The sequence below is a fragment of the Adiantum capillus-veneris genome, chromosome 26, assembly GCF_014529385.1.
Source record: "Adiantum capillus-veneris isolate H3 chromosome 26, ASM1452938v2, whole genome shotgun sequence".
Taxonomy (NCBI): Eukaryota; Viridiplantae; Streptophyta; class Polypodiopsida; order Polypodiales; family Pteridaceae; genus Adiantum; species Adiantum capillus-veneris.
The window spans coordinates 80,224,268-80,512,625 of NC_140956.1; the positions used below are offsets into that span (position 1 = coordinate 80,224,268).

General features: G+C 43.4%; 2 protein-coding genes and 1 pseudogene across 3 annotated transcripts; all 3 read left to right on the forward strand.

Annotated features, from left to right (window-relative positions):
- Window positions 1-27,108: 27,108 nt before the first annotated feature.
- On the forward strand, window positions 27,109-33,659 carry LOC147423716 (uncharacterized). 2 transcript variants are annotated; one of them, XR_015186658.1, is made up of 3 exons: window positions 27,109-29,891; window positions 32,135-32,474; window positions 32,567-32,703. XR_015186658.1 is itself a non-coding variant. In XM_086502048.1 (3 exons), exons 1-3 carry the CDS (start codon window positions 29,339-29,341, stop codon window positions 33,274-33,276), a joined length of 1,026 nt encoding a protein of 341 aa, XP_086358174.1. In that variant the 5' UTR covers window positions 27,934-29,338; the 3' UTR covers window positions 33,277-33,659. The 2 variants fall into 2 exon arrangements, 1 of the variants encoding a protein (XP_086358174.1); XM_086502048.1 differs by lacking the exon at window positions 32,135-32,474 and having other exon boundaries at window positions 27,934-29,593; window positions 29,831-29,891; window positions 32,567-33,659.
- A 34,076-nt stretch (window positions 33,660-67,735) lies between these two features.
- On the forward strand, window positions 67,736-68,583 carry LOC147423717 (uncharacterized; annotated as a pseudogene).
- A 23,053-nt stretch (window positions 68,584-91,636) lies between these two features.
- Window positions 91,637-228,216, forward strand: TAF5 (TBP-associated factor 5). Its single transcript, XM_086501738.1, has 19 exons — window positions 91,637-91,916; window positions 92,026-92,107; window positions 121,599-121,677; window positions 121,741-121,838; window positions 121,923-121,979; window positions 122,060-122,147; window positions 122,263-122,369; window positions 124,741-124,842; window positions 124,954-125,093; window positions 131,426-131,536; window positions 131,656-131,725; window positions 171,994-172,033; window positions 192,806-192,964; window positions 193,122-193,198; window positions 195,099-195,215; window positions 226,674-226,939; window positions 227,029-227,124; window positions 227,214-227,283; window positions 227,456-228,216. The coding sequence occupies exons 1-19, from the start codon at window positions 91,759-91,761 to the stop codon at window positions 227,513-227,515; spliced, it is 1,977 nt and encodes a 658-aa protein (XP_086357864.1). The 5' UTR covers window positions 91,637-91,758; the 3' UTR covers window positions 227,516-228,216.
- Window positions 228,217-288,358: the final 60,142 nt, after the last annotated feature.

Genomic DNA, 288,358 nt, shown 5'->3' on the forward strand with positions numbered 1-288,358 from the left:
TGAACAAGTGCCAACTGTGTATCTCTTCTACTTCTTCTATGCTTATGTGGCTGCTGTGTTTGCTTACCATACAGACAATGTTCACAGAATTCAAAATCATTAAATGAAAAGCCAGGCAAATAACCAAAACAAGACAAGATTTCCATTCCCTTCTTGGACATATGTCCTAACCGGCTATGCCACAAAGAAACGTTCGGCTGCTCAGTTACATTGATTACATTTTTAGAGACATTTGATACATAAATCATGTAAAGTCCTCCAGACTTTACTTCATGTGCTACTGTCATAGAACCTTTGGATATCTTCCACATGTTCTCTCCAAAAGTGGTGACGTAGCCAACATCATCAAGTAAACATGTGCTGATCAAGCTCTTTGTAATTGCGGGAACATGTCTCACATTCTTCAACGTGAAAGAAGAGCCATTCTGAAACTTCAATTGAACATCTCCAACACCTAAGATCTCACATATCTGCCCATTGCCTAGCCGAACATGATCTTTAGTGGTCACATAAGAGGTAAACCACTCCTTGTTTGGAGACACATGAAGTGATGCCCCTGTGTCTATAATCCAATCACTCAGTGCATTTCCATCAGATGCTGTAAGAAGAGCTGAGTCCATTGTATTCTTCAAGAAGTAGATGTCTCCTGACACTAGACTGTCATCCTCTGCAACAGTGTTTGTCACATTTATTTCTTGAATCTTCACTGAGGACTTGTTCTTCTCACCATGGTCTTCACCTTTCTCTTTGCCTTTTTCTGCTTTCCATTCTCTGCAGTCTCTTTTCATGTGACCCTTCTTGCCACAATGGTAGCATTCTATGTCACTCTTGCCTTTAGCACTGCGGGACTTGCTACGAGACTGATTCCTCTTTCCACCTTTGTACTTTTCTTTGGCCCTTCCTCTGACAACTAAGGCTGTTCCTTTGCCTTTGTCCATTGTCTTTCTATTGGTTTCTTCAGTAAGAAGACTGCCTTCTACACCTGCTATGGTCAAACCATCTAGAGGTGCAGAATTACTCAAAGCTGTGCGAAAAGTGTCCCAACTTTCCGGCAATGTGATCAACAGGAACATAGCTCTAACAGGTTCATCAAACTTGACACCTTGAGCTGACAACTAACTGTAGATGGTGTTGAATTCATTCAGATGATTGGACATAGGTGTCCCTTCTTTCATCTTCAAGTCAACAAGCTTCTTAAGCCAGTATACCTGTGAAGCTGCACTCTTCTTCTCATAAAGATCACTCAGCTTTGTCCATGCTTGATAAGCCAGCATCTCTTCTGCTACATTGAAGTAAACGCTTTCTGCCAAAGTCAGCATAATGGTAGAAAGTGCCAATTCATCCATTTCGCTCCATTCATATTCGTCCATATCTTCTGGTTTTATCCCCTTGAGCTTTATAGGTTTTATCTGCTTATTTTGTAGCAACACGTGCCAAATCTGCTTCTTCCACAATGGGAAATTGGTTCCATCCAGCTTCTTGATATTGTAAAGAGCAGTGTCCTGTGATCCAGCCATAGCTACGCTTCACAGTAGTTTACTTTCCTGGGAAAAATTCGGCAGAGTTTCCCCTGTAAACTGACCTCTGAACCAATATCAACCTGTCAAATGAACCAAGAAGGCTTCAGATTCTGCAAAAATTTTGGCAGAGTCTCCTTTGTAAAATGGCTCTGGTGTACTAAAAACAGACCAAAACAGCTCAAAAAACCACTGTCTCTCTAACACTGTAAGCTGTGGGTAAACTTGTCCTGCACCTGTACTGTCTCTGACTGTCCTATCACTGTCCTGTAAGCATAGACTGTGACAATGCCTCAACGGCAGTAAAGCAAAGATGCAATCCCAACTGTCTTACTCATAGCCAATACATCCTAGCTGCCTATCTAAGGGTGCTCGAGGGATCGCTCCAAGACCTGTATCACCAAAAGGATCTCAACATTCGAGAATCCCCCAGCTCAATAAAACCTCACTCGACCCTCAACAAAGGCTGCAGTAAATTTGACAGTACATAGACTTTCCACAAAGTCATACATCCACAAATTTCCCACTGTATGCTGTAACCGCTGCGGTGGTTGTTTGCTGCGTGACTCACAGCCAGCAAACCCTCAACAGACATACATCATATCTGACAATACATCCCATGTGGAAGTACCTGCAATGTCAGGATGAAATCTGGAATATCAAGCAGCAAACACAAGCTACCCGATGAACTAGTGGATGTCGCCTACAGTCTGTGTGTAGATGCGCTCGTGTCGTATGTGACACACCTCCAAGAACTGTGAGCCGTCCTTCGATGTGTAGACAGCCACAAATCAACACTCTGGGAGTGTCGATATCCTCAGCACCTGCAGTCGTAGGCCAAAAATCCCAAATTTGGAGAGTCGGATCTACACCTGCTGAGACCACGTACTCGAAAATGGCCTGCGCAGAACTTTGTCGAAGCCGTGTCTTTGCCTGTCGAATTTCACTCCAATCTGATCTGGTGACTCTAGCCTCCTGCAGTGCGGCCCCGAGCCTCGATCTGAGCTCTGATACCAGTTGAAGGAGTACGAGCGGAAGTGCGATGCGAGAGAGAGTGCGAGAAGAAGAGCACGACGATATGGTGAACTCGCTCTACTGTAATGTGTAGAGCATAGTGAGTTCTTATTAGGTTTTGACAAGAGAATATGTGTACATACCTGGCGGCCCGCCCACTTACCTGGGCGACCACATTGTTCTTTATACCCCAACACTTACCACCCCGTACTCACACATGATTTCTGTGTTGTTAAACTACTACCACATTCTTTTCACAATTAAAACAATGATTCCTTTTAACTTTGACACTGTATTTCATTAAGACAACCTTTGAAAACAGTATTGAAGACATTCTTTCAGCAAACAAAAATATTTAGACTTTAGACAAGGTATTGTCATTCTGAAGTATCTCTGACCAGTACTGGCTTGTTGTCTCAAGACCACCTATACCCTATTTAATTTTTGTTAAAAATAGAGTATTTCTCCTAAAGTAATTAGGTAAGTTAATGATTTGAGAGTGACATAATTATCACAGATTTCCTAATATATAATTAACCACTAATAAATAACTCAAAGCATTTTGAATCAATTTTATTATTTTCCCCTTTAATTTTCTCTAAAAAACAGTGTAATTCTGCCTAATTAATTATGAAAATTTCTCAAAAAATTATAAGATAATTTTCCTAGCTTAATGACTGTCTAATTCAGCTTTGATAATTACCTCAAATTAATCTAAGCTTAATTAATATATTTCCCATTAATTTATGGTTAATTTGGTTAATTTCAACCCTAATATGATAGGATAATTAATTAGCTTAACATTTCCAAGCTTACTTACAACAATCAGCAGAGAATATTTAATTAAGAGAGGATTTATGAGTATACATAGGCCTAATCTTTGATTTATTAACAAAATAGATTAATCTAGCCTTGCTAATTAAGAAGGATTAGGCTAATTACCATTTAGGTTAATTGACTAGAGCTTAATCTCTAGTGATTTCTGCGTAGCGTTCTCTCCAGATGAGAGAGAGACTGTCAAGGCTCTGAGTCTAAATTTTTATGAAGGGAAGGGGGTCTTTTTATAGCTTTTTCTCGAGTCTTTCCCTCATGGGAATTCAGTCACTTGTGCCAACAATGCCTCTTATCCGGTTCAACGAGTTGGAAAGATTGTGCTTACTGCTGCTAATGGCAGTTATTTCACACTTGTTGATGCACTTTATGTACCTGGGATCAAATAAAATCTTTTGTCTGTATCTGCACTGGCTAGACTTGGATTTGTAGTCAAATTTGTGGATGACAGATGTACAGTTCATGATCTCAGTTTTGGTGATGAAGTCATTGCATCTGGGCTTTTGTGCCGTGAACTGTATAAGCTCACTTTGTATGACAAGTGTGGACAAAATTTTGCAAATGTAGTTGCGGATTCAAGGGCTATTTCAGATGCAAAACTTTGGCATGCACGTTTTGGTCATCTGAATTTTGCTACGTTTGCTGCGTTTGCAGAAATCTGATATGGTTGCTTCTTTGCCGCCTCTTCAAGCACCTGTCAAACATGTTTGTGAAGGCTATATTTTGGGTAAGATGCAACGTTCTAAGTTTCCAAAGGATGGTTCAGTTCGGGCCACATGCAGGTTACAGCTTGTGCATAGTGTTGTTTGTGGGCCCATGCAATGTCCTTGGGCAATTACCTTTACTTCATGATTATCATTGATGATTACTCCAGGCATGCATGGGTATTTCCTCTTAAAGCGAAGCTCGAAGTTTTTATGTGCTTCAAACAATTTCTGGCTATGGCTGAAATGTGTCGAAATGTACTATGGGCACCCTCCGTTCCGATCGAGGGGGGGAGTATATGTCTCATGAATTCAATGCATTTCTGGCTAGTCATGGGATAATACGCCAATGTATAGTGCCTTATACACCTCAGCAAAATGGTGTTGCTGAGAGGAAAAACAGCTCACTTACAGAAATGGCACGATGCATGTTCAAAAGTCAAGCTTTGCCGCATTCTTTTTGGCTTGAGGCCATCATGTGTGCCACTTATGTACTAAACAGGTGTCCTACGAAAGCTTTGCAGTCTATTACTCCATATGAAGCATGGCATGATAGAAAGCCTTCTATTGAGCACATGCGTGTTTTTGGTTGTTTGGCATATACTTTGGTGCCACAGACACTACGCAAAAAATTGGATGATAAGGCTATCAAATGTATTTTTTTATGTTATAGTGCTGAAAGCAAAGGTGGCAGGTTGTATCATCTGCAAACAAAATGTATTTTGGTTTCAGGAGATGTAGTGTTTGTGGAAGATTCTGTTTAGCCCTTGCTGTCATGTACTACAGACAGTAATTTAAGCTCATAGGACATCTATGACACTTTGTTGGCTCTTTTTAGTGGTGGAAATACGAATGTAAGTTCCAATGAGGCAAATGTACAGCCTATGGGGGTTTCTAAAAATGTTATAGATCAGCCTATTATCGATGCAGATGTACATGATGTACTTGATGAGGAAAGGACTGAAAATGAGCAGGCTAGAGGTATGCCAAAATGGATGGTGCAACTTTGTGTGACAGTAAATTGGATGCACCTTTGTCTAGTCGTACTCGTTCAGGCTCTCGTCATGCATCTTATGCATCAGATTGTTATGCTTTGGCTGTGTCTAGCTTACATGATGTTGAGGAGCCTCTGTCTTTTGATGAAGCACAAAATTCAAAAAATTAGATGGCTGCCATGCAATCAGAATATGATGCACTTATAGAAAATGACACATGGATTTTATGTGATTTGCCTCCTGGCAAAAAGGCCATTGGTACAAAGTGGGTTTACAAGTTGAAATGCAAGCCGGATGTTGAGATCGATCACCATAAGGCTCGACTAGTTGCAAAGGGTTATGCACATCAAAAAGGCATATATTATGAAGAGACCTTTGCTCCCACTTTTCACATGACTACTGTGTGTTTTCTATGTGCATTAGAAGCTCATTTTGGTTGGGATGTACATCAATCAGACATTGTTACTGCTTTCTTGAATGGTGACATATTTGAGGAAGTTTATGTAACGTAGCCTCGTGGTTTTGTCAAGAAAGGACAAGAGGACAAAGTGTGCAAATGTAACAAGGCTTTGTATGGGTTGAAGCAATCTCCTCGTGCTTGGTATGAGAAAGCTGACACTCATTTGGTCAAACAAGGCTTTCGTAACAGTCCAATAGAAAGCACATTGTATGTAAAGCGTGAGGGTGATGAACTTCTCATTGTGGTTCTTTATGTAGATGATTTGCTGACACTGGACCAAATGAGAGACATATTGATGAATTTAAGGCTGATTTGAATGCTACTTTCAAGATGAAAGATTTGGGGTTGTTGCATCATTATTTGGGCATATAGTTTAAGCAGTGTGATGGTGGTATTGCCTTGTGTAATAAAAGTTACATAGAGACATTGCTATGTAAGTTTGGACTTGAGGATTGCAAACCTATTGCCACTCCCATGGAATCAGGTTTGAAGTTGAGTCTACATGATGCTGGCAATCCTGCTGATGTCACTCTTTACCAAACTGCTGTTGGCTGCCTCATTTATGTATGCAACACGAGCCTAGATATTCAGTTTGCAGTCTCACAAGTCAAGATATTTATGCATAGCCCAGGATCTAAGCATTGGCAAGCTGTCAAGAGGATTTTGTCGACCTTAGTGGCACTTTACGTCTTGGCTTGTTTTATCCCAAGGGGGGATCATTGCCGCCAGATTTACATGCTTTTTCGGACTTAGATTGGGATGGTTGTTTTGACGCACGAGTGTCCACAAGTGGTTTTTGTTTCATGCTTGGCAGTTCATGTATCTCATGGTTGAGCAAGAAGGAACCTATTGTGGCCACTTCGAGTTGTGAGGCTGAGTACAGGGCAGTCTTCACAGCTACGGTTGAGTGCGTATGGCCAGACGCCTTATGGCTGATTTGGGTATTGGACAGGACACTGCGAACACTATCTACGCTGACAGCCAGAGCGCATTGGTAGTTGCGAGGAACCCAGTTTTTCATGCTCGCACAAAGCACATTGAGGTGCATTACCACTATGTGTGGGAAAGGCTCTCAGCAGGAGAGATCAGCTTGGCTTATGTGCCAACACAGGACAACCTTGCAGATATTTTCACAAAGGCATTTTCTCGTGAGAAGCTCGAAGCTTTCTGCAAAGCTTTAGGCTTACTCCCCTTTGTGTACTGATCATGTCCTCACGGCATGACACTTCCCTTTACTCATGTGCCAGCTCTCGTTCACCGCATCACTCCAGGGGGGGATTTTCCATGCATTTTTTCCCTTTTAGGAGGTTTCCCCCCCTGTGCAGTGTATATACGCCCATCACTCTAGGGCTATCCATCTTTCTATTGCACACCAAGTAACACACTCTCTATTGTGTTCCTTGAGCTTCCTTCATGTTTTCCAAGCTGTGTGTGTTTCTCTGCAACCCTAATTCCAACACTACTCTCTATAGAGACACAATCAGATCAAGATGAGACCATGGAAAAAACAAAACAAATACAAATATCTTCAATAGAACCAACAATGAGAATAGCTATACTTCTCAGCAGTACAAAAGGAGCAAGTGTCAGATGCAATGCTCTACTGGATAAAGAAGCAAAATACAATATGGTTGCAGAGAACATCCAAAGGATTCTCCAGATCACTCCATGAAAACATGATAGAAAAACAATGCGAGGTTTGCATACAATTAAAAAACAAATGGTTGCTACCCTTAGCTTGCAAAATCTTGAAGAGCAGGTAAAATTTCAGGTGAAGGCTTCAAAGAAAATGCTTACAGATATCATCCTTGGACATCAGTGGTTAGATCAACACAAGGCCTACAAAGAAGATAAAATGCTAATACTCTCTTTTCCAAGAGGTAGCAAGCAACAATTACATGTATCGTTAATGCTAGATTCAGAGTTGCAAAAGTCGCACGAATCAAACACAAACCTTGTAGACAAAGGTAAAGCTAAAGTGGAACTTCCACCGATTAGCACAAAAGGTGTGACAACATATGCCTCTACGTCAAAGAACCCTTATGGATCAGCTTCTTCAAGCAAGTCATGCTTTGAAAACTTCAAGTCAATTGCTGACCCAACTGAAACCTCAATGGAGGAAAAGCAAAGGTATATCAACCAGAGTACTCAAGAAAGCAAAGAAAAGTTAAGCAAGCGTTCGTTCCGAGTGGTTTAGTCAAAGTCAATGATCCGATTTGGATTAAAGACGAAAAATCAACACAAAAAGACAAACACATGGTATGGATAGCATCACATTGGAGCTTAAAGAAACAAGAGTACTATGAACGTAACAGAAAGATATGGGTGCCAAAACCACAGGTTAGGGCATATGAATTAACATCAAGACCCTCCCAAAAAAGAAGGTCCACAAGGTATCAACTTTAACAATATCCTAGGATATCTAAGAAGCAAGTATACAATGGAACAACATCGAAAGATGCTAAAGTCAACCACGACTCACAAGAGGATACAGAACAAAGATGGATCTCAAAGAATCTTCCTCTTAGACAAGGATTCTACACAGGGTATACAAAAATTTGGGCTACCACTCAACCATAAGCCAACTGCAGCTACATCAGACCTGCATGAAGATCTCAAGAGCTCAGCAAGACCTAGAGCAAAACAAAGTCAACAATGGAGATACAAAGGTCATCAAGAGATTTGGATTCCTAAGTCTTCTAATGCTCCTAGTAAAAAACCAGATGTCGATAGTGAACAAAGTACTGCAACAACATCAAAAACTCCTATCAACATGCCTAATTGGAGAATCAAACAAATAATGGAGTCTTCACAGTCAAAGAAGGACGGCTCAGCCAACGTGACTGTAGATTCAAAGATGATAAAACATGTATGGCAAAAGAAACCTTCAATGCCAACTTGGTCCTTCACTAATCCTCTTTTTGAGGATTCAAGCTTATTTTTACCTGAAAAAATGTTTGTAGTGAGCACAAGAACGTAAAAAGTCAAGTTTCCAGGGTGCAAAAAACACTCTTTGGCATAGTCAGAGTCGGGCTGCTGAGCCATAAAATGAGCGAAGCATTAGTCCCAAAGCTTCAAGTCATATTAAACTCTGTGCTAAGAGTCGTAGTTATTAGGCTTACGCTCAAGCTGGAAGAGTAGAGCATATTAAAAGTCATGTTGCTCATGCTGGATGAGATGAGCATAAGAGTCGAAGTCTATTAACTTACAATTGGTGGAGTGTCGTAGAGTCTAACTCTCGCGCACAGTGCATAGTAAGATGAGAGCACATATCCTCGTCAACGAAAACCATTCTTAAAGGGATGCCAGCTTGCAAAGCCATGTCATATTCTTTTATAGCTACACCATCTTTTTGAAGAACCCCTCAAAATCCTTCTGGCACAGCATATTGTTTTCCATGCATTTCTGTGTATGCATAAATAGGATGTCCCACCATTGGACGTATGCATTAGACATTCTTTTTTTCTTCCACCTATGCACCTTGAGTGGAATACAACAGGAAAACCAATGTTCCATCATGCTACCCTCTCATATTTCTTGCCTTTTTAATTCCATATCTATCAGCAAATAATCTCTTGAGTACTTTATTAATATTTCCCATGCTAATAAGTACTCCAATAATGCGCTTATTCCAAAGGCACTTTTTTCCCACTGGGTTTTTTCCCTTTGGTCATCCAAATATTAGACCCTAATTTAGAACCTCATCATTCTACTTCCCTTGTACATATTTTTCATGAATAAACAGCAGCCTCATCATTATGCTATTACAATGGACAAATGCAACATCATCACTCACACTTATTTGGACCAATGAAGATGATGCAACAAATTGAACCTCATCAACAAATTCAATGACAAATGAAGACAACCAGTCCATCACCAACCAATCAAAAACCTTCCACAGCCTCCACTGACACTTTTCAACAGTGCCCGAGGACGGGCACTAAAATCGAAAGGGGGAATGTTAACTGAGCCGATGTCAGTTAACAGGAGCTGCTAAAGATAAAAGCCTTATGAATGCACATCAAAGATGAATATGAAGAAGCAGTGAAGATTGGAGTTACACACTTTTCACATTTTTCCAAAATGGCCATGTATTGTAATTTCCCGCTTTATTTAGCCATTGTGATAATTGTAATGTGTTACGGGCTCAATAAGAGTTCCAAGATGTAAAGCATAGGATAGTTAGTGTACCTAGGTTGCAGATACAATAAGTGTGGAGCCTCAAAGGTCTTGGGCAACTGACATTACATATTTTAGACCTTGGCTAAGGTATAAAAGCCAACTTTGTAAAGATTTTATTAAGTTTTGGATAATGCAATACATAGCGTGTGCTAATGACGCTCACTCCTCTCCTTCTCGTGCTTCCTACTTCCTCCCCGATTGTCACATTGCAGTCGCGTTTGTTGCATTGCAACCGCAGGTAAGAGCTCTACGCATTGATGTAAGCACATCACGGTATTTTGTAGCTTTTGGCATCGTCGACCCGTGGCCTAATTTCATCATAACTAGGAATTTACAGTTTCAAATAAAAAACTAAGCATAGGCGGGGTATTGGGGCATCATTGCTAAGCATTTAAATGCATTCTGGGTCGAAAACGACTAGGTCAAAAATCCACTGCTGTTAATAATCGCGATTTTGGCACTTGACCTAAAGTGGAATTTGAGACCATAAGCATGTGTGCTTAGGTCTTATAAACAAGTCCTAGAAGTTTCATTACGTTAACGGATGTGATTTGTTTGCCAATGAGCGATTGGCTTTTGGTGATTTCAGTCACTTGAGTGTAGCTTGAGTTAGATGCGAGTGGTTTGTTGTTTTCCGAAAGATTGAGAAATTCTTGTAGCCTCTATGCACTAGTCGAGTTAGATTCGTCCCATGGATTGACAATTTAATCGTGGTTCTCGCTAATACTGCAATAAGATAGGATGGTGAGGTTAGACACACGTCCCACAGTGGGATCGGGCATGGCTAGAGAATTTATGTTTTTTAAAAAAATGAACAAATTTTTTGTCTTATAAGACTCTCTTTTTTTAATTTGTGCACAAAAATGAAGTAGTATGCATGCTTAGATCAAGTTTGTGGAGACGACGTCTCCCAAACACCAAGTAGAGCTTGTCACTCTAGTACGGAAGACTGATAGGACTGATGTGCAGACATGCTTGCGGCAGCCTCAGGCTCTCAAGCGCCAAATGGACTAGTCATCCATTATGGAATGATGTCGTAGGGTAACATAGGGATCCTCTACCCGCTAAGAAAAGGACTCATGAATATGCTTTATCTTTTCTACACCATAGTCGAGGACGACTATGATTTCAAGAGAGAGGTAATGTCATAATAATCAATATCTAATTCTCTTAAATGATTTTCTCATATTAAACTGATCATTTAATGTGGGGAAGTGCCAGGGGAGAAAAAGCTAGAATATTGGTTAAGCTAGCAGACCGGCCACAGTAGGGATCCAAAGGAGGGAAAATAGGGATCCAAAGGGGGGGCCATCTGCAAAAGAGCCATGTGCAACAATGGGCTAAAAAGACCCTAAGGTTCAGCCCATTAAGACTTCCAAAATGCTAAGGTTCCAAAATTCAAAGGTTGTGTCCAAAGGGGTAAAGCTTAGGGGGAATTGGATGCTTTGTGTGCTCTCCAAAGTCAATGCACATCCCTACATGGGAGGGGGCGAGCCCTTCTTCTAGGGGATGAGATAGAAAGCCACACACACACACACAAGCCCCTTTACACAAAGGGAATTAGGGACACATGTCAGCTCCCTAGCCCAGATGCCCACAAGATGTGCCCAATTCCTATTGGATGACCCTTGAAGTGGACCAATGAGAATTAAGCTAGAGTAAATCTAGTTTAATTAATTTAAAAACATTTAATAAAAGAAACCAATAAGAATTAAGTCTCCTAGAAGACTATTGGGCAGTCTCACAAAGGGTCCAATGAGCATTCAGGAGCCCCATGGCTTGCCTGATTCCTATTGGCCAGGAGGCAAAGCGGTCCAATGAGAGTTTAGTTTAATTATTTAATTACCTCAAGCTCTCACAAAAGGGGAAAGGGGGACACATGTCAGAAGGCTATCACTTATGCTGCTTAATTGTAATTGGCTTGACTTGGGGAGGTCCAATGAGGCTGCAGGAAGAGCAAATAGCAAGGGGGCTCGCCCAAGAGAGAGGGGGGGCTGATTTTTGCTTGGAATTATCACACACACACACACTCACACAATCTCATGTGTGAAGAAAGAGCAGACTATCTCTTCCCAAGCTTTAATGGAGAACTCATCACCTACTCCAAGCTTGTGAGATAGAAGCCTACCTCAACACTCTCTTGGCATGTGGATGCAAATCCAACCAAGATCCAAGCTTCAATGCATGCTCATCTCCTCTACCGAGCTAATTACTAAGCTAAGCTATACTAATATGAGTGATTATGTGAGGAGATGTACATCTTTCTAGTAAGATACTCCTTCTTCCTCTCAATCTACTCTCATACCCTGCTAGCTCTCACCATCTTCGAAGGTGTGTGAGGTCTTGGGTCTGAGAACGGGGATAATTCAAGTTGTGTTTGTTAAGTGTTTTGCTTAGTGCATGAAGCTTCCATCTTCATTGCACTAGCTAGTCTTGAAGGAACACAAAGAATTGTATTGTACAATGTCTCTCTTGATGGGAGAAACCATAATACAAAGCCTTTTGGAGAGGGGACCGGCTCCATGAAAATCCGGTCCTCAACTGTTGTCAATAGCTTAATTTCTCTCTCTTTTGAAAGTATTGTTGATGCTATCTAACTAGGTGTTATGATTTTTGTTGCTCTCTCCACCCAAGCACTCTTGTAATTCTCATTAGTAATCTATTCTAATGAAATGCCCACTATGTTCATGCTAATTTCCGCTACACATAAGTTATTAGGCCATTAAATGTTACAGAGGACTTCTTCGGAAGGTTGGCCACTGAGATCATAGCGTAACCCTTTATTGCCCTCGAGGAAAGACATCCACGGGGCTCTTGCTTGCTCTCGCTCATGAAAGACTTCAATGCATGTGAGCAACATTTGGCAAATTGTGTAAAGCATAGCACATGAAAGATCAGGGAGGCTTTTGAAGAATGACATGGCGCATGTTAGGGTTTTCACCATGTAGTCCTCTGTCAGCGTTTCCTTTTCTGGAGCTGGCAATATTGGATAATTCAGCCATGTAGGCCGCTTCTTTGTTATTGCCTCATGTGCTTGCCACGTCCTTACTCTAGGTACAAGAGAAAAACTTGGATCCTTTTGAAGTGTCGCAGGTGCTCTTGTGAACAGAATCAGGTATCGAGGATTCTTGTTCATCCAGCTCTTTCTCCACTTAGGGTGGACTTCATATTCGCCTTCTATTTGCATGTCTTTATAAAGTCTTTCCTTGACCTGTAGTAGCTCTACCTTTATCAAGGGATATGGCAGTGATTTCTAATGCCTTTGTGTATTGATTTGATTGGAAGTGAGTTGAGTAACATTGTCAGAGTGAAGAACTCTCAATTCTCAATTCTCAATTCTCAATTCTCAATTCTCAATTCTCAATCCATTGCTGCTTTCCATTGCTCATCTACCTCTCGAGTAATCTTTTCTTTAAGTGCATCTTCCTCAACTTTTGATACCTAGACCATGGACAATTCATTAGCTTCTATTAATGGTACTTGGAAATCTTCTTTGCCACCTAGCATTTTTCCTGGTTGTGTTTTCATCTCAGCAAAAGAGACTGAGTGAATATCAATATGTGGCTGCTCTAAAGCACTTACTTCTTCATGCGTTTCTTGTTTTCATCCCGTAGTAGCTGGTTGACTCTTTTCAGCTCAGCTATTTCCTTTAGCATCTCTTCTTCTCGTTGTATCTTCATTAATGCTAGGTCTCTATGTTGTGACTGCTTTAGCTTTAGCTCTAGCTTGAGATCTTTGTTCTTGTTAACTGAATCAACGTCAGTTAACAGAAGCTGCTAAAGATCAAAGAAGTACGAATGCACATCGAAGATGAATGCAAAGAAGCAGTAAAGATTGGAGTTACACATTTTCCACGTTTTCCCAAAATGGTTACATATTGTAAATTCCCGAATTATTTCAAGCCATTGTAATATTTTAATGTGTTACAGGCTCAATGCGAGTTCCAAATTGTAAAGAATAGGTCACTTATTGTGCCTAGGTTGCAGATTCAGTAAGTGGTGAGCCCTAAAGGCCTTGGGTGCCCGAACATTGCATATTTTTAACCTAGGTATATAAGGCAGTGTGTAAAAGAAATTAGGGTTTTCAAGTCATTTGTTGAGAGCACTCTTTGGTGAGAGCTCTTGAGGTGTGTGGCTATGGAGTCCTTCAGCTTCTCCTTGCTCACGAGACTTGATTAACACTGATTCATTCTCTCTCACTATGCCTCTCTCTTACTTCTTATGATTGCCTATGATGCTTAGATTAACTAGATCTTCACTAATTAGTGGTTAATCTCTCTCTAATATGGTGTGATTTCCCTCTTTTGCATGTGTGTGCATGTAGGTTTGATTGGAGTGTGGTGCTCGATAGATCTATGTGTATGTGCTTGCGATTAGTGTGTTGCATGATAGGATTAGTGTTGTGTGTGTCTTGCAATCGTAGCGTGTGTGATTGGGTTGATTAGAGGTGAAGAGAAGTGGATATGGAGATTTCCCTTCATTGCGGCTCCTCCATAGGCCGAGAAGCTCACCTCGTAGAGTTAACCATTTGTGTTGCCATGATTAGCTCACTAACCTGTGAGTGTTTCCATGCCCTAGCCGGGTAGCTCATCCCTTCGGATTGATAATTTTGTTGGTCATTGGAGCTATTGCAACGATGGGACCCCCAACATTTGGCGCCGCTACTGGGGACGATGGCCTACGCTAGTGTAATTGTGGTATAAATGAATGCGTTCCCTCACTAATTTCACTTGTGCGTTTATGTTTTTGTGGATTTTTAATGTGTGTGCATGAAGCATTGTGTTCATAATTCCATTATGTGTGACCGTATCTTGCCAATTGTGTGTTTACACACTCTAATTTCTCACTAACTCCTTGTTAATTTGACTAGTTTTTGCTAGCTTTCTAATTTGCTATGAAGGATTGGAGCATTCGACCATTCAATTGATCTTCAATGGAAAGGTAATTAAGGTGGTATTCTCAACCTCCTCAGAATCTAGAGATGTGTAGAATTGTGTAGATATCCCACCAAGATGCAATGTAATGCTATGCTATGTTGATGCAATGCAATGTTGATGTTAGGGATGGAAAATTTTGCGATTTTTCATTTTCACACCGTCGTAATGCCAAAATTTTTAAGAATTGGGGGCACATGAATTTGATAAGTTTTAATTGCTAATTGATGAATGTATGTTGCTACTTGGGTGCCTAAGAGTCTTACCAAGCCCCGAGCAAATTTTATCGAGCAACACAAAAACCGAGCGAAATCCATGCGAAACAATAAGAGAGAGAGAGAGAGAGAGAGAGAGATCACTGAGAAGAAGGGTTCATTTCCTTCCATTCCCAAGTCAACAGTAACACTTTAGTGAATACTAACTAACATCATTTAACAACAAAGTAAGTCTCACGTTTGTTTTCATCAAGGACAAAACGTGATACTTTAGCATAAATCACACTCATTATTGATGAATACATGTCTTTTACATGGTTTGTCATACATTTGAACATTGCCCTAGTATTGCATGAAAATTTTATCGAATGAGCCTTGCTCTGAGACCGATGAGATCTTGACAATTAATGGAATCACATAATTCAATTCTCTGAATTTATTGAACGTTGCAAATTGATTTCATGGTCACAATTTGATGCATTTTTTCAAAGCCCTCTTTGTATCATCATCCCTATGGCCACATTGTCGAAACATTGTGAATACAAAGCCATGCTTTCAATATTTTTGAGTCGAGCCTTGAAGTTCACAATGTTGTTGGACTTTTTTTTTGTATTTTCACCTTTTAACTAGTTGGTGGGTTATGGATCCAAGCCGATACAAGTGTACGGCTTGAAGGATTGGAGACTTGCAGCAAAGCGCGTGAGTGGGAACAACTGCCTAACTGCCTGTTCACTTTTAGGGTAATGGCCCTTTGAGTATGAACTCAAGGGCCCCTACTGCTGCTGGCTAGAGGGATATGGGTCCGTGGTATGGGTATAGGGATTGAAGGCCTTGACAAGCATTGGAGACTCGCAAACTTACAATATCGGTCTCAAATGATGCCCACCCGCCGCTCTCCAAGTGGTGCAAGCTCGCTGCCTCTACTCGCGACAAAGTGGATGAGTGGGAACCATTGTCTACTGCCTAGCCAATTTTAGGGCAATGGCCCTTTGAGTATGAATTCAGGGGCCTGCTACAACCACCGATGGTGGCAACCGCCAGAAGAAAGAGAGAGGGAGAGACCACACATGGTTGAGCTCCCCCATATGCTGCAAAAGCGAGATCCATAGATCCACCATGACCCCTCCTCCATGCAAGTGGCTGCTCCCACGGTCTTAGGCTTCCGATTTCCTTGCTTATGTGTATGGAACCCATGCTTCCCACACCCTTCTTCAGCCCCGTAGCCATCCTTTTTTGCATGGCTTCAGTCATGCTTGCATGAGCACCAACATCGTGCCCTAGTAGTAGACAAAAAAACATTATTATATGTGCGCAAAAAAAAGTGATCCTTAAGAACCATGGTTGGCAATTCAGGGACTCGAAGCACAAGGTATTGCTTTTATCTATTCGGGGCACACTCCTAAACCAAACCACATCGGTGAGGAAGCTATTAGGAAAGAGTCCCAAATGAGCTTGCCTTGGTGTGCTTAGAGCCTTCCACTATTGCTCTTCTTAATCTGGGGTAAGCTCCTAAAGCCCTCCACTTGAGCTTACAGTGGCTGGAGGGAATCCATGTACACACTTGCTTCTCCTCTCAATCGGCCTAAGCACGACCCCAAATCATACCACGTCGGGGCGGAAAGAGTTACGGCATAATCCCCATGATCAAAACAATGATGTTTTAGTCAATAAACGGTAGAAGTATCGAGCAGTTTGAGTCTCTCTGTCATATCCACTCCCGAAAAATCTATTGATAGCCGTTTTTCGGCTCTTTGTAATTGACACAGTGAGTTACCTCACCCTACCAAAATCACCCAAACACTGTGGCTATCCCTACCATTTCACTGTACATAGGAGTGCGTGAGTCACGGGACTTTTCCCATATCTTCTTAAAAAACCCTCAATTAGCTAGTCATTGGGCTAGTTGAGCCAAAAAAATTTAAAAAATTAAAAATATAAGTATATTATGGCCCATGCGTATGTAAATATTTCTTTGTATATAGTGCCTAAATAAAAGATTTTTTTCATAATTATTTTGGTATTTATTTAAATATTTCTACCTAGGTGTGTGTTATTTATGCTCTGTACATTGCCTCACCATTACCACAATTTTTTCTTACCATTTTTCATACTCTTTATTCCATATAGAAATATTTTCATGTAAGCTTCTCTTATATTTGGTGTAACTCCACCCCAACAAAAATCCAAAAAAACTAGTTTTATTTATGTGTATATTTTTTCACTATTGTGATTTTTCCCTTCCTACATCTATTTTGTTTTTTTTTTCTAAAAAATTAGAACACCAAAAATATTTATCTTTTTATGGTAGCCTCATAATGAGAGAGATTTCTTTTGACCGCTTTATATTTTTTCCACTTATATTATTTATATTTGACATGTACATATTTTTTAGACCCCTCAATATTTGATTTTCTTAGTTGTACTATTCACTTATATCATGATCTCAACAATATCTTCAATTATAGATCTACCAAATAAGGTCAAGGGTAGGTGGCATGCATACATGCACTATGGAGGGCTCACTCTTGGAGGTATTCAAAAGAATCATCCAAAAAAAGACCCCACAAGGACCTTGTGTAGTGGAAAAAAATGGTCGGTTTTGCTGAATTTTTAAAGTTCACTTGCTCTCCGAATTTGAAAAGGTGATACAAATAAAAGTTGTAACTCGTGGGCTGAACTTTTGCCTCAAATTTTTTCATATTTTTTTGAGCTACGAGCTGTGAGCTATGATTTTATTAGTGGACCCCAGTTTTCCCATGCTATGCAGCCACACTCTCTCTTCCACTTTATCACTTTCCTCTTTCACACACACTTCTCCACTCATCATCCCCACCTCTCTCACCACTCCTCTCTGCACCCTACTCACCTTCTCCTCAACCTTGAAGAATAAGAGAAACCATGGTGAACTCATACCTCCCACACACAATTTCATTCCAAAATTGACCACCTAGTCTCATTTTTCCTCCTCCAAATTACCCATATCTATCAAAAAAACCACAAAATTCAGCCTCTTCTCTTAAAAGACAACATCATGGTGGTTGATTAACTAGCTTCAATTACCTTGTCTCTCAAGGAAGGTCAAGAGTGGAGAAAAAATGTACCGTCAAAGCTAGTGGACCGTCAACAAGCGTCAAAATTGGCCCTACTCAAGACACTTGGAGCATCAACCTTGTAAGAAATCCACCTTTTCTTACCTCTTAAGAGTTTTTCTTCCTTATTTGTATCCTACATGGATACTCCCATTGTAAATATCCAATTCCATTTGTAAATTAATACTAACTCTACTAACACTAATCCACTATGAAAAGTCCTATCACCTCCATTTCTCTCCTCTCTCTTTCCCCACCAACTTCTTGATAATTCCAAGCAAAAGAAATTAGATAAATTGCTAAAAATCTAACCCAACCATGGTTAGAGGAGTAACCCTAGCCTTCAAAATTGCTATAAAAGGAGGGTGTAGCTGGCACAAAGGGGAGCCATAAGCAAGAGCACTATGCTATAGCTTGAGAAGCCAAGCTCAACCTCTCTAGAAGGAGCTCTTGAGTGGAAGCTCATTGTCTTATGCATGTGCATGTGTTGTAATAGGGGATTAGCAAGGGAACTCTATGCCATTGTAAGAGAGAGAGTGATCATTCAATTGAGAGTAGGAAATCTATCATTTCTCCTACTAGTGTAAGCCCAACATTTGCTGAATCAAGGAGGGTGGATTTGGACTAACCTTGGAAACTTTGTCTCCCTTCCAACGTGAAGTAATGGGCAACAATGATGCATAAGTACTTTGTCTCCCTCTCTCTCTCTCTCTCTCTCTCTCTCTCTCTCTCTCTCTCTCTCTCTCTCTCTCTCGTGTTTTAGTGTGTGAGAGTGTTCCATTGGTGTTAGGGTTAGTGTAAATTCCTTGCTTGTTTGTGGGTTGCTCTAACGATTCTCCTCTTTTGCGTCCTAGTTCGCTCTTAAACTAGGTGGTGCCCCTTGTGTAGTTGGGATTTGGCTGTGGGTTTGTTGTTTTGGTTTGTGTTGTGTTGTGCCCCAGCCCCATTGAGCAGCACGGGAGCCTTGAAGGGTGTCTAGAGGTTGCTCTTCTTGTTGCCCGCCCCGGACCGCCTCACTATGTCCCTCAGCTCCTGAATACGCGAGACCTGGCCAGCTATAGTGCAAACCATCTCCGTGTACAACTCAGCCAGAAACTTGTGAGTGAATGCCTCGCTGCTGTGGACTCCATTTCCCTCCTTAATCCTAATCAGCACAGGCCAAGCATGTAATCTGGACAAGTTTGCGAAGCGATTTCAGCCTATCAACAGAACGTCCAAAGTGAGTTTGCCGACCATATAGGCACACACACCCATGCTTGAAAATCTATTGCCTTACATCCAAAGTGAGTTTACCAAGATGGACATTGCCCTAACTACTCCCGCGTCGGCGCGGGATAGTTTAGGGTAATGTCCCGTCTCCAGCCTAGCTCACTTGAACTGCGCCTTTTCTTCTTCTCTCACCACGTGTGATGGCCGACCTGCACTTGTGCTTCTAGATTAGAATGCGTGTGAGGCTAGTGCTGGGGTGAGCCTGATGAGGTGTGAAAAGTAGAGGGGCCAGGCTAAGGTCATAGAGAGACACTTTACCCCCACGTTCTTCTTCTTTTCACCTATTGGTTGCCCAAGTTCAACGATTGATCTGCAGAAACGCAGAGAGAGAGAGAGAGAGAGAGAGAGAGAGAGAGATGGAGAGAGATGGACGTAGTTGAAGAGCTAATCATGCCCATCAAGGTCTTTGCTAAGGACAGCGTCCGACTGGTTAAGCGATGGCACAAGCCAGTTCGCAAAGGATTCACTAAGGTGGCCGTCAGAACGACGATTGGATTTGTCGTAATGAATTTTGTAGCTCTTTGCGAATGTGAGTTTGTATTCACAAAGAGAGAAATGTGACTGGACACATGTATCTGAGGGAGTACAAGCGAAAGTTCAACGCGAGAGAGAGTGCTAGAAGAAGAGCCCGACGATATGGTGAACTCGCTCTACTGTAATGTGTAGAGCATAGTGAGTTCTTATTAGGTTTTTACAAAAGAATTTGTGTACATACCTAGCGGCTTGCCCACTTACCTGGGCGACCACATTGGGCTTTATACCCCAACAACCTCCCACTTAAAGTCCAATGTGGTACTTTAAGTGTGAGAGAAGCTACTATACAAGCTAATATACAAGAGATGTAGAGAAGTGATGTACTACCCTACACCTAACTGCTTGCGAAAATGCGCAAAGCTCTCTGAGGGAAGTCCTTTTGTAAGTAGATCAGCAGGATTTTCTGTGGTGTGAACTTTGACAAGTTGAAGTTGCTTATCCTCGAGCATTTCCCTGATGAAATGATACTTCACATCCACATGCTTTGTCTTTGAGTGATAAACTGGATTGCGAGCCAATTGTATAGCACTTTGACTATCACAATATAACACAGGCATCTCTTCTTTGATTCCCAAATCTGTTACTAGTCGATTAAGCCAAATTGATTCTTTGCATGCCTCTGATGCTGCAACATATTCAGCCTCTGTAGTAGACTGAATAACACAATCTTGTAATCTAGAACGCCATGATACTGCTCCACCAACCAATGTAAAGACATACCCTGACGTAGACCTTCGGTTGTCTAAGTCACCTGCCAAAACCTTGTCAATATACTCTGTTTGAGATAACCAAATTAACTTCTTTGATCTGTCTCTCTCAATGCGCATACCAAGTATATGACCTGCCTCACCCATGTCTTTCATGTCAAATGATTTTGCCATCTTTGACTTCAAAGCTGAAATTTCTTCCAAGTGCTTTCCAGCAATCAGCATGTCATCCACATACAAAATAAGGATCAGTCAACTACCATCCTTATCCTTCTTTGTATATAGACAGTGATCGAACTCACTACGTTTGTAGCCTTGAGAAAGCATAAACATGTGGAATTTATGGTACCATGCCCTCGGTGATTGTTTTAAGCCATAAAGACTCTTTAACAACTGGCGTACCCAATCTTCCTTGCCTTTCTCAACAAACCCTTTTGGCTGCTGGATGTAAATTTCCACATCTAAATCACCATGCAAGAACGCTGTCTTGACATCCATTTGGTGCAACACCAAATCTAATATGGAAACCAATGCAAGAAAGCATCTCAATGTAGTCATCTTGACCACCGGAGAGAAGACTTCATCAAAGTCAATAGGCTTGTTCTTGCTTAAAGCCCTTGGCAACAAGCCTTGCTTTGTACTTTGGCTGACTATCATGAGCGGTGATCTTATACCTGTAAACCCATTTACAAGGTAGGGCCTTTTTGCCCTGTGGTAATTTAACTAGCTTCCATGTCTTGTTTTTATGCAGAGCTGTCATCTCTGACTGCATGACCAATTGCCAATTCCCGGAGTCCTTCATTTGCACTGCTTCCTTGTAACATGAAGGCTCATTGCAATCAGTCAACATGACATAGTTCATAGATGGAACAAACCTATGAGGAGGTTGCGTGACACGTCTAGATCTACGCACAATAGGTGGCTCAAGCTCAGCCACAACCTGTGGTTCCACTCTATCCTGTCCTTGCTCCTCTTGAGCCCTGACATTTTGTCTTGCACGTGCAGGTCCATCTTCTTGGAAGACAACTCTTCTAATCTCCTCAACCCTCTCTGGTTTAGAATGATATTTGGATTCATTAAAGTGAACATCATTGCTGCGGACAACCTTTCTGGATTCGGGATCCCAAAGTCTGTACCCCATCTCACCAGAATTACCATAGCCTAGAAAGATGCACTTTCTACTCTTTGGCTCAAGTTTGTTCCTAAATTCCTTTGGAACGTGAGTATATGCCTCACAGCCAAAGACTCTGAGATGCTTGTATGAGGGCATTTTGCCTGACCATACCATCTCTGGCACTGAATCCTTCTGCAAAACCTTGCTAGGAGATCTATTTACAAGATGAACAGCTGTTGATACAGCTTCAGCCCAAAACCCATTTGGCAGATGTGCATTAGACAGCATACTTCTGACCTTCTCTTGTATGGTCCTATTCATCCTCTTAGCAACACCATTTTGAGGAGGATTGTAAGGAGCAGTAAGTTCACGTTTTATACCTTTTGACTCACAAAAGTCCTGAAAGGCCTTTGAAACATACTCTCCACCATTGTCAGTGCGTAAGCATTTAAGCTTCTTGCCACTCTGATTCTCCACAAGTGTCACAAACGTTTTGAAAACACTAAACGCTTCATCCTTGTGGTTGAGAAAGTAAACCCATACTTTCCTCGAGTAATCATCTATAAACGTCATAAAGTAAGAAGCTCCCCCTAGAGATAGGTTAGGCATAGGTCCACACAAATCACTATGAACAAGTGCCAACTATGTATCTCTTCTACTGCTTCTATGCTTATGTGGCTGCTGTGTTTGCTTACCATACAGAAAATGTTCACAGAATTCAAAATCATTAAATGAAAAGCCAGGCAAATAACCAGAAAGAGACAAGATTTCCATTCCCTTCTTGGACATATACCCTAACCGGCTATGCCACAAAGAAACGTTCAGCTGCTCGATTACATTGATTACATTTTTAGAGACATTTGATACATAAATCATGTAAAGTCCTCCAGACTTTACTCCATGTGCTACTGTCATAGAACCCTTGGATATCTTCCACATGTTCTGTCCAAAAATGGTGACATAGCCAGCATCATCAAGTAAACCTGTGCTGATCAAGCTCTTTGTAATTGCGGGAACATGTCTCACATTCTTCAGCGTGAAAAAAGAGCCATTCTGAAACTTCAATTGAACATCTCCAACACCTAAGATCTCACATGTCTGCCCATTGCCTAGCCGAACATGATCTTTAGTGGTTACATAAGAAGTAAACCACTCCTTGTTTGGAGACGCATGAATTGATGCCCCTGAGTCTATACTCCAGTCACTCAGTGCATTTCCATCAGATGTTGTAAGAAGAGCTGAGTCCATTGTATTCTTCAAGAAGTAGATGTCTCCTGACACTAGACTGTCATCCTTTGCAACAGTGTTTGTCACATTTATTTCTTGAATCTTCACTGAGGACTTGTTCTTCTCACCATGGTCTTCAGCTTTCTCTTTGCCTTTTTCTGCTTTCCATTCTTTGTAGTCTCTTTTCATGTGACCCTTCTTGCCACAATGGTAGCATCTATGTCACTCTTGCCTTTAGCACTGCTGGAATTGCTACGAGACTGATTCCTCTTTCCACCTTTGTACTTTTCTTTGGTCCTTCCCCTGACAACTAAGGCTGTTCCTTTGCCTTTGTCCATTGTCTTTCTATTGGTTTCTTCAGTAAGCAGACTTCCTTCTACACGTGCTATGTTCAAGCCATCTGGAGGTGCAGAATTACTCAAAGCTGTGCGAAAAGTGTCCCAACTTTCCGGCAATGTGATCAACAGGAACATACCTCTAACAGGTTCATCAAACTTGACACCTTGAGCTGACAACTGACTATAGATTGTGTTGAATTCATTCAGATGATTGGACATAGGTGTCCCTTCTTTCATCTTCAAGTCAACAAGCTTCTGAAGCCAGTATACCTGTGAAGCTGCACTCTGCTTCTCATAAAGATCACTCAGCTTTAACCATGCTTGATAAGCCGACATCTCGTCTGCTACATTGAAGTAAACGCTTTCTGCCAAAGTCAGCATAATGGTAGAAAGTGCTAATTCATCCATTTCGCTCCATTCATCTTCGTCCATATCTTCTGGTTTTATCCCCTTGAGCTTTATAGGTTTTATCTACTTCTTTTGTACCAACACGTGCCAAATTTGATTCTTCCACAATGGGAAATTGGTTCCATACAGCTTCTTGATATTGTAAAGAGCAGTGTCCTGTGATCCAGCCATAGCTACGCTTCACAGTAGTTTACTTTTCTGGGAAAAATTCGGCAGAGTTTCCCCTGTAAACTGACCTCTGAACGAATATCAACCTGTCAAATGAACCAAGAAAGCTTCAGATTCTGCAGAAATTTTGGCAGAGTCTCCTTTGTAAAATGGCTCTGGTGTACTAAAAACATACCAAAAAACAGCTCAAAAAACATTGTCTCTCTGACACTGTAAGCTGCGGGTAAACCTGTCCTGCACCTATATTGTCTTTCACTGTCGTGTCAGTGTCCTATAAGCATAGACTGTGACAATGCCTCAACGGCAGTAAAGCAAAGATGCAATCCCAACTGTCTAACTCACAGTCAATACATCCTAGCTGCCTATCTAAGGGTGCTCGAGGGATCGCTCCAAGACTTGTATCACCGAAAGAATCTCAACATTCGAGAATCCCCCAGCTCAATAAAACCTCACTCGACCCTCAACAAAGGCTGCTGTAAATCTGACAGTACATAGACTTCCCACAAAGTCGTACATCCACAAATTTCCCACTGTATGTTGTAACCACTGCGACGGTTGCTCCGTGACTCACAGCCAGCAAACCCTCAACAGACATACATCATCTCTCACAATACATCCCATGTGGAAGTACCTGCAATGTCAGGATGAAATTTGGAATATCAAGCAGCAAACACAAGCTACCTGATGAACTAGTGGATGTCGCCTATAGTCTGTGTGTAGATGTGCCCGTGTCGTATGTGACACGCCTCCAAGAACTGTGAGTCGTCCTTCGATGTGTAGACAGCCACAAATCAACACTCTGGGAGTGTCGATATCCTCAGCACCTGCAGTCGTAGGCCGAAAACCCCAAATTTACAGAGTCGGATCTGCACCCGCTGAGACCACGTAGTCGAAAATGGCCTACGCATACCTTTGTCGAAGCCGAACGGTGGCCGAGATGACCTGAGAATGAAATTCTGAGAACACCAAGCTCTCCGGGATCTCCCACAGGATTTGGGGCCGTGTCTTCACCTGTCGAATTTCACTCCAATCTGAGTTGGTGACTCTAGCCTCCTGCAGTGCTGCCCCGAGCCTCGATCTGAGCTCTGATACCAGTTGAAGGAGTACGAGCGGAAGTGCGACGCGAGAGAGAGTGCGAGAAGAAGAGCATGACGATATGGTGAACTCGCTCTACTGTAATGTGTAGAGCATAGTGAGTTCTTATTAGGTTTTTACAAAAGAATATGTGTACATACCTGGCGGCCCGCCCACTTACTTGGGCGACCACATTGGGCTTTATACCCCAACAGTATCCTCTGAGTGAGGTGTCAAATCAAATTTAGTTTCTGTGGTAATGGCTTTAAAAAAGAGATAGATGGAGCGAGAGAGAGCGCCGAGCCAGAGTGTGTCAAAGGGCAGCCTGGCGACAGCATTGTGAGGGAGCACTATAAAAAGGCCCCCCCCCCCCCCCCCCCCCCCCCCCCCCTCTCTCTCTCTCTCTCTCTCTCTCTCTCTCTCTCTCTCTCTCTCTCTCTCTCTCTCTCTCTCTCTCTCCTCGCTGCAGGCGGCTAAGAACGACTTGACTCTCTCTCTATCTCTAATCAGGTGCAAGGACGACGATGTGGAGGGATCTCGAGCAGAAGAGGGAATCAAAGACGATGTGGAGGGATCTCGAGTAGAAGAGGGAAGCAAAGACGATGTGGAGGGATCGAGCAGAAGAGGGAAGCTCTGTTTGTTGCAGTTCCTGGATGAGGAGAAGTAGAAGGAGACAGTCCACAACAGGCAGTGAGAAAACGGGGATGGCGAAGCTAAGCTTGAGCATGTACTCAACATAGGAGGTGTGATGCAGTATTAATTGAGTTAAAACTCCACGCAGGAAGATGATGAGGCGGGGGAGGGATGCAAAGGTTGGGCGTGATGGCAGCTTCTCACTTCAATGCTGAATGAAATCAACTTTTTGAATTTTCACTCATTATCCCAAAGGGCTTTATTAAATACTCGATTCTTTTTAAGGCTCTCCCCTCGTGAGTCCAAGGCCCCAACCACTCAAAAACTGTTTATTTTAAAAATAAAACTATGCATCATAAATCAAAGGAGTCCAAAATCCTTTTCAGTTCATATTTCAAAACTCAAAACATGTCTATCATCATCATTACATTTACAAACTCTTCACGTTTAAATGAGTGCCCACTATCTTATTTCAACCAATAAGCATTTTTGGCCTGCTGAAAAATGCTTGAAAATAGAACTCAATTTTTTTTATATTTTAGTCAGCAAAAAGAGAAGTGATCTCTATAGCCTTTGCCCTTTGGGCAGGCCAAAAATATATATATTGTGGTGTACACGGGAGTAAGACCAAACTATGCTTACCTTCCACTAGCGAGGCAGCCACTTATATTGATCATCATGAAGCTACAACGGACTTCCATCATCTTGGCACACACGACCTCGGGACATTCACACTACACCTTGGGCGGGCTCACACCCTACACACCACACCTCCCCCCTTAGGGAGAAAAAGATGGACATCTTTTAGAGTTTTGGGCTGAGAAAGGACTCGACACAAAGGGATCAACTCCAACGCCTCATCCGGGGGGAGTGATCATACAACGGCTTGGGAGTTGGGACTGAATTTGGGGGCTAGAATCGACAAGAGAGAAAACATACATCTCGACATAGGCATGGCATCAGGTCGCTATCCCAATGCGAATGTCTATACCGGATACACTATGGGGACTCCATCATAGCGACTTGGATGCGATCTTTTTGTGACATACATTGAATCTCATGAAAGAAGTTTGGTGCAATGGTTTATTGAACAATGTGGTGTACACGGGAATATGACCAAACTAGGCTTTCCTTGCAAAGTGCTTGGCTGCTCCTTATATTATCTTCGACGGTAACATGCCAAGATGGTTGTACACCAAGAACCAACATGTTTCCTCCCACACTAGGTAATCGGACACTACGACCACACACCACAGGCATGTTGGTATGTTACCGTTGAAGCTAATATAAGGAGCAGCCGAGCACTTTGCAAGGCAAGCCTATTTGGTCCAATCCTGAGTACACCACATTGGTGGAGGCGGCGGGCATAGTTTTCTGAAGCATTCACTTTCTTGCGGGGGTTTCTTGCTTGGCGCAGCCATGGAGTTCTTGCTTGACACTGGGTAGAGAGAGAGCGCTGCTTAGAGAAAGGCTATTGCCCTTGCCATGCACACAAACGCATGATTTGGAGCTCTCGTCTACGCTTGCTCACAGCTCCCGAACCAGCAACCACCCTTCTCACATTTCTTGCTTTTCACTTTGCTCCCAGTCAATCAGGGGCTACGCACAAGCCAGAAGCTCATTAGTTGCCAACCTCTTCAACGTCTCCTTGCCTCCGTAATCACGTCATCAGCTCTCGTGTAAGGCAAGAATGGCTCTCGCTTGGCCGTGAGGAGGGCGATTCTTGCGCTGGAAGCTTATTGCTGCTGCTGCCTGCTCTTCTGCTTGGAGCCTGCGCGTGTGAACGCGCATTACTCTGTGTGGAGGCATGCCCATGAAACCTTCTATGGAGGAATCCATGCATCCGGTACAATGGGTGGTGAAGACTTTGACAACCGCATGGAAAATCACTTTGTTCAGGAGTTCAAGCGGAAATATAAGAAAGACATTACTGGAAATCCCAGGGCTCTCCGCAGGTTGAGAACTTCTTGTGAACGGGCCAAGAGGACCGTGTCATCCACTGCTCAGACAACCATTGAAATTGACTCCTTGTATGAAGGAATTGATTTCTATTCAACCATTACGAGAGCCAGGTTTGAGGAGTTGAACATGGATTTGTTCAGAAAGTGTATGGAGCCCGTTGAGAAGTGCTTAAGGGATGCCAAAATGGACAAGAGCTCTACCCATCATGTTGTCCTTGTGGGAAGCTCAACCAGAATTCCCAAAGTTCAACAGCTTCTTCAGGACTTCTTTAATGGCAAGGAGCTTTGCAAGAGCATTAACCTTGATGAAGTAGTGGCATATGGTGCTACCGTCCAAGCTGCTATACTTAGTGGTGAGGGTAATGAGAAGGTGCAAGATCTATTGCTGCCGTCCAAGCTGCTATACTTAGCGGTGAGGGTAATGAGAAGGTGCAAGATCTATTGCTGCTTGATGTCACTCCATTGTCCCTCGGTCAAGAAAACCCAATTAGGCCTTGGTCTACTTTCTTTCAGCACTTGTTTCCATTAGCCCATTACTTTTAGTTACTTGGTGAGCCGAGCCAAAGGCTCTTTTTCCTCTATCCCGTAGCAGAAGCCACCACATGATAGATGGGTCAAATTTAAAAAAAGAACGCCATGAAGAGTTGTTTAAAAAAAAAGCAGTCTTGAAAAGCTTCCAAGTAATAAAAGCAGGTTCGCAGCAACAACAACTTCTCCTACAGTAGCAGCAGGGTGCCGTCTATAGCAGGGCATCAACCAGCATCATCTGTAGCTGACCAGGGCGACAGTGTCGACGAGCTTATTTGTCAAGGTCTACAGCAGGCATTTGTGCCGACCATACTTGGCTGCTGCCGATCATCCTTAGCTGCGTGGAATGGCAACGCAAGATATAGACACTCTGGATTTCGAGCCAGATGTGGAAGACGATCTCCTGGATGAGGACACAGCGATGGAGAAAGGAGAGGCAGTGCCGGCCCTGACGGCCCCAAAGCTCAAGTCCACGATCACCTCTGGCTCTACTGGTACTTCGCAGGCTGCGTTCGGTGCCTTCAAGAAGACTAAGGATCGAGGGTTTCATCACAGAGTCGATGCAGAATGCTCCAACAGGTTCTCTGGCATCTTTTGTCACCGTGTTCTCTCTGCAATGCAGGATGGCAACCTCTGGTTCTTGAATACTAAAGATGGCTTGGAGGAGGATTAGTTGTGTTGTCTGTTGAAAGGATGACAATGACATTTGATGAGGCACCGATGTATAATTTCAAGCCACTTGGATTTTGGTTTTTGGACGAACTCTCCTATTACTTTCACCCAGTGTGCACCTGATGCTACCGCTTTTTTGCTTGAATGCTCAAGCTCATTTTGCAGATCTTTGGTTCTCCTTCTGCCACCATCAGGACACAAAGCGCATGGAAAGATGCAAGCGACTGGCTAATTGGCAATTTGGAAAACGCTGAGATGGGAAAAAGATTTCACGATCACATTGGTAGTCAAGGATTGTCGAAAAAAAATGTTATGCCCTTCTATAACAATGGAGGATGGACGTTGAAGATCTTTTGATGTGGTAGACTTGATCATAACCTTGTCCCGAAGAACAAGAAGCTTTTCCTTACGTGGCTGTGGATTCAGCTTTTCAGTGTTGCTATAAACGATTTTCAGAACGCTTCTCAGCGCTGCTATAAACGATATGCACCACTCATACTCCATCACTAGTTGAGACGTAAGATGATGTTGAAATCCTGAAGTTGGTATCTATACAAATTTCTCCTTATTTGGCCACCCGCAACTATCGTTTCCATCTCTCCCCAAGCTTGCAGTTAAAAGCATGACATATTTTGACTTGATCAGTAGCCTCCGACGAGCATCTACTGATTCTCCCCCACACCTCAGAAGCATGAGATAACAACAAGCTCGATAAGAAAATATCACTTTGACACACAAAGCTATGGGAGAGGTTTCCCAAGCATGATTCACTGCATGGCTTGGAGAGCCCGCTATTTGTTGCAAGCTTTGGAGAACTACAACAGAGACCAATTAATGAAGATCGACGAGGACTTTCACCAGTTTTGCCATGCAAAATTAGAGGCAATGAAGAGAAAGGTGGAATGGGTGACCAGATGGCCATCCAAGCTCTTGCAGGCGTTTTTGCTTGACACATATATTCACAATAGTGGACGTTTTGATTGCACAAGCACGACTTCAACTCGACAACATTGCAAGGTCCGTTATTTGAAGTCAATTTCCATGTCTATGCGTTTGCTTGGCGCAACACATAAATGCTAGGGGGCAGGGCACGGCTTCCGTTTCTTATAATTTTTGGAGAGACCACAGTGCCAACTCTCCACCATACTTTTGTATGGCACTTTTGCATGACGTGCACTGTATAATTAGCATTATTACTCTGTGACGCTTCATTGCAACACGAAATGATTAACTATTCACATTGGTTTTATGTAGCTTGACACAAACATTATCCTTCGACTTGGACAATTAGACGACACTCGTATGCGATTATCAGGTCGGTAATACTGCAATTTAATTTTTTATAGTTTGTTGATTCTTTTTGTAATTTCTGAGCTTGCTTAAGTTTAGTTTAGCTACATGTTTTTTTTTTTGAGTAGTTCTCATTATTAGTACATACTCAATCTCGATCATCATATCTATATATCAACAGATACACACTTATTTTCTTTTCTCATAGATACTTTGATGTCAATCTGGGTATGTTCTGTTATGTTCTACATATAGCAATGCCCACCAAGCAAGACTAGTTGGTTTCTAATAAGCACCATCACACCCAACTCCTTCGTGGAGGGATGTGTAGTAGAGTCTCGCAAGCAGATAAAGGAGGACACCAAGAAAGTGATGCCTTTCATGAGCTGTAGGCAGCGATAGCCTCTCTCTCTCTCTCTCTCTCTCTCTCTCTCTCTCTCTCTCTCTCTCTCTCGCTAGTGTCAAGCAGCATTGCCATCGCTGTCATAGGTATTCCCCAAGAAAATCAAGAAAAGAGTTTCTAACTAACCCTTGCCCGTCTCCTCCACCAATGTGGTGTACACGGGAGTAAGACCAAACTATGCTTACCTTCCACTAGCGAGGCAGCCACTTATATTGATCATCATGAAGCTACAACGGACTTCCATCATCTTGGCACACACGACCTCGGGACATTGACACTACACCTTGGGCCGGCTCACGCACTACACCACAATATATACAAAAATCAAATAAAAATCATTAAAAAAAAATAAAAAAAGTTTTAAAAATTCATAAAATTTTTCAAAAACCTATTAGAAAATTCTTTTAAAAAATTAAAAAATTCACAGATAATTCACCAAAAACAACATAGAAAAAATCACAAAAAAATAAAAATCACAAAATCCAAAAACTCACAAATAAATAAAAAATCACAAAAATTAAAAAAAATAAAAAACCATAAGAAATCTAAAAATTTGCAAATAAATCACAAAAAATCACAATCTGACACAGATAAATCCCTAAAACATAATTTTTTTTGTAAAAACTCAAAAAATTCATTAAAAAATCTAAAATTGATCGAAAAAAATTAAAAAAACAGTAAAAATCATAATCTTCAAAAAAAAAAGAAAATTCATAAAAAATCAAAGTTTTTCCAAAAAAATCGTAAAAAATCATAAAAGACTAGAAAATTTAGAAATTTCAAAATTTCACAAATAATTAGGAAAAATGAAAAGGAAATCACTGGAAGTGCTTGAAAAAGACAAAAAAGCTCAGAATTAGCCCATAAAAAGCCAGGAAGTACCAGAATAGTAAAAAAAATTTCAAAAAGACCCAGAAAAGCGAGAAAGAGCCAGAAAAGTAGAAAAAAACTCACCGTCGGAAAATCACATTGAGCAAACAGTGATTAAAAGAGATCAATCCGAAAAAGCGAGAAATCGACCAACTCACAGCCGATTGAGCGGCAGTCAAATTTCAAAAATTATGCATGCTAGATAGATAGTGCAAGCAATTGCATTGCAATTGAGCTTCCACAAACAGAGACACAACGCACATGCGATTGCAGATTAGGCTAGTACGAGCAGCAAAAATTTTGCTACGCAACGTCAAAATCCGCCAATTGATAGTTTTTGTAGATTGAGCCAACATGGACTCATCTCGAGCCAAGAGTTCAAGTATAGCAGAGCAAGCTAGTAGCAGTGGCAACACGTGCACAATTGCACAAGACCAGATTTTACAACTTTGTGGCTACAATGGAGACAAAGTTTTATACACAGATTCAAAAGGTCATAGGTATCTTATGAGTAGTAAAAGCAGCGCAGGAGACAAGATCCTATTGATCAGAGTAAAGCCAGATTCAGAGAACTCCCAGATATTCACAGACTTTAGTGGAGCCAGGTATTGCAAGCTTAAAGCTGAAGTGCATATAGAAGTTCAAAAAGTCAACCCAAGTGCATTAGGAAAAGTTTGGACTCAAAAAATGACTTTTTGGTGTTAGAGAGAGAATGATGTTCGACCACTAGAGTTTGAGTCACCACAACGGTAGCTCCAATTTATTTGATTTTTATCTCAAATTTTTGCGTTTTCAAAAAAGAGTTTTTTCTGTTAAAAAGATTTGAATAAGAAGATACGACGCGATTTGTGCAAATTATTCCCCTACCATGGGCGACGAACGCCGAATGTGCCATAACTCACATTCAATGAGGCACACCTTTTGATGAACACTTTTCAAGCTACTACTTCTTGTGTAAACTAGTGAGTCTCTTTTCTTTTACCTTTTTTGCGTAGTGTCACTTTGCAGCTAATAGAAGCAGAGATGGAAGGAAGATGACCACGACGACCATCCGCCTCTATTAAATATGTGGAACTATTCAACAGCTTTGACTTAGACCATGGTCGCTGGATGTCTACCACAGTCACCATTGGTAGTTGGGTTCTGCTTCAAACAAGAAGAAGAAAACGGATGTCAAATGAATTCATCAATAGCTATAAAGGACGTGTGAAAGATTTTTGCTTGTCTCAAACGGGAAAGACAGTGAAAGAGGTGCTCATTGAGCATGCATATATGCACTCCGAACTACGACTACAACAGTCACCTTTGGGGTTTCCTGCTCATAGACCAAACTATGTGACTACTATATTGCTAAAAAGTTTAAAGATCCTTCAAGTTATTTTGTTGACTATTTCTTGTGACCATTCTCTTATCTTTTGTTTTTGCAGATATTTATCCTTCTAACAAAGAAGACTGGCAACCAGTTGAGTGCAGAATTGGTATTTTTGATTCTTTTCATGCTTCGGTGGAAGAACTTATGTACATAACTAGTGCAAGAAGAGCTCTCGCAGAGAGGGGAGTTTTCTTTTACGACTACTTTTACAACGCCCCTTGCTCTGTCCATGGATTTGGCACTTTGAAACCTTTCCCTCTTCCCCAACAAGATTCCCCAAAATGGCCAGTTCCAACTTCAGAAACCTCTGAGTGTTTTAAACTCAAGCTTCATCAAGAAATTTTGAAGTGTTTGCGACCAAACATTGCAAGCAGGCAAGTACGAGTCAGTCTATTTATGCCATTACATGTCTTTATAGATTTCTTCCACGATGAGGAGGTTAGAAAAACAGAAACCATGTTCATCTGCAAATTCCAAACTTGCCTTGATTTTTTGGATGATAATTGGGATGTCAGTGATTCTGAAGGAATTTTGTGCAAAGTTGACAAGCGCTCGATTGTGTGCAAGTGTATGATAGCATCACAAAATTTTATAGTTTCTTTCTACTACATGAGGTGGCATCGAGGGAATGGTCAGTTGGTAGCTATGGATCAAGATTTAAGTGACAATGCTTTTAATCCCTTGATGTCCATCAAGATATGGTTTTCAAATTATTTGCTTACAGTTGTTGTGGTCAGATCAAATGTCACTTTAAGACAAGTTTGAGAGGATCTGTTAAATGAGTTCGATTTCAATTTGCCTTCAAAATTTGTTTTCAAGTGTAACATGCGAAAGGTACTAAGCTACATGTATTACTTTTATACGTTGATGTTTCTATCGTGCTCATGTATCCCAATGTCTTATCGCGTACGTTGCATTGCAGGTACCTCACAGACAAGAAAATACGACTCTTTGTGCACAGATTATCAGCGACAGACTTGAAATAGTGAATTAACTATACACAATGATTCAAATACTATTCTCAAAGATTACTCAACAAAGGCAACTCTCTACATTACCAAACACCATTGGATCCTCATCCCATTTTTTGGAAAGCTGTACACAACATTTTGTAAACTTTGAACCATAATCAAAACAAAAGTCAAATTTCGATCCACTGCTTGTAATCAATTTTTCAAAAGTACATTTCATAATCTCTTTCTAATCTTGTGCGTACGGTGATGTGGGGGCTATTGGTTGAGGTTGAGGAGAGGTGGTGGCTTGGGGGTTTGGGGGCTTTGGAGCTGCTTCATGAGTAGGAGAGGTGCTGGGTGGGGGGTTCTGGATCTGTTTCTTGAGGACGAGAGCTGGTGGGAGCTTGGGTTGGGGAGGCATCTGGGGAGATATTGATATGTGCTTGTGTTGCTATGGCAGACACGGGGTATCTTGTTGGCGGAGGCCTATGCATGGGCCTTGGTGCTGGCGGGATAAAAGCATCACGTGCTCCGTCTGGATGCATGGTCGCGCAATTGATCAAGTTTTCAATCATTCTATTTCTAAACGAAAAAACATCAGCCTTTGAATAATCTTCCAAATTTCTTACCTACGTTAAGAACATCATGTTTATTAACATAGCTACTAACTTATTAAGATACAAATCTGTAAACGAGTGTCAAATGCTTACACTCCTACGACTTCATCAAGCATGACCCCTAACAAAATTTCTGCATTGATTAAGACCCTCCATCCACAAGAGTAAGCATCGTCCTGCTTAGGGACTTTGCAACTAATAATCGTAAGATTCTCATATATCTACTCTTACGTTAAAGCTTCAAGAGTAGACACAAGCTTTCGAACAGATCTGCGCAAAATACAATTAAATTCATAAGCGACTTTTAACAAAATTCTATGTGATGTCGAACAAAATACAAAACCTCTTACCTACGTACTTCACCATGAAATCCATAGGATGAATTAGCAAGGTAGCACCGGTTTCGTTCAAGGTGTAAGAGAACAAGACTCCACTGAGTGCTGTTACAAATAAACATAAGCAAAACATATGTCATCACAATAAATTAGAGTTCAAGATAAAATAATTTCACTATTGAAAACATTGCGTACCCTTCATGATAAGCCAGAACAAAATTTTTTGTCGTCTCCATGTTCACTGACTGGAACCAATCAACTACTTCCACTAAAGATGTATCCTCGGCCGTCAAAACGACCGAGAGATTCGAGTCAAGGACGACGACATCATCTTGCATATTCCAAGGCAAATTTGAAACTACAAAACTATAAAGAAATTCGTGTCATACAAAATTGAATATATTAAAGAATTTATTGTGAAAAAAAGAATAGCACGCACCAAAGCAAGCAATTGATGATTGAGTCTGTGAGTTCCCTCGTCCGGTTCTGTAAAATTGCAATCTCGTGGGGGTGATAGGGAAAATACAGAATGCGTCCCCACAAAGGAAAGCCAACATGGAAATAGGGAAACAACAATGAAAAATCATCAGCGTTGGCGTCGCTGATGGATTCTGCCATTTGTTCCTCCATCATCTCAAGGCGTAACTGCTCCAATCTTTCACTATCGTCTTCTGTTGTGTCCCGCTTGGTGTTGAGATGGGTGCTGTATCCATGCATTTGTGTAGACACTTCATGAACTTTGACCTTGTCAATAGGTGGTATTCTAAGAATATTGTCCATCTTTCGGTCCGAAATACCGGCAGGCTGTATTGTTTTGTCATACCTGAACCTGAGAAGGCGAAGTGTGTTGATGTCTCGCGGCATCAATGTTGGCCTATGGGCGTGGGCCGAGAGAATGTAGCTGTCCTGGAAAAGCTCTACAAAAAAATCCTCGGTGGCCTCGTGCAAGCACCCCATTGCACTTCGAGACCACCGGAAATTCTGGTTGTGTTGCTCGCAAATCTCGCGAACAACTCTCTGGAATGGCAGTTTAGGTATTGCCAATGAAATGTGCTTTTGGAGCTTACGAAGTTCGAGTAGAACGCTCCTATTATGCTCGTATCTTCTTCTTCGCATTGTTGCCCGTAACTGCGGCGGCATGGTCTTACCCGGAATCACCCGCGATGTTGACGGTTGCACTGTAGACGAGCCAGACTGGCCAGGATAAACCTTCCATGATGTTTGCTTTGTGCGGGCCATGACTTGAACGAGGAGAATGCGAGGAAATATGGAAATCTGGATTTGGGTAAAAACGCAGAGTGACTAGAGACACTTCGAAAAAAACGATGAGAAAAAAAAAGGGGGGGGGGGGGTGTTTATATTAGCGGATAAGTATAATGAGAAGAGGCGGCTGCATTAATCATGACATTGCGAGGTATGACGGGAAGCGTGCGAGCATAATGATTACGCACCACGTGGCACATTGGGACTCAACGCGATATTGGTGGTGCTGAAATTAGTGGCACTGCCTATGCATGGTGTGGCACGACGAGGAAAGAAGCGCCCCAACGGGTTGTCCTAGCAACAACGATATGTCACGGCACAACGCGAGGAGGCGGACCTCAGTACTCTGGACTGGCCGTATCGCGTTATGACATGACAACAAGCTGTCGCGCCAAAACGTGATAGCGGTGCTTTTGTGGAGCGGCAGCACCAGTTTTGTGTTGTGGCGCAACCGTTCCACGGCGGTTGACACGTGGCGTAATCATCATGACGACGACTGCATGATGCACGGGTGGCACGACAAAAAGGCATCGCGGCACAACGCGAGGAGGCGGACCTCAGTACTCTCGACTGGCCGTATCGCGTTATGACGCGACAACAAGCTGTTGCGCCAAAACGTGATAGCGGTGCTTTTTTGGAGTGGCGACACTAGTTTCGCGTTGTGGCGCGACCATTCCACGACGACTGCATGATGCACGGCGGCCCCATGATGCATGTCAATCGATGTCATTAATGTCCTCGTGAGTCCTATAAATATGACTTGCTCCCCCATTTGCCCTGTGTTTGGATGTTGTGCTCTCTCGTCTATCTTCGCTTTTGAATTTCCGTTATGGAACCCTTCAATGTTGAAGCAGGTGAGGAAGTGCCTTGCTCTCAGGATGTCCCCCAAGACAAACTATCTCATTTTCTATACCGCATTGGGCTTCAGCAGTGAGAGACAGAGATCAGGCCGATGTTCGATCCAGATTTTTCTTTGCATGAGTGGATTGTCTCCACGCAACATTACCTATCAGGTTTTGAGCAGACCTACCAGTAGCAATCGTCTGGTGGCACTGTCGAGATACAAGGAGTTCGTTTGTTCACATGAAGGATATCAATTCGAACTCCTCCAAGAAACACATATTTTCTAGGAGTTGCCTTAAGCTGCCAGTGCACTTGCGGATAACAGACTACAAGTATACACTTCATAACCGCAAGTGTTGAGTGGCTGAATATTATGCAGGTTTTATTTTATATTTGCATTTAGTTTTGGATGAGCATGTTGATGCTGCAGAGGGATCGCTAGAGGATCAGATTGGGGAGGGTCAAGAGCCCAAGTCTCGGGGAAGCCTTTCCTTGCAGGTTTTAGAGGGAGTCCAGCTTCAGGAGGGTGCTTTGCCTACTAGTGTTCTACCTACCATACGTATTGGTGATTTGCAGTATGTCATGCTTAACGAAATTATGGAGCTTTTTGACCTTTGAGAGGACTATTGCCTTGCCATTGTGGCAGAGAATCTCGAAGAGGATGATGCTGTCATTGACCCTGAGCACGACAAGTATTCTGTTATAGATGCCCATGTAAATGATGATGAGTTAGTTGACCCCGCAAGTGCACTTGTGATGATTTACAATGATGTTGCTAGGTATGAGCGCACGCTTCCAACAGAAAAGGAGTTCATGGAAGTGCAAAAAAAGCTAGGGATTGAAGAAATGGGTAAGGCAAGCACTTCTTCATCATCTTTGGCCTCAACCTCCAATGCGCCCACTGGAGGTCAGGGCGGCATCAAACTATGGAATGAGGACTTACTTGAGGAAGATGAAAACCAGAAGGTAATATTTTTTTATTTGCCTTACCTTTTTGGTTTCTACTTATTTCATTTCATAACTTTAATTTGTTGTAGCTGGTGGTCTATGATGATACCTTCATTCCTCGCCCTCGTGGACGAGGCATGGGAGATTTAGGAAAGAATTCCTCTCTCGCCCAATACTTAAAGAATCTTAAGTATCTGAGTTTTTTGGTCTTCCATTCGTCCTTCTCCAATGACAACGCAGAGCTACCCTTGATGAAGTTCAAGACACTTTCAAGATATTTAGGAGGGGCCGTCATTAGGTGGAACGCAGATAAAATAATGCTTTTAGAAAAAAAAGGCCGCATTGTATATGTTTGTCCAAGGGCCAGGAATGTATGGTTTGCGTAGTCGCTATTTTTTGACCCAAGCAGCATATGGTTTGGCATGCGGAATCACTGACCCTGTGCAATTACTAGAGTATGACAAACATGCTACGTTTCAAAATAAACAACCAATTGCGCATCTCTCTACTGAAGAAATGTCTCTTGTGGCTGTGGAGGTGGAGACAAATGTACTGTCGACAAACGAACCTGCAGGACTAGGTTGCAAAAGACCAAGGCAAGAAGAAGACGATAACACAGAGCAGGCAAAAAGGCCAGAATATTTTGTAACTTTTCCTGACGAAGATGAAGAATAGAGAAGCTCCAATGTATATTGTCGATGCCAAAAAATAGTACATTTTCTATCAAAACAATGAGTACATTATGTTTCTCACTTTTGTTATTGGTTGTCTTCTCTTGGCACAAAAAATTATATTGTGTTACAATGCGCTATCTTTAGGAAGTCTCAAACAACTTGGGTCGGAGTTGTCCAAGTTTTTCCAATGCGTTCTTTTTGAAGTGGCCACTCTGCATGTCGCTATGCCACAGAAGATGCCTCCCATATTTCCTTCTTCCGTCGTTTGCTTGCTAATCTCATTGCTTGGCCAATCTGACTGTCTTTGACGCATTCCTTTCAGTGTGTTCTATGCATAAGTTTTCGATAAGTCCATTGATGTAGTTCCTCAAAACTGTTGGCTTTGTTTGCACCACCTCCATGACGAGTGTGGCTGAAATAGCCAGTACGGGCTTGGTAGTGAGTTTTCTCCATACCTTGTGTAGACCATATAGCCAAGCTACCATACTGCCTAGCAAACCAAGGCATGTGGTTGCATATGATATGCTGCAAAAAAGACCATCCTATTGTTTATATGTAAATATATAATCACAATTTTATCAAATAAAGTAATATACCATGTAATGAGTTATGTGTTGATTTGTCGATGCAGCTATGAAAGACTTGTGGAAGGTCTCCTGAGCGTCTTGAAACAATGTATAGTCAGTATCTCTCCAAGTATTGAGCTCACAAAACTTGAATATGGAGTCCAAACTTTTCCACACGTTCGCTTTGCGAGTCCTTGCTGCACCATTGTCTGCGTGGTCAACCACTGCATTGTGCAGGTTTCTCCACCGGTTGCATCTCAATGTTAACCTTTCCTGAGCACTTTGGCTTTTGCGTTGTCTGCCACTTGTTGGCATCGACAAGAAGAGATGGGCTTTCACACCGCCAATAGACAACTTCTTTGGCACATCTCGACCATTCTTAGACCTCTTCTCGTCCTGCTCTATTTTCAGAGGTCCTCCATGCAAGCCCATATATGAGAAAACTGTTTCCAATGATAATATAGCCCTTTGTTTTGTTGATGCTGGCCGAGTGGTCCAAGCAAAACAAATGTACAGAAACATAAGTTTCTCAATGATTCTGCAGAGTGTATGCATCATGCAAATATGTTCTTTGGATAGTGGAATATCCAACACTAGGCGCAAGTTAAGGTCCTGCAAGTGTCTGTCCGGTGCTCTCCTCCAATTTCTTTTGTCAAGACCAATGACTCCTCCCATGCAATACAAACAAGGGCTTTTACTTGTTGCTCCTTTTGAGATGTTGTACATACACTTTAGGGTTTTGAGATCTCCAACCAAATGCCACTCTACTGTGTATGAACCCATGCCTAATACATCGAGTGTCTTTCCATTTCTCTGTTTGCTTATGACTTCAGGAATACTTGTCTGATGGAAAACCCAGTTAAGAATATCGAAATTCTCTGCAGGCACCTGAAATGGGAAAACCAAACCAATCAAATGAAACATGTCTAACCATTTTTTAAAGCAAAAACTTGTTGATATCAAACCTTGAATGTGGCTAATAAGAAAGTATTGTTTTCGGATTGCACGCTAAAGTTTCTAGGGTCGTCTGAAGCAATGCTTTCAACTAATGCTCTATTCATAAGTGTTATTGTGACACGCTCAACCTTTGTCTCTTTCATAGCTCACACTCATCCAGTTTAAGCACAAACTTCAAAACTCCATTGCATTCCTCTTGAGAAACCTCGAACAATTGAACAATACATGTCAGCAAAGCTACTAAATCATAAAATATATTATTGTATTTGTCATAGACCACTTCCTCTGCTGATGGAGATCTGTACATTGCTTCAATGTGAAAAGGAGTGCCCAATGTCCGAAGCACTTCCTGGTTGACATGGAGAAAGGATTTGGCAGCAACGTGTGCTTGAGATTGAACTTCTTACTTTGTTGCTGCATAGTTTTGTAAACAGAAAATTAAGTAAATGGACTATTTCCAAGTTTTCAAATGCTACATATATCCAATATACCTAAAAATTGCAGACATTTGATTTGACAGGTGAAGACAATTGATTCAATCACCAGACATACCTAAAAATTGCAGAATAACCTTTGTTGGATATTCCAGCTTCATCCAGAATTGACTGAACATCACGTGTTTGGAGTTGATTCCGTTTCAAAAGAGTGTCAAGTTGCGTAGCAAGAATCTTGCAGTAGCGCTTATCGTCCAAAAGTCTGGCGACATCTTTGCCTTTTAGTATGAGACCATAAGGAATTGAAGAAGTTGGTGTGTTGCTGTCAATATTGACTGAGGATGTAGCAACGATCTAAGCATAAATATGAAAAGTAAGATATAAAACTACAAATGTAAAGATGAATTAAACCTGCTTGAATGATAATCTTACTTGATTGCTTTAACCCTCTTCTTCAAACCCCCAGAACCAACCTTCAGCTGTTCAATGTCTCGTAAGCGTCGTTCTCTTAACCGAGGACCCAAGACATTATTTTTTTCTCTGAGATTCTGCGTGAGCTGCGTGATGCTTTCGTCCTTGCCTTTCAGTTGCTGGCCGCACTCTGTCACAGTTTGCTTCAAGCAAAATTTTTCTTTGTGTGCAAGGTCTCTCTCAAGCTTAAGAATATCACTTCTGGCCGCCAAATGCTTGGTGTAGCCATATAAACCAGAATAGCCGTCTCCTATGTAGTTCAACAATGACGTTATGTTTCTGAACGGTGGAGTTGAGTTGGTGATAGGATGCTCAGGATATATCCTGCCATCCACCCAAAGATCGACGCTTTTTTAACCTTGAAATCTGAAGTTCTCTTTTGAAGCTTCGGAAAGGATGCCTCACTTATTCTTCTTGTGGAGGGGCTCGTATTCTTTGGACAGTTCGATATACATATGATACACATTGTTTTGACTCCTCGTCTGAGTTCTGTGTGAAGATGATAATGACATTGAGACGACTTGGTGAATTAGAAAGCTCAAAACAGAGGAGAGCGCAAGAGTGGAGCAAATGGAAGAGAGCACAAGGGAAGAGACTGCGCGTAGGCGGAAAGCAAGAGAGATTCGAAACTAAGGAGAAGAATAACATTCAATGCACCTCGTTGAGCGCCAAATCTTAGTTTTGAAAAATCCAAAAGATTGAGATAATCGGCATTCAATTCGGAGCCGTCGTATGTTATCATTGTCTGAACACTTTTTGAGAGTTTTAATAAACGTACCCCCCAAATCTGATATCCGAGTTTTTTTGAAAGTGATTATCAAAAATGAAATTAGGGACTTTTTATTATCTCTCTCTAAGCTGACCTGGCATTTCTTACAAGGCCCATTTTTGAGTCCAAAGTTTTCCTAATGTTTATCCAGAAATCTGCACCAGCCAGCAAAGCATCCAATTGGTGCATATGCAATCAGGATCATTGTACATGGATTACAGTGGTCAAATCTATAGTCAAGAGCCAGAATTGCAAGATCCAATAGATCAACCAATTTAAGCCAATTTAATTGGAGAACCGAACCAAAGACGGTACAAAGGTCTGGATGGAGCAGTCTACAATTTGATGCTCAGTGTTCTGAAAGAAGATTCCAACAACTTGGCAAGCATAGAAGCAGAAGCTCCTCAGGTAGAGCTTGACATAACAAAGCCAACTGAAATACCACCAGTTATGGCGTATTGCTCAAATTGTGGACGAAAAGGTGGACATTTTTATGAAGATTTTCCAAGAAATCCTGACAACAGGGATACATGAACTGCCAAGAAAGGTACATATCAAATTGGATATGCGAATCTCGATGTAAGTGCAACTGACTTGTTACTTTTAATGCAATTGGATAATTTTGCATTACCATTAGAAGCACCAATAAAAGCACTGCAAGTTCAAAATCAGTATAAGGATGCAAAGGCACCTGAAAAGCTTAAAATTGATTCTTTGAACAATAAATTTTTGTATGAATTTAGTCAAGGTGTCGAGATATCACCAAAGGATGAAAAGACAATTAGATTTGAAAATGATTCTGCATCCATTGCCACAAGTGTGCAATCATTCATGAGTCTAAGGGACACATTAAACAGAATGATGTTAGCATTTTATGGTACACATCATTCATATGCACACTATGTAGACCAAAAAGGGAAACTATACAAAAAGGATCAACTAGTGTTTGAACGACCCACATACCAGCTCATAGAAGTGCGCCCAGTGATAGATCAAAAAGGAGGAAAGAATCTATTATAGACCATCCTCTCTAGAGTTGAAGGATATTACCCGAGTGAACTCAAAAATTTGTTCATAGCCAAACTCTCCTCCATCAAAAATCAAGCTTCGATGTTGTGACTGTTGGAACGAGGGCTGCTATGGGGGGTGGAGATTAAGAATCACCATGGCTAGAAGGAGCGTGCAGAGATATGAGAGAGAGAGAGAGAGAGAGAGAGAGAGAGAGAGAGATCTCTACACAGCTTGAAGAAGGAAAAAACACGCTACTCTCTTTTCTATTAATGAAAGGGTCTTTACATAGCTTTTGAAAGATGATAGCAACCACTCCTTTCTCTTCATGCAAACTGAACTTATTTGATGGCCTATAGCTGTATGCTTTGAGCCATGTTCTCATGGGCTAACAAACATGGGCTTGAACCCAACAATCCCCCCCTCAAGCCCGAACTGGACAAGCAACTCATGATACCTCGAGTTTTTGGTATACTCGTCAACATTGAGTTTTAGGTTTTCTCACAACCAAGGATTTTTGGTTTATCCATAACCTGGTGCTAGGTCAGTAACCCCCCCTTGAACAGATAGGGTGTAGGTCAAAACATTAGCTACCAAAAGTGGAGTTTTTGGTTCACTGCCAAACCTTGGGTTTAAGGTGTACCCAGTAACCTCATGAGGAGTGGACAAAATGGTACTTGAGAACAAAAAACTGATAAATTCGGAGGTCTTACCACTTATGGGTGGCAGTGTCTATAGCCCGTACAATTTATTTTGACTAAATAACATGAAAAGAGTTGATCTAATAAATTTCCTCATCAACGGAATATATTGGAGATTCAGTGTCTCCCTCAACCACATGAATTTGAGTTTTACCCTTTTGAAAGCACTTATTTGATGGATGATTTGTTTTACCACAGTGAACACAAGGATTCTTCTTGAAACAGTCTTTCGTCTGATGATTGTTGCTCCCACAAATGGCACAAGTTCTGGTTCCATTGAATGGTCGAGATGAAGCTGCTGTAGCAGCACATTTAGTGACTGTATATGCACTGGAAGTATCAGAAGAACTGGTGGGTGACACGGCATTCGAGACTGTATATGCCCTGGGAATAATAGTAGAATTGGTACTAGGTACTCTGCGTTCTTCTTCCTGCAATGAATTGATGATACCATCCAAGGAGGGCAGCGGATCTTTCTCTTTTAAAACAGTAACAATCTGATGAAATTTGTCAGTCAAACTTTTCAACAAAATGGCTATGAGATCTTCTTCTGGTACTGAAGCTTCAACATAAACAAGTTGAGTTCTAATACTCTTCAGTCTATTGGCTAAAGCTGCAATATTTTCATCTTCACGCATGCGGATGGAATATAATTCCATTTTTAAACTCATTTTTGAATACTTTGCTTTGGCACCGAACAACTTCTCTAACTCTATCCAAGTAGCACTTGAAGAATCGACATCGTCCAAATAATGAATAAAATCATCTTCTAAGGAGGTTAGGATAATACCAAAAGCTTGTTCGTCTTTCCTCTGTAGCTCAGCAGATAGTGCCCTTGTAACTGCAGCGGATGTGCCGGATTCGTCGGCTGCGAGAGGCTTGACCACATTCCAAAGATTTTTCCGCATCAGATAACCTTTGACTTTAATTTGCCAGGTATGGAAACCAGATCCATTAAATTTGTCGACTTTTGATGCCATATTTGAAACTTCACAAAGTGCAATAACGGGTATCGTTGTTGGCTATTATACCTTTGCAGAATCTTGCTAAACTTATCAATTTGCAGTACAAAATCCAAGTAACAATTCTCTAGCACACCAAGTGAATACCTTTTGTCAGATATGGTAACCATTGCCAAGCCATGAAAGCCTCACAAGATTCTTTTGAACGGGCCCACTGTTTGCCACACCTTCGCCAACTAATTTACTGAAGACGGTGTTTTGAAAAACTTGTTAGTAGTCTGGGTTTGATGTGCTACAAATTGAGTAGGATGGTCCGGCTGCCAGCTGCATGGACAATATCAGAAAGTATCTGAATCCGGACATCGACGGTCGCCCGGCACGGGGTGTGACTGCCCACTTGCTTAGGAGGTTGGCCACTATTATTAAATAGTGTGAACGCACAATGCAGAAAAAAAAAACGATCTCTGTTGCAGCTGAACATTGCGCGCGATGGCAGATTACTTGTGCAGAGCCTGTAGAGGCCAATTTAGTAAGGGTTGTAGTGTTGAGATGTCACCAGCAGGTCTAGGCGAACCTGTTGATGCCGCGTTTGTCCGGTTTGCTGCAAGTTGACGTGATGATGCTGCCTTCTGCAAGCGGTGGTTCCCGCGCGTCGACTCAAGCCAAGAGCAGTGGCTCTGATACCAGTTGTTGGAACGAGGGCTGCTATGGGGGGTGGAGATTAAGAATCACCATGGCTAGAAGGAGCGTGCAGAGATATGAGAGAGAGAGAGAGAGAGAGAGAGAGAGAAAGATCTCGACACAGCTTGAAGAAGGAAAAAACACGCTACTCTCTTTTCTATTAATGAAAGGGTCTTTACATAGCTTTTGAAAGATGATAGCAACCACTCCTTTCTCTTCATGCAAACTGAACTTATTTGATGTCCTATAGCTGTATGCTTTGAGCCATGTTCTCATGGGCTAACAAACATGGGCTTGAACCCAACAGTGACCGAACGAACATATACTTTGATCAAAACAGTCGTAGATATAGACGGGAGTCTAGCATCTATGATGCATTGGGTCCTGAAACCACAAAAGCTCATATCATAGGAGACCCATGAGATAGACAATATCAGGGCAAAGATAATGCTATCTACAGCTTGACTTGGGGGAATCATTTGTCATGTTTCGCAAAGATACATAGAAAACTATGTAGAAGGTTTGCAGATGCCAAATGTCAACAGTGCTGCCCAAAGTGTACCTTCACAGTCCCAAAAGGTAAGACTGTACCAGAGCAAAACAATTTTAAACTCTTACAATGAAGCAGGCTATAGTGATCACCCTAAGAAGGGGGGAGCTGTAAATCCATCAAGCTCAGCTTATGTGCCAGGAAATGCTACACCAGTTAGAAGCCCTAGAACTTCTAGCCAACAGACCTCTTCAAAGAAAAAACCATTGAAAGATCATATGATTGTTGGGAGTTTCCAATTGACCCAGATTCCATCAGAATCTGCAAACAAATGCTTATATGAAGATCATCAAGGACAAAAATTTCAGTTGATCTTCACAAGCCAAAGCGAAAAGCCGACAAAGCCCATAGTGTTCAAACAATTACATGTTAAGCTCACATATGCATATCAAGATGCACATGGTAACGAATATCAACAAGATCATGACCTTGTACAAACCCCTACAGATGGCCTGACTGAAGTCAATTGACTGAAGTCAAAGACTATTTGAAGATGATGCAAAGCCTCAAGCTGCTAGAGCAGGTGACAGAAAAGTCAAAATCAATGAAAGCTAAAGTCCAGAAAGCTACACAAAGGTCACCACAAAAATCTCCTCCAAAGAGACAGATTCTGCCAGAAAGTACAATGGATCTTCTAAGGTCAAAGGTTACTCAAATGCAGGAGGACAATGCTTAACAATTGCAAAAACGTGCAATATTACAACTAATGGAGTCAACATCAATGGAAGCAGGTGGTCAAAGCAAATAAAATGAAGATAAAGCTAAACCAAAGGACACTACCACAGAAAAAGCAGTCAATTCAGACACAGATCTCGAGAAGATCAAGTGCAACACAGTTGGTGAAAATGAAGAAAATCTGTCAAGAGAAGTAAAGCTAGATTTGCAGGTAGACAAGAACCTCATGTCTTTTCGCACTTGGAAAAGATGTGGACAACGACAGCTTGAAGATGCTCCTAAATTTGTGAGCACATCAAGAAAAAAATGAGCAGAATGCTGGGGAATCATCTCCACCACCATTGAAGTAAGTTCACAGATCATGATAGCTCAATTCCATGTGATCATAGCAAGAGATATGCCAGAAGACATCATAATGGGAAGGCCAATGGCCCAGAAGATGTTAGACATACAGAATGCAAACATGACGGACTCATCACAGACAACAAAGAATGAAGACGAAGAATGGTCACCTCCGAACGACACCACAAAGTCCTCAAGCACAGATAAAATGGAGACTGATGCCAAGGAAAAGCTTATTGAAGATGGTTCATCTCCATCGAACAGACCGGCAAAAGAGCTTAAAGTAAATCAGGCAATATCAAGTGCAAATCAAACAGAGCAAAGAGCAACCACGATAGCTATTGAGCAGAGAATGCCCTCAAAGCTAGAAGTAAAGAAGGACGGGGTTGCAGACAACCAAGAAGCAACAGGAAGTCCAAAGCTAAATCACTCATTGCCAACAAAAATCAGCTGTTGTAAGTCAAATTGCAACAAAAGGTCTCAAGCTGCCCTCCATAGAGACTCAGTTAGATCAAGATGAGACCATGGAAAAATCTGAACAAATATCTTCAATAGAACCAAAATTTCCTGATTCAGAGTTGTAAAAGTCACAAGGATCGAAGAAAAAACTTGCAGACAAAGGTAAAGCTAAAGTGGAACTTCCACTGATTAGCAAAGAAGGTGTGACAACATATGCCTCTACATCAAAGGACCCTTATGGATCAGCTTCTTCAAACAAGTCAAGCTTTCAAAACTTCAAGGCAATTGCTGACCCAACTGAAACCTCTAAGGAGACACTCAGAAAATCAAAGATATTTCAGCCAAAGTACTCAAGAAAGCAAAGGAAAGTCAAGCAAATGTTTGTTCAGAGCAATTTAGTCAAAGTCAATGATTCGGTTTGGATCCCGTTTGGATTAAGGATGAGAAATCAACACAGAAAGACAAACACATGGGATGGATAGCTTCACAATGGAGCTTAAAAAAGTAGGAGTACTATGGAGGTAACAGACATATATGGTGCCAAAACTGCAGGTTAGAGCATATGAAGTGACTTCAAGTCCCTCCCAAGAAAGAAGGCCCACAAGGTATCCACCTCGACAATACTCTAGGATACCTAAGAAGTAGGTATACAAAAGAACAACATCAAAGGATATGGAAGTCTACCACAACTCTCAAGAGGATACAGAACAAAGACGAATCTCAAAGAATTTTCCTCTTAGACAAGGATTCTACACAGGGTATACAAAGATTTGGCTACCAGTCAATTGCAAGCCAACTGCAGCTACACCATACCTGTATGAAGATCTCAAAAACTCAACAAGACCTACAGCTAGGCAAAGTCAATAAAGGAGATACAAAAGTCATCAAGAGATTTGGATTCCAAAGTCTTCCAATGCTCCTAGTCAAAAGCCAGAAGCCAAATTTGAACACATGCCTACAACAACATCAAAGACTCCTATCAAAAGGCCTATTTGGAAAATCAAACAGATAATGGAATCTTCACAGTCAAAGAAGGATGACCCAACCAATGCGAATGCAGATTCAAAGATGATACAACACGTATGGCAAAAGAAACCTTCAATGCCAACTTAGTCCCTCACTAATCCTCTTTTTGAGGATTCAAGCTTACTTTTACCTGAAGAAATGTTTGCAGTAAGCACAAGAATGTAAAAATTCAAGTTGCCAGGGTGCAAAAAACACTCTTTGGCATAGTCAGTGTCGGGCTACTGAGCCATAAAATGAGCAAAGCATTAGTCCCAAAGCTTCAAGTCATATCAAACTCTGTGCTAAGAGTCGTAGTTATTAGGCTTACGCTCAAGCTAGAAGAGTTGAGCATATCTAATTTGTGTTGCTCATGCTAGATGAGATGAGCATAAGAGTCAAAGTCTATTAACTTACAATTGGTGGAGTGTCGTGGAGTCCAACACTCACGCACAGTGCACAGTAAGATGAGAGCACATATCTTCGTCAGCGAAAACGATTCTTAAAGGGGTGCCAGCTTGCAAAGCCATGTCAAATGCTTTATAGCTACATCATCTTTTTGAATAACCCCTCAAAATCATTCTTGCACAGCATATTGTTCCCATGCATTTTTGTGTATGCATAAATAGGATGTCCCATCATTGGACATATGCATTAGACACTCTTTTTTTGCTTGCACCTATGCACCTTGAGTGGACTACAACAGGCAAACCAATGTTCCATCATGCTACCCTCTCATATTTTCTACCTCTTTAATTCCATATCTATCAGCAAATAATTTCTTCAGTACTTTATTAATATTTCTCACGCTAATAAGTACTCCAATAATGCGCGTATCCCAAAGGCACTTTTTTCCCACTGGGGTTTTTACCTTTGGTCTTCCAGATATTAGACCCTAATTTAGAACCTCATCATTCTACTTCTCTTGTACATACTTTTCATAAATAAACAGAAGCCTCATCATTATGCTATTACAAAGGGCAAATGCAACATCATCTCTCACATCAGACATATTTGGACCAATGAAGATGCTACAGAAAATACAACCACATCAACAAATCCAACGACAATCGAAGAAATCAGCCCATCAACAACCAATCAAAACCTTCCCTGGCCTCCACGAACACTCTTCAACAGTCCCCAAGGACGGGCACTAAAATAGGAAGGGGGGAATGTTAACTGAATCAACGTCAGTTAACAGAAGCTGCTAAAGATCAAAGAAGTATGAATGCACATTGAGGATGAATGCAAAGAAGCAGTAAATATTGGAGTTACACATTATCCACGTTTTTCCAAAATGGTCACGTATTGTAAATTCCCCAATTATTTCAAGCCATTGTAATATTTTAATGTGTTACGGGCTCAATGGGAGTTCCAAATTGTAAAGAATAGGTCACTTAGTGTGTCTAGGTTGCAGATTCAGTAAGTAGTGAGCCCTAAAGGCCTTGGGTGCCAGGACATTGCATATTTTTAACCTAGGTATATAAAGCAGTGTGTAAAAGAATTAGGGTTCTCAAGTCATTTGTTGAAAGCACTCTTTGGTGAGAGCTCTTGAGGTGTGTGGCTATGGAGTCCTTGAGCTTCTCCTTGCTCATGAGACTTGATTAACACTAATCAATGATTCAATCTCTCTCACTATGCCTCTCTCTTACTTCTTATGGTTGCCTATGATGCTTAGATTAACTAGATCTTAACTAATTAGTGTTAAATCCCTCTCTAATCTTGTGTGATTGCCCTCTATTGCTTGTGTGTGCATGTAGGTTTGATTGAAGTGTGGTGCTCGATAGATCTATGTGTGTGTGCTTGCCATTAGCGTGTTGCATGATAGGATTAGTGTTGTGTGTGACTTGCAATCGTAGCATGTGTGATTGGGTTGATTAGAGGTGAAGAAAAGTGGATATGGAGATTGCCCTTCATTGCGGCTTAGCTCCTCCATACGCCGAGAAGCTCACCTCATAGAGTTAACCATTTGTGTTGCCACAATTAGCTCACTAACCGTGTGAGTGTTTCCATGCCCTAGCTGGGTAGCTCATCCCTCCGGATTGATAATTTTGTTGGTCATTGGAGCTATTGCAACGATGGGACCCCCAACAGTTCTTTTATCCAGTGCTTTTTACACTTCGTATGTTCCTTTGATCGAGGCAACTGCGGGATTTTCTTATATCCATTGCAAAAAGGTTTTCTGATCGTTTATCCTTTGCTCTGAATACTGCAATGAGGTGTTTGCTACATCTAACTGCACTTGAATCTTTTGAACAGACAGAGTTGTAGTCAAGAGTTTGTTAGTAACCTCTGTCAGCTGTTCATCTTTGGTTTTGCAAGCATCTTTCAACTTCATGAGAAGTTCACCTAATTCTTACATTTCCTTGCTGTTTGTCTCTTGCTAGCTGGTGTTGTTTAGCTTCAGCTTTTAATTCTTGGACTTGTTTTTCCAAATCAGTGATGACATTCAATCTGTCTTCTACCTCTCCTTAGAGAGCGTTGATCCCCATCTCCATTTCTTTAGCCTTTGTGCTGCGGCTAAGTGATGCTGATCGCAATTTTTCTGTCATATCCTGCATTTGCTTTGCATATTTATTAACTTGCAGAATCACCTCATTATTTGTCTACGAGTTTTCATTCCTTGTGAGCTGCCTAGATGTTTTGGCAATATCTTGTGATTCTTTTAATGGGGCTGTGGCGGCTGTTTGTGGTAGCGGCCGGGTTGATTCTTCCCCTTGAGGCTGTGCTTGGGCCTCTTTTGCTTTGTCTGCTTGAGGCTTCGTGGATGCCGCAGCCATTTCATGCTCAGTGGTGGTAGACGGGGTTTCCTCTGTTTTCTGTTCTCTTGTTTGCTCAAATCTTGTTGACTCCTTTGGTGCAGGACTTGCTGCCTTTCTGGTTCTGGTTCTTTTGCTTTGGCTTGCTCCGGAGTAGGTGCTGCCTATTATGCAGATTTTGCTGCCTCTTTTTGTTCAGGCTCTATGGGCTCACCCTGTGTGGTTCTATCTATTGGTGAAGGTGGTGGGCTTGGCATGGGGTGGTCGTGTTGTTCTGTAAATGGTGAGGATGGTATGGGGGACATACCACCTTCTTCTTGCTGGGCTTCACCTTGGTGTGTTGCTTCGACTTGTTTTTGCTGCTCCGCCACCTCTTTACCTTTTCGTCCTGCTTCTTGAGCTTCTTTCAGCTTCAATGCTTCTATCTCTTGATACATTCTTTTCAATAGATCCTTTGGATCTTCTGCTTCTCTCCATGCAAGGTGCTTTGTTCTTGGTCCTTTTACTTCTATAGGTACCCACTTAGTAGGGTCCTTTTCTTGAGCTTGGCGGCTTTGTTTATAAGAGTGCTTATCTCTCTCAAACCTTGCCTGTTTCTGTTGAGTCTCCTCGTGATATGCTGCCACTGCTTTTCTTTTCATCTCTTTGATGCGGGCTCTTCTTTCCTCATCGTCGGAGCTTTCACCACTATGCCTTTCTGGAGAGCTCTCGATAGAAGCTTCTTCAGATTTGTAAGTTCTTTTGGTGGACCTTGTGGCTCGAGGGGATGGTTGTGCAGACATGATCCACGTGTTCTTATCTGGGGCAGTTGGCAAATTGTCTGCCATGCTGATAGCATGGTAGGAAATTCTTGTGCGTACCTCAGGTGCTCCCAGATATTTTATCTTACCCTCTTTCTTTATACCCTTTAGTGTGGATAACACATACTATGCGTGGTCAATTGGTTGCCTGGTTGTCGATTTTAACACTTGTGTAAACGTAGTCACAACTGCATGATTAGGTGTTGTGTACCTTGGTGGTCTCTTTGCGAGAAAGTGACAGTGTTGATGATATAATCTTGCAGGTTCTTCCACCTGTTTTTGGATGAGATCAGCAAATGTTGCAGCAAGAGTCTCTTTGGGGAAAGTGCTTGCTGTTTTTCTGTCTCTTGCCCTCATGGTCATTCCTTCTGTCGGCAATTTGAGAGGTTCAGCCATTATCTCTTTTGTAATGCCCACTTCTACCTTGTTCCCTTGCTGGTCAGAGATCTGGGATGTCCCATCTTCCTTGATTGTGGATAGGATCTCATAAGCTTTCTGAAAATCTACCCCACATGGCTCTTGGTCATAGAACTCTGGCACAACATATTGTTTTCTATGCATTTCTATGCATGCATAAATAGGATGTCCCACCATTGGACATATGCATTAGACACTCTTTTTTGCTTCCATCTATGCACCTTGAGTGGACTACAACAGGCAAACCAATGTTCCATCATGCTACCCTTTCATATTTCTTGCCTATTTAATTCCATATCTATCAGCAAATAATCTCTTCAGTACTTTATTAATATTTCCCATGCTAATCAGTACTCCAATAATGCGCTTATCCCAAAGGCACTTTTTTCCCACAGGGTTTTTTCCCTTTGGTCATCCAAATATTAGACCCTAATTTAGAACCTCATCATTCTACTTCCCTTTTACATATTTTTCATGAATAAACAACAGCCTCATCATTATGCTATTACAATGGACGAATGCAACATCATCACTCACAATTGACATATTTTGACCAATGAAGATGATGCAACAAATTGAACATCATCAACAAATTCAATGACAAATGAAGACAATCATTCCATCACCAACCAATCAAAAACCTTCCACAGCCTCCACTAACACTTTTTAACAGTGCCCGAGGACGGGCACTAAAATCGGAAGGGGGGAATGTTAACTGAGCCGATGTCAGTTAACAGGAGCTGCTAAAGATCAAGCCTTATGAATGCACATCGAAGATGAATATGAAGAAGCAGTGAAGATTGGAGTTACACACTTTTCCCATTTTTCCAAAATGGTCATGTATTGTAATTTCCCGCTTTATTTAGCCATTGTGATAATTGTAACGTGTTACGGGCTCAATAAGAGTTCCAAGATGTAAAGCATAGGATAGTTAGTGTACCTAGGTTGCAGATACAATAAGCGCGAGCATCAAAGGTCTTGGGCGCCGGACATTACATATTTTAGACCTTGGCTAAGGTATAAAATCCAACTTTGTAAAGATTTTATTAAGTTTTGGATAATGAAATACACAGCGTGAGCTAACGTCGCTCACTCCTCTCCTTCTCGTGCTTCCTACTCCCTCCCTGATTGTCACATTGCAGCTGCATTTGTTGCACTGCAACCGCAGGTAAGAGCTCTACGCATTGATGTAAGCACATCATGGTATTTTGTAGCTTTTGGCATCGCCGACCCGCGGTCGACCCGCGGTCTAATTTCATCATAACTAGGAATTTATACTTTTAAATAAAAAACTAAGCATAGGCGGGGTATTGGGGCATCATTGCTAAGCATTTAGATGCATTTTGGGTCGAAAATAATTAGGTTAGCATCTACTTCTGTTAATAATCGCAATTTTGGCACTTGACCTAAAGTGGAATTCAAGACCATATGCATGTGTGCTTAGGTCAAATAAACAATTCCTAGAAGTTTCATTATGTTTGGATGTCATTTGATACTGTAATAGATGTGATTTGTTTGTCAATGAGCGATTGGCTTTTGGTGATTTCAGCCACTTGAGTGTAGCTTGAGTTAGATGCGAGTTGTTTGTTGTTTTTCGAGAGATTGACAACCTCTTGTAGCCTCTATGCACTAGTCGAGTCAGCTTCATCCCATGGATTGACAATTTAATCGTGGTTCTCGCTAATACTGCAATAAGATAGGATGGTGAGGTTAGACACGCGTCCCACAGCGGGATCGGGCATGGCTAGAGAATCTGAGGTAGTTTACAATGTGATTTATGGTTTCTTGATTTCTACCAGAGGGAGAGAGAGGAGAGAAGAATAAATTTATGTTTAGGGTTTAGTATTTTCATAGTTATTATGAGTAGTAATGATGATGTGGGGCCATCCGACTAAGACGCATATCTCACAACAAGGATCTTATGTCCTTGTAATCAATGCAAACATGATGTGCGATGGACAAGGTGCATTTTATTTGTAGCACGTTCATGAGTTTGGTGAGTTCAGCCCATCTATTATAGATCGAGTTGTTGCTAATTACAACTCGTCAGACTCTGATGCTGGCCAACAAGTAGCGATTCTACAACCTAATAGACATGTTTGCAGGTGCTTTACTCAAGCAACATACATGAGGGTGTAAAATGCAACATCTTCAAGCTCGGAGGGTGACCATTCAGAGCATATCCCCAGCTAGGTTATGTTTGAGCCCAAGATCAATAAAATCCTGGCAATGTTTTGACTTCAATAAAAACTTTACATGTATAATGTACCAAATTACAAGAGACGTTATTGTTTTTCTCTATGTAGATTGCTTAAGGAGCACATACTACCAAAAGATAATGTGATGCCAGATTCCATAGAGGATTAAAGAAAGATCCTACAAACTTTGGGGATGGATTACAAGTCCATTCACACTTGTCCTATTGATTGCATTCTTTTTAGGGGAATAAGTGGACATGCAGAAGTGTCCAAATTGTCATTTTGAGAGATATCAAATGGATCTTCATGAACAAAAAGTGTTACAAAAGGTGCTACTACATTTTCATATGCTGCCTTGCATCAAGAATTTCTTCAAATGCAAGTCCATGCCACTTTAGCAACATGGCACGAGGAGAACAGATCTTCGGATCGTCTGCTACGGATCCTATAGATTGTGCAGCATGGAAGAATATTGACGATGCATGTGCTCAGGTGAGACTCAAACTCATGTGGCCAGATTTATTGTCATGTGTATGGGTGCAGGGGTTCAATGGGTTTATTGTCATGTGTATGGGTGTAGGGATTCAGGCAAGCGGTTACAACGCATGCGTCACATGTGGCCCCAAACTTGATGCATGTCAGGCACCGTCACTCAAGAAGCAAATTTACAAAGGTGCTAACCGATGACAAAGACCCATGTGATGATGTTTTTATGGGTCATGTAGTGAAGTCAACACTGAGAGAATATGAGGCTGGACGTCAGCCCAATTAACATCCACATATATCACATTGTTTTGAGTTAGGGACCGGGTTTTTCGGTCCTTTAGGTGATTGGGTGATAGTCAATGAGAGGTGCACCACATATCTCCAATTGACAGTAATTTTTACTTAACCGGCAAGTATGGACACCTATGTGTGAATGGGCCAAACCCATGTAAAAGGGTCATTGTGACCTAAATCCCTCATTCTGAGATGTGCATGCAAAAGATAGTGCTCTTGCCTGATCTCCATCTCCTTCTCCATTGTGTGCTCACAAGTGTGTGTCTGTATGTGTGTGCGTATGCGTGAGAGAGAGAGAGAGTGTGCGATTGAGCTTTGTAACAACATCGGGGTGGCGAGGTGGTTGAGTAGCAGCATCGGTGGGGCCCCTCTTCACGGCAACACTAGATTCCTCCGACGACAAAAAGACAGAGGTGAGTGACACACCGTTTGCATTCTCGGGCTTCCCCGCTCACGGGTTGCGTGTTTGTAGCCTTAGTGGCTCACACGCAATGCACAGCAAGTCCCCAACGACACGACATTTTTGGTGCCGCTATCGGGGAGACGCTGTGCGCTTAGCTTGCGATGCAACTTTTTATTGTCCTTCCTGCAGTTTTTGCATTTGATGCTTTCTGCAGATCAATTGTTTGGATGAGGAAAGGTTAGGGTTAGGGTTAGATTTGTTGTTATTTTGAAGTAATTTCTGCAGTTTTGGAAGATTTGCATCAGAGTTTTGTGTTTTTTGTATTTTTTCACCTTTTTTTGCACAGTTTGTATTTCCAGCAATGTTTAGAATCTAAAATGCTTTTTTTTGTAATTTACCGTGTGGACTGCAATACGTTGTATTAAATAAAAAAGTAAAAAATTAAAAAGCAATCCAAAAATGAAAATAACTTTGAAAAAAACCGCGCCTTAAAAGAATGATCGGGATCCGGATAAGCTCAAACCCAAGCACAAGCCTCAATCCTTGGTCTTATGATATAGTGTAGACTCAATACTATATATACATACATATATATATATATACATACATATATATATATATATATATATAGTCTACTCCCCCAAGAGGAATGAGGGCATGTGGGATAAGTCCTCCTCCCTTCCCTTCACACTTGCACCCTTGGACTTTCTTGAGCATCGTGCACAACTAGTGAAAGACTATTTCAAGGATTTTGAAGGTGTAAAGTAACCAAATCTAGGGCTGTAAAGCATACAACGTACTCTAACCAAGACACTCATTTTGAGCTATCACACACTATATTCCATAGCTTGGTTTAGAAAAAGAAAAACACCCAAAAAACTAGGTGAGTGGCTTTCACAGGCACTCACCAACACTTCTAGGTCACATGCACCTACGCTTTGATCGTGTGCTAGAGCACGAGCATATAGAGAGTGTCTCTGTTTACATGGGCACCTATTATCCCTCCACATTAAGGCAATACTACTCAAGGACCCCTCCTAGCAGCTAGTGACTCTTCCTTTGACTCAGATGCGATGGAGGGATATCCTACACAAAACCTTGAAATGTCAAGTCAAGACATGCATGCCTTTGCCCCACTACACGGGTCTAACGTGTTTATCCGTTTAAAGGAGACCTTTACTCGAGCCACCTGTTTGGAGCCCACAACTAGTGAAGTGAATGAGGGCCACGTGGAGGTAGATTTGCATTTCACTTCTCATGTAGACCCTGTACTCCCTAAGGGTGCCCATGTTGACATCCTACCTACTCCGTTCATTAAAGACGTTACTGAGCCATCACCTCCGGAGGTTTTACTACCCGATGATGGGAGTCTTGCCGAAGTGTAAGAGATCGAACGTTATATACAAGTGAGGCAAGCTTTTCCATGCATGGGAACCCCCCATATATTTTTGCCCTTTTACCAAAATATTTCCTATTATATAAGTTACTTTTGATTTTTTCTTCCTTTTTCACAAACGTTTTAGCCTTTATTAAATAAATAAAACTTATGTTAATCAATCACGATGTAGCATAAATAAGTAATCTTTCTTTGTGGATCTCTCTTTTGACCTTAAGCATTAAATATATATATTCTAAATTACATTATATAGTTTAGTATTTTCTAATATATTTTTCATGTATATATATTATTCCACCCTACCAAATATTTTATTCACTAGTTTTCATTTTCAAACCTCAACCCCACTTTCAAATTTCAATAATACCTCCATCTAGATGATTGCCAATCTTTTCAAAACTCACTACAAGAGGCTCTTCATATTAGCGACGCTCACACAACGACGCTCCAAAAAAAAATTCCCGGCGTTGCTATGAGCGTCGCTATGAGCGTCGCTATAAGCGTCGCTATGAGCGTCGCAAATTTCTTTGTAAATTTGCGACGCCCATAGCGACGCTTATAGCGACGCTCATAGCGACGCCGGTTGGGGTAAAAAAATAACCGAGCGCGTCCAAAAACTCAGATCTCAGATCTGAGTTTTTCGGCGCCCTCAAGCAAGGAGCAGGTAACGCTCTCCCTCTCTCTCTCTCTCTCTCTCTCTCTCTCTCTTTTTCTTCTCCACACACACACACACACACACACGAGGAGAGGAAGGAGAGCTAGGTATGCTCCTTCCCTCTCCTCATTCTCATGTTCCCTTCCCCTCTTTCTCTCTCCCTCTCTCTCTCTCTCACACACACACATAGTGTTTTTGAGAGAGAGAGAGAGAGAGAGAGAGAGAGAGAGAGAGAGAGAGTACAAACAAAAACAAAAACGCGCACACACATACATAAACAAAGAATGCACACACACATTGAGAGAGAAAAAGAGAGAGAGAGCATGCATAAACAAAAAACGCACGCATTGAGAGAGGAAAAGAGAGAGAGAACATGCATAAACAAAAAACGCACACATTGAGAGAGGAAAAGAGAGAGAAAACATGCATACGATCCAAAAAAACGCACACACATTGAGAGAGAAAGAGAGAGAAACTAATTTAACGTCGTAGGAAACTAATTAAAATTAAAAGACCTAAAGATCTAGCCGACGAGGAGTTGAACTCAAGACCTATTATTCAAGAGGGAAATGGCATAATCAATCTATCATACTTGGCATGGGTGATAGAAAGGTTATACCATTTATCTCTTTTTATTGGCACACACATCCCCACACGCGCACACACACAAGAAGAAGAGAGTTATAACGTCGTAGGAAACTATCTTAAAAGACGTTAAAGATTAGGTTATATGTAGACTTACATTAAATTAGATTTAGGTTTATTTTTAACTAGATTTACGTTTATTTAAGCTAGATTTAGATTTACGTTATATTAGATTAGATTTAGGTCTCCACAGACTGCGATGCCTGCATGAAGCGGGTGAAGAAAGCCCTCAATGGAATATAGGGTATTGCTGCCTTCACTCATGGTGGGCTCCGTCGATCCAAAAGTACTGGTGAAATGTCTTCAGAAGATAGGGAAGAAGGTGGATCTTCAGGGCGGCAAGAGTCACTACATCCCCGACACAATGACCATCTAGACAACCTCTAGTCATTAGACTTACGTTAAATTAGATTTAGCTTTATTTTTATTTAGATTTACGCTTATTTACGTTAGATCGAGTCCACGCAAGAATTACTTACGGTTTAGGGTTTAGAGTTAGACGAACAGTGAAAAGATCTACTGTGAAAAGATGTTAAGATAAAGTGAAGTGCTACAGCTAGAGAAGAGGCAAAGGGGTTTTGTCCACTACATGCAGTATCATGTAGACGTGGGTGTGTAGATTTCTTGTACCCACAAATATAGGTATTGACCAATAAAGACGAGATTATAATCCGGTGGTTCTGATCTCTGTGCACCTCTAGACCGAGGTGTGAGGGGATTGGACATGACTAGAGAATGTGAGGTAAAGAGAGAGAGAGAGAGAGAGAGAGAGAGAGAGAGAGAGAGAGAGAGATAAGACGAAGAATCCCAATACAATATTAAATTTTTTGTCCAGGTTATAAGTTTTTAATCCTCATTATGAGTAGCGACGAGGATGTGGGACCGTCCAACCGAAACACCTATCTCTCAACGAGGGTCTTATGTCCTTGTAATCAATGCAAGCATGCTGTGCGACGGACAAGACGTATTTCTTTGCAGCACATTCGCGAATTTGGCGAGTTCGATCCATCTATTATAGATCGAATTGTTGCCAATTATAACTCGTCGGACTCTGACGCTGGCCAACAAGCAGCAATCTTGCAACCCAATAGACGTGTTCGCAGGCGCTTTGGTCAAGCAGCATATGTGAGGCCACAAGATGTAGCCTCTGACAGCTCGGGGGATGATCATGCAGAGCACATTCCCAACGAGGCAATGTTTGAGCCCGAGATTGATGAAATGATCGAGACAATCATGGATTCAGAAAGGCTTATCTATGATGATATGAAAAGTGAAGCCGATACGCCATTGTATAATGGAGCACGTATGTCTAGATTGAAAGCACTCCTGGTTCTTCTCAACATGCAGGCAAAGTTTGGATGGAGTGACACTAGCGTCACAGCGCTTTTCAGGTGATCTATTACAATTAGTTTACTTTAATAGAACTCTAAATGTATCATGATCTGATAGATTTTTACACGACTGTATCATATTTTTATGTTGTGTAGATTGCTGAAAGAGCACATACTACCAGCTGACAATGTGATGCCAGATTCCCGAGATGAAGCAAGAAAGATTTTACGAAACTTGGGGATGGATTACAATTCTATCCACGCTTGTCCTAATGACTGCATTCTTTTCAGAGGGGAATACATAGACATGGAGAAGTGTCCGAAATGTGATTCCGAAAGATATCGAGTAGATCTCCACGGGACAAAAATTCCACAAAAGGTTTTGCGACAGTTCCCTCTGCTTCCTCGCATCAAGCATTTCTTCGAATGTAAGTCCATGGCCGCCCTAGCATCATGGCATGAGGAGAATAAATCTTCGGATGGTGTGCTACGAATTCCTGCAGATTGCGTAGCGTGGAAACATATAGATGGAACATGGTCGGATTTTGCCAGGGAAGCTCGAAATTTGCGCTTAGGCCTGGCTATGGATGGCGTAAATCCATTTGGTCAAAGATCAACATCTTACAGTGTATGGCCCGTTGTCATCGTCAACTACAACATTCCCCCGTGGTTGACTACGAAGAAGGGGCACCTATGGCTAAGCTTGATTGTGCCAGGGCGATATAAAGTGGGGAATATGGATGTGTATCTTCGTCCACTATTGGAAGAGCTACAACAATTGTGGATTGGCATAGAGGTGGTGGATATGAGCCGACACACAGGACGACGGAATGCTTTGATCAGAGGCATTCTAATGTGGACCATGCATGACTATCCCGGGCTAACAGAATGCTCAGGTGATCTATTGACACTCCTCACTCAGACACTGTAAATCTTGTTTTTTCCCATAGTTGATCTATTATCATGTGTATACATGCAGGGCTTCAAACAAGCGGATACAGAGCATGTATCACATGTGGACCTAGACTGAATGCACGTAGGGCACCCTCACTGAAGAAGCAAATCTACGAAGGTCATCAAGCGTATCTTCCAGAGAATCATGTGTTACGTGACGGCTTTTTGGGAAGAGAGCCACCAAGGATGTCTGCACAAGCATGGTTAGAGCAGAAGGAGATGTGCGATGACGGATTGCCTCCAGGGATGAAGAGACTATCTCTATGATACGAGTTACCATACTAGCCCCGACTCATGATCAATCACTTGCTCGATCCAATGCACATATTCAAGAATGTGGGTAATCTACTATGGGACCATTTGACCGGCAAGAAAGATACTTTGGGAGCCAGAGTTGACCTTAGAAATGTGGATCGTATGGAGCAATATTGGCCGCAAACAGCGTCTGATGGATCGATAAAACTCCCTAAAGCACCATGGATTTTCACAGGAGCCCAAGAACGCAAAGTAAAAGAGACCATTCGATCTTTGCGGACCCCCACTGGCGTAATGCACTCGCTCCAAACGTGTTTTACTAAAGAAGGAAAGCTTACCGGTTTGAAGTCACACGATTGGCATAAAATGTGTCAGGTACGTTCATAGTGGACTTTAATATCATTGCATAAAATGTGGACTTTAATATCATTGCTGCACATACTTTACAGTTTATTTTACCGGTTGCCATTGAGGGATGTTTGTCTCTCGACATCCGTAACACAATCTACAAACTTGCAAAGCTGGTGCAATGGATCTCACAAAAGGAGATCAACGTAGACTCCATACCATTCGCCAAAATAAATGCTGCGGAGCTTGTGTGCATGTTTGAGAAACATTTTCCTACTACAATGCTAACCATTCAGGTGCATCTTCTTGTTCACATAGTTGATGAGGTGGAAATAGCTGGCACAGTTCATTCCAGATGGATGTTCTTCTTAGAGCATTTCATGAAAACGCTTAAGGGATATGTGCGTCAAAAGGCACGTCCGGAGGGTAGCATGGCAGAAGGTTGGTTGGTATCAGAGTCCCTAGTGTACATTAGAGAGTGGCTAGACGGATTTGATAAATCCCGGGACATGCTATGGCGAACCATAGATGATGAGCGCATATCTGGGATTGTCATGTGCAATCTCGGTGTTGAGAAGAAGATGACGGAAGATCTAGAGGCTAAAATCAACCGATTTTGCATGCTTCACAATCCAGTGATGCAAAAGTGGATTTCACAATATGAGGATGCAAAGCAAGAGCGACAAAGGGCACGAATCGAGTGGAGACGGGGAAGACGACCACCGATGCACTATCCAGCGGTTTTGGAGAGCCTACCAACCTTCATGAGCTTAAGATGGTTGCACAACCAAACCAAGCTTGGAACCCAAGAATCACCCATATGCCAAACCCAACGCTTACCCCCATTCTACATGTAGTCTCGAGAGCGCCTGTGTCCACTGTACGTGCTCACTTGGGTGACCTGGCAACATTTGCTCAAGCTATCGGTCAATCTGTAGCATTCAATGGAGACGGAGATGTTAGAAAGCATAGAGTTATTTGAACACGAATGTGATTCCCTAGAAGAGCACAATGAACTACATAAGTGCAAGGCTTTAAGCTTGATTCTAAGTGGGAAGGTGGGGGATTGGTATAGAACCCTAAGGAATGAAGAGCGCCTGCACTATCCTACTCTTAGGAGATTATTCTTGAAAGAGTACATACGAGAGGGAGTGCTTTGGGGAATAGCATCTCAACTCTAGAAAGCCTAATGGGAGGAAGCTGAGTCAATGAGAGACTTTATTAGTCGCTTGAAGCTTTGAATTCTTATTGTAATACCAATGACCATTTCAACAATAACCAACTTCTCGATAGATTTATTGGGGGATTGCGACATGAGGATATCTATAATGGCCTAGTCATTAGAGGTATCTCTACTTGGGAAGTAGTAACCACCAATACAATCTAATTTAATGATTGAAGGTGAAAGAGTACCTATTGAGCCAAAATCCACGAGGTCGCAAGCAATTGGGCATGAGTTGTTGACCCTAAAGCCAATCGTGAAAGAGCCAAAGATATTTGATGACTTTGGAAATCTCACCAAGGATATACAAGAAAGCCTTAGGGGTAATCCTACTCCCCAAAATAATCATATGTATCCAAGAAGGGAGCAACAATGGTGCTTTGTTTGCTTGGGACCACATAGCACCAGTGAATGCCCTACCTTTAGAGTAAAGCTTAACGGGACTTGCAATGTGTGTGGTAGGTAAGGCCATCCAGATAAGGATTGCCTAGTGCTTAAATGCATAATGGAAAATAGACCACCCTCTACCTGGACAGCCTCGCCTTGAGTTCCTACATTAATGCCTACCCCAGCCATTGAGAAACCATCACAACATATGGTCCCTAGAACCCAAAATGTTGTCCAAACCACACCATTACCCCCTCCAGTGCTAGGACCGTAGCCTCTGCATCCGAGAGTTATCCCTATGAACCAATTAGGTTGTGATCCATCTAGTACTTATTTGGGCTTCGAAGATGGCATAGACTTGGGTATCACCTATGGAGTAGATACTCTTGAGGAGTGTCCCCAGTACTACATGGACCATTGGGGACAAGTCAAGCCTGTATATCAAGCTATTGCTCTTGCAGCAAGAGGCCAAAACATCAATAGCATTTCTAGGAGACCGTCTCTTCAATGCTATAAATGTGGTGGACCACATCAAGTAGTTAAGTGTCCTATTAGAATGCAAAAGAATGTTGCACTAGTGGAAACAAGTCAAGGGAGCACATCGGCAATGTCAATACTCACATGTAATTGTTGTGGCATAGATCTTTTGATTTCCTAATGCCCTAATAATCCAAATTCACCAAAGGTTACACCATTGAACTTGATCGAGATTACTGATGGGGCACCACAAACTACATCTGCAGTACAAGTGAACACACACACACGATCAATGCTCCAAGAACAAAATTACATCCTCAAAGAGAGAGATATTTCATCAATTGGCCGAGCGAGAAAGAACAAAACATGAAGGAAGAGATCACTAAAAGCTACAAACTCAAGCCCTAATTCAAAGACCAACATAGGGACCGGTGATGACCCCGTGTATATGAATGATTTCGATTGGGGAAGACATAAGGAAACCACTCCCATACCATCGATGATGCAATGAATGTCTTCAAGGCTAACCAAATCAAGCGAGCGCCTCCAAGAGGAAAATTGGGACCTATTCAAACCCTATAGAGGAGATTGAGTGAGGTGAGCATTTAAAGAATTTGGTAGAGCAGATCCAAAGAGGCTTGAGCTGGAACCTCAAGGAGATCCCAACCCATTGGCCATACCTAGTATCATGTGGGAAGGAAGTGAGGTCAAAACATTGAAAAGTGGTCATACACCTTTCTTGATTGAAACAATGTTTAGTGAGGGAATACCTGAGCCCATCAAATAAATGGAGATCCCACCTTCACCAGCCTTAGGTCATGTGCTAGAATCTCAAAAAAGTGCCCTAGAACATTGCCAAATTAATGGATTTCCTGGCTTCCTAAGTTAGAACCACTATAATGTCTAAGCTGTACGGGGATCCAGAGCTATTATTAGCTCTTTGGGCATTTCTCAATGGAGAACTAAAAGTCGGCCTACCACAGTTTGCACAAATGAGTAGGCCTAATGAAATCCCAATTGAGGAGGAACTCTTGGACCCACAACCCAAACTAGATGAAAGCTCAATTATTGAAATACATGTTAATAAGTTGGGGCAATACTTTGAAGGCGATGAATCTAATGCAATCCACCAATCACTACTAAAGGATTAACTGTGAAGAGAATCCTTGATGGTGGGCATTGTAACAAAAAGCTATTGGGAATTTATGAGAAGACCTCATCTTGAAGTCACGAATGTAGTGGTAAAAATGGTCAATGGATCTATTGTCACCCTTTAGGGAGCAGTTCATAATTGACAATCAATCAAACACCACAATTCACTCAGCTCCATTGAAGTATTATTACACACGTAAAAAGGATACGGATATTGGGGGAGACTCTCCTTATATGAATGTCCTGCCTAGAATGGGCTGAGTCGGTCAATGTTGATTGGGTACACCTCGCAAAAACCATAGATACTTGGGGAAATAAAGGAGCAACTCCGGTAACACATGAAAGTAAAGAAATATTGCAGGTTGCACCAATGAATATGTTAAGTGCAATGCATATGTCTTCTAAGGATACAAAGTGTGAAGCCCTAATTAACATCCAAGCTACTAGTGCCTCAGAGACTGAATCACTGGCAAAAATTGATTTTGAGCTTGAAAGGGAATTTGACCTGCATATTAACTCAAGTCAAGAAACAAAACCCTCAAGGCCAAGTACCACATCATATGACAATGTATCCTAGACTGACGAGGACACAAGTGAAGACAAATCCAGTGATTCCACGCCAATAGCAACCCAAAATAAAAAATTAGACAAGAGGAGTAAGAGATATAAGAGGTGATGATATTGAGCAAATGTACATGCCAGGATAAAAGAAAATAAGTCCACCATAGAATGGCTTGGTTATGTGGGGGCATGTGATGCTCATTGAAAGTTGGTAGATAATTGGGGCAAATACCTTGAGAGTGTCATGTGGTGTAGCCCACAACCGTTTGATGTTGCAGAGATTGTAAAGAAGCCAAAGCTAAGTTGTATTGTAAGGAGAGGCCAAAATCGGGACTTAGCTCAACAACAAAGGGAAGCAAAAGTGAAATCATAGTCCATGGCAGAACCAGATCCCACAGACTTACACCTTGGACGATCTGAGCATTTCAAATCCTACACCACGGAGGAGCGTAAGGTTGTGTACATGAAGGCCCAAAGAACACCTACCAATGGAAGTAATGGATTTTATGATGGTCTGGTGATAGCTAAGGAAATAGAATTAGTGGACCTTGGTGAGGAGTCCAAACCTATTTTCATTGCCAAAGACCTTTTTGAGACTGAAGAGACTGTACTTAAAGAGCTTCTCGAATAATTCAAGGATATATTTGCTTGGACATATCATGATAAGAAGGGTGTTCCACCTTTTGTGGTGCAACACACAATTCCCATGATTTGCATTGCTAAACCAGTCCATCAACGATCCTACCAATGAATCCTAAGTATGCAAAGGTTGTTCAAGAAGAGATTGAAAAACTTATCCAATGTGGATTTATATACCCTATTGAGCACTCAGAATGGGTTTCTCTAATAGTCATTGTGCCAAATAGAATGGGAAACTTAGAGTGTATGTGGACCTCAAGAAGGTTAATGCGGCCACTAGGAGAGACCATTATCCCTTGCCATATTCGGAACATGTGCTTGAAAGAGTTTCAAGAAAGGGAGCTTATAGCTTTTCAGATGGATACTCGGGTTATAATCAAATCACGATTGCACTAGAGGACCAAGCTAAAATTGTTTTTATAACCGAATTTGGAGTGTTTGCATTTTGTATTATACCCTTTGGCTTGACAAATGCCCTTGCTACATTCCAACGGTTAATAAACATTGCGTTCAAAGAATATTTAAGGGAGTTTTGTGAAGATTTCCTAGACAACCTTTGTGTTTATTCCTCTTGGGAGAAGCATCTATTAAGTTTTCAAAGAATATTTAAGGGAGATTTCTTAGACAACCTTTGTGCTTATTCCTCTTGGGAGAAGCATCTATCAAGTTTACAAAAAGTGTTTGAAAGGTGCAGATTGTATCGCATTTCATTGAACCCTTTCAAATCCCAATTCTACGCTAAGCATGGAGTCATTTTAGGGCATATAGTGTCCAAGAATGGGATTTTCACAAACGAAAGCAAAATTTAAGCCATTGTCAATTTGCCACCACCTACAAACTATAAGGGAGTTCAAAGATTCATGGGCCATGTTGGTTATTAGCTGCGGTTTATTTTAAGATTCGTTGAGATAGTTTGTCCATTGTACAAGCTTCTTATCGAGTTTCTCTGGACCGAGGAGTGTGACCATGCTTATGAGTTATTAAAAAAGGCCCTGACAAGTGACCCAATCATACGAGTGCCCGACTGGAATGTGATTTTTCATGTGAATATCGATGCATCAAACTTTGCTATTGGGTGTGTTTTAACTCAACCAGGAGAACATAAATTATACTACCTTATTAGCTTTGCAAGTCGCTAATTAAATGATGTCGAGATGAACCACACCACTACAAAGCGAGAGGTTTAGCTATGATTTATGTTGTAAAGAATATTTAATATTACCTTCTTGCTACCAAGTTTGTGTTTTACGTAGATCATCAAGTGTTGTTGTATCTAGTAAACAAGCCATGCTCCACGGGAAGAATTACGCGATGTTTGTTAATTCTGGTCAAGTTTGATTTCACTATTGTTGTAAGACCTGGCAAGAAACATGTTATGGCAGATCATTTTTCTTGCACACCCACCTGAACGGAGTGAAAAGATTATCAAATTTTTAATTAATGGGTTCCCCCCCAAAGAGCTTCAAAAGGATTTAGCTCGAAGGTTAATCTAGGAATGCGAACCTTATTGCTTGATTGCCGAAACTCTCTATAAGCAAGGAAAAGATAAAATTCTTAAACGTTGTGCCCACCGTGGGGATGAATATTTGTACATTTTGCAAGAAGCACACACGGACATAGCTGGTGGTCACCTTTTAGGAGAATTAATTGTTAGAAAGGTATAACAATCAGGCTATTGGTGGCCCACTTTATTTAAGGATGCACCACTCTTTACGAAAGAATGTAATGAATGCCAACATTATGCAAAACTACAAAGAAGAGATAAGATGCCTCTACATATTAATTGGGTGACCCAACCATTTGAAAAGTGGGGCATACATTTTGTAGGGCCAATTAGTCCGACAACCCGTAATACTCAATCCCGATATTTATACCGACGTCTAAAAATTTTAGACCTCGTTTATTTGCTTTCATATAAATGTCAACTTTTGCGCGATGTGTTGTAGTGAGTGTAAATCCATTGAGTGGTTGCATTCCTATGGACGTAGCCCACACTTGGGTGAACCAAGTATCTCTCTCTCTCTCTCTCTCTCTCTCTCTCTCTCTCTATATATATATATATATATATATATATATATATATATTGTGGTGTGTGGACGTGTCAAGTACGACCACTTAGTGTGGGAGGACTATTTGAGCTCTTGGTGTAGATCATCTTGGCATGCAACCCCTTACATGATTATATAAGGAGATGCTAGCTCAGAGGCAAAGCACACTCATTTGGGTTCTACTCTTGTCCACATGTGAGCACACCACATTGGTGGAGGCGGCGGGCAGTTTCTTGCTGGGTGGGTAGTTACTCAAAGTTTTCTTGGTTTCCCTTTGTGTACCCATGGCGTTTCCCTTTTATGTAGGCTAGTTGCACTCTGCCCTCATGCAATGCCGATTACGCTATGCTTTTCTTGCTATTCACTTCCATTGATGCACGCTACTGACATCACCACTGGCAGGCGATGTCCAGATATTTTACAAGAGTAGTCAACAGTCCCATACATTGTTGTAGGGTGGATATTTTTGCATTTCTTGTAGAGCCTATCTGCGCTTCTTGCCAAGATTGTTCAACCACCTTTAAAATCAATCTCCGCTCTTCAGCATGCCAACCCACAACTGCCCCCTTTGCAAGGCATGTTCTACCATGGACGCTTTCAAGGACGCAGAATCCCAGTCCCAACGTGCCATGCACTCAGCCTCACTTGCAACTCCAGCTACGACGGCACGAGCCCCAGCTACGATAGCAATTGGGTTTTATGTAAGTCACGCTATGCATAAAGGCTACAGCAGCAGACGTGGAGCAGCTAGATGTCGTTATCATAGTAGTAAGAGCACTTGTGCTTGCTCCCAATATGAGTAGCTGGCACGTCTGTGATCATATGTGAAGTGGGCTTACCCTCTATGACTGTTGTGCGCCTACACGTTCCTATGAGCCTCGCCTTTCCCACCCCAGCTATTTTGCAGATTTTCAATCTGGTCTACGAGTGGGCCGGCCTAGTGATGCTGAGGATGCCATGTGCGCAAAGAAGGTCGCTCAACCTTTCACCCCAAATATGCAGGCCCGAAATAGCTACATACCTTTATATTGCCCTTCAACACATCCCGCTCTTGTTCAGCCCCTCTTATTGCAAGAACCCTCTCTCATGGATTTCGGGAACACGCCTGCAAGAAAGTCCCATGAAAGCAGTGGCTAGCTTGTTAATGCATTTGGATTTTGGTGAGTGTTTCCTGCGACAACGTACAATGAATGTGCTCTACACAACCGATTCTCTTGGGATATTTTGCAATTTGCAGATGGTTTTCAAATATTCTTGTTTTGAGCATGCTCAAAAAGATGGGAGTTGCTGCACCTTGATTGTTGCAGAGGTACCTGATCTTCTAGTCTTGATGGTCATGAAGCAGAGCTTCAATCGTGAAGCTCAACTTTTCATTGTGTTTAGTGGTAGTCTTTTCATCTTTGGTTCCTTTCGTAATCTAGTTTTTGTTGAATAACCGTTACCATCACACCAAGCTCCTTCGGGAAGGGATGCATGTCGCAAAAATTTCGCACCCAATCCTCAGTCAATCCTTCCTTGTCTTGTCCATTTCATTGGGATAGTGACCTAGTGTTTGCATAAGCGAGATGTACGAGTTCCATGCCTTGATGATGATCGGCATGATGTTGAGTTTAGCCCCCAAGTTCAGTCTCTAGCCCCTTAGCTATTGATTGATCACTCCCCTCAGATGAAGCATCGGAGTCGATCCCTCTCGTCGAGTTTATTCTTAGCCCAAAATTGTAAAAATATGTCCATCTTTTTCTCCCTAAGGAGGGAGATGTGGTGTGTGGACGTGTCGGTAGTGTCCGACCACTTAGTGTGGGAGGACTAGTTGAGTTCTTAGTGTAGATCATCTTGGCATGTAACCCCTTACATGATTATATAAGGAGATGCTTGCTCAAAGGCAAAGCACGCTCATTTGGGTTCTACTCTTTATGGAAAAATTATAAAAATATTTCTCAAATTTCAAAAATTCCCAAAATACCCTTGTATCTATTTTGGTTGGATTGCTTAAGATTTTCTAATCTTTATTCCTTTTACAGTTGACATTTGTTTTTGGTGCTCAACATGTAATTGTTCACAAATTACTTGCAAAAAAAGGCAATTATGTCTAAAATTAATGAAGGAATTCATCTCTAAATCCTACATTGCCAACTCAATATATTCTAGTTTTAGCATCTTGTATTGATAAGCAATCACTCTTCTTATGAAAAGCTACAATTTTTTAATCTTTGGAGAAATTTAATCTCACAACCAAGGGTATTTTGTGAATTTTAGAAAATTTGAAGGACAAAATATTGGGGGTATTTTAGGAATTTTTGAAATCTGAGGGGTATTTTGGGAATTTCCACAAATTAGAGGGGTATTTTGGTAAGTTTTTCTATATATATATATATATATATAATCTCTTGTGTATGTTTTATCTCTCTCCATTAAATTCACTAATCTAATCGCTATTTAGTACCTCATTAATCCTAAAAGATGGTTGCAAATCCAAGGTGTGTCCAGTGGAAGGATCCGCTTTTGGGGTGGCTATGGTATCTTTCTTCATCGCCTTGGTCTTCCTACATATATCCATTATGATCTATTGAGAAGGTGTTAAATTTTATGCATCTCAAGTGAATTTCCAATGTGATCCTAGTTATTATTTTATCTTTTATGTATTTATTTTGCATATTTGATATGATTCTAGATAGGGCTATTTCTAGTGGGTAGTATATAAGTGCACCCAAGTCCCCCATGATTCTAGGTAGGTAGGCAATTCCTATTGGGTAGTATATAAGTGTATTGAAGCCCCCATTTGTTACCATATATATGGCAGTGATGTATGTGAACACACTTAGGATTGTTGGGGGTGTTAATTGAGCCGACATCAGTTAGTAGAAGCTGTTAAATGCCAAGCCTTATGAAGCACATCAAAGATCAATATGAAGACGCAGTAAATATTGGAGTTACACATTTTTTACATTTTCTCAAAATGGCCATGTATTGTAATTTCTCAAGTTATTTCAAGCCATTGTAATATTTGTAACGTGTTACGGGCTCAATGAGAGTTCCAAGCTGCAAAGAACAGGTCAGTTAGTGTGCCTAGGTTGCAGATTCAGTAAGATGTGGAGCCCTAAAGGCCTTGGACACCTAGACCATGCATATTTTTACCCTAGATATATAAGGCAATGTGTAAAAGAAATTAGGGTTCTCAGTCTCATTTGTTGAGACCACTCTTTGTTGAGATCTCATGAGGTGTGTGGCTATGGAGTCCTTGAGCTTCTCATTGCTTGTGTGACTTGATTAACACTAGTCAAAGCTTAATTCTCTTTCACTGTGCCTCTCTCATACTTCTTATGATTGTTGATGATGATTTGATTAGCTAGATTATAACTAATTAGTGATTAATCATCTCTAATCTTGTGTGATTGCCCTCTAATCTTTGTGTGTGCATGTAGATTTGATTGGAGTGCGGATGCTCAATAGATATATGTGTGTGTGCTTGTGGTTAGTGTGTTGCATGATAGAATTAGTGATGTGTGCGTCTTGCAATCATTAGTGTGTATGATTAGGTTGATTTGAGGTGAAGAGAAGTGGATGTGGAAATTGCCAGACACCGTGGCTTCGCTTGTCCATATGCCAAGAAGCCCACTTCATAGTTGCCATTTGTGTTTCCATGATTAGCTCACTATTCGGTGAGTGTTTCCATATCTTAGCCGGGTAGCTCATCCCTCCGGATTGACAATTATTGTTAGTCATTGGAGCTATGCTACGATGGTCCCCCAACATTTGGCGTCATTGTCGGGGAATGATGGCCTACGCTAGTGTAGGTGTGGCATAATCGAATGGTTTCCTCACTAATTTAACTTGTGTGTTTATAGTTTTGTGGATTTTGGATGTGTGTGCATGAAGCATTGTGCTCGATTCCCCCTAATTTGTCACCATATCTTGCTAATTGTGTGTCTACACACTCTAATTTCACACTAACCCCTTACTAATTTCAATAATTTTTGCTAGCTTACACACTATTTTTTTTACCAATTGGACTATCATTTTGTGCTTATGCTTATTTGCCTAATCAAAGGCTTGAATTGCATTCTAGTAATGCAGGTTTGTGCTAATCGCTTTAACAATTTGCTGATTTTGGAATGCGAGATTAGGGCTTTTGAGCATCGATGGAAGTGACCTACACATTGTGTAATCGACGGTTGGATAGTACTATTGGACTCAAATCTTGTGCGGTATACTTCGCCATTGTCAAATTTGTGATTGGGAACTTTTGATTTTGCACATTTGCATGCCGTCGTAATGCCGAAATTTTCATAGAATTGAATGTGCAAATTGATGGTTTCATGTGCTAATGTACACTGTGAATTTTCCTAGTTGCATGCTTGAATGATCAATTGCAAGTGTGTGCACTAAAATCAAATGTGTGTGCGTTCTAATTGAGTGTGTGTATGCCTAATTTTAAGTGTGTGTGCACTATTTTGCCCTTGTATGTGCACCTAAACATCAAAAGGTATTCCTAATGGCTTCAAAAAAATTAAAAGGTATTCATAATTCAAAGATTCTTCTCAACAACAAGAAAAACGATGTATTAGTTTATAGCACATGACAACACGCAATGACAAAACACGTAGATTTGCAACAATATTATCTTGAAAGGATGGATACAACATTGAGAGAGAGAGAGAGAGAGGAAAGAAAACGCCAAAGAGAAGCGAAGAAAACGCTTAAGTAAAAATGAAAGAGAAGAAAAACACCTAGTTATATGGGCACAAAAGGTCTTTTGACTTTTCGCCTTCATTTGTCTTTTGACTTTCCACCTTCATTTGTCTTTTGACTTTTTACTTTCACCTATCTTTTCATTTCCTAAGCTCACCCTTCACTTATGCACTTAATATGTTTTGAAAGAAGTTTTATTTTTTTGAGATTGGGGAGACCTAATCAATGTGCGCATGACAATTTTTCTAATTTGATGATTGATTTGTGATGTGGCCATGCCCAAATAGAGATTTGTGAATTCAATTTGTGAATTTGACAAGATTAACCCTTGTGTGTGTGCACCTAAAAATTGGTAAAAACTGTCAATATTTGTGTGTGTGTGTGTGTGTGTGTGTGTGTCTAAAAAGTTCTCAAGGTGCATGATTAATCCGATGTTTGATTGCAAGTTTGAAGTGTATAAGATTAATTGTTGTATTTTTTAGCTCAAAACAGAGATTTACACACTTAGATTGTGTCAATTTTTGACCAAAAATTGCCGGTTTAATTGCTTAGTTTTGAATTTTATTGACAAAATTAATTAGCAATTGAATCAATGTGATTATTGTGATTTGATTTGGCTGCATTAATCCCCCATGTGTGCAAATGTTTTTTTTTAAATTTCATATTTTTGGATAATTTTTGTAATTTTTTGCTAATTTTTTCATTAGTTTTTTATTAATTCCGTGAAAATTTGATAAGTTACGTTCTTGATGAGCTCTTATATATGCGTATCTATGGCATCATTTGAGCGCATTTGTGTCCTCCTTGGTTGAGTTTTGAGCATTTTGCTATTTTTGGGGATCGATTGTTGATTTTATTGTAATTAGCATTTTGCAAAAACTGCTATTTTTGGTGTGCTTATGCGTGTTAAAAGTGTTTGATTGTTAATGTAGATGATCTTCTAAGATTTATTGAATTTTCCCAAAATTTCTTGGAGCTTTTTGGCAAGTTTTTGAAATTCAGTGTGATTTATAGCGTTTTCAGCTAAGTTCGGCCTAATTTTGGCATTTTTGGGCATTTAAAAAATAAAAATTCAAAAGAAAAATGGTTTTGATGAGCGTCAACGGTCGATTAAGAACTTTGGCATATGCTCAGGAAAAATTTTGACGAACGAGCGAACTCGACGAAAAAATAAAAAAATTCAAAAAAAATCAAGAAAAATATAAAAAAGGAAAATCATAAATTTCACAAAGAAATAATAAAAATAAAAGAGGAGTCGTCAAAAAAAAAAAAGGCAAAGCGACGTTGAGAGAGTCATGCAGCGCAGGCAAACAATGACAAGACGAGCAGACAAAGTCACACAAAAATAAAATGTGAAAAACGAAGCGAATGAGTCAAGTAGAAAATGCCAAAAGAGTCAAAAAACCAAAAAGTGCAAAAACAGTCAAATTGAAGCCATGAGCTGCAGAAAATATTCAAAAATTGTCGAAAAGAGCAAAAACGAAATTGCACAAAGTCGAAAAATGAAACCTGTGTCAAGGGTCGACCGACAAAGATACGTTCACATGAAGCTCATTACAAAATTGAATTTGAGTAAAATTTGGCCGTTAGGACAGAGTTCGCCCGCCGAAATTGCGAATCGGGACTGAGATTAGCAGATTTTGGTAAAAGTTGGCAAAAGTTCGAATCGTAAGTCTTGCCGAAGTCTAGATTGTAACCTAGAATCAGGGAAAGCCCTTGGAAATTGGGACTTAATCAATTTGGCCAAGAATATCATTGTTCTAGCTGATTGTGGATAGTGTTGCCACAATTCATTCAAGAAACTAGAAGTCATAGTGCATGCCACAAATTGGCAAGGCAATCCATTGCCTTGCAGATTGGGCCAAGAATTAGACGAACAGGAGCACAAATCACATTGGATTGCAGATTAGGCTATTCAGAGCCCAGATTTTCATCGTTTCAAAGATCGCAATCGAGTCTGACACGTTCATACTAGAGTTAATTAACTTTTTGGAGATAAAAGAGCAGTCCACTGCAAAAGTGTGTTGACACAAGCAGTTTTGTCAAGCTAGAGCATGAGAAATATGTCAATGTAGCATCCAAATACCTAGAGATAGTTTCTACAGATTAAGCATATCATGGATTCAAGTCAAGCCGAGAGTTTGAGTGCATGAGAACCAAAGCTAACCAGTAGCAGCAGTAGCACTAGCACAAATGCAACAGAGCAAATTTTACAACTATATGGCTATAGTGGAGATAAAGTTTTGTATACGGATTCAAAAGGCCATAGGTATTTAATGAGTAGCAAAAGCAACACAGGAGCCAAGATCCTATTGAACAGAGTAATGCCATATCCAAAGAACTCCCAGATGTTCACAGACTTCAATGGAGCCAGGTATTGCAAGCTCAAAGATGAATAATAATTGATCCAAGTGTTTTTCCATGTATTTGCACAAGCCAGTAAACCATACAGTTGGTACATATGCAATCAGGGTCGTTGTACATGGATTACAGTGATCGGATCTACAGTCGAGAGCCAAAAATGGAAGACCCAATAGATCAACCAATAGAAGCCAGACTAATCGGAAAACCGAGTCAAAGACAGTATAAAGGTCAAGATGGAGCAATCTACGGCCTGCTGATAAGTTTTCTAAAAGAAGATACTAACAATTTGGTCAACACAGAAGTAGAAACTTCTCAGCAAGAGCTTGAGATAGAAGAGCCAATTGACATACCACCCGTAATGGTGTATTACTCAGATTGCGGAAGAAAAGGTGGACATTTTCCAGAAGATTGTCTAAGAAATCCAGACAACAGGGACATAGGAACTGCAAAGCAAAGCATGGAGCAAATTGCAAATGCTAATTTCGATGTAAGTGCATCTAACTTATCATTTTTGGTGCAATCGCATGATTCTACATTACCATTAGAAGCACCAGTAAAAGCACAACAAGTTCAAAATCAGCATAAAGATGCACAGGCACTTAAAAAGCTTAAAATTCATCCTTTGAACAACAAATTCCCACTTGAATTTGGTCAAAGTGTCCAGCTATCACCAAAGGTTGAAAAGAGTGTTAGGTTTGCAAGCGATTCTGTATTCACTACCACTAGTGTGCAATCATTCACAAGTATGAGGAACACATCAAGCGGATGATGTTAGAATTGTATGGTACACATAATTCATATGCACATTATGTAGATAAAAAAGGACAACTATACAAAAAGGATCAGCAAGTGTTTGAGCTCATAGAATTATGCCTAGTGATAGATCAAGAAGGATGGTTCATTTCAAAGGAAACCCAAAAAATATGTTTAGAGCCAAACTCTCCTCCAATGAAAATCAAGCTTCGATGTTGTGACCAAACGAGCATATACTCCAACCAGAACAGTTGTAGATATAGAAGAGAGTCTAAAATCTATGATGCCTTGGGTCCTAAAAACACAGAAGCTCACATCATAGGAGACCCATGGGATAGACAATATCAAGGTGAAGATAGTGCTATCTATAGCTTGACTTGGGCAATCATATGTCATGTTTCATGGAGATACATAGGAAATTATGCAAAAGGTTTACATATACCAAACATCAATTGTGCTACCCACAGTGTACCTTCACAATTCCAAAAGGTGAGATCAAACCAGAGCCAAACAGTTTTAGCATAGCACATAGAGAAAGCTTTGGTGATCACCCTAGGAAGGGGGGAGCTATAAATTCATCAAACTCAGCTCATGTGCTAGGAAATGCTACACCAATTAGAAGCCCTAGAACTTCTAGCCAAACCCCTTCAAAGGAGAAACCATTGAAAGACCATATGGTTGTTGGATGTTTCTAGTTGACCCAGATTCCATCAGAATCTGATGACAAATGCTTCTATGAAGATAATCATGGACATAAGTTTCAACTGATCTCCACAAATCAAAGTCAAAAGCTGACAATCCAATAGTGTTTAAACAATTGCATGTGACCAACCTCACATGTGCGTGTCGAGATGCAAATGGCAACAAATACCAGCATGTTCATGACCTTGTACAAACCCCTACGGATGCTAAACCTAAAGCCAAAGATTATCTCAAGATGATGCAAAGCCTCAAGTTGCCAGAACAGGTGATAGATATGTCAAAGTCAATGGAAGCCAAAGCTCAAAAGGCTACACAAAGGTCACCACCAAAATCTCCTCCAAAGAGATAGATCTACCAAAAAGTACAGCGGATCTCTTAAGATCAAAGGTTAGCCAGATGCAAGCAGACAATGCTCAACAATTGCAAGCAAAAGGTGCAACAGTACAACCAAACTAGGCAACATCAATTGAAGTAGGTGGTCAAATAAAAGAAGATGCAAAAAAAGTTCAACCCAAGGACAGAACTAGAGGAAGGTCAGTCAATTCAGACACAAATCCTGAGAAGATCAAGTGCAACATTATTGGTGAACATGAAAAAAATCTCTCAAGTGAAGTAAAGCTAGATTTTTAGCTAAACAAGAATCTCATGTCTTTTTGCACTTGGAAAAATGTGGCCAACCACAGCTGGAAGATGATCCTGAGTTCAATAGCACATCTAGAGACAAAAGAGCAAAATGCTAGGGAATCATTTCCACCACCACTCAAGTAGGTTCACAAATCCTCATAGCTCAATTTCATGTGGTAACAGCAAAAGATGTACCAGACGACATCATATTGGGAATACCAATGGCCTAGAAGGTTTTAGAGATACGAAGTTCAAACAAGATGAAGTCTTCAAAGACAACCAAGACTGATCACCGACAAACAACAACACAAAGTCCTCGAGTAAAACTCAAAGGGAGACCAATGCCAAAGCAGAGTTTATTAAAGATGATTCATCTCCAACCAAGATAGCCTCAAAAGAACTTAAAGCAAATCAAGCAATAGCAAGTGCAAATCCCAATAGAGCAAACAACAACCACAAATATTAATGACATGGAAATACAATCAAGACAACAAGTAAAGAAGAACAAGGTTGCAAACAACCAGGAAGCAATAGGAAGTCCAAAGATCAATCACTCATTGCTAGCTGAATCAACTCATGTAAGTCAGAGTGGAAAATAGAGTCTCAAGTCACCTTCCATACATACTAGGCTAGATCAAGATGAGACCATGGCAAAAGTAAAACAAGGATCTTCAAAAGAACCACCAATGAGAATAGATATAGTCATTAGTAGTGCAAATGGAGCAAGTGTCCAATGCAATGCTCTAGTGGACAAAGAAGCAAATTGCAATATGGTTTCAGAGAACATCCAAAGGATCCTTGAGATTACTCCATGCAAACAAGACGATAAAGCAATGCTAAGTAAGGTTACAAATCAAGAAGAAATGGTTGTTACACTTAGCAACCAAAAATCATGAAGAGCAGGTAAAGTTCCAAGTAAAGCATTCAAGAGAAATGCTTGCAAATGTCATCCTTGGACATCAATGGTTAGACCAACACAAGGCCTACAGCGAGGATACAATTTTGATCCTCTCTTTCCCAAGAAGTGGCAAGCAACAGTTACAAGTACCATTAATGCTAGACTCAGAGTTACAAAAGTCACATGACTTAAAGGCAAATATTGCAGAAAAAGGTAACGCTAACGTGGACCTTCCACGAACTACCACGAAAGGTGTGACATCATATGCCTCTACATCAAATAACCCTTATGGATCAGCTTCTTCAAGAAAGTCAAGCTTTCAAAACTTCAAGTCAAATGAATGTGTGAAACCTTTGTGCAAGAGGAAGATTCTTTGAGATCCGTCTTTGTTTTGTATCCTCTTGAGAATTGTGGTAGCCTTTAGCATTTGATGCCATCTGTTGTAGACTTGCTTCTTAGGTATCCTAAGGTATTGTCGAGGTTGATACTTAGTGGGCCTTCTTTCTTGGTCAGTTACCTCTATAGTACTCATGTTCTTTTAAGCTCCATTATGATGCTATCCATCCCATGTGTTTGTCTTTTTATTCTGATGTGTTGTCTTCAATCCACACAGGATCACTGAATTTTACTAAACTACTCAGAACAAACACTTGCTTGACTTTCTTTTTCTTTCTTGAGTACTTAGGATGATATACCTTTGATTTTCTGGGTGGCTCCCTAGAGTTTATATTTGGATCAGCTAAATGAGGATTTGGTAACCAATCAACCAACGACCAACTGCAATTGAGACAAAACTGCATGAAGATCTCAAGATTTCAACAAGGCCTCAAGCCAGACAAAGTCAACAAAGAAGCTATGAAGCAACATCAAAGGCTCCTTACAACAGGCCTAATTGGAGAATCAAACATACGTTAGAATCTTCACAGTCAAAGAAGGACAACCCAACCAACGTGAATGCAGATTCAAAGATGATGAAATAGGTATGGCAAAAGAAACCTTCAATGCCAACTTGGTCCTTCAATAATCCTCTTTTTGAAGATTCAAGCTTATTTTTCCCAAGTGAAATGTTTGTAGTAAGCTCAAGAATCTAAAAAGTCAAGTCGCCAGGGTGCAAAAAACACTCTTTGGCATAGTCAGAGTCGGGCTGCTGAGCCAATAAATGATCAAAGTGTCAGTCCCAAAGCTTCAAGTCAGAATAAACTATGTGCTAAGAGTCGTAGTTGTTAGGCTTATGCTCAAGCTAGAAGAGCTGAGGATATCTAAGTTGTGTCACTCATGTTGGATGAGATGAGCATAAGAATCGAAGTCTATTAACTTAATCATGGTGGAGTGTTGTAGAGTCCAACATTCACGCATAGTGCACAATAAGATGAGAGCACATATCCTCAACAACAAAAACCCTTCCTAAAGGGGTGCCAACTTGTAAAGCCACGTCATATGCTTTTATAGGTACACTTTCTTTTTGAAGAACCCCTCAAAAATATTTTTTGGCACAACATATTGTTTCCCATGCATTTTTGTGTATGCATATATAGGATGTCCCATCATTAGAGACCCTCTTTTTTGCTTCCACCTATGCACCTTGAAAAAACTAGAGCGGGAACCAATGTTCCACCTTGTGACCCTTCTATTTGCTACCCTTTTATTTCCATATCCATCAACAAATAATCCCTTCAGTACTTTATTAATTTTTCCCATGCTAATAAGTACTCTAATAATGAGCGTATCCCAAAGGCACCTTTTTCCCACTGGGTTTTTTCCCTTTGGCTACCCAGGTAATAGACCCTAATTTAGATCCTCATCATTCTACTTCCCTTGTACATACTCTTAGTAAATAAACAAAAGCCTCACCATACGCTACTACAACGGACAAATGCAACATCATCTCACATCAGAAACAAATCCAAACCAATGAAGATGCTACAACAAAATGAATCTCATCAACAAATTCAACCACAAATGAAGACAATCAGCCCATCAACAACCAATCAAGAATCTTCCACAACCTCCACGGACACTTTTCAACAGTGCCCGAGGATGGACACTAAAATTGGAAGGGGGGAATGTTTAATTGAGCTAACATCAGTTAACAGAATTTGCTCAAGGCCAAGCCTTATGAAGCACATTGAAGATCAATACAAAGAAGCAATAAAGATTAGAGTTACACATTTTTTACATTTTTCCAAAATGGCCATGTAGTGTAATTTTTTCGAGTTATTTCAAGCCATTGTAATATCTGTAACATGTTACGGGCTCAATGAGAGTTCCAAGTTGTAGAGAACAAGCCAGTGAGTGTCCTAGGTTGTAGATTCAGTACGATGTGGAGCCCAAAAGGGCTTCTCCACATTTGAATAAATTTCCCCACTTTGCAAGATCAATAGTACAATCGAGTTGGGATACTTGTCAGGAATTATTTAATGATTCCTATTACAAAACAGCTTTGTCGCGTCGGCAAGGTCAAGGTAGTTGTCGTCCCATGCAAGGATTTGCTATCAGCATTGACAAAATTTGATGGTGACGGTGTTTTGTCAAAGCTTAGCAAGGTGATTGTTTTCTCAAGGTATTCATTTTCTTTCTTGTGAACACCACACTTTAACATGGATTCAGACATAGACATGCAACATGCTTTTGATGTTGAGTACCCTGCACTTGTTAGGCCTGTTGTTGGACCATAGCCAACAGGCGGCCCCGCAGGGAAAACGTAAAAGCATGCCAGGCCCGTCGGGAAAATGAAAAATCCCGGCAGGATTTTAGTGGGTTTCCAGGTCGCTCTAAATCGGATTCTTTGTAATCATGTTAAGTGTAATCATGTAAATGTGTCAATAAGACCTTGTGATCACACAAAATTTGTGGTAATTAAGTAAATATTAAATCTCTGACACACACACATACACACATATGGCTAATTATAGTGTGTTGCTATTTCCTTGGTATAAATTTGCTAGGACTGTTGGCATGGGGTACCTTTAGTGAATAACTCGCTTAAATTCCCTAAGCATTGTATATACTGGTATTGGTATTGGTACTCGTACTGGTACTGAATGGTACTGACAGTCTACACTATTGATACTGATACTACTATACTGCTATACTAGTACTAATAGTTGCAAGATTGGCATGAGAATTTTTGAGATGTTGAATCCATTCTTTTGTAGGCGACTGAAGGATAGATACACATGTTGTTGCAAATACCATGTGCAAATGTCCTTTTTGAAGGACACACTCAACCACATGCGCTCTCGTGCTTTTGGGTTGCATAGAGCAGGTTGTGACTGAATATGCAGTATCTATGCCCCAGGTGAGAACATTAGCAAGGGTTGCTTGGCTTCGCATCACACGTTCAAAGGTGTCACACATATGTGGGAGTCTGTTCTCTATCCAAAGCCCGCAGATGCAGTTTTCCATAGAAGGGAATGTATAAGGGAGAGTGTTTGACATGTGGAGTGAATAGATTGGAATTATCCTGCTTGGAGACAGCAAAGCCAGGTAGTAGTATTAATATGAAAGTATTTGCATATGTACAAGCTCAAAACAAGCAGGGAGATAGTAACAAAAGAAAAGATCTTTTGCACAAAGATATGCAGTGTTGGGAGTTTCTTCAACTCTTGAAGACCAAGTTGGAGCTCTTTATCACTCATAACTATGTGGCTCAATGGCAAGGACAACAATTCAAGGATTGTCTTCTTCGGTTTCTGGACGATGTCGTCATGTCAGTTTTTGATTTTACAGAGAATTATGCCTTCAAGGAACAAAACGAGATTCAATCAATGCATTGGCAATCTAGTCAAGTAACCATTTTTTAACACATAATGTACTACCGAAGGCAGGGGAGGTAGTCAAAACCATCCACTTCTTCATATCAGATGACAAGCTGCATGACACGTTGTTCGTGCAACACTGCTTCATGCTACATCGTGATTGGTTACAACAGAGGGTGTCACTCCTAAACAACATTGGGTGTGGTCTGAACTTAGTTCTTGGTTTTGGCAGGAGTTATGCACTTTATGTGATGTTTGCCATAGATTTGGTGGTAGGTGTTTGATCAGCTAGTTTCCTTTTGCATTGTGTTGAGCGTTTATGCTCTTGTGAAAAATGCATTTACACTTTGTGTGGGCTGATCTATGGACTCATTTTATGCTTAGTTATGGCATCTTGCAGAGACAGTTCGTCATTGGATACACAGGTTGGTGTATCAGGTACATCTCAGAGGTGCAAATATGTGGTTTGTTGGCATTGTGGCAGACCAGGGCACACGAGGAGACATTGTTTTAGGCGTTGGAGGCAGTGGAGTTTTCCATTGATTGTTAGTGAGAGGACGAGTGGTAGACACTTCTACTTGTTGGGATCGGAGAGCACACACACAGAGAGCCAGCACGAAGAAAGAGATAGACACAGTGTGTGGCGGAGCGGTACTCACACTACAATGTGTAGTTATGAGTATAGTTATTATGAATGAGTAAATGAATGGTTGTACATGGGCGGCTGAACAACGGGCAGCCGGGCACACGGGCCTTTAACCCAACAATCTCCCACTTAAAGGCAGTGTGCCTTTAAAGTGGCCAAAGTACAGCAAAAGAAGTCAAGCCATACCCATCAGCGATCTACAGTGTGCAAACCGCTGTGAGGCTAACGACTTCGTGAGTAGATCAGCAGGGTTATCGTCAGTGTGTACCTTGACAAGCTCTATGCGCTTGTCCTCTAGCACCTCTCGTATGAAGTGATACCTCACCTCAATGTGCTTTGTCTTCGCATGGAAGACAGGATTCCGTGCCAATGCTATGGCACTCTGGCTATCACAATGTAGAATCGGAGCATCACCAGCCATACCAAGATCTCCCACTAGTCGTGAGAGCCATACGGCCTCCTTGGCAGCCTCAGTGGCAGCCATATATTCAGCCTCTGTAGTGCTCAAAGCAACGCATGGCTGTAAACGTGATGCCCACGAAACCGGTCCACCTGCAACTGTGAACACATAGCCGCTAGTAGACTTCCTCGAGTCCACTGACCTTGCATAGTCTGAATCTGTATATCCGCAAACAGACATATCCTTCTCACCATAACATAGGGACAACTCTGAAGTCCCTCTCAAGTATCTGAGAATACCTCTCACTGCATCCCAATGACGCTTGCCCGGGTTAGACATGTACCTGCTAACCACACCAACTGCATGAGCAAGATCTGGATGCGTAGCCACCATGGCATACATCAAGGAACCAACAGCTGACGCATAGGGAATCTGAGACATCTCTGTAGTCTCCAAATCTGTCTGAGGGCAGTCATCATGGCTGAGTTTTACATATGGAGGCAACGGGGTACTAATGGCCTTCCCCCCTTCCATATGAAAACGCTCAAGCACCCTGTCAATGTACTCTTTCTGACTAAGAAAGAGCATCTTGCGAGAACGATCACGAGTGATCCGCATACCCAAAATATGACTGGCATCCCCAAGATCCTTCATGGAAAAGGTCTCATGTAGCCTATGTTTCAAGGCATCCACATCAGAAATACACTTCCCTGCGATCAACATGTCATCCACATACAAAACCAAAACAATAAGACTACCATCTGCAGCCTTGCGAGTATAGAGGCATGGGTCCTCATAACTGCGTACATAACCCAATGAACTCATGAATGCATCAAACTTACGATACCATTCACGAGATGATTGCTTCAGCCCATACAAGGTCTTAAGAAGCCGGCATACCATCTTCTTTGAGCCATGAATAACAAACCCACTTGGTTGCTCCATGTACAAATCCTCGTGCAAGTCCGGATGTAAGAAAGCTGTCTTTACATCCATTTGCTTCAACTCCATGTCTTCTGTAGCTACCAAGGCAAACAACATACGCAAAGTAGACATCTTCACCACTGGGGAGAAGATCTCGTCGAAATCAATGCCCTTCTGTTGCTTGAATCCTTTAGCCACAAGCCTTGCTTTGTACCTAGGCTTTGCATCCATTGAACACAATTTTATCTTGTAAACCCACTTGCATGGTATTGCCTTCTTACCCTTTGGCAAAGGAGTAAGCTCCCACGTTTCATTTTGGATCAACGAATCCATCTCTGACTGCATAGCCTGCTCCCACTTGAGCTTGTCAACACTAGACATGGCCTCATCATAACATGATGGCTCCCCGCAATCAGTCAACAATACATAATCCATAGAAGGCACAAAACGCTGAGGCTGTCTTGCACGCCGCTCTGAACGCCTCAAAGACTGTGCAGGAGGTGCATCTGGCTGTCCCACATCTACATGATCTCCCAACAAGGGCTGATCTCCCACTTGAGGGTCAATGGGCTGCCCACGAGCAGCCATGGGACCATCATACCGATGACCATCCTCCTCAAATATCACACGCCGAACCTCAACCGTTCGCGGTGATGCTCTATACATAGAGTCCTCATGAAAAACAACATCATGGCTGCGCACAATCTTCCTGTCAATAGGATCCCACAATCGATAACCCATCTCACCAGAGCTACCATAACCCAAGAAGATACATCTCTTGCTCTTTGGATCCAATTTGCTGCGTTTTGCCTTAGGTACATGTACATAAGCTTCACAGCCAAAAACACGAAGGTGACCATACGAAGGTGGCAAACCTGTCCATACCTCTTCAGGCACTTTGAAGCCCAAAGGAACAATAGGTGAACGATTTATCAAATGCACAGAAGTGGCAACAGCTTCAGCCCAAAATCCATTTGACAAACCAGCCATAGAAAGCATACTACGGACTTTTTCCTGTATAGTCCTGTTCATGCGCTCTGCCACACCATTTTGAGGAGGTGTATAGGGAGCACTAAGCTCATGCCGTATACCCTTCTCAACACATAATGTTGTGAAAGCATGAGACATAAATTCACCCCCATTGTCCGTACGTAAGCACTTCAACTTACAACCTGATTGGTTCTCAACAAGAGCCAACCATTGCTTAAATATATCAAACACCATATCCTTCTTACGAATGGGGTATGCCCATACCTTCCTGCTAGCATCATCAATGAACGTAACAAAGTACATAGCACCTCCAAGAGAAGCATTGGGCATCGGCCCACATACATCACTATGCACCAAAGCTAGCTTTTCCAAAGATCTGTGTGGAACACTTTTCTTATGAGAAGACCGAGCATGTCGACCATAAAGGCAATGCTCACAAAACTCAAAACCACCAAAATCTGAAACGGGAATGTAATCCGCACGTGCCAACAACTTCAAACCTTTTAGTGACATATGCCCCAAACGCTGATGCCATAAAGAAGCAGGAGGTTGCTCAGTGATCCCCACAATGTGATTAGCCACACTAGCTACACAAAGGGAATACAACGTATTCCTCTTAGCACCTTTAACCAAAACAAGGCTGCCCTTAGTGATCTTCCAACCTCCATCACCAAAATATACATTGAAACCAAGTGAATCCAATTGACCCACACTAATCAAGCTTTTTGCAAGAGCCGGCACATGACGCACACGCTGCAAGACAAACGTAGTAGAGTTTGGCATAGCCAAATGAATATCCCCAATGCCATGAGTCTGCATAGAACGCCCATCGGCAATCCTGACAGTACCTGTGCTCGAAGCATCGTAGTCATGAAACCACGACCTATGAGGCGTAACGTGAAAAGAAGCACCACTGTCAATGACCCAATCCATAGGCATACTACGCTCATGAGTGAGAAGAAAAGCGTCATCAAAATAGGATGCAAGCAACACATCACCAAGCTCTTCACTAGTAGCACTAGTCGGAGTACATACATGGTCATCTTGAGAGCTACACTCTCCCCGTGTTGCATTTAACTCCTCAATCTTGACATTGGATTTAGGCTTGTCCTTAGCATCATGGTCTTTCTTCTTACCATCTCCATTTTCCCTTTTCCACTTGTAACAATCCTTTTTGAAATGGCCTTTTCTACCACAATGAAAACATTCCACATCCTTTTTACTTGTGCCTGCACGGGACTTGCTTCTAGATTTACCCCTGTTGGACTTATACTTGTCCATAGTCCTGCCTCTGACAACCATTGCACTAGAAGACTTACTACCTGCATTATTCTTTCGATTAATCTCTTCCGTGAGAAGACTAGACTCCACATTAGTACTTGTCAACTCATTCGCAGGAACCGAGTTACTTATGGCTGTCCTAAATGTGTCCCATGACTTAGGCAACGTGACAAGTAAAAACATAGCTTTTACATTTTCCTCAAACGTAATTTCCTGCGTAGCAAGTTGGCTGAAAATTGTATTGAACTCATTCAAATGCGCATTCATGGAAGCACCTTCCTCCATTCGCAAATCAATAAGCTTTTTAATCCAATACACCATAGAAGCAGCCGAATGCTTATCATACATATCGCAAATCCGCTGCCATAGCTCATAAGCTCCACCCTGTGCATCTTTCACATTGTAATAAACAGACTTTGAAAGGGAAAGCCTAATGGTAGACCTGCACATCTCATCTAGCTCCTCCCAATCATCCCTCTCCATGTTCTCTGGCTTAACTCCCTGCAACTTTAGAGGTCGAATCTGTTTCTTCTGCACCAAGACATCCCAAATCTGATCTTTCCAATATGAGAAGTTAGCACCATCCAACTTCTCAATATTGAAAACTGTGTCCTCTTTAGTGCCCATTACAACAAGAATGCAACAATGAGAAACCTGTAACCAACCAACAAACTGCCACAACAAAGTAGTGTTGCAAATCTGACAACACCTGCTGCTCAATCAAAGAGCAAATGCATAGAGTATAAATCAGCCCATAATATGGTCAAAAAACGTACGTAGAAATCCACAAAGAAATGCATAAACCCGTGACACCTGTAACTCAACCGGCCTAGGCAAACTGTGCCACAAAATGCATCAACAATGAGCTGTCATAGAGGCATAAACATACTCCATGTCTGAATAACCACAATAGAGACATAAGCTGACCAAGCTTACACAAATCCGTGAGCATAAATGGATCCAAGTGAGCATATAACCAATGCACAAGCTCAACGAAGTCCAATCTCTACTGTCAACCAAGTACCTGTCCGTACTCAAACCGCAACACTGCAAGCAAGAGCAAACCTGCTCTATGTATAAGTGAACCAAATCTCCACAATATCATGCATAAAGAGTGTCTGTCAAACTGCCATATCCACATCCATCAACATACATAGATGATGTAAACCTGTAGCTCAAGAACACGCATAAACAGACTGCCGAGAAGAGTAGAAGCTCCCACTCAAACCACAACCATATACATGGCTGTCCCACAGTCAAAATACATGTTTTGTAACCACAGAAGAGACCTGTATCCAAAGCTCCCTGTAACCTGTAACCTGTACCCGTACCTGTACCTGTACCTGTACCTGTAGTCGAAGAAGACAATGTCGCCAAAACTCCCACTCTTTCTGTGTGTATGAGGCCACTCCAAGAAGAGGCTACACACTCTCAAATGAGCTGTGGGCTCACGTAAGTGGAAGACACTACAACAATGGCACCTGTAATGGCTATGGAAGCTCTGGCAACAGAAAACTACCAAAGAGAGCTGAAAAACGCAGCTCCTAGTCTGTAGCTCGGATGGGATTTCTGATGGCACGAATGGCTCCGAAAGGGGGGTTAAACCCCAAGACGCCTGATGAAAATACTCGCAGAGTGCTGAACCTTCCAATGCCAAGCTCAGAAAAACCTTCTGCTCTTTGGAAATGCGCGCGTGCGCGAAACCGAAAAACGGCAATAAAACAGCAGCAAGTTTCAACACACTCAACAATGATGATGAAGCTCTCAATGCTCTCACTACCAAGCTCTGATACCACTTGTTGGGATCGGAGAGCACACACATAGAGAGCCAGCACGAAGAAGGAGATAGACACAGTGTGTGGCGGAGCGGTACTCACACTACAATGTGTAGTTATGAGTATAGTTATTATGAATGAGTAAATGAATGGCTGTACATGGGCGGCTGAACAACGGGCAGCCGGGCACACGGGCCTTTAACCCAACACTACTTCTGCTGGTTCACCTAGACATGCATTGACTTTCTCACAATTGGCAGCTAGACAACAATGCTTACACCATCTTACTCCTCACAGGGAGTGGTTTAGCACATTTTTTGCTCTGAGACAAGATGGTGTGCATGGTGTGGGTGACATTATTTGCACTTTGCCAGTGGGAGCATGCTTGTGCTCCATGATGTTCAATATGTGCTTGATGCTCATAGGAGTTTTATCTCCGTCTCGCAACTTAGAGATCATGGGTGTCATGTTCAATTGACTTTTATCACTTCATTTATAAAATGGGTACCATTGTCACTCACAATCTCAAAGGGACATCCGAATCGTAATAATGTTTTCAAAGAGGAACTTAGATGTTGTCTTTGCATCAGCTTTGCGTGTAGCTTTAGCTTCAACCCATTTTGTTACATAGGCAGTAGCATCGGACACATATCATCGGTATAGGTGTTGCTATAATAATTTTCCATACCGAGCTTATATCGATGCCGATATCAATGCGTATATCGATGCATATACATATGCCCATATAGATGCCTATATAGACGCTTGTATAGATGCCCATATTGATGTCTGCACCTGCAAAATTTTTTTGAGCAGAGAGGAGTGCCATTTGTTGCTGCATGTGTTGCAGTAACAAAGGCCAAACCTCTCTGCCCAAAAGAGGAATGCAAAAGCAACCGCACTTTGTGTTAAGATAGATTGATATTGCACCATAAAACAATAAAGAAGTGCTAAGCAAATGACCATAAATATGAAACACTAAATAACCATAACCATAAACCAAAACCATGATAGACATAACCATTACCATTGCCATAAATAGAACCAAAACTATAACCATAACAATAACTGTAAGGAAAACCATAAGTTTAAGTTTAAACAAAATCAATTCCATTGTCATTGCTTTAACCATAAACAACACCATAACCTTAACTAATGCCAATGGTATAATCATAAACAAAAGCATAAGCATTGCCACTATCATAACCATAAACATAAGCATAAGCATGACCATAAAAGGGTGTCAAAACCATAAATATTTGTACTAACATTACTATAAAAAAATCATAACCATAAGCGTTGTTAAAACCATAGCCGTGGCTACCATCAAAGCGTTGCCAAAACCATAACCATTATCACTAGCATAAAAAAAAAAAAACCATACCCATTGTGAGTGGCATAACAAAAAATAAACCATAAGCATAAGGATTATCAAAATTTTAACCATTGCCTCCATAATAACCATAAGCATAAGCATAACGATAAAAGTATTGTTAGAACTATAAACATTGTCATTATCATAACCATAAACTTAAGCATAACCATAAAGAATGATTATGTGTGTGTGATTGTGCATGTTGTGTGATTATGTGTGTGGTTTTGCATGTGTGTGTAGTTATATGTGCATATTTATGTGTATGTGCGTGTTTATGTATGTATGTATGTATGTATGTATGCATGCATGAAAGCAAAAGAAAGAGCACTCACATTTAAAGAATGCGAGTGTGTGAGGAGTACGAAGGATCGAGTAAATACCCGAAAAAACAATGCATAAGCATTTTGTTAATCACACACACAAACACAATTTTTTTCCACAAATACAACAAAAATATGTACCTTCTTTGTGTAGAAATATGTGGAAGCGTAGATCAAATAGGAAACTCCACAAAGGTCTGCAAGATGGGAGGAGGAGTTGGGGAGGAGCTATGGAGGCGGTGTAGAGAAGAGAGAAAATGCAAAAGATGAGCTCTCAAGTTTTGTAAAATAACAGGCCATTGATATATGCGTTTGTATAGACGACAATATACGTCTCGATATAGGCATCGATATACGCGTCCATAAAGTCTTTGTCGATATACGTGTTGGTATATGCATCGGGATACGCAACGGAAATTTAAATTTGAATTTTGAATTGAGCAATGTCTCCCTCCATCTTTATCAACTCTTATCCGAATGCCCGCCAAGGACGTTGGAAAAACGGCGTTAGTAACCAAGTGATCCCTTGTAGTGACTTCAAACTTGAAGTAATTACAAAGGGCTTAAAAACCCTTAATGGTCCTCCCACCAAATTCTCTCATTGCCTTGGAATTCTTGCTTCTCTCTCACTTATCCTTGCTTCACTCTCTTTTCATGTGTAGAAGAGGTCTCCTTTTATAGATGTAAAGGATCCTCTATGGGGTGCCCTCTCTTGTGAGAGGTAATCGTCCATGTGTAGCTGTCCGTGTGTAGATGAGTCCACTTAGAACTAGGCCATCAACCGTTGAATGTCAGCCAACTTCCCACTAGCCATTGACAACCGACCATTGATTGGTTGTTTTTCGATCACTTTTTGATTGACATATATATTTTGGTAAAGAGGAATTTTCTCGGGTATGAAGTTTTGGTTTTCAACGATTGATTTTTCTCACACTCAATGGCTTCTCCTCATAAGGAGGCCTTACAAATGTGTACTTCCGAAATAAAAAATACAAGGGTGAATCAGGCTCCATACTTAGCACCCCCAACCTGTCCCTGAATAGAATGCTGCCTCATAGACAATTGAAATGTAGACCACACTACGCCTAAAAAACAACATCCATAAACTGTGAATGCATCGCGCCCAAGATTTCCAAGATAATGAACTTTGGAACACATCATCTCCATATTCTGGCCAACAACAATGGATTGTCTACATCACATCCACAATGTTTTGTATGCATCTCATTGGTTCCTTGCCAGGTGTAATGTGCCTTGAACTCTGACACACAGGTTCAAACATCGATCAAATGAACTTCAAGACACGGGTCCAAAGCAAGTCTTTGCCGCTCCTTTTGCCCCTCTATGTCGCCCATGTGCCTCTCTCAGATTGAAGCATGTTGTGGCAACTGCCATCGAGCAAGAAAGCTAGAGCCGAGTGCATTGTGGCCGCTTCCACATGTGCCATGCCGCTCTCCTCGGTGAGACCACTACATGTGCTGTCCTCGTCAAGCTTGCCTTTTCCTTTGTCCCTTCCCGAACCTTGAGCCTTGTCCTTGGAGACTAAGGTAACTTCCTTCTTAGCAAGAAAATAGATGAGACAATGAGAATCTAGCTTTCTCTTTGTGATTTTCAAGCCTAATGCCCTTCCCTCCATCTCATACTCCTTTGGCAACTTCGTAAGTACCAAGGTCACTAATTGAGTACTAGTCAAAGCACCGTCCATAGCCGAGAGATGATGTACCATGATACTAATCTCTTGCCTTTGCCTTTGCTACCAAAAACATTGCCCTTTCTACTTGCCGTCGTCACTCAGCCTTGGCAAAAGCGTCTCAAGATGCTTAATAAACCTTGCTCCAAAATGAGCCAAAATTGAAGTGTTTCAAAATGCTAAAAAGATGCATTTGATTTGAAGGTCTTTGCACAAACAACGTTAAGACACTACAGAGAAGCAAATAGAAGAGTCGCTCCTCAACAAGCGCATCTCAAAAAGCAAGCCCAAAGGCGCCATTGTCCATTGCGTTTCAAAACACAGGCAAGAGGGGGGGGGGGGGGGGGGGGGGGGGGGGGGGGGGGGGGGCAAAAACCGCAGGCCACAGGAGGTGTGTGTGTCTCAAAAGAGAGCCAGGAAAAGAGAGGGCTGATTAAAATGCTATTCAAAAGATTTATCGCTAAAGATGCCACAACGCTTTAAAATGCAGTGGCAAAATGCTACATATCGCCATTGCTCCTAAGGCCAAAAACGTAGCCGATCTTATGAACGCGGTTTTCTCTTTGTGCTAACACTCTCCAACACAATCAAAGAACCTGTAGCTCTGATACTATGTCAACATCTATATATATATATATATATATATATATATATATATAGAGAGAGAGAGAGAGAGAGAGAGAGAGAGAGAGAGAGAGAGAGAGAGAGAGAGAGAGAGAGAGAGAGTTGTTGAACCAACCAGCCATGGCATTGAAATGATAATTATACAATAGGGACTTGGGTGCAATTATATACTACCCAATAGGAATTGCCCCAACTGTAATAATGTCAAATAAGTAAAGTGAATACCTGAAAGGCAAAATAATAACTAGGCTCACATTGGGCATGCACTTGAGATGCAAAAAGTTTAACAATCTCGACATTACCATATGGAAACAAGTGAGCCAAAATGCTACCAATCATTCAACACCAATTTTGCGGAAGGAGAGTATCTACACTAATATTCATTTCATTGCCCGCTAGGCCAAAGATCCCTTCCAATCAAGATGTCTAGGGGATGAAAGCCATTGCAAGAGCTCGATAAAGATAGCTGAAGAATATACAAGAGCACGAGTTGAATTCTTCTAGATAGCAATGCTCAAATATTAGGGACAAGGGTAAAGCTTACACCAAAAAAGATGTATAGAGAGGTGCAACTTACAAAACGGCCCTCTTACTACTAGAAGAGGGCCGTTTACTACTATACACCAAAAAAGGTGTATAGAGAGGTGCAACTTACAAAACGGCCCTCTTACTACTAGAAGAGAATTAAGAGAGGCCTCCAGCGTTCCTCTACAGCGGGCACAAAAAAACCGACTCTACTCCTCTCTTGTAAAGTCGCTCGCTCTTCTGCTGTGGACAACCCAGCTTGACACAAGACCATGGACGAAGAGCAGCTAGATAAAGCTGTCTTAGCGTACCTGCAGAACAAGAAATATCATCAAGCCGAACAAGCTTTTCAAGAGGAGCTCCTCAAGTCTGGTTCCTCTTCGTCCAAGACTGGACCTGACATTGCCAACTCATTACTGCGTTATTCCAAGTAACTTTCTGAGAGAGAGAGAGAGAGAGAGAGAGAGAGAGAGAGAGAGAGAGAGAGAGAGAGAGAGAGATATATATATGATGCATTTTAATTGTCCAACCTTGTCTAGGTTGGACAATGCTCCTGTTTTATATAAGGAAGCATATAGCAAGCTTCGTAGCTGGGTTCATTCATCTCTCGATATATACAAGGTACTTAATATATTTGTTCTCTTTGATTTCCTGCCTTCTTGAATGCTTTAAATTCTCTGTCTGACCCCTAGAAACTTTGCCCTTCATTGAACTTCCGTGGTGAGATGCTTGATTATTATCTAATCTAGTTTTAATTAAGGAATCTACTTACATATGATTTCATGATTGATGGTTTAGTTGCCAAATTCGAAAATAAACTGGAATTTCTTCTAGTTTTAAGCACTGCTCCATATCCAGCAGTTGTGATCATCATGAAATAGGGTGCAAAATGATGGAAAGGAGATTGTTGCAATCACCCATCTGTGTGCGTGAGTTTGAATGCTGTAAGCGGGACCTTTGTATGCAATATATTTGAAATATGGTTTAGGTTAGGGCTCAAATGAAGGAATTGAATTGAAAAGAGCAATGGAGATGAGACATGGTAGTGCGTAGTTCTCTACCTAGATGCACTGGCCCCTAAGTCAGATGTCCCATACGGTACTTCTTTTATATTGATAATCATAGAGTACAATTGCTAGGGAGTCACTCGGCCATTGTGCAACGATGCACTGATTTGCAGCTGACCTCCCAAGGCATCACTTATAAAGGCATGTGGCCAAAGCATTGATATAGAAAGCTTGCGCCCTAAAACACCGGTGCCCCCAAAATTTAACTGCTTTCAATAACTCATGTGTGTGTGCGTGTGGTGTGTGTTGTGTTTGGGAGCATATGTTAGTACCTAGTTCTACACCCACTATGGGGCACTGACGACGTTAGTGGGGATGTCGTGGTATTTGGTCAATACTATGCATGATGGAGCTGATGGTTATATTGTCTTGTGGGTGACTACCATGGGTCTATTCCTTGCACTTTCCTTCAAGGGTGAATCTGGGCTTTTCCTGGATTCATCTAGGTATATGCTTTCAATAACTTTAACCGAAAAGTAGCCTGTGTCCAAAGTGCCAAGTCAACAATCGTTAATCATGCCTTTTGTTGCAAATCCTCCTATGTTTTGCTCCACAATTCTCGGGTCGTACATGCAGCTACAGATGGCTCGCTTTTCAACTATCTGGTATTGGGTCATGCCACATCATCAGTTTGTGACATATATACACCCCCTCCCCCCCGGGTTGAGAATAGTAATCGTCCTCAATTATTCTTGCAAAACAAACAGTGAACAATAAACCATCTCAGTAGACACTGACTTCATGTCGACATGCATTTGACTACTCAAACCATGCACTAGCAGACTGGTCACTAAACATTACATCATTATGCCCGATGAGATCTCAGATACGAATTGTGATCTTCATGACTGATTTAGCCATCCCATACAAATCTCATGTGCGGACTCGGCCGATGGCAACAATTTTCAAGAAGTGGCAAAGTACAATCGACCCTAAATCCAAGATGGCTAGTTTACATCTCACGACTTTAGAAATTAATGGGTCACTTATTAGTAAGTGAGTTATAAATAAGAGGTGCTTCGTATGCTGTACTACCTAGGCTTGGTACTAATGCTATTGTATGGAACACCTTGGACATGCACGTCCTGCATTGAATGTCACAACCAACTGGAAGAGAAGTGGCAGAAAGGACTTCTTTCTTGGGTTTCTTGTCACTCTTCAAAAGCACGATTAGGAACCGACACGCCCAAGAGGACTTGGGTTATGTGCGACCGCAACAAGCAAAAAAAATTCTTGTGGTTCTTTCCTTGAGTGATACAAAACACTGCCAAAGCTCTGATACCAATGTAAGGTGCAACGGGCTCAAGGGTTCCTTTTACTTAGGGAAGGGAGAGCCTTCCGTTCCTTTAATGAGAGAGTGCAATGGACACAAACAAAGTGAATAGACACTGTGCGTGAAGGTGCATGAGACTGAGAGATAGAGAGAGAAGAGAATACGACCCCGGGAAGTTGTCAAACCCTTCTCGAAGGGCCCCACTCTCGATGGCGAGAGTGGTCTACTATTGATTGCACAATCTGGTACAATGGTTGATGCAATGAGTCTAAATGCTTGCTATGTCGAGGTCAACGGTGTGGACGATGAGGACGAGTCTAGTGCTGAAAACTGAATGCTTCGAGCCAGTAACTGTGGCACCAAGTTGGGGGATGATCTGCTAACTTGATGGCTGAAAACACGCCGCTTCCTATGGCTGAAAACATTGTTTCTTATGGCTTGAATACGTTGGATAGCAGGCCTTTTTCCAGTCTCTGATTTGTTGTCCAAAACGCTGGTATGCTGCTGCTGTTGGAAAACGCAAAGTGGCTGTCCTTTAACTGCTGCAGAAACGCTGCTATGCTGTCCCTTTGCTGGCTGAAATCTCCTGCTGAAAAACGCTGGAAGTGCTGCTATAAAATGCTGGCAGAATTGCTCCTGGAAGCGCCTAGTGCAGGGTTGAATTTGCTGATGCAAAAACGCTGGTATGGCTGAAAAACGCTAGGCTGAATGGCTGATGGCGAGAGAGGTCTGTTCTTGCTGAGAAGGTTCTCAAGAGGGCCTGCTGCACTGGGTGCCTGTTGCTCTCCTTCTTCTTCTGCCAGATAGTGCTAACCCTAGGTTGCTTATATATTTACGTAGTCAAATTGCCCTACCTAGTTCCAACAAAAGTCACTTAAAAATAATAAGTGAAAAATGTCAAAAATAGGGAAAATAGGTTTAATGAACTGGAAAATTCCCTGATGGATTCTGATGGGAATGCTGATGATCATACTGTGTGCATCCGGAGGATATGCATCGAATCTAAGTGACTGGTCATGCACGGTCTGCGAACAAACTCACAAAAGTGCCAGATCACTTCCTATTCTAGACTGACTTGACTGAACTGAACCCTGGTCATGCTGTAGCTTGTCCACGGACACATAGGGTTGGATGTGTCACGTGACACAAAAACCCCCAGTAAATGGGATATAGGAGCAAGAGAGGGACAACTTTTGCCCCTAGGGCTTTGGGAAAGCACTGAACTGCAGGGGGGAGACTACCTAAAAGCAAAAGGACCATAGAAGGCCATGGAACCAAGCCAAAACCCGAGCTAAACATTGCTAAACACCACCCGACATGAGAAAACCATAGTAACAGGGAATGGCCGTTTTCAGGTCTCCGTTCCCCGTTCCCATTCCAAGTTCCCGTTCCGAATCCCCGTTCCGTGTTTCAAACGTGAGTGCCCGTAACAGGGAATGGCATTTTGTTCCACATCCCCGTTCGCGTTCCCGTTCCGGGCACAACCACAAAATAGCGCACACTCCCTAACGATTGTCCCTTGGAGAAACTGGGACCGAGTGGACAAATCCAAAGAGATGCCTGAACTCTAGTAGAAGATACCTGATTGAGATGGGCACAATAAATGGATTGGCCATTTTGAATGGCCTTGATAGATACTTGTCACGTGACACATCCAACCTATGTGTCGATGGACAAGCTACAGCATGACCAGGGTTCAATCAATCAAGTCAGTCTAGATTAGAAGTGATCTGACACTTTTGTGAGTCTATTCGTAGACCATGCATGCCCAGTCACTTAGTATAGATGCATATCCTCTGGTTGCACACAGCATGATCATCAGTATTCCCTTCAGAATCCATCAGGGGAATTTTCCAGTGCATTTAGCCTATTTTCCCTATTTTTGGTATTTTTCACTTATTATTTTTAAGTGACTTTCCAACAAAAGTAGGTAGGGCAATTTTGCTAAGTTAATATATAAGCAAACCCAAGTTAGCACTTTCTGGCAGAAGAGGCAGCAGGAGCTCCCCGCTCAACAGGCACCTTCTCAGCAAGAACTCTCCAAGTTCCCCTTGGTGAGCCCAGAACCCCCTTGGCGTTTGTTGGTCTCCTTCATCGCCATACTCAGCCCCTGGTGTTTTTCCCATGATCGCCAACAATACCCAGACAAGGCAACGTTTTTTGTTTCCAGCCATGATCGCCAGCAGATCCCAGACAGCCAGCGTTTTTCACTGACGCTAGAGAGGCAGCCAGCGTTTTTGGTTTTCAGCCTATTTCGCATCAGAACAGGAGCGTTTTCAGCATTAGACACGGTAGCAGATTTAGCCCTTGAAGCCTTGCAGAAGACCCCCATTTTCAGCCTCAAAAACGTAGCCAAAACAGTCATTTTCAGCCACCGAAACAGCCCCGAATTTCAGCAGTAAGAAGACCACAGATTTCAGCCCTAAAGTCGTTGTCGTCATCACCGTCGTCGTCATCGGCATAGTCCCAAGTTGCATCAGTCCATTGCATCCGCATTGTACCACTTTGTGCAATCATAAGTAGACCACTCTCGCCGACGAGAGTGGGGCCTTCAGAGGAGGGTTTTACGTCTCTGGTGTCGTATCTCTCTTCTCTCTCTATCTCTCAGTCTCATACACTTGCACGCACAGTGTCCATTCACTTTGTTCGTGATCATAGCATTCTCTCATTAAGAACGGAAGGCTCTATCTTCCATAAGAACAAAAGGAACCTTGAGCACAGTTCGGAGCACTCATCTTGAGCAAAGTGCAAACAATCATTCCGCTGCACCTAACATTGGAATCAGAGCTTTGACAGTGTTCTGTATCACTCAAGGAAAGAACCACAAGAATCACAAGAATTTTTTTTGCTTGTTGCGGTCGCACGAACCCAAGTTCGCTTGGGCGTGTCGATTCCTAATCCTGTTTTTTGAAGAGTGACTGGAATCCCAAGAAAGAAGGGCTTGTCCAGCCTCCCCTTGTGTCTCTTTTCACTCATTGAGAGCGGACCGTGCACTTAGCGGCCGGCCAATCGATGTGAGGTGGGAAAAAGCAACCTTGGTGTGAGCGCAAGGCCGCCAAGGAGTGCGCCCGTAGAAAGGAGTAGAACTCGGGTGAAGAGAAGATCCTTCTTAAACGCAGTTTGCAAGCGAAAGAAGAACCTCAAGAACCTCAAGAACCCAAGTTCCTCGTGAACTCAAGAACCAAGACCCCCAAGAACCCAAGTTCCTCGTGAACTTAAGAACCCAAGACCACAAGAACCCACGACTTCAGAATGATCATCACTCGAAGCGGAATGGATACTTCGCTTGGAGGTAATGAGCATGAGAGAGGTGAAGAAGAATTTTCCCCACGAGGAGGTTTTTCTGACCCTTCCCCATCTACGACACCGATTGCTCTAACTCCAATGGAGGAGTTGGAGCTGTTGTTTATGGAACAGAATTTACAACGCAAAGCAAGAAATGCCTTAAGAATGGCAACCATAGTGCGTGAGCGTGAGCAAGCACGCTTGGAAGCCAAAGAACGACAAGCCAAATTGGATCGTGAATTCAAATCATCATACTTGTCTTTATGATCCAAATCATCATCATGCAAATCATTGTCAATCAAATCATCATCACGCTTCACACAATCATGCAAATCCTGTGTGTCATGCTTTGGAGAAGAAGAGACTGAGAGAGTCTCCTTTTCCCGAATCTCTTGCATCGGTGTCGGCACTTGAGAAAAGAGTCGCAACATCGCTTGCATTCGTGCTTTGGTTTCGCGATAAAATTCTGCTTGCATGAAATTGAGCCACAAATGGTCATACATCGACAAAATTTGTCAAATGTGCGTAGATTGCATCAATTTGCACTTTCCCGAATGTAATCGCATCATAAAAACCCTTGCAAAAACTTGCGTAAATCTGAAATTTCCTTAAAACACCTGTTTTAGGGCTTGTTTTTCGGCAATTTCAGTGTTTTTGGGTAGCGGAGACTTAGCAAAAGTATTCCCACACCTTAATACATCATTTGCAAAACCTGTATTTTCACTGTCATAACCTGTAATTTCCTGTTTTGACCTAATTTCAGCCTGTTTTAGGTCAATTTGGGTTGCCGGGAGCTCTCTAGTGTCCGGGGACGAGTCCTTTGGTGACGAAATTGCAAAATCTCGCGTGAAAGTTGACCTTCTTGGCTGAAATTCAGCGTTTGCAGGTTTAGGGCAAACCCTAATCGAGGCTTTGATACCAGTTGATGAGCGCGCGGCGGTGTGTGCAAGTGAAAGAGCACGCGAGGAAGTGCAGTGTGTGTGCAGAGAGGGGAGGCGAAGATCAGCAAAAGAGGAAGCGCTAGTAGAAGAAGAGGGAGAGAGAGAGAGCTCACATTTTTGGGAAAAACTCAATAAGTAAGTTTTGGGTTTTCCCACTTTTATTATAAGTGACCTCTAAAAAATGTGTCCAGGTTTAATGTGAACCTGGACAAAGTATAAAAATGTACAAAAAGGGGTTATTTAGGCCTTTAACCCAACAAGTTGATTGCTCTAGATCATACAAGAAAGATTCGATCTCATCGTTTGCATGTGTTTGATGAACGGGTTGTCACTCCGTCTCTATGTTCATCTACGTTGCATACACAATCTTTAGCGAAGACAAGATTTTTTCCCTTCACTTTACATGGAATAGGTATGTTCATGATTTTGTGTTGGAAGTGGTTTTAGGAATTTTCAACCATGGAGATTCTTGAAGAAGAAAGAAGCATGACTCTCGACGAAGTTGAAGCACTGAAGGAGATACCAAAGACTTTGTGTCGCTTTCGGCGCGGCCCAAAGAAGCAAGCGTTGCAGACCTTTATGAAGTTCAAGTACCGCACGACCCACACATCAGAGTGGACCGGCGAAGAGTCCCTTCCAGGATTCCGGATGCTATTGGTGATCTCCCTCGACGCCATACAGTTCGGTACCAGTACCTCACTTTGAAAAGGAGGGGATGTCACGTGACACATCCAACCCTATGTGTCCGTGGACAAGCTACTGCATGACCAGGGTTCAGTCAGTCAAGTCAGTATAGGTTAGAAGTGATTTGGCACTTTTGTGAGTCTATTTGTAGACTGTGCATGCCCAGTCACTTAGTATAAATGCATATCCTCTGGTTGCACACAACATGATCATCAGTATTCCCTTCAGAATCCTATAAAATATTTGAAAGGTATAATATAAGGATCCTATTTAAGCTCTTGTATACCCTTGAGAACTACTCTTATGAAGATTTGGAGCTAAAAGAGTCTCATAGTACTCAACTTCGAGTACTGTTAGACAAATTTCTGAAGTCCAAATGTCCTAGTCTGACAAATCCCTTGGTTGGAAAGAAAGATTTGTTGATAACTATCTTTACCTCCCCTGGCTTAGACAAGATTGGATTAAGCTCTATTTTGAGATCTCAAGAAGCTTTGGATGCTCTCCCTCCTTGTGTGAGAAAGGTATGGAACCATCCTGTCGTAGCTTTCAAATATGTGAAAACTTTAGGACAAAAAGCTTTCAATTATAGTGACAGGGGACGTAATCTTAAAAAGCAAGAGAGGCTTGCAATCTCAAGTATTGATTGCCCTTCTTGTAAAACTGCCTTTTCTTCTTACGTAAATGGAGCTTTGGGTCATGTAGTTATTGCCGATTGTTCTATCCTTCCTTCGGATTCCTTGAAAGACCTTTTCTCAAGAGGTACTAAATATAGGCTCCCTTCCTCAAACGACTCTTGCCTTCTCAAAGCCATAGAAAAAGGAATTTCTAGTTTCGTAGTAAAGTTTGAGGTGTCTTTAGGAGTTCAAGGTATTTTTACCCATTGGAAGTCTGTAATCCTCAAGAAAGATTCTTTGAAATTAGCATCTTGCTCTCGGAACGTTTCTTCAGGAAGGAACAGCTTATCTTCTTTTGATCGTGATGCTCTTAGGAAATTTCATTGTGATTTTGTAATCTCTTATGTAGATAAGTGCTCTAATAACTTTGTTGTTACGTGCAAAAAGTTCTATTTAGAATGCTTGTTAGGTGAAGTAAACTCTCAGACTTACAGTAATTGTGATCTTTCAATGCAAGAGGTTATCTTGAAACATCAAGACTTTTGTAAGTCTTTTGGTTTCAAGTGCCAGCCTAAATTACCTTTTTTATATACCGTTTGGAAGTTCCACAAGAACCCTATAAAGCCTAGATTTATAGCTGCTTCTTGTAACACCTCTTTGACCGAGGTTTCAAAATGGCTTAGTTATTGTTTCAAAGCCATTTTACCTAGCGTAAATGAATTGTGGAATAATATGCTTAAGGAAGCAGACGTACCTACTGATTCAAGTTGGATTTTAAATGATTCAGTAGGTGTGATTCCTGTTTTAAAGTTTTTGAACTCTTCAAGAAGCCTTAAGGAGAAATCTTCTCCTTTATGTCTCCAAACTTTTGACTTTACAACGTTATACACGAAGCTAAATTTGGAGGACCTTAAATTTAGAGTCAAGTCTCTTATTTCAAAAGTTTTGCGTACAAGCTTGAGAAGGATAGGTACAAGGCATTGTTAGTAGAAAAGTCAGCCTTGAACTTTGACTTCTTATGGCTGAAAAAATGTAGATGTAGACAAAGGAAGAAAGAGATTCACCAGGATTGTAGATGACATTTACATCATATCTTGGTTAGATTTTCTTTTGGACAATTTATATAAAACCATCGGCGACTCTCTTTTCAAGCAAACAATTGGTATCCCTATGGGCACCAATTGTGCTGTTTTTCTTGCTAATTTCTATCTTTTTACTTATGAGTTTGATTTTATGGAGTGTCTTGTCCTTGCTAACACTTGCCCAATATTTTTGCACAAGTTATGCAATGTAAGACGCTTTGTAGATGATCTTTTTGTCCCTGACGTTCCTTCTTTTCAAGATTTTATATACTTGAATTCGAGTTCTGTAGGTGGAGGAATTTATCCCAAGGAGTTTTGTGAACTTAACTGTACCACAAATAGTGATTGTTGTGCCTTTTTAGACCTTAAGTTCTTTCAGACTCCCTTGGGATTAGAAGTAGATATCTATGATAAGCGCCTTGAACCAGAATATGCCAATCTAAAAATCATCCGCATGCCTCACATTTCTTCGAACATTTCTCTTTTAGCCAAGTACGGTGTCATTTGCTCTCAACTATTTAGATTTTCTTGTCTTTGTTCTAGTAAATCTACTTTTGTTGTTCAATCTTGCCATCTTATTTCTTTACTAGTTGAAAAAGGATACTCATTCAAAAGAATCATGAAAAAAGTTCGTTCATTTTTGCATCGTAGTAAGTTTATTTTTAGTGTTTTTTCCTTTGGAATGTTCAAGATAATCAGTAGTAAATTCAATAGAAGTGGGGAGCTAAAAAGCCCACTTATTGTTTGACGTAATAACACCTTATGTTGTTGTTTTGATCTTTAGCGCTTCTAGTATTTTCACTATAGCTTGACAATTGCTAGCCTTTATCATGGATGAGTATGCCCATCACCTCCGGAGGGTGATAGAAACTCAGCTCGTTGGTTTTGTAGAGTACGTTCAAATCATGAATGACCTCTATATAAACCTGCACCTACTCTTGGGCACTGACGACGTGAGTAGGGATGTCATAGCTGTTGTCCAAGCTATGCATGATAAAGGTGATAATCTTATTCTTCCTGTTTGGACAAGCAGTGAAGTTGAGATCACATATTGTCAAGTTTGGTTCTTTGCTCTTCGTAGATTTGTAGTAGTATTCATTTTTCGATTTCATATTTAGCTTACCTGAGGACTTAAGATTGTGTTCTGTTATAAGTTGTTGTGTGAAGTTTGATTTCTAGGATTAAGTTTTTAAGATGTCTTATCCTTTTTTTTTTTTTTTTTTGGCTTAAAGTTGAGTACTTGTTTTAAGCTAAGTAAGTTGCGTCAACTTATTTTACACATGCCTTTTCTAAAAACATTTTTAAGTTAATAATGTTTTGTTTTATCTAGTTTTGTTTCGAAGCAAACAAAGTGATTTAGTTTGTTTGTTTGTTTTTGTTTTTCTCTTCTTTTCGTGTGTCTCTTGCTTTTATAGTTTTATGAGTGCTTTATTCCCTCTTATAATTCGTGAGTTCAGACTATTCTGAACTTATGAAGGTATATCAGTATTCCCTTCAGAATCCATCAGATTCCATCGGGGAAATTTTCCAGTGCATTTAGCCTATTTTCCCTATTTTTGGTATTTTTCACTTATTATTTTTAAGTGACTTTCCAACAAAAGTAGGTAGGGCAATTTTGCTAAGCTAATATATAAGCAAACCCAAGTTAGCACTTTCTGGCAGAAGAGACAGCAGGAGCTCCCCGCTCAACAGGCACCTTCTCAGCAAGAACTCTCCAAGTTCCCCTTGGTGAGCCCAGAACCCCCTTGGCGTTTGTTGGTCTCCTTCATCGCCATACTCAGCCCCTGGCGTTTTTCCCATGATCGCCAGCAGTACCCAGACAAGGCAGCGTTTTTGGTTTCCAGCCATGATCGCCAGCAGATCCCGGACAGCCAACGTTTTTCACTCACGCTAGAGAGGCAGCCAGCGTTTTTGGGTTTCAGCCTATTTCAAATCAGAACAGCAGTGTTTTCAGCATTAGACACAGTAGTAGATTTAGCCCTGGAAGCCTTGCAGAAGACCCCTATTTTCAGCCTCGAAAACGCAGCCAAAACAGTCATTTTCAGCCACCGAAACAGCCCCGAATTTCAGCAGTAAGAAGACCACAGATTTCAGCCCTAAGGTCGTCGTCGTCATCGGCATAGTCCCAAGTTGCATCAGTCCATTGCATCCGCATTGTACCACTTTGTGCAATCATAAGGAGACCACTCTCGCCGACGAGAGTGGGGCCTTCAGATGAGGGTTTTACAACGTCTCTGGTGTCGTATCTCTCTTCTCTCTCTATCTCTCAGTCTCATACACCTGCATGCACAGTGTCCATTCACTTTGTTCGTGATCATAGCATTCTCTCATTAAGAACGGAAGGCTCTACCTTCCATAAGAACAAAAGGAACCTTGAGCACAGTTCGGAGCACTCATCTTGAGCAAAGCGCAAACAATCATTCCGCTGCACCTAACAATACTCCTCTCTGGGCAGTTTCTGTTAGGTGCAACGGAATGAATGTTGTATTTTCTCAAGATTAGTGATCTTTATTTGCTCAAGGTTCCTTTTAGTTCTTAGGGAAGGAGAGAGCCTTCCGTCTTTATGGAGAGTGCTATGATCACGAACAAAGTGAGTGGATATTGTGCGTGCAAGTGAATGAGACTGAGGGAAGGAGAGAGAAGATATACGACACCGAGAGGTTGTAAAACCCTCCTCCGAAGGCCCCACTCTCGTCGGCGAGAGTGGTCTATTTCTTGATTGCACAAAGGTGTACAATGCGTATGCAATGGACAGATGCAAATTGGACTATGCCGATGGCGACGACCATGACTCGATGGCTGAAATCTGTGAGTTTCTAATCGCTGAATTCGGGGACTGATACGGTGGCTGAAAATGATTGTTTTGGTTGCGTTTTTATGGCTAAAAATGGGGGAACATCTGTAACCGTCTAGGGGCTGATCTGCTACTGTGTCATAGGCTGAAAACTGCGAGAATCCAACTGCTGAATTTTGCGTTTTGGCTACTGCTGAGCTTGCGTTTTTGACAAGGCTGAAAAAACGCCGAATCTGCAAAGTGATGCTGGCGATGCTGGATCTGCTGCAGTTCCCTAGCGTTAGTAAAAACGCTATGGCTGGGCTGATTCTATCTCATAGGAAAAATGCCAAGCAAGAGGTTGTATGGCGATGGTCTGATGCTGAGGGGGGGTTACTGCTGAGAAGTTGCCCGTTGAGCGGAAAGCTCCTGCTGCCTCTTCTGCCAGAAAGTGCTAACTTGGGTTTGCTTATATATTAACTTAGCAAAATTGCCCTACCTACTTTTGTTGGAAAGTCACTTAAAAATAATAAGTGAAAATAACCAATAAATAGGAAATAGGCTAAATGCATTGGAAAATTCCCCTAATTGATGCTAATGGATTCTGATGGGAATTCCGATGATCATGCTGTGTGCAACTGGAGGATATGCATCTATGCTAAGTGACTGGGCATGCACGGTCTACGAATAGACTCACAAAAGTGCCAGATCACTGCTAATCTAACTTGATCGGACTGACTGAACCCTGCTGTGGTGTAGCTTGTCCACGGACACATAGGGTTATGATGTGTCACGTGACATCCTCTCCTTTTCAAAGTGAGGTACTGGTACCGAACTGTATGGCGTCGAGGGAGATCGCCAACAGCATCCGGAATTCTGGAAGGGACCTTTTCGTCGGCCCACTCTGATTTGTGGGTCGTGCGGTACTTGAACTTCATAGAGGTCTGCAACGCTTGCTTCTTGCCGCACCGAAAGCGACTCAAAGTCTTCTGTGGCTCCTTGGATGCTTCAACTTCGTCTAGAGTCCTGCTTCTTTCGACTTCAAGAATCTCCATGGCTGAAAATTCCTGAAACCATCTCCAACACAAAACCATGAGCATACCCATTCCATGTAAAGTGAAGGAAAAAAATCTTGTCTTCTCTAAAGACTGTGTATGCAATGTAGATGAACATGGAGACGGAGTGACAACCCGTTCATCAAACACATGCAAATAATGAGGTCGAATCTTTTCTGTGTGATCGAAGTCAATCAACTGTGGCAAATCACAATGGAAATGCCCATGCTTGGTGCTCATACAATCATGTGCTCTGTCAACAACTGTGTCATGCCAAGGAAGAGACATGGAATGTGACTTCTTGACATACAAACTTTTCAGCTTTTCATGCACAATCTGCACACATTCGTGCTCATCCATGAGAGAAACGTGCTCGACATACAATATGTCATGCCTAGTAAAAGGGATCACATAACGATGATGACTAAAATACAGGAAACCTTCACGAATGAAACACTCGAACAATGCGTGCGTATCAATCATGCGAACACATAATACTTTCTGTGAGGGTGCTTTTGACCAAGGCTCGAGAGCCAATATCGCTTCTTCGGGATCTATCGAATCTGCTTGTGGGGGATCTGTGGACCTCGACTCGAAAGCCAAGATCGATTCTTGGTGATTGATCGAATCTACAACGAGGTTAGCTTCGCTAGAAAAAGCATCCACTAACACATCCTCCTTGTGAACAATCACTTCATCTTCATGCAATTCATCATGCTTGTCTTTTTCATCCAAATCATCATGCAAATCATGGTCAATCAAATCATCATCATGCTTCACACAATCATGCAAATCCTGTGTGTCATGCTTTGGAGAAGAAGAGACTGAGAGAGTCTCCTTTTCCCGAATCTCTTGCATCGGTGCCTGCACTGGAGACAAGAGTCGCAAGAACTCTTGGATGTGTCGGTCGCGCCGTTCTCGTCTTGCCTTTCTTGCTGCTTCTCTTTCTACTTCTCTTGCCTTTCTTTCTACTTCTCTTTCTGCTTTTTCTTCTCGGTGTCTGCGTTTCATTTCTGCCATTCTTTCCTTAAACATCTGCTTTAACTCCTCCATAGGAGTTAGTGCAATCTTTGTCGTAGATGGGGAAGGGTCGGAAAAACCTCGTGGTGGGGAAAATTCTTCTTCGTCTCTCTCATGCTCATCACCTCCAAGCGAAGTATCCATTCCGCTTCGGGTGACGACCATTCTGCAATCGTGGGTTCTTGGGGGTCTTGGGTTCTTAAGTTCACGAGGAACTTGGGTTCTTGAGGGTCTTGGATTCTTAAGTTCACGAGGAACTTGGGTTCTTGAGGTTTTCTTTCGCTTGCAAATCGCGTTGGAGAAGGATCTTCTCTTCACTCGAGTTCTACTCCTTTCTGCAGGCGCACCCCTTGGCGGCCTTGCGCTCACACCAAGGTTGCTTTTTCCCACCTTACGTCGATTTGCCGGCCGCGTAGTGCACGGTCCGCTCTCAATGAGTGAAAAGAGACACAAGGGGAGGTTGGACAAGCCCTTCTTTCTTGGGATTCCTATCACTCTTCAACAAAACACGACTAGGAATCGCCACGCCCAAGTAAACTTGGGTTCGTGCGATCACAAGAAGCAAAAAAATTCTTGTGGTTCTTGTGGTTCTTTCCTTGAGTAATGCAGAACACTTCCTAAGCTCTGATACCAATGTTAGGTGCAGCGGAATGAATGTTGTATTTTCTCAAGATTAGTGATCTTTATTTGCTCAAGGTTCCTTTTAGTTCTTAGGGAAGGAGAGAGCCTTCCGTCTTTATGGAGAGTGCTATGATCACGAACAAAGTGAGTGGATATTGTGCGTGCAAGTGAATGAGACTGAGAGAAGGAGAGAGAAGAGATACGACACCGAGAGGTTGTAAAACCCTCCTCCGAAGGCCCCACTCTCGTCGGCGAGAGTGGTCTATTTCTTGATTGCACAAAGGTGTACAATGCGTATGCAATGGACAGATGCAAATTGTACTATGCCGATGGCGACGACGACGACTCGATGGCTGAAATCTGTGAGTTTCTAATCGCTGAATTCGGGGACTGATTCGGTGGCTGAAAATGATTGTTTTGGTTGCGTTTTTATGGCTAAAAATGGGGGAACATCTGTAACCGTCTAGGGGCTGATCTGCTACTGTGTCATAGGCTGAAAACTGCGAGAATCCAACTGCTGAATTTTGCGTTTTGGCTACTGCTGAGCTTGCGTTTTTGACAAGGCTGAAAAAACGCCGAATCTGCAAAGTGATGCTGGCGATGCTGGATCTGCTGCAGTTCCCTAGCGTTAGTAAAAACGCTATGGCTGGGCTGATTCTATCTCATAGGAAAAATGCCAAGCAAGAGGTTGTATGGCGATGGTCTGATGCTGAGGGGGGGTTACTGCTGAGAAGTTGCCCGTTGAGCGGAAAGCTCCTGCTGCCTCTTCTGCCAGAAAGTGCTAACTTGGGTTTGCTTATATATTAACTTAGCAAAATTGCCCTACCTACTTTTGTTGGAAAGTCACTTAAAAATAATAAGTGAAAATAACCAATAAATAGGAAAATAGGCTAAATGCATTGGAAAATTCCCCTAACTGATGCTAATGGATTTTGATGGGAATTCCGATGATCATGCTGTGTGCAACCAGAGGATATGCATCTATGCTAAGTGACTTGGCATGCACGGTCTACGAATAGACTCACAAAAGTGCCAGATCACTGCTAATCTAACTTGATCGAAGTGACTGAACCCTGTTGTGGTGTAGCTTGTCCACGGACACATAGGGTTGTGATGTGTCACGTGACAGTTTCACTTGCTTTCCTCATAGACATGATGCTAGCATTGGGGATTATGTTTTGGCTCTCACATCACCTTTACTACGCATTCGTGACTTATCAGTCTGGCATAGACCTGTTGGAGTGGATGTAGATTATGCTCATATAGTAGATTTTACTTACACTATTGGTGTAAGGATGCTAGGTACTAATCCTTAATTAAGTACTTAAACTCATGATTAAGACTTAAGAAACTTGAACTGAACTTAGAAACAAGACTCAGAAGACTCTGTCTTTGATTGATTGAAAGCGAGTACAATAGGCTCCTTATATAGGAGACGAAGAGTCACAAATGAAAAGACACGTCTCATGGTGAAGAGACGCGACTTTAGACGTAAAGACACATCCTTTTGGTGAAGAGCTGCGACCATTGGGCGAAGAGTTGCACCCCTAGAGCGAAGGGGTGTGACCAATCGTCGAAGGAGTGTGGCTTTTGGCGAAGAGGCACGTCTCTTGAGCGAAGGGTCGTGACCATCCAAGTGTAGGGGTTCTCCTTGGCATGGCACTTTGCGTATCTGCAACTAGGAGTGTATGTAATATTGCAACATAGTCACAATCGTGACATTCCCTTCCTCTTTAAATAAAACCCAGGGTAGTTGTAGAAACTCCGGGAGAAGGAAATGTATTGTTGTTGTGCTTATGCATCCAAAGCTCTTTCTGTTAAGTCCCATGTCATGGCATTGTTATCGACCATGACTATTTTGCCAAACTAAAAACTGATCATATCTGCAACTTGATAAGTGCCTTTGTCAAAGTCATTTGTAACTTCGAGCTTTGTCCAATAAAAGATTGAATCTGTATCTGCTTCGAGTGAAATTATTGGTAAATTGACTTGGGTTTTCTGTTGAGTGATGACCACTGGTTGGAAATCTGTAAGGTGTTCCATTGGTTTGTTTGGAATAGTAAAATCCTCTTGAAGGGATGTCGTAGATTGAGACAGAGTAGTGTTTGGAGGTATATCCATATGTAAAGGTTTATCAATAAAACAAGTTGTGTCCAAAGATTCATTTGCAGCGACTAAAGTCGTGCTGCAAGAGTTTGTATCTGCTTTATCCTTTACACCGCTAAAGGCAAGGACTGGAGTCTTCAAGTTTGAAGATTTATCATTCACCATAGCATCTAGAGACAAAGACCGTATTCTGCAACGACGGTGATGAGGTGAATTTTCCTGCCTTGATCACGGGCAAAGAAGGTTATGTGCTTGTTGGTTGTCACATAAGAACTGGAATCTTCTGAATCTTTAGCTTTCCTCAGCAGGCATTAAAGCTTCCAATTGACAAGGGGGAGGTTGAGGAAGTTGCTGCCTCTTAGACCTCTGAAGGATCCTTCTGCACAAGGAAAGGATCAATAAATCTTCGACTTTACCACCATCAGATAAGAAAGACGTAAATGTAGGGCATGGCTCGCGAGGGGGAACTTGTCGACTAGGGTCGGATATATGTGCCACTAAGTAAGCCCATCTTGATATTGTTGCTGATCCGTTGGAAGCTTCATATTACTGCTTTTGTTGCTGATGATTCGAATAAGAAGTTGGTTGCTTAGTACTGTAACATTTTCAAGAATATTCATGCTGAGACTTTTGTTGCTTGCACGAAGATACTTTGTTTCTAGTTGTCTCTGAGAAACCATGCTTTGGGTGAGGATTTGAGTTCCGAAGGCTTTTGTTTGAGTGGTTCTTCTTGGTCGACCACTGAAGCGTCGGAAGAAGATGGGAGAGAAATTGCATGTGTAGTCCGAGAAGCAGTTGGGTGACTCCGAGAAGAGGGTTGCATCTGCATTTGATCTAAGCGAGTGTGAAGTGATGCGAAGCTCGTGGAAAGTGCTGCCATCTGCTCTTTGAGAACTGCAATCGGGTCCTAGGGTAAAATATTGTCGTTGCAATCTTGTGATTCGGCCATGCCGACTGTTCAGTGAAAGTAACTATTTCTCTAAATAAGCTTAAGAATTGATATTTCGAGAGCGGAAACTGCCTCTAGAACGGTTTCCGGCTCTGGCGAATCTAGTATCATTATTATCTCCAGGAAGTTTTCGTCGGGAATCTTTAATTCAACCTTTGGTGTCCACACAGGGCTAAAATTGGGCCATTCAAGTTGAAACTGGCCGGTCAAAATAACAAGCTTCTTTCATAATGTGTAATCCGCCTTATTACTGTAACGTAAAAAACTTACGCGCAAGGTGAAAAGTCATAGCGAGTGAAAGGGCATTTTGAAGGGCCAAAGGGGTTCCACAAATTGAAGCTAAGTGATAGCGTAAAATAAAAGGCTACGCTGCTCGCTGTTTTACGTAAGGAAGTCCCCAGCTGTAAGGTGCAACGGAATTATTGTTTGCGCTTTGCTCAAGATGAGTGCTCCGAACTGTGCTCAAGGTTCCTTTTGTTCTTATGGAAGGGAGAGCCTTCCGTTCTTAATGAGAGTGCAATGATCACAAACAAAGTGAATGGACACTGTGCGTGCAAGTGTATGAGACTGAGAGATAGAGAGAGAAGAGAGATACGACACCAGAGACGTTGCAAAACCCTCCTCCGAAGGCCCCACTCTCGTCGGCGAGAGTGGTCTACTATTGATTGCACAAACTGGTACAAAGTGGATGCATGTGCCTTATGCAAGTCTAGACTATGTCGGTGTCATCGACGAGGGTGACGAGGCCGACGCTAGGGCTGAAAACTGAAGGTATGTGTGTGTTGTCCGAAAACGCTCAAGGCTGAAATCTGCTGCAATTCAAAACACTGAATTTGGGGCTGATTCCTGCAGCTGAAAAACGCTGATTTGGGGCTGTGGAAAACTCTGATTCTCTGCTGGTCTTTATGGCTGAAAACTGCACTTCTTGTAGGGCTGAAAGGACTAGTAAAAGAGGGTGTCAAAGGGGTCTGCTGAGATCGCCCATGGCCGAGATCTGTAGCGATTAAGGTTGGGACGAAAAATGCTAGAGGCTGGGATCTGTAAAACGCTAGAGACTGGGATCTGCTGGCAATCTTTGCTTGAAGGAAAAACGCTAGGGCTGTTGGGTTTCCCGCGGTGAAGCTTGGAGATGGAAAACGCTAAGGGAGTCTGCTTGAGGGAAATCGCCCCCAAGGGGTTCTTGCTTGAGAAGTTGCCTGTTGAGCGATGGAGCTCCTGCTACCTCTTCTGCCTGTTAGTGCTAGTCTAGGTTTGCTTATATACAAACTTACTCAATTTGCCCTACCTACTTTCCAACAAAAGTCACTTAAAAATAATAAGTGAAAAATGTCAAAAATAGGTAAAATAGGCTAAATGCACTGGAAAATTCCCCTGAAGGATTCTGATGGAAATGCTTATGATCATGCTGTGTGCAACCAGAGGATATGCATCTACACTAAGTGAGTGGGCATGCATGGTCTACGAATAGACTCACAAAAGTGCCAGATCACCTCTAATCTAGACCGACTTATATACAAACTTACTCAATTTGCCCTACCTACTTTCCAACAAAAGTCACTTAAAAATAATAAGTGAAAAATGTCAAAAATAGGTAAAATAGACTAAATGCACTGGAAAATTTCCCTGAAGGATTCTAATGGAAATGCTTATGATCATGCTGTGTGCAACTAGAGGACATGCATCTACACTAAGTGAGTGGGCATGCATGGTCTACGAATAGACTCACAAAAGTGCCAGATCACCTCTAATCTAGACCGACTAGATTGATTGAACCCTTGTCGTGCTGTAGCTTGTCCACGGACACATAAGGTTGGATGTGTCACGTGACATCCCCTCCTTTTCAAAGTGAGGTACTTGTACCAAACTGTATGGCGTCGAGGGAGATCGCCAATAGTATCCGGAATCCTCGAAAGGACTCTTCGCCGGCCCACTCTGAGATGTGGGTCTGCAACGTTTACTTCTTTGGGCCTCACCGAAAGCGACACAAAGTCTTCTGAGGCTCCTTCAATGCTTCAACTTCATCTAGAGTCATGCTTCTTTCTTCTTCAAGAATCTCCATGGCTGAAAATTCCTGAAACCATTTTCAACGCAAAACCATGACCATACTTATTCCATGTAAAGTGACTGGACAAAATCTTGTCTTCCTCAAGGACTGTGCATGCAATGTAGATGAACAAATAGACGGAGTGCCAAACCGTTCACCACACACACGCAAACAATGAGATCGAATCTTGTCGTTCTGATTTAAATCAATCAACTGTGGCAATTCACAAAGGAAATGCCCATGCTTGGTGCTCATACTTTCATGTGCTTGTTCTACGAATGTGTCATGCCAAGGAAGAGACATGGAATGTGTCTTCTTTGAATGCATGCTTTTCAGCTTTTCATGAAAAATCCACATACATTTGTGCTCATCCATGAGTGAAACGTACTCAACATACAATATGTCATGCCTAGGAAAAGGGATCACATCAGGATGCTGACTAAAATCCAGGAAACGATCATGAATGAAACACTCGTACAATGTGTGCGTACTAATCATGCGAACACATAATACTTCCTGTGAGGGTTCTTTGGACCTAGGCTCGAGAGCCAAGATCGGTTCTTCGTGAGGGGTTTCCTTGGACCTAGGCTCGAGAGCCAAGATCGGTTCTTCCTGAAGGGGTGCTTTGGACCTAGGCTCGAGAGCCAAGATTGGTTCTTCCTGAAGGGGTGCTTTGGACCTAGGCTCGAGAGCCAAGATCGATCCTTCGTGATTGATCGAATCTGCAACGAGGTTAGCTTCGCTAGAAAAAGCATGTACTAACTCATCATGCTTGTGAACAATCACGTCATCTTCATAGAAATCATCATGCTTGTGAGAAATCACATCTTGATCATGCAAATCATCATGCTTGTCAGTGTCATCCAAATCATCATGCTCATCATTATCATTCAAATCATCATGCGTATCATCATGCAAATTCTGTGTGTCATGCTTTGGAGAAGAAGAGAGTGAGAGAGGCTCCTTTTCCTGATTCTGTGCAAAGTACGACTGCACTTGAGAAAAAAGTCGCCACAACTCTTTCATGTGTTGGTCGCCCTTCTCTTGTCTTGCTTTGTTCTCGTGATCATATTCTGCTTGTCTTCTGTTGTTCTCGCGATCAAGTTTTGGCTTGTCTTTCTTTGGCTTCCAAGCGTGCTTGCTCGTCTTACGCTCTATGGCTGCCATTCCTTCTTTGTATTCACGATCTATGGCTGCCCTTCGTTCTTTGTAGGCCTTTCTTTCTGCTTTTCTTTCTTCGCGTTCTAACTGTTTTCCATAAACAATTGCTCCAACTCCTCCATAGGAGTTAGTGCAATCCTTGGCGTAGATGGGGTAGGGGGAGGGTCAGAAAAACCTCCTAGTGGGGAAAAAATTCTTCTTCATCTCTCTCATCTCTCTCATGCTCATCACCTCCAAGCGAAGTATCCATTCCGCTTCGAGTGATGACCGTTTTGAAGTCGTGAGTTCTTGTGGGTTCTTGGGGTCTTAGGTTCTTAAGTTCTCGAGGAACTTGGGTTCTTGTGGGTCTTGGTTCTTGGGTTCTTGATGGTCTTGAGGTTCTTGAGGTTTTCTTTCGCTTGCAATCTGTGTTTGAGAAGGATCTTCTCTTCACCCGAGTTCTGCTCTTCTCCGCGGGCGCACCCCTAGGCGGCCTTGCGCTCACACCAAGGTTGCTTTTTCCCACCTCACGTTGATTGACCGGCCGCAAGTGCACAGTCCGCTCTCAATGAGTGAAAAGAGGCACAAGGGGAGGCTGGACAAGCCCTTCTTTCTTGGGATTCCTGTCACTCTTCAAAAACAAGATTGGAAATCGACATGCCCAAGCGAACTTGGGTTCGTGCGATCTCAACAAGCAAAAAAATATATTGTGATTCTTGTGGTTCTTTCCTTGAGTGATACAGAACACTGCCAAAGCTCTGATACCAATGTAAGGTGCAGCGGAATGAATGTTTGGGCTTTGCTCAAGATGAGTGCTCCGAACTGTGCTCAAGGTTCCTTTTGTTCTTATGGAAGGGAGAGCCTTCTGTTCTTAATGAGAGAGTGCAATGATCACAAACAAAGTGAATGGACACTGTGCGTGCAAGTGTATGAGACTGAGAGATAGAGAGAGAAGAGAGATATGACACCAGAGATGTTGCAAAACCCTCCTCCGAAGGCCCCACTCTCGTCGGCGAGAGTGGTCTACTATTGATTGCACAAACTGTGACTGATGCAAGTCTAGACTATGTCAGTGTCGTCGACGGGGGTGACGAGGCCGATGCTAGGGCTGAAAACTGAAGGTATGTGTCTGCTGTCCAAAAACGCTCTAGGCTGAAATCTGCTGCAATTCAAAACGCTGAATTTGCGGCTGATTCTGTTGCTGAAAAACGCTGATTTGGGGCTGTGGAAAATGTTGATTCTCTGTTGGTCTTCATGGCTGAAAACTGCACTTCTTGTAGGGCTGAAAGGACTAGGAAAAGAGGGCGTCAAAGGGGTCTGCTGAGATCTGTCACGTGACACATCCAACCCTATGTGTCCGTGGACAAGCTATAGCATGACCATGGTTCAGTCCTGTCAAGTTAGTCTAGAATAAAAAGTGATCGGCGCTTTTGTGAGTCTGTTCGCAGACTGTGCATGACCAGACACTTAGTGTAGATGCATATCCTCTGGTTGCACACAACATGATCATCAATATTCCCATCAGAATCCATCAGGGGAATTTTCCGGTGCATTTAGCCTATTTTGCCTATTTTTGGCATTTTTCACTTATTAATTTAAGTGACTTTCCAACAAAAGTAGGTAGGGCAATTTTGCTAAGTTTGTATATAAGTAAACTAGAGCTAGCACTATTTGACAGAAGAGGCAACAGGAGCCAAGCTCAGTAGGCAACTTCTCAGCAAGACCAAGCCTTGGTGGATTCCCTGCAAGCAGCAGATTCCCCCTTATCCCAGCGTTTTTGGAAAGCAAGTCTCAGCCTTGGCGTTTTTGCATCAGCAGTCATCGCCATACCTCCCAGCCAATAGTGCTTGCATCAGCATCATCATCCATCGCTGGAAAGCAAACAAGCTAGCATTTTTGATTTCCAACAGCGTAGCGTTTTTGATAGAAGCAGCCTGGCATTTTCATGAGGATTCAGCCCCCTAAAGAAGTAGCAAGATCAGCCATAAAGAGTAGCAGATTCAGCCTGGAAAGACCATCAGTTTTCAGCCTAAAGAAACCTCTGTTTTCAGCCCTAAACCTGCAGATTTCAGTGTCAAAGATCCACAAGAAACAGCCCCCAAATCAGCGATTTTGGATTAGCCACAAATTTCAGCCCATAGCATTTTTGGACAGTAGTAGAAAGATTGCAGATTTCAGCCCTTAGGTCGACTTCGTCATCACCGTCAGCATCGTCGACATAGCCTGGACTTGCATCAGTCACATGAATTCAGTTGTACCAGTTTGTGCAATTATAAATAGACCACTCTCGCCGACGAGAGTGGGGCCTTCGGAGGAGGGTTTTACAATGTCTTTGGTGTCCTATTTCTCTTCTCTCTCTATCTCTCAGTCTCATACACTTGCACGCATAGTGTCCATTCACTTCGTTTGTGATCATAGCACTCTCTCATTAAAGAACGGAAGGCTCTCCCTTCCATAAGAACAAAAGGAACCTTGAGCACAGTTCGAAGCACTCATCTTGAGCAAAGCGCAAACAATCATTCCGCTGCACCTAACAAGATCGCCCATGGCTGAGATCTGTAGCGATTAAGGTTGGGACCAAAAACGCTAGAGGCTGGGATCTGCTGGCGATCTTTGCTGGAAGGAAAAACGCTAGGGCTGTTGGGTTTCCCGCGGTGAAGCTTGGAGATGGAAAACGCTAAGGGAGTCTGCTTGAGGGAAATCGCCCCCAAGGGGTTCTTGCTTGAGAGTTGCCTGTTGAGCGGTGGAGCTCTTGCTGCCTCTTCTGCGTGTTAGTGTTAGTTTGCTTATATACAAACTTACTCAATTTGCCCTACCTACTTTCCAACAAAAGTCACTTAAAGATAATAAGTGAAAAATGTCAAAAATAGGTAAAATAGGCTAAATGCACTGGAAAATTCCCCTGAAGGATTCTGATGGATTCTGATGGGAATGCTTATGATCATGCTGTGTGCAACCAGAGGATATGCATCTACACTAAGTGACTGGGCATGCACGGTCTACGAAGACTCACAAAAGTGTCAGATCACTTCTAATCTAGATTGACTGGACTGACTCAACCCTTGTCATGCTGTAGCTTGTCCACGGACACATAGGGTTGGATGTGTCACGTGACACTAGTGAAGAGGTGCAGCCCAGCCAGCGTTTTAGAATTGCAGTGCCGTTTCAGCCCAACAACATCAGCCCAATGTTGACAGCGTGTTCAACCCAGCGTTTTCAGCATATGCAGCCCAACACTAGCAGCATAATCAGCTCAGTGTTCGCTGCATACTCTAGGGAAGGGGTGCAATGAAGGGGTAGCCAACAAAGAGGCATGCGTCGAAGAGTCACTTGCGTGCGCCAAAGGGCATGGTGAAGGGGGGGGGGGTGGTTGAAGGGGTGCAATGTTAAGGTAAGTCCCGTAAAAAGTGGCGGAAAGTGCGGACAGCTCTGCTGTTTTTTTTCTACGCAAGCGCTGGTTGCTTTTTACGCTACGTAACTCTCAGATTTTGGCTACGCTGGCAGTTTTTAGGATTGCTTTATTTTATTGAAGTTGGGATTGCTTTATTTTATTGAAGCCCAAGAAAGAGAAACAACTCCTTTGCTTTATTTTGGGGGCGCAAGAGAGCTTGTGAGAGAAAGCTTTTGATTCACAGCTGCTTGGAACCATCTTCGGATGAGAAGAAGGATACAGTGGACGCTTATTGCGAGAGATTCTGGAGCTCTTTTCTACCCGCCTCTTCATTTAAGAAGATCTCGTTCAAGGAACAGATTGAGCGGTTTACCTTGGGTCTACCTACAGAGATCCGAGATCACTGCTTGGAACAGAAGTCAGCTTCCATTCAGGAGTTGATGAGTCATGCAAAACGGGGTTTTGCCATTCACTCTGGCAGTCTGACCTACCTCACCGATGAGATCATGACACAAAGAGCCAAACAGACTTCGACAAATGAAAGTAGAAAGAGAAAGAGCAATCTAGAAAAGAAAGATGCACGACCCAAGCTTACTCCTCAGGAGAGAGCTCGCTTCATTAGGGAAGGGAAGTGCTTTGGATGCGGGGACTCTGGACATATCTCCGCGAAGTGCCCTAAAAAGGCACAGAAAGAACATGACGACAAGGACGATGACAGGCCTGAGAGTTCGAGAGCAGCTGAGGAACGTGGAAGAAAAGGCAAGATGAAAACAGGACTGGTTCCAGATTGCTTGGGCACCGATCCCAGCACGGTGGACGAGAGTACAGAACTTTGCCGAGCTTGGGGCAAAGTGAAAGATCAAGAAGCCCTGATCTTCTTTGATGGAGGAGCCAGGGCCAACTTCATTTCACCGAAATTGGCGGCGCGGCTCGAGATCACTCCCGATCGGATGGGACCACTTGCGGAGGCAGTTCTAGCGGCACCCGACAGGGACGTAGCCATTACACCTGTCATTGGCAAACTTCGGTTGCATTGTTAGGGGTATTTGGGGCATGAGGACTTTTACATAATGCCTTTGGAAGGTTGTGATGTTCTCTTGGGATTTCCTTGGTACCACAAGAACAATACCATGGTCGACCATCGGGCGAGGAAAGCGACATTGACTACAGAGAAGGGTAGAACCATTGTACTCGATATAAAACTTTGAAGGGTGAGTATGTCCCTATTGTATCGGCTTCGGCCATTTCTAAATTAATGAAATCCAGTCTGTTTGTTTAGTCGATCTTTATGAAAGAGTTGAGTGATGAGGATAGGATAAATATGTCTGAACTTGATAAAGAACGCCAAGGTTTTCTCCACTCTCATGCCAATTGCTTCTCAGAGGGCGTGCCAGGCGAGTTACCATCTGCTCGTCCTGAAGATCATACCATTGATCTGATACCTGGAAGCACATCATCGAACTGGCCACCTTACCGTGTGAGTCGAGCACATAACGAAGAGATTATGAACCAAGTGAAAGACCTCTTGGAAAAGGGTCTTGTCCAGCCTAGTACTTCACCGTATTGCTCTCCAGTGTTCTTGGTTTTGAAGAAAGACGGATCTTGGAGAATGTGCATCGATTATAGAGCTCTCAACAAAATCACCATCAAGAACAGATTTCCGATTCCTAGGATTGATGATATACTCCACAGATTACAGGGATCCTCGTGCTTTAGCAGAATTGATTTGAAAAGCGGTTATCATTAGATCCGAATCGCGCCGGGAGACGTCTATAAGACAACCTTTCGGATGACTTTTGGGTTATTAGAGTTTTTGGTGATGCCTTTTGGCCTAATCAATGCTCCTGCGACATTTAAGCGGATGATGGACATGATTTTTCGAGAGTACAGGCTATTTGTTGGCACTCCTTGATGATATCGTTGTTTTCTCCAAGAATGAGGCAGAACATAGAGATCATCTGCTTCAGGTCTTTCAGGCATTACGAGATCACAAGTTAGTGATTAATGAAAAGAAAAGTGAATTTTTCCTATTAGAGATACACCTTTTGGGACACATTGTGTCAGCAGCAAGCAGCAGGAGTGCAAATGGATCCTGCCAAGATAGAGACTATCCGTGATTGGCCCGATTTGAAGAATGTCCATGAAGTTAGAAGCTTCTTGGGATTGTGTTCGTACTACAGGCGGTTCATTAGAAAGTTTGCAGAGGTTGCTTCCCCTTTGCATGTTTTGACACAGAAAGGAGTCCCCTTCTTGTGGGGACCCACAGAGGTAACTACCTTTCAGACTTTGAAAGAGAAATTGACTACGGGACCAGTTTTGACTTTGCCGGACTTGTAGAAGTCATTTGAAGTATATTGTGATGCTTGTGGACGTAGTTTGGGTGCGGTCTTAATGCAAGAAGGCCATGTCATTGCTTACGAGAGCCGATTGTTCTCAAGGCCGGAATTGGCAGCACAAATTTATGAGAGAGCTTTTGGCGGTTATCCATGCTCTTACTCAGTGGCGGCACTACCTACTCAGAGCGGATTTCCAAAAGTCTGTTCAGTGCTATAGAAGTAAGTATAACTTGCCAGTTGTCAAGAGTACAGTAATTGCTTCTAATGAGTACATGTTGACTCATTTTTAAACTGTTGGTTTATTATCCTTGAAAGGATTCGAAGTGTACTAAAAGTTATGGACTCCATTAAAGCCAGTGGCACAGTGTGAAAGCTATCCACTATGTCAATGGAACAATTGTTGCAACTTATGATAGCTTCTACAGTGCAGACTGCTTAGTCTGGCTGTCCTTGATTCGAAGGAGTTTACGGCGCAGATTGCTACATTTGGCCTTCTTGGAGTTTTACGCAGCTTAGCCACCTGGCCACACCGTGTTACAGGTTCATGCATTGACAGTCTTCTAGTCATTCTCATGACGGTTCTTGACTTCCCCATTTTCTCCAGACGGTTTGACTACAGACACCACAGATCCTAGGGAAGGACACGTGCAGGTCTATAGGCAGTTCTTTTACTACAAGGAGTTGTTTTCACACTCAGTTCGGGACCTTTACGCAGTACCACCACACTGCCTCAGTGGAGTATAACAGCTTGCTACATTGCTCGTGACGGCATTTTCCTATGGAGATTTCTTGGCGGTCGGGACACCCCAGACTGCTGCTACACTCGCGGAGTTTTGTCCTTGAGTGGACATGGCAGCAGACATCTTCATCATTTGCCTCACATCTTTGGCTTTATGCGGTTTATTCAGCATCCGGTGCTGAGAGGGGGTGTTAGACTTACACCACTCTGCTGCTTCACAGGTCTAGGGCATACATGTACGGCTAGTATGTCTCCGAGCTGGCCACCCATAGTCTAGGTTGCACTTGGTCCCCGGCCGCCCGAGTTTGGGGCCGACCGCCCACTTTGTCCGGCATGGAGTTTTTCACAACTTAGCCACCTAGCCACACTGGGTTATATGTTCATGCATTGACAGGCTTCCGGTCATTCTCATGACGGTTCCTGGGCTTCTCCATTTTCTCCAGACGGTTTGACTACACGGTTTGACTACAGACACCACAAATCCTAGTTGGCAGGACACTTGTAGGTCTATTGGCACTTCTTTCATGACAAGGAGTTGTTTTCACAGTCAGTTTGGGACCTTCTCGCAGTATCTTCACCTTATATTGACGGAGTACAGCAGTTTGCTACAGTGCTCGTGAAGGCACTTTACCATGGAGATTTCTTGGCGGTTGTGACACCCGAGAGTGCTGCTACACTCGCAAAGTTTGCCGGAGTACTGTCCTTCAATGGACATTGCAGTAGACATCTTCATCATTTGCCTCACATCTTCGGCTTCACGCGGTTTGTTCAACATCAGGTGCTGAGAGGGGGTGTTAGACTTACACCACTCTGCTGCTTCACAGGTTTAGGGCATACTTGTACGGCTAGTATGTCTCCGGGCTGGCCATCCATAGTCTAGGTTGCTCCTGGTCCACGCTCCTCGTCTAGCTGCCCGAGTTTGGGGCCGGTCGCGCACCTTTGTCTGGGTGCCCACACATATATTTCCATATTTCATTTATGTTGGGTCGTGGAGGATTTTTCTAGGCATTGCCCTACCTCCCCTTGGGCACCTATTTATGGGGCCAGGGGGGTACCAGTACCTACTTCCAGATCTCTCATCTCACAAAGATCATATTGATTGTATTGAGGGTCTTCTACTCATGGTAGTCATGGGGGTTTGATCGCCCCCTCTTCACCATATCTTGCGGTTGTGGTCTACTCTCTCTCTCTCTCTCTCTCTCTCTCTCTCTCTCTCTCTCTTCCGCACACTCGCACTCTCACATGCAATAGCTCCAAACTATTTCAAGTGTCTCTTGTACTTCCTTCTTTCAACAACATTTGCCATCACTAAACAGTTAACCTCCTCATTAATCAGCCCCTCTAAAATGTTGAACATTGTGACAGAAACTCAGTACGTTGAACTTTGTGTTGATGTATGCTCATGTGTGTGGGTGTGGTGTGTGTTGTGTTGGGGAGCATATGTTAGTACCTAGTTCTACACCCACCCACTATTGGGCACTGACAATGTTAGTGGGGATGTCGTGGTATTCAGTCAATACTATGCATGATGGAGCTGATGGTTATATTGTCATGTGGGTAACTACCATGGGGCTATACTTTCCTTCAAGGGTGAATCTGGGCTTATCCTGGATTCATCTAGGTATATTTTTTAGTCGTATAGCGGACATGCAGACTTCACATTGTGAAGTTTTCGTCCCAGTTACGACCAATTGATATTGTGCTAATTCTTTCTATCTTTTGTGGTGCATATGCCCTATCAACTACCTCATTTGTGCTAATTTTTTTGATTTCATACTTCTTTAGTGCTAGGCTTCATTATGGCTGAGTATGTCCTTGATCTCCGGAGTCATGACAGAAACTCAGTACGCTGAACTTTGTGTTGATGTATGCTCATGTGTGTACGTGTGGTGTGTGTTGTGTTGGGGAGCATATATTAGTACCTAGTTCTACACCCACTATTGGGCATTGGCGACGTTAGTGGGGATGTCGTGGTATTTAGTCAATACTATGCATGATGGAGCTGATGTTTATATTGTCTTGTGGGTGACTATACCTTGCACTTTCCTTAACGGGTGAATCTGGGCTTATCCTGGATTCATCTAGGTATATTGTGCAATAGCAATCACTTGATTGCTTGCTGTGTAAAATTACCCTTACATGTTACAAAGAGAAATCACTTTAGTATGAAAAATTTAAAAGAAAATAAATGTGTTTTGTAAGGTTGCAAGGAGTTAATCGGGGCCACCAGACTAAGTAGCTCATGCTTTTCAAACTGAAAATGTGGTTGATCATGTCATTCTCAAAAATAATTGATGTTGCATTATGGCAAGCTAATCAACACGTCAATAGCACAGATAGATGAGATTATCTTAGCGCCTTACAAGGGTATCTTAGCACCTATGTATGGCATGGCCGATGGGCATTATGGGTTTGCTACAGTGGCCCTTAGAATATCTGCTGGAGACAGGCTCCCTGAGGACTCAGAGAGTGTGTATTAGGGCCCAGCGGTTGCTTGCACTGGTGAGAATCAAAACCAGCGGATGTTCTTTGAAGTTTGACCTACAAACTGCAGGCCTTGCTCTTTACAAAAGTTATGGCAGTCTACTGTCAATCAATTGTAATAGTGCTTCCAATTTGCCTATTTTTGCACTGGCGCTGGTGATGAGAGCATTAGTTGTGGTAATAGTGTTCAGTGCAGGTAAAGCTGATAGACTGCATGAGTGGAGGACCTCTTGTAGCCTGTAATACCCCCTTTTCTCATAGTGCCAGATGTGGGCTCTTCTAGTTTATGTTAATTTGCTCCCGTTTGCACAAAAGGACAAACCCTGGCCATTTTTCCCAATGCCTCCTCACTCACCCTTTACGTCACAAGCATTAAGAGATGGCAGGGGTGCATATAGGGTATGTAGTTAGTTGTGTACTTTTGTGATCCAACACTAAAGTTTCTCGTTCATCATGGTACTTCTGTCATGCTTAAGCTCTCATTATTAACTTCTTTAAGTGTCAACAGAATGAGCTGCTTCGGATTCTGTATCCAGTCTTTTTACATTGCTACATGGACCTTGTTTCAAAGGGTTTCTCACAAGAAGGTAAGCCAAACACTACATAATGGCAGCCTTTAGAACTAGTCTTGAAGGTTTTTTTTACTGCAGCCAGGACTTTCTTTCAAAGCTTCCGAGATGATTATGAAACCTTACATTCACGTGATCTACAGAGATTAGAGTCTGTTCTGTCTTCTGACCACCTCCAGGTGAATGTCTTATGCTTATACTCATGTTTGATGTATGTGCCTTTTAAAAAGGAAGTAACTTTTAATTGGGGGTATGCAACGTAGGAAATGGAGCTTGCTCGTTCATTACGTGAGAACAAAGTCAATGTCAAGATGTGCCAGGTATTGCATGGCGTCTTTGAATTTCAAGTGAGTTTTGATGGTTATTGCCTTATAGCGTACTAACTAACTTTTTCCTTCAGTATTCTTTTGATCTACTTCTGCAATACTTGCACAATACGGAATCTACTTTAATGCTTGGAATTGTTAACGAGCACATCAATCTACAAGGTAACATTAAGTTGTCCTGCTGCTTGAAATGCATGGTTTTTGCTGCTTCTGAACAACCTGATACTTGAAAGACATGATTTTTGCTGCTTCCAAAAATATCTCTATGTTATTTCAGTTTCTGCTGGACAGCCAACTTCGTGGTCTGAGGAGGATATGGGTCCTCTGCTTGGTAAATCTCATGAGGGTGTGAGTGGAGTGAATGCAAAGGAGATAAAATGGGGGGTAAGATGCTGTATCTCCGTTTGTTTGTACAGCTTTAAGTGGTTAACTTGTTTGTGTGCTGCTAAGTTAGAGACAATGTCAGTGCTACATGTCTCAATTTGATTTGGGGTGAATGTTCTTGTGAACTATTTTCTACTATCTGCAACTCCTTAGGGAGGTTATGTCTCAAGCTCACAGATAAGGCCACTATTTCAGAGGAAGCAAAACGTCTGGTGGGGGCATGTCTCTAAGTTGTTTGCTTCAAGTCAGAGGCAATGTCAATGACAGCGCTACAAGTTTGAGTTTGCTTTGGGGTGAATGTTCTTGCGAATGGATTTTCACATGCTGCAACTCTTTAAGCAGGCCATGTCCCAAGCTCAAAGATAAGGCTACAGTTTGAGAGGAAGCATAACGTCTCGTGGTTCCATGATCTTTCTAAGTAGCCCCCAATAGGATGCTCTCAAAAATGTTCTTGTGGCTTTTCACTTATGTATGTGCCTGTTTAGCATTAGGCTACGAGCTATAATTCTTAGGGCTGCGTGACATGTGTTTGAGTGAAAGAGTACAGATGATCTCTCTTGTAAATCAGTATATGTTGTAATGGGTGTATTAAGGGATTACTCTGAATTTTGTCACTTGTATGTCTATCAAGATGTCTGTGAGAGTGGCAATGTATTTTAATCACTGGTTTCAGGGTAGGATTAGAACTTTCTTCTCTGCAAAAGAGCCCATGTATCTGTGCTCGGTCTCTTGTGGCAAGCAAGGCATAAGCGCGGATGGTGAGAGTGAACATCTGCCTCTATTGGAGTCCCGCATTGGATGGGGAACTTATGCTCGTGCATGCAAATTTTCTTCATGAGATGAAGAAGGTTGTTCAAATTTGGCAGCGGTTTTTATTATTCGAATCAGGGTGTAAGTTTGGAAAGTTCATCTTCTCTGCAAAATAGCTCATGTATCTGTGCTGGCTCTGTTGTAGCAAGCAAGGCAAATAGAAAAGATGGCAAGAGTCAACACTGGTTGTGTCAGACTCGCAGGTTGGATGAAGGTTATGCTCATGCCTACCAAGTATCTTTGAATGAAGAGGAAGGTTGTAATGGAGATGCAGAAGTGAAATAGGCAGGTCAGCTTGTGCACACAATGGGGTGGTGGTTTGGCGCTGTGGCACAGATTTGGCAGCACACTGCAATAGCAAATGTATACAACAGATTGTGCCCTTTGCTTTTGTGGGATTCCCCTCTTTTCTCTGTCGGTTGGAGGAAAGGGCTTGATTTCTTTGGTCTTTATATTTTTTAAGCTTCTACAAGGTGTTTTGCACGTGGGAATTGAAGAGTTGCTTTGTGCTTCAAAGCTTGTTTCAAAACGCCTTCTATACGCAATTTTTTTACAGAACCCTTGTTAAGCTTTCCACATACAGACATATGGAGGTGAAGGGATTTGTATTTACACATCAATGTAGATGCACATCATGTTTTTAACCTCAAATATAGATTGTCTGTCAATCACATGCAAGAAGCAAGGAAGGACACAATGTGGTCAAAATAGCGAACACGTTTAGAGATGTAGTGGATAGCTTGATTCTGACATGTAAGTTTGAGCGGATTCTTTTTTAATTTTGTTTTGGATTTTTCCAAAAATGTGCATAATAAACTGTCCTGTGGAGGGCTACTGAGGATTTACCTGCAATTGAATATTTTGAAGTTGAAACCTTTTCAGAAGAAGGAAATGCTTGAGGAGCTTTCAAGTGGTTTTAGTATATTTGCTCGTGTAGTTGTCAGAAACCTTGCTGAGCATGCATTGCACTGAAAATAATTGATTCGCAAGGGTAGCTTGTGCTAGTAAAAAAATTTCAAGTTTCTTTGCTATCCTTAGCTTGGGTTGAGCCTCTCTGGCTGGTTTGAAAGGAGTTTGTGGTAATGCACTTTCCTTTGCCTGAGTTTTGGAAATCTAGCCACTGAGAGCCACAATAAGCATGGTGTCTCCTTTTTGATGATAAGTAGCCAGTCTTGGATACTTAATTTCATGAAACGGGTTAGTGGTCTCCCTTTCACCAGACTTGAGTTCCTATATATTTTTTATCTAAGTTCGCACTGGTGTTATGCCAGTTGTATGCACCTACAGAGTTTTGATATCAGGGTTATAATTTGATTGGTAGTTTTCAGTCGTGACTAATAAGTAGTGGTGGACAATGCAAGCAAACATACATGCATGTATTGCAATCACAATTTTTAATTAAGATCCTTGTTGATAGGTGCTCTCTAATTTGAGCAGCTCATGGTGGACAACTCCTGTTGTTGTTTCCTACCATCTTGTACCTTCATGGTCATTTTCTGGTCGACTGTAGGAGATTTGTGAATGGTGGTTTACCCTTATTGCATGCAATGCCTCTTATCAGATGTTGGAAGATTCCTTGGAAGAGAAGGCCGAAAAAGAGTTGGCAGTAGAGGCAGAAAGGGCAGAAGCTGAAGGGAAAGAAGCAGAAGGAGAAGAGGCCAAAGTAAGTACTTACCCTCAATTCCTATTAGTCTGTTACATACCTCAATTCCTATCAGTCTATTACATATCTTATACACAATCTGGCATTTGAATCATCTAAAAAATTGCACAGAAAAAGACAGGCGATGCTGGCAAAACAAAAAAGTTGAAGAAGGATAAGACTACTGGAACAACGGGAAAGAGTCTGAAGACAGAGACCACAAGCGTTAGTGTTGTCCCCAGGGTCAAGTCTGAACTCGTGTTGCCTGCCTTGTATGTACCAATTTGATCATTCCCTTATGTTCATCTGTATAGAATTTGTAAGGTGTGGTAAATCATGTGGTTTACAATAGCTGGAAAATTTTAGATACATTTGAAGTTTTTGTTCAGCTGAGTTGTTACTGGATTGGTTGAGGTTTTAAGTCAATCTATGAGTGAGGGGAAGGTGATTTGTGTCTTTATTGAATGTAATGGACAAGAAAAGCATTATAGGCCATTCATCTTTAAGAGAGAATTTTACACGCCTCGTAAAGGCTTACATTGCTAAACACACATCTGTAGTGGAGGCATTTGCAACTCTTCTTGATTGAGCATACAAAGAAAGGACTTTGAGATTGTGCCGCCTTTTTGGTGGAAGTTCTGAATATAAAAGCGCAACCAGCCTTAACTTCTGGTTGCACCTATACAGTGGCACAACTTTACAGCTTGTCATGAAGGGCTAGTGAATATTGATTTTGATGGTGTGCTCACCGTGCATCAAAATCTGCTAGATAGGGGATGACGTTAGTTGGTTTTCATTCGATATTGGTGGGTACTAGTGTTCAAATGATTATCGGAAAGAGAGTGTTGCTTATTGAGTCTACTTCCAATTTGGAAGAGATGCAGAGAAACCATTATTGCATGCTTGCGTTATATATTCTGGCATTTGCTCATATATTTTACTTGGCTTTAAGCTGTTTGCACATTTCCAGGCTTCTAGGGCAGCTCTATACCATATGTTATTGATAAATTTGATTAAGTTTTACGTCTTTCAGTAAAATTTATTGCAGATTAAAAGTATTTTGCGGCGTGCCATCGCTGCCTCCACCTGCCTGCCATCCCCCCCTCCCCTCCCTGCGCTGCTATCAGCAGCCCGCCACCCCCCCTCTCCTGCCTCGTGCTGCCCTCGGCAGCCCGCCAGCTCCCTTTCCCACCTCTCAGATAGAGTTCGAGTCTCCAGAAATGACGGTCAAAGTGATATCGATGAGCCCGCTAGGTATTTGAGCAGCTCGAGCTTACTTCAGATGATGGCATCATGGTTTCGACCCTACTACAAATGTGCTTGAGGAGGAGGCCGACTTGCCTATTTCAATCTGCTTCCCACGCTTGAGGAGAGAGTACCTCCCTCTACTTCCCACGATTGGTTCCATGTTCGGGACAATTCTGGAGTCACCTCGCATTGTAGCTTCAGTTGTGGCCAAGGCCGCAGGTTTACTGTGCGGGTTCTTGTTCGAGATACATGCTCCCTCCCGAAGGTGATACTGTTGCCTCGGGTGAGCGGCGGTTGGATCAGACAGAGTGTGGAGTATTCGGGTCTCTCGAATCAGTGCTCCATTTGCAGACAGATGGGCCACTTAGCAAAGACTTGTCCTCGCAAGAGATCTCGACCCACAATGCATGCGCAGCCTCCCAAGGCTGAGCATGCCTATCAGAGAGATACCCGGGACACAGAGGCTGGTACCTCAACAGAGGCCGGCGATTAGACAGTTGACGGTTGACAACAGATGCTCAGCCGCCGTTGACAGTGATGGGCTCGCCCCACTTCCCCCTTGGTGGCCAACCTCGTGCAGCTCAGCAGCATTGGATTCCGACAGGGACTGCAGTAGACACCCCCCCCCCCTCCCCTCCCTCCCCTAAAGAGGCTTCCTCCACCTCAGCTCCGCCGCCTCCACCGCCTCCCCTCCCTCCACCTTCAGACGCCTCCTCTCCGCCTCCTTTCCCTCCTCCACCCTCCCCCCCACCTCCCGCTCCTCTCTCCCCAGTGGGCTCTCAACCTCAGCTCCGCCGCCTCCATCACCTCCCCCTCCTCCACCTTCAGACACCTCTTCTCCGCCTCCTTTCCCTCCTCCACCCTCCCTCCCACCTCCCGCTGGGGCCCTCAACCTCATCACTCGACCCATCCCACACTCCTCCTCAAGTGCAGGGGACTGGACACACATCTCTAGCGAGACGATCTCACGAGTCGCATGGATCGGGAGGGATAGCCCCGTTGAGACCTCTCCTTTTGAAGCAGTCCCTTGGGGTTTGACCAGCTTTGACATCCGCAGACGATGGGACTTCTTTCATTACACCTTCACACGCTTCCTAGGTGACTCTTCTCCCGACCTGGACGATGCTTGCTTTCGAGTCCACATCCTCTTTCTAGTAGCCCGACGCCAGGTAGAGCTCAGTGGATTACTATGCAGGTTCAGGGTTGCCTCATGGGTTTCGTGAAAATATATGCACCCAATGTGGCAAGTGCACTAGCAGAGGTCTCATGTTGTTGAATCTTTACCGCATGTAGAGCAATGCTGGAGGATTGGAGGACCCCTTTGACAGGATTGGAGGTGGCCATGCTACGGTGCACGGGGCTGAGTTGGCAGCTTGGGAGCGACTATGTATGACTGAGGGTTTCTGATGTTTGGCAGTCCACTCACGTTTTGCTGGATCTTGCTTAGAGAGCGACTGGAGGCACTTGGGAGAGAGAGTCTGGACACGTAGGACACCCCTGATGGTAGAGTGGCCTTTGGATTGGCATAGCTTAGTCGCTTCTTCCTTCATGATTCTGCAGTTCGCTTGGCTGTAGCCCGGGAGGAGGAGAAGCGTCTTTGATGGGGCATTGTTTCCTTGTAGAGGATGTAGGAGCAGCATCCATATAGTCCTTGGTTGGAGGAGCAGAAGCAGCAGGCTAGACAGGAGTTGGCTAGCATTGAGGAGCGGCGTCATGAGTTTGCCTTCCATCGGCAGGCATCTGAGTGGACCTTGGTGGGTGGCAGAGTTACTGGGGAGTTTTATGAGAGAGTGGGGCCACGCCATGCGGACACATGTATTAGTCAGTTGAGGAGATTCGACTCCGACGCATGAGTTGCTTCAAAGCCTGAGGATATGCGTGCAGTTGCTACCGATTTTACCGTGATTTGTTGTCAGCTGAGCCTAAGTCAAAGCGTCAAGATGCATGCAAAGCGCAGGTTTGGGCACAACTGCCTTGCCTTGTTACTGAAGAGATGCGACAGAGACTTGAGCTTCCGCTTCAGCTACAGGGCTCCATGATGTCCTCAGAGAAGCCTCAAGGTAGCTGTCTACGGGAGGATGGGTTGACTCCCAGTTTTTTCTTGGAGTACTGGGACTTGCTTAGTTCAGATCTTTGTAGCGCATTCCAGTATGTTTTGCACACTGGCGAGATGCTTGTGAGAGAGCATGAGTGAGGGCTTGATCTACTTGATTCCCAAGGAGGGAGGCTCCTCGGATGAGATTCGGCAGTGGCGACCCATTACCATCCTCAACTCATCCTACAAAATTCTAGCAAAGGCTATGAGCTTGATGATCTAGCCACTCCTAGAGAGCATTATGCATGGGACCCAACAGGTTTTGTCAAGGAGCGTAGTATCCTTGACAACATCTTCACTTTTTGGGAGGCGTCTGTCCTCGCGCGTCTTAGTGGAGAGGATATGGTGATACTCCTCCTCGATTTTGAGAAGGCCTACGATAGAGTTGACTGGGACTTCTTGGAGGGCACTTTACACCGGATGGGCTTCTTAGATGCTTGGATGAGAGGTGTGTCAGCTCTTTACAGGCGTGCGCATAGTCAAGTGCTCTTGGCAGGGGGGAGAGGGGAAGGTTTCTTGCTCACGCGTTCGGTCAGACAGGGTTGGCCTCTCGCCCCCTCTCTCTTTCTGTTCTATGCTAAGGCAATGAGCAGATTTTTGACTTCTATGTAGGTTGGTTTGCGTGGTCTTGAGCTTCCTATTAGGGCATATGAGCTTCTTGATGCTGAGTTTATTGACGACTCAACCTTATACTAGGAGGGCTAGGAGGCCAATCTGCACAGGTGTGAGCAGGCTCTTGAGGTGTTCAGTTGTGCATCAGGCGCACTGATTAACTGGAGAAAAATTGTAGCTTTTTGGGTTGGCAGTGCTCCTACGCCTGATTGGTCTCAGTGTGAGGGTTTTAGATGGATTCCCCCAGGGACTGCAGTTCGTTACTTGGGTTGTCAGGTTGGCCTGGACTTGTCTCCGAAGCAGCAGACTGCTCCCCTCCTCCTGTCCATTAGGAGGAAGTTGGTGCATTGGAGTTCGACATGGTTCTCTTTAGCAGGCAGAGTAGTAGTGGCCAACGAGGTGCTAGTGGCCAACGAGGTGCTGTTGGCTACTATGTGGTACATCACGTCTTGCTGGATTTTCTCGAGCTCTTGTATCAGCCAGCTACAGAGGCTGATCAAGAACTTCCTTTGGTTAGGGAGCGACGCCCAGTTAGCTTGGGCCAAAGTAGCCTGGTAGGTCATCATTCTACCTTGTTCTCAGGGGGTGTTGGGGATCATTGACCCAACATAGCAGAGGAGAGCCATTATTGGGAAGTTTGTTGTTAGAGGATTGCTTCCAGGGGAGGAACCCTGGAAGGAGCTGTTGCTTCATCGACTTTGAGTTGAAGTGCCTTGTGCAGGAGGCCCTTGGAGCCCTTCCATTCGGTGGGTCTTCACAGAGATGCGTAGAGTTGGTCTGAGCAGGAGGTTGGAGGTCCGCTTTGCTGTGAGCCTGCTTCGGTCCTGGGAGCAGCTGAGGAGTGGCCTGGAGCAGCACCAGCCCACCGCACGGAGGAGCGTTTGAGACAGCCCCTTGTTTGGAACCCCAAGGTTTGCACTTAGAGAGGCCACTTGGTTGGTAGTAGGCCTCATGTTTCTTGGGGTCCCATGGCAGAGGGTCCAACCCGCACTCCCGGCACTGGCTTTCGTTTTCAGGTTTTGCAGCGGAGATACACAACATCCAACTACGAGGCTTGAGAGGGGTGTAGAGCATGTGCCGGGACATTACAGAGGCTTTACCAGCTGAGTGGTTCACCCCTTTAGAGACGGCAGGCCCCAGATGGATGGGGCCTTCATGCGATTGGAGGTCCTCATCACAGTTTGTGCTTGCTCGGAGTCCGTACCCCTCATGTTCTTTGAGATCAAGGGCGAGGGTCGACTACACAGAGTCTCAATAGAGGCTCCATAGGTTGCAGAGTGCTGTTTTCAGAGGATACGAGTAGTGGGCATGTGTGGGAGGACCTGCGTCATAGATCCTGACACAGCTGATCTTGAGACAGGCCACTGGAGGCTTTGGGCTTGGGAGAGCTGCCCTCTGGCACGAGTGCAATGGGACTCTGAAGGACTTGTGTCATAGATCTTGACCCAGCAGATCTTGAGACAACAGGCCATTGGAGGCTTTAGGCTTGGGAGAGTTGCCCTTTGGCACGAGTGCAGTGGGACCCTAGAGGACCTGTGTCATAGATCTTGACCCAGTAGATCTTGAGATAGGCCACTGGAGGCTTTGGGCTTGGGAGAGCTGTCCTCTGGCACGAGTGCAGTGGGACCCTGGCAAGCCGTTTTGGAGAGACCCCTTCTCTTCAGCCGACCACCCTGGGATCCCTTTCTCTCAGTACACTGTTCAACTGGGGCGTCACATATTGGCAACACGAAGAGAGGCTTGTCCTGCTGCAGCACTTCATTGGCAGGAGGAGGGTCTCACAGCCGAGTTCTTGTTAGGCTTTTGGAAGCGGTTGTGGGACTCCAGACAGCGGAAGCGAGTCACTTTGTTCCAGTGTGGCTAGTTGCACACAGAGCTACAGCAGTGGGGAGCTGGCTGGTACATAGTGGCCTTTTGGCAGCCTGTGCAACTTGTGACCATCCGTTGGAGAGTCAACGTCAGTGTCTGTGGGACTGCCCCATGGCACAACAAGTTTGGCTTCTGGTTCTTCGGCTGATGCCAGTCCTTTCCACAACGCGACAATACACTTGGGGTGCTGTTGCCTGGTCCACCACCCTCACGGGCCCTGCGCTCCAGTTTGAGCTATCTTCCACCAGCAGGATGATAGTGATCCAGGGGGGTTGACTTGCACTCAGCCTGCTACTGAGCTTACCCCCCAGGAGTGGTGCAGTGAGAGAGAGGTGTGTTGGGAGCTCGTTTGTGGCCTGACACTCTGGTTCATTTGGCGGGCCCGTTGCCTCCCCATCTTCGAGGCTCGCCGTGTCCCACCGGTGGAGACTGTTCGTGACTTTTGGCTGGAGTTGATTCTTACTCTCAGGGGTCACTTCGAGAGACTTCAAGGCAACTCCGACCGCATGCAGGGGCGACTATGGCGCCCGGAGCCCTTCTTCACCATTGTCCAGGGTGTGCCCAGATGGCACTACCGGCCATCTGTGTGGCTCTTTCCTTCTCCCATTTTGTGATTTAGCCTCATTGTACATATTTTGTTTCTCATTGGGAGAGTCCCCATGCTTTTGATGTAGCCCTCTCTAGTAGAGGTGGTTTGTAACTTTGTAGCCCTATGGGCAGTTTTTCTTAACTAATGGAAGGATATTTTTCTCGGAAAAAAAGAAGTATTTTGCATTGCAGTACCGAGGAGAGTGAACGTCGAGCTTTGGAAGATTTACGAAATCGAGCACGACTGAGTAGTTCAGCTCTGCCATCTGTGAGCTTTTATACATTTCTCAACACACATAGCAGGTATGATAAATTGACGTACTTTAAAATCTGTTTCTGTGAAAGATGTTTTCACATTTTTCTCTTTGGGTTTGCGATCAGTCGCTAATTGTGGGGGTTGCTTTTACTTTCATTGATCCTAGCTTGAATTGTGCATCAATATCGTCAGATGGTGCAATGGTCGTTGGAGGTTTTGCGGATTCATCTGTTAAGGTTATTCCACTCCCTCCATTGTTAAATGTTCCACACAGTTTTGTACAAGTGTTTTTGTGCAAGTAATGGCCACTATCTTCAGGTATAATGTTTGTCCATGTTAAATTCTCTGATCTATGAGGATTTATTAGGAGAATTTCAAGCTCAAATGAGTTTTTTTTTATAAAAATAATAATTTTTAAAGTGCTGCCTAGGGACACCCAAAATGTAATGTACTGAAACTGATGTATCAATCTGTCCAATGGGCTGTAATGCAAGCAAATTGAAAGTTTTGAGGTGCTTTTTACCTCACTAGGATGCCATCTAAATAGACAATCAGCACTTTCTTCTCCCGGAATATGAGAGCCGAAGGGCATCCTAGTGAACTCATAGTGGCCACAAGGAGTACAGAATGCAGTGTTATGCTCATCTTTGAGTTAAATTGAAATCTGCCAACAAAGATCTACTGATGAAATACTTGGAAGGGGAATGCCTTGAGTTACCTGATTCAGAGGTCAAAAATCAACACAAAAGCGATACGAGCCATCATCCCTTCCTGATTAAGCATGCCGTGGACAAGCTGATTGATGTTATCTAATTCTTGGGGTTATCTTTTTCCTATTGGCAACTTGATAGGACATGGTGTGCCTGTACAGATAGTGTGTGTGTTTTTTTTTCTGGCGGACAGATACATGGGACTGTGGCAGTATGCCCCACCTCAGTGGTTCTAGCTTCATTCATCCCTTGAGCCACCTTGCTCTATAGCTTGATTATGGTTGAAACCGGCCCGTGGGGCGGTAGGCTTTGGCTTTCACCCGAAATTCTTTACTTTAGACACACACAGAGAGAGCGTGCAAAGGAACCTTGCGACGGGAATTAACACTTAAGCACACACACGTCTCGAAAGCTAAAATGCTTCGAGCAGACGCCGACAACCTGTAGGCCCCAAAATTGGCGCCCCTTTCGGTATTTCTTTATATTTGAGAGGGTAAATTACAAAGAAAAGTCCTGGGAATCCTTTATGTGTATCAAGCTAGACACCACCTGTTTTGGCCAAATTTCGGTAGCATAACAGCCCCAAAACTTGCGCAAAACCAATTCCCTTGTTGGAACTCTCTTCCCTTGGCATAAACCCTCTGATTCCTGCCCAAAAACAGTAAATTCAGCACGCTGTATTTACTGGTTTTTGCCCTGTTTTCAGCCCCAAACAGTCCCCTAATTGTCCTCTACTAGTGGGGCACTATTCCCAAAGGTTCTAGCGTCCGTATGGCTGAAAAACAGTCAATTTACAGTGCATACACAGCGCTGAAAATGCACCTTTACGGTGAGGTTATGACCCTCACGGTGCCTGCTTTGGAGTACCAATTAACTACCCCTGTTCTTGCTCAAGGAGGCTCTTGCCTCAGCACAAAAGCATGAACCCACACAGCTGTAGATCGGTCAAATGAAGAGCCCTCTTGTAGGGGGGGGAGAGAGCAGTGTGCAGCATGCAGGGCATCACTCCTAGCACCACACTATACATGAGAGGGAAAGAAAGCACTATACGAATTCTAGTGCCGACCAACTTCCCGTCTGCGGGTGAAACTACCGTTCACATTGGCCATACAATGTCCGACCATTTGCAACTTCAAAAAGAGGGTCTCAAAAATAAAACAAAAATCATTGGAAAGAAACCAACAACTAAGGTTAGCAGTTGCCACGTCCTCGTGACATAGTTAACACCAGTTTGGTACCAAAACAGGACACTTAAGTGTTCTTTTTTTACAAATTTAGATTAAATGCTACTTGCATCAGATGGTGTATTTAACAAAACCCTCTTGATATGCTTAAATATGTTAGCTAGAGGTTCTTAAAAAAATATAACCTTGCATTTTAGAATCTATCATGATCAAGAAATATACTCATCAAATGGACCCCATAAGATTGCGATTGATCGCTTTGAAGAAATCAACTTTATAAGCTCAAGAAAAAATGAAGCGACCTTGTACAAAATTGTACACAACTTTTCTACAATTGTGCTATAGATAATTGCAAGTTTCATGTGCAAAAAAATTTACTTGAGAGTATATAAAATAATGGGAACTTCTACGTGTTTGATATGGCCCTTTTAAGCATATCATTGTATGCATAGAAAAAATATGTTTTTGAGTTTTAGAAAGTGATACATTGCTTACCCTCTCCAATGAGGACTCAAGGTGGCGAGTAGAAGTGCTTTGGTAAGAAACAATTTTTGGATTATTTCAAATATTCAAAACTACGCAAGCAAAAAGTTTGATATTTTAATTCTTGAGACATAAGTATTCAAAACCTCAAATAACTTCAAACTTTCCACACACATTAACTGAATGCATCAAAGTGCATGGCATGAATATAAATGGATACCTAAAACCTTGGTTTCAATGTTGTTGTGGAGGATTCAAGATTTTCAAGAGTTTTTGCATAATCAAAATTTCAAGATAGTGTGTAAGCAACAAGCTTTAAGTAAGTTAGGGAGCCGTATAAATACGTAGTTTCTTGGTTTTAACATATAAAGTCATTTGATGTTGTCAAATTGCACTAGAATAGCCCCAATTCCATGAGAGGACCTTTGAAAGACCAAAATTATGCTCTTACTCAGCATGTGCTCAAGTATGAAATCATGTTTATAACTTGCAATTAAATTTGAAACTATTCCTTGAAGGTCATTCGATTGTTTTGTAACACTAATTACTAGCACTTGGCTTTTAAAAACATAAAAAAGCTCACCTCTACAAAAAGATATAAGAATTTTATAATTTTTTGGCAAAACAACTTGAAATTTTTACGAAAATTACGACTTAGAAATTACCACAATTCTCTCCATAGGGCTTGTATTTTGAGATGGAGAAAAATCCAATGTTTTCTTTCCCTCATAACCAACCTATGGTAGAAGCAAGGTGTAAAAAACTTCTTTATAGCTTGACAAATAAATTGCCAAAACTTCATAGGAAAACAGGACACTTTAGTATCCAATTACATAACAACTGCCACGTCCTCGTGACATACCCCCTCTTGAAATTGCAAACGTCCTCGATTGCATACCATAGATACATGCCATTGATGATCTTGTGCTATCAACACTCTTTTAACATCGCATGTATCTGCAAGAAAGGTCGTAACATATAGCTACAATTGACTTAATGAGACCTTCATACTTTTGTCATTTCCATCTATTACACTGAATTCATATGTACATTTGATGTACTAGCTCTATCATTACCCCTCCTTTGCACACGTTGGGTTGGGACATAGGTAGGCTGTGACCCAAAGGCTTCAAGGTAAAGCTGCAATACATTTGGTGACTTTGACAGTTCATGCTCTTTCATCCACTTTGCATCCATAGGCGGATAGTACTTGAACTTCACCAAATAGCGTCTTGTAACCCGTCCTTTAACTTTTCTGTCCTTATGTGCCAAAACTTGCTCAGGTACCAGGATCTCATTAAGTTCCTCAACTTCTGGCTGATCCTCATCTGGCATATCTTCTGGCACATCACCCACGAAGGGTCTTAAAAGACTCACATGAAACGCATTATGAATCTTCCACGCATCAGGCAATTTCAGCTTGTAAGCCACATCACAGATCTTGTCAAGCACTTGAAAAGGCCCATAGTAACGCATGCTGAGCTTACGAAACGGCCGTTCCTTGCTCTTCATTTTCTTTAACCTTGCCTTTTCGAACCTTAACAGAACTCAATCACCAGGTGATAACAACAATCGACGACGGTGACGATCAGCAACCTTTTTCTGCTTTGCCTGAGTCTTCTCCAAGGCAACTTCAATTTTCTTATACATTTCATTGATGTTTTCAACATATCGATCTGCCTCAAAGATCTTGTCCGTTGTATGCAAAATGGGAGGAACCTTTTTGCCGCCTTCAACAATCTCAAAAGGTGCTTTGCCAGTAGACAATCATCGTATTGTTGTACGCATACTCAAGCATAGGCAAATACTATCCCACTTGCCCTTATTATCTGACACATAGCATGTCAACAGATCTAAGACAACAGAATGCCTCTTGTGACTGTCCATCAGTTTGTGGATGAAACGAAGACAAGCATAGTGTCCATGTTCTCAAACAATCCTCTCCAAAACAAACTGGTCATGCGAGGATCATGATCACTGACAATCGATTGTGGCATACCATGGTACTTAAATACATTGTACATGAACAAGCGTGCCATCTGATCAGATTTTATCTTCTTTTTGACAGGGATAAAATGGGCTTGCTTGCTGAACGTGCAAATAATGGTCCATATACCATCATTTCCTGTTGGCGTTCTTGGAAGATCAAAGATAAAGTCCATAGCAATGCTTTCCCATGGCTTATCTGGAATCGGTAGTGGTTGTAACAGCCCTGGTGCCTTTTGCTTGTGAAACTTGACCTTTTGGCAAATCACACATGCTCGCACAAAGGCATCCACATCTCTCCTCAAGGTAGGCCAATAGAAGAATGTCTCGACCACTTTAACTGTCGCACCAATACCACGATGCCCTGCATACGGTGTGACGCGTTTCTCTTACATGACCTTATGTCGCAATGGCCTAGTGACACAAAGTCTGCCATGCATCATCATAAAACCATCTCTGAGGAGGTAGTGCTCATGATGTTGCCCCTCTTGCAACTGTTCAAAGATCCTTGCAAAATCTTCATCAACAGCATACTGTTCCTTTATGTCATCTAACTCATGATGATAAGGAATTGACACAGCTGAAATTTGTGGCTTCCTTGATAACGCATCGGCCACAACATTCTTCTTGCCTTCCACATGCATAATCTAGGAGTGGAACATAGAAAGAATGTTTGCCCATCGCATATGCTTTTCGGATAACTTTGACTGTGTCAAGAAGTATCGCAAGGTCTAATGATCTGTTTGGATAACAAAATCAGCACCTAAGAGGTAGTGCTTCCAACTAGAAAGCGTATGAATCATGGCCAAGAGCTCTTTCTCATAGACTTGCATAGTCTTTTCTGGCCCTTGCAAAATTCTGCTTTCATAAGCTACTACCCGTCCATCTTGCATTAGCACTGCTCTGATGCTACTGCCACATGTGTCACATTGGACCACAAATGACTTCGTGAGATCTGACAAAACAATTACTGGATCTGAAGTCAACTTTTCCTTTAAGACGAAAAGCTGAAATCTCTTTTTGGGTCCATCTGAAAGTGACCTCTTTCTTTTGCAATGCGTGAAGAGGTGATGCTATCTCTGCAAAATTTCTGATAAACCTTCTATAGTAGGAACACAATCCCAAAAAGCTTCTGACATCGTGCATAGTCTTCAAGTCTGGCCATGTCTTAATAGCTTCGACCTTTGCAGGATCCATTCTGACACCATCCTTTGAGCCTATGTGGCCAAGAAAGTGGATCTCTTCCAAGGAGAATTCACTTTTCTTAGGATTGACAAGTAGCCTGTGATTGCGCATCTCTTCGAACACAATGGTCAAGTGATGCCTATGCTCCTCTTCATTCTTCGAATAGACTATCATGTCATCGAAGAACGTCCCAACAAACTGCTGATGCGAGCGGAAAATCCGGTCCATCATTCTGTTGAACGTGGCATAAGCATTTGTTAGACCAGACGACATCTCTAGAAACTCATAAAGATCAAATGTCGTTCTAAACGTAGTCTTGTGCACATCCTTTGGCCTTATACGAATCTGATGGTACCCACTCTTAAGGTCTATCGAGAATATCATCAATTCTAGGAATAGGAAACCTATTCTTGATGGTATTCTTATTCAACGCACGGTAATCAATACAAGCGCCATGAGCCATCCTTCTTCTGCACCGAGAGCACTGGGAAGCGAAAGTGAAGAACTAGGCTGAATCAGCCCCTTCTCTAATAACTCCTCAACCTGGCCCATAATCTCTTTCTGCTGCGCCGCAGTAACCCTGTAGGGAGGTCTATTTGGTGGGCTACACCTTGGCACCAAATCTACCCAATGGTCCTCAGATCTCTCTGGCGGCAATTGCGATGGTAATGAATCAGAAAAACAATCACTAAACTTTTGCAAAAATGATGACCTTTCTTTATCTAACACAGATAAATTTGACTGATCATTATCTAAGACATCACGTGCAAAAATCAAGTACACAGAAAGATGAAGTGATAGCAGAAGCAGACACAATAGGGACAGACTCCCCTTTGAGCTTTACATCCAAAACATGAGTTTTGCCCCTTTGCTGAAGGGTGATCGTCTTGCCGAAGACATCCAGCACGCCATGTACTCTAAACATCGAGGGAATCCCAAGTAGCGCATCGCACCCTTCCAATGGCATGATATATAACTCTTCTGTGTCCACATACGACGGAATATGCAGACGCAGCTTTCCAATGATGGGAGTAACACACTCTGAGTGGCCAAGACATGCCAACCCTACATGTGCTGTGTGCCCCATCTCTTCAACTCTCATAGCTAACTTTGGTGCATAGTTACAGGGGATGGAGGGGACGGACCCTAGGGATGGGGGACGCTCGATTTCGGGACAGGATGGGTGGGGACGGACGACAAATGGGCTGCCAAGTGGGAACGCAAGCAAAACGTCCTAGGGATGGTAGGGGAATTTTTTAAAATTTGAAAAACTGATCATTTCTAGTGGCTAGTTCCTCTCCAATAACCATATTTTTGAACTTTGAAGCACCCCAATGGCTATAAAAGCCACCCTTTGGTCCTCATTTCTCGATGTTTTATGAGCACATTTGTGTCTATATGACTCATGTTCTTTGGTCTATTTAGTGTAAATTTGTCAAAGTGATGCTTTATGTGTGTGGCATGTGTGTAGGTCAAAAAATGCCAAAAAAAATCTTTTTTTTTTCTTTGCCGTTCCGACCCCGTTCCCGTTGCCCGACTTTTGCCGTCCCCGTTTCCGACCCGGACCGGCCGTCCCATGTAACTATGCTCTGGTGAGATAAAGTTTGCTTTGGCACGTGGATCAAAGAAGATGAGTGCCGTTTGATCCCTATAACTTTATCCCATGCCTTGCATAACTCACTGGCATGTGTACCGGGCCTATCACCCACCATATCTAGCACCAAACTTGCCGTGGGTTTAGGCTTCTTGCCTTTTTGGTCTTCTTTATCATCTGAGTTAGCTGGTCTTTTCCTTTGTGGACAATTGGTAGCAAAGTGACTAGGCTGCTTGCATGTAAAGCGTCTATTTTCAGCCATTAGGACCTTCTTTTCCTCGAGCGACTTGCGCACAAAAGGCTTCCTTTTCTGTTTCTTTGCCCGCGCTCTATAAGTCCCGGCTGAATCCTTATCTTTGGTGGCCTTTTCTGACCCCTGTGACGCTTTAGGAGCCGTTTTCACATAGGGCTTCTTTGCTGAATTTTTCTTTTGCTGCTCTTCTTTCTCGTTGCTCGGAAATCCACTGTCCTCTCCTTTCAATAAGGCAAGACCAGTGTTAGCAACTTCCATAAGCTGAGTGAGGGTAGCCACTCTGTTCTTGGTACAGTAGTCTCGAAGCCCTTTAGGTAGCCCACAACAATACTTCTCTATCTGCTCTGTCAATGGCACAAATTTGTAGGAGGTCACTGAGAGTAACGCTTTACAAAACCTGCGATTGTACTCCAGCAAGCTCTTGCATGTAGCCGAAGTAAGCTGGTGCCAATCTATCATGACGTTGGCTTCAAATTCATTTGACAGACAAGCAGATGCAAACATTTGCTTGAAGTAAATCCAAGTGGCCAGTGTCACAAGACGGGCACCGCGTGCCAATAGAAAAGAACAGACTGAATAGACTTTTAGCACTTCATTAACAATTGAGAGAGAGAGAGAGAGAGAGAGAGAGAGAGAGAGAGAGAGAGAGAGACGCGACACGGAGTGGCGGAATTTTACCCCAGAGAGTATTGGCCCCAAACCTTGGCGCCCCTTTCGGTATTTCTTTATATTGCATCAACTCAGTACAAGCCGGTACTCTAGACTCTGCACCTTCTCCAGGAAGCATGCCAGAGAATGAGCCCTAACCTCATATTTAAAGGCCCTTGGGTTGAAAAGCACTTGTAGTAAAAAGCCTTTAAAACTCAAAAGCTTCTGGTCCATAAGCAATGCCCAAAAAGCTGCCAGCGTAAATCACGGAAATCCGTACAGCTGTCACGTCATCAGCCAGCGCAAAACGCGGAAATCCGTACAGTCTGCCACGTCAGCACTGCGAGCGTGAAAAGCGAATATCCGTATAGTTCTGCCACGCCAGCACTCCGCGGAATTTCGGGAAATTTGTTGCTGCTTCTTCTGTTGCTTCTCCTTCCTCTAGGGTTTAGGCCCCTCGGCTGGTAGCTCCGTTCTTCAGTAGGTCGACACGTCAGCAGTTTGTTACAGCGGGTGCCTGTCCTTGCATTAACAATGTCTTCATTGTCCTTTAAGAAAGTGGCAGCTTTCCTGACCTTAGAGGCCTCTGTAAAATTCCCTCCTGCATAAGCTGTATCAAACTGCTGGAGGAAAGTAAGAGTATGCTTTATGAGGTGCAGATATCAGGACCATCAATAGACCATCGTAGCCGAGCTGGCAGTACTGATGGATGGAGATGTATGAAGAGGCCTTTGGTTTCTATGATGTCGTGGATGATTAGGGCCAAGCTTGGCATGAAGATGGCTTTCTACAGAGGGCATCTTCTCTAGCTCACAGAGGATGGGTTTATAATCAGACCTGCCTATATGGACACTCATTTATCCCATGGGATACGATGTGCTGTTGGTCAGATGCGCACATCATTGCACCAGCTAGAGATTGAGACTGGTAGATATAGGAGAGTACCAATAGAGGCCAGGATTTGTCAGTTGTGTCATATAGAGCCAGAGAGAGTTACATCACATGTCATTATCGAGTGTACTATGAGATAGGAGGTCGCTTTCACTGTCTATTCAGAGAGGGCTTTCGAGCACTGGCTAGAGTTCTAAGATATTAGGATCAAAGATGCCTCGGGTTGTTTTTGCTAGAGCTGCGCAGACACAGGGAGAGTTTCTTAGGAGATTAGATAGTGGGAGACATTCACAGAGGGAAATTACTGATTTTTTTAGAGCAGAGACTCAGTAGTCAGATGAGCAAGCTTTATTACAACAAACTTCAAAGTCCACCTATACCAAAAGGTATATTGACTATTGAGCTAGGGAGAGCTAGACGTCTACGAGGGCCAGCACGACATCGACGGAGGCTTCATTAGATGATTAGGACTATTCTAGCACAACATGGGAGAGGTTTATACGACTATTTATCAACGCACACATTGATGATATTCTTCAGCGACCGATGCAGTACATCCTCTTTGCTTTATCCTCGAAGCCACTGAAAGTGCTAAACTTTACAGCTGCACCATCTTCTTTGTAAGCTTTCAGCTTTTCCAGTGCCCCCAAATTGTCATACGGAATAGTGTGCAACATGGGCACTGTAGTAGGCATGATTGGCACATCTTGGCCATTAACATTTTGCGTTAGAGGTGCCATATCTGGCTGCTGTCCAGAAAAACCAGCCATGCCAAAATGACCCTGTGGCACCCCAAACTGGCCCTGGTTGCACTGAAAACCTTGCTGCATGCCGATGCTACCATACATGGGGTTTGGCATCATGCCTTGCATACCCCCAAACACTGTTCTTGGCATGTACGGCTGACTTCCAGCGCATAACCAGCCATATTTTGAAACACTGTTCCATCCCCGAAATACCCAGGATGTACCGTGGGTGGTGGAAAAACTGGGTGCATTGCCTGGTAACCAGTTCCATGTCCATTCAAGACAGCATGCGGGCTCTGAAAGGTGGCTGGCTGAACTGGCATAACCTGTGGAATAGGCGTTCTAGCCATCTGTTCAAGCACGGGAGGAGCCCCTGACTCCGCAACATGCGAGTGTTCCCTATCCTGCTGAGTTGCATGAAGTACTTGGGCTTGAGCCTCAACAAGCTCTGTACGAGGTGTAGGTTGCCTATTTTGTTGTTACACTGGTAGCGCTTGCAAGAACTCCATAAACCTTGGATTTTGCACCAGTTGCGAAAAGACATTCACCGCGGCAACTAATTAAGTCCTAAACGCATCATCCTCAAGTTGCCCAGTCATAAAGCCCTGTACTACTAGAGGGACATTCACATCAACAGGAGGTACAGATTGACGTGGCCGTGAGCTCTCGCCAATCTCGAAGACCATAGCAGTTTCCTGTTTGTCTTTTGAAGAGGAACCCTCTTCCATAATGCCCTCCCCTTTGTGAGCTCTCGCCAATCTCGAAGACCATAGCAGTTTCCTGTTTGTCTTTTGAAGAGGAACCCTCTTCCATAATGCCCTCCCCTTTGTCGGCCATAGTGTAATCCCACGTTCTTGTACTCCGTGTCTTTACCCAAAACAACCGAGGCTCACTCTTTGAGGAAAAAGTGATTGATGTCCTGGCAACGGAACCTTGAAACCGGCCCGTGCAGTGGTAGGCTTTGGCTTTCACCCGAAATTCTTTACTTTAGACACACACAGAGAGAGCGTGCAAAGGAACCCTCCGACGGGAATTAACACTTAAGCACACACACGGATCGAAAGCTAAAATGCTTCGAGCAGATGTCGACAACCTGTAGGCCCCAAAATTGGCACCCCTTTCGGTATTTCTTGAGGGTAAATTACAAAGAAAAGTCATGGGAATCCTTTATCTGTATCGAGCTAGATACCACCTGTTTTGGCAAAATTTTGGCAGCATAACAGTCCACGAAATCAATTCCCCTGCTGGAACTCTCTTCCATTGGCATAAACCCTTTGATTCCTGCCCAAAAACAGTAAATTCAGCACGCTGTATTTATTGGTTTTTGCCCTGTTTTCAGCCCCAAACAGTCCCCTAACTGTCCTCTGCCAGTGGGGCACGATTCCCAATGGTCCTGGCGTCCGTATGGCTGAAAAACAGTCAATTTATAGCGCATACACAACGCTGAAAACGCACCTGTACGATGAGGTTATGACCCTCATTGGTGCCTGCTTTGGAGTAGCAGTTAGCTACCCTTGTTCTTGCTCAAGGAGTCTCTTGCCTTAGCACAAAAGCATGAACCCACACAGCTGTACATCAGTCAAATGAAGAGCCCTCTTGTGGGGCATCACATAACTGCACATAGGGGGGAGAGAGAGCAGTGTGTAGCGTGCAGGCATCACTCCTAGCACCACACTGGACATGGGAGGGAAAGAAAGCACTCCATAGCTCTGAACCTGTGACAAAAATGCAAAGTAAGCCTCTCCCAACCTAAATTTCAGCGCCCATTTTTCTGAATGAGGCAAGTGCATGAAATCCTGCCACTTGGCGCAATTACAAGCTTTTGCCCGTTTCGGGGTTGCCACCTAAAAATCTCCTGACTGGTTGCCCAATTGACTTCGCGGAGTTGTAAAGTGTTCCCCTGGTCATAACGAAGGTAATGATGCGAACACATTTCACGGCCCAAAATAGCAGTTTCCTAATTTTTAGGAGATGCTTCCGTTGGGCTCCCACTAGTCATCTGACCATCTATCCTCCTTGGGACCGCATCCAAAAATGCAATGTGGTGCGACTGTCGGATACTTTTTGTTGGTGATCCCACCTTGACTTTATGTCTTTATTGAGTTCACTTCCTAGTATCCACCAACTTGCTAAGTGCGACGGGGGGACCTACATGATCTGGCACTGAGCCTAGACAGCCTCTTACTATACGAATTATAGTGCCGACCAACTTCCCGTCTGCGGGTGAAATTACCGTTCACATTGGCCATACAATGTCTGACCATTTGCAACTTCAAAAAGAGGGTCTCAAAAATAAAACAAAAATCATTGGAAAGAAACGAACAACTAAGGTTAGCAGTTGCCATGTCCTCGTGACATAGTGAACAGCTGCCACGTCCTCGTGACAATGGCCTAGGTCTTTAACCATTCCTATACCTATGTACAGAGTCTTGTACACCCCACGAGACAAGCTTCTTGGAGCATCCCCGGGGATTTCTGCACACAGTAATACAGAGATGACATTTTCTCAAAAAAAAGAAGAGAGATCTTCAGAACTAACCAACTCCACCAATGAATTAGATGATTTTTATTATGTGGCATGGGTTTCTTATATACCACCCAAATGAATTTGCCCGCCTTAATTAATTTAACATGTCAAGATTGGTTGTGCAGGACTATGATTTTTGGAAAAGCTCTGTCGTGTAGCTCCGCTGCCATGAAGAGAAAAGAGCAGAGAAATGCAAGCTAAGCTTCTTTGAAGCCTACACATTAAGTGAGCAGTGATTAGGGCTTGATAACAGGCCAAGCTTAATAATTAATGTATACCAAATGCGGCTTAAAAGGGCCAACAGATGCCTCAATGATGCCAAAAATGAGTATGCTTGCAGTGACCACAGATGAGAGATTATGATCTAGAACTGTAGTGCTTGTAGTGTTCTACTGGCTTGTCTTTACGGCTCGTTGATTGGAGCCACGGTAAAGACATTATAGCACTTTGAAGTTTAAGTCGATTGTAGATCCGTACCGGATTGGGCAACTGCAGCTGAGGTGACAAAAATGGAGTGAATGCACCGGGCTGAAGTGCTCTCTTTGCGGAGCGCGTTGGTCTTTTCAGATCAGTGATCAGAGTTACAGTTGCCAAGATATGGGCCGTTAAAGATTCACCGAGGGCCGGTTCCGTGCTGGTCTAGTCCGCTCGATCGGAGTGCCATTTGGGAGTTTTTGGGGTTCAACAGGTTGCTCTAGAATACAGTGCAATTAAAAGATCAATAAGTGCTTGAGGAGCATTGTGTTTGGAATATTATCTCTTGGAATGCAATGATTACGGGATAAACGCAACAGAGGCAGGGACAAGAAATTAGTTATTTTGAGCAGATTGAAAAGCAATCACTTATACTTGCATCTAAATGGCTGTGGCAATGTCCGCAACACTGAAACGGGCAACCAAAACTCACAATGATAATGTTAGTCGGTGGCTACTGTGGAGAAATTTGTTGAGCTAGGTGATGCTTTGCCCAATATGTGTACCGAATGTGACGCCTTTACGAAAGCATGATATGCATGTCAAATGTGGTGCCCTCCACTATGAAGCTGTGGCCGCCCAAGGCAAAGGGGCCGCCCTCCCTTAACATCATAAGGTGAGGCTGCCCAATGCCCAAGGGCAACCAAGGAATGGGGCCGCCCACTTTGTAAAACTAAAGGGGTAAGTGAAAATGGGGGTGAGCCAATGGAAAAAAGAAAAACGCATGGCGGGCAGACAGAGGAGGAGCGTAGGTGAAGAGATTGGCTGGTAGCAGCTTGTAGAGAGCTCAAACACCGGCGAGCATGAAGCGAGAATTGTTCAGCATGGCAAGGCGACCCCCTTCGGCATCACTTCTGGCGAATTCCGTCTAGCTCTGAAGTCAAGCTGCCATGTCATTAAAGCCTATTCATGCACCACATCAGTCACGGCGCCGTGGCTGATGGGCTTAGGCAATTATAGCAAGGGAGGATTAGAGGCATCAATGAAGAGAGGGGATAGGAAGGGAAAGAAGCACGAACAGTTGGAAGAGAAAGGCTCTCCCTCTCTCCTGTTGGAGAAGGGTAAGCAAGGCGAGGGCTCTCGCCCTCTCTCTCTCTCTCTCTCTCTCTCATCCTCGAATAGGAGCAAAGGGGGAAGCTTTCTCCTACTCTAATCCTCGGCAAGCAAAGCTCCCTCTCTCTTGCTCTCGTCATCAAAACAAGCAAAGACTGGAGGGAGGAGGTGGTGAAGAAAAGCACTAAAGAAAAGGCTTCGTCTCTCGAGAAGGAGAAGCAAGGCAAGCTTTCAGAGCTCGGAGCAAGCCGAGCATGAAGGAAAATTGGGAAGTCTAGAGCACGACGAGGCGAGAAGAACTAAGAAGCTTGAGCATAGGCCAAGAGCATCGGGAAGCTTCGAAGGGGAAGGTAACATAAGCTAAAGAAGAAGGTCCAAGGAGGGTCTAAAGCTGGATGAGTTTGAAGACGAAAAGAAGAAACAGGATAAAAAAAGGGCAACGAGCATCGGACATAAGTAAGGGAGTTGAAAGGACATCAAGCTTCGAGCAAGCATAAGCTTTGAGCCTACATAAGTCGAGAATTGAGCAAGTATAAGACAAGGGAGCAGAAGCAAAGGGATTCGAGTTGAAAGGGGATCGAGCTTCGGAAGTCGAGGCAGTGCATGCAAGCTGCATATCATTTCTGAAGCTTGAAGATTGAGACAATGAGTCAAGATAAAGTTTGCAGAAGTTACTTCACCGTCATCAGCTAATGTTTGATTAATCATTCTGTTAAGCCCGGTGTCGTTAACGGTCCGGTTAATTCTGTAAAGCGGGAGCATAAACTCCTAGTTAGCAGATGATCCAAGTGACGGTGCTGTTAACAGCGTGTACTTAGACGTATTAATCAATTAATTGATGATTACGGCGATTGCCAAAGTCAGTTGCATCAGTTGTTCTTGTTCTCTCTCTTCACTCCTCCCACAGCCAGAGGCCCGGCGCCTACCCGGCTCACGTAGCGAACACATATCCCCCGACAGCGCGAGAATTTAGAAGTGCAAATATCAGAGTGCATTTTGCTGTGACCATGAATGGACCATGATTGTGGCCTAGGATTGTATGAAATTAGGGCCTTGGCTGGTTACAAGTAAGAAATGGGTAAATTCCTGGGTAAAACTCAAAAAATGGGCGTTGAGGTTGTAAATTTGTTTGGGAGTCAGGCTTGCGTAAACTAGTCACATCCAAAAGCTAGAGGAAACCATTGACGCATTAAATGCTTGGTAAAAATGTGTTTGCCCATGGTAAAATGTGCATGATGAGAGTTTATTAGAGTCGTGGAGAGTTATTATCACCAAAATAAACTAAGATGGTGGACGTGGCTTTAAAAAGTAAGTGCTAAAGCGAGTACTAGGATTTCACTAATGGGAGAAATCTAGCTTCTTGAGTCAAGTTTTGCTAATGCTTTTTCTAGGAGAGCGGTCATATATGCTGCTTGGATTTGAGCATTGTGTGCCTGGTTTGGAGCCATGAGCCTCTTTGAGTGGTTGGCATTTTGAACCTCCGTCAAGTATATTCCACCTGGCAGCATGTTGCACTTTCTGAACATCTATGTCCATTGGGGTGGAATATTTGGTAGCATCATCTGTTGCAACAAGAAGTTACTTCTTATCCCCAGGTTACGCTGTCGGACTTATAGGGCCAAAGTTTGAGCCCCATCTCTTAAAAGGGAACCAAGCCATAGACACCTGGAGATGTGAACAATTTCCTTGCTCCTTCCGCCAAAACTCATCCAGTTTAGCATCAGGTTTGAGAGACTCTTGTAGCTTTTGTTGGGAAGGTTTAGGAAGAGGTTTCTACCCCCACTTTCTTACCATGAAGTCCCCTGGCTATTGGGGAAGTTTAGCCACCAAGGCCTTCATTCTAGCCATGAGCTCTGCAAATGTTTCAGAGCCCAAGGTTGTTGAGCTCATCTAGAGACCTTCTCTTGAAAGCTCCTGGTCGGAAAGCCTCACAAACTTTGCTTCAATGTAGTCCAATTTGCAAAGTTGTTCTCTCCAAACTGACTATACTACTTGTCTGCTGTGCTATCCAAGGTTGAACGGAATAGCACCAAATACCATCTTCATGGTTGAGGCTGCGACTGCGACACAGCAAAACAAATCTCCTAATTTGGTCATCTGCATCTTCTGTACAGAGGCCTTTGATAGTGGGAAACTTTTGTTGACTCTAGCGAGGATGTTGGTGAGATCTTTTGTCATAGGAGGAAGCATTAATCTTCTGCCATATGAGGAAGCCTTGCTGGTGGAGAGGGTGCGGTTAGGTAGAGGTACTCGGTAAGGTATTTTGTGCTAGGGACTCCAACGGTGTAGTGCTATAGAACAATGATCACTTTTAGAAGTTGCTAGTGAAGCTGTTGCCAATGGTAACGGTAGTGATGGTGGTGGGCTTCAAATAGGCAAGAACGGTTGTCACCACCTTTGTTATATCTTTGTGGGCTTCTAAGAGGGCTTGCCTTGGTGTCCTTGGACTGTCTATGTATGTCATGTATTGCTACAAACGGAGGCGCGGTGTGCCCTGCAAAATACTCGAAATAGCACATAGCAAGAAGTAAACTAACAAATCTACATACCTGCCGACTTGCACATGCCACAAATCCATAATCGAGCACAACATGAACAAAGAGAGACAGAGAGCGGGAGAGAGAGAAAGAAGGCATGCAGACACACCTCCTAGAGCGGAGTGCTACGCCGGCACGACGAGAGAGGAGGGAGGAGAGGAGAGAAGAAACACACAAGCACTGGGTACAATCTCCCCCCGTGCAAGAGTGACCATTTCCCTCTTGCACGTACTTCATTTATAGATTTTTTGAATGGTCAAATTGAGTACAAATTGGCCAGACGGTCATAAATGGCCAAAGCTCATAAAAGAGCACTTGAATAATAAAATGCATAATATATATATTTCCAATTGCATAGGCCTAGCTCGGTCCAGTCTTTTCCACCTGTCAGCTGCAAAAATATCAATTCCATAACATACCTCTCCATTGGAAAGCAACTGTTCTCAGTTGCGAAGATAAAAATCTGCAAACAATACTTGTCAAAACCCATGATTAGCAATCTGTATCAAATATAATCCATAAAATTAGACAACATTGCTTATGCCTGCCGTCATCCACATACTACCTATTCTAGTGTCCCATACCACTAGAATAAGTCATACCCTGATGAATTAGGATATCATTGGTCACACTCATCATCAATCTCATAATGTCAAGTCCCATCACATAAACACTGCTGTGACAAAATAATCATCAGATACCAAATCCCAATCCAATTCCAATTCCACAATATAAGTCCAAATCCAAATCACTTTCATTATGTACACGGGTATCCACCTGTCAGCTGCAAAAATATCAATTCCATAACATACCTCTCCGTTGGAAAGCAACTGTTCTCAGTTGCGAAGATAAAAATCTGCAAACAATACTCGTCAAAACCCATGATTAGCAATCTGTATCAAATAGTAAAAGAATAATCCATAAAATTAGACAACATTGCTTATGCTTGCCGTCATCCACATACTACCTGTTCTAGTGTCCCATGCCACTAGAATAAGCAGTATATGTCATACCCTGATGAATCAGGATATCATTGTTCACACTCATCATCAATCTCATAATGTCAAGTCCCATCACATAAACACTGCTGTGATAAAATAATCATCAGATACCAAATCCCAATCCAATTCCAATTCCACAATATAAGTCTAAATCCAAATCACTTTCATTATGTACACGGGTAACAAAATCATACCAGTTACAATGGTGGCCGGCCACTGCAGCATGATTTTGTGAGAGGTGTTGCCTAAACCGGCGAATCTACACTAAACGTGTTGCCTAAATCGGCAAATCGGCACTTGTGCTCTCTAAACCGGCGAATCTGCACTGATATTATGTAAACTTCTAAATCTATTGTGTGTTGTGTGCTGCCTAAATCGGCACAGGATGAATGTTTACACACTGCCTAAATCGGTGAATCTGTGTGATTGTGACCAATGGACCAAGCAAGGCATAAAAAGAAAACATTTGCCACCTATTGGATACCAAATTAGAGTATGTTCTACTAACAAAGCACTTACAAACTGTGGCTCGATATCCCAGAGCACCCCAACTCATATGAGGAGCTGCATAGCTAATGAATAATCATGTCAATAAAAATTTTATACGGTTCAAGTAGTAAGTCCTGACCGTAGCAGAGTTGGAGTATTCAGTTGACAAAACAATGCAGATTAAAAATATGTGATGTACAGGGGGGACATACCTGGAGAATATTCTGCATATGAAAATGTACGTACCTGTGTGTGTGGTGAGCGTAAGACTCTTGTACTACTTTAACTCATGTGTTTAGCAATGTAACTCTCATACTACTTGAAATCCTGTCCTTGTAAACACCATTGTTATACCATACTGAAGATCAGAAGGTCAACGATCCAATTTATCTTTAAAATTGTTAAGAATGAGTGTACGAGTGAAATGTACGGCCGCATAAGTAGAGTAGATGCAAACATCATCCCTGCACCCGTCTAGGTAACTAAAGAGAGAATTTTTGATGCCTTGTTAGAATACGCAGCCCATGTGTCGGGTGAGAGTTTCAAAGTTTCACAAAATAAGCACACAAAATTTCAATATTGTAGTGTGAGGAGAGATTTCGCAATAATCAATTGTACTATCGACTCAAAAAAAGAAAATGAAATTATTCAACAGTTTAGATATCTGGCAGCAACAAATGTTTGTAAAACACTGAATACAACATGAATATATCCCAATGACTAACAAAGTTGTATCGTAAAATTGTGGATAAAGTGCCAATATATGTGTGATAACCGATACAATCATTATGGATCTTAATACAATGGCTAGGTATAAAATAAAACGAAGTACAATAGAAGAATGGAAAAAAAAAGAAATGGTCATCAGCATCGGCGTCAATGCTCGAGATGCTCTGCATTGGGCATCGATTGAGAAAGTATTGCTGTGGTCGCCAAAGAGCGTCCTCAATGTCCGTTTCTGTAGATGCAGTGGACGAGGGGGAGAGCGAGAAATGAAATGAAATGTTATATGAACTGGCTTTACAAGGGGGATGGGAACTCATAGAATTTTATGGATTTTATACAATGTCTCGATAGAAAATGAAGCAAAATAAAAGCTGAGGATGGCTGACGTGGTCCGAAAATGTATTGCATCAGTCGCTGCTGCAGAGCTTCGTCAATATCCAGGACTGTACGCAATCATAGTGGAGGAGAGAGAAAGAGATGATTTGCTGGCGGTTTGCCACAGCGCGCGCGTGCGAGAGGGAGAGAATTTGTTGGCCGGCCAGTGTGCAGACCGCTGTTGCAAGGTAGTGCAGGTAGAGAGTCGAGGAAGACGCAGTGGCTGCATGGCCGCCACTGCTTTGTACCATACCTGATGTGAGGTGGACCATATGGCGCTGCAGTTTGGTGCAGGGGAGAGTTGCATAGCAAAATGAAGCTGCCTAGACTAGGGCAAGGGGGGTTGCATGGTGCGTGCCGTGCTACAAAAATGGGGGCTTCGTTGTTGATCGTGCTACCGCTGCAGGTAGAGAGACACGGTTGATGAGTGACGGCTTGATGGTGCCGGAGCAAAGGATGCATCAGCCATCTGTAGCGGGCAACGAGGACACGAATCCCTTGGCCTGATCTGGTGCTAGTCGAGTCATGAGGTGACGAGGAGGACGAGCTGTATGAGACTTTGCAGGTTATTGGTTTGTGCACGCAGAAAGAACGGGTTCAGGCTGTGCATGCAAATGTGGTGGGTAGCCCACCCCTCGTAAGATGATGTTGGTGGCTCTAGCTGATTGGACGCCACTACTGGGGGAAGGGTTGCTCGACGTCAGTGTAGATAGATCGAAGTGGTTGAGTGACGAGACTCTGAGATCAGATGGAAGCAGCTCTATCTCTTTCTTTACAGTGGTTGCTTGCAAGCCTTAAATTTTTTATGGCTATGGACGTAGGCAGGTGGGCAAAACAACCAATGGAGGATGAGTGGTTGAGAGAGATCTCGGGGTAGTTGAGAGAGAGGGAGAGAGACTAGCTGATGTTGCTTGTGAAGTGACCACAGCCACAAAACTGCATGGCGGCTACTGGTGCAAGGAAAAAAGAAACCCGACGGGTAAGGGTAAACCAAAATAGTGTGGCGAAAAAAGGACGACATACGAGAACTGCAGATAACAAGTTGGAAGCCGCCAATTTGCTGATGGTTGGAAAACCATTGGGTATGCATGAATGTGGGGTGTGGTCGAGAGAGACTAGGGTTGCTTGCAAAAACACAAGCGGGGATAGGGTTGGAGGGTTCGGTGGTTGGGAAAGTCCAGTCAAGTTGATGGCGCATGCAATATGCTGCATGGGGAGGAGGAGGTTGAGTGAGTGTCCATTTGGCTCAGAGAAAGAGAGAGAGACCGACTTCCAATTGAGAGAGAGAGAGAGAGAGAGAGAGAGAGAGAGAGAGAGAGAGAGAGAGAGAAGATAAAATTGCTGTGGTTTGTGAGCAGATGGAGAGACAGCCGCCATATGGGCTTGTTGGCATGGTGGGCGATTCTAGGAATCAGTTGGTAGGAGAGATAAGCTGGTCGGCACAAGCTCGGCCACTAAGAAATAGAGAGAGAGTGGGTGGGATGAAGAAACGGGGAGAGAGAGAGAGAGAGAGAGAGAGAGAGAGAGAGAGAGAGAGAGAGAGAGAGAGACGACCGGTGCCAACCGTGGAGAGAATGAAAAGGTTAGTCGTGAGTAGCTCATGAGCTGGTAGCCACAGATGAGGGAGAGAGAAATGTTTGCTATAGTAGAGAGAAAAACATGACTGTTGTTGTTGGAACCATAGAGAGAGAAATGAAATGAAATGAAATGATATATTAACGTCTACAAGAGGCCAAAATGACCTATGAGACCAATTGATTACAATGATGAGTCTAGTACCAAGTCTGGGTACAAACAAGAAAACTACAAACAAAGAACTGATAGGAGTGCTACCGACTCCTATGGGTGGCTGGTAGGCTGAGCAATGGTATCATGCCATAAAGGTACAAAGTGGGGATAAGTGTCACCATGATACAATATAGCAATAGCATGAAGCCTATCCCGATCGACATTCTGGGTGGCGTGCTAGAATCTTGTGGATCCTCTGCCGCAATCTCCGCCGGTGCTGCGTGGCTCCCCTTCTCAGTCGCGGTCGTCTCGATCTCCCTAACTCTATAGCTCGATCAATGAGAGTACCGCTGATGTGTATGGGTGGGAACCGAGCTCTCTGGTGGTGGTGTCCCCTCTGACTCTGTGGTACTCAGACTGAAGAAATCTGAGATGCGTCTCTGGGACTGTCTCTGTCTTTGCCCATTCAATAGAGCGTCTCTATGTCTCTGAATCTCAAGTAGGAATAATCCGAGACATCTTTGATCCTGATATCTCATGACTCTGTCTAACGAGTCAAAACCATCTCTGAATAGACAATGAAAGCGTCCCCGTATCTCATAGTAGACTGTGCAGCGACATATGTAGTGAAACTCTGTCTCTGGCTCTGCATGGCATAACTGACATATCCTACTGTCTGCTGGTATGCCTCTGAATCTACCTGTCTCAATCCCAAGCTGGTGTGAAGATGTGCGAATTTGGCCAATAGCACATCGTAACCTATGAGATAGATGTGTGTCCGTGTAACTGGGCCGTGTGACAAATCCGTCTGTCGTGAGTTGAAGAAGATGTTCTCTATAGAAAACCCTCTTCGTACCCAACTCCCGTGATGGTTCTATCCATGTCCTCTTGCTATCAAGCTGGATAAGATCTTGCCGAATGAGTCTAGTAGTCTCCATCCGTGTAAGAGCCAAGGATGGTGCATCAAGAGAATACTGGAAAGGGGGCAGCCTGTCCATGCTGAAACCATGCCTCTGAAACCATGCCTCTGAAACCATGAGTTCATCTGTGCATACCAACATGATGTATCTCCCTGTAATGCCAGCTGTCTGGATGACGCAAGCCTGGCATACCTGTCCCTGGTGGTGTCCCATAAGCTGTGTACAAATGATATTGATCTGGTGAGTGCCTCAACCTCCATAGGTGGGGCAGCCAGCTCCGCTCGAATGATGTCATGTGGGACTGAGGCCTTGGCTCTAATCAGCCTAGAAATCATAGATATCAGGGGTCTCTCCATATTAGTCCATCCAGCACTGTCAATAGACGGTCCCCAAACCTGAACCGCGTAGTGCATAACTGAAGCGACCAAAGTATCGAAAAGCCAGAGCTTTGTTCGAGGTTCCTGGAACTGAACTTGCGAGCAAATCCTCTCTAAACCACCTAGGGCTGCATAGGCACGAGTCAATCTAGTGTTTGCTGCTACTTTCAGTGTGAACCTCGGTCCACTAAAGACCACCCCAAGATATGTGTATGCATCAGTGTACTCCATACTGTCCTGTCCATATGTGAAAGTAGGTGCTGATCTCCTAACCCACTGTGGCGTGGTATTAAATACCATGACCTTGGTTTTACCAAGGTTGATAGACAATCCACTATCCTCTGCAAAACTATGCAATGCGTCCAAATGTCTCTGCATACCCTCTGGCGATTCTGATATCAACACGATATCGTCAGCATACAATAAAAGAGGGATCCATGTCCCTGCAAGCTGAGCACCTCTATCACCTCCTCTGTCAATATAATCAGAGACCCCATCAACATACATACCAAATAAAGTAGAGGACAGTGGGCATCCCTGTTTCACTCCGATGGTGGAGTGAACTATGTCGGATATCCCCTCTGATGTGCATACATGACCCATCACTGAACTGTACAATGCCATGATCCCCCACATCAGCTCTGTGGGTACCCCCAATTCCATAAGCCGGTGCATCAATCTGGCCCTCGGCACTGTGTCAAAGGCTTTGCGAAAATCCACAAAGCTGCAGTATATCCGTCTACCATGTGCTCGACCCTCCTCAATGATAGCTCTGAGTGTAAAGACATGATCTAGTGTGGAGAAACCCCTTCTGAAACCAGCCTGCCAAGGTGCTCGTATGCCCATAATCTCTGCCCAACTGCTCAGCCTATGCTCGAGGATGGATGCATATAACCGTGCCAATGTGTGTCCTACCATGATAGTACGGTAATTCCCCGGCACTGTGGGGTCACCTATCTTGAAGATAGGTACAATAGTAGATAATCTCCAAGACTCAGGGAGACCCTCACACATGACACGGTTGAATATCCGTGCAAGCATCTCTGCCAACAAATCCCCAGCATGTATAATGTGCTCTGCTACCAAACCCTCATGATCCTGTGCCCGTCTGGTCTTCATCCTGTCAATGGCCTCCTTTACCATCTCAGTGGTAAAGAAGGTGCTCGTAGTCGGACATGGTTGTGGTGGGTCTGGTAATGGTGGTTGTCCAGGTACAGTGTATAAAGATGTTGCATATTGCCCCCATATCTCTGTAGAAGTAATCACTGGTGGGGGAGACTTCTCATGGAATAGACGCCAAGCCTCTCCTGAATCTCTACTAAGGAAGAGCTGATATAAATCTTGCACCATCTGGACCAAGAAAGCTCGCTTCTTCCGCCGCACTAGTCGTCGTGTAGCAATGCGAGACTGTCTATAGGTGATCACTCCCAATGTAAGGTCCCGCTGTATGTGAGCTCTCCTCTATCGACACTCCTCATCATACCAGTTGTTCTGAGGCATGTGCCCAGAACGACGTCTCTGCCCAGGCTGAGTGTGTGGATATGCCTCTGTCGCTGCCCCATGTAATGTCACTGTCAGCATAGATGTGATCTCCTCCACTGTGTATACTGGCTCTGATGTGCATAAAAGCCTACGTATCTCCTCTACATAGACTGAGTCAGTCTCTGGTGTAAAAGTATAGCGTGTATGTCCACCATCCCGTGAGGCCTGAGATGTATTGTACTCAAAGGAGACTGATAATGTTAAAAGTGCATGATCTACTGCTATCCCAACTGGCCTGGGCCCCACTGTGAAATCCTGAATGTGAGAGATAAAGCTCGGATGTGTCAGAACATAGTCTACAGTGCTGGACCCATGTCTATGTGGAAAACAAGTAAAACCTGTAGACAATGGGAAAGTCGTTAAGCCATTCAGTATGGCTAAACTGTGAGTAGTCGTCATCTCTCTCAGGTATCTCCCATACTCTGTATGCTCTCTGTCGTGTGAGCATCTCTCAAGTCCCAACTCCTCTGGCTCTAGCTCTCTAAGCATCTCCTCTGATGTGTCATAGAAGACTGTCTGTGAGCTGCCTGTACGGGCATTGAAATCCCCCAGGAGTATGATGTCTCCATCTCTGGAGAACTCCCAGATATCATCATCAAGTATAGAGTTAGGAGACTGTCCTCTGGGTGAAGCATATACTGAAGTGCTGGGAGGAAAATAGCATATGGCGATGTACAAGAAACGTCCAGTCTCTGCCCTCAGCCTCACCCACAAGTATCTGGCCTGATCATCTCTCCGAACTATGTGCAATAGTGGTTGGAGCTCCTCTCTGAAAAGAACTGCTACACCTCCTGATCCTCTAGTCCCATGTGCAGTTCTGGTGCATGTCCTACAAGATGTCTCCCATCTGTATCCTGATATGTGCGGCATCAACTGTCCTGGAGCCTGATGAGTCTCTGAGTAGAAAACAATGTCTCTGTCTCTGAAGCTATCCTCAAAGGCCCCCACATCAAGTCTATACGAACCATTACAGTTCCAAACTGCCATCCTGAGAGTGGTCCCATAGGTCTCGCACCGTCATGTAGAGCGGTGCTCTGTAATCACTACTCGTCCATTTCTGTAGAAAGCTAACTTCCCCTTCTCCCTTGCTGCTATAATCTCTGGCATGACCTCTCTCATATGTGCAAGCTGTGAGAGCGTAAGATCATCTCCTAAAAAGATGCCTGTTTTCTTGAGGGTTGGCCTCTTCTTTAAAAAGTCTTTCTTTTCTTCCATGGAGGGAAAGCGCAAAATGAGAGCCCGTCCTTTTGAACTCTCCCCATTACCTTCACTCTTCTTGCCCACTCTCCAAGCTTGTGTGTGCGAGGGCTTCTCCACCCCCATCATGGACATGAGGCTCTTCACCTCTTGGTCCACCTTATCTGAATCTTTTAGGCCGATCACTCTCACGTGTAGAGCGCGTACCCTTCTTCGTTGTTCCTCTTCTAGTGTTTTGTTGATGATGTCGGGTGTAGTCGGAATTTCTTTGCCCTTTCCCTTCTTGACAACTTCAATCCATTTTTCAGCCTCGTCCATTTTCTTTTGTGTTTTGGAGAGAACCTCCACCCATGAGGTCTTCGTTCCTCCTTCCTCCTTTATTTCTTTGACTTGTGCTCGTATACTATTCAGCTCGTCAATCATTGATGGCTGAATTTCCCCATCTTCAAGGTGTCTTCCCTCTTTGGTTTCGTCGAGTTCCTCCCGAAGGGCTGAGATGCTACTTTTTAAAGCTTGAATTTCATCCCGGAACTCCTTGCGTTCTAGTTCCCTCGCCTGTTCCTCCCTCTTTTTCCATTCGAGAATTAAATTCTTCTCTTTCTTCCACTCATCCATGTGGGCTTTGCATTCTTTCAAATCCTTTTCAATGGCTGTCATCCTCTTGCTTGTGACCATGTAGTGCGCCGCCATTTGTCTTGCCTTATTTGTTTCACTTTCTGAGAGAGAGGAGAGAGCAACCTATACGCACCGCATTATGCATACATATGTTTCCCCATTCAGCCTACATGGCATATGTTTGCTTTCTGTATGTGTCAATTTGCAATTTCTGTGAACTCTGCAGTTTCCAAATTCCTTGCAAATAAATCCCTGCAGGTAAGATACTCGCTGAAAGCTATACTGGGCTCAATACGCGCTGAATGAATGCTGATGCTGCTGGCAGATGCTACTGAACTGGTGTTGAAACTACTGGATGGCTGAGTACTGAATGGGTACTACAGGATGCTGACTCCAGGAGATGGCGATGAGGGAAGGGAGACCTCTGCGATGTCTGGTCTGTTGACACGCCGAAGCCCCTGTTGAAAACTCTTAACTCTGGAGCAGCAAACGCTGGTACAAGTTGAGCCTAACGCAAGCTGCCAGGTGCTGGGTGTAGGATAATGTAGGTGTTTGCTGGCTGACCCACGTAGATGGTTGCGTGATGGGGAGCGAGGAGGGGCTGCGTGAGAGAGAGAGAGAGAGAGAGAGAGAGAGAGAGAGAGAGAGAGAGAGAGAGAGAGAGAGAGAGAGAGAGACGAACGGTTTCTTGCATTATCGAGTGTCGAGCCTGCTGCTGCTGTTGCTCATAGCCAAGACATCAACAACGATGGCATCCTGCTCTTGCAGATACGGACATGATGCACGCCTAGCTGCTCGGTGCTGATCCATGTCACCATTTACTATCGCTAACTTTGATTTATTAAAACACTCCCATTTCATACTATGTGGAAAGTCTCTATGGTTGTCCATGATGCCAAATCACCAAGTGTGGTAAATGGGTTTTCCGGTGGGGTTCCAGTTCTAGCAGTATTGTGTAGGTCTTTGAGCTCTCTTAGAGCCACCCAGAGCTTCTTCTTCCACTCATTACCTCAATTCTCTCGATCTTCTCGACTAGCAGGTCACGAGTTCAAAACTCACCAAATAAATCTTGGAAGTCTCTCTTGATATCCTTGTTCTGGAAAAAAAAAAACGCCATGGGACCCCAGGAAACATGAGGCCGACTACCAACCAAGTAGCCTCTCTGAGTGCTAACCATGGGGTTCCAGACAAGCGGCTGCCGTAGTCGCTGCTCCGTGCAAGTAGGCTGTCTCTGCTCCAGGCCTCACCGCAAGAGCTCCCAAGATCGAAGCAAACTCACAGCGAAGCGGTCCTCCAGTCTCCTGCTCAAACCAACTCTGCGCATCTCTGTGAAAATCCATCTGGTCGAAGGTTGCCAGGGGCCTCCCTGAGGCACCCTAGCACGAAGCCGCTGTAGCAAGAACTCCTTCCAAGGCTCCTCACCTGGAAGAAGTCCTCTGACGATGAACTTCCCAAGAAGGGCTCTGCTTTGCTGTGCTGGGTCAATGATCCCAAGCCCTCCCTGTGAACAAGGAAGAGTGATGACTTGCCAAGCCACTTTGGCTCGGGCTATCTGGGTGTCACGTCTCGACCAAAGGAAGTTCCTGATCAGCCTCTCTACCTGGCTGATACAAGAACTCGAGAAGATCCAGCAAGAAGTGATGCACCACATAGTCGCCAACGACACCTGGTTGGCCACTACTACTCTGCCAGCCAAAGAAAGTCGTGCTGAGCTCCAATGTAACAACTTCCTCCTGATAGACAGGAGAAGGGGAGCAATCTGCTGCTCGAGAGACAAGTCCAAACCAACCTGATAGCCCAAGTACCGAACTACAGTCCCTGGGGGAATCCACCTAAAACCCTGTCTTGGCATCCAATCGGGCACAGGAGCACTACCAACCGAGAAAGCCACTGTCTTTCTCCAGTTGATCAGTGCGCCTGATGCACAACAGAAGGTCTCCAGAGCCTGCTCACACCAGTAGCTCATCTCCCCGAATAGGGAGTGCTAAGCCCGGTAGACCAACCTGCTGCGACACCAAAAACCTGCGCATCGCCTCCGCATAGAATAGAAAGAGGAAGGGGGCAAGAGGATAGCCCTGTCTGACCGAACGTGTGAGCATGAAGCGATCACCCCTACCTCCTGCCAAAAGTACCTGATTGTGAGCCTGTCTGTACAAAGCTGACACCCCTATGATCCAAGCAACTGAGAAGCCCATCCTGCATAGAGTGCCCTCTAGAAAGTCCTAGTCAACTCTGTCGTATGCCTTCTCAAAATCGAGAAGAAGAATCACGAGGTCCTCACCACGGAGCCGTGCTAGGGCAAAAGCCTCCCAAAAAGTAAAGATGTTGTCAAGGATACTGCGTTCCTTGACAAAACCTGTCTAAGTCCCATGTATAAGGCTCTCTAGAAGTGGCTGAATCCTCAAACTCAGAGCCTTGGCAAGAATTTTGTAGGCTGAGTTGAGGATGGTGATGGGGCGCCACTGTCGAATCTCATCCAAGGAGCCACACTCCTTGGGAATGAGGTAGATCAGGCCCTCACTCATGCTGTCAGGCATCACCTGTATGTGCAAAATGTATTGAAAAGCACTACAGAGATCTAGGCCAAGCGGGTCCCAGTACTCCAAGAAAAAACTGGGAGTCAACCCATCCTCACCTGGGCAGCTACTACAGGGGAGGGCACTAAGAGCCGTGTGCAGCTCGTCAATCTGAAGCGGCAGCTCAAGTCTCTGACGCATCTCCGCAGTCACAAGACAAGGCATTTGTGCCCAAACCTGCTCCCTCCATGCATCCTGACGCTCTGATTGGGAATCTGCAGACAGTAACTGTTGGGAGAAGAGGGGGAGATCGACCGCTTAAACTATTCAACACAAGCTCCCAAGCATCACCATCAACTTGTCCACCTCTTCTTCCAATTTCCAAGCATACACACTCACACCTAGACTATGACACACACACACACACACACAGTGAACATAGAATTGACATAGACATGCTTGTAAGAGAGTGTAAGAGATGTGTAAGGGATGGAGACTAGATTAGAGAGTACACAACAAAATAACCATAGCATAAGAGAGTAGAGAAGAGAATCTGCAAGAGAAAGGCTTAAATCTAATCTCAAACTCCACGGCACCTCTCTTGTGGAGTTGGTATTTAATATATTATTTTTGAGTTTAAGGTGCCAAAAATTGAGGCCCCTCTTTTACAACCACTTCACTTTTGTAAATGAGTGAAGCTCATTAGTTCTTGCATGACCCATAAGGGGAGTTTCCACTACAACTATTTACGGAGCCATAGTGGCTTATTGAAATGATATTCTAAAATACTGTGCAAATATAAAATGGCCAAGAGTAATTGCCGTCGCCTCTTCATCAACTCTCCACATTCCACTCTACAAAATCATCATCAACTCAATTAGTAAAACAAATAGACAGCATATAATTAACCATTACGCCAGCTATCCCAATTGCAGCTAACCACCACAACGGGAGGGTGCCCAGTCTCGTAACATCCCTTCCACCAGGGATAGCAACTGTCCTCAGTTGCTCAATAGAGGAATCAACTGGACCGTGAGTGATGGAAAGTGTGGAGAAGGTCGGGAAAGTTGCGAAGAAACTTTGCAGGCATCCACTTGGCATCCTCTCTAGGGTGGCCCTTGAAAGTCAAAAGGTAATGGTTATAAACGATTCCGGTGCGTGTAGCGGTGGTCTCATGATCAATTATTTTATCAGGAATGAGTTGCTCTTCTTGGTCTACAAGTGAAGGTGGGTCTTCATAAATGTGGTGTGTAGGTAGGGGTCCTCGGAATGGGCGTAAAAGACTAATGTGAAAGGCATTGTGAATGTGCCAATGTGCAGGTAGTTCTAAACGGAAAGAAACATCATTAATGATAGCTGACATTTTGAAAGGTCCATAAAAACGAGGAGCAAGCTTAACAAAGACATTGGTATCAACACTTTTGATCCTCGTTTTTCGATGCGAAGTAAAACATGATCACCTTCTTTGAATTGGTGTGCCTTGCGGTGCTTGTTAGCATGCTTGGTGTAAAGTTCTTGGGAGTGTTTAATGGCAGAATGCACACGTGCATAAATATCATGAAAGTCAGTAGTGAAATCATCAGCGGCGGCAGGCACAACATTAGAAAGACGTGAAGCAGGAGTAGGAAGAGAGTGACCATATACAATTTCAAGTGGAGACTTACCGGCGGTAGTGTGAGTGGTGTTGTTGTATACAAATTGCAAAATATGTAGGTAATCATCCCATTTCTTAGGTTGAGAAGAAACATAAACCTTTAACAAGTCAATAATAGTGCGGTTGGTGACTTCTCTTTGACCATTAGATTCAGGATGAAATGCAGAAGTGAAGTCAAGTGTAGTGCCAAGATTTTCAAACACAGTAGTCCAAAAAGCACTACAAAATTTTGAATCTCGATAAGAAATAATCACTTTAGGCAAACCATGATGTGGAAAAACAGTCTTAAGAAACAAAAGTGTAGCTTGATGTGCTGTGAGTGTTTTCTTACAAGGAATGAAATATGCTTGTTTAGAGAAACGATCAATAATAGTTCATATCATGTCATGTTTGTGCATTGTGAGTGGGAAACCAATAACAAAATCCATTGAAATGTGTTCTCAAGGTCTTTCAGGAATGGAGAGAGGGTGTAAAAGTCCCAATTTCTTACCTTAGCTGCTTTGATTTTCTGACAAATCAAACAAGTTGAAATATACTGTTTAACATCCATTCTGATAGTAAGCCAATAGAAATCACGACATAAATTTTGAAAAGTTGCAGCGAATCCTCTATATCTAGCATAAGGTGGTTTGTGCAATTCTTCAATAATTAATGTACGGAAAGGTTAAGTCACACACAATTTTTGTTTGAAATAAAGGAAGTTTTCTTGAATAGTGTATTCAAGGAATGTGTATACAGAATTATCAAGCATGTGTAATCATGTCGTTTTGAAGTCATCATCATGTGCCTAAGTGTCAGGCATAGTGTCAAATGAAGTTCCCGTAATGGTTGATAGATGATTAAGTGAGGGTCTTCTACTCAAAGCATCAGCTACAACGTTTTCTTTACCAGGTTGGTATGGAATGTTGGGCTGAAAACTTTGAATAAAAGTGGCCCACTTAATATGTCTATTATCTATTAAGAGCTGAGAAAGTAAATATTTGATACTTTGTTGATCAGTCTTAATAATCAAGTCAGTACCCATTACATAGTGTTTCCAAATTTTCAATGTACGTACCACAGCCGTCAACTCTTTATCATAAGTACTGAACTTTGCTTCAGACGGGTTGAATTTACGACTTTCGAAAGCAACTGGATGGTTATCTTGCATAAGGACTGCACCGATACCTTTTCCACTAGCATCAGTGACTACCACAAAGAAAGGTTTTTCAAAATGAAGCAATTGTGATACAGGTGCATTAGTCAAAGCATGTGTAAGTGTGTTAAATAAGCTTTCTTGCAAATCAGTCCATTCATAAGGCATATCTTTCTTCAACAAGAGAGTCAAATAATGTGATTTGTAAGCAAAATTACGAACAAATTTCCTGTAATAGCTACAAAGACCAATAAAAGATCGTAGCTCATGCAAGTTTTTGGGTCTAAGCCATGATTGAATGGCTTCAATTTTCTTTGGATCGACATGTATTCCCTTACCCGATACAATGTGTCCCAAATATTCAATTTCAGATTGGAAGAATGAACTCTTTTCAGGATTCAAATACAGGTGATTTTGTGCAAGCAGATCAAATACACGTGTTAAATGTTGTTTATGCTCGTCTTCAGATTTACTGAATACCAAAATGTCATAAAAAAATATAATCACAAAATCTTGATGGTCAATGAAAATTCGATTCATCATGCGTGTGAATGTGGCTGGTGCATTTATCAAACCAAATGGCATGACAAGAAATTCATAGTGTTCAGTTTGTGTTTTGAAAGTAGTTTTGTAGACATCATGTTCAAACATTTTGACTTGGTGATACCCTGATTTAAGGTCAATTTTGCTAAAGATGTTTGCCCCTTTCAGTTTGTCTAATAGATCATCCACTCTAGGAATAGGAAACCTATGGTGATCTTGTTTAAAGCCCTGTAGTCGATACACATACGAAAGGTTTCATTTTTCTTCTTGACAAGAAGTACTGGAGCTCCGTATGGTGAACTATTAGGTCGGATTAGGCCTCGGTCAAGTAAATCAGTGAATTGAGTTTGTATTTCCCTGTGTGCGGTAGGATTTACACGATAAGGTGCTCTACAAGGAGGTTCACTACCCGGTATAACGTCAATTTTGTGGTCTTCTGGGCGTGATGGTGGAATTCCAGGTGGCAGATCATGCATGAAACAATCTTTAAATTGTGAGAGAAATTCATGGTGTGTGGAATTACGTGAAGTTTTAGTTTCAGCAGAAATTTGATTTACCAATACTAGATACGTTTTCCCCTGTTTTCGAATTGCTCTTTTTGCTTGAGTGTGAGAGAGGAGTGGAAATTTTTGATGTGCCATTGTTGCTTGGATGGAGAAATTTTTATTATTATGAGTGAGAGACATTGTACGTGTTTTATAATTAATCAACGGGTCAAATTCATGACGAAATGGCATTCCTAGAATCATATCAAGACCATGCAATGGTGCTACCAAAAATGTACGTGCTTGTGTGAATTCACCAATGCAAACTTCAACAGTGACTTGAGTTTTACAATTAAAACGTTGATTATTAAAAACAGTTTTGACCTTGTGAGGTGATGAGATTTCAGAGAGTGATAGTTGCTGTGCCAATCGTGTGGAAATGAAATCATGGCTACTACCATCATCTAACAGAATGGTGACATTTCATCCTTAACAGTGCCTTGCACTTTAAACAAAGTGTGAGGAGATATAGGAGTACCTGAGGATTGGTTGTCATCGTTATCATAATCAGGATCATATCCCTCACCGTAGTTAGCTTCCACTTCATTGTCGTCCGGTGTAGCATCTTCGATGAGGTTAAGAGTAGCTCCGTTGGGGCGGTTGTTGTTGAAGTGTTTTTGACTTGAATTTTTGTTGACTCCATTGGAATGGCCATTGGATTGACCATTTCCCTTAGCATGACCATTTGGGCACTTATCTGCATAGTGACCATATTGAAAGCATTTAAAACACTTCACCTTTTTGTTACCATTAGAATTTGGAGGAGAACGTTGGTTGAAAGAATTTTGGTTGCCTCGTTGCTGGGTGGTGTTGTTGTTGTTGCTCGTATGAGGTTGAGCAGTTGTAGCAGTTGTAGGAGAATTGTCGAATCTACGTGTTTTGAAAAAAGTACGGCTTTGGTGTTTGTTTCTGTCAAAGTTAGTAGAGAAAGGAGGTCTCCTGTTGCGGTTAGTGTTAGCAGGTTGATCTGTGTGAGAGTAATGTCCACCTTTCTTCTTTTCTGCGTTGAGAGCCAATTTAATAGCTTTTGACAGAGAATCTGTTCCGAACATATCTACCTCAGCACTAATTTGTAGTGCCAAGCCTGATATGTACTTTCGCTTCAATTTCCTGCGACTAACATGTTCAATAGCTTGCAATTGAATTAAACAATTCCAAAAACGGTCAAGGTAACCCTGTACATCTTCATTTCTACACTGTTGAATTAAATCCCATTGACGTTGTGCTTTAACTTTGTACTGTGTGGGCAAAAATTGGGGTAAAAACACTTTTTTAAATGCATGCCAGGTGCGGGGTCTTCTTCCATGTTGTTTGGTGGCGCTCCTCCACAATGCGGCGTTGCTAGTGAGATGATTTGATGCATTTCACACTCGGGAAAGTCTTCATCATGAAAATAGTCATCTAGTTGACTAACCCATGCTAGAACCGTGCTAGCATCTTTAGTGTCATCAAAATCCTTGAAAGTGAAGGCTTTTCTGCTATTTTTGTTTTTCTTGGGTATCGGTGCAGATTCGGTGCGTGCAGAATGCAATAATTTATCTTCAAGTTCTTGCCTTCGCATGCGTTCATATGTGAGTGATTGTTGCAGATTTTGAAGTTGTTCCGCAATTGTGGGTGCCTGAGGAAGGTGTGCCATGATTGCGTGGTTTTTATTTTTATTTTTTTTTTCTTCTTTTTCTTTAAATATATATTTTAATAAATATTTAAATGGTAATGCTTAAAAAGGCTAATCGGTGATATTCACAGATGCAATATGCGGCATAAAGAGTAAAATAAATAACAGAATTGTAATGTACTTAGCTGAGAAATAGCGGTGGCGTCCAGTCCGGAATGGCGATGCGCTAGGAAATTGCCAGAAAAAGGGAGTGGTCCGACGGTGCGTTTGCGAGTTAGTCGAATTGCACGGTGCTCGATCTTTCGTATCCCCAAAATTAATGGTAATTTTAGCTTTCACAAAGGTTGTCGGAGACGATTCGCGAGGAATGGACGGCTAATTTTATTTTTTTTTCCTTTGAACAACAAGATTTTTTTTATTTTTTTTTGAAGCTTGTGCGTCCAAGGGAGTCGGTGGCTTGATGTCTTTTACTAGTTGGGTTGGCGTAGACCGACCAAGGGAGTTAGAGAATGGTGTGTACAAGTTCTTAATAAAGGGGGGAGAGGCAATTTTTCTTGAGTTGGGCAGCCGGCCAATAGGTTTTAATTAAGGCCACACCTTTTATATATAGTGTGGAGCCATTGCATGGCGTGCAGAGAACGGCCGATAGCGCGCGAGTAGAGAGATGGAGAGTGGGACCGTGCAGAAGCCTTTTGAGGCTGCAAGGAAAGAGAGAAACCACTTGCATACTAGGGCGCTCCTACCGAGGGTAACTGCGTCAGTTTTGGTGATGGTAGGCAGTGGGTCTTGCATGCTTGCAAGAGCTCGTTCCCGTGAAGCTCTTAATGAAGAAAATGCGATTGACGAAATTATAGCTAAGACTCCTTTGCATGGAGGATGTTACCGAGAAAGCTTAGATTAGCCGGAAGAGGGTTGAATAATGGAGCTCGACCACTTGATGACCACGTTTCTTTGGCCTTTTCCCTGGAAATCTTGCAAGAGTCGCCTCCTTGCCGATAATCTTTACCAAATTCAACTTCTCTTCCAAAGTTGTAATTTAAGCTTCTCGACTTCTTTCAATTCTGAGTCGGCTCACTTTCTCATCCGTATCTTCACGTATACTCAAGATTAGCTAATGCTTAAATTTAGCTGCTGAACATACCCGTTCTTGATCGTCCTGAAGCCGAAACTAGAAACCGGTTGCCAATTAGTTGCCGATTTGCCGCCAATTAATGACCAAGCAAAATTTCTTTTGCAAATTCGATCGATTGGTTTTTGAATTGCTACGAATCCTTGAATCTTTGAATTGCAAAGTTGATGAATTGCAATTTGAAATTTGTCGATTCGAGGAATTCCTTCTTGAGATTGAAATCTGGGGCCAATTTTTCCTCGAACTTGAAGCTCTGATACCACTGTTGGGAGAAGAGGGGGAGATCGACCGCTTAAACTATTCAACACAAGCTCCCAAGCATCACCATCAACCTGTCCACCTCTTCTTCCAATTTCCAAGCACACACACTCACACCTAGACTATGACACACACACACAGTGAACATAGAATTGACATAGACATGCTTGTAAGAGAGTGTAAGAGATGTGTAAGGGATGGAGACTAGATTAGAGAGTACACAACAAAATAACCATAGCATAAGAGAGTAGAGAAGAGAATCTGCAAGAGAAAGGCTTAAATCTAGCCCCAAACTCCACTGCACCTCTCTTGTGGAGTTGGTATTTAATATATTATTTTTGAGTTTAAGGTGTCAAAAATTGAGGCCCCTCCTCTTTTACAACCACTTCACTTTTGTAAATGAGTGAAGCTCATTAGTTCTTGCATGACCCATAAGGGAAGTTTCCACTACAACTATTTACAGAGCCACAGTGGCTTATTGAAATGATATTCTAAAATACTGTGCAAATATAAAATGGCCAAGAGTAATTGCCGTCGCCTCTTCATCAACTCTCCACATTCCACTCTACAAAATCATCATCAACTCAATTAGTAAAATAAATAGACAGCACATAATTAACCATTACTCCAGCTATCCCCATTGCAGCTAACCACTACAACAGGAGGGTGCCCAATCTCGTAACATGTAACTCACCGTAGAAGGTTAGTAACAACTGCACGCATATCCTCGGGCTTAGAAGCAACTGACCCGTCGGGCCTCCTCAACTGATTGACCTTGGTATGCGAATGCCGAGGTCCCACTGCCTCAAAGAAAGCACCAATCACTCTGTCGCCCACCTGGGTCCACTGAGATGCCTGTCGGTGGAAAGCAAACTCATGTCACCTGTCCTCTGTGCTAACAAGCTCCTGTCGAGCCTGTTGTAGCTGCTCCTCGAACCAAGGATTGTCTGGATGCTGCTCCTGCATCCTCTGTAATGAAGCAATGCCCCTTCTGAGACGCTGCTCCTCCTCTCGCTGTAGGCCGGCGAGCTAGAGACTCCTGGAGAAAGAAACGGCTAATCTGAGCTAGTCCTGAGGCCACTCTGTCTGCAGGAGAATCTTGCCTGTCCAACCTCTCTGTCTAGAGAGCCTTTACCCGCTCTCTTAGTGCCGAGTCCAACAAGACCCTCTCTGGGATGCGAAGAATCATGCTCCCACTCCTCTGCCTGTTTGCCACTATGAGGATCACTGGTGCATGGTCCGAGAAGTAAGTCCCTGCCAGAATGCCAACTGTTCCTCCCAAGGCAGTGAAATGGTCACTAGTGTAGAAGCGATCTATCTGCAACTCCTCCCAGTCTGCGGTCTGAACGAGAGAAGGCAAGGTTGTCTTGGGGCCTCACAAAACTAGAATGCTGTCAAACATCCGAGACCCTCGGAGTCATACAAAACCTCTCCCAAGCTACCAGCTCAACTCCATGCACAATAGCATGGCTACCACCAATCCTGTCAGAAGGGTCCTCCAACATGTTGAAGTCCCCTCCTATGCACCAGTGTTCTGCCTGCGGTAGAGACTCAACTATCTGTGACCAAAACTCTACTCGAGCACTCGCCACATTGGGCGCATAGATGTTCAGGAAGCCCACTAGGCAACCTTGAGCCTGCATAGTAATCCACTGAGCCGTGCCTGGCACAATAATCCCTCTGTCCACAATGGCCTGTTGCAAAGAATCCGCAATAGTCATACATACCCCACCCTGGATGCCTCCAGGTCCAAAAGCAGTTGACCAAAAAGTATCATATCGTCCACGCAGGAGCTGACCACAACGTCTAATGCGGCTCTCACACAGATGGTGCTCCTGAAGCATAAGGAGATCAATCTCTCCTCTCGCAAGGCAGCGCTGAAGCTCCTGACGCAGTCGGCCCCGCTGACGCTGAAACTGGGGCCCACCTAGTCCCTGCACGTTCCATGAGACGATCCTCATGGGGAGCGAGAGAGAACAGATGCTACCACAGCAGCTAGACGGGCTATCTTCGAGGCTGGCTTGGATGGGGAGTAATCCACATCCGAGCGTCCTGTAGATAGGCGTGACTACGAGTGCCTGGCCCAAGCCCAAGCAGAGCGAGCCATACGTAAAGAAACCTCCTCTATCCAGGAGTCCTCATGAATGTATACATAGCATGGCAAGCACTGTGCATCGGCAAAGAAGTAAACCACAATGTGTACATCCTGCTGAATCTGGAGGTGTCACCGCAAACTTGGCCAATGGCCACAAAGTCTGAAGCATGTCTGTAACTCCTAGTTCTCCCATGTGGTGAGAGAACTCTAGGACCTGTGTGTGCAACCATCCCAACAGTCAGTCGAGAGTCCACTCAGTCTAGTCTCTGCCTCAAAGGGAAAAGGAGAAGCCAACTGCTGAGTCCAACGCCTCTGTCCCCCTAGCTGCAAGGAACAAAACATGGACCCTGAAGCAGGCTGCCTCATGGTCTACTGAGGGGTGGCCGAGAAAATGAGTAAAGTCGTAGTCGAAGAAGTCCCATCGGCGCCGGATGTCAATGCTCGTCAGACCACGAGGGGTAGCTGCAAGGGGAGACGTCTGTACCTGTAGAGGGGGCCGCAAGAAAAGCTGTCCCTCTCTCGCATAGCGACTCGTGGCAAAGGCGTTGCCAAGAGATCTCCTAGCAGCCGGAGAAGGCCCTGCCCCCTGGGTCGACTCTGGAACTGAAACAGGAGGGGGGAGGAGGAGCGGGGGGGAGCGGTGGAGAAGAGGGGCGGGGGGGAGCGGCAGAGGGGCGGGGGGGGGGGGGGGGGATGAGGAGGGGGTAACTCTGGGGGGGGGGGAGGGGTTGTCGAGGGTGAAGCTGGGGTGGGGGCTGGAGGAGGGACCTCATCCTGCTCAAGAGGATCAAACCGGTTCCCCGTGGGAACCCACTACTGCTGAGTAGGCGCCTGAGGACCACTCTGAGTGCCAGGTTGTCGTTGTGGCCCCTGTCGTCGTCGACCACGGACCTGCTGCCATCCCTCCTCCTCTGGAGTCCCAGGCTTAGAGGGTGGCTATGCATGTGGGCCCTGTGCGTCTGTTGGCCAGCCCTTGTAGGTTGGGGCTGAGTTTGTGGTGTAGGTCAAGGCCTCCTCCGTGGACAGGCCTTCGCTAGATGGCCCATCTGTCGACAAATGAAGCACTGGTTCGGGAGGCTCGAATACTCCACACTCTGTCTAAACCAACCCCCACTGACCCGAGGCAGAAGAATAACCTTCGGGAGCGTGTGAGTGTCTGACCAAAACGCGAACTGAGGGAATGCCAGTCGCCTTGGAAGCTATTGAGGCTACCGTGCGAGGTGTCTCCAGGACGGTCCCAATGGCTGAGCTGATCCTGGACAAAAGTGGTAAGTACTCCCTCCGCAAACCCGGAAAGCAGACGGAGATGGGGATGTGTGCCTCCTCTACTAGAACATCCGAAGTAGGGTCGAAACCATGTCTCCACTAACGATAGTGGGCTCGTGCTGCTCGGATGGTCAATGGACTCATGGTGATGACCTTGGACGCCATCTCGGAGGTCTCAAACTCGATTTGATAGTAATCTCGTCCGAGTATCTATACGTCCAAGATCTTGCCCACCTCTGCGAGAAGGCGGGTCTGGAGAAGGTCACGCAGCTCTTCTCTGCTAGGTCGGGTGCCGAGAATCTTGCAGATGACAGAAGTCGCCTGCAAGCGCTCTGCCTCTGTCGCTAGGCTCGCTTGCTCTGTCGGTGAAAGAGCAAGTCGAATGGTGGGCTCAGCGGGGTCGGGCGAGGGGGCTTCAGACGAGTCCCTCTATGGCGGAGCTGGAGCCTCCGTCTGTGTCTACTGCTGTGGCGAAGAAGCGGACGGAGAAGAGACTCTGCAACGGAGCGCGCCGAGCACTGTCCAACGAAACAATGCTGCCAGAGCCAATTGTAGGAGTCTTCGGGAAAGAGGAAGATGGGGGGGGAGGGGAGAGCGGATAAGGCGGGCCATGGGGCAGGAACTCAAGACTGATTAATCAAAACTGATAAATTACATAGGCTGCACTAAATCACCATCTTATTTTGGGCACCCACATATACCCCACACAATTCAAGCTAGCATTCAGAGATTCATAGTATCTCCTTTATGGACCTCTTTTTTGTACCCAGACATGGTAGCAGATTCACCAATTTGTAACGGATTGGTCTCATATGTCATTTTGGCCTTTTGAAGACGTTAATATATCATTTTATTTCATCTCTCTCTCTCTCTCACACACACACACACACACTCTCTCTCTCTCTCTCACACACACACACACACACACACACACTTTTTTTTTTGTAAATCGATTTGATTAATTTACTAGTGGGAAACCTGAAAAGCGAGGAAAACCCACTGAAAGGGTCTTATACACACCTTGTTATGGAAATTTATGGATGTCGATACATTTATACTAGAGTGCCTACACCTGGCACGCTGGAGCACAGAACTACTCAGCTATAGAGAGTAGCTAAAAACATTCATATGAAAGCTGATGCATCTCTATGGTAATATCACCAACTTCCAAAGCAAACCGTAACGATTGCCTAAGAGAAAGTTTGGAGAGTGGGAATGGGTCTGCATGAGTACGATGGAACATGTAAGCTTTATGCTGACTCCACAAGGTCCAATAAGCCCAGTATCTGACCCACATAAAGAAGACCGCAAAACGCTGTAGTGTCGGTGAGAAAATGCCAAATGCCCATAACCTTTTGTGAAAGACAACCCCAGGAAAACGAAGCCGCATATAAGGCGAAGGAAGTCTCTAGTAACGCAGCAATCCCACAATAAGTGACAAATATCCTCTTCTGCAGTCGAGCAACGAACGCAAGAAGAAGGACGAATATGACGCGCTCGAAGAAAAGTGCCGACGGGAAGCACTCCAAGAAAACATCGCCAAAGAAACATGTGCTCTTTCAAAGGCAAATGGCTTTTCCACAAGGCAGAGAGGAGTTTCCTCCACCAAGAGGTCAGATTTGTGCATGCACCAAGGGGCATTACAATGACCATCAAGCCATGGTAGTGGTAGAAGAAGAGCATAAATTTGACCTGCAGAAATATCTCGAAAAGGCGTTTCTCGAAGAACCCAATCAGACATGCGATCACCATCAGGCAAAGGTGAAACAGGCAAAAAGTCGAGCAGCATGCTTTGAAGCTCTCTCCAAAATTGACGGTAATGCATGCCCAATCCAAAACAGCGAGCTGCAAAGGGAAACTCAAAAGTATATCCAGCCTCATCGACCACATCCTCAACCACATGAATGCAACCAGAGAGAAAGTAGGCCTGACGAGGGGAGCAGTCGACCAAAGTAAGAGAGACTGCCCGGCTCCAATGGAGACTTTCCAAACAAATCAAACCACCTTCCTGCTGAGGATTCCACGATAAATGCATCGTAACCTCTTTCCAGGCAGAGACTAGAGTGGAAGCAAGAGGACATCCAGGAATGTGCCCTTCCATCTTGCCAAAAACCACCTCCCAGATAGATGGTTTCCAATGGCCAAAAGCAGAAGTAACAACATGCTCACCGAGGAATGCAAACATCAGAGTCCAAGGCTGAATTTGTTGCACAAGAGTGGGCAACAACATAGCTTTCCTCGCAAGAACATGCCTGTGCAACTCTCTCTCTCTCTCTCTCTCTCTCTCTCTCTCTCTCTCTCTCTCACACACACACACACACACACACACACGCATACGCACGCATGGACACACATTCATATCCACGCATGTATGGATTTGATCAGCATACTTTACTCATGCATTTAGTTATCTTCAGCTTATGAACATCATTTTTTTTAATCTCAGCTTATAAACACCAGTTTTGTCTCTTTTGTGAACATCAATTTTGCATATTTCTTTTTTTTAGGTTTGGGACATGGCCAAGTTGGGGGAACCTTCTGGAAATGGTAATATTATGCTTGTAGTTGATTTTTCATTGATATTATTTTAGTGTTTAAGCTGTTGTGAGTTGGGTTCTTTTTGAAGTCTCAGTAGATACTTGAAGTGTTGAAGTTTGTATTGTGTTAGATCCATGAAGGGGCAAGCTAAAAACCTGAATCCGAATTTGGTACAATGTGGTACAAAAGGTTATGGATGGTTTTCCACAAGAAGGGGTGGTTCACAATCTCTTGCATTATGCCTCTATTTCTCCCTCATGTTGGAATGGAGCTGTGGTTACATCAGTTTATCTTCTCAAGCTCTCTTTCACAAAACAAATGGAGGGTATCATTTCAAAGGGAACCTCCTGTCTCTCATGTTCATGTTTTTGGACGTGTTGCTTGAGTTCATGTGCCTTCAAAGAACACGACTTTGAATACCAAAGCAAAGAGATGATTCTTGTGGTTATGCTCCTTGTTTTAAAGGGTTTCGGTTTTGGGATTCTTCATTGGAGGATACTGTTCTATCTCGTGATTTTCGGTTGAAGAGACTAGATTTTGTCTTGACTCTATTGGAGCTTCTTCATCTCATGTTGGTGTTGACCCTTTTCAAGATATTGAAATTGTTTAGCCTCCTCTAGCACCTCCACCCTATGTCACCACCACTACTCCTATGCCCCTCATTGGCTCCTACACCCTCTACATCCTCTCATGTTACACATTCTTCCTCAATATTGACTGTTCCTAATCCTCTATGTTAGTGGTATTGGTATTCCTACTCCAATCTCTGCCACATGTGTAATGCCCAAGGGTTCCCCAAATGGGCTCGCACTCTACTTTGAGATTCTGGTCTCTTAGGTTCTACCATTCATCAACATGCTTCTACCAGTTGTGTGACTCACAGTTCACAACAACCGACTTCTGCTTTGATGGCACATGTGGTCGAACGAGATTCTGAGGCTATGATAGCTGAGTTATTTTCTATCATGGGACAATCATACTTTGGAGCATTTACCTCTTGGATGTTTAGAGGAGGATATTCATGAGGACCAACCTTTTGGTGTTATGGATCATCTTGCTATTGCACCTTCATCATCTATTACTAAAATTATTGATATTCTCAAAGTGCTATTTCTCTAGCACAAAATCTTGTTGTTGGTGGACGGACTAAGCACATTGATGTTCATTTACTTTGTTGGGGACTGCATTGCAAACCAGTTGATGAATAGCTTAAAGCATTCTCAGAAGACGAGGAAATCAGTGGATTTTTTAAGCTATTTGGACCGGAAATCAACTTTCGAGGTGGTAAGCAGATCCAAGAAGCGCGTTCGTTTCGAGGATGACCCATATTTTTTTTCGTCTTCAGAGAGTTATGATAGTTCGTCGTCCTCTAGTTCCTGTGAGGATGAGAAAAAGCGGAAGAAGCGGAGAAAAGGCAAGAAAAGCACATTAGTTCAGAGGAGGAGACCTCATCCTTTGTCAATAGTTCTGACAGTGAGAAGAAGAACAAGAAGCCCAAGGAGTTCAAGGATGAGGGTCAAGCAATCAAGTTTGACACGTTTTCAGGCTACCAGGACACTCTTCGAGCCCTTGAATCCATGCAACAATTTGATGTCCTCTTCTCGGGAGGTCGTCTCTCAAACGCTCCAAGGTACGAAGGGCAACAATGCACATACCTGGTGGTCTACTCTGTTCTTGTGCAGGGAAGTGGGAAGAATATGAAGAAGATGTCATCATGGCTTGGCATCATCTCAGAATGAATAAGGAAGACACTTTGGATCACTATTGCAAGAGGTTTTGGGATACCTACTTGCCAGTATCCTCGTTTTGGAGGATCACTTTGAAGGACCAGATCGAGTGGTTATGTTGTGGATTGTCAAAAGAGATTTGACGGTATTGCCTACAAAAGAAGTCTGACTCCATTGAGAGATTCATGGGACATGCCAAGCAAGGTTTTGGTATGCTTGCCGGCTCTTTGACTATCCTATGGACAAACCAATGTCCATCTACTTTCACCCCCTTACTCATATCCTACACAGTTCCCCACCATCACCAGCATCCGGAGGTTGCTGCTGCGATTCACGGAGAAGCTAAGCTAGCTGCTTAGTTCACATCAAGTAGTTAAGATTTTAGTCTCTTACTTTACTTTAATTTATTTTTGTACCCAAACAATGTATTAGATCCACCAAGATTGTATTAGTTTGGTCTCATAGGTCATTTTGGCCTTTTGAAGACGGTTAATATAACATTTCATTTCATCTCTCTCTCTCTCTCTCTCTCTCTCTCTCTCTCTCTCTCTCTCTCTCTCTCTCTCTCTCTCTGTGTGGGACATGTATGCACTCCGGAGGGGTTATCTACATTAGCTCACTCCACTATCGGGGTGAAGCAAGGCTACCTGCTCTCTCCTACTCTATTTGGTATGTGGATGAGGTTTCTGACTATATTGGGACAGAGGGTGATAGAGGTGCATAGCTGGTAGGGACATGGATTCCAGTATTGGTATATGTTGATGATATTGTGTTGATCTCCGACTCTCCAGAGGGGATGCAACGTCACATGGATGCTTTGCATAGGTTTGCCCACGACAGTGGTTTGTTTGTCAACCTTGGTAAAACCAAGATTATGGTATTTAACACCACCCCAGAGTGGACCAAGAGATCAGCACCCGCATTCACATATGGCCATGAGACAATGGAGTATACAGATGCTTACACCTACCTTGGGGTGGTCTTTACTGGATCAACATTTTTATTGAGGAGAGTAGCAGACACTAGATTGACTAGAGCACATGCACCATTGGGTGGATTGGAGAGGATGTGTTCTCACAGATTCAGTTTCAGGAGCCTCGGAAGAAGCTCTGGCTTTTTGACACTTTGCTGGCTTCCGCATTGCTCTATGGAGTTCAGATATGGGGGCCTTCATTGGACCATCACGGGAGGTCGGGTCGCACTGATGGATGGGGAGACATGGAGAAGCCTCTAGTCTCTATGATCTCATAGCTTGTTAGAGCCAAGGCTTCAGTACCACATGACATTATTCGAGCAGAGCTAGCTGCCCCCCTACTAGTGGTTGAGGCGCTTACTAGATCGGTCTCCTTTATACACCGCTTGTGCGACCTCTCGAGAGATGGATATGCGCGCGCAGCACTTGAGTCCTCTCGATATATAGCTATGCAGGGAGATACAACATGTTGGTATGGGGAGATGACATCATGGTTTCAGGTACATGGGTTTAGCATGGATGGATTGCCCCCCTTCCAGTTGTCACAAGCTTGGGCACCCCAAGTCGGGAATCCAACACGACACACGAGAGAATCCCTTAAAATACTTAACAACTTCAAAAACTTGAGTCGACACGGCTCGGTGTAGTTCCGTGCTCAGAGAGATTGGCCCCAAAGACTGGCGTCCCTTTCGATATTTCTTTTATATTAATCTTTGAGCAAAGTACAACTCCCGTTGGTCCTCAGCTCTCAGACTGTGCGTCCAGATGCCCTAAAGAGTGAGTCCCTTGGGCCCTTTTATTCTTACAAGGAATGCCAAACGCAGAGCCCCAAAAGCAGTAAAACTCAAAAGCAATGAGTCCCAAAAGCAACTGGTCCTCAAAATTTGCCAAAAAGTAGCAGCACAAATTGCGGAAATCCGTATAGTCCTGCCACGTTAGCAGCCAGCGTAAAAAGTGGAAATCCGTACAATCTGCCACGTCAGCCTTCTAGCGCGTTTTGCGGGATTCCGTACTGCTGCCACATGTCATGCTGTTTGTACAGCCTGTTAGCCACGCGCGCACGCGCGCATGCGTGTTTGTGTGTGTCCGGGCAATTTTGCCACGTCATCATTTTGTGACAGCAGTACTCATTGGATGCACCCTCTCTAACTCTTACACGGTCCGAGATCACCAGGCTTATCCGTCAGGACTTGACTCAGCTAGATACTAGGAGGACTTGGTTACAGCCGGCAGGGGAGTTGTACATAAGCATGTATGTGTGATGTGGGAACTCAATACGCATGTATACATAATGTGGAAACACGTATCTGCATAGTACGGTCTTCTCCACTCTTTCCTCCTCTCTGCATCTCCCTCCCCACCGTGCTTCTCAAACAAGCAGAAGCAGGCTCACAAGGACGACCTCGTGGAGCAAACCATTCAAAAATGCAAAGAAGAAATGGATGAGGTCATCAAAAAAATTAACTGCAACCTCCTAGGCACAATAAAGACGCTCGAAGAACACGTGTCGACCTAGGAAAGCAAGATAAACACACTTGAAAGTCGTGTGACTGCCCAAGAGGCGGATATTGCATTACTCAAGAAGGAGTTGGCAGAGGTGCAATCACGAAACACACTTGAAGAGGGAGAGCTTCAACCTTGAGTAATTCAAGAACTCCACACGATTATAGAGCGAGTGTGGGCCATCAAAGAGGGGGAGGAACAACACAAAGAAATGACAACTTCTTGGGTGGATGTTATCTCAAAGACCCAACAAAAAGTGGACGAGGCCGAGAAATGGACCGAACTTGCCAAGAAAGGGAAAGGCAAAGAAACAACGTCCACATGTACCATTATTAACTTGACACTAGAAGAGGAGGAAAGAAGACGTGTGCGTGACTTACATGTGATAATTTGTGGCCTTAAAGACAAAGATAACGTGGAGGAGGAAGTAAAAGAACTTATGACTATGATGGGGGTTATTAAACCGACGCATACAAGGTCTTGGAGAGTGGGCAATAAGAAAAATGGCAGCAATGGGGAGACCATGTAAGAAAGGGCACTTATCTTTTGTTTCCCCTCCTCGGAAGCGAAGGACTTTTTGAAGAAGAGAGCGACTCTTAAGAAGAAGGGCATCTTCCTCTGAGATGGCCTCACCCTCTCACAGATTTCCCATATGCAGGAGGTACTGACGGATATTAGAGCGGCAAGGGAAAAGGGAAAGATTGCTTTTTATCGAGACGAAAGAGTGGTGATATTGGAGTGACGCTCCGCATGACGGTGCGAGACCTATGGGACCACACTCAAAGTTGCTACTTGGAACTGTAATGGATCCCTACGCCTTGATGTGGGTGTCTTTGAGGATAGTTTCATTGGGAGGGACATCATCTTCTACTCTGAGATGCATCAAGCTCCTGGGCAGTCTATGCCACGTGTCAGCGGATATAGACGGTGTCTTTGAGGATAGTTTCATTGGGAGGGACATCATCTTCTACTCTGAGACGCATCAAGCTCCTGGGCAGTCTTCGCCACATGTCAGCGGATACAGACGGGAGAGAGCCTGCAGAAGGAGACTCGATCAAAGCACAGATGACGGGGCTCGGAGGGAGTCGCAGTTTTATTCAGGGAGGAGTTGCAGCCATTGGTACATATAGCTCGCAGGGATGAGCAAGATAGGTACATCTGGGTGAGATTGAGGGCAAAGACAAACAGATATCTCTACATTGCTATTTGCTTCTTTCCTCCGAGTACGTCAGTGTATGCACTACCTAGAGGACAATCCCCCTTTTCTTTTTTGGATGATGACATATGGGAGTTCTCGCGGGATGGTGACATTATCATCTTGGGGGACTTCAATGCTAGGACTGCCCATCACCAAACAATATTTTATGATACTTCAGAGGAGATGCTATAAGGGAGCTGGATACTGCGGAGGTGGGCCTATCTAAATTGCCACAAGATGTGTAGCATATTGAGTATGGATGGTACTTGATAGACATGGGGATTGCACATGGATTGGCCATTTTGAATGGTCTAAAGAGAGTTCCTGCCACGGGAGGTTTTACATGCTTTCCACACAGACATGGAGCCATCACAATGGATTATGTCATAGCACAGCCGAGCTTTATCTAGTATTCAGGACCTCATAGTTGGACCTAGACCTGTTGGGGTGGCAGTGGATCATGCCCTTGTGTCGATGACCATCTCTTTCCAGTTTAGTGTAGCATACACGCCATGGGTAGCAGCCCCTACTCGCTACACCTTAAACGGGAGACGGACTTTGTCTACATAGACGGTATCTACAGACGCCTATGCACTGAGGAGCCATGGCGACCTCTAGAGGAGCTTACTGCTGTACTGACAAAGACTTGGCATGATGCAACAACAAAGGCATACCCACATACCCAACCGGAGCAGAGACGACGCTCTGGGAGCATGCCCTAGAATAGCTCGCATGATGAGGAGTGCCCCGAGATGAGAGCCAGACTTTAGAGGGAGGTGCTTTTGGGAGACATCACTCACAGACAGTTTCAGTTTGCCTTCCGATGCTTAGGTTGGCGGAAGAAGAGGGCTTTTCTGGCTCGACTAGAGGAGAATCTATATCAGCTATTCTTGAGTGAGGAGTCAGGTGAGGCACGGTGACTCTTTCATGAGCATTCCCCCCCTCCTGCCATTACTTCCACAGAGGCCTCGAGCCAGTATGCATCATCTTTGTACACAGTTCGAGGAGAGCCGCCTCTTTCTTGACCCCCCCGAGCCATGCCCACACAAGTGTGCTTTTTTCACGGCTGAGATGGTGAAGAAGGCCGTTGATAGGATGAGAACCGGAGACCATATGATCATGATGGCTTAGTGGCTGAGCATTTTATACATATCAGGAACCTATCGCAGAGCTTCTAGCAGTAATGTTCAACCATGCCATGTGTGAGGGCCTGCCTGATACTTGGAGTCTTATCTACTATTGTACCCATCTTCAAGTCAGGAGACTCGATGGAGCTTGGGAACTATCGCACTATCATGATTGGACACACATTGGCATGGTTGTACGCATCCATTCTTGAGCAACAACTAAGTAGATGGGCAGAGAGGGAGGGCATACGCGCCAAGTAACAGGGAATGGCCATTTTCAGGTCCCTGTTCCCCGTTCCCATCCCAATTTCCCATTCCGAATCCCCGTTTCGTGTTTCAAACGTGAGTATTCGAAACAGGGAATCGCATTTCATGCATGTTTCCATTCCCCGTTCCCCGTTCTGATTTCCCGTTCTGGGTAACTATGATACGCGCAGCCAGGCAAGCAAGGTTCAAGAGAGGTTTCTCTACTCTTGACCACATTTTGACACTAAGAGCCATTATTGAGGAGGGCAGATTACATGGGAGACCAGCATTTTCATTTAGGAGAGCAGCAGAGACTAGACTGACCAGAGCCCATGGAGCATTGAGGGGATTAGAGAGGATGTGTTCACAAATCTAGTTTCAAGAGGCTCAAACGAAGCTTTTTCTTTTTGACACCCTGTGGCTTTGGCATTGCTCTATGGAGTTTAGATATCGGGGCCCTCTTTAGACCATCATTGGAGGTCGGGTCGCACCGATGGATCGAGAGACATGGAGAAGCCCCTGGTCTCATGATCTCGTGGCTTATTAGAGCCAAGGCTTCAGTACCACATGACATCATTCGAGCAGAGCTAGTTGCCCCCCCACTAGTGGTTGAGGTGCTCACCATATCAGTCTCCTTTATACACCGCTTATGGGACCTCCTCATAGATAGATATGCCTGCCTAGCACTTGTCCTCTTGACAGTTAGCTATGCAGGGAGATAAAACATGCTGGTATGTGGAGATGACATCATGGTTTCAGGGACATGGATTCAACATGGACATATTGCCTCCTTTCCAATACTCTTTGGATGCACCCTCTTTGACTCTTATACAGTTCGAGATCACCAGACTCATCCGTCAAGACCTGACTCAACTTGATACCAAGAGGACTTGGATATAGCCGGTGCAGGAATTGGGCACGAAGTTGGCTTGAAAGCACCTTCTCAAGCTTACTGAGGATGGTCTTGTGACGAGGCTTAGATACATGGACACCCACTTATCTCATGGGTTACAATGCGCTATTGGCCAGATGCGCCCGTCTTCGGATCGAGACTGGTATATATAGCGGAGTACCAGTAGAGGCCAGGACATGTCCCCTATTCACATGGAGCCAGAGACAGAGTTGCACTACACATCTCACTGCCTAGTTTACTATGAGATACGAGGTTGCTTTCACTGCCTGTTAAAGGAGGGCTTGAACCACTTTCTAGAGTCATGGGGTATGAGGATCAGAGATGTCTCGGACTGGTTTTCCTTGAGCTGCGCAGACACAGAGAGAGGCTTATGAGAGGAGAGGCTAGCCAGTCTCAGAAAAGAATCACAGACTTCTTTAGAGCGGACACTGGGCGGCAAGAGGAGCAGCTACCGCAACAGAGCTCAAGATCGAGCGACTGAGCTTGGGAGACGGAGGCAGAGGATTCGGGTCACCTTGCCCAGACATGCACACCGCCCGGTCAGACTATTGACCATGGACGAGATTGATGAGATCCGCCAACGACCGGTGATGGGTCTTCTGTGATTTAGCTCTTTTTGAGGACTATTCATCCTCACTCTGCTCATTTTGTACCACACACATACCCACATTGTGTCATATTAGCCCTCCTCCACTACTCTCCTCCCCCTGCTCGTATCCTACGCAGTTCCACTGTAGTACCTTTTCTTTTTATTTTTGGTACTCAGATATTGTATCAGATTCACTGTATTGTAACTTTTTGATCTCATAGGTCATTTTGGCCTTTTGAAGACATTAATATAACATTTCATTTCATTTCATGTGTGTGTGTGTGTGTGTGAGAGAGAGAGACATTGTATCATATTTATCAGGATGGTCTCATAGGTCATTTTGGCCTTTTGAAGATGTTTAATATAACATTTCATCTCTCTCTCTCTCTCTCTCTCTCTCTCTCTCAGCCCAGTTGCATACCCTCTATTTAGCACTTTAGAGTCGGGCCTAGGTCTATTGGGGAAGCAGTAGATCATGCTCTCCTCACGTTTACTGTCTCATTCTAGTTCAACACAACTTGACTGACACAGACACATGCATACCCGATACACTTTTACTTCAGAGTCTGTCCACATAGATGGTACCTTCAAACACTTATGCACAGAGGATCTGGGGAGACCTTTAGGGGAGCTCACTTATATATTGACAGACACACTACAGGATGCAACAGCAGAGTCATACCCCCATACCGAGTCTGGGCAGCGCCGATGTTCTGGGAGCACACCCCAAAATAGCTGTTATGATGAGGAGTGCAGAGAGACGAGAGCCCGACTTCAGAGGGAGGTACTTCTAGGTGTCATTACTCGCAGGTAGTCTGTGACTGCTTCTTGGCGTTTGGTAAGACGAAAGAAGAGGGCGTTTCTAGCTCGGCTAGAGCAAGATTTATATCAATTGTTTTTTAGCCAGGATTTAAGCGAGGCATGGCGACTCTTCCATGAGCTCTCTCCCCCACCAGTGATCACTTCTAACGGAGGTATGGGGTTAGTATGCATCATCTCTCTACACTGTCTCGGGGCAGCCACCTCTTTCAGATCCGCTAGAGCCATGCCCACACACATGTGCTTTCTTTACCACGGAGATGGTAAAGAAAGCGATTGACAAAATGAAGACTAGGAGACATATGATCACGATGGCCTGGTAGCAGAGCATTTTATACATGCCAAAGTTTTACTTGCTGAGCTTCTAGCAATGATGTTCAACCGTGCCATGTGCGAGGGCCTACTTTATACTTGGAGTTTGTCCACGATTGTACCTATCTTCAAGTTAGGGGACCCTATGGAGCCTAGGAACTACCGCACTATCATGATTGGATACACATTGGCACGGTTGTACGTATCCATAATGAGCAGCAGTCGAGTAAATGGGCAGAGAGAGAGGATGTACGGGTAGCAGGACAACGGGTTTCAGGAAGGTTTTTCTACTCTTAATCGTATTTCGATACTCAGCGCCATTATAAAGGAGGGGAGATGACGTGGGAGACGGCTCTATTGTTGCTTTGTGGACTTCCGCAAAAGCCTTCGATATGCACAGATTGCAAGAGATGGGGGTTCCAAAAGAATTGATTTGGGGGATCATGGCTATATACAGGTCACTAGTGGGACATGTACGTACTCTAGAGGGGATTTCTGATTTGATTCACTCCACTATTGAGGTGAAACAAGGCTGCCCGCTATCTCCTATACTTTGGCGTGTATGTGGATGAGGTTGCTTACTACATTGAGAGGGATGGTGATAGAGAAGCACAATTGGCAGGGACATGAATCCCACTATAGTTATATGCTAATTTTCGACTCTCCGGAGGGGATGCAGCGTCATTTAGATGCTTTGTACACATTTGTCCACGGGAGTGGATTGTCTGTTAATCTGGAGAAACAAAAGTTATGGTGTTTAACACCACACCACAGTGGGTCAAGAGGTCAGCACCTACTAGCCAAGAGACTTGTACATTGACTTACCATTACCACAATTTTTCTTATCATTTTGCATACTCTTTATTCCGTATAGAAATATTTTCTTGTAAGCTTCTCTTATTTTTTATGTGAATCCACTTCAAGGAAAAACCTCAAAAAATACCTTCCACCATGAATCATTGCTTTTCATTAAATTCCTATTTTCTACAGGTATTTTTCCTTACCTCTTGTAAATAAATATACATCAATAAAAACAAATGAGAGCCTTCCTTATTTGATTCCCTATATTTTCATGTATTTATTTTATATATATATAACTCACACTAATTTAGATTCCATAAATTGTTTATATATACTAACTTGTTTTTTTTCATCATATCCATATATTATATTCATGCATAATCCACAACCATTCATAATTTCAACAAAAAGGAGGCCATTGAAGTCTGTTTTGTGAAGAAAAATAGGCTTTTTGGAATTTAAAGCAGTGGTTAAAAGACAAAATGTGGACCAAGAGCTGAATAATCACTTCAAAAATTTTAGTAATTTTTTGGAGCTACCACGAGTGAGATAGGATTTTGTTGGTGGACCCCAATCTATCCACTATTTTCACAAGTAACCCATAGTCTTCTCTCACCTCTTTCCTTACTTCCACACATACTTACACACTCATCCTCCTTCTGCATTACAAAAACTTGCACCTTTCATATCTTCTTTTATCTTCTTCCATTTCTATCTCTTCCTTACTCCATAGCTCAAAAATTATCATCTCTCCACATATATAGCCTAAATTCTCTCTCTAGAATCAAATTCATATTACCATAACCTCTTCATTTTCCACAAAAAGAGAAAAAATCAACAAATAACTAAGCTCAAGCACTGCAAAAGGAGGAGTTTGATGATGGAAAATTCAAATTCTCCATGGTCACAAAAAGTACACCGATAGAGTTCCACAACCGCTTCATTCATTAGAGGAGATAGGTGGAAAATTCCCTTTCCATCTTGTGGTTTCTATTAAATTGTGTACCTTCTCTTACTTTTTATCATTGTATAAATCATGTAATGCACCTTGAGTGCATATGCCATGTAATTTTAACCCATCCTACTAACTACAAATTACTAACACTAATGACTAACCCTTTTTGTAAATTGCACCCTCTACTATCTACTAGAGTAGGTACCTCCAAGTTACTCACCTCTCTCTTCTTTCACTCTTAATAATTTTTCCGCTTGAGCCCACATCCATGTGACTCAAGGGATAAGGAAGATCCACTCCTATTTTGAAAATCAAAATATTTTATAATCTCTTGTTTTGTCAATAAGATTGATTAGATCTAATCCTAATCAAGCCTCCCAAAAACCCATAAATAGAGCCCATTTCTCTTTGTAAAAGCGGTCTCCACACTATTGTACAGTACATTGAGCATAACTTACTCTAGTCTCTATCTTAGTTGTAAGAAGAGAGAGCCAGCTCTCTATACACCATCACCTTGGTGCATAGATAAGCTTGAGCTAGTTTGAGTTTGTGAGTGACTGTGAGTAAATTATACTCCTCCCATCGCTGTTGTATCTACTCCAACATCAATAAAATTGATAGCTTGGGTGCAATTGTTTTCCAAAGATGCATGCTTTTCTTCTAATTTGGCTTGGTAAACTCACTCGGTTCCATAAGGTAACTTGTTCATTGAAGGTTGTTTTCTTGTTGCTTGTGCTTGTGATTCATTGATTCGGTTGTTGCTTTGGCTACCATTGTAGGAGGGTGGATGGTGAGAGGGCTCCTATAACCCTAAGACAATGTGCTAGTGCATAGTGCTATAACCAAATCTGAAGTGTTGTCATTTGAACCTCAAGCTCTAGGTACCTTCTTGTGCAAATCATAAGGTTGCTAGATTATACACAATCTCTCTCTCTCTCTCTCTCTCTCTCTCTCTCTCTCTCTCTCTCTCTCTCTCTCTCTCTCTCTCTTTTGTGTTTTTAGTGTTTGAGTGTGTTGCATTGGTATAAGGGCTAGTGTATGAACATGTGGGTCAAGTTGGTCCACACGAGCAAGCTCGATTGACGTTGCTCGCTGCTTCTTGAGCCTTCCCCCCGCCTTCGCGTATCCCCCCTTTCCCCCCCCTCCTACTCCCTACGCTGTCCACCCAATCCCGCACCCGCGCTGCCTGTACCCTGTGTGCGCAGCCCCCTCCTCCCGCGCTCCTCTCCCGCACTCCTCTTGCCCGTAACCCAGCCCGCTGCCCCTGCTGCTGCTTCACCCGTTGTCCTTCTGCCGCTGCCCCACACTAGCCCCCGCCCGCTGCTCCCTCCTTGCCTCCCCCCCCCCCCGCGTCGCTGCCCCGCCCTTGCTCGCCCACTGCTTATCTGTCCTCAGCCCCCCCCTCCCCCCCCCGGCTCGCCCGTCCCTTTTCTCCCGTTTGCCATTGCCTCCCCCCCCCCCCCCCTTCCCCTTCCCCTTTTTTCACGTCCTTCCCGTCTTCTTCGACTCAGCACAACAGACACAGATGGAGGCTCCAGCTTCGCCACAGAGAGACTCTACTGAAGCGCCCTCGCCCGACCCCGCTGAGCCCACCATTCGACTTGCTCTTTCACCGACAGAGCAAGTGAGCCTAGCCGCAGAGATAGAGCGCTTGCATGCGACTTCTGTCATCTGCAAGATTCTCGGTACCGACCTAGCAGAGGAGAGCTGCGTGACCTTCTCCGGGCCCGCCTACTTGCAGAGGTGGGCAAGATCTTGGTCATACAGATACTCGGACGAGGCTACTATCAGATCGAGTTTGAGACCTCTGAGATGGCATCCAAGGTCATTGCCATGAGTTCGTTGACCATCCGAGCAGCTCGAGCCCACTTTCGACAGTGGAGACATGGTTTTGATCCTGCTTCGGATGTTCAGGTAGAGAAGGTAGACGTCACCATCTCCGTCTGCTTCCCTGGTTTGCGGAGGGAGTACTTAACACTTTTGTCCAGGATAGGCTCAGCGATTGGGACTGTCCTGGAGACACCTCGCACAGCAGCCTCAGTAGCTGCCAAGGCGGCCAGCATTCCCTCAGTTCGCATTCTGGTTAGGGACACTCACACGCTCTTGAAGGTCATTATTCTGCCTCGGGTTAGTGGGGGTTGGTTCAGACAGAGCGTGGAGTATTCGAGTCTCCCGAACCAGTGCTTCATTTGTCGACAGATGGGCCATCTTACGAAGGCCTATCCACGGAGGCGGCCTCGACCTAGGGCTCCAGTGGAGGAGGGATGGCAGCAGGTCCGTGGTCGACGGACAGGGGCCACAGAGACAGCCTGGGACTTAGAGTGGTCCTCAGGCGCCTGCCCAGCAACAGTGGGTTCCCACAGGGAACCGTTTCGGTCCTCTTGAGAAGGATGAGGTCCCTGCTCCAGCCCCCAGCTCAGCTTCACCCTCGACAGCATCCCCCCCCCCCCCCCCCCCCCCCCCCCCCCCCCCAAGAGTTCTTCCCCTCCTCCTCATCCTCCCTTCCCACCGCCTCCTGCTCCCGCCGCCCTCCCCTCCCCGCTCCTCTTCCTCTGCCGGTCCCCCCTGCCCCTCCTCTCTGCCTCTTACCCCTGCTCCTACTCCCCTCCCTCCCGCTCCAGTTCCACAGCCGACCCAAGGAGGAGATTTCTTGGCAGCGCCTTTGCCACGAGTCGCTTGGCGAGAGAGGGACAGCCTTTCTTGCGACCCCCTCTATAGGTACAGATGTCTCCTTTTGCAGCTATCCCTCGTGGTCTGACGAGCATCGACTTGCAGATGGGACTTCTTCGACTACGACTTCACTCGTTTTCTCGGTGACCCATCAGCAGACCATGAGGTAGCCTGCTTCAGGGTCCATGTTCTGTCCTTGCAGCTAGGGGGATAGAGGCCTTGGACTCAGCAGTTGGCTTCTCGTTTCCCCTTTGCGGCAGGGACCAGACTGAGTGGACTCTCGACTCACTAGCTAAGTTTGTGATGACCCCTCCAGATACAGCAGGATGTAGACACATTTGTGGTCTACTTCTTTGCTGATACGCAGTGCTTGCCATACTATGTACACATTCATGAGGACTCTTGGACAGAGGAGGTTGCTTTACGGACGGCTCAATCTACTTGGGCTTGGGCCAGACACTCGTTGCAGTCACGACTATCTAGAGGACGTTCGGATGCGGATTACTCCCCATCCAAGCCAGCCTCGAAGATAGCATGTTTAGCTGCTGCGGCAGCATCTGTTCTCTCTCGCTCCCCATGAGGATCGTCTCATGGAATGTGCAGGGACTTGGTGGGCCCCAATTTCCGCGTCAGCGGGGCCAACTGCGTCAGGAGCTTTAGCGCTTCTTTGTGGGAAGAGAGATTGATCTCCTTATGCTTCAGGAGCACCATCTGTGTGAGAGCCACATTAGACATTGTGGTCAGCTCTTGCGTTTTTTGATACCATTTGGTCAGCTGCTTTTGGACCTGGAGGCATCGAGGGTGGGGTATGTATGACTATTGCGAATTCTTTGCAACAGGCCATTGTGGGCAAAGGGATTATTGTGCCAGGTAGGGCTCAGTCGATTACTATGCAGGTTCAGGGTTGCCTTGTGGGCTTCCTGAACATCTATGCGCCCAATGTGGTGAGTGCTCGAGCAGAGTTTTGGTCACAGATAGTTGAGTCTCTGCCGCAGGTAGAACACTGGTGCATAGGGGGGGACTTCAACATGTTGGAGCACCCTTCTGACAAGATTGGTGGTAGCCATGCTACTGTGCGTGGGTTGACTTGGCAGCTTGGGAGAGGTTTTGTATGACTCCGAGGGTCTCGGATGTATGGCACTCTAGTTTTGTGAGGCCCCCAGACAATCTTGCCTTCTCTTGTTCGGACCGCAGAGTGGGAGGAGTGAATCTATCGCGGATAGATCGCTTCTACACTAGTGACCACTTCAGTGGCTTGGGAGGGACAATTGGCATTGTGGCAGGGACTTCCTTCTCGGACCATGCACCAGTGATCTTCACAGTGGCAGACAGACAGAGGAGAGGGAGCACGATGCTTCGCATCCCAGAGAGGGTCTTGCTGGACTCTGCACCCAGAGAGCGAGTAGAGGCTCTCTAGACATAGAGCTTGGACAGGCAGGATTCTCCTGCTGATAGAGTGGCCTCAGGACTAGCTCAGATTAGTCGTTTCTTTCTCCAGGAGTCTTTGGCTCGCCGGACTGCAGCGAGAGAGGAGGAGCAGCGTCTCAGACGGGCCATTGCTTCGTTGCAGAGGATGCAAGAGCACCATCCAGACAGTCCTTGGTTGGAGGAGCAGCTACAGCAGGCTCGCCAGGAGCTTGTTAGCACAGAGGAGCGACGACATGAGTTTGCTTTTCATCGACAGGCATCTCAGTGGACACAGGTGGGCGACAGAGTGATTGGTGCTTTCTTCGAGGCAGTGGGACCTTGGCACTCGCATGCCAAGGTCAGTCAGTTGAGGAGGCCCGACAGGTCAGTTGCTTCTGAGCCCGAGGATATGCGTGCAGTTGCTACTGACTTTTACTGTGAGTTACTGTCTGTAGAGCCTCAGTCAGAGCGTCAGGATGCATGCAGGGACCAGGTGTGGGCACAGATGACTTGCCTTGTGACTGAGGAGATGCGTCAGAGGCTTGAGCTGCCACTTCAGTTGGAGGAGCTGCACACGGCTCTTAGTGCCCTCCCTCGTGGTAGCTGTCGAGGTGAGGATGGGTTGACTCCCAGTTTTTTCTTGGAGTACTGGTACTTGCTTGGCCCAGATCTCTGTAGTGCTTTTCAGTACATCTTGCACACAGGAGTGATGCCTGAGAGCATGAGTGAGGGCTTGATCTACCATTTCCAAGGAGGGTGGCTCCTTGGATGAGATTCGACAGTGGCGCCCCATCACCATCCTCAACTCAGCCTACAAAATTCTCGCCAAGGCTTTGAGTTTGAGGATCCAGCCACTTCTAGAGAGCCTTATACATGGGACTCAGACAGGTTTTGGCAAGGAACGCAGTATCCTTGACAATATCTTTACTTTTTGGGAGGCTTCTACCCTAGCGCGGCTCCATGGCGAGGACCTGATGATTCTTCTTCTCGATTTTGAGAAGGCATACGACAGAGTTGACTGGGACTTTCTAGAGGGCACTCTTCGCAGGATGGGCTTCTCAGATGCTTGGATCAGAGGGGTGTCAGCTTTGTACAGATAGGCTCACAGTCAGGTACTTTTGGTAGGAGGTAGAGGTGATCGCTTCATGCTCACACGTTCGGTCAGACATGGCTGTCCTCTTGCCCCCTTCCTCTTTCTGTTCTATGCGGAGGCGATGAGCAGGTTTTGGGTGTCGCAGCAGGTTGGTCTTCGGGGCTTAGCACTCCCTATTCGGGGAGATGAGCTTCTGGACGCTGGGTTTGCCGCACTCAGCCTTGTACTTAGATGGCCAGGAGGCCAACCTTCACAGGTGTGAGCAGGCTCTGGAGACCTTCTGTAGTGCATCTGACGCATTGATCAATTGGAGAAAGACAGTGGCTTTCTCGGTTGGTAGTGCCCTTTTGCCCGATTGGATGCCAGGAGAGGGTTTTAGGTGGATTCCCCCAGGGACTGCAGTTCGGTACTTGGGCTGTCAAGTTGGTTTGGACTTGTCCCCCGAGCAGCAAATTGCTTCCCTCCTCTTGTCTATCAGGAGGAAGTTGTTACATTGGAGCTCAACACGACTTTCTTTGGCTGGCAGAGTTGTAGTGGCCAACCAGGTGTTGTTGGCGACTATGTGGAACATCACTTCTTGCTGGATCTTCTCGAGTTCTTGTATCAGCCAGGTAGAAAGGCTGATCAGGAACTTCCTTTGGTCAGGACGTGACACTCAGATAGTCCGAGCCAAAGTGGCTTGGCAGGTCATCACTCTCCCTTGTTCACAGGGAGGGCTTGGGATCATTGACCCAGCACAGCAGAGCTGAGCCCTTATTGGAAAGTTCATAGTCGGAGGACTTCTTCCAGGTGAGGAGCCCTGGAAGGAGTTCTTGCTACAGCGGCTTTGTGCTAGGGTGCCTCAGGCTAGAGGCCCTTGGCGACCTTCGACCAGATGGATCTTCATAGAGATGCGTAGAGTTGGTTTGAGTAGGAGACTGGAGGACCGCTTCGCTGTGAGTTTGCTTCGATCTTGGGAGCACTTGCGGCGAGGCCTGGAGCAGCGGTAGCCTACTTGCACGGAGAAGCGCCTGTGATAGCCCCTTGTTTGGAACCCCATGGTTAGCACTCAGAGAGGCCACTTGGTTGGTGGTCGGCCTCATGTTTCTTGGGGTCCCATGGCAGCGGGTCCAGCGTGCTCTCTAGGTGACTGGCTAGAGTTTTCAGGCTTGTTAGAGGAGATGCAGGGTTTCCAACTACAGGGCATGAGAAGGGTGCAGAGCATGTGCCACGACATCTCAGAGGCAGTTCTAGCTGAGTGGCTCACACCTCTCGAGCGAGTAGCACCTAGGTGGATGGGAGCCTTCACAGGATTGGAGGTTCTCATCTCTGTCCGGGTGTTCTATCCCTGTTCTTCGAGCTACAGGGTGAGAGACGCCTGCAGCGAGTTGCAGTAGAGGCCTCGCAGGTGGCAGAGTGCTGTTTTCAGAGGATCCGAGTGGTGGGCATCTGTGGGAGGACTTGTGTCATCGATCCTGACCGAGCAGCTCTTGAGACTGGACACTGGAGACTGTGGGCTTGGGAGTGTTGTCCACTGGCACGAGTACAGTGGGATCCTGGAGAGTGGCTTTGGAGAGACCCTCTCTCTTCCGCAGACCACCCAGGTGTCCCGTTTTTTCAGTACGCTGTTCGACTGGGACATCATATACTAGCAGCTTACTCCATAGGAGTGGTGCAGTGAGAGAGGAGTGTCGGGAGCTCATCAGTGGCTTGACACTCTGGTTCATCTGGCGGGCCCGCTGCTTCCGCATCTCTGAGGCTCGCCCTGTGCCACCGGCAGAGACTGTTCGCGATCTTTGGCCAGAGCTGATCCACACTCTCAGAGGACAGCTCGAGAGACTACAGGGCAGCTCCGACCGCATGTGGGAGCGCAGAGAGGCTTTCCTTCAACTATGCGTCCTGGGCCTTTCTACACCATGGTCCAGGGTGTACTCCGATGGCACTACCGACCACCTGTGTGGCTTTTCCCTCCCCCCATTTCTTGATTTAGCCCCATTGTACATATGCTGTTTTTTCATTGGGAGAGTCTCCCCATCATGGTTGTTGTAGTCCTCTCTTGAAGAGGTGGTTGTAGCCCTATGGGCAGTTTCATTAACTAATAGAAGGATCTTTTTCTCGGAAAAAAAAAAGGGCTAGTGTATATCTCTTGCTCGATTGTGGGTTTGCTCTATAATTCTCCTTTCTTGCGTCCTAGTTCGCTCTCAAACTAGGTGGTGCCCCTTGTGTAGTTGGGTTGTGGCTGTGGGTTTGTTGTCTTGCTTGTGTTGTGTTGTGCCCCAACCCCATTGAGTAGCACGGGAGCCTTGAAAGGTGTCTAGAGGTTGTTCTTCTTGTTGCTTGCCCCGGACCGCCGCAGTATCTTGGGGTAGTCTTCAGCAGACCGGCATTTTCATTGAGGAGAGCAGCAGAGACTAGATTGACGACAACTTATGTAGCCTTGGGAGGTTGGAGAAGTGTGTTCGCAGGTTCAGTTTCAAGAACCTCGAACAAAGCTATGACTTTTTGACACTCTAGTGGCTTCAGCTATGCTCTATGAGGGCAGATCTGGTAGCACTGATGGATGGAGATGTATGGAGAGGCCTCTAGTCTCTATGATCCCTCGGATGATTCAGGCTAAAGCCTCAGTGCCAGATTATTCGGACTGAGCTAGCTGCCCCTCCTCTCGTAGTTGAGGCCTTTACTAAATGAGTTTCCTTTATGCATAATTTTTGGGACCTTCCCAGAGGCAGATATACTCCGCTAGCACTTGAGTGATCCAGACAGCTAGCACTACAAGGGGACACAACATGTTGGTGTGGGCAGATGACATCATGGTTTCAGTCATACAGCTTCCGCATGGATAGATTGCCTCCATTCCAGTACTCCTTGGATGCACCCTCCCTTTCTCTCACATGGATGGAGACCACCAGACTTATACGTCAGGATTTGATTCAACTAGATACCAGAAGCACATGGATACAGCTACAGCCTTTAAAGAGTTGGACACGAAGATGGCTTTCTATAGAGATCATCTCCTCCAACTAACATACGATGGATATTTGATCAGACCGGCCTATATGGACACTCATTTATCTGATATGATACAATGTGCTATTGGTCAGATGCGCACATCATCGCATCAGCTAGAGTTCGAGACTGGCAGATTTAGGAGAGTACCAACAGAAGCGAGGATATGCCAGTTATGTCATATAGAGCAAGAGACAGAGTTACATCACATTTGTCATTGTCCGGTATACTACGAGAAACGAGGCCGCTTTCACTGTCTATTCAGAGAGGGATTTGGACCGTTGGCTAGAGTCATGAGATATCAGGATCAGAGATGCCTCGGGTTGCTTTTGCTAGAGCTGCGTAGACACAGGGAAAGTCTCTGGAGGAGACCAGGGAGTGGGAGACATTCACAGAGGGAGATCACTGACCTCTTTAGAGCAAGGACTCAGCAGCCAGATGAGCATGCTTCGTAGCAGACTTCAGAGCCCACAGAGCCACTGAGCTCGGGAGAGCTAGATGCCCCACGTCTACAGGGGTGACCACAACATCGACGGAGGCTCCACCAGAGAATCAGGACTATTCTAGCACGACATGGGAGACGCCCAATACGATTATTTACAGAGGCGGACATTGACGACTCAACATACACTTTCCGGTTAAAGAAGGCGGGTTTTTCATCCATCTGGTACATAGGCCATTTGTTATGAATGAGTGCAGGAACTGTCCAAACCATGGCTGATAGGGGGTCAATCTTCAAAGGGCTATCATGGTTGATACACAAGTTTGAGCTCCACTGGTGTTTCCCCTGTCTCATAGGTCACAAATCTCTATGCGACAGTCTCCGAACAATGAAAATCCCATCATCCTGTTAAAAGGCTCTCTCGCCCTCTTTCCAAGCTTGCATATTTGGGGCATGCAAGCCTTTATATGTTCCACCTTGGAGCTTTGTAAGATCATTGTCAACAAATATAGGTTACTGGAGAGGCCTTGTAGCACAGCCCTCCATAAAGTAGCGAATGCTCTGTGAAAAGGGTTAGTGTAACAAAACTTCTAAGCAGCCTGCCATCTTTCAAGAAACTGTGGTCACTTTTTCATCTAAAATTCGCTTTGTGTGCTTATTGTGTCCGGGAAAGGTGGGAGTAGATCTCCCTGCTCTTTTTGCTCAAGTCTAAAGGAAAATAAAGATTGGACTCTTTTTTATTTGATTACTTTCATAGTACAATTTAACTTACAGGGTCTAGGTCTAAAGTTCCTATTTCTTCTTTGGTTCAATATTCAAAGGTAAAACCAATGATTTTTTTTTTTTGGTCAGCTATGGTAGGTATTTATAGACGGACTTAAAAACAATATAAACGAAAAGGCTTTTTCCTTGTAAAATTACATTATCTGTCAGCCTGAACATTTGTACCTCATTTAGTCTTACATATTGTCCTCTCTGTTTTTATGTGTGGCTAAACTACAGTTCTGAACATGTTTTCCAGAAAGTAGCATCACAAACAAAAGTATTGAGGTCAATGAAGGTGCTGCAGACACTGGAAAGCCCCCATACACGCTTCTGAAAGGCCATGCAGGACCTATTTATTCTGCCAGTTTTAGCCCTGATGGCGATTACATTCTGTCTGCATCAAATGATTGCACAGGTGATTGTTTTCCACTTGAATTGTGATGTTTATTTTTAATGTCATAATGTTTTGTAAGGTCTATTGAGGTTTCAACTTTCAGTGCTTTGCGGTACTTTGGAGGTGGTCATGTGGGAAATCATCATGTTATAAACTTACTCGTTGTTTTAATTTGCAGTTCGCTTATGGAGCTTGCCTTTGGTTGCAAATTTAGTCTCCTACAAGGGGCATAATTATCCTGTTTGGGATGTGCAGGTCAGTTCCCAACTTTGAGTGGGTAATGTTGTCAACTTTACACTGGATGGTGTTGCAGGAAAGTTTGCTTTCTAAAAAGAAAAATATTAAGTGTGCATGCTTGCATTGAAATCAGAAGATGTTTATTTTTATTGTCTCATGAGACCTAGTCTAGCTCTTCAGAAAAAAATGCATCCTATTTGTGTTCCATTCTATGCACAAACTACCTCCGTCGGAATTGTGTGTGCATGTTTGAATCGAAGTTCAGAAGATGTTGGTATCTTATCATGGACAAAGTTCAGCTGCTCAGAATGTATTTTATCCTGTTTGTGTGGCACCATTTAACTGGTAGGTCCAGCTGCTCAGAAATATTCTTGTAGCTATCCCTTTAACTTTCAGTCAACGCATTTTTACAATTTTTACTCGGGTCAAATGATTATTAGTATTTTCGTCATGTTTTGAAAAATATTCATGTACTTATCTATGGGTAGGTTCTGACAAGCGGGAGGCAGGGGTGAAGGCCTGCTTTACTGCTACCCAGCTCAATTCATGTCTTGCAGCAGTCAAGAGAGAAGACAGCTGCATGGTGGAAAGGTATTATCGACCTGAACAATGAGCTAATAGAATGGGGACCAATTCCCTTTGTCTGAGGGCAGACCACCCCTGTTCCGAGTGGGAAGGGAAGGGGGAAAGAATGAAGGTGAGTCCTGCAACAGGAAGGCTTTTGTATCCGGAGTCAAATGAGGATGTCTCCTATGCCTGATCTAAACCCAGGCCATGTTTATGGCTTCTGTGAGGCTTTTCTCTTAAAGCAGATGTACCGGAGGAAAGGGGTTTACAGATTTAGCATTTATTGAATTGCTTAACCTTTACCTTTGGATAGAAATCTTCAGATTTAACCTAAGCCATCCTCTCAGAGTGACTATGTATGTAGTCCTTGCTTTCAAGAGGCACTTCAGAGATGTTTCTGGCACCTCAAAATGCTTGCATTGAACAGGGTTACCTATGAAGCAGTTTTGAAACTTCATCGGTCCTTGTTCAGGTGTAAAGGTCCCAGATGGACTCTTCATTCTATCTAAGATTCTTTATGTACTTCTCAGTCCATAAAAGTCTGTAATTCGTGGTTTCGAGTGGAGATGGGTGTTATATAGCTTTAGAGTGCAAGCCTTGTAGTCTCATGTTTTGCGATCTTGAGTGGAAGCTTTGTGGGCTTTGGCTGGAGAGTAGTCTGATACGTGCAGAATGCAAATTGTAGCAAGTTTTTAATATTTTAACGGGTTGTAAATTATGTGTTAACGTCATCTTTTACTGGAATACACCCTTATGTGTGTTGAACAATTATGAAATGCATTGGACATCCGAGCATGCAAATGTTTTAAGAAAATTTGAAAGATCTATTTGGTTCTTTACTATAAGAAAACTTTTGCTCATGTTAAAGCACTTGATTTCAAAGGCACAAGTTTGCCAATTTTGCTGACAAATTTGGCTCTTCATTTTCATGTTACAAAGAAAAAAATAAATTTCTTATTTGATCTTGAGAGCATTCATGGGTACCAGTGCTGAAATATTACTATTTGAGGATTGAATAGATGATGGGAAAACTTGAGCTTTAAAATTAAATTTACAAGGTGAAATACATATGTTTTTTTGCTCTCTACAGCATCTATATTAATTGCCTTTTTTTTACACAAGTTGAACTTTTCCTAAATGGTGACGAAAGTTGCTCTTGCAGTAGGGTTGTCTTTCTCATTTTGTGTTGGCTGCCATGTTTTTTGTCTGTGGCATACTGATTGAAGGCAAGTTTATTATGAGATACTTACGATTTTGACTAGACATTCATCGAACTTGGATTGAGAGACTGTAGCCAACATTACAAGCTTTTTGGTAAGGTGCTGAAATAGAGCCGTTCCTTTGCTTTCAGTTCAGTCCTGTTGGACACTATTTTGCAAGTGCCTCCCATGATCGAACAGCTCGGATATGGTCTATGGATCGGGTTCAACCTTTACGGATCATGGTTGGACATTTTTCTGATGTAGATGTGAGTATTCTTTGTAATCTAGTTTTGTTTTTTCGTTTGAAAAGAGAGAAGAAAGCTTTTTATAATGCTATTTTAAAATTCAGCTTTAGAGAGAACTCGTTTTTAGAGAGAGAGATCTAGCATCAGTCTCTGGCGAATCTCATCAATTTCCTCAATGGTTAGTAGTCTGACCGGGCGTCGTGCATGCCTGGCCAGCGTGCTCTGAATCTTTTGACGTAGCCTCCGTCGATGCTGTGTAGTCCTGCGCAGTCGTGGGCGCCTGGATTTCCCCAGTTCAGTCGCTTGGTCAATCAATGTGCCTCTGGTGTGAGACTGGGGGGAGCTCTGCTGTGGGAGTGGCTCTTGCGGCTGTCCCGTGTCTGCTCTGAAGAAGTCTGTAATCCGTCTTTGAGACTGGTTAGCCTCGCCACTCATCAGGCTCTCTCTGTGTTTGCGCAGCTTGAGCAAGAACAAACCCAGGCATCTTTGATCTTCGTATCCCATTACTCTTGAGAGTGGTCCAAAACCCTCTCTGAACAAGCAATGGAAGCGGCCTCGTATCTCGTAGTAGACAGGGCAGCGGCATGTATAATGCAGCTTTGTCTCAGGTTCCAGGTCACACAAAGGGCATGTCCTGGCCTTTGGTGGTACTCCGCTGTATCTCCCGGTTTCAATCCGCAGCTGGTGAGACGATGTGCGTAACTGGCCAATAGCACACCGTATCCCATGAGACAGGTGGGTATCCATGTATCTGGGTCTCATCACAAAACCATCTTCCGTAAGCTAGAGAAGGTGGTGGTGGGTATCCATGTATCTGGGTCTCATCACAAAACCATCTTCCGTAAGCTGGAGAAGGTGGTCTCTGTAGAAAGCCATCTTCGTGCCCAGTTCTTGTGCTGGTTGTATCCATGTCCTCCGGGTGTCTACCTGGGTGAGGTCTTGGCGGATGAGCTTGGTGATCTCCGACTGTGTAAGAATGAGAGATGGTGCATCCAATGAGTACTGGAATGGTGGCAGCCTGTCTATGCTGAACCCATGCGCCTGAAACCATGATGTCATCTCCCCATCACCAAGTTGAACCGCAATCTCTGGGGCACAATAAACATTCTCGAAGGACGTGTGCTGATCCAAGAGAGCAAGATAAGCACGCTGGAAGACAGAGTGACGACCCAAGAGGAAGAGATCGCGTCACTCAAGAAAGAACTTGCCGAAGCCCGATCAAGAAACACACTGGAAGAGGGCGAACTGCAACCCTCAGTAATTGAAGAAATCAACACGATCAAGGAACAAGTACGGGCCATCAAAGAGGGTGAAGAACAACACAAAGAAATGACGACTTCTTGGGTGGATGTTCTTACCAAAACCCAACAGAAGGCGGACGAAGCCGAGAAATGGATCAAGGTGGCCAAGAAAGGAAAAGACAAGGAGATAACGCCCACGTCCACACCCAACAACATCATTAACCAGACACTAGAGGAGGAGCAGAGGAGAAGGGTGCACGCTTTACATGTGAGAATTTGCGGTCTTAAAGACAAAGGCAATGTGGACAAAGAAGTAAAAGAACTCACAGCCTTGATGGGGATTCACGAGCCGACACACACAAGGGCATGGAGAGTGGGCAACATAAAGAAAAATGGAGGCAGTGGAGAAACCTCAAAAGAAAGAGCACTCATCCTCCGTTTTCCCTCCATGGAAGCAAAGAAGTCATTCTTGAAGAAAAGACCAACTCTTAAAGAGACTGGCATCTTTCTCGGGGACAATCTCACCCTCTCGCAGATCGCTCATATGCAGGAAGTAATGCCGGAGATTAGAGCGGCAAGGGGAAAAGGCAAGATCGCTTTTTACCGAGACGGAAAAGTAGTAATATTGGAGCGACGCTCCACATGACGGTACGAGACTTATGGGACCACACTCAAAGTAGCTGCCTGGAATTGCAATGGATCTATGCGTCTTGATGTGGGTGCTTTTGAGGATAGCTTTACTGGAAGAGACATCATCTTCTACTCTAAGACACACCAGGCCCCGGGGCAATCCATGCCTCACATCAGTGGATATAGGTGGGAGATAGCCTACAGACAGGAGACACGCTCAAAGCACAGAGGGCGGGGCTCGGGAGGAGTGGCAGTGTTATTTAGAGAGGATCTGCAGCCACTGATACATATAGCCCGCAGGGACGAGGAGGCCAGGTACATGTGGGTGAGACTGAAAGCAGAGACAGGCAGATACCTCTATCTAGCTATTTGTTACTTTCCCCCGAGTACATCAATTTATGCACCACCCAGGGGACAATCCCCTTTGTCTATTTTGGATGATGACATATGGGAGTTCTCTAGGGACGGTGATATTATCATCCTCGGGGACTTCAATGCTAGGATTGCCCATCACCAGGCAGTGTTTTATGATACTTTAGAGGAGATGCTAAGAGAGATAGATGTGGCAGATACGGGCCTTTCCAGACTATCACACGATATGGCCCATACTGAGTATGGGCGACACCTGATAGACATGGGCACTGCACATGGATTGGCCATCTTGAACGGCCTACAGAGATTTCCTGTTGCGGGAGGTTTTACATGCTTCCCACACAGACATGGAGCCAACACGGTGGACTATGTCATGGCACAACCGAATCTCATCTCTAGTATCCAGGATCTCACAGTTGGGCCTAGACTGGTCGGGGTGGCAGTGGATCATGCTCTGGTGTCAATGACCATCTCTTTCCAATTCAGTGTAGCACACAGGCCACGAGTAGCAGCCCCTACTCGCTACACATTCACAAGGGAGACGGACTTTGTATACATGGACGGAATCTACATACGCCTATGCACTGAGGACCTGGGGCGACCTCTGGAGGAGCTAACTACTATACTGACACAAACATTACATGAGGCAGCAGCAAAAGCATACCCACACACCCAGCCTGAGCAGAGCCGCCGATCTGGGAGCATGCCTCAGAACAGCTGGTATGATGAGGAGTGCCGCTAGACTAGAGCCAGACTTCAAAGGGAGGTGCTGTTGGGGGGCATCACTCACAGACAGTCACAGATGGACTTTCGACGCCTGGTGCCGCAGAAGAAGAGGGCTTTTTTGGCTCAACTCGAGCAGGATCTCTATCAGCTATTCTTGAGTCAAGACTCGCGTAAGGCGTGGCGGCTCTTTCATGAGCAATCCCCCCCCCCCCCCCCCCCTGCTATTTCCTCCACAGAGACCTGGGATCAGTACGCATCATCTTTGTACACAGTACCTGAACAGCCGCCCCTCCCCAACCCCCCCGTCCCATGCCCACATACATGTGTCTTTTTCACCGCTGAGATGGTGAAGAAAGCTATTGACAGGATGAAGACAAGGAGAGCATATGATCATGAGGGCCTAGTAGCTGAGCATTTCATGCATGCCAAAGACCTACTAGCAGAGCTTCTAGCAGTTATGTTTAACCGTGCCATGTGTGAGGGCCTACCGGACACTTGGAGCCTATCTACGATCGTACCTATCTTCAAATCAGGAGACCCCATGGAGCCTGGGAATTATCGCACTATTATGATTGGGCACACACTGGCACGGTTGTACTCATCCATTCTTGAGCAACAACTGAGTAGATGGGTAGAGAGGGAAGGAATGCGTGCAACTGCTCCAATCGGACACTTTGAGCCTATCTACAATCGTACCTATCTTCAAATCAGGAGACCCCATGGAGCCTGGGAATTATCGCACTATTATGATTGGGCACACACTGGCACGGTTGTACGCATCCATTCTTGAGCAACAGCTGAGTAGATGGGCAGAGAGGGAAGGAATGCGTGCAACTGGGCAGGCAGGATTCAGGAGAGGCTTCTCTACTCTTGACCATATCCTAACACTCAGGGCCATCATCGAGGAAGGCAGATCTCATGGGAGACGGATCTATTGTAGCTTTGTGGACTTCCGCAAAGCTTTCGACACGGTACCCAGAGCTAGAGTGATGCGTAGATTACAGGAAATGGGAGTACCCACAGAGCTCATTTGGGGGATCATGGCATTATACAGATCAGTAGTAGGGCATGTACGCACCCCGGAGGGACTCTCAATACCGGTTCACTCCACTATTGGGGTGAAGCAGGGTTGCCCGCTCTCTCCTACTCTTTTCGGTATGTATGTGGATGAGGTTTCTGACTACATTGACAGGGACGGGGATAAAGGTGCACAGTTGGCAGGGACATGGATTCCACTTTTGTTATATACGGACGATATTGTGTTGATCTCCGAATCCCCAGAGGGAATGCAACGCCAATTGGATACTTTGCATACGTTTGCCCACGAAAGTGGTTTGTCTGTCAACCTTGGTAAAACCAAGGTTATGGTGTTTAATACCACCCCACAATGGATCAGGAGATCAGCACCTACATTCACATACGGCCAGGAGACTGTGGAGTACACAAACGCTTACACTTACCTTGGAGTGGTTTTTACTGGACCCACATTCTCACTCAGAAGAGCAGCAGAGACCTGACTGTCTAGAGCCCACGCAACATTGGGTAGATTGGAGAGGATGTGTTCGTAGGCTCAGTTTCAGGAACCCTGGACGAAGCTCTGGCTCTTTGACACCTTGGTGGAGAGAGAGAGAGAGAGAGAGAGAGAGAGAGAGAGAGAGAGAGAAATGAAATGAAATGTTATATTAACGTCTTCAAAAGGCCAGAATGACCTATGAGACCAAACTGATACAAAAGTGGTGAATCTATTACAATGTCTGGGTACCTTAGTACTAAAGTACTAAGTGTGTGTGTGAAAATAAATGTGAAAAACTAAATACAAAGTATTAAATAAACTTCTTAGGAGCATTCTGGGTGTCTGGCTAGAATGCTTCTAATCCTTTGTTGTAGTCTCCTCCGGTGAAGTGTGCTTCTGCATCTCGGTTGTGGTCGTCTCGATTCCCTAAGCTCAATCACCCTGTCAATGAGGGTGCCTTTGGTATGAATGTGAGTACTCCTTTGTGCTGGCTGCTGGCCTCTTGCTTCTCCTTCCACTCCTGCTTCTCTCGATCCGAAGAAATCTGTGATCTGCCTTTGAGACTATAGTGCTCTTTGTCTTCTCATTAGATTATCCCTGTGCCGATTTAGTTCCAGTAGGTACAAGCCTAAGCATCTTTGATCTTGGTATTGCATGACTCTATCAAGAGGTCCAAAGCCCTCTTTAAATAGGCAATGGAAGCGCCCACGTATCTCATAGTATAGGGTGCAGTGGCATATGTAGTGTAATTCTGTCTCCGGCTCCATTCCGCATAACTTGCAAATTCTGCTCTCAGGTGGGATTCCCCTAAATCTGCCAAATTCAATTTCCAACTGGTGTGAGGATGTACGAATCTGACCAATAGCACATCTCAAACCATGAGACAGGTGGGTATCCATGTAGCTCGGGCGAATCACAAATCCATCTTCAAATAGCTGTAGGAAGTTTTCTTTGTAGTCGGCCATCTTAGTGCCCAATTCTTGTGTAGGGTCTACCCATGTCCTCTTAGTATCCAACTGTATAAGATCCTGACGGATGATTTTATTAACCTCCGTTCGTGTAATTTCCAGTGATGGAGCCTCAAGAGAGTATTGGAAGGGGGGTAATCTTTCCATATTGAACCCGTGTCTCTGAAACCACGAGGACAGTTGCGCATACCAGCATGATGTATCCCCTTTCATTGCTAATTGTCGAGAGGATTCGAGGGTCAGTCTAGTATATCGGCAATAATTTGTATCCCACAAACCATGTATAAAGGACGTTGATCTGGTAAGAGCTTCAATTTCTATCGGAGGGGCAGCTAGTTCCGCTCGGGTAATCGTGTGTGGTACGGAGGCCTTGGCTCTAATCATTCGGGAAATCATAGATACCAAAGGTCTCTCCATTGACTTCCAATTATCCTGATCCACAGATGGTCCCCAAATCTGGACCCCATAAAGCATAGCCGAAGCCACCACAGTATCAAAGAGCCAAAGTTTTGTTCGTGGTTCTTGAAACTGCACTTGTGAACACATCCTCTCCAACCCTCTCAAGGCGGCAGAGGCTCTGGACAATCTAGCATCCGCTGCTTTCTTAAGAGTAAACTTCGGTCCTGCAAATACCACACCAAGGTATGTGTATGCATCTGTGTACTCTATTGTATCCTGGCCATATGCAAATGTAGGTGCTGATCTCCTAACCGACTGCGGTGTGGTGTTAAACACCATAACTTTGGTTTTACCCAAGTTTACCAACAGTCCACTGTCCTCCGCGAATTTATGTAATGCATCTAGCTGCCTCTGCATTCCATCTGGTGATTCTGCTATCAATACAATATCATCTGCATACAACAATAGAGGGATCCATGACCCTGCAAGTTGAGAACCTCTGTCACCCTCTCTATCAATGTAATCTGATACCTCATCTATGTACATACCAAATAAAGTAGGGGACAGTGGGCATCCCTACTTTACTCCAATGGTGGAATGAACAATGTCAGAATCCCCTTCTGGAGTACGTACATAACCAGTTACTGACCCGTATAAGGCCATGATCCCCCAAATAATCTCTTTGGGGACCCCTAACTCTTGCATCCTGCGCATCAGTCTGGCCCTTGGTACTGTATCAAAAGCTTTCCGGAAATCCACAAAGCAACAATACATCCTTCTCCCTCTTGCTCTTCCTTCCTCAATAATGGCTCTGAGCGTAAGAATATGATCTAAAGTGGAATAACCCCTCCTGAATCCAGCTTGTCCTGTTGCCCTTATGCCCTCATTCTCTGCCCATCTACTCAATTTTTGTTCAAGAATGGATGCGTACAGTCGGGTCAATGTTTGACCTACCATAATGGTACGGTAGTTCCCGGGTATCATAGGATCCCCTGACTTGAAAATAGGTACGATAGTAGATAATTTCCAAGATTCAGGTAATCCTTCACACATGACCAACAGACGAGCAAGGACTTATGAAAGTAGATCCCTGGCATGGATCAGATGTTCTGCTACTAAACCCTCATGATCATATGCTCTTCTTGTCTTCATCTTATCAATGGCTTTTTTCACCATTTCCGTAGTAAAGAAAGTACTAGTAGCAGGGCATGGCTCTAGCGGATCTGGTAATGGAGGCTGTCCAGATACCATATATAATGATGTTACATATTGACCCCAAATCTCAGGAGAAGTAATCGTCGGAGCCGGTGAGTGCTCATGAAATAAGCGCCAGGCCTAATGTGAGTCCTGACTCAAGAAGAGCTTATATAAATCCTTCTCCAGTTTGGCTAAAAATGCCCTTTTCTTGGGACGTACTATACACCGAAGAGCAATCCGAGACTGCTTATATGTGATGATCCCAAGTGTAAGCTCTTTCTGGACCTGGGTTCTCGTCTCTCTGCATTCCTCGTCATACCAACTGTTTTGAGGCATGTTCCCAGATCCTCTCTTCTGATCAGGTTGAGTATGTGGGTATGCCTCTTGTGCTGCTCCATGTAGTATCTCTGTTAAGTGAGAAGTAATCTCCTCTACAGTATATACTGGCTCAGCTGCCCACATCCTATTATAGATCTTTGCCACATAGACTGAATCAGTCTCTGGCGTGAAAGTATATCTTGTGTGTGTCTTCTTCCTTTGTACTTGAGAGGCCTTGTATTGGAAGGAGATTGATAAGGTCAAGAGAGCATGATCCACTGCAATCCTAACCGGTCTGGGTCCCACCTTAAAGTCCTCGATACCAGAAATAAAGCTTGGTGAAGTCATGACATAATCCACTGTACTGGCCCCATGCCTGTGCGGGAAGCATGTGAATCTCCGAGATAAAGGGAAATTCTCTAGACCATTAAGTATGGCCAAACCATGTATAGTTGCCATCTCCATGAGATGTCTCCCATATTCAGTGTGTTCTTTATCCTGTGAGTTTCTAGTAAGCCCCCTCTGTGGATAGCTAAATCACAAGTCACAAGAGATCCAGCATTGGTCGGCGTTGGCTGGTCTCATCAATCTCCTCCATGGTCAGCAGTCTGACCGGACCAAAGTGATTTGAATCCTCTGATGTAGCCTCCGTCGTGCATGTCGGGCCAAAGTGATCCGAATCCTCTGATGTAGCCTTCGTCGATGCTGTGTAGTCCTTCGCAGTCGTGGGCATCTGGATCTCCCCAGCTCAGTCACTCGATCGCTTAGTGTGCCTCTGGTGTGAGGCGACAAGATCTGCTGTGGTAGTAGCTCCTCCGGGTGTCCAGTGTCTGCTCTAAAGAAGTCTGTGATGTGTCTCTGAATGTCTGCGCAACTTGAGCAGAAACAAACCCATGCATCTGTGATCCTCATACCTCATGACTTTGGAGAGTGGTCCAAAGCCCTCTCTGAACAAGCAGTGGAAGCGGCCTTGTATCTCGTAGTAGACGGGGCAGTGGCATGTGTAGTGTAACTGTGTCTCAGGCTCCATGTCACACAGGGGGCTTGTTCTGGCCTCTGCTGGTACTCCGCTGTATCTCCCAGTCTCGATCCGCAGCTGGTGTGAAGATGTGTGTATCTGGCCAATAGCACACCGTATCCCGCGAGACAAGTGGGTGTCCATGTATCTGGGCCTTGTCACAAAACCGTCCGTCGTAAGCTGGAGAAGATGCTCTCTGTAGAAATCTATCTTCGTGCCCAGCTCCTATGCTGGCTGTATCCATGTCCTCCTGGTGTCTAGCTGAGTCAGGTCCTGGCGGATGAGCCTGGTAATCTCGGACTGTGTAAGAGTCAGGGAGGGTGCATCCAGTGAGTACTGGAAGGGGGGCAATTTGTCTATACTAAACCCATGCGCTTGAAACCATGATGTCATCTCCCCATACCAACATGCTGTATCTCCCTGCATGGCTAACTGTCAAGAGGACTCAAGTGCAAGGCGGGCGTATCTGTCTCTGGGGAAGTTCCCACATGCGGTGTATGAAGGAGACAGATTTGGTGAGCGCCCCAACCACTAGTGGGGGGGCAGCTCGCTCCGCTCGGATCCTGATCCATTGTGGGGTGGTATTAAATACCATGACCTTGGTTTTACCAAGGTTAACAGACAAACCACTTTCATGGGCAAACCTATGCAAAGCATCCAAGTGACGTTGCATCGCCTCCAGAGAGTCGGAGATCAACACAATATTATTAGCATATAACAATAGTGGAATCCATGTCCCTGCCAGCGGTGCACCTCTATCACCATCTCTCTCAATGTAGTCAGAAACCTTATCCACATACATACCAAATAGAGTAGGAGAGAGCGGGCAGCCCTGCTTCACCCCAATAGTGGAGTGAACCGATGTAGATAGACCCTCTGAGGTGTGTACATGTCCTACTACTGATCTGTACAATGCCATGACCCCCCAAATGAGCTCTATGGGTACTCCCATCTCCTGTAATCTGCGCATCAATCTAGCTCTGGGTACTGTGTCAAATGCTTTGCGGAAGTCCACAAAGCTACAATAGATCCGTCTCCCCCGGGATTTGCCCTCCTCGATGATGACCCTGAGTGTCAAGATATGGTCAAGAGTAGAAAAACCTCTCCTAAACCCTGCTTGCCCAATTGGACGCATTTCCTCTCTCTCTGCACATCTACTCAGCTGCTGCTCCAGAATGGATGCGTACAACTGTGCCGATGTGTGTCCAATTAGGATAGTGCAATAATTCCTGGGTTCCATAGGGTCTCCTAATTTGAAGATAGGTACAATCTTAGATAGGCTTCAAGTATCAGGCAAGCCCTCACACATGGCACGGTTAAACATGACTGCGAGAAGCTCTGCTAGTACATCTCTGGCATGCGTGAAATGCTCAGCCACCAAGCCATCATGATCATATGCTCTCCTAGTTTTCATCCTGTCAATGGCATTCTTCACTATCTCAGTGGTGAAAAAAGCACGTGTGTGTGGGCATGGATCCGGGGGGGTTGGGAAGGGGCGACTATCCAGAAACTATGTACAAAGATGATGCGTATTGACCCCAAGTCTCTGTAGAGGTAATGCAAGAGGGGGGGGGGGGGGGGGGGAGATAGCTCATGAAAGAGCCGCCATGCCTCAGGCGAGTCCTGACTCAAGAATAGCTCGTATAGATCCTGCTCTAGTCGAGCAAAAAATGCCCTCTTCTTCCGTCTCAATAGGCGTCGGAAGTCAATGTGTGACTGTCTGTGAGTGATGTCCCCCAAAAGCACTTCCCTCTAAAGTGTAGCTCTAGTCTGGCGGCATTCCTCATCATACCAGTTGTTCTGAGGCATGCTCCCAGAACGGCATCTCTGCTAAGGTTGGGTGTGTGGGTATGCCTCTGCTGCTGCATCATGTAATGTCTATGTCAGTATAGTAGTAATCTCCTCCAGAGGTTGCCTTGGCTCCTAAGTGCATAGGCGTTTGTAGATCCTGTCTATGTATACAGAATCCGTCTCCTGCGTGAATGTGTAGCGAGTAGGGGCTGCTACCCGTGGACTATGTGCTACATTGAACTGGAAAGAGCTGGTCAACGACACAATAGGATGATCCACTGCCACCCCAACAAGTCTGGGCCCAACTATGAGATCCTGGATACTAGAGATGAGGCTCGGTTGCGCCATGACATAATCCATTGTGCTGGCTCCATGTCTGTGTGGAAAGCATGTGAAACCTACCGCAGCGGGAAATCTCTGTAGGCCATTCAAGATGGCCAATCCATGTGCAGTTCCCATGTCTATCAAGTGTCGTCCATACTCAGTATGTTCCCCATCCTGTGATAGTTTGGATAGGCCCGTCTCTGCAACATCTAGCTCTCTCATCATCTCCTCTGAAGTATCATAAAATGCTGTCTGATGATGGCAGTCCTAGCATTGAAGTCCCCTAGAGTGATAATGTCACCATCTCTAGAGAATTCCCATATGTCATCATCCAAAATAGAGAAGGGGGACTGTCCTCTGGGTGGTGCATATACTGACGTACTCGGGGGAAAGTAGCAAATAGCATGTAAAGATATCTGCCAGTCTCTGCTCTCAATCTCACCCACATGTACCTAGCTTGCTCATCCCTACGAGCTATATGTATCAATGGCTGCAACTCCTCCCTGAATAACATTGCCACTCCTCTTGAGCCCCGTCCTCTGTGCTCTATCGTGTCTCCTGTCTACAGGCTGTCTCCCATCTGTATCCAGTAATGTGAGCCATAGACTACCCAAGGGCCTGATGTGTCTCAGAGTAAAAGATGATGGCTCTCCCGTTAAAACTCTTCTCAAAAGCACCCACATCGAGACGCATAGATCCATTACAATTCCATGTAGCAACTTTGAATGTGGTCCCATAGGCCTCACACCGTCATGTGGACCGTGGCTCCAATATCACCACTCTTCCATCTCGGTAAAAAGCAATCTTACCTTTTTCCCTTGCCGCTCTAATCTCTGGCATTACCTCCTGCATATGGGCGACTTGTGAGAGGGTAAGGTCATCCCCAAGAAAAATGCCCGTTTTCTTAAGAGTTGGTCTCTTCTTCAAAAAGTCCTTTGCTTCCATGGAGGGAAAAGGAAGGATGAGTGCCCTTTCTTTCGAGGTTTCCCTCTTGCTCCCACTTTTCTTGTTCCCACTCTCCAACCTCTTGAGTGCATCCGCTCATGAATCCCCATCAAAGCCATGAGTTCTTTTACCTCTTTGTCTACATTATCTTTGTCTTTAAGGCTGCAGATTCTCACATGTAGAGAGCGTACACGTCTTCTTTGCTCCTCTTCTAGTGTCAGGTTGATAATGGTGGGTGTGGATGTTGTTTCCTTACTCTTCTCTTTCTTGGCAACCTCAATCCATTTCTCAGTCTCATGTGCTTTCTGTTGTGTCTTTGTGATAACGTCCATCCAAGAGGTCGTCATTTCTTTATGCTGCTCTTCCCCCTCTTTGATGGCTCGCTCTTGCTCTTTGATTGTGTTTAGTTCTTCTATTACAGAGCGTTGCAATTCTCCTCTTCAAGCGTGTTTCCGTGATCGTGCCTCAGCGAGCTCCTTCTTGAGTGACACAATCTCTTCGTCTTGGGCTGTCACACGATCTCCCATTGTAGTGATCTTGCTTTCTTGGCCCAAAACGCGATTTTCTAGCAGTTTTATTGTCCCTAATAGGTGGCGGTTGATCTTGTTAATGGTCTCGGCCATTTCTTCTTTGCACTTTTGGACTACATCTTCTAAGGGGTCGGGCTTATCATTCTGCTTCCTCATGTTTGGTTGTTGCTAACAAACGAGAGGAAATTTGCAGCGGAAGGAGACCTACACACACAAGGGCTTCCACATTATGCATACATATTCTCCCACATTAAGCATACATGGCGTACATTTCTGCAATTTCTGCAAATTACAACCAAGCCCCGCTTTATTCAATTTCTGCAATTTCTACCAATTCTGCTATTTTTTGAAATCTGCTATTTTCTGAAATTCTAAAATTTTGCAATATCTGAAATTCTGTAGACAAAATTTTGTGCTAGAAAAAATTGTATTTTCCTGAAAAAAACCCCTTCAAATTTTGACTAGTGTACTGGGGGGGGGGGGGGGGGGGGGGGGGGGGGGGGGGGGGGCGGGCACACACACACACACACACAGAGAGAGAGAGAGAGAGAGAGAGAGAGAGAGAGAGAGAGAGAGGCCCGTAGGGCGGTAGACGTTAGCTTTCACCCGATTCTTTAACACTTGACTATATGACACAAAGCAATGACTTAAAAGGAACCGGTAACTGAGATTGGAAGTACACTTGAAAACAAAAGCACGGCCATGAAGCTAGAGTGCTCCCAAGCAGACAGCGACACGTGTAGGCCCCAAAGGTTGGCGCCCCTTTCAGTATTTCTTTATTCTTTAACAGAGGGAATAAAACCTGTGATTTCCTACAAGCTGTCCTGCATAATCCGGGCTGAATTGCACCTGTTCTGGCCCGATTTCGGCAGCATAATTGTACTAGGACGCTTCACAGTCAGTATCCCCACGCAATAGATGACTTTCTCGACGCATACGGACACTTTGCAAAACCTGGCAAAAATCTGCAGCACGCTGAATTCTCTGTTTTCTGCCCCGAAAATGCGCCAGATCACCTCTACAGCGGTCCGCTCGCGTCCCCGAACCTCCTGGGGTATTAGGAACCGTTTAGTGCCGAAACCCTAAACCTGCAAAAACACAGCAGGCTGTCATTCCCTGTTTCGAGCTCCGTTTCGCGTACCGGTCACATCCGTAGCAAGCCCTCGAGCTCCCACACCTGTAGGGCTACTTGCCCTTTGAATCGGACGAGATTTCACACGTGAAACCTCTCCGAATTCACTTGTACCTGCGGGGGATTAGCTGCTAGCTAATCCAGTACCTGTGCAAGAGACTCTTGCCTTGGCAATCGCGCATGAACCCACACAACTGTACATTGGTCAAATGAAAAGCCCACTAGAGGGGCATAACATACTCCCGACCGGTTGCCCAGTCGACTTTGCAGCAGAGTAATAAAATGTTCCCCTTGTCATAACGGAGATAATGACGCGAACACATTTTTAGGTCCAAAATAGCAGTTCCCTAGATTTTAGGAGATGCTTCCATGGCACTCACACTGGTCATCTGACCATCAATCACCACTGGAACCACATCGAAAAATGCAATGTGGCCCAACTATCGGATACTTTCTGTTGGTGATCCCACCTTGACTTTATGCCTTTATTGAGTTCACTTCCTAGTATCCACCAACTTGCTAAGTGCGATGGGGATACCTACATGATCTTGAACTGAGCCTAGACATCCTTTTACTTTACGACTTCCAGTGCCAACCAACTTTCCGTCTGCGGGTGAAACTACCGTTCACATTGGCCATACAATGTCCGACCATTTGCAACTTCAAAAAGAGGGTCTCCTTGATCTCATCGATCTCCTCCATAGTCAGTAGTTTGACCGGGTGTCGTGCATATCGGGCCAAAGTGATCCGAATCCTCTGATGATGCCTCCTTCGAGCTTGGTGATCTCGTACTGTGTAAGATTCAGAGAGGGTGCATCCAATGAGTATTGGAAGGGGGGCAATTTGTCCATTCCGAACCCATGTACCTGATTCCATGAAGTCATCTCCCCATACCAGCATGTTGTATCTTTCTGAATATCTAACTATGGAGAGGACTCAAGTGCTAGGCAGGCATATCTATCTTTGAGTAGGTCCCATAAGCGGTGTATTAAGGAGATTGATTTGGTGAGCGCCTCAATCACTAGTGGAGGGGCAGCTAGCTCTTCTCGAATAATGTCATGTGGTACTGAAGCCTTGGCTCTAATAAGCCGCGAGATCATAGAGACCTAAGGCGTCTCCATGTCTCTCCATCCGTTAGTGCGACCCAACCTCCCATGGTGGTCCAATGAAGGTCCCTATATCTAAACTCTATCGAGCAATGCGGAAGCTACCTGAGTGTCAAAAAGCGAGAGCTTCATCCAAGGCTCCTAAAACTGAATCTGTGAACACATCTTCTCCAATCCACCCAATGCTGCATAGGCTCTCGTCAGTCTCGTCTCTGTTGCTCTCCTCGATGAAAATGCTGGTCCACTAAAGACCACCCCAAGGTAGGTGTAAGCATCTGTTTACACCACTGTCTCATGGCCATATGTGCATGCGGGTAATGATCTCCTGGTCCACTGTGGGGTGGTGTTAAACACCGTAACCTTGGTTTTCCAAGGTTGACAGACAAACCACTGTCTTGGGCAAACCTATGCAAAGCATCCAGGAAAGAGATGGTCTTGGCATGATCTATTGCCACACCAACAGGTCTCGGTCCAACTATGAGATCCTGGATACCAAAGATAAAGCTCGGCTGTGCCATGACATAATCCACTGTGTTGGCTCCATGTCTATGTGGAAAGCATCTAGAACCTCCCGCAGCGGGAAATCTCTGTAGGCCATTCAAAATAGAAAAGGGGTTTTGTCCTCTACCACTCTCCCTGAGCCCCGTCCTCTGTGCTCCGATCGAGTCTGCAAGCTGTCTCCCATATGTATCCGCTGACATGTGGCATAGACTACCAAGGGGCCTGATGTGTCTTAGAGTAGAAGATGATGTCCCTATCCTCAAAAGCATCCACATCAAAGCGTAGAGATCTGTTACAATTCCAAGTAGCAACTTTGAGTGTGGTCCCATAGGTCTCGCACTGTCATGCAGGCGTTGCTCCAATATCACCACTCTTTCATCTCGGTAAAAAGCAATCTTACCTTTTTCCCTTGCCGCTCTAATATCCGGCATTACCTCTTGCATATGAGCAATCTGCGTGAGGGTGAGTCATCTCCGAGAAAGATGCCCGTCTATTTAAGAGGTGGTCCCTTCTTCAAAAAGTTCTTCGCTTCCATGGAGGGGAGTCCCTTTCCTTCAAGGTTTCCCCATTGCTTCCATTTTTCCTGTTGCCTACTCTTCAAGCTCTCGTATGTGTCGGCTCATTAACCTCCATCATAGTCAGAGTTCTTTTACCTCTTCGTCCACAATATCTTTGTCTGTAAGGCCACAAATTCTCACATGTAAGACAAGCACACATCTCCTTTGCTCCTCTTCTAGTGTCGAGTTAATACTGGTGGGTGTGGAGGTTGTTTCCTTGCCTTTTCCTTTCTTGACAACCTCGATCCATTTCTCGGCCTCGTCTACTTTCTGTTGAGTCTTTGTAATAAAATCCACCCAAGAAGTTGTCATTTCTTTGTGTTGCTCCTCCCTCTCTTTTTGGCCCGCACTTGCTCTTTAATTGTGTTGAGCTCCTCAATTACTGAGGGTTGAAACTTGAAGCTCTCCCTCTTCAAGGGTGTTTTGTGATCGCACCTTTGCAAGCTCCTTCTTGAGTAGTGCAATCTCCTCATCTTGGGCAGTCACCTGACCTTCAAGTATGTTTATCTTGCTTTCCTGAGCCAACACGCGTTCTTCAAGCGTCTTTTATTGTCTCTAGCAGGTTGCGGTTAATGTTGTTGATGGTCTCGCACATTTCTTATTTGCAGTTTTGAATTACAATGCTTTCAAGAGGGCAGTATATCACAAACTGGTGATGTGGCATGTCCCGACACACTTCCAGATAGGGTAGCAGAATCGGTACAGCAGGACAGCTCCGTGAAACGCGGAAAATCTGATGACGTGGCACTGTCGTATGGACCTCCGTGATTTGCGGCGCAAAAAGCGAAAACTAGCTCACGTGGCAAAGCTGTACGGAAGTTGCTTTTTATGCTGCTGAATGCTACGCAAGGCATTTTGAGAAGCTTTTGGACTCAATTGCTTTATTTTGGAAAAGCTTAAGAGCTTTTGGATTATTGCTTTTGGAGCTCTGCTTTTGGGCATCCCTTGTAACCTTTAAATTGGTGGGCAGGGCCTCACAACTCAGAGCATCTGGACGCAGATTCTGAGAGTGAGAACCCTCCCACTCTCTTGTACTTTGAACACAGATTAATACAAAAAGAAATACCAAAAGGGGCGCGAGTCTTTGGGGCCAATATCTCTAGGCACGGAACTCCGTCGGGCCGTGTCGAATCAATTGTGAACTATGAACCGTTTTGAAGTGAATCTCTATTGTGTCGCGGTAGAATCTTGACTTGGAGTGTCCAAGTTTGTTACACTGGTGCCCCTTTCTGTTACCATATACATGTGGTAGTGATGTGTGTGAACACACTAGGACCACTGAGGCTTTTTTCCCTCTTTAGGAGGTTTTTTCCCCCGTGCATTGTATATACGCCCATCACTCTAGGGCTATCTAGCTTTCCAGTGCACACTAAGTAACACACTCTCTATTGTGTACCATGAGCTTCCTACGTCTTCTCCAAGCTGTGTGTGTTTCTCTGCAACCCTAATTCCAACAATTGGTATCAGAGTAGGTCACGTCCTCCCGGGCTTAGTCGCCAGCTGCTCCAGCACACGCCTGCTCACTTTCTCCGATTTCAGTGAGCTTTGGCAAGCGTTCGCAGGTCGACAAATATTTTGGGCTCATTTTGGCCTCTGTTTCCACTATAGGCAGTACTGCACAGGCTATTTCGTCATTTTGTGCAGAATTTTTGTCAATGCCGTTTTCTGCATAATAGGTGCCTTATAGTCTTCTATGGTTTGTGCTATATAGCACAGGTTGTTCCCGCTCCGTTTCTCCTATTTTCGGGCAGTTTTCACATCAGGTGCAGCATTTACCATGGCTGACAACAACAACACAGATGTGTTCAAGATGTTTGCTGTTGAGGACAGGTTGGATGGGGACAACTACCCTATGTGGGCTTATATGATGCAACATGTTCTTGTGTCAAAGGGTGTCTGGAACATTGTGCATGGCATTGATGAACGTCCTGGTTCTGAGGATGTAGGCGATGTTGAGGATGTTGCAGGTCTTGCTGCAAGGATTGCAGCTATTAGAGTTGTTTTGCCTACGGCAGAACAAGCTCGTTGGGATGTTAAGGATGCGCAGGCTCATGCATTGATTGCGTTGTCTGTGAAGCGCACCATTGTTCCTCACATCCGTTCAGCAAAATCTGCAAAACAGGCTTGGGATATTCTAGCAGGTCTTTATGCAAGCCGCAATGAGGCTAAAATTGCTTTGCTGCGTAAAGAGCTGGAGTTGAAGATTATGCATCAGGAAGATGATATGGACACTTTCCTTGCTAGTGTCAAGGATATCAATGAGCAGCTTATTTCTGCAGGTGAAGTCATTTCAGACAGTTCCCTTGTGCAGACTATTCTTGATGCCTTACCAGATTCCTACCAGACTTTTGCTAGTACTTGGAGACTGATGACCCAAGGAAATCCTGAAGTTATCAAGTTTGATGCATTATGCACATTGCTGTTGCAAGAGTCACTTTCTAGAAAAAACAGGACTAGGCAGCGTGCAGTTGAACAGGCTTTTATTGCTTCTCAAAGAAAGGGTGGTAACAGTAATGCAGCCACTTCTTATGGTTCTGCTGCGAGTGGCAAAAATTCTGTTCCTAATGCTTCTGCTGGCAGTACTTCGTCTGGCAATTCTGGTGATAAGGGCAAAAAGAAGATGCGTTGCCATTATTGTAAAGCCAATGATCACTTGATCAAGTCGTGTCCTAAGTTGAAGGCCAAAGAGGCTAAGAAGAAAGAGGGTGGTTCCACTGCAAATGTTGGTTCCACTACAAATGCAGCCATTGTTGAGTCTTCTGTGAAAGGAGACTGTGTTTCTGATGTTGATACAGAATGGGCTTTTAGCGCAGAGTGCACTTACAATCATGCTGTCTATGATGCATGCTTGTCAGTTGCTGCAGATTCACATGTGTGGTATTTCGACAGTGGTGCTACAAAGCACATTACCTCACATCGTGAATTGTTTATCTCTCTCGAGTCTGTCCCTCATGGGAATTCAGTCACTTGTGCCAACAACGCCTCTTATCCAGTTCAGGGAGTTGGAAAGATTGTGCTCACTGCTGCTAATGGCAGTTCCTTCACACTTGTTGATGCACTTTATGTACTTGGGATCAAGAAGAATCTCTTCTCTGTATCCGCACTTGCTAGACTTGGACTTGTAGTCAAATTTGTGGATGACAGATATACAGTTCATGTTCTCAGTTTTGGTGATGAAATTGTTGCATCTGGCCTTTTGTGCCGTGGGCTGTATAAGCTCACTTTGTATGACAAGTGTGGACAAAACTTTGCAAATGCTGTTGCAGATTCAAGGGCTATTTCAGATACAAAACTTTGGCATGCACGTTTTGGTCATCTGAATTTTGCCAGTTTGCTGCGTTTGCAGAAATTTGATATGGTTGCTTCTTTGCCGCCTCTTGAAGCACCTGTCAAACATGTTTGTGAAGGCTGTATTTTGGGTAAGATGCAGCGTTCTAAGTTTCCAAAGGATGGTTCAGTTCGGGCCACATGCAGGTTGCAGCTTCTGCATAGTGATGTTTGTGGGCCCATGCAAACTCCTTCCTTGGGCAATTACCTGTACTTCGTGACTTTCATTGATGATTACTCCAGGCATGCATGGGTATTTCCGCTTAAAGCGAAGTCCGAAGTTTTTATGTGCTTCAAACAATTTCTGGCTATGGCTGAAAATGTCTCGAAATGTACTATGGGCACCCTCCGTTCCGATCGAGGGGGGGAGTATGTCTCATGAATTTAATGCATTTCTGGCTAGTCGTGGGATAAAACACCAATGTACAGTGCCTTATACGCCTCAACAAAATGGTGTTGCTGAGAGGAAAAACAGGTCACTGACGGAAATGGCACGATGTATGGTCAAAAGTCAAGCTTTACCGCATTCTTTTTGGCTTGAGGCCATCATGTGTGCCACTTATGTACTTAACATGTGTCCTACGAAAGCTTTGCAGTCTATTACTCCATATGAAGCATGGCATGATAGAAAGCCTTCTATTGAGCACATACGTGTTTTTGGTTGTTTGGCATATGCTTTGGTGCCACAAGTGCAGCGCAGAAAATTGGATGATAAGGCTGTCAAATGTATTTTTGTTGGTTATAGTGCTGAAAGCAAAGGTTACAGGTTGTATCATCCGCAAACAAAACGTATTCTGGTTTCTCGGGATGTAGTGTTTGTGGAAGATTCTGTTCAGCCCTTGCTGTCATGTACTAGAGAGAGTAATGTAAGCTCACAGGACATTTATGACACTTTGTTGCCTCTTTTCAGTGGTGGAAATACGAATGTAAGTTCCAATGAGGCAATGTACAGCCTATGGGGGTTTTTGAAAATGTTTTAGATCAGTCTATTACTAATGCAGATGTACATGATGTACTTGATGAGGAAAGGGTTGAAAATGAGCAGGCTAGAGGTATGCCAAAATGGCTGGTGCACACTTTGCGTGCCAGTAAATTGGATGCACCTTTGTCTAGTCGTACTCGTTCAGGCTCTCGCCATGCATCTTATGCATCAGATTGTTATGCTTTGGCTGTGTCTAGTTTACATGATGTTGAGGAGCCTCTGTCTTTTGATGAAGCACAGAATTGAGAAAATTGGATGGCTGCCATGCAATCAGAATATGATGCACTTATAGAAAATGACACATGGACTTTATGTGATTTGCCTCCTGGCAAAAAGGCCATTGGTATGAAGTGGGTTTACAAGTTGAAACGCAAACCGGATGGTAAGATCGATCGCCATAAGGCTCGACTTGTTGCAAAGGGTTATGCACAGCAAAAAGGCATAGATTATGAAGAGACTTTTGCTCCCACTTGTCGTATGACTACTGTGCGTTTTCTATGTGCATTGGCAACTCATTTTGGTTGGGATGTACATCAATCAGACATTGTTACTGCTTTCTTGAATGGTGACATATTTGAGGAAGTTTATGTAACACAGCCTCGCGGTTTTGTCATAAAAGGACAAGAGGACAAAGTGTGCAGATGTAAGAAGGCTTTGTATGGGTTGAAGCAATCTCCTCATGCTTGGTATGAGAAAGCTGACACTCATTTGGTTAAACAAGGCTTTCGTAACAGTCCAACAGAAAGCACATTGTATGTAAAGCGTGAGGATGATGTATTTCTCATTGTGGTTCTTTATGTCGATGATTTGCTGATCTCTGGACCAAATGAGAGACATATTGATGAATTTAAGGCTGATTTGAATGCTACTTTCAAGATGAAAGATTTGGGGTTGTTGCATCATTATTTGGGTATACAATTTAAGCAGTGTGATGGTGGTATTGCCTTGTGTCAGAAAAGTTACATAGAGACATTGCTATGTAAGTTTGGAGTTGAGGATTGCAAACCTATTGCCACTCCCATGGAAACAGGTTTGAAGTTGAGTCTACATGATGCTGGCGATCTTGCTGATGTCACTCTTTACCAAACTGCTGTTGGCTGCCTCATTTATGTATGCAACACGAGGACAGATATTCAGTTTGCAGTCTCACAGGTCAACAGATTTATGCATAGCCCAGGATCTAAGCATTGGCAAGCTGTCAAGAGGATTTTCCGCTACCTTAGTGGCACTTTACATCTTGGCTTGTTTTATCCTAAGGGGGGATCATTGCCGCCAGACTTACATGCTTTTTCGGACTTAGATTGGGATGGTTGTTTTGACGCACGAGTGTCCACAAGTGGTTTTTGTTTCATGCTTGGCAGTTCATGTATCTCATGGTTGAGCAAGAAGCAACCTACTGTGGCCACTTCGAGTTGTGAGGCTAAGTACAGGGCAGTCTTCACAACTACGGTTGAGTGTGTATGGCTCAGACGCCTTATGGCTGATTTGGGTGTTGGACAGGACACTGCCAACACTATCTACACTGACAGTCAGAGCGCATTGGCAATTGCGAGGAACCCAGTTTTTCATGCTCGCACAAAGCACATTGAGGTGCATTACCACTTAGTCAGGGAGAGGCTCTCAGCAGGAGAGATCAGCTTGGCTTATGTGCCAACACAGGACAACCTTGCAGATCTTTTCACAAAGGCATTGTCTCGTGAGAAGCTTGAAGCTTTCCGCACAGCTTTGGGCTTACTCCCCTTTGTGGACTGATCCTGTCCTCAGGGCATGACACTTCCCTTTACTCATGTGCCAGCTCTCGTTCATCGCATCACTCCAGGGGGGATTTGTTACCATATACATGTGGTAGTGATGTGTGTGAACACACTAGGACCGCCGGGGCATTTTTTCCCTCTTTAGGAGGTTTTTTCCCCCGTGCATTGTATATACGCCCATCACTCTAGGGCTATCTATCTTTCCATTGCACACTAAGTAACACACTCTCTATTGTGTGTCTTGAGCTTCCTTCGTCTTCTCCAAGCTGTGTGTGTTTCTCTGGAACCCTAATTCCAACACTTTCGGTATTTCTTTTTCATTAATACTTGGCAAAGTACAATGTCTAAGGGTCCTCTCCTCCTTGCAGTGGTCCCAAGCCAATCTGAGGGAGAAAGAGGCCCGGGAAATTCTTTTAAAGGCCCATGGCCTTCTAAAAGCACTTACATGAAAAGCAATAAGTCCAAAAGCATCTGGCCTCAAAGCCTTGCGCCATAAGCTGTTGCCGCAGATCATGCTGCAAAACGTGGAAATCCGTACGCTAGGCCACGTCAGCATCCTGCCGCAATTCTCGGAGATCCCCGGGGCCCCATCGGGCGGGTCCTTATAAGTTGGAGCAGCTTATCCTTATAAGTTGGAACAAATTATAATATATTAAATCTTTCATTTCTCACTGGGGCTTGTTGAGATGACCATGCCACGTCATTACTTTGTGACATTACTGATGAATCAGCAAGGTTGAATCTGGTGCGGTGCGGACTGCACAAGAGAGGAGCCACTCCACTCCTTTGTTAGAGATTGCCTAGATTGAATAAAGTCACCAATTTCTCTTTGAGATTTAGGGTACCGACGGGCTACAATATTTGGCGAAAGACTTTATGAACTGTGTGCACTGAATTGGAAATTTCCTTGATTGAACTGAAAACATATGCTCTTTCATGTATATATTGTTAGAGACGTGTAGAGAAAAATGAAATGTCGGTAGCATTTTTTTATATGAATGATTGGACCTTAGTGCATCTAGACATTTGTTAGAGATCAGTGAGATCTGGATGTGATGGCTAAGTGAATGAAAAATGAATGTGATCTGAACTTAGTGCATCTCGACATCTGTTAGAGATCGGTGAGATCTGGATGTGATGCCTAAGTGAATGAAATTCTAGTGCATCAAGATGTCTCTGAATGAGATGACTAGATACTGTAATGAGTGCATCAAGAGTTCCGGAAGGATGAGATGGCTACATTGTGATCTACGTGCATCAAGAGTTCTGGACGAAATGAGATGGCTAGATTGAATGATTGAAAACGCCGTGTTCAGTGTGAACTAAGTGTGTGATTTTGTGAACTGCATGCTATATGGATGTATTATCTTGTGCGGATGGTCATGGGAATGGTTTGCTTGATTAAAATGTGAAATGAAAGGATATGAATCTGATAGTAACAAGATTTAGTAGATCAAGACATCTTTGAAAAGACAATTTAGTTTGGATGTGATTACTAAATGGTTACAATGATCACGGTTTGTATCTGAGACCCTCGACAGAAATGTGATTGATGCTTTTGGGTTTGTAGCGCTTTTGATTTGATGCTTTTGGGGCTATGCTTTGGGCATCTCTTGTAAGAATAAAAGAGCCCTTGGGCCTCTCACTCGCAGAGTCTGAGAGCAAAGGACCCTCGGGAGTTGTACTATGTTGTGAGCAATAATAAAGAAATACCAAAAGGGATGCCAGTCTTTGGGGCTTGTGCTTCTGGGCGTGGAACTCCGTCGTGCCATGCTCTCTCTCTCTCTCTCTCTCTCTCTCTCTCTCTCTCCCCCCCCCCCCCCCCCCCATGATTCTTGAAAATTATCGCACCATCATGGTTGGTCGCACGTTGGCTAGGCTGTATGCATCTATTCTTGAGGAGTTGAGTAAATGGGCAGAGAGAAAGGGCATACAAGCATCAGGACAGGCAGGATCAGGGGAGGTTTCTCCACCCTTGACCAGATTCTGACACTCAAAGCTATGATTGAGGAGGGTAGACACCATGGCAGGAGGATCTGTTGTAGCTTTGTGGATTTTCGCAAAGCTTTTGACACAGTGCCAAGAGCTAGACTTACACGCAGACTACAGGACATTGGTGTGCCCACAGAGATGATGGATCTTGACGTTATACATGACAGTGGTAGGGCAGGTACGCACTATTGAGGGTATGTCTGACATGGTCCTTTCCACTATGGGTTGAAGCAGGGATGCCTCCTATCTCCGATTCCTTTTGGGATGTATGTGGATGAGTTTTCAAACTGTGTAGAGTGAGAGGGAAACAGAGGTGCTCAGCTAGCAGGGACATGGATTCCAATGTTGTTATACGCTCATGATAATACGCTCATGATATTGTGTTGATTGTTGACTCTCTGGAGGGGATGGAGCGTCATTTGGATGCTTTGCACACATTTGCTCATGATAGTGGATTGTCTGTTAACTTTGGGAAAACCAAGGTTATGGTGTTCAACACCATATCATAGGGGGTTAGGAGGTTAGCACCCACATTTACGTATGGCTAGGAGATAGTGGAGTACACAGATGCATACACCTATCTTGGGGTAGTCTTTAGTGGACCGGTATTTCCATTGAGGAGAGCAACAGAGACTAGACTGACGAGAGCCTATGCAGCCTTGGGAGGATTGGAGAGGATTCAATTTCAGGAACCGCGAACAAAGCTCTGGCTTTTTGACACTCTAGTGGCTTCAGCTATGCTTTACGGAGTTCAGATATGGGGACCCTCAGTAGACCACCATGGCAGATCTGGCAGCACAGATGGATGGAGATGTATGGAGAGGCATTTGGTCTCTATGATTTCTCAGATGATTCGGGCTAAGGCCTCAGTGCCACATGAGATTATCGGAGCCGAGCTTAGCCGCCCCACCCCTCGTGGTCGAGGCATTGACTAGATCAGTATTCTGTATACACAGTGTATGGGACCTCCCCAGAGACAAATACGCTCGGCTAGCCTTGGCGTTATCCCGACAGCTACACTGTAGGGTGACGCATCATGTTGGTATGGGCAGATGAAATCATGGTTTCAGTCGCATGGCCTCAGCATGGATAGATTGCCTCTGTTCCACTCCTCGGATACACCCTCCCTATCTCTCACACGGACAGAGATCACCAGACTCATACGTCAGGATCTGATGCAGCTAGATATCAAGAGCACATGGATACAGTCGGCACAGGAGTTGGGCACAAAGATGGCTTTCTATAGAGAGCATCTTCTCTAACTCACGGAGGACGGTTTTGTGACTAGGCCTGCATACATGGATACACACTTATCTCATGGGATACGGTGTGCTATTGGGCAGATACGCACATCCTCACATCAGCTTCAGATTGAGACTGACCGATTTCGTGGGGTACCAGCAGAGGCTAGGATATGTCATCTATGTCGCCTAGAGCCAGAGATAGAGCTGCACTACACATGTCACTGCCCGGTGTACTATGAGATACAAGGCCGCTTCCACTGTCTGTTCTGAGAGGGTTTTGGACCATTTTCTAGAGTCATGAGATACGAGGATCATATATGTCTTGGATTGTTTCTACTAGATTGTGCAGACATAGAGAGATCTTGTTGGGGACATCACTAGAGAGCCAGTTTCAGCGACAGATCAGACTTCTTTACACCAGCCAAGGGACAGCCAGAGGAGCAGTCATCAAAGCAGATATCAAATCCCACTCACACCAGAGGTAGGCTGATTGATCGAGCCATTGAGCTAGGTAGATCCAAGCGCCCGCGACCACGGGGAGCCTCACACCATCGACGGGGGTAGCAGCAGAGGATCCAGATCATCCTAGCTTGACATGCGAGATGACCAATCAGAGTATTGACCATGGAGGGTATTGATGAGATTCGACAGTGATCGATGAGGAATCTCATCTGAGCTTGACCCGCCTACCTCTAATGATTTGCATCTCATTTGTATCACTAGTGATATGTATCCATCTTGTATTTGTTTTGTATCAGTTAACCCATTATATCGGCCCTAACCCCATCACACACCCCCCCCCAACCCACCTATTTCGTTTCGGTTTGAGTTTTTCAGTTCTTTGTACTTTCTGTACTCAGACATTGTATCAGATTCACCAAATTGTAATTTTTTGGTCTCATAGGTCACTTTGGCCTCTTGAAGAAGTTAATTTAACGTTTCATTTCATCTCTCTCTCTCTCTCTCTCTCTCTCTCTCTCTCTCTCTCTCTCTCTCTCTCTCTCTCTCTCTCAATCTCAAAGTTCAGTGATTTTGAAGTTTCTATTCGTGTGTTGCTATTGATTTCTCGCTTGGAGTGCCCAAGTCTATAACACTCCTCTCTTATTTTCTCCATGAGGAGAGCAGCAAAGACTAGACTGACTAGAGCATATGCAGCTTTGGGAGGTTTGGAGGATGTGTTCACAGGTTCAGTTCTAGGAGCCTCGCACCAAGCTATGGCTTTTTGATACTCAAGTTGCCCCAGCTATGCCATATGGAGTGCAGATATGGGGACCCTTAGTAGATCATCATAGTCGTCAACATGGAAGTATAGATGGGTGGCAAGACTTGCAGAGGCCACTTATCTCCATGATCTCCAGGATGATCAAGGATAATGTCTCAATTCCCCTTGTGATCATCCGAGCAGAGCTTGCTGCCCCTCCTTTGGTGGTTGAGGCTCTAGGAGATCAGTGGCATTCACACGAGAGCTTATGGGAGCTCCCACGAGATCGTTATGCTTGGGTGGCCCTAGAGTCCTCCCGGCACTTGACATCACAAGGAGATGCATCATGTTGGTATGCACAGATGGAAGCATGGTTTGAGCTACATGGTTTCTCTATGGACAAGATCCCCCCCTTTCAGTACTCTCTCTCTCTCTCTCTCTCTCTCTCTCTCTCTCTCTCTCTCTCTCTCTCTCTCTCTCTCTGTGACGCGGAGGGAGGTCACTAGACTTACACGACATGATGTGTTTCAATTTGATATGCAGAGGACATAGATATAGCCTATACAGGAGCTCGCCACAAAGATGACTACATATAGAGCATTTTCTCTAGCTCACAGAGGATGGGCTCTTATCTAGGCTTGCCTACCCATATGGACAATCACTTGTCCCACGGATTAGGATGTGCTATTGGACAGATTCAGATATGGAGATTGAGATTGGCTGATATTGAGGCATTTCAACTGAGGCTAGGTTATGCCAGTTGTGTCAGAGAGAGCCAGAGGCAGAGCTTGCCACTGTACAACATACTATGAGATACGTGGCCGCTCTCACTACCTCTTTGGAGAGGGTTTTGGGCCTCCATCTAGAGTTATGAGATACCAGGATCTAAGATGTCTTGTCCTCTATCTATTGGAGATTCAACAATATCGAGCAAGGTTACTTAGAGAGAGAGAGGCTCACACACTGGGAGACACACCCAGAGACAAGTCAAAATGTTGTTCCATCCAGAGAGAGAGAGGCTCACACACTGGGAGACACACCCAGAGACAAGTCAAAATGTTGTTCCATCCAGAGATCGAGCAAAGACGGGACCAATTGAGCAAAGACGGGACCAAGGGATACAAGGCACATCACTAGTAGAGGTATACTGAGTGATTGAGCAGCAGAGCTGGGAAGATCCAGGAGTCCCAAGATGAGGGGATGCTCCCATCGACGGAGAAGGTTGCAACAGAGGATCAAATATCTATATTGGCTAGACATGGGAAACGTCCTTTGTAGACTTTCACCATGGAGGACATCGACACAATCATGCAGCAACGAATACGAGCCATTCAGGGTAGTTCTCGTTCGACGTACCGGCAGATCCCGTCCTTTACCGTTTGTTGCGTTCGTTCCGTGCGGTCGATGTTTTGCAGCCGTTTATAGCCGTTGGGATTTTTTGACTGTTGACCTCTAACCGTTTGGGACAGCTTTTGGGGCCGTTTTTAAGTGCAAATTCAAGCTTGTTTAGCAAGTTTAGCCATATTGGATTCTATCATCTATGTGCTAGGGCTCTTGAGCTTTGGATGCTCTCCCTTCCACATGTGACATGAAGCCCATGGTCCTCATCCATGTGACCTAAAGGCTAAATTCTAATAACATTGAATGGCATTGCAATTTGCCACTTCTCTCATGCTCTCCCTCTCTCATCAACTTTCAAGAGTCATCATCCATGTTCTCCATCTCTCATGCTCTAGCCTCTTCCTATTTAAGCAATGCCTCTCCATCTTGTTCTCCAACACTTACAAGCTCTCAATGCTCCCATGTTCTACCTCTCAAATGACAAGCTCTAGAGCCTAGAGTCTTTTCTCTCCATCTTCTCTCCCTTGGGTCTCTCCCTCTCAAGCTCCCATTGAAGCTCTCATAATTCACGTCTCCATCTCTTCTCCCTCCCCCCCCCCCCCCCCCCTGTGTGTGTGTGTGTGTGTGTGTGTGTGTGTGTGTGTGTGTGTGTGTGTATAATCTATTGATACTAGTAGCTATATAGTACATACTACATAATGCCTCCTCTTCATGAAGCCTTTAAGAAGCATTTCCGCTATTTTGAGTGGGTGGGGAGCAAGCAAAATGCTTGCAAGTGGTGGTGCAAATATTGCCCAAAGGGATGACCTCTTCCATCACCCGTCTCATCATCCACCTGACAAAGATGGGAGGACAAGCGGGCCCATGTCCCAACATCCCGGAAGATATTGTTGAGGAATGCAAGAGAAAGTGCCTTCTATTGAAAACACACAAGGGGTGGATGGTGTGTCATACCAAGACATGAGAACAAAGAAGCTAGATGAAGAGAGGGCAAGGATTGACAAGTCACTTGAGCCCGTACGTGCTGGTTGGGCAAAGTACGGATGCTCTATTCATTCCGACGGATGGAGCGACGGCAAGAAGAGGTGCATCATCAACATTCTTGTGTCTTGTCCTCTTGGCACTTTCTTCATGCGGGTGGTGGATGCGGGTTCGAGAGGGAAGAAAGTGACCGGGTCATTCATTTACAAGCACATCCGTAAAGCCATTCTTGAGGTAAAACCGTAAACCGAGCCTTCATGTCTTGAGCAATTGCCAATGACTCCTATGTTTTAAGTTAACAAAGAAAGCCAAAACCTAAAATATAGGAGTCATTGGCAATTGCTCAAGACACTCAAGAATGGCTTTACGGATTTCCTTGTAAATGAATGCCCCGGTCACTTTCTTCCCTCCTGAACCCGTATCCACCGCCCACATGAAGTACGTGCCAAGAGGACAAGACACAAGAATGTTGATGATGCCCTTCTTCTTGCGGTCGCTCCATTCGTCGGAGAGAATAGAGCATCCATACTTTGCCCAACCGGCACGTATGGGCTCAAGTGACTTGTCAATCCTTGCCCTCTCTTCATCTAGCTTCTTTGCTCTCATGTCTTGGTATGACACACCCGTCCACCCCTCTCATGGACCAATCTCTATGATCATCCTCTTCCATCGCTCCAACTGAAGAATGTTGAAGGAGAGATTGCATTCAATCACCGTGCGGACAATCTCTATTTCCACGATTCTTTCTCTCCTTGAGGAAAAACAAGGGACCGGAGCATCCACCCACCGATCTTGCTAGAGAGGCTTGCTTTGCCATCTTCAGAGGCCGGCCACCATAACTTTACAGCGCCTTCGACTTCTTGGAGATGGCACCACCATCACATAGGCCAGGGTGGCACCGGTAGCCATGGACATAGTTGGAGAGGCCTCTTCCTCTGAATCGGAGCTATCAACATCCGGCGGCACTATCTCATCTGAGGTGACTCTACCCTTGTGTGTCTTCAATGGAAGGTAGTTTCTCTTGCATTCCTCAACGATATCTTCGGGGATATTGGGACATGGGCCCGCTTGTCCTCAATCTTTGTCAAGTGGATGATGAGACTGGTGACAGAAGAGGTCATGCCTTTGGGCAATATTTGCACCACCACTTGCAAGCATTTTGCTTGCTCCCCACCCGCTCAAAATAGCGGCAATGCTTCTCAAAGGCTTCATGAAGAGGAGGAGGGATTATGTAGTATGTACTATGTAGCTACTAGTATCAATAGATTATACACACACACACACACACACAGAGGGAAGGGTGGGGTGGGGTGGGAGGGGGGAGAGAGAGAGAGATGGAGACGTGAATTATGAGAGTTTCAATGGGAGCTTGAGAGGGAGAGAAGATGGAGAGAAAAGACTCTAGTCTCTAGAGCTTGTCACTTGAGAGCTAGAACATGGGAGCATTGAGAGCTTGTAAGTGTTGAAGAACAAGATGGAGAGGCATTGCTTAAATAGGAAGAGGCTAGAGCATCAGAGAGGGAGAGCATGGATGATGACTCTTGAAAGTTGATGAGAGTGGGAGAGCATGAGAGAAGAGGCAAATTGCACTGCCACCCAATGTCATTAGAATTTAGCCTTTAGGTCACTTGGATGATGGATCATGGGCTTCATGTCACATGTGGAAGGGGGTGCATCCAAAGCTCAAGAGCCCTACATAGATGATAGAATCCAATGTGGCTAAAGTTGCTAAACAAGCTTGAATTTGCGCTCCAAAACAGCCCCAAAAGCTGTCCCAAACGATCAATGATCAACAATCAAAAAATCCCAACAACTATAAATGGCTGCAAAAAATCGACCGTATGGAACAGATGCAACGAATGGCACCGGACGGGATCTACCGGACGGAACGAGACGCCTCGTATGTTGAACGAGAACTTCCGTGCTCTATGCATGAGATGCCTATGGCTCGACAGGTACAATCACGAGTCACAACTCTAAACTCCATAGTCTACTCCTCTTTCTAAACTCTGGTCTTTAAGAGTTTGAATATACTAATTATGTTTTCATTGTCCAATGTTGTAAATGTCAAATAGAACGTGATGTGAGGAAGAGGATGATGTTGATGAGCATAGCTCACAAGAGGAAGATGAGGAAGATGATGAGAGCACTAGTGACTAGACGCTCTTAGACTTCTTACTTTAGTCTTTAGTCTCTCCATTTTGGTGTGCCACTTTTTGAGTTTTTTGAAACCCCTTGGTCCCCCCACTTTTTTGTATCATTTTGGTTTATATAATGCTCATCTTTGAATCTCTACTTATTATTTTGGTTTATGTAATGCTCATTCTCTTGAGTGTTGGCTCTTTACATTGTAGTATTGTAAATTGTAACTTGTACAAATGTCAAGTTTCTTTAAATGTAAAGTTTAGACCCAAGGTCCTAGGCCTTAAGACTTGAGAATTATTTGTTTTTTTATTTTGAACGTACGTAACGTCGTCGTACATCTTAATTTTTTTTTAGTTCAGTTAGTACCGCACATCGTCATACGTGTACAGAACGTACGGGACCATACGAGACCACTATGGAGCCATCTCCGGATTTTGATACACATCCACCATTTTGTATGTGTTCTCTGAGATGCACACCCACTTTTTGTATATGTACCTACTGCCTCTCAAGCTCTCAATACCCACCTTCTCACCATGATGTAACTCTCTGGTCTCATAGGTCAATATGCCCTTTAGAAGATGTGAAAAAATGGGGCTTGTACCCTTTGCTTTACATCAAATTCAGCCATAGGTCAATATATAATAAATATGGGAAGAACCCTAAAAATATGCAAAGACATAATAGGGATAAAACACCCTCCAATTACAGGATTTATCCCTAGCAAGATACAATCATTCATCAAAAGTGGTGTGGAAGCCAGTGACTGCATGAAGCCTAAGTGCTAGATACCAAAATGATCTCAAGTATCTTGTGTAAACATGGGACTGAGAAGCCTCTATTGTGTGCCTCCAAACATTTGCATCCACTTCATCATCTCTCTATGTGGTACACCAAGGTAGGATGCAAATCTCCTACAGAGCCTTACTATAATAGTGGTAAGAGGAATCCATGTGTCGTCGACTACAAACGCCAAGGGAATGTAGCCCAAGAGAAAGATCTCTTTGACAGTACTAGCTTTCCCAAGGGATCACTAATGTGGGATTTATAAATGTGTGAAAATTCTCTTTTTCTCCCCTGTATAAGAATTTGTTTTGGTCTAGCGCAATGGTTTTGCAGTAAATATATTAGCTCTTCTAGGTTTGTTGTAAAGGAAAAAATGCAGATTCTCTTAAATGCGTTTCTTTCTAATTTTCACGTTTTTTCAAGCGTTTTCTCATCGGATCTTTCCTTTTTGTGGAAAGTGTGTGCAATGGCATGTGAACTGCAACTACATTGCGACGGGATCTAGTGATAAAACTGTCCGGTTATGGGATGTCGCAACAGGAGAATGCATGCGGCTTTTCACAGGACACAGAGGCATGGTGACGTGCTTGGCTATGTCACCGGATGGGCGTTATATGGCTTCAGGAGATGAGGATGGAGCCATCATGATGTGGGACCTTGGTTCTGGCCAAAGTATAACACCTTTAATGGGCCATACGGGATGTGTGTGGACACTCCAGTTCAGGCATGAGCTACGTCCTAGTACTTTTTTGTAATTGAAGCAAAAAGGCTATTAGCATTATAATCTAGGACTAATTGCTGTTGTGTGTGCAGTTGTGAGGGATCGTTATTGGCCTCAGGTTCTGCTGATAACTCAGTCCGTGTCTGGGATGTGAATGGAAGTTTGAAAACACCGCGGATTGAAGAGAAGTATATCACTACAGAGCTGAAGCTTATTCCAGTGGCTATATCCACTCCTTTGTTTGGCTCTTATGTCCCGCATTTTTTTTTGCCCCCAGGAGTGCTACTCGAAGGTTGAGACTGCTGAAAACCCTTCCAACTAGGGCAACACCTGTTTATACGCTAAAGGTAACTTTTGAGCTCTCTGAGTGTGTGTGAGTTAATGTTCTTGCTTGAGCTAGCCGTGCAGATGCTTGTCTAGTACATTTGCTTACTTTCTACATGTGCTATGCGTGTATCATTTATGGACAAACTCAAGGTTAAATAAGACCCATTCCTAACGTGTTTGTTGCTTTTGTAGTTCTCGAAGAGAAATCTGCTGTTTGCAGCAGGCGCTTTCAACCCTACAACAAGAACTTAGACGTGCAGAGATAGGTAGGAGAGAAAAGTTTGATAAGCTTTGCTGATGCCTTGCAAGGTCTTAAAGCTCAGGGGACAGCTGCAGGTCACTCCTGCAGAAGCTTAGGTGACATGCTTAGTGTGGTCCCATTGTAATGGGACAAAGAAATTTCCTTGTTTTTCTGCAGAGCGAGGCTTGCATTTGATCTTCAAAGTATGTACCAGAGCACAAAAATATAAGAACTCGAAAAATCAAACTGACATAAGCTATTTATGTAGAGATAGATGCAAACAAATCCATCCATCATTTGTTTTTCAATACATTCTGTGTCACGTCATCTGTAGCATCTGGACGCACAAATGGCATATGCGGATAGGTGCATAGAGTATGGTGGCTGCATGGAGTTCAGGGATGGAGCCATGATAGAGCTAGCTGGTCACACAGGATATGAGTCGGCCTTGGACGGCCACATAGTGTGTAGCCCGGCACACCTCAGGCATCATTTACACTTGGTCGGTGTCCGGCCAAGTGTGAATGGCCAGGCCTGGTTTATTTACGTGTGGGACTCCTATGGTTGGTTGGACAGTCTTAGGCAATGCTCTTATGCAGAGAGCTCCTCATGGAGAGCCACATGACGCCTAGGATACAGCATATGTTTTACATTCTTCAAGGCTAAAGGCTTGTAATAACTTTTGCTTATTTCCCTTTGAGTTCGTGAGGCATTCTAATTGTAGATTTGAATTATATGATTGTAGTATTTCATCTTCGGTTAGAGTATGTGTGATCTACCTGCTTTATCTGCTCTTCCTACCAATTTGGTTATGGTTATGAATCTTTTGTTTTTTTAGTATAGCAACAAACCTTTCATAAACCCATGATGTGCAACATGATAGCGCCCAACATGAACACGGTTGCATTGCCCGTTACAGCTTACTAATTTTATGGTTAATATGTTTGAACTAGTCTCAAATTCAACCAAAAAAAAAAAAATCACCCATATGATGCTTTCTAATGTATTGAAGTAGTGGCTTTAAGCATTTTATGACTATTATGGGCCATACAGGCCCTATGAGGGCCCTGAGCCCATTCTAAGTTCTTAGTTGGTCATGCTCGGATTGAGTTCGTTGTTACTTTGACCTCTTGTATATATGTCTCAAATCATTTTTTTAGTACTCCAAAGCCCCTCAATATCTGGTTCATCTTATTAGCATCTCGGGATTTGCGAGTACAACTAGGGAGATGTTACCTGTGTGCCAAAATTATCCTATATAAGACTACCCTTTGTAAAATCTGCCTTTTTGGCCTTACAAAACCTCCCTATTGCGCACTCATATGATAACATATGGTAACCCATAGTGAATACCCCACAATTAGCATGAGTTGCTTAGTAAAAATTTAAGATTTTTTTTGTCACTATGTTATTGTGTTAGGACAACTAAGGCTCCTTTTAACTCATAGGAGGTGAATGTTTTCTTTTCATTGTATGTTGATGTGCCCCATCATTCTAGGCATTTCCTTAGCTTGGTATTTTCACACTAAGTTATTCATGTACTTGGATGTATTTCGTTGCTACTCAGGCTTTTATAATTGGTATAAAAGGCAAAGGAAAGGCCTCTAGGCACACAAAAAAATAAGAGCTTGCATTTCCCAAGACTAATAAATAATAAAAGAATGATGTTAAGAAGAATGAGAGTGAGACGCGGTACCATTCTAAGGAACTACTTGCATTAAGGATTCTCTTAAGCTAGACTACAAACAAGGTGAATGGTCATGTTGACATTCCAAAATAATAAAATGAAAAGAAGGGCCTTTTTTATAAAATAAAAACAAGTTGATGTGAAATAAGAGGAGAGGAGGTGGGGTAGATGAGTGCTCATGTAGTACAAATGTGTGTTTGGAGGAATGGGTTTAGCTACTAGAAGTAAGAATCATATGATGAAATAGCAAGATGGTATTATTAGTTTCTATTAGAACTATGAAATCTACAAGGAAGCCATAGTTGCAAGTGCCACCAATGTGTGTGTGTGTGTGTGTGTGTGTGAGAGAGAGAGAGAGAGAGAGAGAGAGAGAGAGAGAGAGAGAGAGAGAGAGAGAGAGAGAGTTGCAAGCCTTAGGCTTGAACCATTCTTGTTTTGATCCTCTCTCCACCTTGAACTTGGTATGATGATTATCATTCACCTTAGCTTGTGGTGACTACTTTCATTAGGTCATAAGGAATTTAAGGACCTAGATCTAGCTTGTATAGTTTTCAAAGCTTCTTTGGTTACCTCTTTCATGGCAAGATCATAAGATGAAACCAATCCTAATCTCTTGGTATCATTGCGTATAGGTGTTACAAAGTTTTTACCATCTCAAAGTGTGTTTAACTTCTCCCGAGCTTTGATCGATGCCATGGCTTCAAAGACATTGAATTTCACAACCAAGGTAGCCCTCTTTTAAAGTGGTACTTGATCTTAGAAACATGCTTTGAAATGATACTTGCATATGCCACATATAGTGTTGTTTGCTTTTGTGCATGGCAAGATCGTGGGTGTCAAGACCAACTTGAGCTGTAAGAACTTCCTCTCGGCCTCCTAGAAGGCTCATGAGTAGTGCTTTCATGAACAAAAGATCAATACAAATGCAGAGCTAATGTGTGTGTGTGTGTGTGTGTGTGTGTGTGTGTGTGTGTGTGTGTGTGTGTGTGTGTGTGTGAGAGAGAGAGAGAGAGAGAGAGAGAGAGAGAGAGAGAGAGAGAGAGATCTTCCACGTCTATTGGCAACAAAACGTGTGCCTAGCAAGCTACAAATAGAAAAATTGTAGATGTCTTGTCTTGGTTGGTGTTGCACAGGTGAAATGTACAACCATTGTGGTAATGGAGATTTTTGAAGCTAAAAATTTTCCATCATCCATGTGCAACAAATCTTCATCTTCAACTTTGCATTCACTGTCAACACCAACCATACGCATCTAATGTATTGCCCAACCTTTCAATCTTGCCGTTCGCGTGGATGGCCTATGTAAAAGTATGTCTTAAGGCATTTTGCCTCTAAGATCTATTTTTTTAGCAAGTCAAAGACACAAGGCCCACCCAGTCGAGAAAAGATGGGCAATAAAGAAAAAATCAGAATCTTGAATGGCTCATAATCTTATTAAACGAACAAAAAAGTTAACAATTTGGTAGAGTGTGCCATGGGAATAAACAAATCTAGACTTATATATGTCGAGAACATTCAAAGAAAATTTTATGCTAGAGATTCAAAAATTGTCAAGGATAAAAGCACAAACAAGGTCTAGATAACTCTTTTTGAGTCATACACTAGTGGCCTTTAATATGGCTCTTTCAATAAGAAGGAAATTATTTGTTGTGGCATGCCAAACGGTGTGTGAGCAAAGCATATTTTGTGAAAGAAAGTTGTAGTTTTATACCATTGTAATCTACCTCCATAAGTGATGGGAATGTACCCTTTAGATGATAAGCTTTTATAGTTTATTGTTGTACTTTTTGTTTATAAAAAATTTACCTTGTTTAATTAGAGTTTTTTGGGGCTTATTATTTGCCTTTAAAGTTTATAGCTCTTTAAAATTCTTCAATTTTAAGTATAATGAAGAATTTTAAAAGAACATCGACATTTTTTTGTGTCTTGCAAAGTCAATTTATAGATTAAATTATACTTATAAAAATCAAGTGAGCCTTAAATGAAGGGATCGTATTTACAACGTAAAAACATTCTAAAGCAAAAAAAAAAAAGGACAAGAAAGTCAAATGAGGCTTTAAATAGAAAGACCCATTTACAATTTCTCTTTCAACCAAAGAGTACATGCATCCGCCATTGGCAAACAAATTGCACCTTTCCTCTACCATTCCGCTATGGCCTTCTATGGGTTATTAAAACAAAACTTCAATGATTTGTACGAAAAGATATGTACAATAGTATAAGAAATAATATAGCATCAAATGTATGACTAACTCTTGTTCTCTAAGGCTTGTTTTAGGAAGCCAAAAAAGCGAAGAAACTTTAGGATGGTGCTTGAAAATGCCTCTTGAGTATCACTATGAAAATCCTTTATAGTATTGAAAAGGAGTGGTAAGATACTATAATTTTATGGTTGTTGTCTATTTTCCAACTACATCTTCCATGTTTAAATCTTTGATAGTGGTGGTAGTGTTATTCCTCACTAGGACATGTTTCATTGCTTTGTTTATTGCTTGCACAAAACACTCTTGTATGTGTACAAAACTCCTCCTACATTGTTAAAAGATTGATGAGATTTTGATTTTTTATGAATGGAAGCATATCCATACATTATAATTCACTGTACTTGAGAGGAGATGGAACTTTCTAGTTACCTTTTCCACTTGCCAAGGATGGATGCGCTAGTGATGAAATTGTGGATGATAGTACAACGCATGCCTCGACTATGGATATGCTCTTATTGTATTTAATTCTTTAGAATTTACATAAAGTATTCTTGTGATGACACACAAAGTGTATTTTGACATATAGGACATGTTCTGTGCAAAAATATGGCATACAGACTCTATCGTTTTGATTTTCATAGCCTTTGCCATTGGAAAAATGATATGGTGTTGTGGTTTTTTCAATGAAGTTTGTATTTTGTGATCTTTAACATACTTGTGTCGTCCCCATTTAGACCATTTAACAACTTAAAAGAATCTATCGTCATTTGAGGGATTGGTGATAGAGAGATATTCGTACCCCATGTCTTTTAGCCTTTCCTCCTCCCCTCTCATAGCCTTATGATTTATCCAACATTTTGTTCATCTCATTATCATCAAGACCAAGTGCTTTGATTTTGGCCGTCTCTTTTGCAATGAACACATTAAACTTATCCTTCTTTACACACCAAATTTTAAGCATAAAACAAAGATCATGAGGCATGGCTAGTAAAATATTAGAGCTCAAACCTTCCAGAAAAGTTGCAAGATTAACTTCATCTCTATCTTGACCCATTTCCTATGCTTTGGTGCTATTCCAAAATTCTCTTTTGTTATACCAAATTTTTGGAACATGTACACCTCATGTGCTATTTTTGGAGTTTTATGCACCCTGAAATTTTTGTAAATAATCAAATAGAAAACATAAATTCTCAACCAAAGAAAAAATGTCAAAAATTGCCTATGACGACTTATGCATTGGTGGTGTCTAGAGCCAAAAAAGAAACTTATTGTCCCTTGAATTGTCCACTTCAATGAATTGGTAGCGCACACTAACGTGATATTCAAGCCGATTTGCACACACTAAAGTTGGATCACACTAAATATATTAATTAGGATAACTTAGAAGAGTACACTTAATCTCTTCAATACGTCTCCACCATGTCTTATGGTTGTGGCTCCCGCTCCACATCAAAATATTCCTTCCTTTCAAATCCTACTAGCTTTCAAACTCAATGTGCTTTTCATGCCAAGTGGGATCTCACTTGTTTGGGTTATGTGGTGTCACAGGCATAACATCCCCACTAGAACAAACCACACACACAAGAAATGCCCCATGGTCTCCATATTAAACGGTAGTATCAAATGGTATTCTTAATCGTGTGGTTGAATTAGTTACAAATCTAATAGCCTCATGCGCCACTATTCAACAAAGAGGTACAATGGGAGCAAAATGTCTTATGTTCATATATAACTTACTAAGCACATCTTTCATTATATCTAGAGTTACATGTTTGCTCAAGAGTGCCCTTTGTATACATATGTATGTATGTGTGTACACATACATACACACACACACACACACACACACACACACACACACACACACAAGTTTCTATAGATCTCTACCCCTTTGTCTATCACTCATCTTGTGTGTCTCTTTCTCTCTCTAGAAGGTTCAAAATTTTCTAAAGTGTTTATCGGTGCTATACAAGATGTATTGGCATTGGAGGATGGAACAGTAGAACAAGAAAAATATTTGAGGTTGGTATGTGATATGTTGATATTGCTATAGTCTATGGGAAGATGAAAATAAGGATGCTTGTCATGAAGTGCTACAAGGTTCTAAGGTTTTGGGTTGTTTATGGGTATGCAAACAATATCCGGGGCATTAGTGAGATTTAGGGTTTGTGTCATAGGGTATGTGAGTATCTATCTACTATAAATTGGAAGGGCGATGACTTGAAGAAAGAAGAGGTCTCCAACTCTATGCCAAAGCTAGAGTTAAGTTAAGGGGAAGATGGTTCTAGTTATTGAAGATAATAGCCATGAAAGTTAGTGAAGATAATACACACAAAAGTTTCTTTGATCTAGTTATTGAAGATAATACTCACGAAAGTGTTCATTCAAAGGGGGTTCAAGATGATTGGTAGCGAGCATGGAAAAGTGAAGGAGCGATCTAGGAGAGTTTCCACTAAGTGTCTTTGTTTTACCCCCTTTTCAATGTGAATGGTGTGGTCAAAATCTTCATTAGAGTAGAAAATCTGAAGCTACATTTTGGGGGCTATTATTGGGACAATTTGGTATATGAAGAGACGAGAAGGAGACTCCTTGGAGGAGATGGATTGTAAACAGAGTTTGGTTAATCAGAGATTGGTTAATCAGAGATTGGTTTTGGGATAACTTAGGTATCTTATCTCCTTCATGTGTGTTTCTCTCTCTCTATTTTGGATATGAAATGGATTTTGAAGACAACCACATCAAGTTTGAAAGCAAGGAGAGCAAGTTACAAGAATTAGGGTTTTGGGCTTTAATGAGTGCCACCATTGAGCACACATAGAGATAGGGGTGTTGTGACTTGAAGCTTGTGAGCAATACAAAAACTTTGATTTCTTCATGATCAATTGTGCATTATTTTCTAGTTCAAGTGTATTTCTCTCCCTCTTGACTTTAGGTAGCCAGAGGCCCGGTGCCATCTAAAGTAACATTCTTTTCGTGCAAGATTCATCTCGTTGTGATAATGAAGAGGACAAAGAGGTGTGGCATGTATGATCAAGAAGGGATTCATAAATTATGTATCTATATTCAAATATGACAAACATAAACGCTATATCTGGTTGAAAATTACTTTTCGCTGTAGACTTGGCATGCTTCAAGCTAGATGGTTGTGACTTTCATCCATGTTTGGGCCTTTGTTAACCACTTACGGACACCCTATCACCTTTGAAGGATACCTTATCACTTTATTTGAGTCATGGACAAGGCTTGTCGGTCCTATGGGTGCGTAGGTGATCACCGATGAGAGGCGTGCCACTTATCTCATTTTTACACTATTTTGCTATGACCGACCACTGTGGGCGCCCATGTGTGAATGGGTCAGATTAATATAAAGGTCCATTTTGACCAAACATTCTCATTCTTAATGTGCATGCTAAAGAAGTGCTCTTGCTCTACCTCTACCTTCTTCTCCATTGTGTGTTCACGAGAGTGTGTGTGTGTGTGTGTATGCTTGAGAGAGAGAGAGAGAGTGTGTGTGTGTGTATGCTTGAGAGAGAGAGTGTGATCAAGCATTGCGGCGGCATCGGTGGCGGTGAGGTGGTTGAGCGCGGCGATGGAGGCTCCCTCTTCTTTGCGGCACGGAATCCTTCTCGACAGCAAGCATAGAGCGGTGAGTGACACACCATTGCCCCCTTTTGAGCTTACTAGAATAGTCTAGTTGTGTGCTTGCAGCCATTCGTGGCTCGCACACAGTGTTCGACAAGTCCCCAGCCTTCGACGCGTGCGGTAGAAGCGCACATTTTTGGCCCGCTCTGCCGGGGATTGCCCTGCACCAAGCTCGAGGAGAACTCAGTGCTGCCTCGTGAAGCCATTCATTTTTGTTCTTTTTGGTTTTTTCTGAGTTTTGATTAGATCTACTAGTGCTGCAAGGTGCAACTTTGTGCAAGTTTTGTTAGATCTGTTTAAGCTCTATAATGTGCAGGTTTGAGCATGTCTGTTAGTGTTAGTAGCTCTGTAATGTGCAAATTTTTTGAAGTGGACAGTGTTGAGTAGGTTGTTAGTTACGTTAGTGTTGCAATGTGCAGTATAGCTAGTTCTGACAGAGCTCCAAGGTGCAACTATGCGGGTTAGGTAGGCTCTATGCGTGTAAGCTTGGCGCCCACGCAGCACAACCTTATCCACAAAAAGTTTTTTTTGAATAAAAATAAATATATATATATATATATATATATATATATATATATAGATAAACGCCCAAAAAAATTGAAATAAAAAACAAAAGAAAAAAAGAAAATTTGTTTTATATTAAAAGAAGGGATTGGGATCGGGATGGGGAGCCCGAGCCCGAGCCTCAGTCCTCAGTTTTATGATATCGTATAGACACTACTATATATATATATATATATATATATATATATATATATATATATATATATAAACACTACCTCCTCAAGAGGAAGGGAGGGCATGTGGGACAAGTCCTTCAAGTCCTCCACCTTTCCCTTCACACTTACACCCTTGGGCTTACTAATTTTAGCCTTCTTCCCGACTAGAAAAAGATTGTTTTTATGATTCTAAGGGCTTTAAGTAACCGAATCGAGGGCCGTAAAGCACGACACGTCCCTCTAACCAAGATACTTGTTTTGAGCTATCACACACCATATTCCATGGCTTGGTAAAACAAGGGACCAAAAAAACAAAAAAAAAAGAGAGTAAATTTGGGTTGCAAAACACCCAAAAAACTAGGTGAGCGACCTTCACGGACACTCACCAACACCTCTAGGGTGTTGAGGTCACATGCACCTACTATCTGGTCATACAGAGAGGACGATCATATAGAGAGTGTCTCCGTTTACGTAGGCACCCATTATTCCTCCACATTAGGCTCTAGGCCCTCATCGTTCGGAAACCCCAGATAGTACCACTCAGGATCCACATATTGCATCTAGTGACTCTTCCTCTGACTACGATGTCATGGAAGGCTACCCTACGCCCAATCCCAATAGTTCAAGCCAAGACATACATGCCATGGAACCATGGTCCGGGCCGAGCGTGTTTAGCCGCTTGAAAGAGATTTTTAGTAGAGCCACTTGCTTTGAACATGACGCTAGTGATGTAAATGAAGGGGGTGGGGAAGTAAATTTTATCATTCATGAACAATGTAGACCCCATGCTCCTGGAGAGTGTGCATGTGAATGCTCCATTCACTGCACTCCTTGACTCTTTAGAGCTATTCCCCTCCGAGGTTATATCACATGATGGTAGAAGCCTTACCAAAGTGCAAAACGTTGAGCGATATATCCTTGCAGCTAGGGAAAAGGACATCAAAAGCTTACACAAGGCAGAGCAACTGAGAGAGCTAAAGGCAAAGGCCCTTATATGTCAACATCAATGCTAGTCGAGTAATCGAGTGCTCCTGAATTAGCAACCACTAAGGGTCAAAACCATAGAGAGCCACATTACATCTAGTTCAATGGACACCCCTAGCACCTCAATCTTAGATGGAGTGTTTCTAAATAAAAATTGGGAGTATGAAGTACAAACAAAGACTTTAACCGACCTATACACATGTCACACCTATCACGTGGGTTGGTTAGATGTCCTACAATCCACATCGGGTGCTACTAGCGTAGAGGAGCAACAACAAAGAGTTTGTGATGTCGTCCATAGGGTTATTGAGCTAGAGAGGCAGAACAGAGGGATCCACATGCCTTCAACAAGTCTAATGAGATTCTTGGACACAGGAAAGGATAAGCAACCAACTTTATCACAAATGGAGACTCCCTCGGTAAGCTCGATGGATCCTCCATATGTTGTGTCGCCATGGGTCTCAGTACAATCTGAGCCCACAAACAATAGCTTTACCTTTCCAAGTTCATCTCATTGTTCTCTTGATGAAACCACGGCTACCATGCCTACCCCAGTGATGGGCATGACAAAAAATACTCCATGGACCTCATTTATTAGTAAAGCACCACTACATGGTGGCCCAATGCCTACAACAGTACCTACAAGTGTGTATCAATCATTGCACCTATGGGCCCTTGTGCTCATGTAGCTCCTACCCCTCCCATTGTGTCAACAACTTATGCTCCATGACCACAACATCCAAGCCCTTGTTTCAACGGGACGATACCAGCTAGCATTAGCATACCATATCCCACGTCTACTATGCCCAGGGCCAAACTTTGGGCCACCACATGGCACAACATCGTACCCAGCTTGGGACCCGAGGATCACCCGTATGACCAACCCGATGCCAATCCCCATTCCACATGCAATCCGAGAGCGCATGTCCCCACTATACCTACTCACTTGGGTAACTTGGCAACATTTGCTCAAGCTATCGTAGAGAGCCTAGAAGTAAGGCAGTACAAATAGCCAAGATTACACAAAAATTTAGTGGAGATGAGGATTTGAGAAATCATATTGAATTATTTAAACAAATATGTGATTCCCTAAGAGAACACAATGAGATGCATAAGAGTAATGCTTTAAGCCTGACCTTGAGTGGGAAGGCTGGGGATTGGTATAGGACCCTAAGGGTGGAAGAGAAAACGATTTACCCTACTCTTAGGAGACTCTTCTTGAAAGAGTACATATGAGAGGGAGTGCTTTGGGGTGTAACCTCTTAGCTCCCAAAAGCCCAACAAGAGGAAGGGAAGTCCGTGAGAGACTTTATTAGTTGCTTGAAGCATTTGAAGTCTCGTTGTAATCCAAATGAGCGCTTCAATAATAACCAATTTCTTGATAGATTCATTAGGGGACTACGATATGAGGATATCTTCAATGGCCTAGCCATTAGAGGTATCACCACTTAGGAAGCAGACACCACCAATGCGAATTGGAGGACAATTTAATGATTCAAGGAGAAAGAGTGTCTTTTGAGCTTAAATCTACTAGCTCGCAAGCATCGAAGCATGAGCCAATGACCATAAATCCTATTGCTAAATATCTGAGATGACTTTAGCATATCTCACCAAGGCCGTTCAAGAAAGTCTTAGAGACAATTGTGCTCCACAAAACAATCATCTGTATCCCAAAAGGGAGCAACAATGGTGTTTAGTTTCTTTTGGTCCACATAGTACCAGTGAATGCCCTACGTTTAGAGTAAAATCTAATGGGAATTGCAATGCATGTGGGAGATATGGTCATCAAGCCAAGGATTGCATAATATTTAAATGCGCGATGGCCAATAGACCAACCTTAGCATGGACCCTCGAGTGCCTGCATTGATTCCAGTCCCACCTCCTGAACAACCGTCACAACACATGGTCCCTAGGGCCCAAAATGTTGTTCAAACAACACCACTACCACCTCCACTACTAGGATCGCAACCCCCACATCCGAGAATCACTTCTGTGAATCAAGTGGATTGTGAGTCATCTATTGCTTATGTGGATTGCGAGGATGAGCTAGACCCTAATATTTTCTATGGGATTGATGCACTTAAAGAAAGTCCACAATACTACATAGAGGACTATGGGGGCCAAGTCGAATCTGTCTATCAAGTAGCTGCTCTTGTGGCAAGAGGCCAAAATATCAATTTCACTGCCAAGAGACCACCTCTTCAATGCTACAAGTGTTGGGGTCCACATCGTGTATCCGAGTGTCCTATTAGACTACAAAAGAATGCCACACTAATGCAAACCAATCAAGCAAGTACAACTACAATGCCAATACTCATGTGCAATAGACGTGGCATAGATCATTTGATTTTCCAATGTCCTAATAATCCAAATGCACCAAAGATCATGCCATTGAACTTAAATTGAGGTTACCAAGGAGCCGTCACAAAGTACACATGTGGTACCAGTAAATGTACTCACACAATTGATGCTCCAAAACTAAAATTATATTCTTGAAGAAAGAGACACAACATCAATTGCCCAGTCTCGGAAGAAGAAGAAAACACGAAGGAAGAGATCACAAAAAGCAGCAAAGGTAGACCCCAGTTCAAAGACCAACATAGGGACTGGTGACGACCCTGTGTATATGAACGACGCTGAAGAGGATTCTGATTTGAATGAGACCATGGAGACTAAAATGGTCATTGGAAAGAAACAACCAAGGAAGATCATCATGAGCCACAATGGCCACGACCCAAGGAACCCAAGAAGAAGATAGGAACTTACCCAAACTCTATAGAGGAGATCGAGCGAGTCAAGCAATTAATGAGTTTGGTAGAAGAGACCCAAAGGGATCTAGAGCCACCACCTAGGTAGATCCAGATTATAGAAACAATGTTCCCTACACGCAATCAACCTCACAAAGACCATAGACCACTAGCCATACCTAGTGTCATCCAAGAAGAAAGTGACTTTAAGTCATTGGGAATTGGGCGTACTCCCTTCTTGTTGAAGAGAATGTTTACAGAGGGATTACCTAACCCTATCGAAGAAATTGAGATCCCATCTTCCCCATGTCATGGGACTGAAGCCCAAAAAGTGCCATTAAATATTTGCCAAATTGATGGATTTCATGGTTTCAAAAGTTAGAACCACCATCATGTCTAAGCTATATGGAGACCTCGAGCTATTTTTATCTCTTCAAACTTTCCTCAACGGAGAACTAAAAGTTCGGCTACCACAATTTGCACAGATGGATGGAGCAAGGGAGGTGTCAATAGAGGAGGAACACTTAGATCCACAATCCAACCTAGATGAGAACTCTGTTGTTGAAATACATGTTAACAAGTTGGGACAATACTTTGAAGGCGATGAATCCAATGCGACCATACCAATCACTATGAAGGGATTAAATGTGAAGGGAATCCTTGATGGTGGCATTGGGGTTAGCATTGTAACTAAAAATTGATGGGAATCTATGGGAAGACCTCACCTTGGGACTACAAACATAGTGGTAAAGAAGTCCAATGGGACTATTGTTGGGATACTAGAAGATCTCAAGATCAAGGTCCTTGAACACAAAAATAAGGCATACCTTCATTGTTATGGATTTTTCCAAGCGACTATGTCATCTAAGATGATATTAGGATGTCCTTTCATGAGGGAAGCAAAAATGGTGGATGACTGTTCTAAAAACCATGTCTACTTATAGTTCGAAGACTCTGTCATTCGAGTTGATTTGATGACTGGTCAGGCACATCCTCTAGTAAACAGATTTATAATTGACCATCGATCTGACACCACAATTCAATCGGTCCCATTGCAGTATTGTTACACGTGTAAAAAGCACATTGATGTTGGGGAAGGTTACCCTTATATGGATGTTCTACATGGGATGACTGAGTCCGACAATGTGGATTGGGTCCACCTAACAGCAACCATAGACACTTGGGGAAATAGGGAGACGACCTAGGTAACACCTGAGGGGGATGAAGTGCCACAACTCGTAACTTTGAATATGATAGGAGCAATACCAGTGGCAAGAAACTCATATTTGTTTCTCCAAAACTTGAGTTCTTCTTCTTCTTCCTCTTCCCAAGCTCTCCAACTCCAAAACAATACCAAGAATAATCGCTAAAACCTCCTCCTCTCCTCTTCTCCTCATTTTTGCCAAAAATAGGAAAAAAGAGATTTAATTTTTTATTTTTAGTTGACTTGCCAGCTCAACACCTAGATTAACATCCTTCTAGACATCCTTGACTTGTTTTATTTGAACAATAAAGGTCACTGTTATAATTCCCTCTTCACTAGGGTGGGAAAATCCCCTTAGGGGAGTGTCCATTTCAAAGGGGCTGGCCCATGTCCGTGACTTGTTTTATTTGAACAATAAAGGTCACTGTTATAATTCCCTCTTCACTAGGGTGGGAAAATCCCCTTAGGGGAGTGTCCATTTCAAAGGGGATGGCCCATGTATGCCCATGTGTGAATAACTAGAGAAGAGCCACCATCAATGGCATGTGTCAATGGTAGCATGCCACCAACAATTCTAGACACAACCATCCACACCCACCATGCATGCCCACACAAGGGAGACAACCAAACAATGCACTTCCCGTAGCCAAGGGTGGGGAGCTCCCTCAAGGAGCTCTTTTCCTTTGTGATACCAATGAGAGTGTCTTGATTTAAATACATATAGCTTGAAAATATTACTCCAAACAAATTGGGGTGCCACATGTCATTCCCACATGACCCCCACTTTCAAGTGGCCAAAACACCCTTGGCTAAACCATTATTGAGAGACAAGAAAGCTCAATAGGAACCATAATCAATCGAGTAATGTTAGACCCTCTCCACTAATCTTTGCAATCAACAGTTTTTCTAAACCACGGGTGTGGCTTCTTGAGAACTGGCAACCCTGCTTTGCAAGCCAAAGTTACTCAACAACTTCATGCTTATGGGATTTACCTTCCTCTCCAAGAGGAGAGAGAGCTTAGGAGGCCTCTTGATGAGACCCCCAAAAGAAGACTCTCTCCCATAAGAGAAGAGGAATTCAAAGAACGAGAAAGAAGTAAATCCCTAAGTTCGTCTGAAGATGTGGCTCCACAAAGACGGTGGTTTAAATGATCTCCAACTCCTTCCAAGAGGAAATGGTCAATCCACATTCCTTCTCCTAGTCACTTTGAAAGGGAAGAGAGGAAACAAAGGAAGGAAAGGGTAAGAAAGAGGTCACCCTCTTCTCCCTCTTCTTCACCTTCCTCCTCTTCCAACTTCTTCACCTTCCTCCTCTTCCAACAAAATCAATAGCTATTCTTCTAGAGAATACAAGAGGGGAGGACATCACAAATCTTACCCTGCATGGTGAAGGTCCCAAAAGCTCAAGAAGTTCAAAGAGGGAGGAAAGAGTATCTCTTTTCTCACCTATGATGACACCTTTGGTGCTACCGACAAAGTATTGGCCTTCATCCAGCAATTTGATGATGCGGCCTTTGGAGACGAGGGATTCACGGAGTCCTCCAAGCTATGCCATGTAGCTATGCACTTTCAGAAATATGCTTGTCAATGGTGGGCTAGCCTTTGTGGCAACGACGAAGCCCCAAAGACATGGAAAACTCTAAAAGTTTCCATCATGAAGAAATTCCTTGCAAGTGATGCAATGGACAAAGTGCTTACCGAATGGTGGAGTTTGAAGCTTCTCTCCCATGAGTCTATCCACAAATATGTGGATAAGTTTTGGGATTTATATCTCAAAGCTATTGTCTTTCAAAAGATAGAATTCGACGAGCAAAAGCAACAATTCTATGCGGGATTACCTGAAGGGATGGTCGAGTATGTCAACTCCCAACATCCTGGTTCTATCACCAAAGTAATCCACCACACTATAATTGTTTTGCACTTTAATTTCCAACAAGGGGCTAGAAGGAATGTCAAGCATGTGGAACGCAAAGACAAAATTGATGCAAAGGGAAAAACCAATGTCCAAAATTCTTCCCAAGGCAATTCCAATAACAACAACAACAACAATCGGTCCAAGGAGAAGGGATTTTACAAAGGTAAAAATAAAAACTCTCCTGAAGAGCTTGAAGCTTTTCGCAAGGATCGCAAATGTTTTAAGTGTGGGCAGCAAGGACATGGCTATCGTTCTGTCCCCAAGAGCAATGCTTGCAATGAGACTCCTAGAGCTTCCACTATCAAAGCTCCAAAAGAGGATGCTCATTGTAAAGGATCACCTCTCTCCTATGCTTGGGGGAAGGTAAGGGAGCATGATGCCTTCATCTTGTTTGACCCTGGCTCTACTCACAACTTCATATCAATGGAGTTGGCCACCAAGTTGGGCATTCAAGATTTCGAGATGGGAGATATTATAACTGTTGATACAACTTTCAAGGGACAACAAGACTCCGTTACTCCCTTGATTGGGAAGTTGACGGTTCATGTCCAAATCTACATCGACAAAGAAGACTTTTTCATCTCTCCTCTTCAACATGAGGATGTTATCCTAGGGGCACCATGGTTCAACCGCATGGCTGCCAACATGAAGTTCCTTTGAAATAAAAATCTACTTTACCTACATGGAAAAGAGTGTGTATATAGATGCTTGTGAGTATGGTCATACTATACCACTTGTAAATCCTCCTTTTGATAAATCAATGAAAAGCTCAATTTTTGCGTACATGATTTTTATCAAAGAGTCCCTAAAAGGTCCTAATGTTTCATCAAATGTAAATGGTAGGAATCAAGAAGAGTTAGGCTTGTCTAATTTTCTAAATGGATTCCAAGATGTGTTCATCGATGATATCCCTATGGACTTACCTTCAAAATAGGGGAGGGAGATGGGAGATGGGAGATGGGAGATATTATAACAGAACTTCTACCCGAGGTATTGGGAAATTTGTTTTTGATAATGATATGTTTTAGTGCTCGATAGTCCACACACATGCAGTATGTACCATCTTTCTTTTGCACTAAAAGGACTTGAAAACAAAAGGGAGAGAGCTAGGCCTCACCATCCCTTTGTCTACCAATTCTTGTACTTGCCTTATGATCTCCTCTTGTTGAGCTTGAGAAACTCGACAAGGAGGCTTGTTAGGCATTGATCTTCTTGGTAGGAGCTCAATTCGATGGCCTTTAGCTATTCTACATGCCCTAGACACATGGAAGCATTATCTATTGGGGATTCCATTTATTTTGCAAACCGACCACCAAAGTCTCAAGTACTTCATGATGCAAACCAAGCTTTTCGATAAACAAATGAGGTGGGAAAACTTTGTTTCGCAATTTTATTTTCATATTGCTCACATTGCTGGTAAGCACAATCAAGTGGCCGATGCACTTTCATGACGACCAAAAGTCAATGCGGTGTATATAGCAACTCACAATGATCTATCTTCTATGATAGATGAGTATGCTACTGACACGGACTTTAAAGACATAATGTCAATCCTTGCATTGGGGAAGAAAGAAGAACCATTCACCTTACAGGATGGTCACCTTCTCCATTGCAATAGGCTATGTGTTACCCACTCCCTTCGTGAGAAAGTCGCGTATGAATCTTATGCTCCTCCCTATGCGGGGCATAGAGGCATTCAACCTACTCTTTGAGGAGTAGATACATACTTCTATTGGCCTACCATGAAAGTGGACATACAAGAGTATGTTTCAAAATGTGTGGTATGCCAAAAGAATAAGTATGATAGAGGGAAGCAACCTTGATTACTCCAGCCATTGCCAATCCCTAATTTACCATGGGAGAGTATAACCATGGATTTTATCTTTGGATTACCCAAGTCTATCCATGGGAATACGGGAATATGGACAATAGTCGACGGGTTTAGCAAGCAAGCACACTTTATTCCTGTCAAAAATACTATAAAGGCACATTAGATGGCAGCTCTCTTCATATCTCATATTTTCAAACACCATGGATTACCAACATCCATAGTGTTAGATAGAGATCCTAGAATGACCAGTAATTTTTGGAAAGGTCTCTTTGCAAATCTAGATACAAGATTGAATTTTTCTTCCGCCTATCACCCTCAAATGGATGGCCAAAGTGAGATAGCCAACCTTACAATACTCGATCTGCTGAAGACTTATATTACAGAAGTAGATCAATGCTCACAATGGGAAAAGTACTTACTCCTTGTAGAGTATGCGTACAATAATATTGTCCATACTTCTACGGAAAAAGCAAGTTTTGAAATCATAGAGGGAAGACCTAAAAGTCCCTTGCTACTTAAAGTAAATGGGAAGATATTCACTTTGTCGATAAGTATAGCCGTGGCCTACAAGAATATTTCCAAAAGATTAAGGAGGCTACATCCATCTCTCAACAAAGGAAAAAAGTTGATGCTGACAAGCACAGAAGGGCCTTAATGTTTAAAGAAAATGATTGGGTCTTACTTAAGTTTCCCAAGGCTCGATTGAGGCAAACGACCGGCAAAAATCCTACAAGCCATCAAAAGTATTATGTTAAACTAGCAAAAAGATACTATGGTCCTTTTCAAATTTTGAAGCCAATCAATGAGATGGCTAATCAACTCAAGTTGCCCAACCATTGGCTCATACACAATGCTTTTCATGTGAGCCTACTTAAGCCCTACAAAATTGAAGACCAAGCAGAGGTACTACAACCCAAAGCTATCCTTGGGCATGAAGACAAGGTACTACGACATGGTAAGATTATCGGACTGTATCTTATTAGGTTCAAAAATTATCCCTTTGAAGATGCTAGATGGATGCAAGGAATACAGCTTAAGGATATTATGAACCTTGTTAATGCTTACAATGCTACATTATAGTAAGCAAATGTACATATGTCTTTTGAATGACCAATGTTCTTGTCTTATAAGACTAATTCTCTTTTTACTGTGCACAAATTTAAATAGTATGCATGCTTAGAATCATGTTTGCGATGACGAGTCTCTCAAACACCAAGTAGAATTTTTCACTCTACTTTGGGAGAATGAAATGGACTACAGAGCAGACATGCTTGCGGCAGCTATGTCTCCCAAGCACCAAATGGATTAGTCAGCCATCTTGGAATGATGTCCTAGGGTAAAAAGGGATACTCCACCCGCTAAGAAACATCGACTAATGACTAAAGCTTTATCTCTCCTACCTCTCATAGTCGAGGACGACTATGATTTCAAGGGAGAAGTAATGTCATAAAAACTAATATCTAACTATACTCAAATGATTTTCTCATGTTAAACTGATCACTTAATGTGAGAGAATAAACGGGAACAAGAGTTAGAATATGGATATGTGTTTTAGATGCATCTCATCACGGGACCAAAGGTAATGGGTCCAAATGGGAGATGGTCTATCAAAGAGCAATGCTAATGGAGCTTAAAAACCTTAGGGTTCGTTTCATTAAAGACCTCCAATAGTTAGTGTTAGCAGCAAGCTAACTCGGAGACCTTTTTTTGGAGCTCTCATTGTAAAAACACTTATTATTTTGATAAATCGAGAATATTGTAACTCCTATTTTAAGGATAAACTTTGTAATTAATGAGCCGGGGCTACAAGCTTCTGAAGGGGATCGGGGAGCACCACAGACGGAGAGTACGAGAGAGAGAAGGAGACACACACACGATGTGGGTGGGGAGACTGTGAAGTGGCAGCTCCCCCTATACAGTATACTCACTATAAGTATAGGGTAACAGTGGGCGGGCGCCCATGACCTGGGCGACCGGTCAAGGCACATAGGCCTTAACCCCAACAACCTCCCACTTAAAGGCCAATGTGCCTTTAAGCAAGATCTACTAGTGTACAACTAATAGAAGGTGAGAGATTCTCTCAACCTATGCCCACTGACTCTCGATGAGCTAGTGCATCCGGCTCTACTGATAGACAAACATCCCGCTGCAGAAGCCACACAGAGCTAGCTCCAAGCTCTGCAAATAGTCTACAAGAGCTCATGCACTCCTGCAAGTATCGGTCCAATACCTGCAAGCCTCCCCTATGCTCTATGCCGAGATCAGTCATCGAACAACTAATCAACCCTGCTGCAAATGCTCCCACTGCAGCTGCTATGTCAGGCCTCGAGATCATCATCTCATACATGAGGACACGGAACGTTGATGCAACCCTGGCAATCTCTGCCTCCTCCAACTCAGAACTCAACTCATGGCAATCCTGTCCCCTATCATAGAGACCATGGCACTCTGACTCCGAGCTCTAGAGTGACTCCTCATGCCCACCACATATCACATGTGTACCAGGAGTATCCATCTGTCCTGAATCTGCATGAAGCTCTGGCATAAGCATATCAAGAAATGACTCCACAATAGCCAACATCTCAGCATCCATGTGAGTCATCTTTGTCATCACCTCTGATGACTCATCCTGCTGTGACTCACTAGAGCTGTCCCGCTCTACCTGTGCATCCGTAGACGCAACCTGCACAACAAGGTCACTGCTCTGTACTCCATGCAAAGCATCCTGCAACCCACAAGCAAAAGAGACTCGCCTACTCTCTCGCTCTCTACCTGGCTGCATGATCACAGAGACAACACCGTCTCTCCCGTGATCCACATGCAATGGGTAACCTGTACCACTCCTGGCACCTCTCGCAATCACTAGCGAATCCAAATGCATCACAAAATCTCGCTCTCGTAGTGAAATTTGACATCCACAATCTCTAAGCTGACCAATCGAGATCAAACTCACTGTCAAATCTGGTACATAGCGCACATGTCGTAACAAGTAAGATGCACCACTCGGTAATGACAGCCTCACATCTCCTGCACCTGCTATCGCATGCACCGATCCATCAGTCAAACGTACACTGCCAAGCATCCTGCTAGAATAGCTACAAAACCATTCACGATGCGGCATGACATGAAACATAGCATCTGCGTCTAGCAACCACTCCGAAGGGAGTGCACTATCCACATGTATAGAATCTCATGCATAGCTCGAGGTAAAAGTGACATCCCCGTCACTAGTATACTCCGACACTACATCTGCCTCAACTGTCAAAGCAACTGAGTCCATGGCATCACTACATACATCTCTGAGACTGCCAAGTCTCCTACGATGTCGCATACGACGAAAACAGCGCCGTCTAACGTGTCCAGAATGACCACAATACCAACATATCACCTGTCGGCGTGCTCGTGAATGTACATGTCTCACACGAGTCCGTGATGACTCAAATCTATCATACATATCATGTAATTTGCGCCAAAGTGCTCTCGAAGTAGTCTCATACATAACAAGAGCATATACAGATTCCGCAAGGTGCAAAGAGAGTGTAGATAGTGCCATCTCCCCTAGCTCTTGCCACTGATCGTCAGACATGTTTGAAGGTCTATCTGCAACACCACTCAATGGTCAATGCAACCCTCGCTGTGTCAATGCATCAAGTATACACTCTCTCCATGCTGCAAAGTCTTACCCATCAAACACGCGCATCTGTGAGAGGTCACAATCTGATCGATCACATGTCTCTACCATGAGCACAAGTAGCAAGCTAGATAGCAAAACCACCTCACCAACAACACTTGGAAACTGTCTACAAATATGGCCAGAAACACAATGTAAAACCTGTGAGACACACTCCAAAATAGAGCTCCCGCAATGTCAATACAAGCCTCGCATGCTCTAGTATCACACTACAATCTGTGAGCTAATCACCAAGCCCACACTGTGCGGTATCGATGCATACACACGTACAAATCTCCCACCTGCAAAGAACACCGCACGCAGATGCTGAGTGCAACCCGCAATCTCTACCTAGATCGCATAAATGATACGCATAAAACTCCTGGGAATATTTCGCCAGAGTTTTCTCAGTAAAATGGCCACAAAACCAGTAACCAAACTAACTACACGCTCAAAACCATGAGCAACCAAAGCGCATCAAACCGCACTCCAAATGCATGCACCAATCTCCACACTTTGCATACATCATTGCAAACACCTGCAAATCTAGTACACAAATATCTGATCTACCTGTGACTGCCAAAAAACATGCTCGAGGCATACATTGCCGAGCTCAAAATTCAATCACATTAGTCTCCCTAAGCATCAAACCACATAAGGCATACATCGTATCCTCCCACCTGTGAGGAAACTTGCAGCAAATATCACTCTCACATCTGAGAGCAAACCATGTGTGGAATCCTCGACACACAATAAACAATTGCTGCTGCAGAAAATTCAGCGTTCAAAATTTTAAAATTCTGGTATGACGAGCACTCCCGGAGCGTGCCAAAACCCCAAGGTAGACTCCTGGATCACATATATCCGAGCCCGGGTGTGAAAGCTATGCCAAAAAACCTCCGTTTCGACCCAAAAATGCAGCATAAACTGCCAAAAGAGGGCTGAAAAATGCAGCTCCTCAACCGTAGCTCGAATGAGGTTTTTGATGGCTCAAATGGCTTCGAAAGGGGGGTAAAACGCCAGGAGATCTGATGGAAACGCTCTCGGAAAGCTGAATTTGCCGATGCCGAAGTCGAAACCCTGTTTGCACTCTTGAAAGTACGCGCGCGCGGACGCGACTTCGGGAATGAAACTGGCTCTCCGCTGTCGTCGTGACTGTGCACACACGTGCTCCCTCCGCACCTACGCTGATACCAATTGAAGGGGATCGGGGAGCACCACAGACGGAGAGTGAGAGAGAGAGAGAGAGAGAGAGAAGGAGACACACACACGATGTGGGTGGGGAGACTGTGAAGTGGCAGCTCCCCCTATATAGTATACTCACTATAAGTATAGGGTAATAGTGGGCGGGCGCCCATGACCTGGGCGATGGGTCAAGGCACATAGGCCTTAACCCCAACAGCTTCTAGATTGTATCAACCTGTCTTTACCCATCTTTAGTTAGAGCTCCCAGATTATTAATTTTGACCACCAATAACCTTGACTAAGGTATAAAAGCCAATTTTTGTAAGTTATTTTTGAAGTTTTGGATAATGAAATACACAATGTGAGCTAACGGTGCTCACTTCTCTCCGTCTTACTCTTCCTACTCCCTCTACGGTTGTCACATTGCAGTCGCGTCTGTTGCGTTGCAACCACAGGTAAGAGCTCTACGCATTGACGTAAACATTTCACGGTATTTTGTAGCTTTTTGCATCGTCGACCAACGGCCTAATTTCATCATAAGTAGGAATTTACACTTCAAAATCAAAAACTAAGTATAGGCAAGGTATTGGGGCATCATTGCTAAGCATTTAGATGCATTCTGGATCGAAAACGACTAGATCAAAAATCCACTGCTGTTAATAATCGTGATTTTTACACTTGACCTAAAGTGGGATTTGAAACCATAAGCATGTGTGCTTAGGTCTTAGAAACTTGTCTTAGAAGTTTCCTTACATTTGGATGTCATTTGATGTTGTAACGGATGTGATTTGTTTGTCGATGAGCGGTTGGCTTTTGGTGATTTCAGTCACTTGAGTGTAGCTTGAGTTAGATGCGAGTTGTTTGTTTTTTTCCGAGAGATTGACAACCTCTTGTAGCCTCTATGCATTAGTCGAGTCAGCTTCATCCCATGGATTGATAATTTAATCATGGTTCTCGCTAAATCTGCAATAAGATAGGGGTGAGGTTAGACGCCCGTCCCACATTTGGCACCGTTGTCAGGGATCGAAGAGACCTAAACTAGGGAAAAACACGAGCGTCTTGTGAAGTTATCCTTTAACTTCCTCTAGGATCTCCTAGAGTCAAAACTTTCTTTTAAAACCGCATAGCTTAAGATTGTCATCTTTTGTTGTGTAGAGGTAGCTTGGAAGTAATCGTACTTGCTGAGTGCCTTTAGGGTTGTAGAACTAGGTTAGGATTTATTGATGGACGAGACAAGTCTTAAGATCAAGGCTCAAAATACCATAAAAAGCAAGAAAATGAGTGTTTATGGACATTTTCCAAACCCCATTGCATTGGAACCTAGGAGTAGGGTAAGTAGGATCCAAGGTGGATTTTCAAAACATTGCTTTCTCTGAAAGAATCAATTGTGAGTTGTTATTTGAAGTTGCAAAATTTCAGGTCTACGGCTAGAAATAGCACGAAAAGACTCCAAACCACTTAATCCGACTGGAGAGTATGCTTAAAAGTTGTACGAACCAGTGGGTAAGCTCAAGGACACATTGAGGTAAAAATTTCAAGAGTAGCAAAAACTCAGATTATTTACATTTTAGGCCAAATTAAGTTTTGACTTGATTCATAGGCTTAAAATAGCTCAGGAAAAGACTGTCCATTGAAAAAGTGCAAAAAAGTATTCATTTTGGGCCTAAAGTAAATAATCATGATTATTTACTTTCAACTCAAAACTGACCAAGGTTGGTACCAATGATTCATTGCATGTGTATAAACAAATTTTGTAAAGGCACATAGAATTTGGATCACCAAATTGACCAAAAATTGGGTAAAAACTAAAGTCTGTACTGACTTTCGAGAACTTGAGCGTAAATTGGAAAAAAAATCGTTCAAACTCAATGAAACTTGATTCATAGGCTTATATTGATGTGATAGACATGTGTACATGCTCAGTTGATCGAAAAGATGCAAAAAAATTTCAAATGTAAATAATCGCAATTATTTACATCTACCTCAATTTTAAACTTTTTTGACCAAGTTAGTATACCACTAGCTTTACCATGTTATAATAAGACCACAAATCAGCTTTGGTAAGATTTGGATCATTGGATTCAAAATTGTGACCAAATTTGCAAAGTCAGTCTGCGAACACAAAACTGATGACCATTTGAACAAATTTTATCCAAACTTGATGAAACTTGGCTAGGGTGCTTAAGTTGAGGTGCTTAACATATTTGTGTCAAGGTTAGGACAAAAACTTGCAAAAAATTAGCTGGAGTAAATAATTGCGTTACATCTGCTTCAAAAATTGATAATCTTGCACATTTGAGTATACCACAAGGTCAAGCATATTAAGTAGACCCCACAAATCAATCTGGTGAAATTTGGATCACAAAAGTGAGACTTAAACCAGATTCTTAAAATCAGAGTCTGCAGACAGGAAACAATTGCTAAACTTAAACAGATTTTGTCCAAACTTAGTGAAACTTGTCTACACTTGGCAAATGAAGCCAAAAAGTGCAAAAAACTGAGAAAAGTAAATAATCGTGATTATTTACTACTGCTACTACCATTTTTTACTTTTGAACTTGTACAGTGTTAGAACATAATACAAGGCCACCGGGAAATATTGGGTTCAATTGGATCCAAATTGATACATGTTCACTCAGTTTTCAGGTTGCAGATTAGTCCTTTGATTTTTTTGCAAAAGTGGAATCTGAAAGTCTCAATTGCTGACTCCCATAGCTCAATTTGACAAAATTGATATAGGAATCAGGTTGCAGACAAGGAATCGGCAGCTTGACAAAAGTTGCAATCAAGTTAAGTAAAAAAAGTTGATAACAAATTGATCTGATGGTAAGTACTCTATCCAGGGCTTCACAAGTCTATATGAACCTTAGATCTGGTCATATATTAGGAAACCAAGGTATATTTGGAGAAACCTCCAGTAGAGTATCCACCGAAGAGAGTGTGAATCAAGGCAATCCCTTGCACACTATCCTTGAAGAAGTCTCAGAAACTTTTTCATATTCAACATCTGAAATGTCTTCCTATTCGACTCACTTAGAAACCGGATTGACAGTGTGCTATAAGCATATACTCTCTTTTTATAAGACTAATCGCCATGGAGCTCAAGTTTACCTAGATCCTAATGAAGAGTATGCTATTCACATTGATGACCATGGTATTGAGTTCGAAGAGGAAGTCGGGGGAAACAAACAAGCAAAAATGTACATGGATAGAAACAAAACTCAGTATTTACAAGTCGAAAACCCTGTCGTGATAGACAAATGGGGGTTAGAAGTAAACACCATAATTCCAAATATGGCAGCAAAAGAAGGACCACCAACTTTAGAATTCGAGGGATACGATCAAGTTGATTTGAAGCTGTTAGCAGCGGCTAACATAGGCTACATCGAATATGCATCAAGCGGAAGATATGCTATGGTTGTGCATAATATTTCCAACTCACTTTGTATAAGTCTTGGCTCACTTGGAGTTCCAAAGTTGTATATGGTAGATTGAGGGCTCAAGCTTAAATCCATAGTAGAAGGGATTGTGGTGAAAGCCCTTAAAAGGAAGCCTTTAGGCAAGGAGGCTTCATTCTTGACTATCCACTCTTGAGGATTCACTTTTGAGAGCTCCCTCTCTCTAAAGTGTTCACTCTTTGGCCTAGCCTTGAGCTTAATGTCCATGCTTGAGCAGCTAGTGCTGACCATTGTAATTAAAGTAAGCTCTGCTTGATTAATTTAATCCTTATTTTCTCATTAGTCTACTTCTTCTCTACATTTCATCTTGTCATGAAGTAGTATTACACTTTCATTATTCTAAATTTGAGAGATGTATGTACTTCTTGCTAGTACCCACTCCTCTTCTTCCATAAGCATTTTGATTTCTGATATTTAGCATCACTAATTAGGTTGATTAAGTTGGGTCTTAATCTTGTAATTAGTGTGTGTGTCATATTCTTTGCTTGTGTTAGATAGGTTTTATGAAGCTCTAGCCCCATTCACCTCGTGTGTGTAGCTATTGATGAAGTGTTGTAATTGACATGTAGTAATTAGCATGTGCTTATCATTAGTGTGCTTGCGATTTCTAGTCTATGGTAAGTCGGACTTCGGTGGACTTGATGTGTGTAGGAGTTGATTGATTAGTGATTAGAGTAGGTTTAGAGTTAGTCTTGCCATGGTTAATCTCTACTTACATTGGAGAGTTGGTCTTATCCTCTATTCCTATTCATCCGAAGCTCGTGCTTTCATACCCTAGCAGGGTTACCGATCCACAAATTTGATAATTTTATGTGGGTTGCAATTAGGTCGTGCTACAACGCCTCCCTACATTTGGCACCGTTGCCGTGGATCGATAACCTAAGCTAGTGAGTTTAGTATGTTTAGAATAGAGTGAATTTCACTACTAATTTTCATGGTTTTTGAGTGTGTGTAACTCAATTTTTGGTTTGATTTGATGATGTTGTACAAGAAATTAATGCTGATGTTGAGTTATGAATACCCCAAACCCCCAATTTCATTAATTTTTCCTACTAACCTTGCTAATTTCTCTTCACTTCCATGCTAATTTTCACTAATTTTTGACTAACTTTGCTAACCTAACCGCTAACATTGAAGGGTAATGTATGTTAAATCCCCTTTTAAGAGGTGGAATCATCACTCTAATCAAGTTAATTGTGCTAATTTATGCCTAATTTGATGATTTGAGTGTTTGATTTTTGACCTACAAATGGTCAATTTTGGAGCTGATTTGATGGTGCACACATTTGTGTGTGCAATGATGCGTCTTCACGTGGAGAAAAGGAATAGCTTGGAGTGTGATTATGATGTAAGTGCACTCACTTGCTCATGTCAATTCTTAATTGATTAATGTGGTTCATTGTGTGCTAATTATTTGCTAAAACTAGGTGTGTAACTCAATTGACCTACACTTTGCACCTAATTTGATTCACTTTGACTAATGAACTTTGTGTGAGTCAAGATAATGCTTAATTCTCATCAAGAATTCATGTGTGTGCATAAAAATCATTGTGTGTGTAATGCACCAAAGAAGGAAAAAATTGCCACAAAAAGACACACACACACACTCTCTCTGCTTTGTCGCTTTTGGTGCTTGTCAACTTGACTCGGTGCTGATCATAGGATCCCACCTACTCACCAAGCCCACCACTTGCCTTAGGCGCTCGACTTTTATGCAACCATTAATGCAAGTCCACACCCACTTTTGGCAGGTTTCACTTTTTGCTGCAGTTTTGTTTGCTTTTGCCTTTGTCTTTAGCTTGCATATAAAGAACATATACTCCTGTCACGTGGAGTTTGGCCCACAAAATCATTATTCTTAGAAGTTAGAGGTGGCTTAACCCCTCTGTTATAGCTTTTAGTAGACCCACCATCAAACACACATGCCAAATTGTTGTGACCCCAGTAACCAGTAACCAGTAAAGGTGAGAACCAAGCGATAAGAGACCTTGGACAGCCACTCAACCCCCTATTCGCCTGGTCTTGACCCCACTGCAAAAATGGCGTTCACCAAAGGCATATCAAAAGAGGTCATAACCAAGCGAAGGGAGGCTTTGGGCAGTCTCTCTAAACCCCCAATTCGTCTAGTCTTGACCCCACTGCAAAAATGGCGTTCACCAAAGGCATATCAAAAGAGGTCATAACCAAGCGAAGGAGGCCTTGGGCAATCTCTAAACTCCCTATTCGCCTGGTCTTGACCCCACTGCAAAAATGGCATTCACCAAAGGCATATCAAAAGAGGTCATAACCAAGCGAAGGGAGGCCTTGGGCAGTCTTTAAACCCCCTATTCGCATGGTATTGGCCCCACTGCAAAAATAGCATTCATAAAAAAAGGTCAGAGCCAAGCGATGAGAGACCTTGGGAAACCACTAAACTTCCTATTCGCCTGGTCTTGACCCCGCTGCCTAGAAAACTCTTGGTGATATGTTTGGGCATCTTTTGAAGTTACATTGCACATGCAAAATGCTTGATCGAGACATTCTATGTACTAAAATTTGGGCTTGACATTGACTGTGCCTTTTAGTGCTTGCTCTAAATGAAAACTCCTTGCATAGCACTAAAGTTGAGATTTTGTGGGAGAGCAGTAAAATTTCGAGCTTGTAATTGACTGTGAATTCCTTGAGTGCTTATGTTGAATTTTCAAATGCTTAAGAGCACTAATGATTTGAGCTTCATTTTGAAGGGTTGTGGACAGGAGTGTGATTTCATTGATCCAAGAAGGGGTAATCATTGCAAAATATTGCAAAATTTGGCTACTTAGAGCCATTCCAAATTCTTCGGATTAAAAGTTGTATACATGCTAGCTCATAGCTTGGTCAAAAGTTAAAATGTTTTCATTTGAGCTAGTGTTTACCCAGCTTTTTTGAGAGCTTTCAAGTAAAAAATTTGGCTAGTGAGAGCCATTCATTTTCATTTCATCAAGTTGCAGTCATCTCTAGCTCATAAGATTGCTCTAAAAAATGTAGAATTTCTTGTGAGCAAGTTGTTAGCCAACTTTTTGAAAAGCTTTAAATTGTAAAATTTGGCTATCAAGAGCCACTTCATTTCATCAAAGTTGTATTATTTTTTAGCTCTTGGCTTATTTTTTATTCCATATTTCATTGAGCTAGAAACTAATCAACTTTTGAATAACGCATGAGAGATTGTAAAAATTGTAAAATTTGCTTATGTAGAAGCATTTTATCTCTCTCATTGTTGGTATGTATGCATAAATTTGCTATCAAAGAGCATCATGTGCATAACCAAAGGCATTTATTTTCCTTTGTGTTTTTCCCCTTTGGCAAATTTGGGTATGCAAGACCTTAGCTTTAGGTTTTCATTAATGTTTTTTGTGTTCATTTGGCTTTCAATAATTGGCCTTTGGAGCTTGTGTTTACACTTAGCTTCAAAAAGCTTCTTTTGCATTAAAAGGATCAAGAGACTTCTCTACACAAAGGGGATGCTTGCTCAAGGATGCTCAAAAGAGCATGAATAGGTGTAATCCTTCCTTAATTTTTGCTCTTTTGTTCAACTCGTCATTCTCTTGCTTGTATTTAGTGAAATTTTTCTTCTAAGCTATGGTTCTTTCTTGTTCAAAAGCTAGGCATCCTAAAGTTTCAACACTTTGCTTTGTGAATATTAACTCATCAAAAAATTAGGTTTTATGTGTGTTAATCATAGGTAATTGGCCTTTGTTGGGGTTAAGGCCTATGTGCCTTGACCAGTTTCCCAGGTCATGGGCGCCCGCCCACTGTTACCCTATACTTATAGTGAGTATACTGTATAGGGGGAGCTGCCACTTCACAGTCTCCCCACCCACATCGTGTGTGTGTCTCCTTCTCTCTCTCTCCGTCTGTGGTGCTCCCCGATCCCCTTCAATTGGTATCAAAGCGTAGGTGCGGAGGGAGCGCGTGTGTGCACAGTCACAACGAAAGCGGAGAGCCAGTTTCATTCCCGAAATCACGTCCGCGTGCGCGCACTTTCAAGAGTGCAAACAGGGTTTCGACTTCGGCATCGGTAAATTCAGCTTTCCGAGAGCGTTTTTTTGCTGCAGCAGTTGTTTATTGTGTGTCAAGGATTCCACACATGGTTTGCTCTCAAATGTGAGAGTGATATTTGCTACAAGTTTCCTCATAGGTGGGAGGATACAATGTATGCGTTATGTGGTTTGATGCTCAGGGAGACTAATGTGATTGCATTTTGAGCTCGGCAATGTATGCCTCGAGCATGTTTTTTTGGCAGTCACAGGTAGAGCAGATATTTGTGTACTAGATTTGCAGGTGTTTGCAATGATGTATGCAAAGTGTGGAGATTTGGTGCATGCATTTGGAGTGCGGTTTGATGCGCTTTGGTTGCTCATGGTTTTGAGCGTGCAGTCAGTTTGGTTACTGGTTTTGTGACTGCTTTACTGACGAAACTCTGGCGAAATTTTCCCAGGAGTTTTATGCGTATCATTTATGCAATCTAGGTAGAGATTGCGGGTTGCACTCAGCATTTGCGTGCGGTGTTCTCTGCAGGTGGGAGATTTGTGCGTGTGTATGCATCGATACCGCACAGTGTGGGCTTGGTGATTAGCTCACAGATTGCAGTGTGATACTAGAGCAGACGAGGCTTGTATTGACATTGCGGGAGCTCTATTTTGGAGTGTGTCTCACAGGTTTTACATTGTGTTTCTGTCCATATTTGTAGACAGTTTCGAGGTGTTGTTGGTGAGGTGGTTTTGCTTTCTAGTTTGCTACATTGTGCTCATGGCAGAGACAGGTGATCGCTCAGATTATGATCTCTCCAAAATGTGCATGTTTGATGGGTCAGACTTTGCAGCATGGAGAGAGTGTATGCTTGATGCATTGACATAGTGAGGGTTGCATCGACCATTGAGTGGTGATGCAGGTAGACCTTCAAACATGTCTGACGATCAGTGGCAGGAGCTAGAGCAGATGGCACTATCTACACTCTCTTTGCACCTTGCGGAATCTGTATATGCTCTTGTTATGTATGAGACTACTTTGAGAGCACTCTGGCACAGATTACATGATATGTATGATAGATCTGAGTCATCACGGACTCGTGTGAGACATGTACATTCACGAGTACGCCAACAGGTGATATATTGGTATTGTGGTCATTCTAGACACATTAGACGGCGCTGTTTTCGTCGTATGCGACATCGTAGGAGACATGTCAGTCTCAGAGATGTATGTAGTGATGCCATGGACTCAGTTGCTTTGATAGTTAAGGCAGATGTAGTGTCGGAGTATACTAGTGACGGGGATGTCACTTTTACCTCGAGCTATGCACGAGATGCTATACATGTGGATAGTGCACTCCCTTCGCAGTGGTTGCTAGACGTAGATGCTATGTTTCATGTCATGCCGCATCGTGAATGGTTTTGTAGCTATTCTAGCGGGATGCTTGGTAGTGTACGTTTGACTGATGGATCGGTGCATGCGATAGCAGGTGCAGGAGATGTGAGACTGTCATTACCGAGTGGTGCATCTTACTTGTTACGACATGTGCGCTATGTACCAGATTTGAGAGTGAGTTTGATCTCGATTGGTCAGCTTAGAGATTGTGGATGTTATATTTTGCTACGAGAGCGAGATTTTGTGATGCATTTGGGCTCGCTAGTGATTTCGAGAGGTGCCAGGAGTGGTACAGGTTACTCATTGCATGTGGATCACGGGAGAGACGGTGTTGTCTCTGTGATCATGCAGCCAGGTAGAGAGCGAGAGAGCAGGCAAGTCTCTTTTGCTTGTGGGTTGCAGGATGCTTTGCATGGAGTGCAGAGCAGTGACCTTGTTGTGCAGGTTGCATCTACGGATGCACAGGTAGAGCGGGACAGCTCTAAATAGTCACATCAGGATGAGTCATCAGAGGTGATGACAGAGATGACTCGCATGGATGCTGAGATGTCGGCTATTGTGGAATCATTCCTTCATATGCTTATGCCAAATCTTGATGCAGATTCAGGTTAGATGGATACTCTTGGTACACATGTGATATGTGGTGGGCACGAGGAGTTACTCCAGAGCTCGGAGTCAGAGTGCCATGGTCTCTATGATAGGGGACAGGATTGCCATGAGTTGAGTTCTGAGTTGGAGGTGGCAGAGGTTGCCAGGGTTGCATCAACGTTCGGTGTCCTCATGTACGAGACGCTGATCTCGAGGCCCGACATAGCAATTACAGTAGGAGCATTTGCAGCAGGGTTGATTAGTTGTTCGATGACTGATCTTGGCATAGAGCATAGGGGAGGTTTGCAGGTATTGGACCGATACTTGCAGGAGTGCATGAGCTCTTGTAGACTCTTTGCAGAGCTTGGAGCTAGCTCTGTGTGGCTTCCGCAGCGGGATGTTTGTCTATCAGTAGAGCCGGATGCACTAGCTCATCGAGACTCAGTGGGCATAGGTTGAGAGAATATCTCACCTTCTATTGGTTGTACACTAGTAGATCTTGCTTAAAGGCACATTGTCCTTTAAGTGGGAGGTTGTTGGGGTTAAGGCCTATGTGCCTTGACCGGTCGCCCAGGTCATGGGTGCCCGCCCACTGTTACCCTATACTTATAGTGAGTATACTGTATATGGGGAGCTGCCACTTCACAGTCTCCCCACCCACATCGTGTGTGTGTCTCCTTCTCTCTCTCATACTCTCCGTCTATGGTGCTCCCCGATCCCCTTCAGCCTTGACCTCAGGTTAATATAGGATCATTTCTTATTAGTCATAGACTCTTAGTGATAGTTTTAATACTCCATTCATTTTTAACATGACCTAGGGCTATGATTAAGCTTGAGTCCTTTAGTCCAATTGCCATTAGCATCTCATGTTGGAAGCAATGAAAAAGTAATAAATGAAGCAAAAAAGTGTCAACAAAAAGCAGCAAAAATGCTACTAGACACATGAAAAGAAAATTCTATGTTATGTTGTGTCTATGTGAGGCCTAGCGCCTTAGGCCTGTGTCAGACGCGTCCGGATGGACAAGCTTAGTGCTGAGGTGGGCGAATCACAATCGACGCTTCTTGCTTTGCTTGCCACACGCATCCGGTGGACACAGAAGCAACATCTGTGCTGGCAGCCAGGTCATGGGCATTTTTCTCTTGCTGGTGGGTGACCCCCCCAAGCCGCCCTTCCCTCGCCCATCTGAAGAAAAACGCAGGCTATTGGTTGAGCTCACTGCAGATCACTTGCTTGGATACCGCCCTGTGTGACTGCGACGAGCGGAAATGCCTTCAGGCGTGGAAAAAATAGCCGCCCAAAAGGAGCCAGCTCACACTTGTTAGTCGGACTTGTGTGACAGGGGACTTATTAACACTTGGCAAGCAAGGGGAATCACCTTGGCTCTCTTGGTCAAGGCCCTAAATTGATGCCCTGGGCTGATAGGGGTTAGTCGTCGCCTTGGTAGGCTAGTAGGCTTTTGGAACACCTTCTTGAGGGTTCAAGGAGCCGAGAGTCGCACCTAGACTTGCCTTGGGGTGATAGCCTTGTGATTGTGCTTTAATTTTTTCAATGAATGACAAAATCAAAACTTCCATGAGATTCAAAAATCTTTGACAATGTACTAATAGATTAGGAGCTTTTTTATAGCCCATATACATGGTAGGCTTGAATGATTTATTAAGATTGGTCACATTGTTTTTAGGCTGGTAGGTTTATGAACTTGCATTAGCCTAGGGTCATAATTCATTGCCTGTGTGTCATGCATAAAACTGAAATTTCAAGTGGTTTAATCTTTACGACAGTTTAGGTGTCTTTTTTGCTTTATGTTGTCTAGTTTTTTACTATGATTCACCCATCTTTTAGAAGCAAAAATTTCACTTTGCATGATTGCTCATTGTGCTTCATGTTTTTATCCTTTGTGGCCTTTGATGCTCATTACTTGTTCTTATGTTATGCACCTCAACAATTCTTCCATGGACTTACTTTCTACCATGTCACCGTGTCTTGCTTCACCGGCACACGAGGACGTGCACCAAATTTGGAAGGGGGGAATTCTAGCAGCGGCTAACACAGGCTACATCGAATATGCATCAAGCGGGAGCTTTGTATAAATCTTGGGCTCACTTGGAGTTCCAAAGTTGTATATGGTAGTTTGAGGGCTCAAGCTTAAACCCATAGTAGAAGGGATTGTGGTGAAAGCCCTTAAAAGGAAGCCTTTAGGCAAGGAGGCTTCATTCTTGACTATCCACTCTTGAGGATCCACTTTTGAGAGCTCCCTATCTCTAGAGTGTTCACTCTTTAGCCTAGCCTTGAGCTTAATGCCCATGCTTGAGAGGCTAGTGCTAACCATTGTAATTAGAGTAAGCTCTTCTTGATTAATCTAATCCTTATTTTCTCATTACTCTACTTCTTCTCTACAATTCATCTTGTCATGAAGTAGTATTACACTTTCATTATTTTAAATTTGAGAGATGTATGTACTTCTTGCTAGTACCCACTCCTCTTCTTCCATAAGCATTTAGATTTGTGATATTTAGCATCACTAATTAGGTTGATTAAGTTGGGTCTTAATCTTATAATTAGTGTATGTACCCTATTCTTTGCTTGTGTGTAAATAGGTTTTATGAAGCTCTAGCATCATTCACCTTGTGTGTGTAACTATTGATGAAGTGCCGTAATTGACATGCGGTAATTAGTGTGTGCTTATCATTAGTGTGCTTGGGGTTTCTAGTCTATGGCAAATCGGACTTCGGTGGACTTGATGTGTGTAGGAGTTGATTGATTAGTGATTAGAGTAGGTTTAGAGTTAGTCTTGCCATCACTAATCTCTACTTACATTGAAGAGTTGATCTCTTGAATCCTCTATTCCTATTCATCCGATGCTCGTGCTTCCATGTCTTAGACGGGTTGCCGATCCACAAATTTGATAATTTTGTGTGGATGGCGATTAGGTCGTGCTACAACACCTCCCTACAGAAGCCTTTGAAATGGCTTAGTATAGACAATCCTAGGATCGGAGTCTATTGTTGGGAGGATAGAAACGTCAAGGATATTCTGTGGACTTTGCATGCCAAATCAGGACAATTAACACCCCCATGAAGATCATCTATATCTTCAAGATCAAAGATAAGGGTTCAGCAAATCTACCAACCTACCTATATAGGGATTGTTATAACAACAAATTTGTTATGATGACTCCTGAGGAGGTGGAACAAACCAAATACCAAGGATATTCCATAAGGGATTGGATATTGGGCCAAGGACCATAAACTATTCCAAGAGAAGAACACTGTGAGAGATCTTCTACGAGTAATGTTAAGAAACCAAAAACCACCTCATCATGAAGAAAATTGGGTGACACTAAAGCCAGTCTAGGGCTACATGAGTCACTATTTCCATTAGACTGGTTTGAAGGACTCGAAACGGGACCAACTGCCAGGATACTGGGAGTTGAACCAAATAGACGTGTCAGACCAACTGATTTTCAGAAATGGATAAAAAAATATAGTGGATCTAGGGATTCCTATGGCCACTTAGCAAGCTTTAAGCAAGTGCTAAGAGCAGAACGCATATTCGATTTCCATACTCAACTCGAGGGATTTGGAAAGAATGACATTAGAAGGAAAAGCATTAACATGGTTCCAAAACATTCCACCAAGGGTGATCATGGATTTAAATACATTAGCTCAAGGATTTGTCGCTGCTTGTTCCAAAACGGGGATCAAACACAATACGGTAGCTCAAATCTACAATTTTAAACAGAAACAAGGTGAGTCTGTTAGGGATTGTGCAACTTGAATGAAACAATACATTGCCAGATGCCCAAAGCTATAGATACCTGCAGAAGAACAACTAGTATCATTGTTTATAGAGGGATTGCTAAACAAAGAACTTCATGTTATACTGTATAGCAAGAAGCATACAACCCTAGAAGAGTGTGTGTCAGATGCTATTGATTTAGGAGACAATTGTGATATCTTTTACAAAGAAGATGTCCTCAAATATAACCAAAGCGAGAAAACAACATCCACTAAACCAGCTCAAGTGGGAACGACTACTGTAGCACCGCTTTCATCCATAGAAGACATGCTCAAAAGGATGAATGACATGATTAATAACATGCAAAAGCACCTATGAGAGGACCAGGACAAGGGATACCTCAACAAGGACAACCAATTACGCCGCAAAAATGGTGTGCAATTGAGGATAAATGGACCAGCCATGAGACCAATGAGTGCTATTACCGACCAAAGTATGATGGGAATGTTCAATATGTGTCTATGAGGCCACAAAGACAACCCATATACAGACATCAGCCTAACATGGCCCCAGCTCAAAGACCACCCATAGGTATGGAAAGACCTCAACCCATGTTGGGTCAACAACCTCCATATCCGGGACATAATGTAGTTCTTGTAAAGGACATGCATCTAGAGGGAGTCATAGATGAACAAGCACTAGTGCCTGTTACACCCTATGCTAAGCCTAGTCCATCTACAGTAATGGTAGAAGGAGATTGGTATAATTCACATCCACCACCAATGGAAGAACTTGTGACTTATGCTACACCAGAGCTTGCACCAATAAACTATGTGGCTAATCAAGGTGTCAGACCTCCTATGCTAAGACCCATGATTAAGCCAAGAACTGGAAATTGTCATAACTGTGGTGTAGATGATTATTGGAAAAATGAATGCCCAGAGCCTGACAAGAACATCAAGCCAGTTGAAGCCTATTGCATACAGTGTTGCAAAAAGAGAGGACACTTTCCGCAAGATTGTCCAAAAATTCCTTTAAACAAGGGTAAAACAGTAGTGAACGTAGTCCAAGTGATACCTAGTAGCTCATCTGAGAGTGAACCGATTGTCCCAATCAAGGTAATCACGAGAGCCCAGGCTAAGAAAAAGAAACATAACTCCTCTGATGATTCAAAAAATACAAAAATTTCCTCTCAAAAGACCAAAAGAAGTAGAAGCAAAAGGTATGAGATGAGAAAACAAAAACAACGGGTGGAAATCAAGGAGAAAGCAAAGCAGCTATTCCAAGAAAAGGTGAAAGAAACTGGAAGTGAAATCAAGGAGACCACCGTGAAATCTGGAAGATCAATTTTGGTTGACAAAAATTTTTAGCCTATTAATGCAGCCTTGGAAGCCTACCAAGCGGGACTTAAAGCAGGCCAAAACATGAAAAACAAATGGAAAAACAATCCTTCTCCAGACATGGAAGCAGGTAAGCTTGAAGCTTATCAAAATTTCATAAGAATCACGCAAGAGTTGTTGGAAAAACAAAAACCCAAGCTCGAAAGTATGGCAAAACCTGAGGAGCTTGTGGTAAGAGATGATAAAGAAAAATCCAAAGTGGTGGTAGAACCCCACCTTGAAACAAAAGATCCAAAACTCATAGTGCCGGACAGCAAAGATACCTTAGATGGAATTCCATTCGTAGAAGAAGACAGGCCAGAACGCTTATGGAAAAAAGTTAGAGAGATCAATGATGGGGGCCTAACTCTGAAGTCAGCTCCTATAGAGGAAGTATGGTTAGACAATCTACCTCCTGATATGGACATGGATGTACAATCCTTGTATGGGGATTGCAGATATGAAGCTTTAGGGATGTCTAAACCATTGACCTTGAAAACACTACCCTCTTACTTGGGAGATAACAAGAGTGACTGCCCTTTCGCCGAAACGCACAACACTCTTTGGTCTACAGCGATTGTTCTATTTCAAACACACTACACAAAGGTGCTGGGTTCAATTTGTTGGATACCTCAGAACGGGTGAGACACGTAGCCAATCGTGCACACAGCGGTGTAGGCAGAAGGGTAAAAGTCACAAAAGTGACTGCCCTTTCGTCGAAACGCACAACACTCTTTGGTCTAGAGCGATTGTTCTATTTCAAACACACTACACAAAAGATGTATCCATAGTGTGTAAAAACACTCAAGTAAAAAGAGCGGAACAAACTCTAGAAGTAGATAACATTCATTCAATCATGTCTACACCCATCCAATACACTCTTACTTTGGGAGAACTATTGAAAATCAGGCCATATCTATGGAATGATCAACAAAAAACTCTAGAGAAGGTGGGAATAACGAGGCTAATTGCAAAAAAATTGGGAAAATTGAAACACAAAATGGACAACAAAGAGATTCCATTTGTTCTAATGAAAAAAGTTGGAGAATACTACAAAGGGAAAGAAGGAAACACAACCCTTCCAGTGAAATATAATGGCATAGAAACCATGGCAATATTGGATATTGGGGCAGGCATAGCCATAGCCACGAAAGCAGTATGGGAATCCTGGGGACAACCAACCATTAGATAAACTCAAATGAAATTGCAATTGGTTGATGGATACATTGAAAGACCATTAGGACTGCTTGAAAAAGTGATAGTTAATTCCTATGTGATTGAATATCAACACACTTTTGCCATAGTAGAGTTTGGAAAGAAACTCAATTACGAAATCATATTGGGAAGACCTTTCATGCGATAAGTACAACTCATCCAAGATTGGGAAAACAATTATCGGTACTTGAAGCAAGTGGGATCAATAACAAGGGTTAATCTAAAAGATCACACTTATAGAGATGTCATGAAAACGCCCATACAAGAGTTTCATTCAGTCTCTTCGACTGAAACTAAGCTTCCATCTTGGTTGAACAAAGACACTCCTATTTGGATGTGTGGAGCTTCAGAAAATGGGAGCTTAAAATGAGAAGAATGTATCTTAGAAAGGGATTGCACAGACAAAGCTTATGTACCTGAATCCTTTTCAGAGCATTTGTTTGAGCCATTTGAGTGGACTTCAATATTAGCAACAATGGATGTATGTGTAAATACGTATATGCCTACTCAATTTTGCAATGAGGACGGCTATGACATAATTCCCATACAGATCTCAATCCTCCACATTAAAGACAAAATTTAGGAATCCAAGGACTTAATGAAAGCTCAACATGTCTTTTTAGACCTCTACTATGATGCAACAGATGAGTTAGAAGAACACTCAGCTATCTCAGATGATTCGAGGTCAAAAAAATAACATATGAGAGCTAAGCTACTCATGAAAGGAGGGAGGAAAAGTTTTTTGACTTTACTAACCAGAAACCGAGAAGACAGAAATGGTATAGACGAAAAAGAGACACTAGAAATTTGAAATCTAGACATATGTCATCAGTCTCTAGTAGAACATAGTTCCTAATGCAGATAGATGCACATAATTGTGTCAAGGACAAAATCACTGGCGAATATGCTTCAAATGAAAATCCAAAAATCTCAAAAACGTCGAGAAAAACGGGAAAGGAAACTCAAGCAAAACCTAAAAATCAGGACAAGGATTTAACCAAGACACGAGTCGAGCGGAAAAAGAAGTATGAAGGTTGAAAAAAGCTCTAAAGGAGATATATACAACCGAAATGGAAACCACAAAAGAAGATGGTAAAGATATAATGAGTGTTCCATCCATTACACAAAATATACTCTCCAAGATCGAAAAATCATAAGCAAACAACCTGTTAGAGAACTACGAAAACAGAGTGAGTCCTACGAAGGGCCTGAAAACACAAAAAAGATAGATTTGGCCGAACTAGGAGAAGAGACTAGACCAACCAACATTCCAAATGACCTTACAGTAGAAGAAGAAGGGCTTTTGTTAAGCTTACTGAAAGAATACCGAGATATCTTTGCTTGGTTTTACAAGGATCTCAAGGGTGTTGATCCAAAAATCTGTCAACATACCATACCCATGAAATATGATGCAAAACCAAGTACACAAAGACCATACACATACAATGAGACATTTGCCAGGAAGATCAATGTGCGCGTCTGCCGCACGTGTCGGAGCTAGGGACTTGCCAAGCACCGTGTGCGAGCCACGAAGGCTGCAAGCACACAACTAGCAGGCCTAGCAAGCTCACAGAGAACAGGGGTGTGTCACTCACCTCCCTGCGCTTGTCGCCGTGAAGGATTCCTTGCCGCGAAGAAGAGGCAACCGCCGTCGTACTGCACTCAACCGCCTCGCCGCCGCAAGTGCCGTCGCAATGCTCGATCACACACACTCTCTCTCCCTCAAGCACACACACACACACCTATGAGCACACAATGGAGATGGGGATGGAGATAGGGCAAGAGCACTTCTTCTATTGCACACTCAGAGAATGGGTCAATTTTAGGTTTAGGTGACTTTTATATGAGCTCGCCCCATTCACATTTGGGCGCCCATGCTTAGCCAACTAACCCTTGCGTGTTCCAGTTAGAGTGCGCCTCTCATCGGCGATCACTCTACCCTTTTCCTATTGGACCGACAAGCCCGGTGCCTGACTCTACTAAATAAATAATACGGCGTCCGTCATAGGCGATAGGGTGTCCGTGAGCTACGAGGGTTAACATGCCCCCCTTCCTGATGTAGATTCCGTCCTCGGAAGCTATTGAGTTGAAGATTGTTTGTCCATGTTGTAGAGCATCTGGATTTGAATCTGCAAGGCACAGTCACTGTTTCAGCAGGCGGAATTATATGGCCATAAATCATGAGGGGAATGTAAAGTACATGTGGAAATGAGTAAATGCAAGATTTATGAAATGTTAGACTGCCATTAAGGACAAATAAATCGCACTTTGAGTAAATTAGTAATTTTTAGATTTTTGGGCTTATGGGTGAGTCTATCAATTAGTGAGCTATGACTAAGGTTAAAACAACTACTCTAGTACTAGCTAAGCTAAGAAGATTATCTAAATGCAAGATTTCCTAATTGTGCTTTTCATCTTTGATTAGCCAACTAGCTCTCACAACTGCAAACAAAAGCTTGAAATGTTAATTGTAAGCGCAATGGAAGTCTTTTAAATGTCATTGTTTTTTTTTTCTTTTTTACTTTGGTTCACAATCATTTGACGTGTGTGCTTGTTTTGTATGTCCGGGGCTTTTTGCTTCTCAAAGAAAAGCGCCCACACTGGGAACCTCTAGGGCTCTAGTACTATAGACAATACATGTGAGTGAAGTACCAAATCAAGCCAGGATTTCTCTTCCAGCATTAGATTTTTCATTTGTGGCACTTATGTTTTTTGCTTCCATTTCCTTTGTATTCTCACTAGTGTTTTTGTTGTTTAAGTGAGCAAGCTTCTCTATGCCTTAAACATTCCTAAGGTCTCAAATACTGAGATAATTTTATCAGCTAGGCCTAGTGGTCAAGTAAATGAGTTAACCTAAAGTCACGGTCTCCTAATCTCAAGGCTCGTCCATAAGATTAAACTCTAGTTCCATCAACTTAAGCAAAGACAAATTTATACATCTATAATGGCAGATAACAAACATAACTATTGCACTCAAACAAACCATGAAAAATCATTATTAGCAATTATACATATCCACCAACATGAATCATGGAAAGTAGTACACCTGGAGGTATGGAGTTGCTCATTTCGTCGAAGCAGATGTCCTCAGCCATGTGGATGGAAATCCATATAGGTCCTACCTAACACATCCAAAAAACAAGCACTATACCTCTAGGAGGCATGTCAGTGTGAAAAAATTAAAACTCCTAGAAAACAAACTCAAAACACAATCCAGACCCCTAACTTACCTATCTGTCATCCCTTTTAAAATCAAGGAAAGAGGATATTATATAAACCGGGTGGCCACCCTAAGGCTAGGCCTCTATCCTCATCATCTAGATAAACAAAATCATTTTCCGTGAGGCCATAGTCTTTCTCGGTCTCTATTATTTCTTCTTCATCATCCTCTTGCGCAAGCATGTTAATCAAGAACCTCGCGATGCGTGGATACTCATCTTGTGCAAAAGAATAAGCATGTGTCACCGGAGAAACATTCGCTACTGGGTAGGGATCACTAGTTATCCATAGACGTATCAGCCATTCTAACTCCTCAAAATTTTGCTCGCGCGCAAGTCTCTCTACCAAATCCCATTCGCAAGAAAGTACATGGTAGCAGATGTGAAACACTTGAGAAAAAGAAAAAGGGTACCTTTCATCAAAAATAGAAGCGCATGCCTCTGGTGAACTAGCCATCTCTAAGAATACAGATAGATTTGGTTAGGTCTTTAAAACATGAGTTGTTTTTGTGTGCTTCTTGATGTGACATGGTGAATTTAGACTTATGTGTAGGATCTGATAGGGTGCTCTCTTGTTGCTAGTCGCTCTTGCTCTTTTACTTTTTTTTTTCTTTTTTTTTCTTTTTTTTTGCTAGAACTAGTATAAGGCTTTATATATACATTCCCTAGGATTGGAGATTGAGAGGTCAGGGAGGAAGGTTGAGAGGGGAGCAAGTGAATGATGGATGTCAGCAAACACTCCCCCCTTCCTTGGGTAGATCATACCTTTTGGAATGATGTCGTCACCTTTTGAAACCAATTGTTCCAAGTTGTTACGGGTGAAGGCTTTAACCAATAGTTTTCGATCGCCCTATGAGTTTCATCTAGTTGCAAGGGTGGTAAGGTACTCTCCTATGATTTTATTTGCAACATTGTTGTAGGTGGTGAACCTACAACGGGAGGTGCAAACTCTTTCTTGCTTGTATGGATATGTACAATGGTAGGTGGAGGTTGTGTCAAAGCTTCTATTTCCGTATAGGAACTACATGAAGAGCAAGAAGCTTCATTTGATTTCCCTGTTCCTGAGCTAGGTGGAACAAATCGTTCTTTCTTTGGTACCCAAACTAGCCCTAGAGCGGGTGTGTAACATTCCGTGATTTTTTCCTTTCCACGATTTTCAATTTGTTTTGGAGCCACAGGATTGGGTTTACATGGGCCAGGTGACAAGTGAGAGCACAATTTACGTTTTGGCACCCAGCTTTGATCATTTCCTTCATAGTAGCCTTGGGCTTCCAATAGTTTTTTAGGAATCCAACGCAACATTTCTTTACATTTCTTGGGACAAATGGGACGTCTCTTACCAGGCTACTATCTTTTAGCATTGGCTATGGTTGCTAAAGAAGCTTTAGGGACCCACATGTATGTTTTCTTTGTTATATTGGGATGGGTCTTGTGTGTCTCAAGCTTTTTTTTTAACTACATCAGTTGAAGCTCTAGAGACTTGGGCTATGGGGACATATGGTTCAACCTCTTGGACATGCAATGTTTTGGGTTTTATTTCCTTAAGAGGCAATATCTCAGGTACTATGGCTTGCGTGGCAGGGCTAAGAGTTGGTTTTTGCATTGTGACACCCCCAGTCCCCCAATCAATAGTGCATTTGGTGGCTATCATCCACGTGCGTCCTAGGTTTATATTACCCTCCATAGTTCCAGTAGGCATGACCAAAAAGTCTTGAGCTACAACCCCATTGTCATAACTAACAGAAGTGTGCCAGATTCCAAAAACCGTAGTTTTTTTCTTGTTGACAACCTTGACTTGGATAATACTCTCAGATAGAGGTGGCTTCCCTAACTGACACCACACCCCATATAATAGCAGATTATGTTTAGCACCCGTGTCCAATAAGGCGTTATATAGCACTTTTCCATAGGCACTATTTAACTCAATAGGGTATCGTAGAGGCGTGTCAGAGTCCAACCAATCATCCTCTGTTTCAATGTGGAATGCATGTGTAACTCCAAGGTTAGCCTCTCACTGGCGTCTTATGCGTTGTTGGCACTCTTTCGCCTCAGCTTGAGCTTGTATCTTTTTCAATTCTGTTTGAGCCTTGGCTGTCTTTTTCGTATGGATGCCACGTAGCTCCTCTTGGCTTAAAGGATCATAGTATCTTTTAAATTTGCTCCCATTGAGGAATCCAATGGTTTCAACTCCATCAAGAGTCTCCACACGAATGGTTCCTTGTGGGGTGATCTCACATACTCTATATGGTCCTTTTCCCGCATATTTCAACTTTTTCTTTTCATTACGCACTCCATACATAAGGACTTTATCACCAACATTGATATCTTTGTTCTTTAGATGATGGTCAAACCATTTCTTCCTCCTATCTTTCTCCACAAGTGCATTTTGCACAGCTAATTGCCTCTCTTCATCTAGCCTTTCAAGGATATATAATCGCTCAACCAAGGGGTTACCATCCCAACCTTCTTGAGAAGCTACTCGAAGACTAGGAACGAAAAACTCCCATGGCATAACAGCTTCTTGTCTATAGACCATCTTGAATGGTGTGCAGTTAATGGCAACTTTATACGCAGTACGATAAGTCCATAGAGCTGATGTAAGCTTTGAATCCCAATCTGTGCGATGAGCTTCCACTGTTTTGGTTAAGATAGAGATTAAGGTCTTATTGGTGCTCTCAGCCTGGCCATTTTCTTGTGGATAATAAGGTGTGGATTTATGGTGAGCTATCATAAAGTTGGTAGTGAGTTCTTTTATTACTCCATTTATAAAATGAGTACCATTGTCACTCACAATCTCAAAGGGACAACCAAATCTTGTAATAATGTTCTCAAAGAGAAACTTGGCAGTTGACCTTGCATTGGCCTTACGTGTCACCCTAGCTTCCACCCACTTTGTTACATAGTCAGTGGCAACGATAATATATCAAGATTGAGTGCTACGAGTTGCCGGACTAATTGGGCCTACAAAGTCCAAACCCCATTTTTCAAATGGTTGAGTCACTTTAACAGGATGTAAGGAAATCCTATCCTTTTGTTGCGTGATCTTGTAACGTTGGCATTCATCACATCCTTTTGCAAAAAGTGATGCGTCCTTAAATAAGGTTGGCCACCAATAGCCTGATTGCAACACCTTTCTAGTTGTTAGTTCTCCTGAGAAATGTCCTCCGGCTATACCCATGTGGGCTTCTTGTAGTATGTATAAATACTCATCCTCACGGGCACAACTTCTAAGAATATCATCCTTCCCTAGCCTGTAGAGAGTTCCCGCAATGAGAGAGTAAGGTTCACATTCTTTTAACAGTTTTCGAGCTATGTCTTTACGAAGCTCTTTGGGTGGAAAACCATTAACTAGAAAGTTCACAATCTTCTCACTCCATTCAGGTATGGTTTCGACTAGGAATAGAGAAGTATCAGGCAATTCATCATCGACTCCAAAAGGGGCTTCACCATTGGGTATGCGAGACAAATGATCAGCCATGACATGTCTTTTACCAGGTCTCACCACAACGGTAAAATCAAACTCAAGGAGAATTAACAACCATCATGTAATTCTTCCCGTGGAACAAGGTTTATTTACTAGATACAACAAAGCTTGATGATCAACATAGAACACAAACTTGTTGGCCAGAAGGTAGTAGCGAAATTTCTTTATTGCATAAATCATACCTAATCCTTCTCGCTCTGTAGTGGTGTAGTTTCTCTCGGCATCATTCAATTGACGACTTGCAAAGCTGATGGGGTAGTCCAATTTATGTTCCCCTGGTTGAGCTAGAACACACCCAATAGCAAAGTTTGATGCATCAATATGCACATGGAAAATTACATTCCAATCGGACACTCGTAGAATAGGAGCATTGGTCAAGGTCTTTTTCAATGACTCATAAGCATAGTCACACTCCGCAGTCTAGTGGAACTCAATAAGAAGCTTGTACAAAGGACGAGCTATCTCGGCAAAGTTTAAAATAAACCGTCGGTAATAACCAACATGGCCCATGAATCTTTGAACTCCCTTATAGTTTGTAGGTGGTGGTAATTCAGCAATGGCTTTAATTTTGCTCTCATCTGTGGAAATCCCATTTTTGGACACTATATGCCCTAAAATGACTCCATGTTTAACCCAAAATTGGCATTTGAAAGGATTTAAGGAGATGTGATACAATCTGCACTTCTCAAACACTTTTTGTAAGCATGATAGATGTTCTTTCCAAGAGGAATAAACACAAAGGTCATCTAAGAAAGCTTCACAAAACTCCCTCAAATATTCTCTAAAAGCAATGTTTATTAATCTTTGAAAGGTAACCGGGGCATTGGTTAAGCCAAAAGCCATAACACGAAATGCGAACACTCCAAATTCGGTTATAAAGGCTGTTTCAGCTTGGTCCTCCAGCGCAATTGTGATTTGATTGTAGCCAGAGTACCCATCTAAAAAGCTATAAGCTTTCTTCCATGCAACTCTTTCAAGCACATGTTCCGAATATGGCAAGGGGTAATGGTCCCTCCTAGTGGCGGCATTGACCTTGAGATCTACGCACACTCTGAGTTTCCCATTCTTTTTTGGCACAATCACTATTGGAGACACCCATTCTGAGTGCTCAATAGGGTATATGAATCCGCATTCCACAAGCTTTTCAATCTCTTCTTGAACCATCTTTGCATATTTAGGATTCATTGGGTAGGGTCGTTGCTGAGCTGGTTTAGCCATGCTATTCATGGGGATTGTGTACTGCACCACGGAAGGTGGAACACCTTTCATATCATGATATGTCCAAGCAATTATATCCCTGAATTCCTTGAGAAGTTCTTTAAGTACACACTCCTCAGTCGCTGTCAGATCTTGGGCAATGAAGACAGGTTTAGACTCTTCTCCTGGGTCTGCTAACTCTATTTCCTTAACTATCGTTGGACCATCATAGACTCCATTGCTCCCATCGATAGGTTTTCTTTGGGCCTTTGTATACACAACCTTACGTTCCTCTGTGGTATAGGATTTGAAATGTTCAGGTGCAGGGTGTAAGTCTGTGGGGTCCTGTTGTTCTGTGGACTGTGATTTAACTTCTGGTTCCTTTTGTTGTTGAGCTAACTCTCGATTTTGTCATCTCCTTACGGTACGGCTCAACCTTGGCTTCTCTGTAGCCTCTAGTTGTGCGATGTCAATGGGTTGTGGACTACACCACATAACGCTTTGAAGGTATTCACCCCAATTATCTACCAACTTTCGATGAGCATCACATGCCCCTATATAATTAAGCCATTCTGCGGTAGATTTATTTTCATTTATTCTAGCACGCACATTTGCTCGATATCGTCGCCTCTTATATCTCTTACTCTTCTTGTTTAATTCTCGATTACAGTTGATTTCTAGTGAAGACTCACTAGATGAATCACTACTTGTGTCTTCTGCTCCCTTGGATAGATTATCATCTAGGTTACCAGTGGGATCTGAATGGTTTGTCCCCACATTTGCACTAAGATTTAACTCAGATTCTTCGTCCTCAGAGTCAATTTCAACTGATGATTCCGACCCCAAATCGTGTGGGCTATAGTCTTGTGAGGCGCTACTCGTTTCAATGCCAGTCAAGCTTTCAACTTGTAGATCATCAAAAGCTATATGCATTGCTTCTAGCATGTTTAAGGGTACAAGTGGTGGTATTTCATCCCCCTCAGGTGTTATCCAAGTCGGCCCCCTATTTCCCCAAGTGTCTATGGTTGCTGCTAGGTGGACCCAATCCACATTGTCCAACTCAGTCATCCCAGGTAGTACATCCATATAAGGAGAATCTTCCCCAACATCAGTGTCCGCTTTACACGTGTAACAATACTGCAATGGGGCCAAGTGAACTGTGGTGTCAGATCTATGATCAATTATAAACCTGTTTCCTAGAGGATATGCTCGACCCGTCGCAAGATCCACTCGAATGACAGAATCTTGGAACTGCAAGTAGACATGGTTTTTAGACCAGTCATGCACCATTTTTGCTTCCCTCATGAAAGGACGTCCTAAGATCATCTCCGATGCCATAGTGTGTTTGGAGAAATCCATAACAATAAAGGTAATCCTTATTTTATGTCCAAAGACCTTGATCTTGAGATCTTCTAGCATCCCAATAGGTTTAACAATGGACCCATTGGCCATCTTCACTACTATGGTTGTGGTCACAAGGTGAGGTCTTCCCATAGTTTCCCATCAATTTTTAGTCACAATGCTAACCCCAGCGCCACCATCAAGGATTCCCTTCACAGTTAATCCCTTAGTAGTGATTGGTATGGTCGCATTGGATTCATCACCCTCAAAGTATAGTCCCAACTTGTTAACAGGTATTTCTATAACAAGGTTCTCATCTAGGTTGGGTTGTGGATCTAAGTGTTCCTCCTCTATTGGCATCTCCGTAGCTCCATCCATATGTGCAAATTGTGGTAGTCCAAACTTCAGTTCTCCATTGAGGAAGGCTCGAAGAGCTGAGACTAGCTCGGGGTCTTTATATAGTTTGGACATGATGGTGGTTCTAACTTCTGAAGACATGAAATCCATCAATTTGGCAATGTTTAACGGCACCTTTTGGCCTTGAGTCCCTTGACGTGGGGAAGATGGGATCTCCATTTCTTCGATAGAATCAGGTAGTCCCTCTGTAAACATTCTTTCCATCAAGAAGTGAGTACGCCCACTTTCCCATGACTTTAAGTCACTTTCTTCTTGGATGACACTAGGTATGTCCAAGGGTCTATGGACTTGGTGAGGTTGTTGTTGCATAGGGAACACAGTGTCTATAACCTGGATCTTCCTAGGTGCTGGTTCTAGATCCCTTTGGGTATCTTCTACCAAACTCCTTAATTGCTTGGTTCGCTCAATCTCCTCTATAGGGTTTGGGTAAGTTCCTATCTTCTTTTTGGATCCTGGCCATTGTGGCTCATGAAGATCTTCCTTGTTGGTTTCTATGTTAGTGGTCGTTTTGGTCTCCATGGTTTCACTTGAATCAGAATCTTCTTCAGCGTCGTTCATATATACGGGGTCGTCACAAGTCCCTATGTTGGACTTTGAACTGGGGTCTGACTTCGCTGCTTTTTGGGATCTCTTTCTTCGAGTTTTCTTCTTTTTTTGAGATTGGGCAATTGATGCCGTGTCTCTTTCCTCAAGAATATATATTTTTTTTTGGAGCATCGATCGTGTGAGTACGTTTATTGGTACCACGGGTGTACTTGGTGATGGCTCCTCGGTAACTTCAATCAAGTTTAATGGCGTGATCTTCGGTGCATTTGGATTATTTGGACATTGGGCAATCAAATGATCTATGCCACATCGATTACACATGAGTGTTGGCATTGTAGACGTGCTCGCTTGATTGGTTTGCATTAGTGTGGCGTTCTTTTGTAGCGTAATAGGACACTCGGCTACACGATGCGGACCTCCACACTCATAGCATTGAAGAGGTGGTCTCTTAGCAGTGTAGTTGATATTTTGGCCTCTTGCCGCAAGAGCAGCTACTTGATATATAGGTTTGACTTGTCCCCAATAGTCCTCCATGTAGTATTGTGGACTTTCTTCAAGCACATCCATCCCATAGGCAATATTAGGATCTATATCTTCCTCACAGCCTTCCAAACAAGCAATAGATGACTCACAACCCACTTGATTCACAGAAGTGATTCTCGGATGTGGTGGTTGTGGTCCTAGCACTGGAGGTGGTAAGGGTGTTGTTTGGACAACATTTTGGGCCCTAGGGACCATGTGTTGTGCTGCTTGTTCAAGAGGTGGGGCCGGCATCAATGCAGGCACTTGAGGTGTGTCTGTCCATGATAAGGTTGGTCTATTGGCCATCACACGCTTAAATACTATGCAATCCTTAGCTTGATGACCATACCTTCCACAGGAATTGCAATTCCCATTGAATTTTACTCTAAAAGTAGGGCACTCACTGGTACTATGCGGTCCATAGCATACTGAGCACCATTGTTTCTCCCTTCTTGGATACATATGATTATTTTGCGGAGCACGATTGTCTCTAAGACTCTCTTGAATAGCCTTGGTGAGATCTGCTAAAGTGATCTCATATATCTTTGGCTCCTTAGCAATAGGCTTTAGGGTCATTGGCTGATGCCCGGATGCTTGCAAGCTAATAGATTTAGGCTCAACAGACACTCTTTCTCCTTGAATCATTAAATTATCCTCCAATTGGATCGCATTGGTGGTGACTGCTTCCCAAGTGGTGATACCTGTGATGACTAGACCATTGTAGATATCCTCATGTCGTAATCCTCTAATGAATCTATCGAGCAATTGGTTATTGTTGAAGCGCTCATTTGGATTACAACGAGAATTCAAATGCTTCAAGCGACTTATAAAGTCTCTCACCGACTCTCCTTCCTCTCGTTGGGCTTTCTGGAGCTGAGAGTCTACACCCCAAAGCACTCCCTCTCGTATGTATTCTTTTAAGAACAGTCTCCTAAGAGTAGGGTAAATCATTTTTTCTTCCACCCTTAGGGTTCTATACCAATCCCCAACCTTTCCACTTAAGGTTAGACTTAAAGCATTGCTCTTATGTAGGTCATTGTGTTCTCCCAGAGAATCGCAGATTTGTTCAAACACTTCGATATGCTTTCTCACATCCCCTTCACCACTAAATTTTTGTGTGAGCTTGGCTATTTGTACTGCCTTACTTCTAGGCTCTCTATCAGGCGTGTTACGCATATTCTCAGCAATAGATCGACCAATAGCTTGAGCAAATGTTGCCAAGTCACCTAAGTGAGCAGGCACCGCGGGTGAAGGCGCGCCAGAGATTACATGTGGAGTAGGTATTGGCATTGGGCTTGGCGCATAGGAAGCCCTTGGGTTCCACGTTGGGTACGATGTTGTACCATGTGGTGGTCCATAGTTCATATGAGTGGCCCTAGGCATAGCAGACGTCGGATGTGACATGCTAATGCTAGCCGGTATAGTCCCATGGAAATAAGAACTTGTGTATTGTGGTTGTGGAGCATAGGTAGTTGAAACAATGGGAGGGGTAGGGATTACATGAGTGCGTGGATCCATAGGTGCATACGATTGGTACACACTTGTAGGTACTATTGCAAGCATTGAGCTTCCATGTAGCGGTGCTTTACTAACAAACGAGGTCCATGGTGTGTTTCTTGGCATGCCCATCATTGGGGTAGGCATGGTATACATGGTTTCATCCAGGGAAAGATGAGCTAGACTTGGAAAAGTGAAGCTATCACTTGTGGGCTTAGATTGCATTGAGACCCCTGGCGAAACAACATATGGGGGATGATGGGACTCACTGGGGGAGTTCCATTTGTGATAGAGTGGGTTGTTTCCCTTTGCGCGTGTCTAAAAATCGCATAGGACCCGTCGAAGGTATGTTCATTCCTCGATTTTGCCTCTCGGACTGGATAATCCTATGGATGACATTGCAGATCATGTGTTGTTGTTCCTCTAAACTAGTGGCACTAGATGTGGATTGTACAACTTCTAACCAATCCACATGGTATGTGTAGCCCATGTATAGGTCGGTCAAAGTCTCCGTGTGTAAGTCATATTCCCAATTTTCATTGAGAAATACCCCGTCCAAACTTGGTGTACTAGAGGGTTGTCGTGAGGTGGATGCAAGGTTGCTTCCCGTGTTTTGACTTTTAGTCACCGCTACCTTAGAGGCGACTTTGGAAGGTGGTAGCTCGGTAGGGACCTCATTAAATGAGGTAGGTAGAATGTCCACGTGGACACTCTGAGGGAGTGTGGGGTCTACAGGAGATGTGAATGGTGATTCTACTTCCCCACCCCCTTCGTTTACTTCACTAGCCGTAGGTTCAGAGCGCATAGCTCTACTAAAAGTTTCCATCAAACGGCTAAAAACACTAGTTCCAGGTTGTTGGGCCCAGCTAGGTACGGTTTCATTTGTTCCCTCGGGGCTTTGTGTAAGATGATCTTCCATAATATCGTAGTCAGAGGAAGAGTCGCTAGCTGCTATATTTGGGTCTTGGGTTGCACTACTTTGGGTCCCCGCCGAGGGCGTAGCCCCTAGCGTGGAAGGATAGTGAGTACCCCCGTAAATCGAAGCACTAGCTAGTTGTTCGTTCTCTAGCACACGACCAGAGCGTAGATGCATGTGCTTTGGGCGTCCTACAAGTGTCGGCAAGTACCCTCAAAGGTTACTTGCTTTGTTTTGTGGGTGTTTTGCACCCCGTTTTCTACTTGATTTTTTCTTGTTTTTGATGTTTTTTGAGGTTCGAAAAACAGATTGGGACATGTGATAGCTCGAAACGAGAGTATCGCTTAGGAGATCTAGGCGCACTTTACAGAACATTGTTTGACTATCGGAAGCTCCCAAAGTCCCTAAAACAGTCAATTTCTCCTAGTTTCTACTTGGGCACATGGCTTAAAATAGAAAGTTGAAGGGTGACTTGTGGAGGGAGGGGTGAAGGCTTTGCCCCACATGCTTTCTCCTTTCACTTGAGGACTAGCCTATATATAGTGAATAGCATTTACCTTATATCATAAGACCAAGACCAAGCTCAAGCTCAAGCTCAAGCTCATCAAATGATCCCGATCCCAATCTATCTTTTTGGGACAAACTTTCTATCTTTTTGGGACAAACTTACAACTAATTTTTGGGTGGAAATAAATATTCCCCTCACAAGAGAGCCTTGCACATGAAACCTCACCCAAATTTTTATTTTTATTTTTTCTCTTCTTTTTTTTTTAACAATTGCTTTTTTTTTCCTTTTCTGTTTTTTTGAAGATAATGTTGACGAAAACGTGCCGATCTGTGGTCCGTGAGACAGCTGCGCACTGAGCTGAACTAAGTGTGGATAACAGGATCGTGCAAACCAGATCTGAGCCGTTCCGACTGTGCAGAATACAAATTGAACTAGATGTACCGAAAACGAACTGAATTGATTGTGCTGAACCGAACTGTAAGCAGAAATCGAAATGTGCAAACTTGCTGTGAGCTCAAACAAAACTGTGTGAGCTGCAGCAGAACTGTAATAGACTGTGCAAATAAACAGACCTTTCGTACACTAACCCACAACACAAAACTCTTGCAAATCTACACCAGATCTGCACACACATTCACCAGGCTTCTCTTTCTTCCTTCCTACTTAAGCTTAGTGACTCCACGGGGCAGCACAGAGTGCTTCCCGGAGCTTGGTGCAGGGCAACTCCCCGACAGCGGTGCCAAAAATGTGTGCGTCTACCGCACGTTTCGGAGCTAGGGACTTGCCGAGCACCGTGTGCGAGCCACGAAGGCTGCAAGCACACAACTAGCAGGCCTAGCAAGCTCACAGAGAACAGGGGTGTGTCACTCACCTCCCTGCGCTTGTCGCCATGAAGGATTCCTCGCCGCGAAGAAGAGGGAGCCGCTGTCATACTGCGCTCAACCGTCTTGCCGCCGCAGGTACCGTCGCAATGCTCGATCACACACACTCTCTCCCTCAAGCACACACACACACACACACACACACACACACACACACACACACACACACACACCTGTGAGCACACGATGGACATGGGGATGGAGATAGGGCAAGAGCACTTCTTCTATTGCACACTCAGAGAATGGGTCAATTTTAGGTTTAGGTGACTTTTATATGAGCTCGCCCCATTCACATTTGGGCGTCCATTCTTAGCCAACTAAACCTTGTGTGTTCCAGTTAGAGTGCGCCTCATCGGCGATCACTCTACCCTTTTCCTATTGGACCGACAAGCCCGATGCCTGACTCTACTAAATAAATAATACGGCGTCCGTCGTAGGCGATAGGGTGTCCGTGAGCCACGAGGGTTAACAATCAAAGAAGAGATTGAAAAACTAAAGGAAGCCGAATTCATTTATGAAATTGAACACACAGATTGGGTGTTTCCAATTGTGTTAGTACCCAAGAAAAATGGAAAACTACGGGTGTGTGTCAACCTCAAGAAAGTGAATGGAGCTACCATTAGAGATAACTTTCTTCTTCCAATCACTGAGCATATTTTAGAACGAGTTTTAGGTAAATAAGCTTACAGCTTTTTAGATGGCTTTTTGGGATACAATCAACTTTTGGTTGACCCCAAGGACCAGCATAAAACTACCTTTGCAACAAAATGGGGTATTTTTGCCTATCGGGTTATGCCTTTTGGGTTAACTAATGCTCCTACCACCTTTCAAAGATTGATGAACCATACTTTTAAAGAATATCTTAGGAAATTCTTGAAAGTATATATGGATTATCTATGCGTACATTCATGAACCCGAGGTGATCATTTTGAACACCTCAAAAAGATATTCAAAAAATGTGACTTTATAGGATTTGCTTAAATCCTGAGAAGTGCACATTCATGGGAAGACAAGGAAATATTCTAGGACATATAGTGTCTAAAAATGGTATAGCTACTGATATGGACAAAATTCATGTTATTGCTGATTTGCCTAGACCGACAACAGTCAAGGGGGTTCAAGCCTTCATGGGGCATTGTGGATATTACAGATGGTTCATTTATATGTACGCTATAATTGCAAAACCCATGTATATCTTGATTACACACTTTGATTGGATTGATACGTGTGAAGAATCCTTCATGAAGTTTAAGCAAGCTCTCACTTCAGCTCCAATATTGAAAGCACCAGATTGGAGTAAGATATTCCACATACATGTAGATGCTTCCAATTTTGCCATCGGGTGTATGCTAGCTCAACCAGGAGATGGGAAAATTGATTTTCCTATTTCTTATGCTAGCCGACAATTGAATATGGCAGAAGAGAATTATACCACCGTCAAAAGGGAAGGACTAGGAATGATCTATACCGTTAACAAGTATAGACATTACCTATTAGCAAACAAATTTGTGTTCTTTGTAGACCACCAAGCCTTATTATACTTGGTCAACAAGCCATGCAGCACAGGAAGACTAGTGAGATGGTTCATCATTCTTCTGGAATTTGATTTCACTATAGTTGTAAAAAAGGGCACTACTCATCAAAGAGTAGATCATTTGTCAAGGATTGTTTCAGGGGAACCACCTAAAGGAGTAGATGATGATCTACCAGATGCCTATTTGTTCTCCGTGGAAATGATGCATCGATGGTTGGAAAATATGGTGTCATTGATGACCATAGCTCAAGCGGATTCGCAAATACCACTTCCTATTACCATCGGATTAATTGAGCAATCGGCTATGTATCAGTTGCTAGCTGGAAGGTTGTACAAAAGAAATCGAGATGGAATATTTCTCTTATGCATCAATCTTGAGGAGAAAACCCAATACCTAAGTCAAGCACATATTACCATAGTAGGATTTCACTTTGCAGAAGATCACACTATACGATGGATCTTGAGACTTGGAGTATTTTGGCCAACTATGAGGAGGGATGTTCATTCTTTTGTGAAAAATTATCCTCATTGTCAGAAACAAACACCCATACCTCATGTAACATTGTTCCAAATGTCGCATGTTCCTAAGTGGAGTAACTATCTAGTCACTTAATTATCGAGCTGAACATTTCTTGAGGATATGAGTAAACGCCATCAAAGAGCAATTAAAATTGAAGCAAGAGACTATTGCTCTTATAGGAAACCAATTGTATCAGAGAGGTAAGGACCAATATTTGCGTCTTTGTGCAAATGAAGACAAATATATTTCAATTATAGAACAAGCACATGATGGACTAGCTGGAGGTCACTTTTCTAGCGAGACCACTACAAGAGCAATCTTAATGGCAGGCATATGGTGGCCAACACTTTTTGTAGATGCCAAGGAATATTTTTGAAGGTGTGATGTTTGTCAACAAGCAAAAATGCCAACACGTGTAGATAGCACGCCCTTAAGACCAATGATGGGGGCTAGAGCTTTCGCAAAATGGGGTATAGATTTTGCTGGGCCAATACATCCACCTGCTTATAGAACCCAAGCTCAATATATCATTGTAGCTACGGACTATTCGACCAAGTGAGCCGAGTCTAAAGCAACTCAAAAGAATGATGCCAGAACCACCGTCACATTTCTATATGAGTATGTGTTCACAAGATATGGACTGCCAATAGAAATTGACAGTGATAGGGGAACTCATTTTCTCAATGAGGTAATCAAGTATGTGCTTAATGAATTTATGGTCGTCCATAATGAATCAGCTCCCTATCACCCACAAGCAAACGGACAAGCTGAGCATACGAATAAAATCCTTAGCTCAGTATTGATTAAAGTGGTTAGTTCAGGAAGGACAAACTGGGAAATGAATCTCCATGCTGCTCTATGGGCTTATCGAGTTTCATTCAAAACAGCTTTAAATGCTACACCCTTTAACCTTGTTTATGGTCTTGATGCCATACTACCAATAGAGTTTCTATTGCCGCACTAAGGGTAGCTAAGGATCTTGAGTGGACTAGACATGAATTGTTAGAGAGACTTGAAGATTTAGAAAAGCTAGATGAGAAAAGGCTAACTGCTGTAGCTCACATCTATGCACAAAAGCAAAAACAAAAATAGTTTTTTGATTCCCATCTAATTACAAAAATCTTCCAAAAAGGAGACTTAGTTTTAGTCTATTCCCTTAAGCAACACATTCCCAAGTTTAAGAAAAAGAGAAACATAATGTTTATCATTGAAGATTTATCTCCAAGTGGAGCAGTTAAGTTATCCACCCTAGATGGTGAACAGATGGCTAATTGGATTAGCGGATGTCGATTAAAGAAGTATAATTTGCCACTAACCAATGAGTTGCTAGAAAGGATGCATGCAGCTAAGCAAAGAAAGATAAAACAACAGTAGATTATTGATGAAGCCCATGAAGAAGCTCGGCTTCGAGTACTCGAAAGGAAAGCTGCTCTCAAGAATCAACAAATACCTATTCCCATCAACACTCTTGAAATAGATGACCGACAATGGGAATTGCATAAAGATGTAGTGTCAACAGATGATGAATGGTTACATGGAATGGACCTTCGCATCAAAGTATAGCTCAACAATCATAGCACAAATGCATTGGTCGATACAGGAGCTTGAGTAAATGCAATCAGTTATTCCACATACCAGAGCAACCAATCAGTCTTTGATAGCAGGAATAGTGACTATCAAAGGATGCAATAAGAACCCAACACCAACATTGGGAGTAGTCAACTTAAATAAGATAGTACAGGGATGTTCATGTCCTCATTAGTTTGTATGTTTACCAGATGAACACATGAATGAGACAATGATTCTTGGAATCTCATGGATGTGGACGTACAAGGCAGTACCAGATTGGGATACCAATCAGCTTAAGCTATCACCTAAAGGCAGACAACTCATTGTTCCAATTGCACCAAGCAAGGACGAATGCAAAGGGAGTTCCCAGCAGAGCAAACCACAAAGCAATCAATCTTCTCCATCCTATCGACAAGTAAATGCTCCAAGTAGCATGCAAGGAGTCAGGAAAATTTGGGTACCAAAATCTTAGCTTAAGGACAACCCAATTCAAATCTAGGTGCCCAAAACATCATCGACAATACCAAAAATGGTTCCAAAGATCACAACACAGAGATGAGCATCTCCAAGCAAAGAACCTAACACGAAATGGATCTGGAAGAAAAAGGATCACTTATCTTCTCCGCAAACTGTAAAATCGATCAAACAATGGAGAGTCAAGTCTCAGAAGACTCAACCACACCGTTCTGACCAAGACAAACCAAGATATCAATGGCAGCTAAAAGCTCGACAACAGTCAAAAGTGATACCAATAGCTCAGGCAATTAGTATGGTAAAGCATCCTGATGGTACAATCAAGCAGAGAGCACACAAGCTACAAGATTTTCTCTTTGGAAGACAGCATCAAAAAGTCTCGACATCAGAAACCCTTGAGTTAATTACTCAAGATTCAACTCTTGCACAGCATAATGGTTTGAACTGCATTGATCTTCAAAGCACGGTAGAGCCAACCAAGGCTATGCATAGACACAATTTTTTAATCCATGCACATAGTCGTCCCGGAGTATGCCATCTACGAGGGGTGGAAGGGCACTAAGTAATTGAGGGCAATGTTTGAAGAGAGAGAGAAAAAAGTTTGATGTTAACATGTGATTTTTTTTACAAAATTACCTATACTAATGCCCTTATAATTCATCAACAGGGAAATTTAACTGATAATATCTCCTCGATGAGTGTATATAGTATATATACTATTAAAAAATCATCAAAAAATAGTCCTTTTTGGTTACTTTTCATCATTTTTCTTGATACTGAGACTTAAAAATGGAGAAATCCCACAAAAAACAATCAAGTGTGTTTTCCAATGGATTTTCTTAATTAGTGGATTTTCACTTTGCTTTTTTAGCGCATTTCTTTATTTTCTTTGATTTTTTTAATAAGCAGGTCAAAATTAATAATAAATAGCAAAGAATCTGAGGTGAAAAAACTGAAGACACTCTCATGATCAAAAAGATAAGGCGGATAGGCACAAAAAAGTTCCATCAAATCGGCAGATGGAAGCAGAAAGCCTAAATTAGGCGACCAGACCTACTTTTGTAGAATTCTTACAGAATGAGCTACAGGAATCTGATTGGGAAAATTTTTGAATCTAACGTAGATTTCACGGCCTAGTAGGACTAACAGAGGAATTTGGGGAAAAATGGTTTGGGAAGTCCGAGTATAGATACCCAAGGTAGGTTAAAATCACCTCATTTCCACTTGTTGCCTTTGGAGAGAGAGCTTTTCGACCTTCTTCGCGCGCATTTTTTGGAGTCCACAGTTGCCTGTTTTCAGCGCAGTCTCACCCGAGACATGAGGGGTAAGTTCTATACTTATAAATGATCCATTCTGTACGGCTGGTAGCTAGTCTAAACCCCTGGAAAAAACCTTAGAATCCGAGCAGTGAACAAAGGCCTACAACCAAAAATCGACCATAGCGGCATGTCAGCTCAACCAAATCAGATGAGACTTGAATTGTAGCATGCCCCAACATAATAGAACACTTCTATATCAACAGTTGACCATTCAGCAAGGGCCAAGGGGATCCCAAATAGAAAAGCTAGGTTTTTGGTAGATGCCAGAATTGGAAATTTTTTACTCCACAAACAGCTTAATACAAAGTCTATATACAATGTATATGATTGGGATCATAAAATCAATCAAGGAAAGCCCTTGAAAAGCAAAAAACGGCTTGAAGACTACAAAGCGTCAAATTTGACATACAAAGTCAAACTAACTCCAAATGGGCCAAAATTGAAAGAGTTGCTTCAGGACTATATAGCGGACAAGTCCATAGCCTCAAAAGTGACTAACCAACTCTACACGCCATGTAGTCACAAAAGTCGGTGATTTCAGAGTCGACAAAGCACAAAGTGATGCCAACAAGACCAAATTTTACAAAATTCAATTTAGGACTTGTTTTAGGTGTATAGAATATGTTTAGGTCAAAATTTTCAAGTTTTGCAAGAAAAAGTTGATTGCTGTAAATAATCGCGATTATTTACTTTTGCAATATTTTGGCTTGAAAATGGTATCATCACCTCACCTATCACTTGTACACACCTATTACATGCCACATTTCAAGTATGAGCCAAAATTATCAATTATAACTTGGAAAAATACCAAAAAACGCAAAGAAGTCCTTTCAAACCAATTTCTGAGTTATGAGTCACATTTTTTATCCAAATCACCTCATATCACATACACAAGGTCTACACCATGCTTAGAACCAAGTTGCACCAAAAAATGTTCATTTTGAAAAAGAAAATCGTGATTATTTACTTTGTTGCCAAGATGGGGGAAAGTTGCAACTTTGCCATCATGGGACCAAAGTACATGATGTCCTAAGCCCACTAACCAAGTTTGAACAAATTTGGAGCTCAAAATCTTAAAATTCTTTTACATCTACTGTTTCAGAGACCTAAAGCCTAAATCTGGCACCATTTCCACCCTGTGCACTCAAATGAGTCCACACTTCACTCGGAGTATCTAATTGATGCATACTTCAAGCCTATAATGTCAAATTGCAAGAAGTTGAAAAAACGTCTCAACTGTAAATAATCGCGATTATTTACTTTTGTTGCAATTTTTTGTTTAGACTTCATGATTTTGATCTTTACATGTTTTTATGCATCTATGCATGTTCAACAATTGATTTGAAGCAAATTAGACTTAATTTGTCAGCAATTCAAATTGAAGGACAATTCAAGGCGGAATCTACCAAATTTTCCAATTTTGACACTCTGTTCACTTAGCAGGAGCCATGCAAGCTGCAGAGAAGGCCAAGAAGAGGGTCTCCCAAAAGGAGAAACTGCAAGAGCTACCACCATACCAACTGGACCCCAGTTCAATAAAGAGGGTCAAAGCAACCTATCTGTCGAAAGAACAGTTGGAGGAGAACAACACCAGGGTATTCACAGATAGATTCAAAAGTGAAGAAGGACATCAGGTAGAACTACAACTTTTGCCAAAAGAGGTCTATGATGTCCAGCAAAACCCGAGACAAAAGAAGCTAACAAAAGGCTTGGGCTCAGAGAGTTCTACAACCAAGAGCCATGTGGAGTGGATTTTTAGAAAGCTTATGAGCTCCTATCCACCATCAAGGAAGATGGAACATCCCAGATCTCTGACGAGCAAGGGAACAAGGTCGAAGTGGTAATTACGAAAGAGATAGTGGCCGAAGCCCTCAAATTGCTGACAGAAGGGATGACCATGAGAGCAAGAGATAGAAAGCCGGCAGTACCTTCACCAAGGAAACCATTGCTGCAAGATTTGTCGATCTTATCCAGAAGCAAGTGGAAGAAGCAGCAAGATTATATCATCAACACTTCCACTTCCTCGCAAAGAGACCGCCAAGATACACAACACCCAATCATGCAGTTGCGGCTACATTTACACAAGTGTTAAAGTTGACAACCAGGCAACCCATTGACCATGCACAATATGTTCTATCTACACTGAAGGGTGCAAAAAAAGAGGGTAAGATAACATATCTGGGAGCACTTGAGGTACTCACAAGAATTGCCTACCATGCTATCGGCATGGCAGAGAATATCAGAACACATGGATCATGTCTACACAGCCATCCCCTTGAGCCACAAGGTCCACCAAAAGAACTTACAAATCCAATGAAGATTCTGCCGAGAGCTCTCTAGAACTGTAAAGCAACAAAAGCTCAAACAACAAGGAAAGAAGAGCCTGCATTGAAGAGATGAAAATAAAAGCAGTGGTAGCACATCAAGAGGAGCCTCAGCAGAAGCAGGCAAGGTTTGAGAGAGAGAAGCACTCCTATGAACGAAGCTGCCAAGCTCAAGGCAAGGACCCTGCAAAGTGGGTACCTATAGAAGTAATAGGACAAAGAACAAAGCACCCTGCACAGAGAGAAGCAAAAGATCCAAAGGATTTATCAGAAAAAATGTATCAAGAGGCGGAGGCATTAAAGCTAAAAGAAGCTCAAGAAGCAGAAAGAAAAGCTAGAGCAGAGGCATCCGAGCAAGAAAAACAAGCAAAAGAAGCAACCGCACAAGGAGAGACCCAGCATGAACAAAATGATATGTCTCCCTGACCATCTTCACCTGCTACAAAATAGGACGACCACCCCATGCTAAGCCCACCACCATCACCACAAATAGAACCACACAGGGTGAGCCCACTAAAGAAAAAGAGTGTGAACAAAAAGAAGCAACAGAATCTGCACAATAGGCAGCAACTACTTCTGACCAAGTTAAAGCAAAAGAACCAGAGCCAGAGAGGACAGTAAGTCCTGAACTAGAGGAGTCAACAGGATTTGAGCAAACAAAGGAACAGGAAACAAGGGAATCCCCGTCTACCACCACCCAGCAAGAAACGGTTAAGGCATCCACAAAGCCTCAAGCAGACAAAGCAGAAGAGACCCAAGCATAGCCTCAAGGGGAAGAACAAATAGCTGCCACAACCCCACCAAGAGAATCACAAGAGATTGTCAAAACGTCTAGGCAGCCCACAAAAACTAAAAACTGGCAGACAAACGGTGAGGTAATTCTCCAAGTCAATGAATATGCAAAGTAGATGCAGGATATGACAAAAAAACTCCGATCAGCAGCACTTAGCCGTAGCACAAAGGCTAAAGAATTGGAGATGGTGATCGATGCTCTCCGAGGAGAGTTAGAGGACAGATTAAATGCCATCATTGATCTGC

Coding starts and splice junctions, on each gene's coding strand:
- LOC147423716 (XM_086502048.1), top strand. CDS start 29,339: ATGATTCACTGCATGGCTTGGAGAGCCCGCTATTTGTTGCAAGCTTTG. Junction 29,594..29,830: donor CAACTCGACAACATTGCAAG/GTCCGTTATTTG, acceptor GGTTTTATGTAG/CTTGACACAAACATTATCCT. Junction 29,892..32,566: donor CACTCGTATGCGATTATCAG/GTCGGTAATACT, acceptor TTGTTTTTGCAG/ATATTTATCCTTCTAACAAA.
- TAF5 (XM_086501738.1), top strand. CDS start 91,759: ATGGACGAAGAGCAGCTAGATAAAGCTGTCTTAGCGTACCTGCAGAAC. Junction 92,108..121,598: donor CATCTCTCGATATATACAAG/GTACTTAATATA, acceptor AAGTGTCAACAG/AATGAGCTGCTTCGGATTCT. Junction 121,839..121,922: donor TGTCTTCTGACCACCTCCAG/GTGAATGTCTTA, acceptor TATGCAACGTAG/GAAATGGAGCTTGCTCGTTC.